Raw genomic sequence first — 288358 nt, 5'->3', positions numbered from 1 at the left:
GATTTAAAGCAAAGCTTGATTGCATTTAAGAAAAATAAGACCCAAACGTGCACGGCGGGGTCTCATACAGTCATTATATGTGGAGGATTCATGTATAAATTAAGGACATCTATCATTTGTCCAGTTCTTCTCCTTGTTATCACATAAAAAAAGTTTAAAAATAGCAGGAATTAGTGCTGGTCTCGAGATCAAGACCAGCCTTGAGTAACAACACAAGGAACTAGTATAAAAAAGGATCAGAGCAAAACCCAAACTGAAAAATAGCCAAAACAGGATTTGAACCCACGACTGAACTGAAGTTAACAAAAAAAACCACCGACCCTTCGCAGGCCATGACAACTATATTCCAAGTGTATTATGCCTGGTAGGTTGTGTATTGTTTCCAGCTCTGCAGACAGACACATCTCACTGGAATCAAAGCAAAGTTGAGTTGAATATAATAATAGAAAGTAGTTTCTATCTGATTGAAAGCAGGAGGTCAAAGCCCAGCTATAACTCAGAGCCTGCTACACATTCAGAGGTTTAAACATCCCCACGTCAGGGTCATCCAAGGACATCCAGCTTGTTAATCTAACAGGAGCCCTGAGCAAGCGATCTGACGAGTCTGCCAAGGATAAGGTGAAGCTCAGGGTGAAGGTCGTCGGGGTCAGACGCTGCTCGCTCTGATGTGGACTAATGATGACAGCGTCTGTCTGAGAACAATGAACAAGGAAAATCACGAGTCCAAATGAAGCGTACGTCTGCAGTGATGAACTGCCAGTTCTGTTTAGTCTGTCTCACTTTCACACAATACGATTATTGAAACTCTTGGTCGATGTTGAGGAACCAAACTCGGAGATGGAAGCCCAGGCTGCTCTACAAATGTCCAATCACAGACTCCCTGAAATATGATTATATCTGAGAGAGATGGAGCGCAGCCATGTTAACATGGACTGATAGTGATGATCTGGAGCTTTTTGAAGCAGCATTTATACATTTACCAGTACATCAGGGTCTAAATCATTCAAAGACAGCTACAAAGAGTCCATCTGTTCACCTGTCCAGGACGTCCTCTTCATCTTCTCACTGAGGATACACTACACTCAGGGTTCTCACCAGGAATTTTTCACAGCATAGGGGGAGTGTTTTAGGGGGGCCCGGGGGCATTCATAACCCTGACAGCTACATTTTGTACAGCAAAGCTAAGGTTTTTAGGTTTTGTTTGTCTTTGGTACTGTGTTACTTTAAAGCCAAAACTTATTTTTGGTCAAGATGAATGTTGTTACTCATCCTTCATATCGGTACTTGACTAAAAAATAATTTGAGACACTGTGTAGACAAGAAATAACATTTTATTCAAAAGACTAATTCGAAGACGCTCTTTTCAGATTTACGTAAATTAGATTATTATGTGGGACTTGCAGCATTATTGGGATTGTTATGAGCTGCATTTCTATCTAAATATTGCAATAAAAACTGGTAATGGAAACACCTGAATTTTGAAAAAGCACTTGAAATATTGCTAAAATGTTTTGAGGCTTTCATGACGAGGAATTTCAGAAGTTTCAATATTGAAATATGTCGCTAAATAAATGCTACGGTAACACTTTTTCCACAAATACAAGTCACATAACGTGACGTACCTGGTCACATGACCAACATGACACGGTACGTGTAAACAGAAGAGGAGACCAAGACGTTTCTTAGCATTATACTTAAAATGTATTACTGCCACATTAGACATCAAACAACAATGGAAGAGTTATAAGGAGGTTCTGAGCGTCCATCTTTCTACAGCAAAGTCTCGCGGGTTAAGATTTCACGGGAGTTACGAAGCTCTTCCCCTATGCAACCTTCAATGGAAACACGTTCAAAGTGAAATTTAGTAATATTGTTTTTATTTTGCGAAAATCTGCAATGGAAACCCAGCTAGTGACACCTCTCTTGTGATATTGCTTAGTTAAACCAAACATCAGACCTTCATCTCTCTAACTTTTTCATTTCAGGTTCATTGCTGTGTTGATCCCTCTCAACTACAACAGAAAACACGTGGACCTGCGACAGGCGGTGCTACTATCAGCCACCTGGATCTTGGCGCTGGCGGTGGCCTCGCCCATCATTTTTGGCATCAACAACGTTCCAGGCCGCGACCCCACCGAATGCAAATTAGAGAGCGATGACTACATCCTATACTCCTCCGTGTGCTCCTTCTTCATCCCCTGTCCCATCATGCTGATGCTGTACTGTGGGATGTTTCATGGTCTGAGGCGCTGGGAGGAAGCACGTAAAGCCAAGCTGAAGAATAGCATCCAAGCCTGTAGGAAGCTGCAGGAGGCCGCCGCCTCCCTGCCTCCTCTGGCATCGCTGCCTCCACCGCTGCCGCCCATCATAGAGAGAGAGTCACCAGATACTCCAGAGGAGACTTTGGCCTTTCCGTCCTCAGATCGGCCCCTCCACTCATCTGAGCTAATGGACGCCCCCGTGCCAACAGTTAGCTTCACAGGGATCAAGTTCAACCCAGACCCTCACCGAAGGAAGAGGGCCAAGATCAACAGCCGGGAGAGGAAGGCTATGAAGGTGCTGCCTGTTGTCGTGGGTGAGTAGACTTCACTAACGGGTATCTGTAGTGAACTGTAACTGCAAGCTCTATCAAACATAATGTACAATACTAGAGGTTTAGCCAGGTAAGGTTACTCATAAGTCCTTGTAAAGCAGCCACCGCCACGGCTACTAAATAACTGGTCATTAACAAGGCATGGTCGTCGCCATCTTACCTTCTGCAAGGGGCTCTTAGTAACGCAGTGTTTAGGGCAGACATAGGCAACTGGTGGCCGTAATTTTGTGCAGCCTCCGAAAACAAAATTGTAATTCATGAAGTTGGAAGTTATACGAAGTGCAACAGAACACACAAAACTCCAGAAACACAGAAAACGACAGCAAAATGCTCAAAATGTCAAGAAAAGTACAAAAAGTAACAACAAAAATACATAAAACACACAACATGACAACAAAGACACTAAACAACCACTTAAACACACAAAATTACTACATATTCAAAAGGACTTCAAATACACACAAAATTACACAAAATGACAAAATAATACACAAATTAACAACCAGAACAGAAAAAATGTAACAAAAACTCACATAATGACTTGAAAAACACAAAGAGACAACAAAAATGTGCCATTTTGTCGAGAAAATCGACAAAATGAACACGAAACACAAAATGTTTGCTTTCAAGCACGTGTTAATGCTCAGATTGGTCATTCTTCTAAATGTTGACATGAATGTTGATAATGTGGCCCTCGGATCAGACAATCCAATTTTTGTAGCCCCCGATGTGTTAGAAGTTGCAAATCTCTGTTTTAGGGCCTCCTTTTATAAGTGATCATTATTTTTTGAGTTATTTTTATAAACAACATAAAAAAAAATAAAATAAATAATGATCACTTATGTTTATAAACAACATAAGCACACTCCTCCATGAACCGCCACCTTAACGTGGTGGAGGGGTTTGAGTACCCGAATTATCCTGGGAGCTATGTTGTCGGGGGCTTAATGTCCCTGGTAGGGTCTCCCAAGGCAAACAGGTCCCAGGTGACGGGTCCGACTAAGAGCGGTTCAATAGCCATATATGTACATTAAACAACGAAGGCAGTTCACGTCGCCCGGATTGGCGCTACCGGGGCCCCACCTTGGAGCCAGGCCCGGTGTTGGGGCTCGAGTGCGAGCGCCTGGTGGCCGGGGCTTTGCCCACGGGCCCCGGCCGGGCAGAGCCCGAAAGGACGACGTGGGCCCGCCCTCCCGTAGGCCCACCACCCGCAGGAGGGATCATATGAGGCCGGTGCAATGTGGATCGGGCAGTCGTCCAGGGCGGGGGCCTTGGCGATCTGATCCCCGGCTACAGAAGCTAGCGTTTGGGACTTGGAATGTCACCTCTCTGGCGGGGAAGGAGCCTGAGCTTGTGTGCGAGGTGGAGAAGTTCAGACTAGATATAGTCGGTCTCACCTCGACACATAACAAGGGCTCTGGAACCAGCCTTCTCGACAGGGGTTGGACTCTCTTCTACTCTGGAGTCGCCAATGGTGAGAGGCGCCGGGCCGGGGTGGCTATACTTCTTGCCCCCCGACTTAGTGCCTGTACGTTGGAGTTTACCCCGGTAGACGAGAGGGTAGCCTCCCTCCGCCTTCGGGTGGGGGGGACGGATCATGACTGTTGTTTGTGCCTATGGGCCAAACAGCAGCTCGGAGTATCCACCCTTCTTGGATTCCTTAGAGGGAGTACTGGAGAGTGCTCCTTCTGGGGATTCCCTCGTTCTGCTGGGGGACTTCAACGCTCACGTTGGCAGCGACCGTGAGACCTGGAGGGGCGTGATTGGGAGGAACGGAGCTTCAACTCCCACCTCCGGGAAAACTTCAACCATGTCTCGGAGGAGGTGGGGGACATTGAGTCCGAGTGGGCCATGTTCCGTGCCTCTGTTGCTGAGGCGGCTGATCGGTGCTGTGGCCGCAAGGTAGTCGGTGCCTGTCGTGGCGGCAATACCCGAACCCGTTGGTGGACACCGGGGGTGAGGGATGCCGTCAAGCTGAAGAAGGAGTCTTACCGGGCCTTTTTGGCCTGTGGGACTCCGGAGGCAGCAGACAGGTACAGACGGGCCAAGCGGAGTGCAGCCACGGCAGTCGCCGAGGCAAAAGCCCGGACATGGGAGGAGTTTGGTGAGGCCATGGAGAACGACTTCCGGACGGCTTCGAAGAGATTCTGGACCACCATCCGGCGTCTGAGGAGGGGGAAGCAGTGCACCGTCAACACTATGTATGGTGCGGATGGTGCGCTACTGACCTCGACTCGAGACGTTGTGGATCGGTGGGGGGAATACTTCGAAGACCTCCTCAATCCCACCGACACGCCTTCCAATCAGGAAGCAGGGCCCAGGGACCCGAGAGTGGGCTCTCCTATCTCTGGGGCTGAGGTTGCCGAGGTGGTTAAAAAGCTCCTCGGTGGCAGGGCTCCGGGGGCGGATGAGATCCGCCCGGAGTTCCTCAAGGCCCTGGATGTTGTGGGGCTGTCATGGCTGACATGACTCTGCAACATCGCGTGGACATCGGGGGCAATGCCTCTGGATTGGCAGACCGGGGTGGTGGTCCCCCTTTTTAAGAAGGGGGACCGAAGGGTGTGTTCCAATTATAGAGGGATCACACTCCTCAGCCTCCCCGGTAAGGTCTATTCAGGGGTACTGGAGAGGAGGATCCGCCGGATAGTTGAACCTCGGATTCAGGAGGAGCAATGTGGTTTTCTTCCTGGCCGTGGAACTGTGGACCAGCTCTACACCCTCAGCAGGGTCCTTGAGGGGTCATGGGAATTTGTCCAACCAGTCCACATGTGTTTTGTGGACCTGGAAAAGGCATTTGACCGTGTCCCTCGGGGATTCCTGTGGGGGGTCCTCCGGGAGTATGGGGTATCGAACCTCCTGATAGGAGCTGTTCGTTCCCTGTATGACCGGAGTCAGAGTCTGGTCCGCATTGCCGGCAGTAAGTCGAAATCGTTTCCGGTGAGGGTTGGACTCTGCCAGGGCTGCCCTTTGTCACCGATTTTGTTCATAATTTTTATGGACAGAATTTCTAGGCGCAGTCAGGGCGTTGAGGGGGTCCGGTTCGGGGGCCTCAGTATTGCATCACTGCTTTTTGCAGATGATGTGGTCCTGTTGGCTCCAACATACCGTGACCTTCAACTCTCACTGGATCGGTTCGCAGCCGAGTGTGAAGCGGCCGGAATGAGAATCAGCACCTCCAAATCCGAGTCCATGGTTCTCGACCGGAAAAAGATGGAGTGCCTTCTCCGGGTTGGAGATGAGGTTCTGCCCCAGGTGGAGGAGTTCAAGTACCTCGGGGTCTTGTTCACGAGTGAGGGAAGGATGGAGCGAGAGATCGACAGGCGGATTGGTGCGGCGTCTGCAGTGATGCGGAGTCTGCACCGGTCCGTCATTGTAAAAAGGGAGCTGAGCCAAAAAGCGAAGCTCTCGATTTACAGGTCGGTCTACGTTCCAACCCTCACCTATGGTCATGAACTTTGGGTCATGACCGAAGGAACAAGGTACAAGCGGCCGAAATGAGTTTCCTCCGTAGGGTGGCTGGTCAGTCTGAGCCTGATTCGCAGAGATATTTGAGGAGCACACACACAGACGTTCCTTGCTTTATAGATAGATATTACATTTACATGAAAAAAACAGGAGGGCAAAAAACTGGGGATATAAAATCATGAAAATAACCATTTAACACAGACTGAACCCTCTCCACATGTTTTGGGATAATATCACACACGTCTATGATATATTTTGTTATTAAAATAGGTTTCCTAATGTCTGACAAGTGTAGCAGAAACAAAGACTGCCATGTCAAGTCACACGCAAAATCTCACACTATTATTTATTTGGTTGCACTGTTATTTGGGTGTTTTTACATTTTATAATCTTGTAAAATTTTAACTTAATACAATATATTTTATATTTTTTATAACTTGCATTTTCTCTGTAAATGCAATTTGTCCAAATGAGTCTCTGCTTCATTATGCAGCTATTGTTGTACACTTGTATGTACAGTATGTGTAAAGAGATGTAAAAAATGCCTTATTGTAGATATATAAGCTACACTGAACCACTACGACTTTTATAATCATTGTATAAGTCACACCAAAATGCAAGAGTACCTTCTTGGAAGCTATACTAGGGTCTGACGTGTAGTACATCTAAAAAAAACGACACAAGTTAGGTGTTAGCTTTTTATTTATTCAGTTATAATTGTTATATTCATAGATGTGATATAAGCTGCCGGAACCATGGAGCTCATCACACTGTGAAATATATAAAACCAATGTCTTGTTGATTTCTTGAGCTGTTGATTGTAAAACTCTGCTCAATGGTTTCTTTGTGCTGCTCTAGGTCTCACTAAGCACCTTGTTGTGTTCTTTCTCTGCCGTTTAAAGCTGTTTTCAAAGGCTGTAATGCTTCGCCTCTTTAGTTACGTATGGTTTGTTTGTTGGATAAATAGTCTGTTGTGTGTGAGCACATTATTAACACTTTCTACTCATGCTCAGCTGATCTGTTCACACACCTACAATAGTGGAATCCCTTGGTTTGGTTTGCTACATACAAACTATTGCATGTTGGCTTTTTAAAAAAAAAATGTAACCAGTTAATTTCAGTGCTTTTTATGGTCTGTTTCTTTTTTTTTTTTGACTGTAGGAAACACAAAAAACATTGTTTTTCTTGATTACTTTGACCTGCTTAAAGAAACAGAAATCCACTCTCAGCAGAGCTCAAGACACCTCTGGCCCATGTGTTGTTAACCATTTCTCATTGGATTGAAACATTTCCACCCTTTTGCAGAACAGTTAACACAGATGTTGCTCAAGCAGTCAAAACTCCATTGCTTTAGCGATGATAACCAAACAGAAACCATGTGTTCCTAACATTAGAAACGACCCACATCAGTGTGAAATCACTGAAGCACCTGTTTGACTTTCTTTGCCCCATTTTTTTCATACTTTAGCCACCTTTTGCCAATAAAAATCCCTTTTTTCATATATTTTTGTACAATTTTGCAGCGTCTTTTTGACACTTTTGTCCAATTTTTGTCCTTCCTTTAATTTTTGGGCCACTTTTTATCCAAATAAGCAAATTTTTGCCCGATAAATACCACTTGTTTTTTTTTTTTCCTACATTTTGCCTCTTTTTGTTCCACATTTTTGCCCTTTCTCACCAATGTTTACCACATTTTGCCATTTTTCACGATTGTTTGCTGCATTTTGCCAATTTAAGCCACCCTTTGCCATTACATACCACCTGGTTCCTCTTTATTTGCCCATTTTATGGCCACTCTTGACTGCTTTTGGCCCATTTTAGTCACTTTTTACTCCACATTTTACTGCCACATTTTTGGACTCTTTTTGTCCATCTGTTACCATGTCTGCCTTTGACTTGCTCGTCAAAAACAAAAAACACACAGTGGACCGGACTGGCCCACTTTAGGTCAACGGCCCACCGGGACAATGCCCAGTATGCCAGATGGTCAGTCCACCCTTTTTTCTGACCTAGACTTGGGCACCAAGGTTGACAACCCTGCGTCCTGTAGTCCTCTGTGAATCAAGGAGGAACAGTCAGTAACTTTAATATTCAGATCAACCCTGATATCACTGCTAAGTCTATGCATTTAAGATGCCTCCCCCTACCTCTGATGCATGTCCAGGTCAAGAGGGTGTGGCTAATAATAGCTTCTGGCATTGGTCCTAATGCGAACAAGTGCTTCACCCTGACACACTGCAGCTAATCCTTTGCAGCTACTTAATGTGAAATCCAATTATTACATAAGGTCTGCTCAGACACATTTTTGAGTGCAGAGGAAATGCTGATGAATGGATATTATTTGATTATCTGAGAGTTATGAGGTCAGCGTGACAGCAGTCTGCAAACAATAGAAAAGGAATCAATGTGCGTCAGAAGGAGGTCAAACTCTTTGTACTAATGTCAGATTTAACAGAGTTAAGTACCTCACACCCTGCTGTGAATCTAACCTAAGGCGATAACTCGGTTAGATGAAGTGTTAATAAAAGCATGCATCCTCCTCATCATTAGCCGTCACTTGTATTTGAGCATACTCAGTTTTCATCATCTACCTAAATATACCTGGTTATAGTAATAGTGATTTTCAAATATCATCTTCAAAGAATGAGCCACACACACACACACCAAACAGGAAAAATTTTATCTTTAATACCACTAAATGAAAGCATGGCACAGTTATAGCTGAGATAACACAGAATATCACAGCAGGGCAGCAGAAATTACGGAAAACTCACCTCACTAGTTCCCTATTCCAACCCTAACTCCTAAACCCTAACCTTAACCCCACCCAACCCTAACCTTAATTATACAAAATTAAAGTTTTTTTTAAATTTAATTTAATTTTTTTTTTATGAGTAAAGACGTCCTGTTGCCCGTGCCTTATCTCCAGTTCCCTATCCTAACCCTAACACTAACTTTAACCCTATCCACTAACCTTACCTAATCCTACATAACCCTATCTCCTAACCCTAACCCTAATTAAACAAAATTAAAGGTTTTTTAATATACAGTAAAGACGTCCTGTTGCCCTTTCCTTACCTTAGTTCCCTATCCTAACCTTAACCCTACCTGACCCCTAACACTAACTTTAACCCTATGTAACCCTAACTCCTAACCCTACCTTACTCCAACCCCACTAGATCCCACCACCCAAAAAAATGCCAACATAGCTCCAAAGGTGTCATAACAAAATTTAATCACAGCTTCATGATATGATAACCCTAATGACAGAGTAATGTCAGCCTTATGTATAAAACTTCAAGTATAGTGTTACCGGTTTACTATCATAAGGACGAAATGCTACAAATGCAATTGTGAATCCTCAATGTAAATGTGCAAATTTGTACGGATAACATGAACCTTTGACAGTAACCTTATAACCCATAACAGAATTAACATGGACTCTGCCATTTTGTCCTTCAGTCATGTGGAAACAACCTGCTGCTGAACTTTCTGAAACACATTACAGCCATAATTTCTCTTAGTATTTGATGCATTCAGTGATCTACGATTCCTGTTATTAATACATAACCTCAACACTATGATAAGTTGCTCCTCGTGAAGTAGACTTTCCAACAATAAACCTTGAACTAGAAATGTTAGCGCATAAACATTTGCATTATCTCAGTTGGTGTGTTGGTAAATCTAACGTTCACATTCTGTTTCTTTTGTCCTAAAGGCACTTTCCTCTTCTGCTGGACTCCCTTCTTTGTCCTGCACACGATGCGAGCTCGGTGTCAGGGTTGTTACATTCCTCCGGCCCTGATGAGCGTGGTGACGTGGCTTGGTTACGTCAACAGTGCCCTGAACCCCGTCATTTACACCGTCTTCAACACTGAGTTCAGGAAATTCTTTAAGAAGCTTCTTAACAGCTGCTGTCCTATGACTCACTAACCAGGAAGCTATCAGACAGTATGCTAACTGTGTTTAGCTCATCGACAGCTGGTTTACTTCCTCTGTAAGATTTTTATTTTTCTATATTCGATGGCAGCATTCGTTCATCTGAGCACCAGGTTTTACTAATTGGTTTCCTGCTGAGGAAAAGACAATTCCGAGGATCCACAGCGAGTACGCTCATTTCGTATGCTGACGATCGTCTGATCTTTTCAAAATAAAATTTCAGTTTTCAAATTTGGAGATTATTGTGATTTGTGTTGGTAGAGGAGCAATATTAATGACAGTTAGTGAAGCACTTCCTTTCTATCCAGACCAGTCCACTACATTATCAGTGACACCATGTAGAAGCTGTTATTAAGTTAGTGATGCTCAACACGTGGCTCTTTATCTCATACTTTTATTTATTAATCCCCCAGAAAACCTACAGGGGGAAACTTTTATATCCCTTTTTACTTGTTTCCTTTGGTCATTTTGCAACTTCAGTTGTCCCATTTTTGCCCTTTATAAAAAAAAAACACTTTTTTCAGACTTTAGCTTCCTTTTGCCAATAAATATCCTTTTTTGGCCATTTTTGCAAGTTCTTTTTGATGCTTCTATCCAATTTTTGTCCTTTCTGTATTTTTTTTGGCCACTTTTCATCCAAATAAGCTAACTTCTGCCCAATGAATACCACTTGTTTCCCTTTTTCCCGACATTTTTGCCCTTTTTTTTTTTTAATATTGTTTGCCACATTTTGCTCTTTTAAACTACCCTTTGCCAATACACAATACCACCTGGTTCTTCTTTATTTGCTCACTCTTGACTGCTTTTGGCCCATTTTAGTGACTTTTCACAAAGCCTGTTATCCAAGGAATTCACTACAAACAAACCATATGAAAGTGAGAATGTGGACACTAGGAGAAACAGTAGAAGACATCGCATGGTCAAACACACTGGGCCACACTTATCAACCACTCATATGCTCAGATCACGACCATTTCCACGCAAGCTTTGACGTGAGCGGACGATAATCTCATAGTCCAAAAACACACAAAAATACTGAAGAATACACAAAATGGGAGCTATGGACAGAAAACAAAGACAAGTGTCAGCTTTTCATTTTTATATATAAACACAGATAGAAAAAGGTCACATTAACAGGATCCATCAATGAACGTGAGGTCATTTCCTCTTCAGTCTGAGTATGTTTGTGTGACGGTCCCTGAGTCCACATTCCAAATCGATACAGTATACACTGTCCTTTGATATTGATAAAAACACTGGGAGGCTTTACTTCATTCAAACGTGATCATTTACTGTACATGCTACAGAGTCACATGAGTGACAGGAGCTAATCACAGAGCAGGAGGCAGACTACACAGTAATACGTGTCCCATCAATGACCTCACTCACTCACACTCTTTGTAAACACTGACTGTAGAGTGGATGTATTTGTTCCTGTGGAATCCATGTATCCTTCATTCTTTGGTTTCGTTTCAAAACCAAATTAAAAAAAAAAGAAAAAAACTGTTTTTCTTGTTTTATTAATTTAAAACCAGAAACAGGAAAACTGAAAAACCAAATAATAAAAAAAACCGTATTTCTGATTGGTTTTAAAAATCAAAAATAACAATGGCAACATATTTTATTGTATTGTTTGTCTTTATTTTTTTTAAAAGCGCACTTTACCTATACTGAAAAAAAAATCACTATGGCTTCTCGGTGGATTTGTAATAGAGAATAACTGTGATTAAGGAGCCATTTACTTCCCCTAACTCCTTAGCTTTCAGAAAGTGGTGGAACACATTTTTGTGGAGGTACGTCGTTTAAAATAATGCATCCCTCGAGATGCGTTCAAAGTCCATGTAAAGCAGAAATAAATTTGTTATGAGTTTGTCACACCACAGAAACATGTCATTGACCACTGAGCCAAATTTGAAAGATGAAAAAAATTCTCAGACAAAAAAGGAGCAACTCATAAAAGTCTCATTACTGATGAACCAGTGAATAGAAACATTATTAATACATACTGGAGTTCCTCATTTCTTGTGATCATCTTCTGTGTGTGTTAACGGCTGCTGTTAGTGACTAGAAGCATTATAACGCGCAAAATAAATATTAAAAATGTATTTTACTGTCCTCAAAAAAGCTGTGATTGTTTTTGCTAAAGTGTCACATTGTAGAAGTTCTAACATCTATTGTTCCTCACACCAGCCTCAAAGTCAATAGTCAACCACCAGTTTATTTGAATACTATTGGGACCGTAACACCATAAAACAAAACATAAATGTGAGCAGTTTTTTACGAGCTGAAACATCCACAGACTGCATGAAAAGAGTTGCAGGACCAGAAAGCGGCTGAGATCAATCCTATACAGTCCTATTGTGTGTGGAGAACTGGTCCAGGCCCTGTGGAGGGAAACCAGATGGCGTGGACTTCAGTTCTTGCACTGTTTTCCCCGTAGATATCAAATATCCCACAAACAGAACAATATTTTTTTTAAACAGGGAAAAACGTTGTTTATCTGGTTTTTGATGTTTCTGTATTTATGTTTTTTGGTTTTAAGTCAGTAAAACACAAATAACCATACTGTTCATTTGTTATTTTGATTTGGTTTTAAAACAGATTAACCAAAGAACGAAGGGTACACGGATTCTGTGGTCACAGTGTTGTAAGTTAAAGTTTTTCACCCAATCGTGCAGACCTCAGATCATCAGAGACCCGTGTCCTCCACAGGGTCCTTAACCTCCCAACAGGGCGTCCTATACTACATCTTTACTTTTTCCATGTCCATGGTTGTGATTGGCTCCTCTACCTGGATGGTCACGCCTCCTGTTGACTGGCAGCAGGTGTGCTGATGGTCCTTCCAGTCCTGCAGAGAAAGCTCATGATGGTTACATCCCCGCACACGCACGCACGCACACACACACGCACACACGTTGTTGGTAGGTTGAGGCGTACCTTCCTTTGGCAGAATGTAGAGCAGTAGTTGACTTTATGACAGCCCGTGCACTCATTCATCGCCATCCGACCGCAGTTCATACACATCTGCTGCAGAACCACAGGTTGGAAAGTATTTAGTGATCTGGTACGTGCAGAGATGTGAAGCTGTCAAAGCCAAATAATGCTGTTAAAACTTGATCTCATTGTTTAAAACATTTGAAGTGATGACTCTGTGATACCTCTACATTACCTTGCAATAACTAGGTGTAGAAATATTAGGAGGCAAAGACCAGCGGTGCTTCGCACACTCTAATAGAGCTTTCTCTCTTTATATTACCAATATACATGGTCAATTACTGATTTACTATACATGCTGACGTTCCATAGTCTGTATAATATATTTAATGGACAAGTGTGACAAATTTAGTCTTCCTGGTCGGCTGCATCATCTATAAATGCACAGTGAAAATGTACAAAGTGAGGCAGACATTACTGTGACTCACAGAGAGAGGGCAGAGTTCAGCACTAAAGAGACATGACCTTCTCCACTAATAATGCATACAGTACAAACACTCGTTTAAAAATTGGCATTATAACAAAAAAAAAATATCTTGTTTTTCTTGCTATTGTATTGTTGAAACACATGGAATGGATCAAAGCATAATGAAAAGCTTTTTAAACGAATAAATGTTTCAATTAAAGTCAAAATTGAAATATAATCAGAATCCAAATGCTTATTGTAAATTATATTCAAGAACATGATACAATATATGCAAGAGTGTCTTCTTGCAATAGCAGGATAAAACAGTAAAAGTATGAGGGAATATCTGCTCAGAAATGTACAAATACAAAGTGACATTTAAAAAAAGAAATGTTGCATATTTAAGCTTCTATTGGGTTGATGAGGTTGCACTCATGGGACCAGTGTCAGGTTTATGTGACTCTATGACTCACATACTGTATTTTAATGTGTTAACATAAAAATGTCCTCATGTTGTAAATGAGTTAATATTGTGTCATACGTTCATGATAATCTCAGTGATGTCAGAGCTCCTCTTGTTCTCCGTGTCGTCCAGCGACTGACACATGACCTGGTTCTGAAAGGACTGGCTCAGGCTGCACTGAAAACAAAGAGAAAGAGTGAAATGGTAACTTTGTGGTTCTCTTTTGATCAGTTTCAACTATTTATTCCAAGTCTTTGTATGTATGTGTCCTCACCTCCTTCCTCCCTCCATGGACTTTGGCTCCTACTGGCTCTGCTGCACAGCTCTTGGCCTGTTCGATCAGAGCTTTGAGCTGATGGACGTTGTTTAATAACGTGTTGGCCACCTCCTCCAGGTACAGCCAGGTGTTTTTCTGCCCGTCACCCATTGGCTGTTCTCCTACCACTGGCCCCACCTCCAACCCCGTCACCAGCTGAGGCGATGGAGATGGTGATGCTGTTGCTGCTACTGTGACTTTCGCTTGAACTGACTGTGAAGTCATGGCCAACGCAGGTAACTCTGCCAACACTGGGAGAGAAAACGTTAAGAGTTTAAACCTCTAAATAAAATCAGATCCACTATTTAAACATCACGTCTTCTTTATAACAGATGTGGTGGTGCCACGTTCTCCATTTGCAGATAATGCTGCTAAAACTAACGAGAAATGATGGAAAAGGTGGTGAAATGGGATTTTAAAAACCACAGAAATTGGTTAAAATTTGAAAATTAGAGTGGCTAAAAACAGACAGAAAAAGTGGTAAAAAAGGGTTCAAAGTGTCAATATTGGAACAGTTAGTTTAAACTTAAAAATAATGGGCATGACAAATTGTGAAGGTGTAGGGCCCTATGAAATCTGCGTTAACAAAATCATGGACGGAATCGAACAATGAAAATGGTTAAACGCGGAAATGGACAGAATCAACAAGAAACGCCGTCACCGTGGGGGAACAAACGTTTTTTTTTGGGGAAATGTTCTGGGGAGCGCTCATTAGGTGCACCGCTCTCCACCCTGCTGTCCTGGCTGCATCAAACACTGTCTAAATCATCTCTGACTCCTAAATACAGAGCCACCATTGCCCGTTTAACTTTGCTGTGCCTGTAAAACTCTGTCCGTTTCTCATGTGGTGCTCCGTGAAATCAGTTTCACCTGCTCAGAGCGTTTGAACTGATCTCATCAGAGCTACAGAAGATCAGTGGGAAAAAGTTGCGTGTTGTTGTGGACGAGACCATCGATTCCAGGGATTGTAGAGACTTAAATATCGCAGTTTAATGATAACTTCTGATACTGTAAAATATTCTGGCCCCTAGTGGTGAAACAACGATGTATCCTTGTGTCTATTTATTTTTGTGTAATCGTTATAGTCTGGAATGATGTCATCAGGATCATTTAAATAAGTTGATCAAAACTTAAACAATAAACCTGCTCAGATTCAGTAAACCATTGATCCCTGAAGGAAAACTGGGTGACTGTGACATTACTGCTGTTCTCATACATTTTTATATGACGTAAATAATTAGAAAGGAGCAGTCAGAATAATCCATGTCACTACAACTTAAATCTACTTTTTAAGTGTATCTTACGTTATTTTTGACATACATTTTTGTTTAATTATGTTTTTTTAATTTATTTATTAGTATTTATTTTGTTTCCTCACAATAGTTAAAAACTAATATTTTCTGAAAAAATTATTAATATTTCTAAAAAAATGAAAAAATCAGGAAAATAACAAATACGGAATTTGGAAAAAAAGAAAATACATTTTATATGGCCCTAAATGTGGATACATTCGCAAAAAATAAGCATGAAACATGGTGAAAAGAGGTTAAAAGTGACAATAACGGGTCAACATGTGCAATGATAGAAAAGTAGTGGAAAGGGTTTATAAGTGCTGAAAATGTCTTGAAATTTGAAAAAATGTTCAGAAAAGGCATCGACTTTTGCAGACATGGGAGTAATGTAGCAAACACACATTAAAAGTTGTGAAAATGTGGCCAAAAACGTGATGACAGTAGGTTAAAAACTTTCCTCCTACTCCTTTTCGAACGGCTTCACGAGCAGGATTTTTGTATCATTTGTTCTCTCTTTGCTTTGTTTAATTTATTTTCTTTTGTAAATTACTAATATTATTATCTTTATTTTTTTTTTCCATTGTGAGGTGCAGTACTGTTGTGTTCATCTTTGAAATAAAATAATAATGAAATTAAATCAAATCAAAGTTTGGTGTCGTTGCAAAAGAAATGGTAAAAATAAGCCAAAATGGGCCCAAAAATGTTAGTTTCTTGAAGGCATCTGGCGACGCCCTCCCAGTGTCTATTATTACTACTACATTATTACATTATTAAATCTTGATTGAGATATAATACATCACCATTTTTAGGAAAAATGACTGAGATATGATTATTGGTTCATAATGCCCAGCCCTAGTAGAATACATTTTCACACCCCAGTGATTAACTGACCTTCAGTGGAGGCGAACACTTCGCTCTCTGATGGGCTTTCTGCTATAATGGCTGCTGCTGCTGCAGCTGCTGCTGCTGTATCACCGGATGGAGAACGATCATAAGTCAAAGTGCTTGAAGTGGTGAAATGTCCCGATGGAGACAAAGGAACTGTTGACACAAGAGATGCGCACGTCAATCAAAAGGAGACAGAAAAGCTTGTACAGTAGTCATCAAGGTTGGGGTCAATTATTATCATCTTTCAATTCCAATTATGTCTTCAATTATTCATGTTCAATTACGATTACGGTGGCCGCCATTTTTTCCAACTACAATAAAAATTTAAATTATTATATCCCTCCTGAAAGTCAATTACAATTACGTTCTCAATTACTAACGTTAAATTACAATTAATAACAATTACGGAGCCTTTAATAAATAACCCAATAAAACATAACCTTCCGCTTGTACACAGGTGAAAGTAATGGATTACAAGTACTCACGTTACTGTACTTGAGTTGCTTTTATAAGAACTTTAACTTTTTTTTAGTATATTTCTAAATCAGTCATTTTACTTGTACTTAAGTACATTTTAAAAGAAGTAAAGTAATTACCGGTAGTTACATTTCTACACCCAACAGTTATTAAGTAAATGATTATTATTTTTTAAATGATCAATGGAGATTATGAAACTACAAAAAATGAAATAACCAGATAAAAATCAAATGCATCACATCATAGCCGACCAATCAGATTAAACGTAATGTACCGCACCAAAACAGCATTGAATGGAGGTTTTTTTCCCTCAGTTTTAAAGTTCATAAATGTATCTATACTTCATTTTGGATTGAATTAATTGGTGTTATTTTATCTTTTAAAGAACTGTAAATTTTGACAAAACTTTTATTTTATACATTTTACAAGATTTATTACCAAAAAATAAACGTGGGGGGTGAAAGTAACTTGTGACTTTTACTTTGAGTACTATTTACTACTTTTTATTTCTACTATTTTAAGTATGACTTACTTGTACTTGAGTACAATTTCAATCAAGTAACAATACTTGTGCAGAATATATCAGTACTCTTTACAAATCTGCTCTTGTATTAGCTTTCTGTTAGCATCTATAATAACGGGTCCGTTTTGGCCCGTGTCCTAAATCAACAGTAAAATACACTAAAAAATGAAATCTGTCATCCAATTTGTTTTTCATCTTTTGGTTACCTTGTTAGTCTTCCTAATGAATAAAGATATTGGTATTAACATTTTTGTTGTAGGTGTCTGAGCCTTTTTTCTGTCAGTATACCCCTAGATTATTATTATTATTTTTTTAAGGCAGTGGGAAAGGTTGATATGAAACATATTTTAATAACAGTTCCAGCAAGATTAATTTTGTCATGTTTCGATTATCAACTGCCAGTCTTCGTCAGAGGAGTTCTGCTGATCGCCTTTGATGGTTCCTTTGAAGTTTCACTTGACTTCCATGTTCCATGATTCATTTTGTCTTCCTTTTGAACAGTATGTTAGGTTGAGGTTTTGTTTATTCAGACATGGCTTTTCAGGAAATTTTCATCTCCTGATATTTTTCAACATAGAAGTCAAGTGAAACTTCAAAGGTACCATCAAAGGCGAAGACTGGCAGTTGACAGTCGAAACATGTCAGGATATAAACATTTCTTGAAAAACCTTGTCTGAATAAACTAAACCTCAACTTAACATATTTTAATAATTGTTGACTACGTGTGTATGTCATAGAACTGTAACATGATTCCAAAGTTTTGCATTGAATTAAAAGTGTAAATGACAGTTTTTGAATAATTTTCCTGCCAATTATCTGAACTCAATTATAATTAAATTACGATTAGCAACAGTTTTTCCAATTACAATTATATCATCATTGTAATTAATTATCAATTACATGATCACAATTATAATTTACCCATACCCTGGTAGTCATCAATATGATAGAAACCTTTATTTAAATTCAGGCACATTCTTGCTTTTGTAATTCTGTTCAGGCAGAATCTGCCCTTGTATTCAAAGTGAATACACATATCAAAGCCCTGCCGTTAAATGAAACTGAGGTCATGTGACTTACATGTGGTCCCTGGGGTCAGCGTGAGTTTTTTGTTGGGGGACACCACCATTTTAGAAGGAACCATGGGCAGATCCGTGTCCTTTTTCCTTCTTTTGTAGGGCACAAAGAGACGCACCGGACCAGTCTGAGTAGCAGGGATAGATTGAACTATGGTAGACTTTAGAAAAGAATGCAATAAGCAGGTCGCACTGCTTGGATGTTACGGAGTATGGTCAAGATGGGAGATGGAGAGAGAAACGCTTACCATGCTAATGCTTTCAGCAGCCAGAGAGTCTCGTTCCCTCAAACACTGTAGGCAAGACAGAGAAAATGTAGAAATGTACAAAGCTTTTCTGAGGACCAAATATAAAAAATACGAGATCCCACTCACCGCTAACCCTGTCAGGTCATCACAGCACGCAGCGCAGGTACAAGAGGCCGCATGAGGGTTCAGAAAATGTTCCTAACAACACAGGAACAAGGTCAGAGATACAAACACTGGTATATGGGACATTAAAGGGGCCATATGTAAAATTATTGTGAATTATCAACTTTTAAATATGTCTGAAATGCCTAAAATCAAAATTTGAGTGTTAAGAAACATGTCTTTAGCTGTCATGACATTTGTGATTTTTTTTTTTAGATTACATAGTTATTTATACATTCATAAATATTGCCAGCCCGGCCAACCTGTAGTACCTTTTTTCCACCGGTTGGGTGAGTATAAGCCTATTTACAGCAGAGTCGTCCCTGAACTAGGCGTCAAAGCTTTTTTCTGTGCCCATTGTCTTCATACAGTTTGATGTAATGTTCACTAGCATCACCGCTGCGTACAAGTCCATATTTTCGGCTTGTAGACAGTCTGTTAGGTGAAATATACACCGGTAGGTAAATAATTTCAAACATACACACTAAATAAATTGACATCACTTCCTTTTCGACTGTTTTTGCTATTTAGATTCAAATCAATAAAACAAAGATCACACACAAACACTATTGTTTCTTTATATTCTTAATGATAATAACAATAAATGCAAACTTACATGAACAAAAAATAGGTTTTATCCTATTTAAAAAAACAAAAACAAAAAACCTGTCACAAGTAATATGCCACCTGGTGGTGACAAAAATTGCTTGCAAAATCTACATATGGCTCCTTTAATAAGAACATGGAGCATGTTTTAGTGTGGTGTGTTCAGGTACCAGTGGATGCTCGTGGTGTGGTGGTACCTGTATGAGGCAGAGCAGAGGTCTGCCAGCATATCTGATGCTCCTCTTCCAGTCTTTGCTGCTTGCCCTTCCTGCTAAACCTTCAAACTCAGTGGGAGTGAACCACTTCTGGTTGTGTTTGATGCATCGACCTTTTCCCCCTGTGTAAGACACCGTAGTCAGGATACATCTCCAACACCGGGCATGATACACACAATTAAACTGAAAAACGACACCTCAACTTAACATTTTTGTGGCCCTTGATGTGATAGTTGCCCATCCCTGTCCTAAAATGTACACAGCACTGCAGGGGTCACCAACACAGGAAGCCCTCATGGACCATGTGAGGGGCCCTCAGGAACTCTAGTGACAGATGAGCCCCCTATAAAATCTGATTTACTCTCCAGAATTCATGATAAAGTTTTAGTATTACATTACCATCTTTAAATGTTCATTTTCACTGAAACATTATGAGAAATGTGTTTAAGTGCTGCAGTTGTGGTATACAGGATAACATATCTATCTATCAATATCTATCTATCTATCAATATCTATCTATCTATCTATCTATCAATATCTATCTATCTATCAATATCTATCTATCTATCTATACCTCTCTATAAAGCAAAAAAGGTCTGCGTGTGTGTGTGAAGCAAATATCTCCCCGACACAATATGAGTTCGACCAGAAACTTTGTCAACGGCTTCCAAATACAAGTTTTGGCATCTGTTCATTTGGAGTAATTTGGTGTTGCAAAACGTTCATTTTAAGATTACGACTCCCTCTCGATATTGAGCGCGGTACTGAGTGCGCTATTTCCGGTTCAGGGTTCATGACATCACCGTGTCACAGTTTGTTTGTGTTTAAAAAAAGAAGGTCAATATTAAAAACGTTTTAAGTTAATATTTCATGGTTATTCAAAATTATCCCCGTGATCCCAAACTTTAAATCACGGGTCACAGAGTTCACTTCCTCCTCCGTCTCCATTACTGTGCACAGCAGCACCAAATCACAAACTATCTGCTTCGTCAGACAGAGGATTATAACTTTTTTTTGAGCAGATGGGTCCACAACATGGCGCCACAATGATTATCGTTTGTTCTGTGGTTTGTTCTGAGTGATATACTGGAAAAGGTCTCAAGTCGGAGTAGGTGCATGCATGCGGCAGATGAGCTTGTGAGAGACTGAGCCCATGGACAGGTAGTGACACACACACACGTACGCTCGCACCATCTATATCTGCGCAGCTCCTCACAGTGGCGCTACAATGGCAACACCGGTGTCGCGGTCTGAGTTTCTCTTGCGATCTCAGTACGTGACTGTTACGTACTGACATGTACCCGTGCTGGATTAACCATGCACAGAGATCAGTCAACCATCAATAAAAAATCGACCAATGATAACAAAAAAAATGATTGTCATGATCAGATTTATATGAATACAACAACTTATTATTTTAAAGTTACATTAGGTTAACTGTTATTTATTGCAATGTAGATTATATATATATTTGTATTATATTCATGTTTTTTAGGAAAATAAATTATGGATTTTCAGAAAATGACATAATTGTTACATTTTACAAATGTTACGTTACACGATTAGTTAAAAAGATGATCATTTTCTATGACATGTAAGGAAAATAAAACAATTGCATGAATTAGGAGAAGTGTTGTATGTTGAAAGTTAAACATTTTCTACTTTTTTAAGTGCCTGCTAGTCTTCCTTATTATCTTACCGTCTAATTAAAGTAAAACTGTGAACATTTGGTATCAAAGAAGTGCTTTTCAAAGTGGTAGCCCTTCAGACTATTCAGTACCTATGAAGTAGCTCACAGATTCAGAAAGGTTGGTGACCCCTGCCGACACGAGGTGTACCGGCTTCACAGATGAAAGCCTTTGTGAAGCTCCTGCTACGTCACCTGATCCCAGACGGTTCTTGTACAACACGCCGCTGGTGTTCCTGCAGCGGACTGGCAGCTCGTTGTTGTAGACCGACGGGTCCCAGTTGTACTTGGAGCAGGAGCCTTTGTCCTGTGGGGGGGTCAGTGAAGCAGACGGGGTCTGTGGGCCTGTGGGCAGTACGGGGAACACAGACAGTACGTATACATCACTAAGTCAGGCCACTGTCTGAGTTGGACGAGTATGTCGTATAATATTCACCTGAAATGGCTGTAGCTGTTTTGAGGCCAGTAGCTTCCACAATACTACCATCAGCATGAACCACGATCAGGGTGGCCTTCTGGGCATTAAGGCCTTCACCCAACTGGAGAGTTGTCCTACCACTCTGTAACACACACACACACACACACACACACACGCACGCGCACGCACACGCACACACACAGGTGGGGTCAATTACAATTGTAATCACACAATTGATAATTAATTACAATTATGGCATTATTATAATAGTAATTGGAATTTTTAAAATCCGTTCCTAGCAAAAAAAAATTGTAATTGAGTTAGATAAATGGCTTTGTGATTGTAATTGTCATGAAAATTCAATAAAAATTGTCAATTATAATTCGACACTAAACTAGGGAACCATGTTACAGTTCTATGTACAGTTCTACACATATGTAGTTAACAATTATTAAAATATGTTTCATATCAAGCTTTCCCACATTTTACCATTTAAAAATCATTGAAATCTAGAATACTGACACAAAAAAAGGCTCAGACGCCCACACCAGAAATATTAATACCTATATTTTCATTGATTATGAAGCCTAACAAGGAAACCAATAGATAGGAAATAAATTAGATGATAGATATTTGTTTTTAGTGTATTTTACAGCTGATTTATGACCCATTATCATAAGAGATGCTAACAGAAAGCTAACACAAGAGGAAGGTTAACTTTTAATAGGTTATTTTTTTTCAGGCTCGTTACAATTTTCAGTTTCAATTACATTTTCAGTTACACATGTTCAATTACAATTCGATTATGATTACAGTTACCAGCATTTTTTTTTCTCCAATTACTATTAAATTAGAATTATTGTATATTCTCAGAAAGTCCATCACAAATACGTTCTCCATTACAATTAATCACAATTACTGAGAGTGAAATAAACAAAACTAATAAAAGTTAACCATCTCTTATTATAACAGGTAACAGCTAAATCAGCTGTAAAATACACTGAAAACAAATATCTATCATCTAATTTATTTTATACATATTGGTTACCTTGTTATGATTCCTAATCAATCATGTGTAGAACTGTGCATAGAACTGCAGTTTAGCGTTAAATCATGATTGACAATTTTTATAGAATTTTCATGGCAATTACAAAAACAAAGTCAGTTATATGAACACTCAATTACAATATCATTACAATTACGACAGCAACCAAATTTCTCCAATTACCATTTTAATTATAGTTATGCCATAATTGTCATTAATGATCAATTGTGCATTTAGAATTATAATAAACCCCAACGACTGTATCCTCAGAGTGTGTAGTGTATAGTACGTTTGTATGCGATCTCGAACACAGCCTATGTCTAACGTTACTGCAGAGCTAACTCTCACATATTCTAAGATAAACTCTTTTACATCATTTTAGTGTTTGTGACTGTTTAATCTTTAAAGTGCTTTTCCATAATTGGTGATAGTCCAGTGTTTGAGTCATTACCAGGACGTGTTCAGGGAGGCTTCCATGAGTGGTGGCGACCGTTGTGGTAAATACATTGTCCTCTGCAGAGTGAACGTCCCCCACTGTCACTGCCACCTCTGCCCAAACACATCAAGAACAATAAGATTTAGCTTGTTATTATTATGTAACCAGTTATTATTAAACACAGAAACACATTTTAATACACTTTGACATGACTGAGAATGCAGAAGGTAGTCATTCAGTCACAGTCTGAGTTATTTATCACATTTGTCTCATTAAAAATAGCTTTTTATTACATCTGAAGCTTCTAAATCATCTTTTATTCCTACTGGTAAAGGTTATAACTTACTGTATATATAATAAGATAAGATTTTCTCTTGATTTATGCCATCTACCACCATAATGTAATATAGTGATAGCTTTATATTAATCCAGTGGTTTAAGGGCTGCACGATTTTGACTAAAAACACAATTGAGATTTTTCGGACCAATATTGCGATTTTTATATTTCCATCCATCCATCCATCTTCTCCCGCTTAGCCGTTTCCGGGTCGCGGGGGCAGCATCCTCAGTAGGGAGGCCCAGACTTCCCTCTCCCCGGCCACTTCCTTCAGCTCTTCCGGGGGGACCCCGAGACGTTCCCAGGCCAGCCGAGATACATAGTCATAAACTGCTAAAATGATGAGTGAAGGAAGTCATGTTACTTGTAGACTGTCAAACAACATATTCTTGCTCAAATTGACCCCACATTAGAACAAAACACATTAATCTACTTTCAAAAATATTTGGTTTTATGTGGGCAGCGCCCTCTTCTGGAGGAAGTCTAAACACTTTCAAACCTTTTATCTGTTCCAGCTGAATCTGAGATCGCAAGGTTCCACCATTCTGATTGGTGAACATCACGTCAACACCAGAGACAGAAGAAAAAAAACTCAGCCTCTTGAGATTACGTTATTGCAGTAGTCAAAACCACGACTGCAATTCAATATCGATAAACCTTGCAGCCCTACAGTGGTTCTCACACTTTTTAGGCTCAAATACCCCTTTCTTTTATTTTTGAATGCCCCTTATGTCTGACTACATTTTACTAAGAATACTATGAAAAAACAACAATAGAGCATAACGATGGAATGAATGAGTGATAACAAAGAATCTCATTTTGTAAATGTAGAATGAAACAGTATTTTGTGCCTGAATAGATTTATCATTGACCGTCATCTCCCTCCTGATGTGGAACCAAGACGGACCCTTGTATTTTTAGTTCATGTTCTAATCATGATATTTTTATCACCTTTTTGCGTGTGTATTTTATTGTTTGTCTTTTCTTTTTATTATACACTATATTTTTCTCGTACTTTGTGTGTTTTCGCTGTTGTTTTTGTGTGTTGTTAGTATTATTTAAAATATCCTACCGTGGTGTGTGTGTGTGTTTTTGGTAGTTTCTTATGTCATTTTGCATGTTTCTCTGTTATTTTAGTGTATTTTGTAGTCATCGTGTGTATTTTTCTCTCATTTAATGGGTATTTGTTGTCGTTTCGTGTGTTGCTGGTAATGGTGATTATTTTTCTGTGTTTTGGGTGTTATTTTGTCTGTTCTTTTTTATTATTCAGTCCCCCCCACCCCCCCTCCTATTTTGTGTGTTTTTGTTGTCTTTTTTGTGGGATGCTGGTAATCATTAGTGTGATTACCATTTTTGAACTGAAAACAAACATTATAAAACCCTATATTTGTAATGCTTTCATTTGTTCATTTCTCACTCCAGTGCAACCTGTAATGCCAACACGTACCTCCTGGGGGTACCCGTACCCCCATTTGAGAAACAGTGTATTAATCAATGAAAACAACAACAATGTTATGCTATAAAACTGTATAACAGCATCTGAAGTAATAAAAACTGTCATTTCATTCAACAGAATTTTTTTTTAAATTATTCTACACTATTAGTTAAACCTGATCCAACATTATCGGCTGCTAATAATAAAGATACAGTAACAAGCATTTCAGAAGATTATGGGAAATGTAGTGCAGTAAAGTATTTGTTATCTATGGAAAATATCGTAACATAAAAGTAGTAATGTAATGAAAATAAAGTAGGACTAGTGAAACAGGGATTTTCTTATTTTTTAATGGTTACTTAAGAAGAATTTTGAAGTATTTTGACTTAGTCATTACAGTAATGACACTAGAGGAAAATGTTATTTTACTTTGTATTTGACTTCAGACTGTATGTTTGCGCTGCTTTTTAGGGATGATTGTAAAGTAATAAAGGTATTTGGTACTTTGTGTGTGATAGTTTGTAGCTGAGCTGTGTGTTTTATTTACCGTGACAGTGTTTTAGCGCCACCCCAGAGAGCTGCGGCCTGCTGTCGACAGAAGCCTAAACTCACCTGCAAAAGCTGCCTCGGCCTCGTCAGAGTTCGGCAGCGACTCGGCTCCGATGTCGATGTTTCCCGGTTCCGTCATCACAGCCATCGTGCTGACTTCGGCCTCCGACTCGGTATCCGAGCCCACTCCCTCCACCGTCGGCCCGTCGATGGGCGGTTCATCCAGCCCGAGCGCCTTCGTAGCCGAGTCCGCCTCGTCCATTCTTTTCGTTGAACGACAAAAGCCGAATTAGGCCGAGCGCGGTCCGAGTGAACCCGAGTCTTAACACGACAGATGAAACCGATCTCCGAGTATGTTACAATGAATGAACAAACTAATCCCTGCTTTAGTGTCCCCGGAACTATTGATTAGAAAGGAGAGCACCTCGTTCTTTTGTTAGAGAAGACTAAGACCAGGCTATTCCGGAAAATGGCGGAAATGTACGAGGAAATCCGAAGTGGCACACAGCGGTCCCAAAGAAACTACTCGGGGTGATAGGGTGCGCCCCCTACAGGACAGTTGATAGATAGATAGATAGATAGATACATAGATAGATAGATAGATAGATAGATAGATAGATAGATACATAGATAGATAGAACTGTAACAACACTTGATACCTCCCCAATCACATTTCTTCATTTGTCATTTGCACATTGTTGTGTTTTTATGCCGCTGTTCTTTTTGTTTTAAATTTTATTTAAATGTATTTTATTTGTTTTTTCTAATTTATATCCGCCCCACAGATGTATATTTCCACTATTATCCTATGTTGGTATTTATTTTTGTTCTTACTGTTTACATTTGCTATTCTATGTGTGAATTTCCGGGATCATTAAAGGTTTATTCTATCTATTCGAGATAGATAGATAGATAGATAGATAGATAGATGGATGGATGGATGGATGGATGGATGGATGGATGGATAGATAGATAGATAGATAGATAGATAGATAGATAGATAGATAGATAGATAGATAGATAGATAGATAGATGGATGGATGGATGGATGGATGGATGGATGGATGGATGGATGGATGGATGGATGGATGGATGGATGGATGGATGGATAGATAGATAGATAGATAGATAGATAGATAGATAGATAGATAGATAGATAGATAGATAGATAGATAGATAGATAGATAGATAGATAGATAGATTCATGCAGATCTGCCCATGCATGCATGTATACATATTTAAGTGTCTCTGTGTACATGTATGTATATATGTATGTACTTGTATAATCGGACGCACATGTGTGTATATGGATATGTGTAAAACTCTGTACATAACCTTTTACCCTTTGATAACACTTTTACATATATAGAGTGAAACCATATTTTTATTTTTATTTTATTCTTTTGCACAACACAAATGTTGCTATTTCTAACAATTATTCTTTGCTTTGGCAATGTAAACTTGTTTATCATACCAATAAAGCTGTTTTGAATTGAATTGAATTGGATAGATAGATAGATAGATAGATAGATAGATAGATATGCTTTTGAAGGCATTTTGATGCAATTAGTGTATTTTTCTTGTTGTTTTGTGTATTTGTTTGAAGGGAAGCACAAAATTAGACAAAGGGTGCATTGTGGTGACCTCGTGTCTACCAGTTGCACATGTCTGAACTAGTTTATATGATGCTCCCTATTTTTTTTAGAACAATATGAAAGTTAACAGTTCCTTTTTTCTATAGGATTAGTGGTGTTGCAGCTGTTTTTTCCTCTCTGTGCATGTTCAAATTTTGTTTGTTTTTTTCATGTAAAATTAAATCAAATTGAATTGAACTTAAGGTTTGTAGTTACTGTGCTGACATTTTACCCATTAATGCTTGTAATAATTCCCACTTCTTTAGCTTATCCCATAGTATTAGTGGAAGATGTAAAATGTAATTAAACTATTTAATAAGGGTTTTTAACTACAAGTAGGACGCTGAAAACAAGCGACCACTAGATGGCAGTACACTGTCACTGCATAACCTCAACATATTCTTTGGGTTTAATTTAATCGTTTTACAACCAAAAGTAAAGGAGTAGGACTTCTATTTCAAGAACAAGCCATGATGAACCATCATATGCAGGTCTACAGAAAGAAGTATACATGCTGGCCTAATCACATTTAAATAGGCACATACAGTATCTGTTAAAGATCAAAATACCAACCATAATCTGAGAATAATGGAAACCCCCTATTGTTTATTGTTTTTTTTTTTTTTGTTTGTTTTTTTTAATTTAATGTATCTTATTGTGTTTGGTAATTGAAAATTGCCAAATACATTGTAATCTTAGGAGTTCTAATTATTTTTCTTCTGCAACTCCTTCGTCCTAAAACTCCTCCTAGGCTATTAATGCAGCACTAATGATATGTATGTCATTTCATAGGGGCACTGTCAAGGATGATTTTTTCGACTTTTTCTGGAGACAAAATGTCAATGTCAAGGTCAAGGTCGTGTCAAGTGTAAAAAAACGAAATTTCTAATATCTCTATGAATGTTTTTTGTACAAGTTCCATGCTTACATTTATGAAAAGCTCATCTCAAGTGGAATAGTTTATCTATTTACACTTAAGCTGTACAACCTACCAGCAAAACAACTGATAGGGGTCAAAGTTCATGACGTCACAAAAAAAAACAAAAAACTAACAACTTTTTTCCCTATAACTTGGCCACAAATTGAGATACAGTGCTCAGACTGGTACCATTGAACAACGTTTCCTTTCAATGAGTGACCTACCAGTAAAAAGATCGGTAGGGGTCAAAGTTCATGAAGTCACAAAAAAAGAAGAAAAAAAACTTTTTTCCCCATAACTTGGCCACAAATTGAGATACAGTGCTCAGTCTGGTACCATTGAACAACATTCCCTTTCAATGTGTAACCTTGACCTTTGCTCAAGGTCATATTTAAGGTCAAGGTCAGTCTTCTGTTTTTCCTGCATTATATAATGTGTCAACAGATCAAGATAGGGGTTGTCATTTTTGCCACTTTTCAATTGCCAAATACGTATCCACAAGGCAAAGTTACTAGTTATTAATATTTCTATATTATTTTATTAACTCATCTGTTGTTTTTTTCCCTTTCAGTATTCTTATAGTAATACATGTATACATGCTTTTGCCATGAATATTTTTCAAATAAGGAAAAAATAGGCACATCCACACTTATTTTTTTACATTTTTCTTTATTTTAGAATATTGATATAATATTGTTTAATCTGTCCCTTAAAGAATAAAAAGAAGTTTATATTCAGAAAGTTTAGATTGATAACTAAAATTCACAAGTCCAGTTACAGTAATATAGCAATGATGATGATGATGATGAATAAATAGCAAGAAATGCAAATCATGTAAATGTGAAAAAGAGAAAGAGAGAGAGACTATAGCATATTTGTAAATGTTGTTCTACATACTGTATATATGTATACAGCTATTTTTTCCATGGCAATAAAGCTGTTTTTAATTGAATTGAGAGAGAGAGAGAGAGAGAGAGAGAGAGAGAGAGAGAGAGAGAGAGAGAGAGAGAGAGAGAGAGAGAGAGAGAGGTGTGTGTGTGTGTGTGTGTGTGTGTGTGTGTGTGTGTGTGTGTGTGTGTGTGTGCGTGTGTGCGCGTGTGTGTGTGTGTTGGATGCTGTTTAGTTTACTTTGAACATTCAGGGGGAGCACTTTGATGATTCCTTTATCCTAATCGTTGCTCCCACCTGTCCCACCTCCTTCTCCTGCTCATTACACTTTGCATTGATGTCAGTTTTTCTCTCTCACCGGTGCATGGTGTTGATGTGCTGTGAGCACCATGGATGGATGCATCCATCCATCCATCCATCCCTCTCCACAGTAGACCTGCTGCAGTCCCTCTGGCACTTCCTGAAGAAGCCACAGATTGTCTAATTAGATTAAGCATGGCTTTCCTCAGATAATCATTTAGCCAGCTCCTGTATTTTTCCTTGCAATGGAGTGCTGCTGGTGACTGTGAGCTTCTTCCTGAAGGTCAAAGTTGGATTTTTTGCAAACTAAATTGGAGGTTTTTTGTGGACATCTATAGCATTTGGAGTGTGATGAGATGTGGCTGTATTGTATAAGCAGATTGTGGATCTGCTCAGAGTAAAGGACTGCCTCTAATACCTGCTGCTGCTGCTGCTGCTAACAGGAGGCGATGGGGGAAGTTTGTGTAAGTAAATCTTATTCTCAATGCATTTAAACATAAACATGTGCAATTGCAGTTCCGTGCACTAATCCGTGCAGATGATATCTTCACTTTAGTCTGATCTTGCTGGGCTTGATCTCAAAGTGTCTGGTAAAAGACTATGTTTATTAATATGACAGTTATGCCCTCTGTTGGCTTAGAAGATTGTTATTTTTCCCCCCTCCTTCGTTTTTAAAGTGTGTCTTTCCTCTTTGCTCAGATTAGTAGGCACAGGCTGACACAGATTACAGAGGTTGTGACCTGTCAGGAACAAATATAAAAGCTGTGAGTTTACGCAACGATCAAATCATGTCAGATACTGTGCACAACAATTCTTATCCTTGTACCTGGTCATTTGCAGCCAGTTTATATCAACAGGTATCTTTAATTACCACGTTAGAATTAAGGTGACACTTTAGTTTAGGGAACAACTATGAACCATTCACTAGTTGCTTATTAGCATGCAAATGAGTAACATATTGACTCTTATTTAGTCATTATTAAGTACTTATTAATACCTTATTCTGCATGGCCTTATTATACAACCATTAAGCCATTAACTAAGAGTTTTTCCTCAATAACCTCAGAATTATTACTTATTAGTAGCAAGTAAGGAAGTTGTTGTATATGAATTATGATCTCAACATGCTAGGGTTAAGTGTATAATAACTTTAAGGCATTAATAAGGATAAGAATAATGCATTAATAAGTACATAATGATGACAAATTAAGAGCCAATATGTTACTAATGCTAATAAGCAACTTATTAATGGTTAATGGGTTTATAACAGAGTAGAACTCATAGTGCCTGTAGATTAACCAGAAAAATACTGCCTGTGATAAAGTTTTAGTATTAAATTAACCATCTTTAAATGTTTATTTTCACAGAAACACTGTGACAAATATTTTTTAGTGTTTCAGATTGGGTGTATGGGTTGTGGTACGTTATATATAATATGATATGTGAGATATATTTTTAAAAACGCAAGGGGAATTTTTGTAAAATATTACTTAATTATTATGTTTTACAAATGTTACATGTTGTACAATTAGTTAAAAGTTGTTTGATAGTAGTTAATAAAATAGGAAGATATTTTTTTATGAAATGTAATGAAAATTAAAGAATTGCATAAATTAGGAGAAAAAGGTGATGCATGTTGAAATTTGAACATTTCCTACCTTTTTAAGTTACTACTAGCCTTCCTCATTATCTTAGCCTCTAATTAAAGAGAAACCGTGAACATTTGGTATTTAAGAAGTGTTTTTCCAACTGGCAGCTCTTCAAACTGTTCAGTATGAAGAAGCTCACAGTTTTAGAAAGGTTGGTGACCCCTGGTGTAAAGCATTGAGTCGCAAATATCAAACCCTTCAGGTTCTTTGATTCAAGATTCCTCGAGTTTACGAAAAAAAAAAAAAAAGACTGAAATCATGTATTGATCAGCAGGTCCTATGCATATACTGTTGGGTTTCATTGAATTTGTGAAGTTTGAGGGTTGCAAAAATGAATCTATAATTGACTGATGTGCTTAAAGATTTCATGATTCATGCTTTCTCTGTCGTTTATACATTGAAAAAAACCATCCCTCGGGACCTTTCACAAAACCCCGCCCACAAACAGTCATTGTCCAATCATACGTCCAAGCAACCATTACTATGTAAGCAAGATCCAACATGCTCAGAGCAGGCACAATGGCGAAGCGGTGTGCTGCTCATGGCTTGTGCAGGTGGGATACCAGGTACCCCAAGAGTTTGGCTGGACGAGTTGTGTTCTTTTCGTTCCCAAAGTTGAAAACACAACAAGAGCAATGTCTACAATGGACTTTAAAACTATAAAAACGTCTCAGGAATGTGTGTGTCAGTATATGTGTAGTATGGGAGATGTGTATGTTTTTAACGTGATCTCATCTTGTCTCCACTAACGTGTATGTTCAGCAAAATGACAGTAATGCTTCATTTGAAATTTACCCAGCAGTGACTTCGGTAAAATTATAAAGATATTCTCAGAAGTTCAGCACTTATGCTTTCACTTCGATAGTCGTAACTTCCCCTTTGTTGTTTATTTTAATAAGCTGAATATACTGTATCCCTCCACACAGTGTCGGCATCATGGGGGGGGGGGCATTTGCGGGCCTTGCCCCTCCTGCTGACCTACTGTGCCCCTCCACCCCACTCTTCCCACTCAACAGGGGGAGTCCTTGAACCCTCCATTTTTACTCAAAAATGAAGGCCTCTCAGGTTTGCTGAGGACATAAATGTGTTGACACTGTTAACGTTGGTTCAAAAAAGTATAAACCTTTTAATATCAAAATGTTTAGTACATCAATACGCTACACACACAAAGGTGCAATAACTTTATCCAAAGTGGAAAAGTTATATTGCAACACCCTACAGAAAGTATACATTAATGTATCTCATTTCTTCAATAATTTACTTATTTCACTGTGATCAGAGTTAACTGAACAATCAAATGTAAAGTCTCCCACACAACTCTTTTCTCCCCAGTCACAGATTTCCCATCAATCTGTATCTTCCCTTCTGGCATACCATTGAGCGCAAGATATATTTGGAGGTCACTATCGAGGTCTGAGAAGGGAAGACATGGCCAAGAAGTCTGTTCGTCGGGCCAAACCTGGCCAAAACGCAGCAGCTAACCATGAGGCCGGGTTCGGCTGTAAGCTACAGGAGCTGCGCTCGCTGATGGAGCTGAGAGGAGAAGAGGCGATACAGAAGATCGGGGAGAACTATGGTGATGTGAAGGGACTGTGTGCCAAACTGAGCACGTCACCTGTGGAAGGTAAGGCTTTTTATAATACCTGTACAGTGTTATCAGTGCATTGAAATTAATGACAAAACCCCAACGGCCCAAAGTGTCAGTGGATAAAATCCAAACCCCTTGTTAGAAATATTGCAAAAAATCCAAGTTCCCATGGTTTTCTATGCCAACACCTGAGAACTGTTTTAACGCCTTATTTATATGACTTGTCTACAGCCTTTGATTTTCTAATTCAAATTTCCCCAGTTTCATTCAATCATCTTTCTGTCTTTCGATGTCATGACTGACAATTAAACTTAGAAAATATCCTAAACATGCTTAATAGGGTTAATTGAGTGAGTTATTGTTATTAATTTTATATTTAAATGCTTCCGATGTGCAGAGGTAACACTAGGCTGAGATTAAGTAGCGCAAGATTTTGTGCTAACTCTGTCCGTTTGCGACACTTACTAGACATTCAGTCACCCTTTTAAAAAGAAAACATATGGTGTAAATGTATGATATTGTTTCAAAACAGGTAGTTGAGAGTTTAGTCTGTGTCATATACAGTAGCTATTTCTATTTCAGTAAATGAAGTCTGTCATTCCTCAAAAATTTGTATTGCGAGATTATTTGACATTTCCATCGCTTTGCTACGCCTTCAACCACATGTTTAAAAGGAAAAGTTATGTGTAAATGAGTGGTGTTGTCCTACAGATGCATGTGAGGCTATGTTTCATGACATATAGCATAGTATTTTAGGAATATATATATATATAGGAATATATAAGTATTTTTTATATATATCCCATTAATTTTCCCATCCACACTGTGGAACCCCTGTTAATGTTAATATGAATACATACCTCCGATGGGCACTGCACTTGTTATCCTAAATAAACAATAAATTATAATAGTTGTGCAGCCCTAATAAGCGGTTGGGATTTTTTCTCATTGTCACCCAACATTTATAGGGTGTTCATATTTTATTGTTGAAATAAGTATCTTATCATATTGTGTTCTTTAATATTGACCATAAAACAAAAGTAAAAAACATGCTTTTTAGCCTCTAAACCCAGATTAGTTTTGAAAGTTTTTGAACTCAACAAACCATTACGCTGACCCAAGCACGTCTGCCCATTGTTGTCTCGTCTTTATCTATAAACTCATCCTGTTTGTCTGTCTTTAATGTGCTTCATAAACACCCTCAGCGTTTCCGCTCCTGCTGACAGCGAGAAGGAAAATGTCAGCAGCAGCTGGGAATCAATGGAGAATCAATCCCATTGCTCTTCTACTGTGTGCTGGGGATGGAGTCTAAAAATGTCAGAAGAACCATGCGCGCGTAAACATGCGTAGTAGGCTGAATGTGAGTCAGTACCTGTGGCTTCTCCGCAGGGATTTCAGCGTGTCCTGACATGTTCACCTGCACCTGCTTCCATAACACAAGCAGAGTATGTAGAGTCACAAACACCTCATCATGACCTTGTAATGCTCCAAGTAGATACATTATTACATTTGCAATGACCTATTTTTTTTATTTTTTTTATATTGTGGTTCCTTTTTATGTCTCTGGTTTTAGGCTCTGGGGATTTAAGAGGCCATCAACATCTCAAACGTGTTGTTATGTTCTGTAATTATTACTGTTCACACACTCACACTTTTATAATTGTTTGTGCATTTGGCAGTGCACAGCAGTCAGTGTACACTCTCTGATTGGATTAGAAGCAGCAAAAGCTTCTCTAGGAGTTTGAAAAATAGTGATTTGTCAGTTGAAGACTAACTAAAGCCCTGAAAACAAGTGTATTTTTGTCCAAAGTAGTGTTGTTGATCAGGGTTGTGGTCAATTACATTTTTCAGTTACAATTACATATTCAATTACAATTACAGTGACCAGCATTTTTTCCAATTACGATTAAATTAAACAATTATTTTGTATCCTCGGAAAATCAAATACAATTATGTTCTCAATTACTAAAGTTCAATTACAATTGGCCAAATTACAATGACCAAATAAAAGTAAACCTTCCTCTAGTTTCATTCCTCTTAATGAATGAAACTATAAGTTTTAATATTTTTACCGTGGGCGTCTGACCCTTTTTTATGTAAGTATACCCCTAGATTTCTATTTTTTTAATGTTAAAATGTGGGAAAGCTTGATATGAAACATATTTTAATAACTTAACTTCATATGTGTAGAACTGGAACATGGATTACCAGTTTTGTGTTAAATTATAATTGACTTTTTTTATAGAATTTTTATGGCAATTACAATTACAAAGTCAATTATCTAAACTAAATTACAATTCAATTATGATTACGACAGCAACAGATTTTTAAAATTACAATTATAATTATAAATACACCATAATTTTAATTAATTATCAATTACGCAATTACAATTATAATTGACTCCAACTCTGTTGTTGATTAATTCTTGTCCAACTCTTGACATTTTTGTCAAAATCATTTATATTTTGGCATATTTTTTACATTTATGCATAATATTTTTTGGCATATATTTTGCTATTGGCTTAGAATGGTGGTTTGTGACGTTTTGTTTACTTATTACATCATGAACCACCAGAGTTTGCCCCGCCCCTCCTAAAAAAACTAGCACCTGTGGACTCTGGAATCAGTGGTGAGCAGGTTGGATTGAGATAACTGCATAGAGCGGTATAGTGAGTATTAAGGAGGTAGTTAGCATAGCATAGATTTTATAGTATAGACTGGACGTGTCTTAACTGCTCCAGTAGCCCCGCCCATAATCAAGGCACTTTTTTCCATTTCTAGCCTAGACTCATGTCAGCCAAAAAAAGGGGTTTAGTTACTTTTTAACCTGTTTACCATTTCATACTGTCCCCTCGAGACGGGAAATATGGCGTGATTTTTGCGCCAAAATTCTGTGTCAGCAAAGACAAATGTGTCTCATTTGATTGGTTAAGCTACGCGACCCTGAAAAACAGGAACAAGCGGGTCTGAAAATGGATGGATGGATGAATGATTGGTTAAGTCTTGATGATGAAAGCGTAGATTACAAGCTTATCCAATGATTCATTTCTAAGTTTCTGCAACGACTGAGAAAACCAGGAAACAGGAAAAACACATTCACAATAAACCCACCATGGACCGCTTTGTGACGTTGCCTTCTGTTTCCTGCTGCAGGTTTAGATGGAACATCGGAGGACATCATCAGAAGACAGCAGGTGTTTGGACGGAACGTCATCCCTCCCAAAAAGCCAAAAACCTTTTTGCAGTTAGTGTGGGAAGCCCTGCAGGACGTCACACTCATCATCCTGGAGATCGCTGCCATCATATCACTAGGCCTTTCTTTTTATCAACCGCCCAATGCCGAGAGACAAAGTAAGTCCGTGTTTTCATTTAGCCTGGGAAATTAAATGCATCAGACTTTAGCTACCTTTTGCCACTAATTAGCCATTTTTTCATATTTTTTTGTAATTTTTTGCAAGTTGATTGTGACACTTTTATCCAATTTTTGCCCTTTTTTTAATTGTTTTGGTTACTTTTCATCCAAAAAAGCTAACTTTTGCCCAATAAATACCATTTCTTTTCTTTTTTTCCTACATTTTGCCTTTTTTTGTTCCACATTTTTGCCCTTTTTCACTATTGTTTGCCACATTTTGCTCATTAAAGCTACCCTTTGCCATCAAATTCCACCTGGTTCTTTTTTATTTGGTAATTTTTTGCCCACTCTTAAGTATTGACTGCTTTTGGGCCATTTTATTCACTTTTGGACCAATTTTGGCCACCTGTTACCATGTGCGGACCATTTTAACGAGTAGAGGGAGCCCGGGTAGAGGTGAAATTTGGAAGTGTGTCAAACCAGCTTAAGTTCATATTTGAAGGGACTGTTTATGTTGCAAGTTGTATTGATTTATATTGGTTATATTCAGAAGACTTGTATTCTGTCTTATACATTGACCCTGCTGCTGTACACTCTCTGTTTGAATGAGCTATCTATTTCCCTGATGGAGGGAGTATTGCTACAGTTTATTCCTACATTCCTTTACCTCATATTGTGTGCTAACGTTCTCCTAGAACTACGGAAAATGGTGGCCATTTAAATTAATCAAATAACACATTTTGTACAGAAGGCTAGAGCTCATGTAAACATACCCCGCACCTCGACATCATCAACATGTGACATGGATTTAAAGAATGAAATGACCTGATACTGCTGGAAGCAAAAATTAGGATGTTTAATCAAAAATGATCTGTTCATTGTTTGGCACGGACATAACCAGATATATTATGATTTTATTAATTGTATAAGATGTACTAAAACAATGTCATAAATCGAGACATGAGGACTTTAAGGACCAAATGACTGTGCTTTGCTGTTTAAAGTATGTAAAAATGGCACTCTGCTATGTAAATGTATCTCCTTCAAAGTAAAAATACAACATCTTTCAGTCATTGCAAATGAAACTAGTGCTGGATGATATAAACCAAAACTCATATCTCGATATTTTTTTGTACAATATTGGGGCCGACATGTCCATATTTTTAACTCAATAAAGTCTGACCAGAAAGACAATTCTGTTACATGTTATAGTTCAATGTACAGTTCTTCACATATTATTAAAATGTTTAATATCAAGCTTTCCCACATTTTATCACTTTAAAAAAATATGAAAACCTATATTTTCATTGATTAGGTAGAATATTTTCAATAGATAGGAAATACATTAGATGATAGATATTTGTTCTTAGTGTATTTCAGGCTCATTAATTGTAATTGAACTTTAGTAATTGAGAGCATAATTGTAATTGACTATCTGAGGACAAAAATAATTGTAATTTAAATGTAATTGGAGAGAATGCTGGTAACTGTAATTGTAATTGAATTGCAATTGAACAAGGGTAATTGAAAACATTATTGAAACTGAAAAATGTAATTGACCCCAACCCTGCTCTATTCACAAGGCTTCTGCCCAGCAACAGTAGTATCATATTTACTGTAACGTGTCATAACACCGTTAAAGGTCATTTATGCATCAAAGACTCTAACCTGCTCTGACTTCAAAGGGAATTTTAAACATGTTTCTTTTTCTCAGACTGTGGAAAAGCAGCAGGAGGTGTGCAGGACGAAGGTGAAGCAGAGACCGGATGGATCGAAGGTGCCGCCATCCTCCTGTCAGTGGTGTGTGTGGTGCTGGTGACGGCCTTCAACGACTGGAGCAAAGAGAAGCAGTTCAGAGGCCTCCAAAGTCGCATCGAGCAGGAGCAGAAGTTCAGTGTGGTCCGCGGAGGGCAGGTGATCCAGATCAAGGTGTCTGAGATCGTTGTTGGTGACGTCGCACAAGTGAAATATGGTAAGGGACGAGAATCGTGCAGTGAAGTGGTACAAGATGTAATCATACTACTGAACCAAGGAAGTCACCTATGTGAATATTACTTTAGTTACTGAGTGAGAAGCCTTCCTGGGAACCTTCTGTGTTTGCATGTTCTCTGCGGATTCTATGGGGTCACCAGATGCCTTTAAAAAACTAAGAACATTTTTTTTAACAATTTGAGCCCATTTTTGCTTACACTACACCAAACTTTCCATATTTTAACCTATTTTCACCACTTTTTCTTGTTTGCTCTTTTTTATGCATTTTTGCTACATTCTCCATCAGATTTCAATGCCTTTTCTGCACATTCTTTCCACTTTCAAGACATTTTCAGCATTTATAAACCCATTCCACCCCTTTACCAAACTAATGTTGCATATGTTGACCCAGTATTGACACTTTTAACCTCTTTTCATCATATTTCATGCTTATTTTTGGGGGGCTCTGGGCATCTTTTCCGATAATTTCTAAATTTGTTGGAACATAGTCGTGTGATATATTGTTTCAAAGGCAGATTACGATTTTACATCGTACAATTTGATTTGTTTTACTCGGTGGAACTGAGTCATTTGACCAAATTCTCAGGAACGTGGTGCTGAGACGTTCCGCGGGCCCGGTCAAAGTTCATCCGAAATTGCGTCTGTCTGTTTTTGGCCGCTCTAATTATTTACTTTTAGAAAATTTCTGTGGTTTTGAAAATCCCATTTAACTACCTCTTCCACCATTTTTGGTCACATTTAACCCATTTTATTTCTGATTAAAAGAAGGATTTACATCTTAAAGGTCCAGTATTATGCTATTTTTCACCCATCTCCATTTGTTCTAAGAACCCCAACAACATAGTATTTATGGTTTATTTTCCCAAACTCACCCGTTTTCTAGAGTTTTAGCCTCTGAAAAGTGACTTTCTGAGCAGTTCTAAAAACAGGCTGTTTTGGGGCCTACTTGCATATTCATGAGTAGGCGTGTCTGTAGACGCTGACTCCACACAACAGCTGATCACTAGCGATTATCTTTTGCTAACCACACACTCTTGTTATTGTTTTCATCCAAAAACAAAAACTGCATTACAATAAAACACACTATTTAAGCATCTATTGTGATTGTGAGTCAGACAAACACTGTTTCAGGGTGTGTGCACCGTGCAGCAGCAACAGCAGAGTCAATCAGCGAAGTCAGCTGTTTCAAACACTCACCAGAGTTGCTACGTCGCTTTCCTGTCATCCTCGCCACTACTTATGCTGTAACTGCTCCCTGGGCGCCCCACTGTGGCTGCCCACTGCTTCTCAGGGGGGGTTAAATGCAGAGAACCCATTTCGTGTATGTCGCAACATATATGACAATAAAGTATGATGTATATTCTATATTAAACCGCAGTGTTTGTATATTAACTGACAGTGCTGTTCAATATGACTTGTGTGTCTCCTCCAGGCGACCTCCTCCCCACTGATGGCGTCCTGATTCAAGGCAATGACTTGAAGACTGATGAGAGCTCTCTAACGGGTGAATCTGATCTGGTCAGAAAGACTCCAGAGAAGGACCCCATGCTGCTTTCAGGTGCATCAACACTCCATTCATTCATCACCTCAGTGTTAGCTCAAAGGGACCTGGTACCAGACTTCGCTGTAGGAAGATGGACACTCAATACTTCCTTATAACACTCTGCATTCCTTTGTTGTTTGCTGTCTAATGTGGCAGTCACAGGTACTGTATAATACTAAGAAATGTCTTGGTCTCCTCTTCTGTCCACACGTACCACGCCATGTTTTCTTGGCGAGAAGTGGTCATGTGACCAGGTACGTCTTGTCCTGTGACAGGTAATCGCGGAAAAAGTGTTTCCATAGCGCTTTTGCGATATATTTCAATGGAAAAACATCTGAAAAACCTTCTCATGAATGCGTAAAACACTTTTAGCGATATTTGAATGATTTTTCAGAATTAGTTGTTTCCATTACCAGTTTTTATTATGCTATCTAGATTTTGCGCATTTCCAAGGGTGATGGAAACCCAGCTAGTGATAATACAGAGGGTGAAGGACAAGGAAAATAAAATCCAGACTTTAAAAGGTTCCCACTGGGGTTTGATCCCATGATCACCAACTTAAAACCCCTGAAGCCAATGGAAAACATGATGCCATCTTGTGACGGTGACTCCTATTTTTTCCATGCTGTGTGGTCAGCATGTACGGAGTCTTCACTGCCTGTCATTCCCCAATGTTCTGATGTGTAGAACTAGTCTGGATAGCACGCAACTTTGATATCGCCTGAATACCTCTGAGCTGAAGGATCAAAAATTGCATTGTTTGCTATACATAATCATGTCTGTGTCCCACTCTCTTAGGAACTCATGTCATGGAAGGCTCTGGGAAGATGTTAGTGACTGCTGTCGGTGTAAACTCTCAGACTGGAATCATTTTTACTCTACTTGGTACAAGCGAGGAAGGAGATAGCGATGGTGAAGACCAGAAGGCCAAGAAGAAAAACAAAGAGAAAAAGAGCAAGAAAGGTGAGTCTTATTGGTTAAGGAGCCTATGGTGCTTTCAGGCAAAAACTAGCAAAAATTTAGTCAGAACCAAATTGTAGTTTCCTTACTTGGACTCAAATGACTCCAAAGACACACTAAAGACAAACTAAGATAGATAAAATGGTTCCAAAAGAACATAGATGGTGGATTGACTTATTCAAGTAAAGCTTTATACATTTTATGACATCCTAAAGCTGATATCCAGAGTTTCTGAGAAATCTATGTTTATGTATGATTCTTTTGAGATGTGAAAAAATACCTAACTAGTCTTTTACTATGGTCTACTGCCAGTGGTCATTCATATACATTCATGTACATTAATCCCTCCTTCGTCCTATAGACCTCTATACAAATGAAAACGATCACCGACTGCGCCCAGCCAATAGGCTTCGACTTCCTGTTTTTGAGACTGTCAATCAAAGTGAATATAGAAGTGTGCATGGAAACAAGGCCGTGCATCACAACAGCAAACAGTTAAATATGATTTTGGCTCTCACCTGACCCATAGACCTATATCAATGTGACCCGATGCGACCTTGTTATGTTCCACGATGCGCGTGCAGAAAAGTAGAGGCGTGGCCTCAGGTAGATTACAGAGGCAGGAGAGGAAGTGGAGCTGTTGAGGGCGGGACATCGAGACATCCTCTCAGAAAATCTGGATATCAGCTTTAATCATTGGCACTAGTAAATCATTTTATCAAACTGGAGAATTCAAACATAATCCATCAGTTACAACACGAAGAGATTCACTGAAACAATCAATGAATTGCAGGTCCCGAGCTTTGAGATATAGGCATTTATTTTATATTTATTTTCTGATCCAGTCCTCAGACCTATTACTAGTACATGTTTATTAAAGTTTTTTTATAGGGATCTTTGCCCGACTAGAAAGCATGAGATGGATTCAGAACAGTTTCATTGTAGCTATATGACTGAATAGTAATCCCATATTACAATGCAAAAAGGCTTTATTCTCATGAGACGTAAAAGAGATTTCCCGTCTTTATGATTATTTTCTTACATTTCTCATTGGGGTGTATACGAAGGATGTTTGACCAAATTGTAAATTTCAGTATTGGATACTGTCTCTTAGTAATGTACTCACCTCTACATTGGTAAAGGTTATCCTCTGAGTTGTTTATCCTTTCTCCAAATCGATACATTCACATTCTGAAAAGGTGTTTCTTAAATAACAACAGGAACAAATGTTTTGGCCCTGCAATGGATTGTGGGATGCATGGATGAATTAAGCCACACCCAGAGTAGGACACATGTCTATTGCAGGGCTAACACACAATCACATTCACATAAACAGTCGTCCCTTTATACAACGTTTAGTGACAGAGAGAACATGCAAACTACCACCCTGGGAGTCAAACTGAAATTTCACTTGTTGCCTCTTGTAGTGAAGCAAAAAAAAAAATGAACCGACAACTTAGGATGACTGGAAAATAACATTTCTCTTCATGGGAGACATTCCCACTATAAGTAGATCATCTGAAGTGTTTGCACATTGCTGCTGTGTAGTGTCTAAGCCGGCTTTCATGTGATGTATTCGTCTGCAGGATGTCAAAGATACAGAGCCATCAGCAGAAAGCTGCAGATCATATTCTTCTTGTTCTTCCTACGTTGTTAGATCAGACGTGAGCAACATGAGACCCTCAGGGTGTTGTTTTGTGTGGCTCCAAAACCCAAAATGACTCTAAATACAGTACACACAAAATAATGGAATAATACACAAATGACTCTAAAAACACACAAAAGGACAACAATAAAGCAAATTAGTCCAAAAGGACCCAAAAAGACAACAAAATACACAGTGACATCCAAAACACACAAAATCACAGAACGATACACAAAAAACAACAACAAAAACAACAAGAAAAATACACAATAGGAAAACAAAAAAAACACAAAATGAAAATCCCAAACAAAGCTAAATTGCTCCGAAACTCAAAAAACAGGAGAAAAACACCCAAAATAACTCCACCACAACACAAAAAATACATGAATTGGCCAAAAATAACACACAAACCCGTTGTTTTTTCCTGTAATAATGTTTTGATTGGTCATTACTCTAAATGCTGACATAAATGACTAAAATGTGATGCTCAGATCAGATACATTCACAGTTTTATGGCCCTGCTGTGATGAAAGTCGGCCTTCTCTGTGGGTTGGATCATATCTCATGTGTACAGATCTTTGTTGTCTGTGCGGCTCCGTAGTGAGGCTCAGTAGTGTGAGCAGCAGCAGCAGCAGGTGCTCCTGACTCTGTTGATGGTGATTAGGACCAACAGGATTAAGGGCCTTAAGCTCAGCAGCAGCTTTCTTCTTCTGCCTGATGCTGCTGCCTGCCTGTCCACTAATAACCTCATTGCTAAGAAGGGATCAGCATCTTGACACACACGCACACAAGCACACACACACTTTCAGACAACCCGGTTCAAGAGCTGTCAAATGACACATCATTGTAACCTGTGGTGGGATGTACAACATTGTCATTACTGTACTTGAAAATTTATTTTTACTTGAGTAATTCTACTCTATATATAAAAATTGGCCCCGTTACTTTCATTAACTCAAGAGCACGTGTCAAACTCAAGGCCCGGGGCCAAATTTGTCTCTTTAGGTCAGGGGTGCCCAATCCTGGTCCTCAAGAGCCCCTATCCAGCATGTTTTAGATGTTTCCCTCTTCCAACACACCTGATTGAAATGACCAGGATTGTTACCAGGCTTCTGCAGAGCTCAATGATGAGTTAATCATTTTAATCAGGTCAGTTATAATTGTAATTGCTTAATAATTGATGATTAATTACAAAAATGGCATAATTATAATAAGAATTGTTATTTTAAAAATCTGTTGCTGTCATAATTGTAATATAAATTGTAATTGAGTTTAGAGAATTGACTTTGTAATTGTAATTGGCATAAAAACTCTATAAAAATTGTCAATTATAATTTAACGCAAAATTGGGAACCATGTTACAGGTCTATGTACAGTTCTATACATATGTAGTTAGTTAACAATTATTAAAATATATTTCATATCAAGCTTTCCCACTTTTTACCATTTAAAAAAAAATTAATCTAGGGGTATACTGACACAAAAAAGACTCAGATGTCCACACCAAAAATATTAAAACCTATATTTTCATAGATTAGGAAGCCTAACAAGGTAATCAATAGATAAGAAAGAAATTAGATGATAGATATTTGTTTTTAGTGTATTTAACAGCTGATTTATGACCTGTTATAATAAGAGATGCTAACACAAGAGGATGATTCATCTTTATTAGGTTATTTAATTCAGGCTCAGTAATTGTAATTTAAATTTAGTAATTAAGAACATCACTGTAATTGACTAACTGTAATTTAATTGTAAATGGAAAAAAAATGCTGGTCACTGTAATTGTAATTGAATTGTAATTGAATATGGATAATTGAAAACGTAATTGTAACTGAAAAATGTAACTGAGCCCAACCCTGGCTAACGTCACATCACATACAACAAAGAAACATACAATTTTTTCAGCACAGCTGCGTTTTCAAACACAAGAACTTCTTCTCCAAACCTCTGCAGACAAAAACAAGGAAGGCGCCACCGTAGAGATGGAGCCGCTGAATGAGGACGGAGACCCGGAGAAGAAAAAGAAAACCCTTCCAAAGAAGGAGAAGTCCGTCCTCCAGGGAAAGCTCACCAAGCTGGCCGTGCAGATCGGAAAAGCAGGTCTGAACCGAGAGTAGATTCTGGGATGTGTAGAGTCGATATCACTGTCATGTTGTAGTTGAACAATTACTAACATCAAGTACTGCATAAAACTAAAATCCTTTGTCTCTGTGTGTGTCCTCAGGTCTATTCATGTCCGCCCTCACCGTCATCATCCTCATTACTCGCTTCCTTATCGATACCTTCTGGATCCAGGGGATCCCTTGGTCCAATGACTGCGTGCCCATTCACGTGCAGTTTATGGTCAAGTTTTTTATTATTGGTGTGACGGTGCTGGTTGTTGCAGTGCCTGAAGGTCTCCCTCTGGCTGTTACCATCTCCCTGGCCTACTCTGTAAAGGTTGGTTTGTATATCTGCAAAGTACACAGTATGTGAGCGCCGCTACAGTCTGTCTCACTACATTAGAATCTAGTGTGTGGGTTTTTTTGTTTTTGTTGTGCTTTAATGTTAAATGCACTCGCTGCAACAAGTGATGAACCAATCGAGAATCAAAGGAATAAGTAGAAAGGAGCAGGATTTAGTGCAGTGGTTCCCAACTTTTTTTGGCCATTTTTTGGAAACCATTTTGATATCAAGAATTTCTGGCAATCCCAAAGACGTTTTTTTTTAGAATTACTTTTTTGTCATGTTTGAGCTCAGATTTTATTATTTATTTGTTTTTTTTACAACATTTTAGTCAAACTAGATTTATATTTCACAAAGTGAAAATAAAGGGTTTAAGATTGTGTGTTGTTTTAATAATAAAAAGAAAAGAATAATAATTAAAGAATTTCAAAAATTGATTTGAATTTTTCAGAAATTTCAGATGACCCCATTAAAATGCCAGGCGATCCCACATGGGTCCTGAACCCAAGGTTGAAAAAAACCCCTGATTTAGTGGCTCCTGAATAAATTTATTTCTATAGCTTTTATCATTTGCGGTCATCTCACACCTGAGGTATGACCAAAACTGACACTTGATTTGTTAATTTTCCACTATCTCTCTCTCTCTCTCTCTGTAGTACCATTGCATGCCCCTTGACAGCGCATCTGTATGTAGATTTAATGAACCTCTACAATATTAGGCGCTTGTATTTTTCCTTTGTTTTTATCACATGAATACAGCCATTTTTATTGCAAATTGTTGAAAGAACAATTTTTCACAAACAATTCCAAAAAATTCCTCTAAATTACACAAACATTTGTAACAAAATGAGTGAATTGAGAGTGAATTTAACTTGTATTTAAAACCAGGGCACAAAGATGTTAAAATGTTTCTTTTTTTCCCCACCTAAAATCTGAGGCCCAAGTGAGATCAAACTGGTCCGTATTTGTCCCCTGAACTAGAAGGAGTTTTATATCCCTGATCTATAGAGTGTGAAGAGAAGCACAACCTTTTAAAAAGATGTGAAACTTTCTGTTTATAAACCACAAAATGTGCATGCATAAACCACAAATTTCAATGTTATTTTGATTAATTTCTTCCTGGGAAAAAACTTTATTGTCAAAATGTATTTCTTACACCTGTTCCTAACAGAAAATGATGAAGGACAACAACCTGGTCCGTCACTTGGACGCTTGTGAGACGATGGGCAACGCCACAACCGTTTGTTCCGATAAAACCGGCACACTGACCATGAATCGCATGACAGTGGTGCAGATCTATGTTGCTGAGCAACATTTCAAAAAAGTGCCGGAGCCACAGATCATCCCTGCCAACACACTGGAGCTGCTTATCAGAGGCATTGCTGTCAACTCTGGGTACACCAGCAAGATTATGGTGAGCTTGAGCAATTGTTTTCCATATACAGTATTAGGATCTGGGGGTGACACGTTCAGCTGTGGGGGTTGATGACCTTCGATCCTTACTCATCTGCAGCTAATTATGAGTCATAACCGTAAATCTGCATTTGTTAAAAGGATTCAAACAAAAGTGTATCCGGAAAAAACTAAAGATAACTCAACCAAAATATCAGACAGGATTGTGTGAGATCAAACAGGCAAGCATTCAGTGTTCAAGCACACTTGGTGGTCCCACACTTCTGACATGGTTCTACTCTCCCTTTGGTTGGCTTTACCCTACCTTGGGAACTGGTTGATACCCAGGCTTTTCCTGCCTGTGCAAGCTGCTCCAGTGATTTTTTTTAACTTGACATTTTCTATCTAGTGCTGTTGAGGCCATTTCTATCCTGAACTGGTTTTTACTCCGGCTTCCTGAACCTTTGTTTTCTCGGAGGTCCCTAAAGTACCCAGCACTTTGCCACTTTAAATTACTTCATGAAGGAGCCATTCCACCACTTTCTATCCTTCAGCGACTCGCTATATCATTTTCCTAGATGCTAAATGGGATTGTCCTTGATGGATGGAATGACCTTGGCTAATACGAGTAGAGTATACTTGTTTTGTATCTCGCCATTCCTGATCATGTGCCTGGATTTTCTTAGCTTGAAAATCATTCTAACCCAGGTTGCTGCCTCATCAAGCTTAATTAGAACTCATCTTGCCTGCACATGGGATGATGTTTTGATTGTAAGGTCATCCATTAAAGTCTGTGTAAAGCAGAAATACATTTGTGTTATTGAGTTTTTCACACCACAGAAACATGTGTCATTGACCACTGAGTGAATTTGAAAGATGAAAAAAATGCAAATATATAAAATTAGGTCTCAAAATCATGAAAAAACAAGCACTTCTCTCTGCTCTGAAACGCTGGGGGCGTGTCAGTTAGAGGAGCTGGAACCACGCCCACACACGGGATAGCTGCCGCCTCCGTGTACTGTGTCTATAGGAGAGATAGTGCTTCTCCCATTGATTTTCCAAAAGTGCTCGGTTCGGGCCAAACAAGGTGTCAGCGGAAAAGTCTTCTCCGACCGAGTCCGAATATGTGCATCTCTTCCGGGTAGAGTCAGAATTGCGCCCTCTAGAGGTAAAACACAGATATGTGGTGCAAGTGCTCATTTCATGGAAAATGTGGCACCAGCGGACACGATTTATTCCCTCAAGTCCGAAAATGTGATTTATTTTTGGCTAGGGGCCGAATTGTGCTGGAGGCCGCGGAAGTTGGGTGTGCTTCAGCAGCAGGGTCGGGTTTATGCTAATGATGGCTCTGTTACGTATCGCGGCTATGATTTCTGACCCACCCGTTAAATCCTGTACACAGAAATTTGAAACAGTTTTTGAAGCTTAGCTCCACAATTAAATTATAAATGTGTGAATGGCTTTTTACATGTTTTGAGGAATACATTTATGACCTATTTAATGTGTTTAGAAGAAAATGGCTGAATTTGCCTTACACTGACTTTAAGGCCCTTATTGCTGGTTGTAGAGCTGCAGAGTCCATCATTGGACCTCTGGTTTCCCTCTCTGCTGCTGTAATAATAAGCTTCTTGCCCATGATGAACAGGATGGGGGAGACTCTACTTCCAGTAACACTTCTTTTCGGAAGGATTAATTGTCCACACACAAGCTGCCACTGTGTGACGTAGTCTCTGGTCTTGAAACAAAGCTCAGTACCTTCCAGGTCAATGATGATCAGTACCTTGATGTGGTCTGGGATGTGGTAGTACTTCAGAGCTATTTTGATTAGATCTTGGGGAATGGATTCAAAGGCATCGGCTAGATCCTAGAAGTTGTCTTTCTTCAACCTGGCTTCATGTATCATCTGACTCAGGACACCAGTATGTTCCAGGCACCTTGTGAAGCCTTAGGTGTGGTAACCTTAGGTGTGGTACAGGCTGTGGTGGCTTGTTATTAATCTTTCACTGACTTGACACTTTCTCAAGAACTCACTAATTGACTCAGACGCCAAGGATGGGAGATACTGCATTTCTTCAATGTTGTTGTCTGTACTGTTAGAGTTAAACTGTTAATAAATGGAAAAAACTTCCTTGAGAGACAGTGGGGAAAAGATTTGTGATTGTTAAAAACAGAGAGGACTCAAGAGCATAATCCGGAAACAACAGACTGGACTTACCTGAGATGATGTTTTGGGAACTCTTTTTTTTTTTAAAGACATTTAAAACTCAAAGCTGACTAAAGGTTGACAAAAAGTTTGACTAAAAGGCCCTTATAGAATAGAATAGAATGCTTTTATTGTCATCATACACAATGTACAATGAAATTAAAGGACAACTCTGGTGGTGCAAGAGTATATAATAATGGACCTGTACCTCTTCCCTGAGGGTAGCAGTGAGAAAAAGGGTGTGCCCATTGCTAATTAACTACAATAAAGCTATTAGAGAAAAAAAATGAAAATAAATAAATAAATTAGATATGACTAAAACCAATTTGCAATTCTGATTTAAGACTAAACCTTGCACTAAATCTAAAAAGGCTGCCAAAATGATCACTGCCATCTATTAAAACCAACTGGGAGTGTCAAGACAGGAGTCCTGATCACCACAGAAAGACTAGACTGAGAATAAACCAAACTGATTACCAACAAAGTAACTGACTAGGGGAAAAATCTGGATCGAGACCAAAACACACAAATTCAACCAAGGTAAACCACAATTCAGGTACAAATCTCATCGAGATTTGAACCCAAGACCTGTAATTTTGTAGGCATACAACCAAATTCACTTAAATAGCCACAAAAAAGACAAATAAACCAACAGATCCAGACCACAAGAACCCAAAAAACCAAAGCATCCCAGATCATAATCCATGAAATTATAAACATACAGAAACAAGCCAAAAAGGCAGAACCAAATTCATCAGACTGCCTTTCTTTACAATAAGCTTTGCTGTCCAACTTGTCGACTAAAACAGTGATGCATATAAAACTCATTCTCACACATGCCTAATATTCATTCCTATGCTGCTTTTCAACAGCCTGCTGAAATAGAAGGAGGGCTCCGTAGACAGGTGGGCAACAAAACTGAATGTGCCTTACTGGGGCTTGTCCTCGACCTGCATCGAAACTACCAGACCATTCGCAATGAAGTTCCCGAAGAGAAATTCCACAAGGTCTACCCATTTAATTCCGTTAGGAAGTCCATGAGTACTGTGCTAAGAGACTACAGTGGCGGCTTCCAAATGTTCAGCAAGGGTGCCTCTGAGATCCTGCTCAAAAAGTAAGCTGATGTCTTCTGCTCGTATGTCCTTGGAATGAGTTGTATTACAGGAACAGTGTTGTGTTCTCTCAGGTGTTCGAAGGTCTTGACGTCCAATGGAGAGATCAAGATTCTTAGAGCTCGGGAACGAAATGACCTTTTGAAAAACGTTGTGGAGCGGATGGCATCAGAAGGACTGAGGACCATTTGCCTCGCCTACAGAGAATTCCCTACGAGTGAAGGAGAACCGGATTGGGAAGATGAGCCACAAATCATCACCAACCTGACGTGCATTGCTGTGGTTGGCATTGAGGACCCAGTCCGTCCAGAGGTGCATCATTACCATGTTTACACAAGAGTTAGCAAGCTAACAAAACAGCTTAGACGGCACATAGGCAACTGTTGACACGTTTCCATTGGCGGTATCGGCTTTACAAGGCTCAGCAGTCCTCGCTTTCGGGACCCGATACTGTTTTTCGGGACCGTTTCCATTGAGCACCAACCTCACACATGAAACTGCCAGACTCCACGGATTGCAGTTTTTTGCTGTCATCCTCACAAGATTGCCAACAAAAATCAATGGTGGCCCAATGCTTCCTGTGTGAGTTGATGACTCTACACTGTGATGATTCTCTGAACTAATGAGTGTCTGCTTTGTGCCTACGTCACATTTTCGTACCAGGGCTACTTTTTTTGGAACCTCAACAAAGGAGGTACTAAAAAAGGCAGCATCAGGTGGAAACGGGAAAAAGGAAAGTAGAGCTGAGCCGAGTAGACCCGATACCCACAGTGGAAATGCACTATTCTATCACAGCAGGGGAGGGGGTCCAACAATGGGATAGTCTGATTTCAGGGTTAATATTCAAGTCATTAAATTAGACCAAGGGCTACATGTGTACATTGGGCCACCATGTCCTGACTTCAGAGAATGAACACTAAAAATACTGTAAATCTGACTCTGTCACATTGTCATCTTAATTTTCCTCTTCTTTGAACCAATCAGGTACCAGAAGCCATCCGGATGTGTCGACGAGCAGGGATTACCGTTCGCATGGTAACGGGGGACAACACCAGCACTGCTCGAGCCATTGCTGTCAAGTGTGGCATCCTGCATCCTGCAGATGACCACTTGTGTATGGACGGAAAGGAGTTTAATAAACGTATCCGCAACAACAAGGGCGAGGTCAGAACGATGAAGGGAGACCAATACTTATGCTGGTACTTCATAACAGCGATTTAAAAGTATCTTCCATTCACCCTTCTGCAGATTGACCAGGATTGCATTGATAAGATATGGCCAAAGCTGCGAGTCCTTGCTCGATCGTCGCCAACGGACAAACACACTTTAGTCAAAGGTTAGAATCAATTCATTCAAACCTGGTTACACTGAGCATGAATGAGCATAACAAAGACGTGCCTGTGTGCTTCTTTCTCAGGTATCATTGACAGCACCGTGATGGAGCAGAGGCAGGTGGTGGCAGTGACTGGGGATGGGACAAATGACGGCCCGGCCCTCAAAAAAGCAGATGTGGGCTTTGCTATGGTATTGAACGCTGCAGCGTCACCAAAACAGCTTAACAAGTAGATTATTGACAGGGTGGTGGAATCAAGTTTTCTAATATGTTCTGATTCGCAGGGCATCGCAGGAACTGATGTGGCCAAGGAGGCGTCCGACATTATCCTGACGGATGATAACTTCAGCAGCATTGTTAAAGCTGTCATGTGGGGCAGAAACGTGTATGACAGCATCTCCAAGTTTCTTCAGTTCCAGCTCACTGTCAACGTAGTTGCTGTAACAGTGGCCTTCACTGGAGCTTGCATTACACAGGTGAGATTGATGAAAATATCAGCGACATCAGTGTCAGCTTGTCTGTCCATTTTTTTTATTTTTTTCCCCCAACCATGTCTGCATTTGTTGTCTAAAGTTGTCCCCACATGTAGTCTAATCATTTCTAGACAAATATATAAAAAAAAAACTTTGGTCACACTTTGCTTGAAGTTTTATACACAAAGGCTAACATTAACCTTACCCAAAAAAATGCCAATATATAGCTCCAAAGGTGTCATAATTCAGCAAAAGGTGTCATAATTTAGCGAACAACACTTAATGACAGCCTTTGTGACACCTTGTACATGCTGATGGTAGATAATGACAGCATAATGTCTGCCTTATGAATAAAACTTCAATTAAAGTGCTGGCAAAACGTAATTAGAGGAAAATACTTAAAACGAGAGGGCAGGTTTTTTGCCCAATGATTTTAAATACCAACATGTGCTGTTGTTTGAGACATGTTAAAACTAAATATTGCATTAATCTTTAGTGAAATGGGCCCTAACCTAGTCCAGCTCTTGTTCCTTTTAAGATACTTAAGATACACATTTGTATTTCAACAAAAGTGTAAGTTTGGATGTATGACTTTAAATAAAATACACTCTCATCAAAAATTGTATTGTATTCATAGTTTTTTGTGATGGTATTCGAGGAGCAAAGTCATAATGTACACCGTATTTATGCACACACAAATCTAAATCCAGATGAGGTTGTATTCAGTATAGTTGTCTATGTTTGCAGGACTCCCCGCTGAAAGCTGTGCAGATGTTGTGGGTCAACCTCATCATGGACACGTTTGCTTCGCTGGCTTTGGCCACAGAGCCGCCGACTGAGGCGCTGCTTCTGCGAAGACCGTACGGACGCAAAAAGCCACTCATCTCCCGGACAATGATGAAGAACATCCTGGGACATGCCATCTACCAGCTAACTACGATCTTCATCTTACTTTTCTGTGGTCAGTGAATCCACTGCTTCTTCAAAGATTGAAACAGACCTTTTGACACGACCAATTATTGGTCATCTAATTTGTGCCACCCCTGGTTTCTTAGTTAAACCATGTTGAGGCTCCTTATGTTCTAATGATCTTATTCTTTGATATATTAATGGGGATACAATTGTGGAAATATTTCTTTTTAATAGAAGATGAATAATTTCATGCAGCCTTAAGGCATAGCACAAGCCAGTGTCTTCCTTGTTCCGAATAAATGCAGAGGATTGTGGCAGGAAGGCATCCAACATAAAATCTATGACAAATTAAACATGTAAATCACTCAAATGACTTCCATGCCAGATTGGTTGAAGACCGGGTTAACAATGCCTGCTATCGGTACTGTTGAACTACAGTGTAAAGGTGAAAATTGGACCACATTTGGTCAAAGAAGTAGAGAAGGAAGGTGTGTTCGTAGGAAGAGGAAAATCTAGGATTCTGAATTTTGGGACGATGACAGAGAAAGCTGGAGAGTTGGTTGACATGATGCCGAGAAGGAAGGTGGATATTCTGTGTGTCTAGGAGACCAGGTGGAAAGGTAGCAAGGCTAGGGGCGTAGGAGCAGTGCTCAAGCTGTTTAATCATGGCCTGGATAGGAAGATAAATGGAGTAGGGGTTTTCTTGAAGAATGACTTTGTTAGAAATGTTCTGGAGTTGAAAGACAGAGTGATGACTTTGATTCTTCAAGTTCAAGGTGGAGGAGAGACTGCATGAAGGATCAGCTTTGACAGTTGACTGACAGATAAGGTTAGACAGGAAGCTCCATTGACTATGATGTTTGCAGCAGGGAGCAGGTGGAGGAACTTCTAGAGAGGTGGAGGTATGCCATTGAAAATAGAGGAATGAAGGCTAGCCACAGCAAGAAAGAATCCATGCATTTGAATGAGAGGAACCCAAGTGTAGCGATGAGGCTACAGGGAGAAAAAGAAGGTGGAGGATTTTAAGTACTTTGGGTCAACAGTTCAAAACATTGGAGAGTGTGGAAAAGAGGTGAAGAAGGGTGTGTGCAAGCAGGTTGGAACAAATGAAGGAAAGTGTCAGGTGTGACGTGTGATAAGAGAGTAGCAGCAAGAATGAAAAGAAAGGTGTGCAAACGGTAGTGCGATCAGCCATGTTGTATAGTTTAGAGACAGTTGCACCGAGAAAAAGACAGCAGGCAGAGCTGGAGACAGCAGACATGAAGATGTTTAGGTTCTCTTTGAAAGGGAGCCTTGCTTTGGCCGGTTAGCTGGCTTGTTGTCTTGCACACACAAAGTAATGAAATAAAACGTACAATAGGTGGCGATATGCACCTAATCACGATTGTTGCAACACGTCAATAACCAAGAAAGAACAAAGAGGTTCTCTATGGGAGTGACGAGGATAAATATCAGGAATGAGTCCATCAGAGGGATGACACATTAGATGTTTTGGAGATAGTCTGAGACACCAGACTGAGATGGTTTGGACATGTACAGAGGAGGGACAGTGAATATATCGGTAGAAGGATGCTGAGGTTGGAACTGCCAGGCAGGAAGTCAGATTTATGGATGTAGTGAGAGAGGACATGTCGTCGGTTGGTGTGAGAGAAGAGGATAGGGTTAGATGGATACAGATGATTCGCTGTGGTGACCCCTGAAGGGAACAGCAAAAGGAGGAGGAGAGGAAGAAGAAAATGAATACATTTGTGGTTTGATAACCAATACCAACTTTCCCTTTCTTACATTGTAATTTTGCTTCTGGAGGGGAGCTTTTATCAAACTGCTTTTGGGATGATGGATTTGACGTACTAACAATCAGGGTTTAATCTGTGCTAGGGATGGTCAATGTCATCCCTGGCCCCCTGCTGGCCACATTACTGAATGTAGGCTGCTTTATTACTTACAAAGTTGTAAAAGTCCAATTCAAGCTCAAAGTTAAATTCAAAGTATACGGCTTGTGTATTATATGGCTCTATTATAATTAGGGCTATTTCATTGCGTAATTTACCACGCTTTTTCTAGCTGTCTATGGATTTTTAAGCCTGTTATATGTATGACCCGGTTAAAGACATTTATGAAAAAAATAACAACTAGCATAAAGTATCCAAACCACCACATTAAGCTTGATACTCTGTGATTGTGCTATGGGGAGGAAAGCAGACACAAAGCTAATGACCTAATGGCCAGTTAGCATAATAAACTAGCTTTACTTGGACATAGTTTGCCTTGGAATAATTGTGTCTGTGGTCTTGAGGCTATTGCTGACACACACAGGGTCGATGACCTCATGACAATGCCAGACTATATTGTAGGCATATTATAGTATACTGCTTTTTAGTAATTATTCGTAGGTTGATTTTAGAGACACTGAAATTATTTTAGAGAACTTTGTTCATTATTAAGTGTTAAAATAATCTATTGGTTTTCCCCTCTTCTCTTGCCCAGGTGACATCCTCTTTGACATTGATAACGGCAGGAACGCCCCCCTCCACTCCCCACCCTCTGAGCACTACACCATCATATTCAACACATTCGTCCTAATGCAGATTTTTAATGAGTTCAACGCTCGCAAGATCCACGGGGAGAGGAACGTGTTTGAGGGAGTCCACAGGAACCCCATCTTCTGCTCCATCATTGCAGGAACCCTCGTCACTCAGGTGACACTAAAGCAGTCCTGCCTGTGTGGGAGGAAACGCATTTATTAATTTAAACAATAAGGGAAAACATTTGTATTTTTTCCTGCAGGTTGTGATCGTGCAGCTTGGGGGAAAGCCGTTTGGCTGTGTTGCTCTGACTCTTGAGCAGTGGCTGTGGTGCGTCCTGCTCGGCTTCGGCAGCCTGCTGTGGGGACAGGTGAGTTACAATCACAGCTGTTGTTTGACACCAACCTCTGACACTATTGTGTTACTGCAGGGTGAAACAAAGTCTTATGAGCCTATTTTATTATTTAGTGAGTTAAAGTGAGCGGACTCCCTGTTATGTTATGTCACGTCACGTTACGTTACGTTACGTTACGTTACGTTACGTTACGTTACATTACGTTACGTTACATCATAGGGTTATGGTTCGGATCATATCATATCATATTAGTTAGGTTGATTGGAGACTCTGAATGGCCCATAGGAGGGGCGCCCTGTCCAGGGTGTACCCCTACCTAACGCCCAGTGTGAGCTGGAGATTGACACCGGCAAACCCCCACAACCATGAAATAGGACAAGGCGGGTCTGAAAATGGATAGATATTTATATACACACACATCACACATATTTATTTATTTGCAGTTTGTTTAATATTTATGAATCTCTAAATGTGCTAATATAACATAGTTTGTGACACAGTAAAAGATTAAAAAGCCTCTGCTGTGTCACAGATAATTACTACATTCTACATTACTACAACTCTTGGTTTGGGGCCCAAAATTGGGTCGGGGACCCAATTTCAATGTGTCGCAGGCAAAAAGCAAAAAAAAAAAAAAAAATTTTATCGTGACTTCTCTAATATATATATTAAACTAATAATTTAATATAGTGCTTATATTAGTTTTCGTATTACTTTTTTCATTTTCAATTACACTTGGAGATAAAAGCTTTTATTGGATTTTCTTTGTCATAAATGCTGTAAAATGAGTGTTGACTGTTAAAATGGTTTGACTATTTCTGATTTTATGTGCTTTGATATTCTGTATTAAATAATTCATTAATTGTTTTCCAAATGGATGGATGAGATTAACTGTTCCATATTTTCATAATTTTTTTGCCTTGTGAGTGTGGCTCATAATCTAAAATGTGATGTTAGGTACATTTTAGTGAATGTCAAGTACTTTTTTCACCCCACAAAGGAGTGAGAATTGATCATGTCATCACTAATATAAGCCAGTCCCTAAGGCTTTAATGTTTGTTTAATGTCATGTTGTTGATGATAACTGCGGCTGACTTCCCTCACACTCAGCTGGTGTCCAGCATTCCCACCAAATGGCTGCGCTTCCTGACCACGGCCGGTCACGGCACGCAGCAGGAGGAGATCCCAGAGGAGGAGCTGGAAGAGATGAAGGACCAACATGAGATCGACCACGCAGAGATGGAGCTGAGGAGAGGCCACGTGCTCTGGTGTCGTGGCCTCAACCGCATCCAGACTCAGGTACGGGTTTACTATGAAGGTAGATTTGTTGCAAAATGGGAGAGCTTGTAGAATGTATTGTGAGCTTGTGTATAATTTTTTTTTTTTATACACAACTCACACCACATTCTACAAGCTCGCTACATGTATCTACCTTCATATTTACAATCCAAACCACAGCAGCATCAACAGGTTTCTCCTTCTTCTGTGGAGGAGTGTCTCTATAATCTGTGTTGGCAGTCACAGTATGACTGAATGGAATAGTGACCTCCCCTGGACACTGGCTGCCATTGACTTTTAGAACGGTTTTCGCTTACATCTATTTTCTACGGTGGCTGGGAAGTGTCAGGTGAATGCATTTACAGAAACGAACACAAATGCAAAAAGGTCACAACACGAATGCAAAATTGCCACAATGAAAGTGTTTCCGCAACGGAAGTGTGTCCGACGGACCGGTATTATGATATGATAGCCTGATATGAAAAATATGAGTATCCTAATCAACTTTCAGAAATCAGAATCAGAAATGTTTTTAATGGCCATGTACAGTTTTAAGGACAGTACAAGGAATTTGTCTTGGTAGTTGGTGCACAAAACAAACAACAAAAAATAAAAAAAACAAAAAACAACCCAGCAACAATAATAATAATAATAATGATAAATATAAAAGATGAGGGATAAATAAAGGACAGATAGAGAATAAAGGATAAATAGGATAAATATATATATATATGTCATCATGGAGGTGGTGATCGGGGGTGGGGGGTGGGGGGGGGGGTGTTCATGTGGATGGTGGCAGAGGGAAAGAAGCTGTTTTTGTGTCTGGAGGTTCTGGTCCTGATGGACCGAAACCTTCTTCCAGAAGGGAGAGAGTGAAACAGTTTATGACAGGGGTGGGAGGGGTCGGCCACAATCTTTCCTGCACGCCTCAAAATCCTGGAGGCGTACAGGTCCTGGAGGGAGGGCAGATTGCAGCCGATGACCTTCTCTGCAGAGTGGATAATACGCTGCAGTCTGGCCTTGTCCTTGGCCGTAGCTGCAGCGTACCAGATGGTGATGGAGGAGCAGAGGATGGACTGGATGATGGAGCTGTAGAAGTTCACTATCATCTTTGTTGGCAGACTGAACTTCTTCAGCTGCCGCAGGAAGTACATCCTCTGCTGAGCTTTTTTGATAAGGGAGCTGATGTTCAGCTCCCACTTGAGGTCCTGAGTGATGATGGTCCCCAGGAAGCAGAAGTACTCCACAGAGCTCACTGTAGAGTCTCCCAGGGTGAGGGGGGTGAGGGGGGCTGGATTCTTCCTGAAGTCTGCTATCATCTCCACTGTCTTTAAAGCGTTGAGCTCCAGGTTGTTCTGGCTGAACCAGGACACCAGCCGGTCTGTCTCCCACCTGTAGTCAGACTCGTCTCCATCAGAGATGAGACCGATGATGGTCGTGTCGTCTGCAAACTTCAGGAGTTTGACCGACTGGTGAGAGGAGGTGCAGCTGTTGGTGTACAGGGAGAAGAGCAGAGGAGAAAGAACACAGCCCTGAGGAGATTCACTTACTTTCATATGTGTTTAGATGTCTTCTTTTTGTTCTTTTCTGTTCTGGCGGGTTAAAAACCTCCGCCAGAAACGTGTCCGTCTGTAATACCGGTCCGTCGGAAACGCTTCTGCTGCGGAAACCCGGTGGCCGTGAAGTGTCAGGTGAACGCATTTAAAGAAATGAACACAAATGCAAAAAGGTCACAACACGAATGCAAAATGGCCACAACGGAAGTGTTCATATATTTCTGCTGGCAAGTGTTAATTCAGTTCAATTCAATTCAACTTTATTTGTATAGCGCAAGTTGTTTATTGTGACTACATCTGATATGGGTTGTTGGGATGGATTCATGTTGGGGCTTTTTGTCATTCTAATGCAGACACTTGGACATAATGGGATCCTGTTGTACTTTTCTGTACTGTCTGCAAAAAAATAAAGAAATTTGGAGAGAAAAAAACAAAAAAAGGCGATCTCACACGCTATTTAGATTTTGTGCATTTCCAAGGGTACTGAAACGCAGCTATAGAGTCACTCTGTTGTCGTCAACTCTTGTTGTTGCAGATCCGTGTAGTGAATGCGTTTCGTGACAGCGTCTCGCCGTACGAAGGCCTGGAGACACCGGAGTCCCGCAGCTCCATCCACAACTTCATGACCAACCCTGAGTTCCGCATCGAGGACTCGGAGCCTCAGATCCCACTGATCGACGAAAACGAGACCGAGAACGAGCCCCCGACCAAACGCAACTCCGTCCCTCCAGCAGTGACGGCGCTCACCGCCCTGCCAAACGTCCTGTGCTCGCCCAGCCTGAACAATAACGCCATGGACCGCATCATCCCGCTGCATAAGGACCCTTCCCGGCCTGGCCTGGCGCCGCCTAACTCGGTGCCGTTGCCGCCTTGTCCGGGAAGTCCTCTACACAGTCTGGAGACGTCTTTGTGAAGCTCCGCCCCTGCAGGCCTGAGCAGGTGGTGCTAACTTTTTACTCATAGTACTGTTTTGGTTCCAAGTTCATGGAGAACCAAAAACCTTTTTCCACTGTTTGCTTCCCATCCAGAGTCGGCCTGGATGTGTTTCTGAGATCGAGGAAGCAGAGAAAGATTCCACTTTTGTTTTGGTTCAGTCCGAGGAAGCTCGTACAGACTTTTTGGACTCTGATTTATTGTGTAGGAGGTTTGTGTATGTGTGTAAGTGTTTAAAGGTGTAGTAACTTCGTTCTAATTAGCTTCGTGTCAACCTGAAATGGGTGTTATCAGCTAAAAGACGGGGACTGCAGATGATCTGAGATGTTTGGTTTTTAGGTTTCATGTATGTGTTCGATGTGGATTTGATCCTAGTGTTTCTTTTTTAATGTTCTAGTTTGTTCAAACGTGAAATAAAATACATGAAGTATTAATATTACAAGCTGTGATGTTCTCGCTGTTGTATGAAGAGAATTTGAAATGCAACAGTATCGACAGCAGATTATGCAACTAGCAACTCTCAAAAAAAGAACAAAAACAAATGGAAATGGACAAAATTACTTTAAAAACACAAAACAACAACAACAAAAACCCATAAAACAACAATACACAAAGAAAAGACAAAAACACACAAATCCATGACAAATCCATGACAAAAATACACAAAATTTGTTCTTTCCTGTATTAATGCTTAGAATGGTCATTATTCTTAATGCTGACATGAATGTTGATAATGTGGCCCACAGATCAGAAAATCACAATTATTTGGCCCCGGCTGTGAAAAAAGTTACATATCTTACTTTTTATATTGATTTTGATAGAAAATGGATAAAGTTGTTTGCAATTTATTGACAGTGATGTTACTTGTACTTGATATGTTTTAAAATAGTTAGTTGCATTTCTTCACCCAACCGTTACTGATTAAATTATGTTTTGTTTTAAAATAATCAATGGATATTGTTAAACTACAAAAAATGAAATGACCAGACAACAATCAAATGCATCACATCATAGCCGACCAACCACATTATTTGTAATGCACTGCGCCAAAACAGCATTGAATGGAGGTTATTCTCTCAGTTGTGGAGCTTTTAAATGTAGCTATACTTAAAGCCTGATCATTTTTTTATTAATATTTATTTATTTATTTATTTAAAAAAAAAAAAGAACTGTACATTTGACAAATCTTTTATTTTATACAGATGCCTTTGTTGAAAATAAATCAGGTTCCAGTTGTGGTAGATTTCATCTCTTCCTTTTCAAGTTTATACATAATGTATGTTATACTGTATGTAAGGGAACCGTGGCAAGATATATTAAAAGTAAGTTGTAAATTTTACTTTGAGTACTATTATTTTATTGAGCTACTTTTTACTTGTACTTTAATATTTTCTGTATGTACTTGTACTTGATAACAATTTCAATCCAGTAACAGTACTTCTACTTGAGTAGGATATATCAGTACTCTTTATACCTCTGATTATATTACATTACATTATGTTATATAATATTATATTATCTTCATTGACTCCGGTGTCATGGTCTGAGTTCACATCGTACTGAGATTGATATGCGCATGTGCGCACTAGCGAAAAATGAAATTTTGCTAAAAAAATAAAAAAAATCATTTTTGTTTTCAAGGTGAACGGACACGTGTTTTATTTGTTTATTGGATTATGTTAGGGTTAGGGTTATAATCTGAGCACGGTCTGAGTTCACATCGTACTGAGTTCCTCTTAAAATCTCAATACGTGACTGCTACATACTGAGATGTACCCGTACTGGGTTATACTGATTAAAAAAATAGTTACATTAGGTTAACTGTTTTTTTAGTGCAATGTATATTATAATCATGTTTTTTTTGGAAAATAAATTATTTATTTTCGTATGGAGCTCCTTCTTGTCGGTGTCGGTGATGGCGTCCCCTTCACCATGAATAAGATTAACTTGTCCGTCATTTCTTTGTGGCGTTGGAACCTCTCCTACCTGGTATATTTAGCAGTTGTACATTTTTGTACAAGAAAAGGAGCAATTCAGCACTCGTCAAATAACATTAGCTTTGAACCTTATATTTTTTTTTTCTCAGCACGACGGAAGTAGAAAAAAGCTAAGCGGAAGTAGCATAAATGCATTTTTCGGTAGTGCGCATGCTCATAACCGATCTCAGCCCGATCTGAACTCAGACAGTGACAACGGGTTTACACTAATGTCCGGTGGGAGGCGGTAATGATCTCTACGTTGTTTGCCGTCAAGAGGAAGAAGACGAATCAGTAGAAGAAGAAAATAAAATCTGTAGAAGAAGAAGAAGAAGAAGAAGCACAGGACTTTTCTATCATCAACAAATCGTAAACACTGAGTAAGTTCCTCTGTTAGGTTTCAAATCTTAATTATTTCCTCAGTTTTTCTGCGATGTAAACGAAGAAAATGCTAATGCACTTACCCAGAAATTAGCTGCGGTTCATGCTACATTTGTAACGAGGGAGACACATTTTATAATATGTTCAACATACCACATGTATTTGGTTATACTCAACATTATACAGTGGAGAAAGGAGGCAGATATTAACCAAGTTATACCATGTGGAAGCGAGATACATGTTATCAAACCATCCCATACAATAGGTTTATATTGGGTTTACATAGTATAATGAAAGTGTGTGTGTGTGTGTGTGTGTGTGTGTGTGTGTGTGTGTGTGTGTGTGTGTGTGTGTGTGTGTGTGTGTGTGTGTGTGTGTTCCCCACCAGAACTGAGAATGGGTCGATCCTCCAAAGACAAGAGGGACATTTATTACCGTTTAGCTAAAGAGGAGGGATGGAGAGCCAGGAGTGCTTTTAAGCTTCTACAGCTGGACCATGAGTTTAACCTGTTCACTGGTAAGATATATATATACACACACATACACATTTATTTTTGAAATAGCTTTGTTGTCAAGTTACAAATTACTAATCAGATGTAAGAATATTGACCAACAAATGAATTATAAGTAAACTAATATGCAGAGGTGACAAGTGAAGAAGTACAACTACTTTGTTACTGTACTTAAGTAGTTTTTTTCTGGTGTCTATCAGAATCAGAAATACTTTATTTATGTTACTTGCATTACAGAGGCTGAAGAACTATCACAAATAAAAAGAATAAACACTAAACAAAGAAAGACAAAGAAAAACATACATAATTAAGTAAAAGACTGTTGATTCAATACAAGTGCACACATTACAGTAGAAAAATAAAATAATAATAATAATACAAAAGTACAAATCTGTACTTTACTATTTTAAACAAATATCTGTACTTTACATTTTAAAAAGGAGCTCGTTACTTTTAAAACTTCGAAGATGACGTCACAACGTAAAAAGACTCAAACCAACAACAGCTTCTGCTGCGTGTGAAAGGTTTTTCAGCAACACAACTTATTTTCAGACCAAAAAGGTCACGTCACCATTCTACAAACCTGGAGATCATGGTTCTCCTGAGGCTGGATGAAAAATGTTGGCAGTTTGAGCTTTTTTTCTGTTAGGCAGGTCCTTTAGTTTAATGGTTAATATTTTCAAGTTTTTAAAAACGTTAAACTTAAAGCTGCTCTGGGTTGAATTGAGCATTTGCATTGTTTTTTTTTTAAATTATTTTATTTACAAATGTTATTTATTATGAGTGCTAAATTCCCCATATGTTCAAAGGTAACAGAATGAACGTGTTTCTATGTACCAGTATTCTACAAGTTCTTAAAAAGGTAAAATATATGGACTTTGCTGGTTTAAAAACTGTTTTCTTATTGAAGGGACATTTGTTTTACTTTGTACTTGATTACTTTTTACTTTTACCAGAGTCATTTCTTATTTAAGTATCTATACTTTTACTTGAGTACTGAAGACTGGTGCTTTTGCCACTTCTGCTAATATGTAAATAGAATGATATAATGCTGGTTCTTTGTCTCTTTCAGGAGTCCACAGAGCGGTGGATCTGTGTGCGGCCCCTGGCAGCTGGAGTCAGGTCCTCAGCAGGAAACTTAGGTCACCATTTATTATCACTGGGTCTCAAGCCAACGCTCTGCACACGGCTGTGGTTTAAAGGCTTTTCTTTTTATCCTTCACAGAGGGAAAGAGGAGCAGCAGGAGGTGAAGATTGTGGCGGTGGATCTACAAGCCATGGCTCCCCTGCCTGGAGTCACACAGATACAGGGAGACATCACCAAGGTGAGCTGTACACATAGGGATTGGATGGTAGAGGGTGAAAACAGGAGGAGAGCAGATGTTCCTACGTTTCTACTTTACGACTAGTGCTGAATGTGACAGAAAGTTCACATTTAATCTGGCTTTTACTGCAACAGGTGGCATCATGCAACAAAAAAATAAATAAATATACAAAACAACAAAAACGCACAAAATAACAAAACAAAAAAATGCACTATAAGACAACAAAAACACTAAATGACAACTAAAACACCCAAAAACAAAATAAAATGCACTAAAAGCCAACTAAAACACACTCAGGGTGCTTTCACACCAGTATAGTTCCAGAGAACAGCTGATAATTCACCAGTGGAGCAGCAACACATTTCTTTGACGTTTTGCGTTTCTGCATTTTTTTCAACACTTTCTGTGTTTGTGTGCAGTTCAGTCGCTCGAGACTTCAATTCTGAGTCCAGCCAAAACAATCACAACACACTATGGGACATGAACACACAAAACGACGACCAAGAAACACCAAATAATAACACAAACACACAAAACGAGAACAAAAACACACAAACCTTTTTGTTCTTTCCTTTACTAACGCTCAAATCTGTCATTTGGGAAGTTGGGACTTACGTCACAGATGACGTTAGCGGTAGTGAATAAATGGGCGCCATCTTAAAATGGGGGAAAACAACTCGTCCGCCTCCTATTTGTCTGATGACAAAAACGTTTTTATTTCAATACAGGAGTGATCTCGGTACGGCACACAACTATCAAGAAACACTAGCAGAAGAGGCCAGGGGACGATTTAAGGCTGAGTTATCGGTGCTAGGGATATTATTGTCCATACAAAGTCCCAACCAACACTTGATGAACAATCCAAAACATTTCACATACCCTGATCTTTACAATTACCTAATAAATTAACCTCGCACAGTAAAAATCAGCGATAGAATCCTCACATGCCGTTAATCACCGTGTACTGTATAACGGAGCTACAACAGATATAAATACAACATATTGCCATTGAGAAAAAAAACTGATCCTAACTCTTCACTTACCCGTTATGAAATGTAGAGCACATGATATAAAAGATTATATCTATTGTTTTTTTTTTACATTGGACAAACAGCCAAACAGCTCTTCAGCATGGTGAAGCATTTTCTATTACAACAGGAGTCAATACGTTGTTAACCTTGTTTTATTCCCAAACAAATATGGCGACTGGTGTTGCTAGGCAGATATGTCACAACTTACCCGGATGCTCGACTTCCCGAATTATTCTGAATGTTGATAACATGGCCCTCAGGTTAGATAATCACAGTTTTGTGGCCCTGCTGTGATAAAAGCTGCCCATGTCTGATATATATTTGATATACAGTATATTTGATGTATATTGTCAGGTGTCGACGGCTCAAGAGATAATTCGTCACTTTGAGGGTCATCCGGCCGACCTGGTGGTGTGTGACGGCGCTCCAGATGGTGAGGCTCCGCCCTGTCCTGATCAGTCCTGTCTTTCCCTGTCTTAGTCCTGCTTTTGTCTTCATAGTAACCGGTCTCCATGACGTGGACGAGTACATTCAGGCTCAACTGCTATTGGCTGTCAGTAAACGAGTGTGTATGTGCGCACATGGTGTGTGACGGCGTGTCCAACTAACCACAGTTTTTCTCCTCAGGCTCTGAACATCACCACTCATGTTTTGAAGCCAGAAGGAACGTTTGTGGCCAAGGTGAGTTGTCCTGTAGTGCAGGCAGGTGAGACTTCCGCACCTCCGCTCAGGTAGATGGCGCCGTAGAGCCACTTTGCTGTGCAGCGCCATTTCTGTAGTAGAGGCAGTCACAGTGGCAGAAGCGAACAAATGGTAAATAGTTTTGAGTCATTTTGTCCTCTGAATGATCAATATCTTCTGATGAATATTTACAGCAACTTGATTTTTCATCTCTGTGTTTAATTTTGATATTAACTGGGTAGAATATCGCAAGATATTGTGATATTGTGATAATATTGTATCGTGACCCAAGTATCATGATACGTATCGTATTGCAACATCCTTGCCTTTGCTCACCCTATGAACCACCCTAGTGGGGAGTGTTATAAGGAGGTTTGAGCGCCTCCATTGGAAACACATTGAAAGCACATTTACACTTTGTCTAAATTTAGAAATATCGCTTTTATTTTGCGAAAAACTGAAATGGAGTTTCTGTGAGTTGTTTCCTAACGAGATGCTGTGTGCATTGTAGATCTTTCGTGGTAAAGATGTGACCCTGCTCTACTCTCAGCTGAAGATCTTCTTCAGCTCCGTGACCTGCTCCAAGCCTCGCAGCAGCAGGAACTCCAGCATCGGTGAGTCTCGCTCACACTCGTCCAACAACATGTTGTATTTAAGCAGTTCTACAGTTAAAACGGCTGCGTTTTAGATTCTGAATGCAGGAGACATTATTTGATCTCCTCAATGTTTTTACTTCTACTTGTTCTTGCTTTGATGCACGTGTTTAGGAATGTTTTACCCTCACATCACTTAGTCAAACGCATCCAATCTGACACATGACTCTTTCATTCTTTCTGCGTGCAGAGGCCTTTGTGGTGTGTCAGAACTACTCTCCTCCTGCTGGCTACGTTCCCAACATGTCCAACCCTCTGCTGGATCACTCCTATGGTACACTGGAAAGGAATCAAACATTAAGCACAAAGTCAGGCCCGTTGGATCTGTTTCATCACTGATTTAATGACTCGTTTCACTTCAGTTCCTGCAGCTGGGATCTTTATTTCAAACGTTGACTAACAGCCAATCTATGTCCATGTTTGGCCAATAACTGTAGCGTGCGTGCGTGTGAGCATTTCCCCAATGCATGTGTACTTTACTTTTAGGATATTACATTTAAATACACTGTAGTGTTTAAAATGACTGTTCATCACACAGTCTTGGTACAACACGCTTCAGTACAGATGTTCTCACCTGGTCATTCGAGACCCAATGATCAGTTGATTCCAGTGAATAAGCAACAAAAACCAAAAGGAGGAAGTAAAAATAAAAATGTATAAACTGGATTTTTTTCTGCAGGAGTTTTGACTAAAAGGTGCCTCATTTATCCAAAGCACGGTTTTATGACGTAGCTTTAGAAAAGGTCCTATGTATGTATTTATTTCTCAGTCTCCCCACGGTCGTGAAATTCCTGGAAAACTTAGGGAATTAGAAAAAGCAATTTTCCAGTCTTGAAAAGTCATGGAATAAAACTGTTTTGGAAATATAGCCTGTTTTATTTTAATGTTTAAAAGCCAACTTTCACTATTACTAAGTTATGTTCTGTACATCGCTTTTAATAAATGTCTGCAGATTAAAATTATAATCTTATAATTAAACATGGCAGCACTTAGTTGTTGTTTAATGTTGCATTCAATAGCTGATGCATCGTTGTTTAAAAAATATTGCAAAATAGGTGTCAAAGTAAATTGCACTATTGTACGATGCTATATGATAGATAACTTATGGACACAACTTACATTCCCTGTGCCACAGTTTTGCTACTAACCATGGCACACTGTCAGACCTGTTACAATGGTACACTGTTTTTATTTTTTTAGATTCAATCTACATTTCCAGTATTTTGTCCAAGCTGTGTTTGAGGTCTGATCTCTTTTGTTTCAGACGTGGACTTTAACCAGTTGGAAGGTCCGAACCGCGTCATCGTTCCCTTCCTGGCATGTGGTGACCTCAGTGCCTTCGACGCAGACAGAACGTACCCTCTGCAGGTGAGGAGCCTTATGACTCAAACATACTCCTCAGAGCTTACATACTCAAACGCATCGCCATGCAGTGGTTTCCATTAAAATCCTATATTTCCCACAATTCTTAATGCTTCCCTATAGTCCTTGTTCTCCTTCTGGGACATGTCAGTAAATTCGTAGCTTTTCGTAGCTCGTCTGCCAGTCTCTCCTCTAAGCTTGAGTTAATCTCTCCTGCTCTGTTTCACCAGGCAGTGAAATGCAGGTCGGTCTATACAATGCCAAGCAGTGGGCTGGGCGATAAACCGGTTCATACCAAATACGATACATATTTTCGTTTGAATTTTTAATATACCGCCGTACCGGTGTATTTGATTACACAACTTTCGGAACGCTACGCTGCGCCGCGTTTCAGACTGGACCCTTTTCAACGTTTCACTTCTTAATATGAAGGTAAACAGTAGCGCTCTGGTGTTAGTTGCGGTGTGCATCATACGTGTAAATGGATCAGAAAGACGCTATTGAAAGCTCTGAAGCTGCATGTGAGCATGTGCCTGTGTGCGCACGGCTCTGCTACAGGAGTACAACACTCGTGGATACAGAGGCACGGTTAGCTTAGCATATCAGCAGTTTGGCAGTAATACACAAAGAAATAGATCAAAGGATCACGATTTGGTATTTCTGTAACGCGGAAATAAGTCCTGGTGGAGCTGCAAACAAAACACTACCTCATTCATCATAAGAAACACCACACCACTGAGTATACAGCATTTAAAGCTAGAAATCAAGCTAATGCTAAAGCTAAACTAGCGTGGCAAAGTCACAAACTTGTATAACTACTAGTGTGGAATTATTCTACAATATTCACTCATCATGACAGTACAATAGACCATCCTAAGTCAATCTACTGCAGTAATTTCTCTCTCTACCAGTAGAAAATGCTGTGAACACCTGATTATGCATGGAAAAAAAAAAATCCTGTCATATACTGTGAAACCGCCCAGCCCTAACAACAACTACAAGTAAAATCTGAGCTTTGCAGTTAATCAGTACCGAGTGTGTTTTAGCCTTTACAACGTCTCACACAAAGAAACCCTGGCTTTGTTAAGCCCAGCTCAATCAATGGTGACTAACTTTCCTTCGTTCCCAGTTGGCTGAAGGCAAAGAATACCAGTACACTCCTCCGACCCAGCCGCCCATCCACCCTCCTTACCAACAAGCTTGTCAGCTACGCAGAGACAACCAGCTGTCTAAAGAAGAAGCACCATCAGTGTGTCCCAGTCAGGACCAGGACCAGGACCAGACTGGAACCAGCAGCTGAGGCTGAATTAATCACTGTATTTTTTATTATTGATTTTAAGCTAAAATATTACTTTCAATTGATTGACATTCAGATTAAAAAAAACTGATGTAATGAAATAAACTGTATTGCGATGCCACCTGTTTATTGCCCTCAGTTTAATTATATGGAGCCCTGCTAACAAACCCCACAAATAACTAATTCAAGAAGTTGTAGGAAATATGAAATTTTCATATTTCCTACAACTTCTTGGATCCGTCACTCGTTTTCAATGCAAACAAACTACATAAAGTGACATTTTGTGAATAAAGTTGCTCTTTTTAGTAGTTTATAAAAAAACAAAACATGGTGCTTTAGGGGACAAAGTTTACACCAAAGACAAGGAATTTTGACACGGTGAATTACTCAGAGGCCACACGAGGGCACTATTGGGATGGTTAACGTGACCGGATGTGAACTGTAATGCAATAACATTGCATCGCATTATAGTTTATAATTTAGTTATGCATATTTAAAGCATTGTTTCTGCAGATAGTGTTTTTATTCTCTTTAGAATCTGTAATTTGGAGTTATACTATATTTCCTCCCAAATGTAAAAAAAATTCTGATAAAACTTTTGGTGACTCGATTTAGACGAGCTGAAGTGAAAATGTCACCAATTAGTACTTTTTTTTAACAACATGAGGTGTTAAACTGCTTTATAATAAACCTCTTAAATTTTAATTTTAGCTGATTTGTTATAGTGGCCGTGTGTGTGTGTGTATATATAAAGATTGAGGACATTAATTTAACAGAATTGAGCTGCAGAGGAATGTGAATGAGGTGGAAAGAGGAGGAACCACGCCACACGTCTTATTCAGGTACAAAAAGTTTAGTGAGAAAATAGAATTGACCTAGTAGAATGTAGCAGTTTGAAAAAAAAAAATGAAAAGAAAAAACATTTATTTACATGTTTGGCTTTAAGGTCAGAAAATAAATCAAGCCATTTAAAAAACAAAACAGATAACTTAATCATAAGACCTGGAATGTGTTTTACATTTCTGTACAAACAAAACGTTTTAGCGTTTGCATTAACTGTGCATTTCACATCCAACCACAATTCTAAGCTTTAAATCCAACAACGCATTTAATAAAACTAGCTTGGATTGAAAAAGGGGAAAAAAAACTGAAGAGAACCGACTTCAAGCATCTCCAGTTCACACATCCAGTCTTTGAAAGTCTGAACCAGTACAAAGAATGTGCTGCTGATCGCCGTGGCAACGCATCAAAAGCTCAGCTTTTCAAACTCAAGGCACAGGTAAAGTGACGCACAGCTGCTCGTTCCGCTCGGGTAGCGGCAGCTTTTGATTCGAGTCCATGTGACGGGCCTCGGCCAATCAGAGGCTGTTGCAGGAGGAGGAGGAAGACCACGGTGACGAAGAGTCCGAGGACGGAGAGGTAGAATGGGAGTAAAGTGCAATGGTGCCTGTGTGGGCATCACCGTGTGACACCCAGGGGTGGAGGAGGATCTGCTCCAGGGTGGGGCGCTCCGACGGCTCCTTGCTCAGACACCAGCCAATCAGCTGCTGGCATTCTGCAACAACATTAGATCATAAAGTTAGTCATTTTATCAGGGCGGGGCATTTAAAAAAAACAAACTATATGTTAATGTGATAAGTTTGTGCTAAAATAATTAGTTTTAGGAACTACTTCCTCCAACAGCAACATAAGGTACAATACGAATGCAGACCATCAAAGCCTGTCCAGAAACAAGCCACACCTGAGCTAGGGCTGCACAATTAATCACGATTTGGGTTTCCGCAATTACATTAACCTGATCATTGGCAATATTTACATTTCAAATATGGGCTCTACACTCTGTGATAGTGAATTCATTCAGTTAGCCTATTTTCTTTTCATATTATAATTCCATTTTAAAGCTTATTTTGCACTGTTAACTGTACAAAGTTTGTTTAAAAGTAGTGGAATAAAACACAGATTTCTCCTAATATGATAAATAATTGTCATTATAATCATGGATTACAATACCAAAATAATCGCCATAATCGTGCAGCACTAACCTGAGCTCACTCACACGTGCTGTCTCGTAGGGCTGGGCAATATGAACCAAAACTCATCTCAATATTTTTTCTGAAAATGGCGATATACGATATGAATCTCGATATTTTTTTATTCAAATAAAGTCGGACCAGAAAAACAATTCTGGGTTAAAATTTACTGATGCAAAATGCCACACAGGCACATTTCTTAAAAAACAGCAACACAATGTGTGCCACTTTTGGCTCTTTATAAGGGACAGCACGTGTGAGTGAGTTGTGTAATGTAGCTTGTTTAGGAGGTCTGGGTTAGGATGCACTCAGTAATTCATCGAACTGTTTTTAATGCCGTTCTGAATCTCCTAAAATTAGTATTTGAATACAAAATAAGCTATAAAATAACAAGAAGAAAGTCACCAAAAAAAACGGAACAAGGGCATTAACTTCGGAAAAAATAATTGTGCGCGTCTCATTTTCGAACTCCATCAAGGTACTGATACCCTGAAGCCACACGCCGAATTTGGTTAATCTATCTTAAACATTTTGAGAAAAACTGTCCCCTTTGACGCACAGACGGAGCTCAAACCTATATGTAAATATAGGCGATATTGTTATTCTCTACATCACCATAATCAAAAACTCGTTACACTAAAGCAGTTTTACTTATGCGCCGTTTTCTCTCTGGACAAACTTTGATCAAATATTGACACATGAAGTTTTAATCCTAATACAGGAAGTGAACTATTAGCAGCGGAATGCTGGGCCAACGTCCTTACCTGTGGATATTTTCCGTCTGAAGTACACCTCTCCTCTCAGGATCTCCTCATCCTGTTCAAAAGGAATGTCTCCACAGACCATGTCATAGAGCAGCACGCCCAGCGACCACACAGTGGCTGCTCGCCCACAGTAACGGCGTAACTGGATCCACTCAGGAGGACTGTACACCCGGGTACCTGAAGAACAGCACAGAGGGACTGTGTTCATAACAGGTGGTATGAAGACGCTGCACGTGTGATTGGGTGAGAAAAGACGGCTAGAACCAGGGTTGAGGTCAATTAGAATTGGTAATTAATTGTAATTATTTATCAATTACAATTATAAGCCAACTTACCATCAAACTCAGTGTAAGCCGAGTCCTTTAGAAACGCCCCTGAACCAAAGTCTATGAGTTTGATCTGCCCGCTGCACAGATCCACCAGCAGGTTCTCGTCCTTGATGTCTCGGTGGACGACACCGCAGGCGAAGCAGTGTCGCACCGCCTCCAGCACCTGCAGGAAGAAGGCGCGGGCCTCCGCCTCGTCCAGGGCGCCACGCTCCGTGATGTAGTCGAACAGGTCCTGACCCGACTCGGGCCGCTCCATCACCATGAGCCACCCGTCAGACAGCTCCCACCAGTCCAGGAGTCGCACCACGCCACCGAAGGTACCGCCCACCATTTTCAACAGCACTATCTCCAAAGGGACTTTGATTCCACCCTGGGAAAAGATCATTTTAAAACCATTAGCGCGATTTTATCCTGAATAAATATTAATATCAAGGTGCATATTTAAACACTGGCTAAAAAAGGCAAATTAAAGTTAACCTTGAAAGTGAAAACACCCACTCCTACAACGCTGTATTCACATGAATCATAAAGCTGGGCAATATATCGAGATTTCTATTTTGGCGGGATAGAAAATTACTTCATAGACATATGGTGTGAAGAGGCTACTAGTGAGAAAATTACTTCTTAAATACTACATTTTCACTTTAATTTGAGGGTAAAATAATAAGGAAGACGAGCAGTAACTTAAAAAGGTTGGAAATGTTGAGGTTTCAACATGAAACACTTTACTTCTCCTAATTTACACAATTGTTTAATTCATTTTCATTACATTTTATAGAAAATCCGCCTTGCCTTTTTAATAATATATCATTATATACAACATGCCACAACCCATACAGCATATCTGCAACAATTCAAAAAAATTGTTATGTTTCAGTGAAAATAAACATTTAAAAATGATAATATAATACTAAAACTTTATCAGCAGTATTCTAACTTTACTAAGTACTAACTACGTCTCATATGTATTTATGAGTTTGAATCATGGAAAGTAAATCAGATTTTAGATGGTAGATAATTAAATTATAACTTATTTTGTGTTACAGATTTCTTTGATGTGTCATCAGGACACATCAAAGAGATCAGCAGACACCTCTGAGGAGATCAAAGTAAATTTCCTGGAAAATCTGAATAAAAGAAAATCTTGATATATTATTAAAAAAAAAAAGACAAAATTAACTCACTGAAATTAAAACTTATTTTGGATTCAATTTTAAGGAGTCGCTGCTTTTGCTACGTCTCTTACAGACGAAAAAGCCAAAACTGGCTCATATTGTGCTGCTGTTTGTTTATAAATGTATGTTCAACATCTTTGCATCTGCAAATTTAACCCAGAATTTTCTTTCTGGTACAATTTTACTGAGTTAAAAATTTTGCGATTTATATTGTACATCGTCATTTGAGTTTTTGTTCTTATAGTCCAGACCTACCAAATGTATTGAATGTATTTTCACTGTTGAGGACATAACACTCCTAATTCAGACTTCTTAAAGCGCAGTATACCCCTGGACACTCCCTAAGACCCTCCAAAATACAAACAGAGCTTTTCACACATTATGTCTTTATAAAAGGACAAATAAAACGCTGTCATACCAAAGAGCTCCACTCGTTCACCCTTTCCTTGCTCACGTGTTTCACTGCCACCTAAAACACAAACACATAGAATTAATAAATACACAATTTCACATCAACGTAAAAAGCAATAAAAATCAAACAGTGATGCAAAACGGGTTGCACGTCTGGTTTTAAATTCTTTCACTTTTTAAGAGATAATCGTTTTAGTGTGATATGCTTCAGTGGTATAAAGTGCATTTACATATTATAGGATTTAGAAAAGGACAAAATATTTTTTCATACACATATTCCCATTTATATTTAAGTGTATTGTGGCTTTTAAAAATAAAAATAAATGGGCGATTCACAATCATCGTATTATCCTCACACACTGATCATGATGCATCACATGCTGGCAGACAGACAGCTTTCTTTGTGAAAACAAAGACACATGCTTGAAGGCGGCACAGAGCCAAGCTACTTCATTACAGGTCAGAGGCAGAGACTGAGCTTTCAAAATAAGAGACAACATTCTGCAGAATTTTAATTATGACTTTTTCTAAACCAAAAACTACAAAAAATGTATTTATAAAATAAGTTGAATGGCTATTAGTTGGGGGTACCATGGCTCAGTGGTAGCTGTGGCTACAATAGTGGCTTACCACCAAAAAAATAAATAAAAGCGCTTTGAGCGTCTATTAAAAAGCATTAAATAAAATCTAATAAATTATTATTATTAGTTGTAAAATGTTATCTTTAAATTTCCTCAAGTGCCTCAAAATGTGTATTTATTTATTTAATTAAATGATATAATTTCATCTTAATGTGCATTGTATAATGTAAATTAAAAAAATACTAAATCAATAAATGCTTTTATTGTGAAGGTCTAGCTTGGTAGCAGAGACTTGACGCATCCGTTCGAGTCGGGGCCATGTGTCGCGAGCAACCAAAACAAAGCGGCTTCCCTCGCGCCTCTTACCGGCAATCCGTCGGTGAGCCGCATCGCCGAGTACACGGTACCGAACCCCCCGCTGCCGAGCACCGAACCCAGCCGGTAGACTTTCTCAAACGGCTGTTTCTCCGTTTTGCCTGCGGAGAGGACAGAAAGAAAGAAGGGCGGGGTTAACCCAGGTCATCACAGTGTTAGCGCCAAAAACCTGCACCACGCGACCCCCATTGTATCCACAACGTGGCCATGTGCTCGCCACACACGTGAATAAAGTGTCCACATAAACACACATTAATAAAGAAAAAACAAATTAAATACATTTCAAATTATTTTACAGCAAAAACCAACCCTATGAGTAATAATAATAGAACTAACACTACAGCGGTGTCCTTGTGTGATCCATGTGCTACATGGTGTCTACAGTTTAAAAATGGTGGACCGTTAAAAGCGGCTCCTTAGCTACGACACGTTTACAACACATAATCACATACATATATGTTTATATTTAATCGATAACACCGGTCACTGATATTTTAAAAAAATATACATGTAATTCAATTTAATTCCACAGTGTTTATATAGCGCCAATTACAACAATAGTCATCTCGTAGCGCTTATCAAAATATAAAATTCTTAAGAAAAAGAACCCCCAAACAATTCCACATGAATCAGCTTTTACTGGAAAGAAATCTCCAACAGAATCCATTGAAATAATTTAAATTTGAGTAAACTGGTAATAAAAATCCAGTTAAATTGAGAGATCTAGGGGTCAAATGGGTAAATAAAGTAAAATGACGCCAAGAAAGAGACAAAATTAACCAATTGACTGACTAAATCTCACGCTCATCAGGATTTAAAAAGCTGGTTAGAAGTTATCAGTTTTAAATTACACATTTTCCCACAATGTCGGTTTGATAAAACGTAAACACGGAGGTAACAGTCACATTTGTCTCACCATGCTGCAGTTTCGCCGGCAGGTCCATGCTGGAAGAAATGTGGGAGCCCAGTTTGGAGAGAAGCATGCTGCTTTATTATGACCTCTGCTAGAAACACCTGGGATGTAGCCGCACGAGAAATAAACTATCTGAGGAACGTACGCACCCCTTTACAGGGGAACTACGTCTAAAACGCGGTTAACATCCACCAGATTTACAAAAATAAAACCCATTTTCGACAAGAACCGGTTTCACATCACCCACATTCCCAGAAACGCGCCACTCTACCGCCCCGTGCTGCTGCGTCACTATAGACAACCATCAGACGGATCCCTCCGCCCGAACCAAAACATAAACATTGTAAAAAACAATGTCAAAGATTCATCTTCAAACTAACAAAATACGTTTAACTTTCATGCTTTGTGTGCGGATCGTTTTGATATTAAATGAAGGGACGAAAAATAAACTTTCTTTTTTTTTTTTTTAACGATAAAAGGGAACAGACGAACTATATTCCATGTGGCGTGAACTGCGGAAGGATACATAATGCATTGGCCGGCAGGTCTACACGACTCATTAAAGATTATATATATATATATATATATATATATATATATATAATTTTTTTATTCCGTTAAGTAAGCTCATTGCACACACAGAAGAAAAAAAGTATTTTTTTTTTCTGAATTGATGAGATAAAAATAAACAAATAATAAAAAAAAAATGGCCCTTTTTTATAGGGAATATTTTTCGGTTTTTCCCCTTGTGTAAAATTATCTCATCAACTCAGAAAAGCCGAAAAACATTTGCTATTAAAAAAAATATCTCAACTCATTAAAACCAAAAAAACGTTTCCTATAAAAACAGAAAAACATTTTTTTTATTTACTCATTTCTATCAATTTAGAAAAAAACGAAACTTCAATTATATGTATTTGTTACTTTGGGTTGTATAGGCTAGCAGAATAAATGTGAGTCACCTGGAAACAAAGTAACTCCAAACATTTTTTATTTTATTTTTTTAAACCCACATTATTTAATGGCCTTAAATAGCTTTTTAAAAAAAAAATGGTTGATTTGGAAATCTTTTTTTGATAAGATGGTCTGAGTTTCATGATGACAGGTTTTTAAAACCATCAATAAAAACATCTTGGACTTAGGAAGACAAAGTAGGCAGTTGGTGTCAATCCCTATACTGAAAATAATTCATAAACACGGTGAGGAAAGAAATGAAAAAGTAAACAATTAGAATATTGTTCTTTTTATCTAATTAATATCATTTTTACATTATTGACAATTAAGGTCAAAAGCTTAAATTGATGGTACAGTGATGCATGACCAAAATCCATTTGGAAATAAAAAATACTGAAATTGTTTATCTTGTTTCCTTGTGCATCGTCCCTGATACATGAACACAGTGTTTAATTCAATAGCAGCAGATCTGTGAAATATAAATTAAGATAATAAATAAACAGGAAAATGAGAATACTCACCCGTTAATTCATGATCAAATGGTTGTGCTTTGAGGGGACACATCACAAGTCCTTTCAGCTTTCTGCTGAGTGTTCCCGGTCCTTAGTTTCTCTTAAATAGACCCTCTGGAGGAATGCTAACTCATTTTAAAGGGGAAATACTAAAATTGATGACAAGAAGCGGTGCCATTGATTAGACAAACATTCCACATGTCCAAAAAAACAAATAAGTTAAAGTAGGTAAAGAGTCAAAACCTTTTTTGTCTAGACTTTGTGTAATGTCTCCAAATGAAAAAAGTAAACAACATATGTATTAGTACCGTATGTATATTTAGTGTTTATACATTTTTTGTTAGAAGACCATGTTTGAACTATAGCCACCTTTGGCTTTGTGGGGGTCTGATATGATACAAGATGCCGTTTGAGGGCCACTATTTTGCTGAAATAGATGGAGAGGTTCTTAATCTAATAAATGCCACTACAATCTCTAATCTAATCTTTAATTTTCATATCATGTCCTAAATATATTTTCATGGGTAAAACAGATAGGATTCATTCTTTCTCAGCTTTATGAGTGGTGCAGGCTAGTGACTAGTGTGGCCCTTTACAAATGCATAAACCAGGTATAACCAAAAACCAAGGGCTTTGGTTTAAAATTCTATCCAGATGTCACACTCCCTACATTTCTGATTATTCATGGATTATTTGCTGATTGTGGTCATAGCCTGTCATTGCCCGATCCCGTTAGATCTTGGTCTGGGCCTGGTTAGTAGGTGGATGGGAGACCACTGAGAATTCCAGGTGCCACAGTGGGGTGGCAGTCACCCCAGTGGTATCTGTCATTGTGTCCTTGAGCAAGGCACTTCACCCACATTGCCTAGTATGAATGTAGTGTGTGAGTGCGTGTTGGTGGTGGTCAGAGGGATTGATGGCGCACTTTGGCAGCCTCGCTTCCGTCAGTCTGCCCCAGGGCAGCTGTGGCTACAATAGTAGTTTACCACCACTGAGTGTGGAGTGAAAGAATAATGCCTTAATTCTGTAAAGCATCTTTGAGTGTCCAAAAAAGTGCTATATAAAATTGATGCATTATTACTATTAGAAAATACAAACACTAGGAAAGACATAGGCAACTGGTGGCCCGGGGGCCACATGTGGCCCTCGGTCTAATTTTGTGCGGCCATAGAATATAAAGCCCAACATAATACACAAAATAACTCATAAAACATACAAATTGACAGCAAAATGCAAAAAGTACACAAAAAATTCCAAAAATACACAAAATGACAACAGACACATTAACCACTTAAACAAAATGATTCTTTCTTGCTCATTGGTGTGTTGCAACTAACTTAAATATGTGCATATAGCCACCTACTGTACATGTTTTATTTCATTACTTTCAACTTCCAAGGTCAACAAAAAGCCCCATTTGCTGTGTTAAATTGTATCATTATCTTTATGAATTTTATATCAATTAATACATTTTTCAGTCAATACAACTCTCACACTGACACATAAAACCCCTCCTTTATTATCAAGAAAATAAAAGCCTCAGATTAAATTTTTTTTTACATGTTTGTGATCTGCTTTAAAAGATCGAAACGTTGTCGATCTGCCGGCTTCAAGCAACACATATTTATAAATCTTATTCTGAAAACATCAGTGCCTCAAAATGATTTATTTTGGTGTGAATAATTTTCAACATCTGATTCACGCCAGCTCTACAGAATCTATGGCTCACATCTTGATGCTAAATACCGTCCTGCTTCAAGTGTCCTGCATGTGGAGCACATACCTTTGCATGGCGAGGCAGCAAAAGAGGATGCATGCAACATATTTGGTGGCCGTATAGTTTTGGCTGATGTTGTACATCCGAGATGTAAACGTAACACATGTTTGGTGGTAGTATGAGAACCCACAGCTTATCTGACAGGACTAAAATAGTCACTCAACATCCCAGTCTAAATCCCCCTCTGTGGACTCTGGCACTGCTGGAGCCACCAGGGCTGGTGTGACTATATTACATGTGCCCCGATGAGCCTGGATCTGGGTCAGCTCCTCCTCCTTCCACAGAGGTGAATAAAAAGAGACTAAATCATCAGAAAAGAGACATAAAGATGCAAACAGCCTTTAATCCATTCCTGAAAATGACATCTCTGATGATTGGCGTTCACATTTAATTGTCAAAGGGATTGATTTAGTGAGCCACTGAGATATTTGACCTCTCACAATGTCTGACCCATCATGTAATTGTTGTATCGTAAATATGACTACATGGTCTAAACACTAATGATGTACTTCATTGATTCAAATGGGAAATAATTGTAATTCAAGAATTTGGAAGCCCAAAATAATAAACAAGATAACTCCAAAAACACACAAAACAGCAAAATGCACACAATGTCAACAGAAAAGCACGAAGTCACAACAGAAATACAAAAAAGATTCCAAAAATACACACACAAGGACATCAGACATACAAAACAACCACCTTAACTCACAAAACAATTACACAAAATGACAAAATACCCAAACGACAAAAATACTGAAAAAATTAAAAAGGGCAGATATTGACAATTAACAAAATGCTAATACAACACACAAGAAATAACAAAAACACATGACTCGTAAAATACACATAATGCCAGCAGAAATTCCCAAAATGACAGATAGTAAAGACACAAAATGACTCCAAAAACACACAAAATGACTAAAAACTCAGAAAAAAATACACAAAAAGACAAAAAACAATGACAAAAAAAACCTTTGTTCTTTCCTGTGTTAACGCTCAAATTTGTCGTTATTCTTAATACTGGCATGAATGTTGATAATGTGGCCCTTGGATCAGGCAATCACATTTTTGTGGCACTGCTATGGTAACAGTTGCTTATCCCTGCAATATAGTATATAACATATATACAATATATGGACAAAAGTATTCAGACAAATTGCAATGACATTACATTTAAACCCATCTCCTTTGATGTGGAGTGTGTCCTTCTGCAGCTCTGCAGCTTCCACTCTTCTCTAAAGGCTTTCTAGTAGATGTTTGAGTGTCTCTGTGACAACCTGTCCATTCATTTTGTAGAGCACTGATGTTGGATGAGAGGGGTTGTTCCAATTTATGCCAAAGGAGCTGGATGGGGTTAAGGTCCATATCTTTCTGGTCCCCACTGTTTCCACAAAGCTGGTCTAAAATGTCTTGGTGATGCATTAGGATGGGCCTTAAATAGAAATAATGCTCTCAGGTTTGTTGTACTTCACCGGAAATCACACTGCAACGCCTTTGTCTGTTTATCAGCATTACATCACTGGGCGTGAATTGAGTCAAGTTTCATTGCATCCTCCTTCAGAAGTAGGGTCTGCTTCTTAGAGCCACATTGGAGTTCAGTTGCATGTTCACCCCTGTCCAAATGAAGCACTTTGTGGGTAACTGAACACTGGTAGGGTTAACTCTAGCTACAGAGATCAGGGGGACATTTCTATAAGCGGATTATATTCAAACTCTGAGTATGTTTGGGCTCAAATAAGGGAAACTCTGAGTTTCTGGTTCAAGAAAGCGAGATAAGTTATGCTCTGAGTATGTTACCAAGGTAACATCCTCACTGAACTGAACCTGCTCGCTGGCAGGTTATGTGTAAGAAACCCTGGGTTTCTACCTGGCTCCGCCCACCTGAACATCAGTCAGTCATAAATTGTCTGTTCCTTTGCAAATCCGATCGATATTGAGGCTCAAATAATTAGAGATGCTCTACGCTGCGAGAGGTGTTTCCGTCCAAGACTATATCTTTGGGAGCACTACCGCTTCTCAAGGAACACTTTCATTTACCTCGACACTCTTCTCGGGCCACACATTTGTAACATCACACTGCGGACATGCGCTCACGTAGTTACAAATATTGTGTGCTGCTTCACGTTTTTGTTGGCTGTTGGCTGAACAGACCTCAAATGTTACTTCTCTTAAAAAGAATATTTGATACACTCATCATGTACACATGGTTATATTATACAATAAAATGTTTCATCATTGTCAGAGTTTATCCTAAAGAGAGAACAATAAGTAGCCTACAGAGGAGGAGGGCTCTCTTCCGGTTGGTTGCAATGGTAGCTTGTGGTGTCTTTGCTCCATTGATGATAGCTTTTTATTGTGCTCGTGCACATGAGTAACTCAAGGTTTGCATATTCAGAGTTCATTGATCCACTTCATACAAGCTGTAATGAAACCGGATACTAGTTCCCCATTGTGGGGTATGTTAACTCAGAGTTTCTGGACAGACTCAGAGTTTTTTAACCTCCTTTCTGAAATACTGCCCTGGTGTGTATATCTTCTTAAAGATCAAAGTTCCAGCTGCCACTGCTGATGATTTACTATTTATATGCACATATCAGGTGTTTTTTTTATCTCAACAAATCCATCTTTGGACAAAGTTTAAGCTAAAGGAATATTTGGTTTTATTTTAGTCATGACGCAGATCACTGTTGTGTTTCTAGAAAGTGTTGGTGTTGTTTGGAGGAATGGACCTTTTAGCTTTTGCACTTGGAGTTTTCCACAAGGTGAATGTGACACTTCATTTGTTCTTTAATATTTTTAGCTCCTTCTATTTATAAAGTTGTGAAAGAAGTGATCCTCTGTGAAGAGTGAGCCACGTTGCTCGGCTATCACTCCTGCACTGATGGGCCTGCTGCTGCCTCTCGTGTTATTCTCATAGAGAACATTTTCTCGAGCAAATAGAAATGCCACTGCAGGGAGGTGAATCTGAGGAAGGCAGCAGCAGCTACGCTGGGAGTGCTGAAAGTGATCCGCCAAGTTTTGCCTCGACTCTAGTCTCAGCTAAGTTAACAATCGTGGTCGGAGACACGCATTTCTCAGAGGAGAAAAAGATACTTGTTCAGAGCTGTGACTACTTCCGAGCTCTGTTTCGCTCTGGAATGAAGGAATGCCAGCAGGAAGAAATCCAACTCAAGTCGCTGCGTCCACGAGGCTTTCACATCGCCCTGGCAGTTTTACGGGGTGAGCTGCCAACCCTGGACGAGGATGACATAGTAGAAGCCATCGAATGTGCTGCATTCCTGCAGGTGACCCCACTCACCAAGTATCTAACAGACCTCATTGATGTAGATAACTGTTTGCTGATGTTTCACACTGCTGCGACCTTCGGCCTCATGCATCTTTATCGCTCTGCTGCGCTGTTCATCCGAGACATGTACGGTGACTTGGAGACAGAGGTCAAGAACACTTTACCCTATGAACTGGTTACATACATTGAATCTTTGACTCCGAGCATTTTTGTAGCAGTTGGAGCCCACGTGACTTGTGGTGTGGATGAAACAGTTCACGCTGCCTCCAGGACTGTCTGTTATCTCGATGAACCTGGCAACAATTGGAAAGTATTAACAGATCTTCCATTAGCAGCTAGCACATCAATGGCTGGAGTGGCTGTTTTAAACAACAAATTGTACATCATAGGAGGCGTACGTGGAGTTCATAAGCAAGTCGTGGACTCGTCCTTCTGTTACAATGTGGAAAACAACAGCTGGAGTAGGATTCCTAGTCCTGCACAGCTGCGCTACAACTTTAGCCTTGTGGGTGTAGATGGTTGTCTGTATGCTATTGGAGGAGAGTACGAGCGAACCGTGATGTCATCCGTTGAAACGTTCAATGTGGAGAATGGGAAGTGGAGGTTTGCTGCTCACTTACCGCGCCCAGCAGCTGGCGTTGCTTGCACCAAAACAATGGGAAGAATATTTGTGTGTTTGTGGAAACCAATGGAGACCACAGACATCTACGAGTACCTGCCATGTAAAGACAAGTGGCAGCTTGTAACCACCCTCATCAGAAACCAGAGCTATGGCCACTGCCTGGTTGGCCACAAGGACAACCTGTACGTGATGAGAAACGGCCCTTCGGACGACTTTCTCAGATGTCTGATGGACTGTTACAATCTGACCACTGGCCAGTGGACATCGCTGCCGGGACACTTTGCAAACAGCAAAGGATCATTGTTCACAGCTGTAGTGAGGGGTGACTCTGTTTTGACGCTCAACCGAAGCATGACTCTAGAGTACACAGTGTGTGACAGGAACTGGAAACCCAAGAGGCAGATGAAGGGATTTCCTCGGAGTGGCTCTGTTTGGACCTTCCTGCTCCGACTACCAGATACTCCCAAGATATGACTAAACATCCTCCTCATGAACCTTTGGCTAATAATTTCAATGTATTCATTCGTTTGATTGTATTATGGAGGTATTGATCCTTGGGGATCCCTGAACAGTTTTACCACCAGTGTTGTTGCTTTGTGATCCTAAATACTGTTCGTTGGATACAAGACATAGCTTGTAAAGGATATTACCCCTCTCATTAGCTGTGTTTCCATTACCCTTGGAAATGCACAAAATCTATATAGCGCAATATAAACTGGTAATGGAAAGACCTGAATTTCAAAATGACACTTAAATATTGCTAAAAGGTTTGGACGCTTTCATGAGGAGAAATTTCAGACATTTCGATATTCAAATGTGTTGCAAAAGCGTCATGGAAACTGTTATGGCGCTATTGCTAAGTGCCTTATTTAAAGTGATCAGTGGATGAGATAGGCTCTTTTTTGAAAAATAATCTAAAATCAGTCCATGTTTTCCATGATACTAGTTACGTAGTACTGTTTTAGCACAAGTAGAAAAACCGACAGGTTAGCAATCTAACAAAGCTTAACTTTATCTTACTGTATTTCTGTGTGTTTCAGCAAACTTATCTGTAGATGTTTCTTCAGGTTGGACGTCAAATCCCTAGGTGACGAGTGACAACATTTTACCCATCAGGCAGATATAATTTACATTGTACTGCGATAGTTTCCTTTTTCATATTTAAATGAAAAATTACGCCGGTGTTTTCCATGCAGCAAAAGCTCCGGTGGCCATGATGATACACAGCCAAGCAGGCAGCGCTGGTGCACCATTTGTGTTTGCTGTACCAATGTATTTTCCCCTTGCTTTTAAAATGTAATCCCTTTAAGTACTCCTTCTTTTTTTAAGATATACCAGCAATCTGAATACATGTTTTCAAGGATTTACAATCATATACAATAAAAACCTGTCCCTCTTACTCAAAATAAAACCTGACTAGTTTCATTCTCTCTGAAGTCTCTTTACTTCTCAGCATTTGCTCAAAAAAAAAGAAAAAAGAAAAAAAGGAGATCAGACATAAAGCAGACACATGCCACCTTTAGTCTCATTTTGTGGAGCCTCCAAACTAAATGCACAAAATGCCTCAAATAATACACAAAATGACTGATAACACAAAATAACAAAAATACACAAAACTAAAAAGCACTCAAAGAGCAAAGAACTCTGTTACGTCGTTCCAGTCACCCATATTGCATTGTTACCGATATGTTAGATTTGGGATATTAATTCAAATCAGTTTTTAAGTTCGACTGTTCACAGACAAATAAAAATATGCCTGTAAACACAGAATCCATCCAACCTAACGCTCATGTTTTTGGGATTTTGGGAAGAAGCCAGAGTACCAGGAGACAGAAAGGATTTAAATGTCCGCCCCATGTTAAATCCAGGACCTCCTGAAACTGTAACAAAGGGGATATTTGTGGTGTTTATGCTGCCTGCAGTCATTAGATTGCGAAAAATAAATGTGTTGACTCTCACTGCATGCGGTCTGTGTTCACACTTACACAGAGCTTGTGTTTCCTGCAGCAGCCTTTGTTTCCTGTTTGCTCTGTGAGTGGATGATGCTGATCCTGCTGCTGCTGCTGGTGATGATGATGATGATGAGAAGCTATAATGGCAAGCAGAGCCAGGCACTGCCCTCAGCTGGGCAGGATGCCAGCAACACGCAGAATGAAGCGGGAAAATGGTAATCATGGATATGGACCCAGATCTATATAAACACTGGAAACAAAACTCAGACTGTGATTATTTTACGGAGACTGAATTAAATGTGGAAACCAAGAGTAAAAAAGGTTTGTCATTTATTCATTTCAATTGCTAGGTGGTGGGGTGATTAAGGATTACATTAAATTTAAATTCAAAGTGTTTATTGTCATATGTGCAGTTAGAAACACGTTTTCCTGTACAATGAAATTACTACCTTGCTTATGAACTAAGATATAATACAATGAAATTACTACCTTGCTTATGAATGAAGATATAATAATGTGTTTATACAAGTTAAATCTAACAGTGGAAAATACAACACTGCCAATAGAACTAACAACAGCTGGATTAACCTTGATGTAGAGACAAAACAAGCTGCAAACTTGTGTGTCCAAAAGAGACATTCCCGAGTGGTGACATCATGGATGAAAAGGGAAAAACCTTCCAAACACCTTCGAAAGAGGAACTATTCTTGAACTGGAGGAATGCTAACAACGTCTGGCAGGGAACAAGGCCAACACAAACAACGATAGAGAGGAGGAGGAATAAAAACAAGACAACACTGACTACAGATGAGAATACACAAAAAAGGACTGTTCAGAACAACTCAAGAATGTTGGACCAGAGAGACATGTAAACCCATGTAAATTTGCGATGGTAAAACAGGGGACGGGACCCAGATAAGCAAACTGCTTCTCTCATCTCCTTTTTCGGCATGTACAAAAAAAAAAAAAAAATGTAAAAAAAAAAAGTGAATGTAACCATGTCGGAAATAAACTGAATAAACAAAATAAATTTAAAAAAAAAGACCTCAGGGTCAGGCCAGGACACAGCGCCCAGACAGACGCCCTCTATAACCCCCAACCTCACCTCACCCCACCCCACCCCACCCTCTGTAGCTTAGAGCCAGGGAGAGATGCCAGTGATGGATGAGTGTCTATGTGCTGACATTAATCAGGTTATCAGCATTTGAGCAGACAGCAGGAGGGTGTGCTGACTGCAGGCTGCACCACACTTTCCTCACATCAACACAGCCCATGCTCACATTCATATTTTACTCAGTTATGATACATATGGTAGAAATGATGCTACCTCACAGAAAGATGAATGTGGGATCTCTGAGTAGAGATTACTTGCATCCCCACCACCGTGTTCCTCATTCAAAAACATGACACTCATTGAGCTGAGTCAGCTAGAGAATCCCCCACAGCTTCTGTAAGCCAGGATCTTCTTTTCATGACACAATAGTTATTACCCTAAAACAAGAGGTGTAAAGATATATTCTACTCAAGTAGAAGTACTGTTACATGATTGAAAATTGAAATTGCACTCTAGTACAAATGAGTCATACATAAAATGCTTAAGTACAAGTAAAAAATAGCTCAAACATCTCGTGTAAACTTAAAAAGGAAGAGACCAAATCTACCACAATTGAAACTTAATTTATTTTCCTGGATAAAATAAAATGTTTGTCAAATTGTATACTTCTATTCAAAATAAAATAATGAATTCAATTTAAAAAAAAAAATGTTCAGAGTAAATTTATTAACACTAAAAGTGAGAAAATAACCAGTTTTCAATACTGTTTTGGTGCGGTATTACGTTTAATCTGATTGGTTGGCTATGATGTGATGCATTTGATTGTTGTCTGGTCATTTCATTTTTTGTAGTTTCATAATGTCCGGTAATCATCATAAAACTTTACTTCTTTCAAAACATACTTTAGTACAAGTAAAATTAATGATTTATAAATATACAAATATCAAAGTACCCATAAGAGCAACTCAATTACATCGAGTACATGCCTAAATCACTACCTATTAATTGATTGCACAATATACAAATTATTGACTAGATTGGCCATACATACAAAATTGCAGAAAAAGAAAAAATAAATGACAAAATACACAAAACACTATATAATTTCAAAAACACAAAACGAAAGCATTCAAGATTACTCAGGAAAACATGAACAAAACTCAAAATTCCAATCAACAAAAACAGAAACAACCAAAACACAAATCTTTGTTCTTTCCTGTATTAATGCTGTGATTGGTCATTATTCTAAATGCTGATGTAAATGTTTATATAATGGCTCTAGGATCGAGACGATCACATTTTTGTGGCCCCTACTGTGATTGAAGTTAACCATGTCTGGCATATACTGTAGCATAAAGCATAGTCTTTACCAGAGGTGAAAGTAACTTAGCCCCTCCTCCTTTTGCTCAGCGCAGAGAGAGATAACACACACATATTGATCAAGAGCCGGTTCCCGTTGTTCACGTCACAGAGCCGCTCAGAGCCGTTTCGTTAGCGACCGACACATCACTATTATCCGTATGAACAGGTTGAAATGCGTCTCACACCCAATGCGTGAAACTTGAGAGCTTTGTTAAAATGAATGAACATTGTTCATTGAACAAGTAGGCTAATTGTTTCAGCCGCCCTCCATAGTTTTATTCACCACTCTTAGAAAAAAATTGTTGGATGTCCTGCGCCTCTGCTCTGCTGCTCTGACTTATGGCTTCCTTTTCTAGTCTTTTCTGGTGTCCAGTTTTGTGGTTTTTGGGGGGCATCACCTAGCCTACCTCCCTCACTTCCTGATGGAGTTTGCGCGTGCTCACTTAATTCCCATGAGGAAGAGAGAACCGTGATGTGTGGACCATTTTTTAAGAAGGGGCCAAGGGGGTTATTGAAATTAAAATATCGTGTGACTTTGTGGCTTTGTTTTAGTTCGGATTCATTAGTATGAATATATATTAGTTAAGTCTATGCACAATCATTTATTCATAGAGGCTACTGGGGGCTGTGTGTGGGCCCTTAGAATTGTCATCACCTTTCCCCCCCATTCGACAGCGCTGGTGACAGGTGTCCTCTCCTTTGTTTCCTTTAGTCATGGCTGATACTGGCCCCACCCACCATCCCCAGTCAGCATGTGAACCCAATGAAGTGTGACACCCATGAATACTAAATGTTTGAATACATTTTAAAGCAGCTGAGTTTTTCCAGTCTGACTCATTTAACCAGTCGGCCCTCTGTGTCGCAGGCAGGGAGGCGTGGCACATCACATTTCTCAGCAACGCTAAAAATGTCTGACTTTTGACCCTTTAACTCATCTCATATGGTTTTTAACTCCACAGCGAGAAGCTGTTTGCATCTCCTCGTACATCATCATCTCACACTGTAGGAAAAAAACAAATGAAGATATATCTTACAAACACTGGACACATTCATCAGAGTGATGACCGAGTAACTTTTAAATGTTTTCTCTTTGTTGTTACATTTCAGACTCTTGTCAACGTTTCTTCAAAACAATGGTACTGTAGGGCCTGCGACCTTTCCTTGTGGAGTTTGCATGTTCTCCCCATTGATTGGAGTCTTTGTTCTGACCATTGGAGTGAAAAAATTTGTGTTTATCTCTATGTACTGATATATCCTACTGAAGTAGAAGTACTGTTACTTGATTGAAATTGTACTCAAGTACAAGTAGAAGTTAGTCATACATAAAATACTCAAAAACAAGAAAAAGTTGCTCAATTAAATAGTACTCATAGTAAAAGTTACTAGTTACTTTCACCCTCATGATTATTTTTGTTAATAAATCTTGCCACAGTTCACTTGCATACAGTAAACATCTCATGTATAAACTTAAAAAGGAAAAGATCAAATCTTAATTCATTATCTTCCACAAAGACATCTGTATAAAATAATAATTATAATTTTTCAAAAATAAAATAACACCAATGAATTCATCTATCCATCCATCCATCCATTTTCTGACACGATTGTTCCTGTTTTTCAGGGTCACGGGGGTCTGCCGGTGCCTATCTCCGGCTCACACTGGGCATTTGGCGGGGGTACACCATGGACAGGGTGCCAGTCCATCGCAGGGTAACAACACACACACACACACACACACGCACACACACACACACACACACACACACACACACACACACACACACACACACACACACACACACACACACACACACACACACACACACACACACACACACACACACTTACACTCCTACAGGCAATATAGACAACCAACGAATTAGATTAAAAATAAAATAATTCTCAGGCTCTAAATATAGCAAAATGTATGAACTTTAAAACTGAAAAAATAACCTCCATTCAATGTTGTTTTGGCGCCGTGCATTAAGTTTAATCTGATTGGTCGGCAATGGTGAAATGCATTTGATTGTTGTCTGGCCATTTCATTTTTACATCCGTTGATCATTTTATAACAAAAATTTACTCAGTAACGGGTGTAGAAATGTAACTAATTACTTTACTTCTTTTAAAACGTACTTAAGTACAAGTAAAATAACAGATTTACAAATACTGTATACTCAAAAAAGTACAAGTACCCATAAAAGCAACTCAGTTACAGTAATGTGAATACATGTAATCTGTTACTTTCACATCTGGTGACAAATGCTTTCTCTTTGTTATATTGTTTGCTATGAAATCAGAACATTTCAGACTCTTGTCAATGTTCCTTCAAAACAGTGGTACAATAGGAGCTGGGACCTTTTGCATGTTCTCCCCATTGATTGGACCATTGGAGTGAAAAAATGTGAGTCTGTTTATCTCTACGTGTTGGTTCTGGAACAGACTGGAGTACTCACGCACACACACACAAGCACGCACGCACACACACGACAATCAATATAAAACTTCTCAAGTAATCAATACCTTAAAGTACAAAGAGCTCAGTAAAGACATGCCTGAAAGGGAACTGCAAAACACGTGAGGATATATTTTCAAAGTTATCATCAAAATGAAATGAAAACATGATGTTTCAAGCATTTTAAAAGGTGACTGGGTTTTAGACAAACTGGTATAAATGGCGATTTATATCACAGCGACGTGAACACAAAGCTTCTGAAGTGTTGTGAAAGGAGGTCTGTGTATAGTCATCAGACCCTCACAGAGTCAAAAGGTCCTTTGGGAAACAGATGGAAGTTTCACTGTTGTCTGTTGACCAAATAAGGCCATGTTGTTATTGTGCACTCATTCGGGATCTCCTTTCTTTTCTCCTCAAAGGTCGAAGGTCAGAGGGTGTGTGGGGTCACTGAAGGACGGCTGGTTGACGGTGTATTATCATCACTGACTTACATTTTTCAGTATTGTATCGTATCTTATGGCTACTGTTGTGTTTCAGGTGCACACTTTTACTAATAGTCGGGGAATCAAGCCATCAAAAACAAAGACAAAAACATTCATGTCTTTTTTTTTGGTATATAATTAAATAACCTTCCTTTCAGATCACACACACTCACTGTTTGATTCCATAGCATACATTTATTGCTCATTTGTTGTTTAATGTCATCTCTTGAGATCAAACTGAGCATCTCATATTTGTATCATTCTGGGATCATTTGATTTTGAATTACTGCTCCTAAGATACAAAAAACAGACAATACCTCAAAAAGACAAAGGAGGATGAGTTGAGAAAACCATTTCAGCAATACTTGAGAAGTGGGATGAAGTTTTTCAGAATAAAATAAAACGAAAAGGGAGTTTTCAGATGAAGAAAATTGTTCTGAGCTAAAATTCACAGTTTTGCTGTGAATTCTGTCAAAAACAACTGTGTATTAATCTACATATCTACACTAATGTTGGAAAAACAATTACATTTTGCACAATGTTAACATCTAAATGGTAAATGGACTTGATTTTATATAGCGCTTTATCACCACACTGAAGCAGTCTCAAAGCGCTTTACATATCAGCTCATTCACCCAATCACTCTCACATTCACACACCAGTGGGACAGGACTGCCATGCAAGGCACTAGTCGACCACTGGGAGCAACTTAGGGTTCAGTGTCTTGCCCAAGGACACTTCGACACATAGTCAGGTACTGGGATTGAACCCCCAACCTCTCGATCAGAAGATGACCCACTACCACCTGAGCCACGGTCGCCCGTAAAAATCTAGAAAGTACATCCACTGTAACAGGTTTTTAAAAGGTGTTTTATTAGTGCATCATGGCTGTTTGTGTTCATGGGTTAAGTTTTGGAAGGCAAATGTGTTTGAGTAGAGGTAGATACTCTTCTGTTCAAAGAGTCAGAGGTTTTGCTTTGTTGAATCTATCAATCAATTTATTAACAGATGTAAAATGAACAGAAATTAATCAACAAGTCACACCAAATCGATAGGAAAAACCGGCACTCATCTAATTCACAGCTGTGGTGTGAACCACACCCCAGGGGTCCGCTCACTTCAGCCCCGAACGTAGTTTTTCTCATCATTTTATCCAGTTGTTGTTGTCTGGTCTCTCCGAGTCCTCCCTCTGGCCTGGCACATGGCTGGCCATGTGTTTTCTTTTGTTATGATATGTAAGACATTTGTGATTGTCAGGGTCAAAAACATGAGCTCATCAGGAGATAAAGACATCAACTATGGGGTGCCAAGTGCAAAAATTTAGTATGAAAGTTGGAGCTAACACATTTTCATTATTTATTTCACTTTTATCATATTTAGCACATTTTCCTACATTTAACACAACATTTAACCACATATATAGAGGAAAAAACAAACATCAAATCTAAATATTTAAATCTAAATCTAAATGACATATGTTATATCTAAATGTTAACTCTATATCTAAATTTTAAATATAAATCTAAATGTTAAATCTAAGTCTAAATGTTAAATCTTATGTATAAATGTTAAATCTAAATGTTAAATCTAAATCTAAATGTTAAATGTTAAATCTAATTGTTTAAATCTAAATGTTATATATCATATCTAAATGCTTAATCTTATATCTAAATGTTAAATCTAAATGTTAAATCTAATAATAACATAAACAACACACTATGAGAACATAAAGAAAGCTCACATATAACAGTAGTTTTTAGAAGATATACATTTAGAAATCAAACGGTCAGTTATTGTAGTTCGTTAAAGATGACATTCACTGCTGATTTAAAGCGATACAAGTTACGTACAAGATTATTGATTGATTTATTATTATTTAACATTTAGAGGTCTAAGGTGTATGCTTATTTGATTCATTTGGTGTATGTATATGCGTTGTTTAATGTGTATTAAATCTATCTATCTATCTATCTATCTATCTATCTATCTATCTATCTATCTATCTATCTATCTAGTATTATTCATATCTATCTATCTATCTATCTATCTATCTATCTATCTATCTATCTATCTATCTATCTATCTATCTATCTATCTATCTATCTAGTATTATTCATATCTATCTATCTAGTATATTTCTATCTCTTACCAAATAGCGCCCTCTGGTGTCCAGGCGGACTAACTTCTCTCTCTGCCTGAATCTGGCGGATGAATCTTCTGACCGATGTTCTGCGGCTTTGTGCCAAAGTCTTCACGTCGTTTCGCCTCACGGTCCGTGTTTGTGTTTCCAAGCTGAGCTGAGGTGAGTTGAGTATTAACTCATCTTTAAAAACAACACACGCGGAACGCACTGTTCCTACATGTTAATACTACACAGTTACTGCTGCTGTGTTACGCATTTACCTGAGTGAGTGAAAGCCAAACTACTTTCTTTCTGTGTCTTTGACTTTGTCCCCGTGAGTCGAGGCTGGAGCTGGACTTTATACTGCGGTGCTGTCTTCATGTTTACACACTAACTACACACTTAACTCACTCTGTGTACTTCATCAGTCTACTGTTTGACAAAATGGACACATATCAAGATGTGTCATTACAGCGTAATGTGGAACCGAACCATATGTATGTAACCTGTAGAGGATAAAACCTCTGAAGGTGTGCTGTAGTATCTGGTCATTTAGGTTCTCGGGTTGTGTGTTTAAACTAGTGTATATGGCACCATTTTTCTGTCTTTTAATACGGAAACGTATCAATAGCCCCTGGGAATATGAGTACGTATTCCGGACTTTTTCTACACAAGCATAATATGCCTGTGGTTTATTATCATGTCAGGATGGCCAAGTGGTCTAATGGTGCGTTCACACCAAACTTGTCGAGTTGTTTACGACACAGGGTTCAAACTTCAAAGCTTGGGAAAAAGTAGCTGCTTGTGGACCGGAAATTATGGGACTACAGAATAGGAGTGTGACGATATCTCGATACGGCGATATATCGCGATATTTTTTTTGCACGATCGGTTATCGATATGCTCGCGCTAAGTATGTTTTTTTTTTTTTTTTCAAAACCTTTCCTGCTTTTTCACTAAAATGTGCAGGTACTTCTTCACAGAAATGTTGTCACTGTTTGGTGAAGGAACCAATATATTGTTCACTGGAATATTACACTATAATGGTGTCACTGGTAAGAAAGATCCTATTTTTTGTTTACAAAAAGCACTATTGGAGATACTTATTCATTTACATTGGTATGTTGACACTTATTTACAGAAATGTTGCACTAAAATAGTGTCACTGTTCATAGGACACTTTCAATTTATTGTCTTTCAGAAATATAAAATAAAAAATGTATTTTTCACTTGCTCTTTTTTTTTTCTTGGTATGTCATAGATTATTGTAGATTGATTTCTGACCGATATATCGATAATCGCAGTATTGGCATATCGTGAGATAATCGTTATTGTGAGCTTTGTATGGTGTATCGTATCATATCACGAGGTACCCAGAGGTTCCTACCCCTACTACAGAAATCGGTATACTCTAAAATAGAATTTTAAATGTAAAATCGGAGCCCTAAATGGACTTGGTAAAATGGTAAACGGACTTGATTTTATATAGCGCTTTATCACCACACTGAAGCAGTCTCAAAGCGCTTTACACATCAGCTCATTCACCCAATCACTCTCACATTCGCACACCAGTGGGACAGGACTGCCATGCAAGGCGCTAGTCGACCACTGGGAGCAACTTAGAGTTCAGTGTCTTGCCCAAGGACACTTCGACACATAGTCAGGTACTGGGATTGAACCCCCAACCTCTCGATCAGAAGACGACCCACTACCACCTGAGCCACGGTTGCCCCCGTAAATATTAATGATACCAAAGAAAACCCCTTTTAAGGACACACGTTGAAGATCTTCAAAGATTCTTTATTGTAATTCATATCTCAAGCTGGTACGAGTCCTGTGTTGAGCCCATAAAAGAAATGTAAAATGTAATAAAATACTTTTCCAATTGTTCCCACCCACTCCTTATTTGCTTTTTTCTCCTTCATCTCTGGAAATCTTTTTTTCATTTATTGGTCAAAGAGGTTTGGCCGTACTTTAAAACGTGTCAATAGTTCTGACTGGTGTGGCTACGACTAAGGCTGTGCAATTAATCAAAATTCAATTACGATGTTGATTATTACACCCAACGATTACTAAATAAATATTATTGCAAAAAAAATATTATAAAAAAACAAAAAAATATATGTAAATTTTTTTATTGATTTATTGAACATAATGTTTTATTTGCAAAATAAAACAAACTTCCACAATTCTGGATATCTACAAAGAATAAAGCTTGACAAACACCCATTATTAATACTAACTTTGAGTTGTCAAATTATCTTATATGGGAACACTTTGGGTTTGATGATGGAGACACATCACATGCAATAACTGTTTTGTTTTGTGCAAAAGTAAACATACTTGATTTTAGTGTTTGAATGGTTTTATTTAAGTTTAAAATAGCGCTGTAGTCAATATTTACATTTGTTTTAGTGGTAAGCATTGCTTTTATTAATAAACAACTGTTAATGTCAACATCAGATCAGCGCACGTCAAACACAGGTGCGCAGTGTGCCCTGAGGCGCCAGAGACAGCAGTGTTTTGTTTATGTTTAGAGAATATATTTTGCATTGTTTTGTATAAAAATTAAATAACTGTTTGGTTGACAAATAATCGTTTGAATAATTGGGATTTCAATTATGGCTAAAATAATTGTGATTATTATAGTTTTTTTCTAAAATGGTGCAGCCCTCGCTCTGACTGTTGAATCTTTACTGTTTCAGGTGAGGATGGACAGGACACAGTGTTGTGTTCAGCTGTCGGTTCAGCCTTCGCGAGCCCTCGTCGATGAGCGGTTTGTCATCCTGGTGGAGAAGGCTCCCCCGGGTTTCCAGCTGAGCGTGCGGGCCCTCCATCAGTGTGAGGATGGCCACAGCTGGGAAGCTTTTGGTCACTACATCTCTGATGCCACTGGGACTGTGAATGGTACACACTTCACCTCCTAAATCATGAAGTGTCAAACCTGTGAGTGTAAAAACACAAGTTTATTCTCCAGTCTCACAGGATTTAAGTCTTGGTGGGACGTATTCTGGTGTGGAAGCGATGGGGCTGCTGTGTAGCCTTAGGCCAGTTCCAGGCAGCAAACCTGGGCTCAGGTTGGTCAGCTGGACTAAAACCTAAAACTATGATGTTGTAAATGCTAGTCTCGATCAAACGAGTTTTTTTACAGGATGAGAAAAAAAGATGTCCAAGCTCCAATGATGGTCACCATCTCAGTGTACCAGGGGCACCAGGTGGAGGGCTTTGTAGATCAAGTTCCCCTGGCCAGTGTGGTGGTGGAGCGCTGGTACGTGGCCCCAGGTGTCCGCAGGATCCCCATCACAGACCATGGACTCACTGGGACCCTGTTTCTGCCCCCAGGTAAAGACTGAAGACACACACTGACACTATTGCCAGTTCAAGGACACATTCACACCACTTTAACAGCACCAGGGCTCCATTCCCCAGGTCCTAATGCTCAACTGGGCTCTGGTGGATGAAATCACAATCAATCACATATTTTAGAACAGGAATAACTGGCCGTCTGCTGGGCGGGGGCTTTGGCTCCTCTGCTGGGGTCTCGGGCGGGGGGCTCTCTGGGCCATTCCCTCGGGGGGTTGGGTGCTTGGGTGTGGGTGGGCTGGATGCTGGCGGGGGGCCTTGGCTTGGGGTTGGTGGGGGGATGCGCTGGGTGCTCGGCTGCTTGGGGCTTCCTCGGATGTGTGTGGGGGGCGGTGGCTGCCTCTCGGCCTGGGATCTTGGGTGCATCTGGGGGTTGCTCGGCCGCGGGGGGGTTGCCTGGGGCTCCCTGGCCTCCGCTCTTTCTGCTGGCCTGGCTGCATCTGCGGGCCCAGGGCAGTTCCTGGGATTTTTTTTTGCACATATACTGGTATACGATGCACTGGCATGCCTTGGGATGTGGGATAAAACTCATACTGGGCTTAACCTTAGACACGTTAATCCCAAATACCTGCTTTAGGTACTACCATTCACTCATTCCCCCTGTTCCCAGCCACCACCATTATAGCTAAGCTTCACACTTGTCACCATACTGGCTGGATTACACAACATAATAAGCACAATATATTCTACAACCTCACATCTCACCCTCACTGCAAAACAGTCTATTTTTCCCCACCTTTTCTAGTTCCTGCCTTGAGTCTCTCCTCCCTGCTCCCTTTCCCCTCCCCTTCCCCCTCCCCCTCCACTTAGGTGTCACACTGCTCTCCCTTTTTATATCCTCCCTATAATAAAATATTTCTTACCCTTAGGGAGGGCTGGTGATGGTCACAATTAAGCAATAAAATAAATCAATGTATTTTATTGCAATAACAAAATATGCAATGCTGTCTCATAATGATTACACTTCCTGTGGTGTTGACCTTTGACAGCATGTGCAGACAAGTTAAAAAAAAAAACAGAACAGGAATAAATGATTATTAATTAATTAATGAAGTACAAAGATAAAAAAACATTTTAATTTTCATGCTCAAGCCAAGGAATTCTAGGAATTCCCCCAGTTTGGGAACCACTGCTTTAGGGAACCAGGCCCTAATTATTCAATAAACTGACCTCCAGGTTATGACATACTTGGGCGGATTGTCTACTCTCCTCAGAGCTCACATAAAATAAGTTTTAAATTCTCCTTTACATTGTCACATCTGAGGACCTGGACCCTTCCCTGCTGTGTTGGACCTGTGGGGGGGCGGGGGGCAGCTGGTGGAGTATCGAGCAGCGCTGCTGGCCTCTCATGGCTTTGCTGCCCTGGCCCTCGACTACCTGACAGCGAAGGTCATCAGGGAGACTGGAAAAATGGTGGAAGACCAGTACTTTGAGGTAATTCAGAAGTATAAATTTCACACTCACATAAAGTTTGTGCCTGAAACAATCTTCATGATTAGGTCTTATCGCGTTTCAGGCGTCAAAATCATGCCTCACGCACAAAGTTGGACGCTTGTGGTAACTGAATCAGTACGATTGTCATCAGCGTCGAAGAGGCTCAGGATGCGCGTCGAGGGGAGGGGCTTCTCCGTTGGCTGTGGTGTTCATACAATGGATGATATTGTGGCGATCAGTTAAGTTCATTATTCACCCAGCGACTGTGAAGTGGTGGGGAACATTATTGTGTTGAGAAGGCGGTGTTTCTGGTCGGATGTATTTTGGTGTGACTCAGTGTGTGCACTGTGATGTCAGAGGGCTACAGAGAAGTGTGGTGAAAGGGGAAAAAAGTTTGGAGTTCTTTGCTGAACACGCCCCTTCTGACCCCTGTTCATCGGCTCTACATTATCCAGAGAGTGGCTTGGCTTTATTTGCGCCTCGGCACCGTTTCTGGATTCGCCAGAGCTGCGCTTGGACGAGAGTCAGCATTACTTCCGTCTCTCCCCTGCCCAGTTTGACGACCTGCTGATCCGTATCGGCGTTCGTATCTCCTACCAGGACCCCAACTACAGGCGCTCTTCTGCTGGAATAGAGCGCCTATTCCAGCAGAAGAGTCTATTCATCTGCCTCTGCCTCTGGTTAGTGTTTTTTCTTCTTCTCATTATTCTGAATATGTCACAGTTGGGGAACGCTCGTAATTGGTCAACGCGTCGCAATATGCCCCAAAGGTTCAACAATCCCAACTCCAGCGTCGGAGGTGCCGGACACACGTCAAAAATGTCTGCCTCGCTAAAAGCTTCAAAACGCACCGCACAGGAGGCGCAACACGCGTGAAAAAACAAGCAGTTAATTATCCTGTCTGTTCTATTCATCTCCTGCTGTTCAAAACACAGATGCTTATGATAAAAATTATCTTGTAGCATGTTGTCCATTTCACAACAATGGTAAAGAGGTGTAATTTGTGTGTCCGTGAAGTTTTGTTAAGGAGTTATAAATGCCGGAAGTCCGAATCTGTGAATATCTTTCCAACGTCACTGTCAGTAGGTATCGGACTCCTGGTATAATGGAATTAATCTCCAGCAGAGACTTCAATCCTTCCGCGTAGTGGAGGCGTGGTGCTTTTTTGTGATTCTGAGCAAAACTGCATTGCGTTTGTCTCAAAAATAAATGGACATGCTGGCCGATCAACAAACGCTCTTCATTTAAAAAGAATAAATTGTGGTTATATTTGTGGATCTCAAAAACACATGTAAATTTAAAAAATAATTATGAAAATTGTGGCTATATATCTGAATATTTTTGACAAATCTCTCCCCACAATAGAAAACATGTTGAAGCCATTACACTGATCCGAGCATTTTTGCTTTCATCATGTTCTAACTATGTAAATATATTGTAATTATGTGGCTGATGTTATAAGTTGACACTGTTTATCATGATTATGATGAAATGATGACGTCATGGGGTGTTACCTCATATATAGACGTCACCCGAGCACAGGTGTAATGATGAACAGTGTGTTTGACTAGAGAGCGAGAGGGCAAACTATTTTTCAACTGCATTTCAAAACCCAATGTAAAACAAAAAAAAGTTATCTAAGTTTGAAATAGGTTTATTTCATGTTGCTGTGGCTGTTATACGACAGGATTCCCTGTGACTGTGTTTTCCGTGTGCAGACAGCCTACAAGGAGCTGCAGAAGCACCCTCAGATCGTCAGCAGCAGGATTGCCATGATTGGCCTTTCCTTTGGAACCACCATGACTCTTAAAATGGCTATTTACTCCAAAGTGGTAAAGGTAAGGTGACCAGTGACCTTTGGATCTCTTCTTTTTTTGTGGTGCTCTGTTGAATCACTGTGAGTGAGTGAGTGAGTGCGAGATGTTGTAAATGGTATTATCAAACATAAGCAATCAAAGCCCAAGAGGAAGTAGTGAACATTAACCCAGGGGATAGTACAGTATAATATAATATTGTAGAAGAATCCAGTAAATGCAGTAAACACTAGACCAAGGGTCACCAACACGGTGCCCGCTGGCCCCAGGTAGCCCACACAGACCATGTGAGATGCCCTCAGTCCTGTTCTAACAGCAGCACTAGTCACCAGTTAAGTCCATCTAAAAAAATAAGATTTACCAGGCTTCAAACTCACAAATATAAATTCAGATGAGAGATGTATTTAGAGGCCTTAGTGGAGTTAAATGCTACTGCACTTGATGCACATTTTTGTATTAAACTAACTATCCTTAAATGTTCATTTTTACTGAAACATTGAGACAAATGTGTTCAAGTATCGCAGATAGGATTTTATTAAAGATGCTGCAGATATGGTGTTCTTTTTTGTTGTTTTTTTCTCACTCCGACCAGATATGGTCGGAGTGAGGTCACTGCCACGTCCTGCGGGAAGACAAGCCTGCTCTTCAGGTCCACTTTCAACTCCCGGTCGGAAGCTCGTTGCAAGGCAGAGGGTGGGTTCTTGGCCACCTTGCTGGTCTTATGAGCCTTGTCTCCTTTCCTCACAAATGATGTGGCTTTAGGCGGTTGGGCCTGCTTGTTGTTTGCTTCAATTCGCTGCTGTTCCACCCATTTAGCGATTTCCGTCAGGACCATGTCGTGCATCCATCTGCTTCTCATTGGTTGCAAGATGGATCTTCCTCTCCTCCCCAGATCCTCAGGTTTCTTGGGGTTGGCAGCAGGTCTGTCACAGAGTGTAGGAGAAAACTCAACTTCCCCTGATCGGTCTGCCACAGTTCCTTCCAGGACAGTGGTCGTTCCTGTGCCTGTTCCCACTGCGTCCATCGACCCTGGGAGGCAAGTCCAATCGCTTTCACCTGGCGCTCTTCCTCTGCTGCCTCACAGACTCTTTGCACTTCGAGGCCTCTTCTGGCTCTAGCATCAACCCTGCTCCACCTTTCCTTGCTGTAAGGCCTAGGCGTCCCTGGCGTACTATACCCACGACTTCCTGGTGTTTCCAGTGGGATTCTGCTTCCATCACGGCTTGCTGGGGCTTCCAGTTTCTGCCGCATCTGATGGTCTTGCTTGCATGTCTTACTTTCCTGTCTTTAGACGAGAGGAGTGTACTGACTGCCCTTGCGTTGATGGCTTTAAACTCCTCAAGCACCGATGAGACTGGCAAGGAAAACTTGGAGGTCTTGCTGTACAAGTTGATTGCGCTGAAAGATGGTGGGCCTCCAAGCCATCTCCACAAGAACATGCTGCACGACCTTTCCATTCCTTCCACTTGGGACATGGGGACGTCATAAAGCAGGAAGGGCCATTGCAGCCGGGGTATGATGCCATACTGAAAGCACCAGAGTTTGAACCTCCCGAGCAGTTGGCTGTGCTCGATTGCCTTCAGCCAGGTGCTCAGCTGGGCTTTGGTGTCCGTGAGGTTACTGCTGTCTTTTAGGGAGCTGTCATACTGCTTTCCAAGGCATCGAATCCTTTGATCTTGGGATTTTGTTGGGATTTTGGAGCCTTGGATGCTGAAGAGGTTTTCTGTTAGCTTCCCTTTCAAGATACTGAGGCTCCTTGACTTTTGGGGTTTGAACTCCAGGCGTGACCAAGTGGCCATCTTTTCCAGTGCGGTCAGGACTCACTGTGTCCCCTGGATAGATGGAGTCATCACCGTCACGTCGTCCATGAAAGCTGGACAAGCGGGGTGTCTTAGGTTCATAGCCGCTATAAACAGGGCCACGAAAATCGTGCATCCTGCCATGATGCCCTTTTTGAGCCTTTGCCATTTGGTGGTGACACTTCCCATGGTGAATCTCATCTGCAGTGCATCCATGTGTGCCATTACAAGTTCAACTACCTCTGATGGAACTCGGTAGTGATCTAATGCCTTTTGGATTAGCTGGTGTGGGACGCTTGGGTAAGCTTTGGCGAGGTCCAACCAAACAACAGAAAGTGTGGTCTTGTTACTCTTGGCTTCGTTAATGAGCTGGCTAATCACTGCTGTATGCTCCAGGCAGCCGGAATATTTGGGAACTCCTCCTTTTTGGATGCTGGAGTCGATAAACTCATTGGCGAGCAGGTATGTTGTTAGCCTTTGGGCAATGATGGACCAGAAGATTTTCCCCTCTACATCTAGCAGGGAAATCTCCCGGAGCCGGTCGAGTCTTGTGGAATTTAGGTCTTTTGGCACAAAACCGCCCTCAGCAAAAGTCAAGAGCCCGGGCATAAATTAAAGAGAAATAAAGTGTTGCATGTTGAAAGTGAAGTTTTTCCTAACTTAAGTTAGATGGAAAGTTTTTCTTCATTATATTTCTCTAATTAAAATGAAAACTGGGAAATTGTAGAATTTCTGTGTGTATCAAACTGGTTTGTAGTAGCTCACGTTTTCTGAAAGGTTGGTTACCCCTGCCCTTGACTAAAACACTGCTACCACACATGTACTGCTCTCTCCTGCACTCAAGGCTCACAGGGCTCTGCTGGTGCTGGTGGTGTCTCCAGCCCATAGAGAAAAACAACCATTCACTCCTACAGTGGATTTAGAGACTTGAAAAAACTCGACATATGCATCATTTTGGATTGTGAGAGGAAGCCGGAGAGAACACCCTACAAAAATACACAAAGTTTCTCCAACAGTTGTGCAAAAGTGGCTCCAGACAGACAAAAATACACAAAATGACACACATGCAAATCCACACAGAAAGGTCAGAGGAAGGCGGCAATCAGACGTGAGGGGTTTTGCTTTGAGGCAGTAGTGAGTTTAGGAGTCTGCATCACTTCTGACCATCTTTATTTATGCCTGTGTGTGTGTCTGTGTACCTCTCACAGCTCAGGTGTGCCGTGTGCATCAGTGGAAGTCATGTGCAGCCCATTGAAAAATCAGTGGAAGAAATTCTGTCTTCCTTCAACGAGTGAGTCCATCTGATATGATTTCTGTTAAGGCAGATAAAAATGCTTTCTGAAACATTTATATTTGCTTATTATATATTCAATGTATAACATACAGTATGCATGTATATTAGATACTAAAGTAGTTTTTTTGTTATGTGTGATCAGATTTTTAGCTACCGTTTGCCAATAAATACCCCTTTTTTCCATTTTTGCAAGTTCATTTTGACACTTTTATCCAATTTTTGTCTTTTCTTGAATGTTTTTGGCCACTTTTCATCCAAACAAGCTAACTTTTGCCCAGTAAATACCACTTGTTTCCTTTTTTCCCTACATTTAGTCTCTTTTTGTTCTACATGTTTGCCCTTTTTCAGTATTGTTCAATTTTGCTCATTAAAGCTATCTTTGCCATTACATACAGTACCACCTGATTTAGAAGAGATCCACCCCCATAGTGTGTGTGAGTGTGTGCGCGTGCATATGGGGTGTGGATCTCTTCTAAATTCATGCACACCAGTCCATCGCACGTATACCTGCCTGTCTTTCACTAAACTTATCTAATTTAAGTAGTTAGATGTAGTGGCAGGTGTGGCGTGACTGAAGCTATAGCGATCAGGTGCCCTTCACTATGTAGCACTGTCTGCGTGACATGTAAACACTTAGGAAAAAATTATTAGGAGCTGACGCATGCAGGCGTGTGCACGTCAGTAAGTGTGTGTGAATGTTGAGTGTTGTATCCTGTCCAATCACAGCAACGATCTGACTGCGTAACACTACAGTCACTACGACTCTATGGATGGGTGTCGTGACACAGACTGTAACCGGACTAAATGGTGGTCCGTTATACACTTAAAACTCACACACACACTTACATACCTGCACACGTGTACACACCTGTACACGTATGCGCCTAATATTTTTTTCCGAGTGTGTACATGTCACGTAGACGGTGATCGATAGTGAAGGTCACCTGATCACTATAGCGTCACTCATGCCACACCTTCGTCTACGTGTGACTGATATATTTATGTTTGTTAGGTACAAATCCAGGTGTGGCGTATGTGTGCATACACTTTAATGTGTATGCACATTAAAGCATCTGCAGACATGTTAACACATTAACGCGTTAACACTTCTGCAAGCACACATGTGGATGTGACTTGTGCATTGTGCCAGTGCACCCATTCTAAGTCTATGGACAATGTAGATCAGACGTGCAGACGCAGGGTATGCGTTCGTTGCATTGGTGTGCATGAATTTAGAAGCGATCCACCCCCCATAGCGTGAGTGTGTGTGTGTGTGTGTGGTTAAAGAACCATCTGACTACTTCCCCTTTGGTGTGCACAGCCGCGCTGACAAAACTCGTATTAATGAGGAGAACCAGGTGATCTGGCGAGATCTGTTGCTGCCTATCCCCACCGACCCTTCACTCAAAGCAGACGTGAGCATCATCATCATCGTCATCCTCTCTGTTTACAGACCAGAACAACACACCTCTACGTGTCATCGAGCTGTTAGTATGACTATGATTGGTGTTTACAGGTGGGAAGCCTCCAGTGTCCTCTGCTGCTGGTGGTCGGTGAAGACGACCAGAACTGGCCCACCAAAGAGTCTGCAGAGGATGTGAGTCTGCTGACACGTGCACATGGTCACTACTCAGTGCAGGAATCATTCAACTCTTTGTGTAAAAATGAAGTGAGCCAAAAAAAGGTTTTAAAAATGACAAACCTTTGGTTTTCTATTGTAAAATTGTAGCTTTAAATAGTTTTGGTAGAAAATGAATTTGCCTATTTGTATTATTATGTGCAGAAGCCTTTAGGAAGAGGAAAAAAGAAGAATATACCCACCAGAACGAGCATGATATGACTTTTGATATGATACCTTACTGCTCTCCATAGATAAAACTTAGAGAAGTTATTGTCAGTGTCACATATTATCATCAGAATCAGAATCAGAATCAGAATCAGAATCAGCTTTATTGACCAGGTACAGTTTAGAACAATACGAGGAATTTGACTAGGTAGTTGCAGTGAGAGGAGACACATCAACACACCGGAGCAGCCATTTGCGGCGCCCACATATTTAGGTGAAAAAAGGGATCAATAACAGGAGGAGAGGAGGGGTGAGGGGAAAAAAAAAACTGCCAGTTTGAAACTGATTTCCCTAAACAGAGAAAACAGTGTGAAACCAGGAAAAAAACCGCCTCTGCAAACATAAATGTAAGCATGACACAGTCAAACAACTCGAGACAAGGCATGTAGGAAGGGTTGGGTGGGAGGTTGGCTGGGGGAGGGGGTCAGGTGGGAAGAACAACAGGAGTCCAGCCGTTTGGGGACATGGGCGTGCTGCCAGTCGGCGCTGCAACCACGCCTCCATGCAGCTGTGGATGGGGAGATGGGGAAAGATGGCCGACGAGGCATTTGAAGTTGGAGACCTGTAGCTGCGTTACTGATGACCAGATGACGTGTGGAAAAGTTCAGCATCAACAGTTCCAGGAGGAATGTAGGGAAGGAGCGGGGGGAGGGAGTGGGGGGTAAGAGCCGCCGTCTGCAGAAACTTCCTGGTGATAAGAGTTGAGACAACCTTGGCTTTAGCCTTGGCAGCTGGGGAGCCGAAAGGGAGATAAGCAATGTGATTTGATACAGGCTATGTTAATTTCCAATAGCCTTCTGTCCTGGGTCTCTCTGCTGTAATCCAATGAGTGGCCTAGTTTCCACTTCCAAGCCGGGTCTCGAACTTCTCCCAGTTGTTATCCATAACGCGTAGACGATCCAAAAGCAGCTCCTGCTTGCTTTTGATATCGATCAACACATGAGTCTGAGTGTTCAGAGCCCTGCTACATCCTTCAGAAATCACTGGCAGCTTTTCCAAAACAGTCGCCAGCGTAGTACGGACTTTTCGATAGATTAGGAAGCCACCAGTTCCGATCAGCAGCATGCCTACTATCATTATTCCAATCATGTAGATGTCCTCCACGTCTTCCACGGAAAGGATGGACAGACACACAACTCGCCACTTGTTCCAAGGGTCAAGTGTGTATCCAGCCGCAAACGTCCCGCTTGGACATGCGGGGTCACCACCCCTGGTTCTTTGCGTCGAAAAAATCTGATCGATAGCACTGAGAGACCAACTAATTAGTTCCATTATTCCGGTTTTGGATGAGTTGCAGAGAGAGGCTCTTGTTAGTTTCACAAGACCTGACAAAGCAGCAGCTAGGAGAGAGATAAGACGGAAGGGAGGGAGAAACAGAGAATGCGACTGACCTCGTCGAGAGAAGCAAGAAGAAGTTATTGTCAGTGTCACATATTATCATCATATTTTAGGTTTGAAAATAATGAATAAACAGCACCAGATTGGGTAGTAGTGGCCTGGTGGTTAAGGAAGGGGGCTTCCATGGGCGATGTAGTGTCTAGTACGATGTCCACTTTAAGACATTATCAGGTCTCAGAGTGAGTTATCAGGTATCAGGAAAACCTCTGTCAATTGTCAGCCCAAAAGGACTCATGACTCAGCAAAACCAAATCAAATAAATCAAACGCCGTCAAATGACACGGCCTCAGCCTTCAAAATAAAAGGTGTTTTATTTTGTAGGAACTAAAAGTACACAAGACTATTTTGAAGGAACCGAAAGTACACCTGACCAAGTAAGTTGAAAATCTGTTTTTTCCTTTTATTTTTTAAGAGTTAAGATATATCCACGTATTGTTTGACGAAACAACAACACATAGTTAAATTAAACGTTGATTTATCTTAACCTTTAAAAATAAATAGATAGAAAATAACAGCTTTCAACTTACTCTCGTATCCGAAGCAGCACATCGATGACGTCATGTTTATTTTTGTTTTTTTCTGCTTGGTTTGACAAGACGGAGGTTTTGCTGAGTCTTGAGTCCAGTTGGTCTGACAAATGACAAACGTTTTCCTGATTCTTGATACATCACTCTGAGACCTGAGGATGTCATAAAATGTACACCGTAGTCTAGGTATATGACGTCTATGGGTTGATCAAGACAGCAATCTGATACGATACTGATTGCCTAATTTTAAAGCCGATATCGTCACTAGTTTAAGAAATGCTGTTCTTCTTTAGCCCACGAGTGTAAAACTGATGTGCTGTTGCAGCATTTAAGCCTTAACCGTTAAGGCAACCCATGGTTAAGAAATGCTAGTCATCTCCAAAGTTGGAAGCTTGAATCCACATTCCTTGCTTCCTTGACATAGAAAAGTTTCCTGATTCATGTGTTGGATTTCCTCCCACAGGGAGTTATCTAAGTTGTAGCTCAACATGACTCCCCTGCTCCTGTAGTTGGTCTGGCAGATGGACGGCTTTACTAATTATGCTTCTATTTACTTCTTACTTTCAGATTCAGGAGATGATGGAGCGAGCTGGGAACAGCCACCTGCTCACTGTGCTGTCGTACCCAGACACGGGTCACCTGATCGAGCCCCCGTACTCATCACACACACGAACCAGTAACTTCAAACCAGTTGGCACGAATCAGAAAGGCAGGTGTACCTTTGATGGCAGTAAGAGCTGGGTTGGGGTCAATTATAATTGAAATCCAAGGTTCCCGCGGATTTTTAAAAAGTTTTAAAAGGTATTAAAGAAAAAGTTAAATTAATACAAAAACTTATCAAGTGTAGCATGTATTAAACATATTAAAGCTCTGACTACATCTGTCATTTGTATTTATCTCTGAGTTTGAAGCCTGGCAAGTAAATCAGACAAAGCTCATTGGTTAATAGTGATCTTGTTAGTGTCACATGCAGGTGTAGGTGCAGACCCAAATGCAGAGGCAGAGCTCAGGTGCATTATACCAATATTTATTGTTCTCTTAAGCATGGTCAGGCAAGCAGGGATTTGGCACACCGGTAGTCAGTCCAGGGAAGCAGAGGTATCTAAAAACCCAAAAAGGCAAAACCAAGAACAAGGAGCAAGGGTAAACAAGAACAATGTCCGAAAGCAAAAACACTTGTAGATCCAGGAATTACTGGCATGAAACAGAGCCCAGATCACAAGCGATAACGTAGTAGAATGAAACAAAAATGACCCAGCGCTGAACTGCAGCACAGCTTCCCTATTCATCCCCATAATTAAATATTTGCAGTTGGTGGCCAATCAGGAGAAAGCTGCTGAGAGGGAGGCTCAGAGTTCCTGCTTGCCCTCCAAAATAAAACCCCATCCTGACAGTTAGAAGAGGCCTGGGGGCACCTCTTATGGTCCATGTGGGCTACCTGGTGGCCGCGGACACGCAGGGGCCATGTTGATGACCCCTGAATTAGATGGTATTTTTTAGTGCTTTTTACAGCTGATTTAAGACATGGGTCAAACTGAGCTGTTCGCATAAAAGATGCGAACAAAAGAGGAAGGTTATGTTTTATGGGGTTATTTATTAAAAGCTCAGTAATTATGATTAATTGTAATTGAACTTTAGCAATTCAGAACGTAATGGTAATTGACTTTCAGGGGGGAAATAATTATAATTTTAATCCTATATGGAAAAAATGTCAGTCACTGAGTTGTAATGAAACATGAATAATCGAAGACGTAATTGTAATTGAAAAATGTAATTGACCCCAATCCTGGTAGAAAGCAGAGCTCTAAAGTGTGTGTCCTGGGTCCTGCAGTGACGGTTCTGTGGGGAGGACAGATGGCGGCGCACGCCCGCGCTCAGGAGGATGCCTGGAAGAAGATGCTGGCGTTCCTGAGGGAGAATCTTTACGGGGGGAGAAAAGCCAGTGCTGCCACACAGTCTAACCTGTGACCAAAGAGGAAATAATTCTATTTGATCCCACAGTTGAATCAGAGCTGTTTGTATTAAGGTAATAACCTTTGTACTTAATTATAATTTTATCAATGATCAATTTAATCCTAAATTACAAATCTAGCAAATGAAAGTCACATTTTTCTATGAACAATGTCTGAACAAACGTCTGCTTTTTTTTTTTTACTCATTTTCTATGTTTTTGAAGTCAATTTGTGTATTTTTTGTTGTCATTAGGTACACCTAAAATAATTTGACAAAATTTTAACCAAAGATAGACCTTACACTGTTGAAAATTCCATTACATTTTGGAGGGGATCCGGATCAATATACTAGCAAAGGCCCAAAAAGTGTGAATGATGATAGCACCATGATCAGGAGCACTGATCCAGATATATGTGAATATCTGGCAAAGAGGATATTTGACATTTGAATATTTTGCGCTGTCTGAGTGCTCTTGTGTTGTATGTTCTAGTGTGTTTTATTTGTCCATCTGTTTTTTTTTTGGAGTCATTTTTAGTTTTTGTTTTGTGTGTTCTTGGAGTCATTCTGTGTATTTGTTTTGAAAGCTGCACTAAAGTAGACCAAGGGCTGCATGTGGTCCACATGCTCCTACAGTATATGTGGCTCATTACCATATGTTGATGAAAAGTAGCTGTTGCTGCCTCTTTAAACACACAGGAACTTGTGCCCATTATTTTATCAATAAAAGTCACTCTAGGAACAATTTTATACAAGTGAAATATTTAAGTATTATAGTTTTTTGAGGAATGTTTGAATTTTCCAAAGCTTGGAAAGCATTTCTAGCTTTGCATATTTATAGCACAGCAAACACAATGCCTACTTTTCCCATAATGCCAAGATAATGGGCCAAAGGTTATACCAGTGTTTGTAAATGACTTGCATGTTTTCTTTTGTCTGGTTTTGGAGATACATTATTCAAACTGGTGTTTATTTTGATTTTTTTTACCACAGCATTGTTCATGCAAACGTCTTAATACCAGTAACATCAAAAATAGACACTTTCATTTTTGCTGCTTTTTTGATTCATACAACACACCTCTCATTACTGTAAGTCTCTTTTATTAGATTTGAATACAACATTTAATTTTGAAACTTATGTAAAATGAAGGTTTTGGAATAACTGATGCAATATTTTAATAAATGTAAATTAAATTCAACGTGTTGTTTCGTTTTGTGTCACACAGCAGATACGTAAAGAGTACTGATTTATCCTATTCAAGTAGAAGTACTGTTACTTGATTAAAATTGTACTGAAGTACAAGTAAGTCAGTATTATTTGGTGACTTAATACTGTCACCAAAGCCAGATCAGATTCGGATTGCGCATTTCATCTCTATTTCCCCCAATAATTGAGGTGCCCATACATTTGAATCGACTGTATTATTATCAATGGGGAATTATATTTCTTCCAAGCCTTCAGGGCTTATACGAAGAAGCTTGATAATTATATCCATTAACAGGCTTCACCTAACCAAACATTCTTCGTCAGAGATAAGCAGTCCTACGAATCTCGATTTCAACTCGCTAAGTTAAGTGAGTTGTTTCCAGCCTGGCTGCGTGTGCGCTCTTGTGACAGAGGTGTAAATTACAGCGTCACAATCACAGAGAAATTGTGTAGAGCAATTTAGGAATAATTCTTTAAATAATAATTCAGACCAAAAACAACACTGTTGCTGCAGTAAAAGCAGTAAAGGAATGAATGACTGTGAGTTTATAAATGGAGAATAAACAGAGTTGAGTTTCACTTTTACCTTGTCTGTGGCTCTAATGCTGCGTTCATGAAGCTCAGCAGGTGGGATTTTCTATTTTCCTGCCGACGAACTCTGGCAGAGCTGACGCTTTGCTTTAGACCACACCAGGTCGGAAGGTAACGTTTTACAGCTCTTACCCTGCTCACGCGTGGTAGGTGCTGTCGCTACCACAAGGCATGAAGCTCCAAGCTCCAGCTCCAGCTGTCTGTTCCCTCCAACGCTGCCGCTCCGGCATGCACGTTGGCCTTCAGCAGCCTCTCACTACGGTGACAACCCCGCTGCTAGCTCTGTGCCATACCAGAGCTCACAGACCCCAGCTCACCATAGCTGCCATCCCAGATCACGGCCCTTGACGCCCGCCGAGCTCTTGCGCACATTGGTCTCCATCCTGGGCCCACGCCAAGGTGTTCGGCCCAGCTCCAGCACCTATACCACGCTATACGAGCTACGAAACTCCAGCGACCCAGCTGCTGTACAGTGGCAACGTTGTCCCCGATGTCTTGGATGCCCGGAGCACATTGGCCTGCATCCTTGCTAGCACCTGTGTTAGCCACCACGTGGTAGCACAAGCTAATCTACCTGCTCTCCCATCTCCGTCAAACAGCGCCCGAAGACGAGGCCCCTCCAACCGAAGGAACGGGATGTGTCATGGCTCACCTTTGTCCATGTGGTGGAAAAATATCCAACAAGGACAGACACAAGGCCTGCTCCAGATGCCTGGGTGTCGAGCACGCCCAAACGGCGATCGAATCCCTGGCCTCCTGTCAGCACTGTGTTCAGCGCCTGGTGCCTCCACAGGAGACTGCCGCGGCTTCTGAGGCCCAAAGAAAGCCTCCATTCTTCCACACATGGCAGTGGACAAAGGGGACAAAGTGTTTGTCACTCTGGCCCGAAATGGACTGTCTGCCTCCTTCACTGCCTCTCGGGTGGACTTGGAAGGCTCCACGCCCATCTCTCATCCTCTGAGTCTGAAGAACGTTGAAGTGTGCAAACGCGATGCCGCACGGCTGACCATTCCATAGCCCTGCCGTGGAAACCATCAGGTCCCGCTACGAGGGAAAGAAGCTTCCTCTCTCCAGAGACAAACACTCAGAGGAAGTGGCTTGTCCTTGGCAGGCCCGCCCGTTCACTAGGAAAGCCAGGGTTGCAGGCTCCTCCATTCTCGACCGCGAGGCCATAGAGGCCCGCGGACTGCTCAGTTGGATTTACAAAACCTGAGCAGGGGCCTCAGGAAATACACTTACAGGATGCTCACGTACTTCTCCCTTCTGCGTCTGGTGCGTCAGAGCGACTGGTTTGCATCTGTTGACCTCAAGGATGCATATTTCCACATCCCAATATATCCTCCTCACAGAAAATACCTACGGTTTTCTTTCCAGGGGATATGCTGCGAATACCACGTGCTCCCGTTTGGCCTCTCTCTAAGGCCGAATGTCTTTGTGTGATGTACAGATGCGGCGATTGCCCTTCTGAGGAGTTCAGTGTTTTTGTCTTTTTTGAGTTGTCAAAATGAGTTGTTCTGCAGTAAACTGTTCTAATTGACCTGTGGAATCCAATGGATCTTTGCAGTTTTTTTTGGTAAGTAAAAAAAGTGGGATTTATGTGTCATTGGGTGGTTAAAGTCGTGATCTAGTTAGCTAACACGGAAGGGGTATAAGGTTAGTTGAAATGTTGTCAAGCTAAGTTACTTATCCAGCATTAATATCTTTTTTTTTAATTTTATTTCTTAACCAAACCAAATCGTTATAAAAAATCTGCTCATAGATGCGGTTCATTGTAACAGCAAAAATAAATATGTCTGGTAAGGTCTCAAAAAAGATACTAATGTTCTTGGCGTAGCCAGCCTGCGTAAGTCATCAGGTGTGTGTGTGTGATGTCATCAATTATATTCTCAAGGATAAAATTGTTACAAAGTTCATTTTTGATGTTTTTAAACCTTTTTTTGTCCTCTATGGATTCATTTTAAAAGATGAGAAAAGATCAATGTTCATTGGGCAAGGGCAGGTTTTTTTTTTTTTTTATTTTGGATGGAGAGTGAAGGATCTTTGTTATGATTAATGTCCTCATTGGAACAAAATGTCAGTTGATTTTCTCTCAGGCAAATCATGTACTTCAAAACCTGAAAGGAGTAAAGAACCAATTTATAACATTGCGGTTATAATGAAAATATTTAACCAGTGTTGCACGTCATCTTTACCTGAATCCTTTTGAAAAGTATCAATAGTTTCTAAATAAGCTTCAGTAATCAGGTAACAAATACCACGACTAAATAAATGCTTGGATCACCCCGTAACTTGGAACGAACCATTTTTGTTTCAGTGTTGGACGCAATGAATGATCAGCATGTTGTGTGATAATAAATGAGTGAAATTACATGAGGACAAAAGTTGTTTTCTTCCCCCAGAAGGTTCATGAAGTACACTGATGTGATGAATTGTGCTTTTAATGTGAAAAGAAGAATAAGAACGCACCTACTTGTTATTTGTGCATGGTTGATGGGTCATTTAAATGTTATAATGTGTGTGTCTGGTATCTTTAAAATGTCTGAGTTGAATAAATGGGTTTCATGTTTTTTTTCAACAAGTTTCTTACTCTTATTTCATATTTCTATAACTAGTTTTAAGGGTCTTATGTTAGCCTTATCTAAAAAAAACAATCCAAAAGTTACATGTTTATGCCTTACTATAGCCATTAGCTCTGAAATTTGGGAGTTTGTAACATTTTTCTCATTTTTCATGCCTTACTGGATTATTACCCCTGTTTAAGTGTGCTCATCATATTTAAACTAGTTTTTATGATAGCCTTACCTCCGAATAGTGGGTGTTTTTTTCACATTTTTCATGCCTTTCTGCATTTTCACCCAAGTTAAAGAAAGAAGCCAACATTTTTAAATTTTTATTCCTTACTATAGCCTTACTTCCGAAATTTTAACGTTTGTCACATTTTTCATGCCTTACTGGATTTTAGCCCCAATTTAAGTCTGCTAATCCTATTTGTACTAGTTTTTAAGGTCTTATGATAGCCTTATCTTAAAAAAAAAAATATTCCAAACAGTTTCAGTTATTATGCCTTACATCTGAAATGTGGGTATTTGTCACATTTTTCTCGCCTTACTGCATTTTCACCACAGTGTAAGTGTGTACAAACATGGCAAACTGTGACAAATAAAGACAGAGAAGGATTAATGATCACAGACAAACAGGTCCAGGAGGTGGGCGTTAAAACATTTATTTTCAGTCACTAAATAAAAGTGCTTCAACTACTGGGTGATACTACTCATCAATGCACTACTGCACTATTATCTTATTATTATTGTATTTTTATTTCATTTCATTATTATTATTATTACTATTATTATTATTATTATTATTATTATCTTGCTATTTTATTTAGTTTGCACATATTAGTCTAACTACTCTTTATATTTATGTTATACTTCTTTTTTTTTATTTATTTTTCTTTATTCTAGTTGATTGTTATTATATAATGTTTACACTATCAGAGAGAGCACAGTTCACCAAGACAAATTCCTCGTGTGTATTCAATACATTACTTGGTCAATAAAGTTGATTCTGATTGATTCTGATACATGAGCTGAAAAACCATCACAATAAAAGCACAGCCAACATAAAATGCAAAGTAATGGAGATACCCACAGCTGGGTTTTTCAAAATAAAACATACAACTATACAAAAACAACTACACAAAATAACTATAATATACTGTATGTTGTAAATTTTTAAATAAAAACAAAAAACATGCAGCCCTTCAAAATAAATAGCGGGTTTGACAAAGGCTCTTTTTGGACAATATTTGGTTTCATGTTTTGAGTTAAAGGTGAAATGTAGCGACTGTAGCGCCTTCATGGCGTCACAAACTGGTCCCAGTAAGTACTGGGCATGGTCAGCAGGCGCTCCATCACCTTGAAATGGCGGTTGTTGTCCCCCATGATGGTCATGAGGTCTGGGTTGGGGACGGCGTGGCCCACGATTGTTGGACCAAGAACAAAGGGTCAGGTTGTTCATGTCCATCCTGGTTTCTAGGCTTTCAGCCACTCGCTGCAGATGCAGAACCAGGAAGGCCAGCGTGTCTCTGTTGGCTTTGGGCAGGTCACTGATGCTCTGGTACATCAGAGAGAAGCTGTTCTCCTCATCAGAAACCTCTGCTGCGTCCATGAAGGCCTGGGTCAGGCGGAACGTGAGCAGCGGCTCCTTCAGGTTCTTCAGGAAGTCCTTGAGGAGCCCCGTCATGGCGTGGAGACTGAGGACGGGAACCATCTTACTGTGGAGGAACTCCTTCAGGTTCTTCACCACGAGGACGTGGCCACATCCGGCCCTCGGTATAAATCTGTACGGCTCCGAGACAAATCAACCAAAAATTGTAATTCAAGAAATTGGAAGTAAAATGAAGGCCAACATAGTACACAAAAAAAACAATAAATACACAAAGCAACAACAAAAACCCCAAATAGTTTCCAAAAATTCACAAAAAGACTCGTTAAACACACAAAAAGACATCAGACACACAAACCCGTCACCTAAACACACAAAACAACAACACATGTACAAAATGACTTCAAAGATGTTCACAATGCTAAAACAACTACACAAAATAACAAAAAAAAAAACGCAAAACGACAACAATGCAGAAAAACTACAAAAAGACAACAATAAACATTAACAGTAAACAAAATGCAAAGGTAACACACAACAAATAACAAAAACACATACAATGACTCGTAAAATACACAAAATGCCAGCAGAAATTCTCAAAATGACAGATTAATACACAAAATGACTCAAAAAACACAACATTTCTAAAAATTCCTTCAAAAATAAAACTACACAAAGAGAGAACAAACAAAGAAAAAAACCCTGTTTTCTCATGGTTAGATTGGTCGTTATTGCATGAAAAGTGATAATGTGGCCCTCAGATCAGATAATCACAGTTTTGTGGCTAATAAGGGATTAATATACAATGATGAACTTTATGAATTTGGCAAACAAAATGCTTCCAATTTTTTATTTCTAAAATAAATAAATAAATAAATAAACAGTTTAGATCAATCTATTCCATATGTGAACAGAAATGAGTCCAAACATCTTGTTTAAAGCATTGGGACTGAAACATGCAGATAGAGTTTTAGAATTTAGAGTCTAACTTAAATGTTCAGTCTGACTTTGTAACAGTTACAGTGTGTATCCGCTAGGTGTCGTCTTACCCCCGCCTATGGAGCCTCGTGCACTGGCTCAGAAGGCGCATCTCAACGCCGTGATGGAAGTCATTGACTGTCAGTCTGACTCAGTGAGCCTCGCACATACCGTCTCTGGCTGCATGAGGTGCGCATTGAGGGAGTTCGTGATCGAACCTGTGACTTTGACTCTGGCCTCACACTATCCTCCACAATCCACGGCTGTTTGTTTGTTTGTTTTTATTTCTTTTTTCATTCCCGTGACGCAGGACGCGCCTCACCGCGACGCGCACTTTCAGCACCGGGAGGAGAGACGCGTTCTAGTGCTGAGGACCAAAATGAGGCAGTGATCTGAGATCCAGCGTGGACAGAGTGGGCACCAGGGATCTTTCTCTTCTTCCTCCAGGACCTGGACATGCTGGATACTTGGATTAAATACTTATAAACGCACTCCTGGAAGTTGTTGTTGTTGTTGTTTGGGAATCTTGTGGACAATGTTGGTGTGATGTGAGGAGAAACACCTGCACCTGCTGTGGAGGAAACCGGTGGGTCACCTGAACGCATCGTTTATCATTAACACACAGTGTGTCCTTCATTGTTTCAACTGCAGGAATGGGCAACTCTATTACAGTGGGGGCCACACAAATGTGATTGTATCTGATGCGAGGGCCACATTATCAACATTCAGGTCAGCATTAGAATAATGACCAAACAGAGCATTAATACAGGGGAGGAAAAGGGTTTTGTTATCTTTTTTGTCTGGTTTTGTTGTTTTGTCAGTTTTTAGTTTATGTAATTATGTGTACTTTACTGTGATTTTATGCATTTTCGTTGTTACTTTCTGTGTTTTCCTGTCATTTTGTGCAATTTTGTTGACAGTTTGTGTCTCTTTGGAGCTATTGTGCAATGTGTTGTTATTTTATGTCGTCATTTTGTTTGTTTGTGTGTCTTTGTTGTCATTTTGTGTATTTTTTGATTTTTTTTTGTGTACTTTTTGCATTTTGCTGTCGATTTGTCTTTTTTTCGGGAGTTATTTTGTGTATTATGTCAGCCTATATATTCCTTCCAACTTCTTGAAATACAATTTTTGGGAAGTTGCCTAATGCAACTTGTGTTATCGCCACTAACGTGCATGTGCATGTACCCTGCACGCCCACATAAATCAAAGCATCAATTGTCTATTGTGAATGCACCTGTGTCCTGTTTATGAATCCTAGACCAGTTGAGGATGTGTGGAAAAAGTAAAGGAGAACAAAACGTGATGACAAGATATTTAAAGCAAGAGGAAAGCAGAAAGATGGTGATTTTAGAGGAGGAAATGTGAGTGTGGTCCTTGATGCTGAGCCCATAGATCTGCCTCATGACTGTATTTACTCATTGAAATCGACTGCCTGCAGATCATCATCCAATTAGCAGTGTTGGCATTTACAGTGCAGGGTGTCAATCACAGAGAACTATAGAAACACACTGCATGACTTCAGGTCCATCCAAGGTCCACCAGCATGTGAGTCAGGAACCCAGATTAGCAGAAAGACAGGATTCACACTCAGCACTACTGTAGCATGTCACTGTACGCTCCTATACAGTAGCATCAGAGCTGCACTTAGATTTAAAATGTACCCCCATATTTGAAACAAGCCTGTTCGTGTACAACTAATTTCGTTTATATTATCACTAAATGACAGCTACCAAACAGGCGATCACCTAAGTTCAACAGGAAAAAAAAACTCTGAGATAATTTCTTAGAAAGCTTCCCCTCAGCATTACCAGTAAAGGCACTTGTTTCCCCTCTGGAACATCTCAGCTCCTGTGATTTCACCACATTGCAGCAGAAGAGCTGCAGCCCAACATGAGGTCTGCAGTGAGAAACGTCTAATTTAACCAGAAAACCCCTGGAGTGATTCAGAAAAACTCCTGCACACATTTTTTGCTAAATTGGGCTCATGTTTTTTTTTGCAAGATTTACACTTGATTGCATGGTTGGGGTCAATTACATTTTTCAGATACAATTACATTTTCAATTACCCATGTTCAATTACACTTCAATTATGATTTCACTGACCAGCGTTTTTTCCAATTACAATAAAAGTACAAAAAAAATGTATCCTCAGAAAGTAAATTCCATTACATTCTCAATTACTAAAGTTCAATTACAATTAATTACAATTACTGAGCCTGAAATAAATAATGTATGTTAGCTTTTTGTTAGCATCTCTTATGATAACGGGTCCTAAATCAGCTGTAAAATATACTAAAAACAAATATCTATGATCTAATTTCTTTCCTACGTTGTTAGACTTCCTAATCAATAAAAATATAGGCTTTAATATTTTTGGTGTGGGCGTCTTTTTTCTGTCAGTATACCCCTCAATTTTTTTTCTATATTTATTTTTATGGTGAAATGTGGAAAAGCTTGATATAAAACATATTTTAATAATTGTTAACTACATATGTGTAGAACTGTACACAGAACTGTAACAAGGTTCCCAAGTTTTGTGATAAAATATAATTGACAATTTTTATAGAATTTTTATGGCAATTACAATTACAAAGTCAGTTATCAAAATTCAATTACGATTTGTTTACGATTACGACAGCAACAGATTTTTTAAATTGCATTTAAAATTATAATTGCACCATAATTATAATTATTTATCAATTACGCGATTACAATAATAATTGACCCCAACCCTGTCTAAAGGCTCCTCCGCAGAGGTTGTTGGTAACTTTACAACCATAGAACTGTTGGCTTAGGTTTAGTTAAACTAGTTATTGCCTTGGATTACTAGAGTCACTCTCTTGGCATAACATCAACTGGCATTAAAGGACTCCTCCAATGTTTTTACAAATGTGGCCTAAAACCTTTGAAATGTCCTTATTAGAAAATCTATGCCTAGCAAAGCACATTATCTTGCACCATATTTGTTTTATTAACCTTTAAAACTGGGACTAATTTACCCTATGCGCCGCCATGTTGAAATTACGTCATTGATGACGCCATTCGCCCATTTTAGTCCATTGAGTTCTAAAGGAGGTGAAGCATTCAAGATCATTTAGTAGCTTTTTCAGTCAAAATGACAACTTGTGCTGTTTATTAAATTATTATTATTAAATCAACTTTTTAAACGTTTGCTGATTTTTAGAGCAACCCAAAGCAGCACACGTTATCATTTTGACTGAAAAAGCTGCTAAATGATCCTAAATGCCTTCACTCCTTTTTAAAAAGTTAATAAAACAAATGTGGTGCAAAAATAATGCGCTTTGTTAGGCATAGATCTTCTAATAAGGACATTTCAAAGGTTTTAGGCCACATTTGTAAAAACAGTGGAGGATCCCTTTAAAGCAGGGGTGGGGAACTCCAGTCCTCCAGGGCTGGATTCCTGAGACTTTTAGATGTGTCGCTGCTCCAACACACCTGAATCAAATGAATGGCTCGTTTTCATGCTTCTGCAGAGTTTGATGACAACACGTTGGTTTCAACCATGTGTGTTGAAACCAACACACTTACTTTGTTACTTACTTTGAGGCAGATTGTGTATGTGTACTCAAAATGTGTATTTGACCAGAAATATCTAACTTTGCTTCCCTATTGACACTGAGAGTTGGTCTTCAGTATTGTTTCTAGTAAAAAAAGGAAAATGGTGTTGGTTGGCAGCATCCCAGTCATCAATCAAAACAAACACTGATATCCTGATGATTAGGTTTACTGTACAGAGAAACAGCTACTCTAAAAGAGCATTATCTCAGAATGTTAAGTCATTGTGATTTAGGAACAAGACAATATTTTCTTTCAAATGTTTTTATTACAGCATTTTCAGACAGTATATAAACATACACTAAGTATACAATGAATCAACTTGTGTGTGTTCTTCTTTTCTTCAAGTAAAACACACAAACAATAACACTGACTAAAATGAACAACATCAACAATTGAAGTAAAAGGATTCAGTGATAAATTATGAAAGTAACTAAAGCAAAATAAGACACTGGGGAGGAAGAGGACCACACACCCACACACACACCCACCCATCCAACCGGCCATCTAACCAAACTATGATATGGATCAGTGTTTCTCAAATGAGATAGCACTATACTTGAGTGATAGAGAGAGGAAAATTAACAAATCAAAGCATTAAAAATCTGAGGTCTTATAATGACTGATATGGATTATAATGAGGAGTTAGAGGATCTCAGAGATAGGTGTTGTAAGAGAGGAGGGAATAGGACAATCTTTTTAACGGTTTTCCTATCTTTTCTTTCTCAGTTATCTGGAAGAATGGGAAGCTGTATGGAGAAGTTGGAGTTCTTCTCTGAAAAAAGATATTCCGTAGAGAAACCTGTATGGCACTGATGCTTCGGGATAACTGCTAATAGGTGGGACCCCTCAACCGTGCTCAGGGGCGACTCCATGATAACATCACCGCCTGCACTGTTGGCTCTGCTATAAATCCACTACCCTCATATCTTGGAGTCTGAAAATCAGAAAAATGGCAAGAGGTTCAGAGTCCCCATTTGGCTCCAGTCATTCCCTCCTTACCCTCCTGATGCTAAAGAGCTGCTGGCTGTTAGGTTCAGCATCACAGAAGCCCACTGGGATGGCAGAATCCCAACAGCTTCTGCAGGAGTACGCCCACTCCATCCGCCTGGACGGAGACATTATCCTGGGGGGCCTGTTTCCTGTGCATGCTCGTGGGGAGAGGGGCGCCCCCTGTGGTGAACTCAAAAAGGAAAAGGGCATCCACCGGCTCGAAGCCATGCTCTTTGCCATCGACCTCATCAACAAGGACCCAGAACTGCTGCCCAATGTGACACTGGGGGCGAGAATCCTGGACACGTGCTCTCGAGACACTTACGCCCTGGAGCAGTCGCTCACCTTTGTCCAGGCACTCATTGAGAGGGATGGCTCAGATGTTCGCTGTACTAATGGAGAACCACCCATCTTTGCCAAACCAGATAAAGTGGTCGGTGTCATTGGTGCATCGGCTAGCTCAGTTTCAATTATGGTGGCTAATATTCTGCGACTTTTCAAGGTAAGAGATGATGCTATTGAAGTTTAACACAGAGGTTTGAAAGAATGTTGCCATTTTTTAACCAATACCAAATCCTTGCTGAAAGGATTATCTTACCACTATAATAACTAGGCAAATAGAAGTTTCTGAGACTAAGCCCAGTCCAAACCAAACCTAAGCTTTTTATGTTCCGTGTTGACACTGTTATTGGCCTTAAAAGCTCACAACACAAAATGAAGAAACCCACAACACAACAGTGACAATAACGGAGGTACATCAAAAATCCAAGAAGAGTGACGTTAACGTTGGTATATTTAAAAAATCCACAAAGAAGAGAGACGTTAATGTTGTTACATTAAAAAAATCCACGAAGAAGAGTGACGTTAACAATGGTACATAAAAAATCTACGAACAAGAGTTACATTAACATTGGTACATTAAAAAAATCCACAAAGAAGAGTGACAATAATGTTGATACATAAAGAAATCTACGAAGAAGAGTGACGTTAACGTTGGTACATAAAAAACCTACGAAGAAGAGTGACGTTAACGTTGGTACATTAAAAAATCCACAAAGAAGAGTGATGTTAACGTTTGTGTCAGTGCCCGATCCTTTCACGGGCCTGATCCTTTCTGTCACTCTTCTTCATGGATTTATACCGGACTGCTTTCATGTTGTGTTGTGCGCTTTCGTGTTGTGCTGTGTGGTTTGTATTTGTGTGCGCTTTCATTTTTGTGTTGCATTGTGGCGTTTGTCACTCTGTGTTGTGAGGTTCTTCATTTTGTGTTGGTGATTATTTAGTCTTTTTGTTCCTACTTGTTTCACTTAGGAGGTCTCTTCCCATTCATGTAACTGGAGGAAACATGAAAGTAAAAGTACTTTAGATGTTCACAGAGGAATTTGTTTGTTTTGATCTCACATTTCAAGCTATTTCTGACTCTGTGTTTGGAGGTATTTACCAGCTTTGGCCTGTTTACATGTTCCACCATAGAGTATTAGGTGCAAATATTGAAGCTTATTGGAGTTTAGTTATTGTAATGATGATAACCTCCTACCCAGGAGGCTTCTTCAGCTATGAACCAACAAATTGGGGATTTAGAGGATTTGTATATGAGGATTTTTTAACTTATGGTGTGTGCCTAAGGCTTTAAGTTGATTTGTCAAATACACCCAAGGATGAAGAAGACATTGTTTGGTTTGTTCGTTGTGGGAGAGGTGATGGTGTGGATTGATGCTATAGTCCACACGTGTCAAACTCAAGGCCCGGGGGCCAATTTCGGCCCGTTAGAGCAGAGGTGGCAACTTTTATCACAGCGAGACCACAAAAAAGTGATTTTCTTATTCGAGGGCTACATTATCAACATTTATGTCAGAGTTTAGAATAATGACCAATCTGAGCATTGACACAGGGAAGAACAATAAGTTTGTGTTGTCATTTCATGCATTTTTGTTTTGTTTTATTTTGTGTGATTGTTTTTTCTCATTTTGCGCCTTCTTTTGTTGTCTTATGTGTTTTGCTGACGTTTTATGTAAGTTTTATTTTAAATCATTTAAAGTCTTTTTTTTGTTGTTGTTGTTTTGTGGGTTATGAGCCAATTTGTGTGCCTTTGTTGTCATTTTGTGAGTTTTCGTGTATCCGTTTTCTGTGTTTTTGTTGTTGTTTTGTAATTTTATAATTTTTCTCTCATTTGGCATTGGTTTTTTTTTGGGGGGGGGGGGGGTTGCCGTTGTGTGTTTTTGGAGCCATTTTGTGTATTTATGTTGTCTAGTTTGTATTTCTGTAATTTTGTGTGTGTTTTTAAAAGCATTTCATTCTAGAGACGCTCAAAATTAGAGCGAGGGTTGCTAGTTGCCCATGCCTGCTTTAGAGCATCAAATTCTGCCCGCTTGAGAAAGTAACAATGATAGAAAAACATTAAACATTTTATAAATGACAAACTAATTGAGCCCCTTTAAATCCAAAAATGAAATTAAAATATACGTGTTGGCTCCCTCGTCTTTGATCAACGACGACCCGGAGAATCTTCCGTCTATTGCGTATCCTGATCATCAACTACCTGGTTTTAACCCTAACCCAATCTGGGTCATCCTTTTGATGAAGGTCAGACCTTTTACCTGAAATACAATGAGAAATACAGCACATTTTAGCTTTTCATTTTAAGAACTGCGTTGCTACTGCAGCAGGCTTTTAAATAATTATGTAAATAATGCCACATGCAGTCGCTTGATATGAATTATATTCTTATCATCACACTGGAAAATGAGTTAAGAGTCACTTACCTGACAAGAAATGGGCCTCATAAATTCAGATGTTGTCCAGATGTTTGCCTCGTAGATCCTGGTTTAGCTTCGCTAACCACAAGTGCCTCCTTTCCTTTTGGGAACTTTTGACATTGTTCTCCCTGATTTGTTATAATTTTTGGCAGTCTATAAAACTCCAAATGTTTTTCACGGTCTAACCGATTGGTACAGCCAAAAGCACGGCAATAATTCACCATTTCCTTTCGTTTGACGTTCGGAATCTGCTTTGTTTACCTCCTGAGTACCTCCATTATGGCGATTCCCTTTTTAATGACGCGGTGATGACGTGCCGTGAAAACCTTCTATTCAATTGGGTTTTTATTTGCTTCTGTTAGTTACGTTTATCTTTTTGATATACAGTATATATATATACAGTATATATATACTGTATATATACACACAATATATTTAATTAGGTGGGTAATGTGTCTTGTCTTGGTTCCTGTGCTTTTACAACTTCCCCATCTTGTGTTTGTGATTGAAAAAGTGAGTGTCATCCTCATCCAACTCGAAACGAACCAATTCGCTGAAAGAAAAAGCACAGAAATCCAGGTTTGTCTGAGGGGCGGCTGTTGCTCAGGTTATAGTTGGTCACTCTTCATTTTAGAGGTTGGTATTTTTTTATTCCCAGCGACACATGACAACGTGTCAATGTGTTCTTTCACACTCCCCATGAATGGTTTGGGCCTTGTACAGCCACTCTGGTTTTATCGGCGTGTGAATGTTCTGGTGAGAGTGTGGGAACGTGTGACTGGGACAAATAACGTGAAGTGCTTTCGGCTCCTCTAATAGTGATAAAATTACTCTGTCATGGTACTCTCTTTTGAACCTTAAGAAAGGCAGATCCTCATATTACAGAGTGGAAAAATATTGGTTTTAGATAGAGTTAAAAACAAGAATTTATACAGCTGTCTACCTTCTAAGCTTAAAATATTCTGATACATTCTGATTTTACAGATTTGTACTTTTTCTAATCTCAGCATCAATTTATTTCCCTTCCCGTGCATGACAAAATTCCAACTGTCTGAATCTCTGTCGACAAAATCCCAGTAGAGAGAATATTTTTGTTATAGTCATTAAATTAGTGGTAGGAGAAATAATCAGTGCATCATCATTCAGACATAGTAACTGATAATCAACCATTGTGCCGGTGGGCCGTCGACCCCAAGTGAACCGGTCTGGTCCGCTACATTTTTTTTTTTGACGAGCGGGTGGAGGCAGACATGGTAACAAGTGGCCAAAAATTGTCCAAAAGTGGCAAAAACGTGGCAAGAAAAGGGTGAAAAGTGACAAAAATGGGCCAAAAGCAATCAAGAATGGCCAAAAAAAATGGCAAATAAAGAGGAACAAGGTGGTATGTTATGGCAAAGGGTAGCTTTAATGAGCAAAATGTGGCAAACAATAGTAAAATAAGGCCAAATGTGGCAAACAAAAGTGAAAAAGGGCAAAAATATGGAACAAAAAGAGGCTAAATATAGGGGAAAAATGAAACAAGTGGTATTTATTGGGCAAAAGTTAGCTTATTACGATAAAAACTGGCTAAAAAATTAAAGAAATGGCAAAAATTGGATAAAAGTGCCAAAAAGAACTTGCAAAAATGAACAAAAAATAGGAAAAAAAGGATATTTATTGGCAAGGGGTAGTCTGAAAAAAGTTTTCAAAAGGGGCAAAGATGGAAGTTGCAAAATATTGGATTTTGGCCCCAGTCCACCCCTGGGAGAAGGTAAACATCTAATACGTTCACACCGGATGCGTCACGAAATGTTCGTACATCCAGATTACATACAAAGTCAATGGATAGAGTGCAGGGTGTCCAGTGCAGCAGTGCGGTGCGATCTGCACGTCAAGTGGGTTGGCTGTGATTTTACGCACACCCGCACATTCGCAAGAGTTGAAAATATTGAACTCCTGCGGCTGTTTGCATGACGAAAGCCAGTCAGAGTTTTTGTTGATGATGTCACGCGTCAACACAGACACGGGTCTGTTCACCCATTCAACCATGGAGTAGAAGCTGTGTGTGACCACCTGGAGCTGTATGACACAACCTTTATAACCGGGACCAGACTAGGAAGGATTTGCGGTGGAGGAGAATCAGCGAGGAGGTGGTAGTAGCAGGTGAAAGTTTTCTGTAGTTTTCATCTTTGAAAGTCAGCACTGAGCATTAGACGCTAATCACACTGGCTTTTTTCACTGGTGGTTTATGTTTATAAGAGAAGAAAAAGGAGTGCAGCTTCTCGCTTCAGCAGGCAGTGAAACTCATCGAGTTGGATGTGTTGCTGGTGGGCGGGGCTTCGCTTCAGACGTGCGTGTGATGCAAATGGGGACATTTTTTTCTCCTGCGGACCCTGCGGTACGTTTCATGCAGCAGGTGCGTCCGGTGCCGCAGAAGACGCATTCGGTGTGAACGCAGCATCAGACTGCATCTTAGGACCAAGTTCTGACAACAATATACCCGATTTCTTTGGCTTCCCTCCATATTTCATTTTTGATAACGATTTTAAATTGCAAAAGTTATGAAACATATTTGATGAGGAAATGTTTCTGTTGTTGCGTTTTACCCACAGGTCATCAAAAATAATCATATTTTTATGGTTAGCCCAATTAGTTTCGGCTTCATTGGAACTTCGTCTTCTGAGTGGTTTAAGTCACATTAATTAATTTCATCACATTTTCCCAAGCTAGGGTCAGCGTGAATAAGGCATTCAGATGGATTTGTCTTGGAGTAATTTTGCCAGGATGAGTTTGTCGCAGCTGTTGCCTCATCTCGCTGTAACCCGTGCCGTCAAACTGTGTCTGAAGGCGGCGCATTGCTGTGCACAGCAGCAAACAATTTCTACTGCACTGAATTAGCGATAAGCTGCATGATTTGTGTGCATGTGTTCATCACTGAATTGTCTAATGAGGACAGAAAGCCCTAACAACATCACTTATCTAAAATTAGCTGGAAATGCCTCCAGAGATCTGGAAGAAGAGGTGAAGGGAAGAGAAGAGCGATATTGTGCTGATGCAGAGGTTTTCTTCAGCATCGCTGTCAGAACTCCAACCAGCAAACATCGAATCCACCACTTTGTTTTCAGCACTGGACATACTTTTTAAATCTTGCATTTATATACAATCAGCAGACATAGACTTCTATAGCATACATAGGCAACTGGTGGCCCAAGGGACACATGCTGCCGTCGGTCTAATTTTATGCGGCTCCCAAAGTAAATGTACAAAACGACAGAAAAATACATAAAACAAAAGCAATAATACAATAAAAATACAAAGAATTACAACATTGCAGGAAAATACAGTAAAAGACAGGTTAAAAACACAGAAAATACTCCAAAAACACACAAAACTACTCCAAAGATAAACAGTAATGCACAAAATTACAAAAAATGACAAGAAAAGTACAAAAAAGACAAGAAAAACACAAAATGACTCAACAAACCCATAATACTAACAAACAAGCAAAATAACAACAGAAATACACAAAAATGACTCCAAAAAACATACATTTTTCAAGAAAAATACACAAAAGGACAACAGAAATGCACAAAAAGCCTCACAGTGAGCAAGACAACAACAAACAGAATGACGGAAAAACACGAAATGACAAAAAACTATTTGTCCTTTTCTGTATTAATGCTCAGATTGCTCATTTTTCTAAAGGCTGACATGAATGTTGATCATGTGGCCCTTCAATCAAACAAACACATTTTTGTGGCCCCGCTGATAAAATGTGCCTACTTCTGTTCTATGGCTTGAAGTACCAGTGCCTAATCCAGTCTGTCAATCTAACTATCACAGAAATGAGGAAAAAATTCATTCTCAAAATACTGTAAATAAATAAGCACATTTACGCCATCCCTCTCTAACTCCATTATGGGCTTAATTCTTCAGAAAGTCAGAATTATGAATACCTGACTGTACTGTGGCAAGGATCAAAGAGGCAAACTTTAGTGTGGATGTAGGCTGGTTGCAATCTGAATCTGTTTGATGGAAAAACCACTAATGTGCTGACATGGAGCAGTGAGAAGGAGCAGCATGTGTAGATGCCTATGAAAACTCACACGAATAACAAGGTTTTATTATGTTTAGTGAGCGAATGGCAGCTGTGGATACAAACAGTAAATAAGTAAATTGTTAGTCACTGTTTTTGTGAAAAATACAAACTGAACCAAACCAAGCCTTTGCCCGAGTGAGTCAACCAACCTTTTTTTTTTTCACATTTCCATCTGTGAGAGCCCACAGCTGCTATCCACCCACTTCACTTGTTAAAAACCTGCTTATTCCTTTGAGTTTCTACAAATGTCTACACACGCTGCTCCTCCTCGGTGCTACACTTTTGCATACAAGTAATTTTTAATGGTGCTGCAAGGTGTGCCGTTCACACCTAACTGACTTTCTGGGGATTCAGACCCTGTCACTGTTAAAGGGCGCTAAAGAAAGCTGCTGTCAATGCACCCATAGTTACATTTACAGGCAGGCATGTCACAGGATCATACTGAAATATCCCCAATTAGAAAACAACACCTGCCCCAACAGCCCACCGCTTCCTGTTACGTGTTGATGTATGTTGAAAGTAGGACTAGAACACATATCACAATGATCAAATGTTCTAAATTATGGATGATTCAATCACAATTTTTGACCTCTAATCCAGATCTGACTTACATTTTAAGTGTTTGCAGTCCTGATGTTATTAAGTATCCGATATCTCTTAAGCTCCAGTCACTTTTCTCTGAAAATTACATACCTATATTAAATAATGTTTTTCTAAGCTTCTACAGAAGCTACATGGCTAATTTTCATTCAATTGTGGAAATGTAGGATACTGAGTGACAATAAATCATATTTTAATCACAAAAATCTGCAGTCTGCCAAAAAAGCCCGAGAGATTCACATAAAACATAAAGCCAATTCTCAATAGGGAAGGCTACAAAAGCAGAAATAATTGAACTAATGTATGGACATCAGCCGCAGAAAGTTTGGTGATAATAGTAACACCAGGCCAAAGACACATGCTTTTATACACACAAGTTCAGGCATAAGCCCACTTTGCCACAACAGTGCCAAAGTTTTACACAAGTATGGAAACAAGTGTGTAACTGTAATATGTCAGTCAAATTGATTACAATCATTATTAGTCTTATGTTTAATATAATAAACACAAATACATTTTTATTCAGGTTTTTGCTGTGCCATGTGTAATACTATTTTTCATTCCACTCTTTGATGCCGTTACGCATGGGTGTTATTCAGCAATGCTTTGACCAATCAGAATGCCTGACATAGCATTGTAAAGCTCAGAACCTGTAGAAATTGATGATATCAAACAGTATATGACCGGGCTTTAGCCAATCATAGCTGGATAAAGGAGGGACCTGCCATTTTACGCATTAGCGCTTTGCGACGCATTGAATGGATTTCTCGACTGAGACATTGCTGGATATATGTAATGCCGGTATCTGTCTGATCACACGATTTAGATTTATTAAAATATGGAGGTTTCTGCACATTGGAGCAACTTTTGATAAGAAATAACAAAGGTAAGTGTTGCGTCTTCAGTTGCAACACCACAGGGGTCGCTGTGGTTCACGTTTCATACAGAAGTCTGCTGTGTCTTTTAATATTCCAAACCACGCACACAAAAGTAAGACACAATTTGTCATCATTGCTGACTTTTGCCACTGTGTATTTTCTGATTTTGTGGCATTGTTTTGGTACGTAACTTACCTGACCAGTATATCAGTGGATTTAGCTCGGCCTGTAGTTTCACGTAGTCACTTGTTATAGAGCTCTGTGTTTATTTTGTGAAGCATAGAACTGAAAAAGGCCGGATTTATGGAGCTGTCGACTTTTCCCTCTTTGATCATAATGGCCTAGTATGTGTGCTGTGGTCTTTTGTTCTGAATGTGGGTTGGCTACAGTTGTAGCTGAGTTTCTTTGGATTACAGAGAGTTATAGAATGTGTGATTTCATTAATTATTTACAACATTTAGACCCGCGGGTGGGTCCGGTGGGGCTGAAGAGGTTAAAGTTTCCTTAGTTTGTCAGTATCTACAGCTAAGAGCTTAAACAGGTGAATACATCCACTGAAACTGTTCTACATATATCTAGAGATAACTAGCTTGGATACATCATTATTGGGTGTTTGAGGCTACCACCTACCTTTCCCTGTGCTTATTCCATCCTCTTCTCCTGTGAAGTGGTTGTTGAATGGAACAGAAAAAGTTGTGAATTCCCTGCTCCTTCATTTCTTTGATAATAGAAGTCTTAACCCTAATTATTTTAATATCACGATTGATGTCAAAGTCTTTTAGCCGAACAGTGATTTCATTCCTTATAAAATATAGCCACCACTATTTTATGAGTAGGATTACGTCCAGCCATTAATTAATATTGGATTGCAGTATCATTTTTCTTGCTTCCCAGAGGTTGGCCTTGTGACATTCTCGCTGCTTGCTGAAGATAAACTAAAGATTCATTTCAAAGAGGAGCAGATAAAGAAGTTGTCTCTTTTTTTAATGAGTTATTAAATCCTCTCCTGTCTCTTCTGAAGCCGCACTGAGGCGGGGCAGAGGTGGGACACTCTGTCTAAGACTGTGGCGTGCTCTTAGCAGATTAGCATAAAATTTGCACATCCATTTTAAATCTGTATCACACAATCCGAACAAGGAGAACTCGCTGGTGCGACAGACACTGGAGCGATGGTTCTCTGTCCCTGTGGGTGGGAGTGATGGCGTGCCAGCGTTTAGGGACCGCTGGAGGCTTAGCCCCTGGCTAAAACAGGGAAAATGTAACACAGGATGGTTTGAAATCACAGGGAACAGAGTGTCAAAGAGATGAGCCTCCAGCAAAGAGACCACTCGTCCACAGCAAGAGTAATATCAGTCATGTGCAGTGTCACCTCAATATATACAGTGTTTCCTTGGCGACCCATGGGTGTGTGTGTGTGTAAAATCCGCCTCGATGAGATTCCTCATAATCACAGTTCAACACTGAAACCTCACAGTCGGCCTGCGTCGTATGTGGACTCTGACTCCTCTGGCCAGCAGATGTTGCTGAATTTGATTGAATCGAATGCCTCATCCACCATCCATTGACACTTCATTGTTTGATATTGCCTTAGTGGTTCAGAAAGCTTTGGTTGTTTTCTTCCTTAGAATAACACAGGAGAACAGGTCACTTTGCTGCATTCTTCCTGTAGACTAACTACACTTAAACTTCACTTAATAACTGATCTCTAATTATCAAAGGTGTGTGGAGATCAGTTACAATAAGAGCTAAGGATGCATGTCCACCTTGCATGTTCGCAGTTTGGCAGGGTTACACCAAAAAAGAAAGCAAAGGATCGCAATTTGCAATTCCTGTAACGTGGAACTAAGTCAAAGTGAAGCTGCAAACAAAACCCTGCCTCATTCACCATTTAAGAAACCATCACACTGCTGAGTATGCAGCATTTGAAGCTAGCAATCAAGCTAATGCTAAAGCTAAAGCTAGCGGAGCAAAGAGTCAGAGGCCCGCTGAGAGCGCTTTGTGAAAAGAGCAAAGCTACGACGAGGAAAATTATATCAAGAAAAACATGCAACTAATGTACAAGTGACTGTAATAGGTGTGAGAACAACTGACCTGTGCCATGTTCATGCTGTCATTACCCGTTGACTTATGAAAATGTTACACATGCTGCACTTTACTATTTGCCCGGGGGCCAAATGTGCAAAATAAGAAATGATTCAGTTTTACCGTATTTGCAAGGGCTCACAATGCCTATATCACACAATCTGAGTCATATTTTATCACAAATTGTGAAAAGAACTGACACTTTTTTTGAAATCTTGCCATTTCCTCTCAAATTCCTATACTACAAATTGTCACAAAATCACAGTTTTGAAGTGAAGATCCTGCAGGTACTGATATCTGTCATTTACTGCTTGGATATTGTCAGTGTCTTTTTATATCATTTATACGTGGAACTGCAAACTAGGGGACATTAATGTTGGAATTGAGCATTTTTCCTCTACCAAAATCTGCAGCCCATTTAAAATAAACTGCTCCATATTTGGCCCCTGAACTGAAACGAGTTTGACACCCCTGCCTTCAACCATTCATAAAAGTAGAAGCAAACTAGATTCTAAGATCTACGCCTGACCTCAAATGTTTGCTTTCCATTCAGGCTCAACTTTAAACGACCTAAATGAAACTTTTAAATCCAATTAAACTTCCACAAACTTTGCCCAATCAGTGATCTCTGTGCTAATGCACTGGAGTGTGTGCGGAGACCGAAAGTGAACCTTAGCTGATATCGAGTGACAAGCGCTGTCACCCCAGCTCTGGTTTGGCTTCCTGCAGCCAGTGTCAAACAGATAATCAACCATGTCTCATTAACCAACAGCGTGACCTCAAAGTCTCCAATGTCTCAGGGTTAGAACTGTTGCTTTAACCCTGTTTTGTACAGTATTACCACACAGAAGTGGACAAGAACTCAACTTCATTACTTGAGTGAAAGTACGGAATAGATACTACATCATTGATTGATAGTTTTTATTATGATTGTACAAAGTCATACAATAACTCTTAATAAATTAAAATATTCAAAGATCTACTATGGGTTGCTAAATATTGAAATAAAATAAATCTCTAAGAAGAGGTTAAAGGCATATATTTAAATTTATATATAAAGGTCAAATAAGGTACAACAATGGAAAGTAAAAGTAGTAGTAGAAAATACAAAAGTAATTTCATTAAAAAAGATCACCTCTGCCAAGCACTTGGAGCTTAGTTTAGATCCCTCCTGTTTGACACACAGGTGTGGCGCATTCTTAATCAAGCCTCCGTCACTATTTAGTGAAGCGTTTGGACACTGAATGCTTGATGTTTGATTGTCGTACTGTGTTTATCTTCTGCTCCTATCCCGTGGCGTTTACCCAGCTCCAGTTTTCCCTGTGCCTGCTTTCGTTTTTGGTCCTTGGATTTTTGAGTTTTAATAAAAGAGCTGTTTTATTTTGTGCAACTCTGCCTCCCTCCCTCCTCTGCATCTGTGTCCTCCAACACTCCAACCGTTTGACAGCTACTGCGTGTGTTAAACTTAAAATCATTTAATAAATGTCATCTTTAATTTGTGAACATTAGCTGAGAGGGGAAGCTTTTCTTGGATACTGCAGTACGTGCCGACACACGTACTGCAACACACACACTAATAGCCCTCTGTGTGGTCAAAGCACAGATGCTTAAAAACCTGTTCATGCAGGTAAAGGCCAGATTTGTGTCTGGACTCTGGACTGGATTGTAATCAATGTTTGGAATAACGGTGTTTAAAATAACGGCGTTAGGTAACAGCGTATATTTTCAGTAACGGGGTAATCTAAATAATTACTTTTACGCCGTTACAACGCCGTTAACGTTACTGAACGTTAAATGCGGTGCGTTACACTGCATTACGTTATCATGTTTTTTAAGTGTGCAGCATTAGGGGGTGCATGGCTTCAGGTTAAATGTCTGAAGGGGTACGGGGCTGTGAAAAGATTCTTAGGGACAAACTACACCATTAATCATGCAAATATGTGATAAGAATGTTAATAAAATGAATGTTAATATACAATGAATGCCAGTTGAATATTTCCATTGGCGTCTCTGTCCATTCTATCAGGTCTCTTTCTCATAGAATAACAAGTGTAATTTCTCATCATAAGGAGGGAACATGAAGGAAGAATGGAGGAATTTAATCAGAGGATATTTGCTCATTGGTGCAGCAATTCATTAGTGCAGCTGATAATAAGGATCTTGTTGAGCTGTCTGATGTCATTGTTCTCATCACTGCATGCACACATTTAATGGGCTTTTTCTGTCCCCAGCTCATTTATATGGCCTCCATTTGTAATCCATCCACTTTGGAATAAACTATTTTAGGAGCAGTCTGCCCGTGTTGTGATACACATGAGGTCATACAGGTCCTCTGGATTCCATTACTTTGTTAAAAAAAGAGCTGATATGTGTCCACGTCTGAGGCTTTCACTCATTTATTCATTCAGTCTTTCATCCTTTCTTAGAAAATGACTTTCTTTAAGTTCAGATTGAAGGTGGATGCAGCCAAAGAAGATTAACATTTTGGGTGAAATGGACCAAAAATCACTTCTTGATGTACTTCATCATTATTGATGTACTTCATCATACAAAAAGAAGATTTCTCAGACAAACAATTTTGGATCAAACTCATGGGCTGCCTCTTTAGAAAGATTGATGTATAACAAAGTGTCTTTATAAAGTCATTTATTGTTTTTAAGAAACTTGTAGCCATTTACATTCCTCTGTATGTGAGACTAGTCCCAAGGGCTGCTGACACCTTCAGTTTAGACGATCAGGGGAATATTGATGTGTACTGTTGTCAATCTCCAAATAATAGAAAATACAAATGAAATAAAACATCAGGTCTATGTGTAGTGCTATAAGTCAGCACATAAGCAGAAGACTTTTCTGAGCAATACAATTATTGAACACTGAACTTGGTACTTTTTCTCTCCGTAGCCCCACATCCTCTATTTCTGAGAGTGGGCGACTGTCCACTACAATCAGTTATCCACTGACTTTGTTCATTTGTCACTCATAGACTTGTTCATTTTGGCTCTGAACCCTGTCTGTGTGTCCAGTGTGGACTGGCCACTCGGTCTAGTGTATCATGGAAAGGACCGCTGTCCGTGCTAGCTGCTACATAGTTAGCATTGAGTTGGGTGAGCTCAGCTGGAATAACCTTGCCTGCAGAATGGACTCTCCTGGTGTTCACAAACACCAGAATCCATCTTGTGCTGCTCCAGCCCTTACCTTTCGTAAGCGAACCGAACTTTTAGAAGAATCCAGCATTTCCTTTTTTGAAAGAGCAAAAGCGAGAGGCGCTTTGTGCATCTTTGGATGGTAAAGACATATGTTTTCACCAGCGGAGCCTTGTTGTTGTTGTAGCCATAGCAACATCTCTACTGTGTGATTCGCTAAAACAAATCATGGTGGACAGGCACTTCGTTCAATCAGCTTCAAGCATTCTGTTCATATCCCTCCCTGGTTCAGAAAGGATTCGCCTGACACGGACCCAGATCGGTATGGAAAACTCGAGTTAGAGGGAGGGCTACACATCAGTCTGACTCTTGCCAGGTTACTGCTGGAAGACTGGAGGCTAGAAGAGCTCTGGTGATCCACAAACTCTTTCTTGCACATTTTGCACTTAAATGGGCTTTAGTTTTCCATCCGGTGTGTTTTTTTTAAATAAAATTAATGCGCACAAAGATTTCTTCTCAGGTTCTACCGTTGTAGCCGGTGCCACAGTATTATGGGTGCACCGGGAATGGTTCTGTTGGGTGGTGATGATGTGTTGTTGCAAAAGATGGAATGTGACTGCAGTTGAAAAAGAGACAAGTACAAGTATTGTGTGTTTTTTATAGCTTCCAGATAGAATGTCACACTGATCTCTGTCTATGATATCCAGCTCTGCAATTCTATATTCTAATCAATTGTATTTTTCTGAAGAATGTTTTATCTAAAGACTTACGGTCAGACTGACCTGGAGGACTTCGTTTCTACAGGTTTTAGATATTTCCTGCTGCAACACACCTGGTTGTGAAACATGTCTCCTTCATTAGAATCAGGTGTGTGCTGCAAGGAAAAAAATTGTCATTGTAGAAGCGTAATACTTGTAAAATCAGAATCGCAATTTGAATTGAATCGGCACCCCAGAATTGGGATTAAAATCAAATCGGAACAAAAGGGTATCGTCACAGCCCTACTTTCTTGTCTCTAAAACATATCTCCAATAATTTTCTGAGTAGCTATTCTGTACTTACCATCTGAAACTGGTCATAGCTGAACTTTTAGTGTTTTTCCACTGGATTTCAATGTTAAACTTTCATTATGTTTACAATGAACACAACATTGCAGGCATTAATCATTAATAATAAACATGCACAAGCTTTAAAAAAAGAAAAAAAAAATTGAAGACCAGGTGGTGCCTTTAGATGGTCATTTCTAGCTAAAGTAAAGGCTGGAAGTGACATACACATTGCATTAGTTCATGCACACATGGCACAATTGATCAAGTTCACTAGCAAAACATTATTTTGTGATCTGGTAAAAAAAAATTGTTAAACAGAAAGAATTATGGAGGAAGCAAGACTCAAAAACATACATTTTGCTTGCTAGTTTAGATTGATGCACAACTACATGTGAAATTAAATGTATTATGTTGTTTTCTACAAGTTTAAAAAAAGTAATTCTTTGGGTTTTGTTTGACTTTAATGCAACCGCACATTGTGGGACTTTCGGCAGCTTGTGATTGACAGAAGGTTGCTGACTCCCAGTGGAGAGGATGATGTTTGATTGCTTCATGGAGCCATGTGTGTTATCGACACAGTTATTCTTATTTAAGAGAGAAAAACGAACCCTCAGTGAGCAGTGAAAAACTTTGAAGTGGTAACTAAAGATAAAATAACTAAATTCTCTCCAGTTTTTTGGGGGGAATTGAAGCGTTGCTAAAATGACAGTGGGAGATTTCTCTGCTCCTGATTGGTGAACTTGTTACTGCGAGCCTTGTAGGCCCCCTGGTTATGCAACAGGAAGGACCCCGAGCGCTCTGTCCCCTCAGACTGTTACTTTAGATTTGCTTTTGGAAGAGCTATAGAAAGAGGAAGCTGTGAGTCAGTGCAGCAGCCAGTGTTGACCTTTGACCCCAATAAGACTGCACATTCTAGCATTCAAACATGAGTGGTGTGGAACGCTTTGTCAATGCTATTGGAAAGTTTGACCTTCTGCCTTTTTCTATTGACCGAGAAACAATTCCTCAGGCCAGGTATTTCATCAATGCTTTTCATGTTAGATGTTCAATGAAAATGGGTCAGTACTGCTTTCCAATGCACACATTTGAACCTATAAAGATATGTGGTGCACTTGAGAAGTTCTGAGATACATTTGATTTGCATTGTGTCTGTAAGCACTTCTGCACCCTCAGGCTTCGCCTTTCACTGAGTCATTCTCTCTTCCTCCACCTCATCCCCAACACCCTCCTGGTCTTACTCACTCTCTTGTTGTTAAACTCGGATAAGAATCTCAATGAGCTTCTCTTCTCTCCGACTCCTGCCTTGTTGGGGTTTTAAAATTGTCTTGTAAGAGCTGGTTGGTTAATAAATGATCTGGGTTAAAGAGTCAAATCATTCAACTGAATCAGGACTCACCCTTGTCCTCTGAGAGGATTTCTGCTGCTGCTGCTAAGTACAAAAATGATGTAAAGTCAGTAAACCCAGTATAAACATGGTGATCTTAAAGAAATCTGATCGATTCACTGATAATTATTTTATTAGATTATCATTAAATCACAGTGTATCCTACTGAAAAAACCGATGTTGAAACGACGTTGAAGTGACGTGATGGTCCGATGTTGAGAAGATGTCTCTGGGGGGTGCAAAGTGAAAGTTTTTACGGCATCTTTTTTGGACATCGTCTGAAAACGTCTTCTCGATGTCCCAAGAAGATGGCATAAGAAAGATGGCCCAGGTTGGATTCAAACCGTATGCTTTCAAGCAATTTACATTGGCACAATTTAGGTTTATTGACATTGTAGAATAAGCCAAATGTGAATCTTTTTACCTACATATGTTTTCAAAGGTACCTTGTCAATTATTTGAAACGTTGACCAAATTAATTTTCGAAAATATTGTGTGCGTTCGTTGAATTAACCTCACCAGACAACGTTAGAAAAAGACGTCTTCTCAACGTCGTTTCAAGTTAGAAGGTAGAAGCTTGAAATGATCTGGTAGCGACCGTGGCTCAGGTGGTAGAGGGTTGTCTTCTGATCGAGAGGTTGGGGGTTCGATCCCAGTACCTGACTATGTGTTTAAGTGTGCTTGGGCAAGACACTGAACCCTAAGTTGCTCCCAGTGGTCGACTAGCACCTTGCTAGTGATTGGGTGGATGAGCTGTTATGTAAAGCGCGTTGAGACTGCTAGGACATAGGTAATGGACCAATGACGTCAAAGTAACAGACTCCCAGGATGAAGAATTCAATGATGGGAAACACTCAGGACTCTAACAATGGAACAAACTGAAACAGTAAAGCCTGAAGCCATCTGGTTCATTACCAGTATGTCTCGTGTTTTGTTTTGTCCAAATGCCAAATCTGCTGCAGCATCACCACATACCGATCAACCTCCAACCGTCTCCAAGAAACATCAGTTGGTGTATTTTTCCCACTTTACAATGTAACAATGGCACCACTGCTGGAATGACCTCCATGTTGGCCATGATCATCCCTCAGCAATTTAATTAGATCAATTTAAGCCAGCCACACCTTCTGATGTGTATGAAAGTGGGATAGCAGAACAGGATGTTATAGGTTTGTGAATGTGAACAGTAGCAGAAGTCGTTTGCGTTTTGAAGTGCACAGAAAGAAGCCGTCTGCTTGTTTTCACTGAATTTCACACTTCATTGTGTCTCCTGAGTTGGTTAAAATAAGCTAACTTTGTTCAAGGCTCTGTGCCAAATTGGTTGGTAGCCCCTGGCAGTGAAGCTCTGTGGTTATTTATATCACAGAGTGTGATCTTTAGTGCTGGCTGAAACTTTTCTGGATATTTAAATACAACAAAAACTCATCATGAGTGCTTGATTTACAAAGCGAATGTGACTCAGTGTTTAACCTCAGCAATCTGCTGAAGAGCTTTGCGTGAACAGCCATAAATACCGAAATCATTGTAAATGATTATCCATTAGCCAAAACCATGACTCCAATGATTGCAGAAGGAAACCTGTCATTCAGTGTGCGCCAACAGGTCAATTTGTGCCTGAATGAGCAGGGAGGAGCTCCCTCTCAGGAGGCTCCATCATAAGTGGAGAGGCCATGTTTGCCTTTCCCATCCCTGGACACACTTCATGCTTCATCTGGGATTCTTGCCACACGCCCACGGTTGTCTGTTTGCCTTCACTGCACAGCCGTTAGGCCTGAATGTGTTGGTATCTGAAGAAATCAGCAGGAAAAGCTTTGGGTTAAGTTTTGAGTGTTGCACGCTGCCCCTGAGAGACAGATCAGAGACTGTGGAGGCAGAAATGTTAGTGTCTTAATTTTGCTTGACCTAAACAAAATAACATGACAGAATGTTTTATATGTGGTTAAAAATAACAAATTTTGTGTTTCACAAACATTGAATTTAAGGTTAGTCTGCCTGAATCATATATTTAGAATATCATGAAAGTTGATTTATTTCAGTAACTCCATTCAAAAAGTGTATAATGTATATGAAAAATGTATAATGTATACATTCATTTCACACATACTGACATATTTAAAGTGTTATAACTGACAACTTATTAAAAACCCCAAATTGAGTATCTCAGAAAATTAGAATTATGTGGAGAGGTTCAATATTGAAGTCACCTGGTGCACCTGCAAAGGCCTGTAAATGATCCCAGTTTAGTTCTGTAGGCTACACAATGATGGGGAAAACTGCTGACCTGACAGTTGTCCAAAAGACGACAATTGACACCTTGCTTAAGGAGGGAAAGACACAAAAGGTCATCACTAAAGAGGCTGGCTGTTCACAGAGCTCTGTGTCCAAGCACATTAATAGAGATGTGAAGGGAAGGAAAAGATGTGGTAGAAAAAAGTGTACAAGCAATAGGGATAACCACGCCCTGGAGAAGATTGTGAAACAAAACCCATTCAAAAATGTGGGGGAGATTCACAAAGAGTGGACTGCAGCTGGAGTCAGTGCTTCAAGAACCTCCACACACAGACGTATGCAAGACATGGTTTCAGCTGTCGCACTCCTTACGTCAAGCCACTCTTGAATAAGAGACAGCGTCAGAAGCGTCTCGCCTGGGCTAAAGACAAAAAGGACTGGACTGCTGCTGAGTGGTCCAAAGTGATGTTCTCTGATGAAAGTACATTTAGCATGTCCTTCGGAAATCAAGCTCCCAGAGTCTGGAGGAAGAGAGGAGAAGCATATAATCCACGTTGCTTGTCATGTCAAGTGCTGGTGTTGGTCCACTGTGTTTCCTTAGGTCCAAGGTCAACGCAGCCGTCTATCAGGAAGTTTTAGAGCACTTCATGATTCCTGCTGCTGACCAACTTTATGGAGATGCAGATTTAATTTTCCAACAGGACAGTGCCAAAACTACTAGTACCTGGTTTAAGGACCGTGGTATTCCTGTTCCTGATTGGCCAGCTAACTCGCCTGACCTAAACCCCATAGAAAATGTATGGGGTATTGTGAAGAGGAAGATGCGAGACGACAGACCCAACAATGCAGAAGAGCTGAAGGCCACTATCAGAGCAACCTGGGCTCTCATAACACCTGAGCAGTGCCACAGACTGACCCTGGCCCCCCTTCCACACCAAACAAGATAAGCTCTAGTATCGCGCCGTTGTGACAGGCGGAACAAATGTGTGTCACCTGCTTCCAGTCGGACCCCTTAGAACGCCTCACCGACAAAGGATCGCTGCATGAGTATGAAAATCGTAATTTGGAAGGGTTAAATGTTTAAAAACTGTTAAAAAGTACAACAATACCTGCTTTAAAAGTTATTAGGATCACTAGCTGTATTTTCAGTAACCTTGAAAATGCGCAAATCTAAATAGCGCCACAAAAAATGGTAATATTGTTAGGGTCCAAGCAGTGAGGCAAGGAGACAACAGCGTTACATTTCCAAAAAAGGTGCTTTATTGGCCACAGACTAACACAGGCCAAGAACAGAGGTAGCATGTGCAACAAGAACTAACACAAAACCAACTGCCTCAAAGGAGTCAACTTAAATACAGTTTGGACCATACAAAATATAAATAAGGAGAAACACAGGGGATAAACAACCAAAACTAAGGGACAAACACAGCCCCCTTAACCTCAGTCCCCCTCTGCAATGGTCTGGTCCACTTAAGGCCGCCTCCAGCTCTCTCCAGGCCAGCCCCTCACCACCTCTGTTCTTAAAGGGACAGAGAATAATGTCAGTGGCAATCATCAAATGATTTAGGAGCTGTTACCTCTGTGTGGCCCGGCCATCACAAATGGAAATGCCTGAATTTCGAAAAAACACTCAAATATCGCTAAAAATTGTTTACGCTTTCTTTAGAAGGTTTTATAGATGTTTCAATATTGAAATGTGTTGCAAAAGCGCTATGGAAACTCTTTTTCTGCAAATACACATAACAGGATGAGACCGAGACATTTCTTAGCAATTAAGTCAAATACATACTTACTTGGTCAGTGTTAAATGAAATGCATACAAATGTTTAAATGTTTCAAGTGAAAGGGATTGTCATTTGTACATGTTAATTTGTTCACAAGCCTTTGGGCCTTGACTCATTTGTTGATCGGTTTGCCAAAAATCACTGAAAGCGCAGAATACAGTTGCTGTAATTTGTAATCCTGTCCAGGAAAACAGACTGGAATTCAGAGACTGTGCAGACTAGCCTTAAATAGACTATTGTAGATGATCTTACGGTTTTGTCTACACTGTGTTGTTGATGGCATGCTAATCTAAGATGCTAATGTTTTATGTTGATGAGGTCACCCTCAGATTTACTGCAGAACCTAAACATGCTTATAGTCCCATTCATTTTTCATTCTGCAGTTCTGTGTTGAAATGAAAAACGTGGTGGGTGTTGCCTTCTGACAGGCTGAAGTCAGCTGGTGGCTGCTTTGAGGCTCTGGTCCCTGCTGGTTTCAGGAAGATGAAACAGATTTCAGTGTTTCTGAAGCATCAGGAAACACTGACTGGGGAGACGAACTCTTGAGAAGTCTGACAGCAGCAGATTAACTTTTAAAGCTCAAGTGCACACCTGCAGCTTGGATTCTCACCACAGGAGTCAAGTGTCGTCAGCAAACATGACACATGCTGCTGGTTTGATCCCAGAGCTGATTCCCTCTCCATCCTATGACAGACCTTTCAGCATCTGACTCCTTGTTGTCTTTACAACAACAACAACAGACACAAAAGCATATAGACAAATCATTTCACTTCCTGACGTGCCTGATGTTGAGCTCACTGATGTTGTTACTGAGCGGAGGCGTTTCATACCTGGACAATTCCTTAACTGATGCTTGAGTCACTTCAGTAAGCTCTTTCCTGTTTACATTCTCATAAAACTGCCAAAAGTTTTCTCATTTTACCTACTTTACTCCTTTTTACATTTTTCCTATGGCCATTTTGCAACTTTCTTTGTCCCATTTTTGCCCCTTTTCAAAACCTTTTTCAGACTTTAGCTACCGTTGCAAATAAATATCCTATTTTTGTCCTTTTTTTAAGTTCTTTTTGACACTTTTATCCAATTTTCATCCTTCCTTTAAATTTTTTGTCCACTTTTCATCCCAATAAGCTACCCTTTGTCCAATAAATACCACTTGTTTCCTTTTTTCCCCTACATTTTTGTTCCGAATTTTTGCCCACTGTTGTTTGACAAATTTTGCCCTTTTTCACTGTTGTTTGCAACATTTTGCTAATTTAAGCTACCCTTTGCCATAACATACCACCTGTTTCCTCTTTATTTGTCCATTTTTTTTGCCACTCTTGACTGCTTTTGGCCCGTTTTAGTCACTTTTCACTCTTTTCTTGCCACGTTTTTGCCACTTTTGAATGATTTTTGGCCACCTGTTACCATGTTTGCCTCCACTCGCTCATCAAAAAAAAAAAAAAAAAAAAAAACACGTAGTGGATTGAGCCCAGGGCCCATGAGTCCTGCAAGAGGCGGCTGCTGCTACTGCTGAGTACACAAGAAACGTAAAGTCACTAAAAGTCCCCATAACCATGACAGGCTTAAAGGATTCACATGACTCAAATCACTGATAGAAACACCAGTGAAGCAGAAAAGCAAAAACCTACTTGATCTTGATTTTAAGTATATAAACCGACCGTGAAGCACCTCACAATCCTTCAACTTTTTGGGTTTGAAGCAGAACGTGTTTGAAAAGTTACCACAGGGATCATGTGTTTGTGGGGGCCGAGACTTCAGGGCGACGTTGTTTGCTGATCCTTCGAGGTTGCTTTTTTTTTCTATCGTGGAATAGAATTCACCAAGCGTTGGATTATTCACCCACTGACAGGGAACGTGAGCAAAACTTACAACCTTACTCAGGAATCAAGTAGGAATTTTTCAAATTAAAACACCCAAAAATTAGATACATGTGATTATTAAAACTTCATTCTTTCTTTGTGGCCTTGTACTGTGGACTACTAGTTTGCAGATTCCTTTGATGTAGAATTATCCCACCAGAAACAGTCATGACTCAAATGACTTGGATCAATTCAGTGAGTGACTCAAAAGTACGATATTTACCATCTTGACACGTCTAATCTCCATTCTGACCTGCTTTTATGTAACCTCGGTTTTGTGTATTTGAAAGTCTCTACATTCTGATTTTAATATGAAAAAACTGTAAAAAACTGTTCTGAAACAAAATGCCATTGATAAGAAAGATGTACAGTATGTAATAGGGTTCATAAGTGCCAGAAACGTGGCAAGAAAAGAGTGAAACGTGACTAAAATGGGCCAAAAGCAGTCAGGAGTGGCAAAAAATTGACAAAAAAGAAAAAACAGGTGATGTGTAATGGCAAAAGGTAGCTTAAATGAGCAAATTGTGCCAAACAATTGTGAAAAAGGGCAAACATATGAAAAAGAAAAGCCAAAATGTAAGGAAAAATGAAACTAATTGTTATTTATTAAACAAAAGGTAGCTTATTTGGAATGAAAGTGACAAAAACTGTTAAAGAATCGACAAAAATGTTATCAAAGTGTCAAAAAGAACTTGCGAAAATGGATAAATATGAAGAAAAAGGGATGTTTGATGGCAAAAGGGAGCTAAAATCTGAACAAACAAAAAATTATCAATTTTTGGGGAAAAGGGGATCAATGGGACAAAGGAAAAAGGGGTTAAAAAGATTCTGCCTTTTAAAGTATTCTAGGGGAATAATAATTAAAATTAAGACAAAGAGCCACGTATTTGGTATCACTGACTTAATAACAGCTTTGTCATGGTTTTAGTAAATTAATTTAATACTCAACCCTTAGAACATCCTCACTTTTAAAATTGCTGCTTCACCCCTGCCTGTAGGGATGCTTTACTTGGTTTCTGTCTATTTGTGGGTGTAGGTAAGTGGATAGTGTCACTTTACGCTCCTCCTCATTGCAGAGATTATCTCCTTGCTAACTCGTCCTAATGTAGCCTTCAATGACAGGAAAGAACACTCCTGCTAATTTACTTTCTCTGAATCCTTAAAAGGGGAAGGTAGGGAATCACCTTTATGTCAAAGGGGAGGTGTTACATCATTATCCTCATGGGTGACACATCTTGTAAAGGACGGATGCCGTCTCTGTAAAAGTACACTGTGTGCTTTTGGCTTTTGAAAGCTGTATAGTTTATTTTTTATGAACTCTCTCCAAATAATACATTTGAGGGAAGAATTTCCTGTTTACCAAAAGAATCCATGGCGTAGAAGGACAGCCTCGTAGGGTCTCTATGAATAGAAAAATCCAATAGGCTCTTGGAGCCACCATCGGATTTATTCTGCTGAAAGGTATTATTGGGGTGTTGGAGAAGAAACTCACCCTAAAGACACTTAAATGCAGATTAGTGCCACTAAAAGTCACGACAGGCTATTCCAAGTGGTCAACGCTAACATGCAATGACACAGGATCGATTGCAAATCAAAGCCTGCAGTCAGTTTAAGTACACCAGTTATTTTACACATAGTTAAAGTGTCCACTACACACTATAGGCCAGTCATAGACAACTGGTGGCCTGGGGACCACATGCGACCCTCGGTCTAGTTTTATGCGGCCCCCAAAGGGATCGTACAAAATGACAGAAAAATACATAAAACAAAAGCAAGAATACAAGAGAAAAACACAGAAAATTCTCCAAAAACACAACAAAGTACTCAAAAAATGAACAAAACAGTAGTAATACACAAAATTACTCTGGAAAACATACAAAATTACAGAAAATGACAACAAAAGTACACAAAAAGGACTCTGCAAACCCACAGTACTATCAAACAACCAAAACAACAACAGAAATACACAAAAATTACTAAAAAAAAAAAATGCAAAAATGACAGCACAAATACACAATATGACTCTGAAAAACATATTTTTCAGGAAAAATATACTAAAGGACAACAGAAATGCACAAAATGCCTCACAATGGACATGACAACAACAATCATACATAGAATGACAGAAAAACACACACAATTACTATAAAAACCCTTTGTTCTTTCTTGTATTAACGCTCAGATTGCTCATTATTCTAAATTCTGACATGAATGTTGATCATGTGACCCTCTGATCAAACAGTTGCCTACCTCTGCATTAGGGCTTGTGACTGTTTTATTGAGACCAGAGCACACTAACCTTTCTGAAACTGTCTTCATAGGTACTGTATAGTCAAAAGGGCTACCAGTTTACAAAAAGCTTCTTTAATACCACATTTTCACGGTTTCACTTTATCTAGAGGGTAAGATAATAATGAAAGCTGGCAGGCACTTAAAAGGTCAGAAATGTTTCAATATCAACATCCTAATTTATTAAATTGTTTCATTTTCTACATTTCATAGAAAATCCCCATGTTGCTTTTTTTTTTTACTAGCTAAGAACAAACTAACTTTTAACTCATTGTAAAACATGTAAAATCCACCTTTCATTTTTAAAAGTTTTATTCATATCAAATTATTATATCATACACCAAACCTACAGCATTTAAAACCAATTGTCACAATGAAAATCAACATTTAAAGATGGTTAATTTAATACTACAACTGTATCACGTGCAGCAGAATTGAACTTCACTAAATACTAACTACATCTGTATTTATATTTGTGAGTGTGAATCCTGGAAAGTTAATCAGATTTTAGATGGAGCTCATTGGTGACTAGAGCTCCTGAGGGCCCCTCACATGGTCCATGAGGGCTACATGGTGCCCGCGGGCACTGTGTTGGTGACGGCCTGATCTAGACTCTGTGCTGTTTCTTCTTCCGGTTCCTAAATGTAATTTAGCATTTGAGGCTGAACTTTGAACGCTCAGCATAACACGTGAAGCCTGTTACTAGGTCATGTTGTGTCGTTGCTATCTGAGCTTTAGGATGATGATGTCACAGCGTGTCGTTGTTGGCGTTGTTCTTGCACATTAGCATCATGTGTCTTCTCCTATTCGTCTCCTCACCTCTCTGTGGTGCTCCGTGACATTTTGGGGTTAAGTAGTGGGAGGGCGGTGCACCCCTGATCGCCGCAGGATGTGTTGCTCATCGACTCGTGTCTACTGACACTTTGGCGGCTTTCAAGCTCCCCGGGATGTTAAAGAAGCACAGCTGCCTGGTGGATAAAATGCAACCGCTGCTTGTTGCTTTAGCCTTTAAATAAAGTAGTAAAGTAGAAAACTAGAAAAAACCTCTCAGTATACATGCATTAAGCAAAACACAGTCAAAGAAAACACAGACTTTTTGAAGGAAGGGTGAGATGATGATTAATGATGTAACTTAAAGGGGCAGTATTAGGAAAAAAATCACCTCATTCAGAGGGCCAACGTTGAAAAAGTTCTGTTTTCTCCTTCCCTTGTTAGTCCACATTTTGTAAAAAAGTCAGCTCCAAATGGCCGAGTTGGATTTTTCTCGCGTTGTGACGTCATAAAGCAGAAACTCCTCCTCCTGACAATCCTACATGAGAATGTGAGCTCCTCCCTCTCAAACTACCTCACAGGTAAAACAAACATAGCGAAGGCAGGTTGATATTACACTTAATATCTTTACGTTCAGTAGATAATCCAGTATATAGATAAACCGGAGCGCTCAAAATCTGTTTCACTTTTAGTAGCCGTCGTATCGCCTTAATGGGATGATCTGATGTGTTTGTAACTCAAATGTTTACACCTATTCATGCATATGCATGAAGGCCCCAAAAACAGCCTGTTTTTAGGAGCACTCTGAAAGTGACTGTTTTCTGGAGTTTTAGCCCTCTGAAAAGACGAGTTTGGGAAAATCAACTTCAAATAGTATGTTGGGGTTCTTACAACAATTGGAGATGGGTGAAAAATAGCATAATACTGGATCTTTAAGAAGTGAGGGTAATTAGGGAGATGGACTTCACCTGTGAGAGAACAGAAGTTAGGAGTTTTCTACATTCTCTCTCACTGACAAGACAGGGGATGCAGTATAAAAAAAAGGGACAATAACCCACACACAAACAAGGATCCAAGGAAGAAGATAAAACTTTCCAGTCTTGTTAATAATTTATTTTTTCACCAGCATTAATTGAAAGCTGGAAAATGTCTACCATTGCTATGGCAATGAGTAGGCTCCTTTTGTTTCCACGATCAGGTGGATTTGTTAAAATAAGCATAAGACTGATGCAGAGCAAATTAGAATGACATAGACCCAACCAAACTGCATCAACTCCAAAGCCCTTCCAGTAGTGGAAAAGGTCTACACCAGAAAGTGATGAGGTGTACTTCTGAGTAAATGTTATCAGTCTGTCTGAGGCTGGGGCCCTAAAGTCAGGCATTTCACAGCCTGCAGAAATGTGTTTGTGATGAGAACTCACTCCTGGCTTGTTCTCGATCACATCATCCCACGCAGCTGCGCTTCGCCACTGATGCTTATCGGTGCTGACAGCTTCCTCCTGCTGATTGGTCCACTAACCCCGACTCCCTCTCCTCCTCCCATCCCGTCCTCGAGGCGCTTCTCCCGCCTCGCTGCAGTTCAACCGAAAACCTGCTTCCTGTCATCACACTGTCACATCAACAGCTCCATCGTGCTCACCTTCTGTCCATGTCACTTATTTTCACACTCACTTTGATCTGATACTAAAAGGAGGATCATTGCATCGGTAGTAAACATTTACAGGTGGAAGCGTCTTCAGAGGCTGATTAGGGTTTGGACATTTACGTTCTTTAATTGCCATCTGTGTCTGTCTGCAAAGGAAAATTGCAGAATCAGGGCCATTTAACACTTAAAGCTGCTTTTGTGCAGATGGTAGACTGACTTTCTTTTAACAAAGCCTTGTGTCTTTTGCACAGTTGCTGATCAGTTGTTGCAGATTGACAGCCAGAAGTTTTCTCAGCATTTTTTGTGTAATTTATTGATATTGATATTGGAGTGTGAAGCACTTGGATGTTTCTCATGCAGTGAATTAAAAATGTAGGAAATTAGACCTGCAAATCAGTTTAGTTTCAAACATGTAAAATAAAAAATAAAATCTCGATCAGTGGTGCCTATCTACAGTATAAATATAAGCGTTCTTTATCTGCCATCAGTTAACTGTGCCCCATCCTGCTCCTCTTTAGGAAGGTTCATTTACTGTCCTATTTTTTCAAAGTATTTGCCCTACTTTGTTTTTTCGCAGAAACGCGTTCTTCACATTAGGGATGTAACGATTAATCGTAAGGCAGTTAAAAATCGATTCATAGGTATCACGGTTCACATCAATATTCTGAAAATTGAATCGCAGTACTTTTTTTAAACTGCTATATATTTATCCTTCTCTTGTTTAAAAGTGTTAGCGACGGGCAGAATCTGCTACTATTCTCTTTATGGCCGCCTTCTACTCTTAAACATGTTCATAAATGATTCCTTACCCCTTTAGCACCGAAAGAATATCTGTAATATTACGTGAATATCTATAAAAGTCACGTTTTTCTGTTAGCTCTGACTGCTAGCGCATAGCATCTCTTCTTCACTGCTAGAATAACTGCATGCCAACCGACCACTGGGTGACCAGCGCCCTCTGCTGGTCCAAACAAATATCTGACATAAATACAATGCAATGACTTTTAAAAACATCTAGTGTTGGGGTGGTCAAGACCGGTCTTGGTCTCGAGACCGGTCTCGAGACCAAATTTTAAAGGTCTTGGTCTTGTCTCGGTCTCTGAAGCATTTTGACTCGGTCTTGTCTTGGACTCGGGCTGCCCGGACTCGGGATTTTCCGTCAAGACCGTTCGAGACCAGCACTAATTCCTGCTATTTTAAACTTTTTTATAATGTGATAATAACACGGAGAAGAACGGGATAAAACAATCCTTTAGTCATTATTTAATCCACCCCGTATAATGACCGCAACCTCCCTTAATGTGACTGTGTGTGTGTGTGTGTGTGTGTGTGTGTGTGGCTGCGGTGTCAGTTTGGACCGCGGAGCAGAAGGGAGATATGAACTAATCACCGGTAAAAATCCCAGTAAAACTCCAGAAAACAATCACCAGTAATAAATATTATCTCCCTGGTAAAGACAGTAGCTCTAATAACTGATAAAATGATAAACTGATGATATTACAGCCTGTGAAGGCTGGATAGGTGACGCACTTACTCTGCTTCTGGGTCCTAGTGCCTGCCGAGCGGTGAAGCCTGTTCCTTTTACCGTGTTTACTGAGGTCCGTGTGTGTTTAATAAGTCCGTGTGTGTCCGTGTGAAAGTCTGCATGTTTATGCATCTGTCCATCCACTCTTTTCATTATATCCATGTCTTTTAAGGCTTTATTACATAATATCGGCTGTAGTCCGGGCCGCCGCCATCTTGGATTATGTCGTCACCAGCGCGTCATCGCCGCGCATCACAGAATGAGTCAAATAACTGTAAAGAGGTCTTATATTAGTCTATTATCTTTTAAAGTGGTGTTTTTTTTTTTGTGTCTTTAGACTCCAATTACATGTATGTATACAATATGTTCCCCACAATATAAACAGGTTCACAATATAATTAATTTTTATAGTTTCTGTTTCCAGAATAATAATAATAATTCTCAACAAGAACAATTGATTAATTTGTCACATGACTGTTCCAGGGTTTGTTTGTTTTATTTAGTTTCACATCTACCTGTAGCTCTATGTTTTTTACACTGATGACAACTTGTTTGTAGTTTTATTTCAGAAAGTTTCACTTTTACAGTTACAGTTGGAAACCTTTGTGAATTGAATATCCTAGTTACATTACAGCTACCAAATTAAACTATATCAACTAAGTGAATTAATAAAAATAACCTGTGTAAAGGCTTTTTCAAACTAAAAAATTATCTTGTGAAATCTGTGACCTGTTAAACCTGAACAACTGAAAGAATCAGAATCAAGAATCATTATTTCTTGGCAGAAATGCTTTTAAACACTTGCTGTACATTCAGCTGACAAAAAAATATTGTTTTCAAATATGTAGAATAATTGTGAATTCATCAGTAGCAGTAGTAGTTTTAATATTTTAGTTAATTTTTTGCAGGCACCTTTTTTGTCCGTCAAATGTATTTAAAATAAACTAAAATTAAAGAGAGATGTTATTTAACTGTTGAACCTTGTCATAATTTTATTTATTTATATATTTTTTTAAATTGAAAAAAAAATGTTTATGGTCTTGGTCTTGGTCTTGGTCTCGGCTTGTCTCGGTCTTGGTCTTGACTCGGTCTCGGCTCCCGAAAGTCTTGGTCTTGTCTTGGTCTCGGTGCATTCTGGTCTCGGGCAAGTCTTGGTCTCGGATAGTGCGGTCTTGAACACAACACTAGTTACATCCCTACTTCACGTACATCCATTCGTCTCTTTTCTTAGTTGTTTCCGGATTTGTTTTTGCCGTCGGCACAAATCTCGTGAGAACTGCCACCCAGGCCACTTCAGGTGGCAGTTCTCGCGAGGCTAGTGAAAGCGTTCATTTTTATATCAATGTTTTTATTTATTTATATTTTAGGGCCTATACTACGAAGCTAGATTTCCTTTTATCGTGCTAACTTCTGGGATTTAATTTGATGTGTGCTATACTACAAAACTGGCTAACATCTTACGGGGCTAAATCACCATGTTAACTTAGTACTAAAGTCCCGCCTCCTGACCAATCGGTTCCCTTGGAAAACGACCTGTCCAATAAAAGGAGGATCATTCTGTGAACACGTCTCTGTGTGGATCTGATGTGACGCTAACTGGAGAGAGAGAATATTTATCCTTTCATTTATTGATGACATCCTATAGGACAGATAGACATTTCTATCTGATGGACTAACCTTCATTAGTCAGCTGATAAAGGCTGCGTGCGTCAAGCGCTTTCAGACCAAATAATTTATTAATTAATTAGATGAGGTGAAAGTGAAACTCGTCAGAGTGTCTGTTTGTTCTCCATTTATAATCTCATTAATTGAAAAAATATTAACACTCGTCAATTCCTGCATTAATTCCTTGCTGCCTTTACTGCAGCAACACTGTTGTTTTAGGTCTGAATTATGGATTTTAATTCTTCATATTTTTAAAGAATTATCATTTTGATGTACATTGGTCTCCAGTTTCTCTGTGATTGTGATTGGTCTGACGAGCAACTTAGCGTGTTGTTATTGACATACAGCTTCTGTCTGATGGAGAATGTTTGGAAGCCCGCTAACATAGATAAATCCAGAATATAATTATCTAGCTTTGTGGTATCATTACATTATGATACAGATATTTACGGGAGAATATTAATACGGGAGGGTCACGAGAAAGAGGGGGACAATACGTTTGTTTCCCAGTCAAAACGGGAGACTTGACAGATACTGTATGTTACCTGCGGCTGTGTGCAAACTCCAACGTTTGAGATGTATAGCTGTTTTAGGTTGTTTGCGTATATGCCTTAATGCTGACACTAATACTAAGCTGTGATTTAAAATGTAGGGTTTTTTTTTTGGCAGGTTTATCTAACCGGGCTGATAACATTAACACAGCAATTTGTCTTGGTTTGCATTCAGTCAGGTTTTTAAAGCTCCAAACTGACAGGTAAACACTGTACATATAAAAGCTACTTGTTTATGATGCTGTAGCTCAAACCATACAGTGTTGATATGAGGAAACAAATGAAAGCCTCAAGCTTCAACGAGTGACAGACCTAAGTTATCATCTGCAATCCGCCCATTAAATATGTTAAAATCCTTGGTTGTCCTGTGGGTGTCTATCTCTACTCCATGTCTGCACAGTTGTTTTACATTTTTAAAGCTGGTTTTAATATTTAAATTACAGTTTAGACAGCCATCTGTCCAATTAGAGCCGTGTGTGCGCGTGTGTGTCCAGAGGTGAAAGTAACGGATTACAAGTACTCACGTTACTGTAACTGAGTTGCTTTTATGGGTACTTTTTTGAGTACATTTCTAAATCAGTAAGTTTACTTGTACTTAAGTATGTATTAAAAGAAGTAAAGTAATTAGTTACATTTCTACACTCAACAGTGTCTGAGTAAATTATTAGTATTTTTGTTATAAAACGATAACGGACATTGTGAAACTACAAAAAATGAAATGAGTATTTTATGTATGAATTACTTGTACTTGAGTACAATTTCAATCAAGTAACAGTACTTCTACTTGAGTAGAATATTATCAATACTCTTTGTGTGTGTGTGTGTGTGTGTGTGTGTGTGTGTGTTGACCAAGATGAACCTGCTTTTAAAGCGACGTTTGTCGTACTGTCACTGAACTGAGCGCTGATGATGTTTCTTTAGTGCTCTCTTTATTTAACAGACGTTCGACCATAATGAGATATTTAAGAAGTGTTATCCTGCTAATTTTAGATATATGTGTGTGCTGTGTGTATATGTGTGTGTGAGGCTCACACTGAGCAGTGACTCAGCGCAGAAGTGTGAGTCTGTGATAAAAAATTGCAGCAGTGAGTGCTCAGAGGTTTCACAAAGCCAAAATACATCCAGTTTAACTGTTAACTGTGCTCAGCATTAGCAGAACTATGCTTACCAAGTATCCTGGAAAGCATGCGCCTCAATTCTCACTGTTAATGATGTTAGTTTGTAAGGTTTGGTTATGAATAATAATTTTTCTAATGGTACAAGGAGAGGCTACAAGCTGATCCTCCTCTGCCTGAACAGCTGCTCACAGACAAACAGAGACTTTGTGCAGCTTTGAAGACACTCTTGAGTGTTACAGCTAGTGTTGTGCTCAAGACCACACTATCCAAGACCAAGACCATAAAAAACTACATTTTAAAACCTTGACAAGGTTTGACAGTTAAATAGATGAGATAATGCAGACACACACATTGTGTGTCCCTGAGTTGGTTATAGGGAACACATATTGAGAAAGCCACTATGTTTTTGATTTCTAGCTTTACCATTCATTTTATTCAGGTTACATGCACAAAAGTTCAAGGATCAGTCATTATCAGTTATTATCAGCTATCTCTCCCTAAGGTTGAGACTCCCTAATTTCCTGCCCCAGTCGTTGTTTTCCACAGCGGCCTTGCAACACATGCCACACTACAAGTGATGGCCCTGTAACATCTGCACCTGCCTGTTACAGGACGATGTGGAGCCTATCTCTCCCTTTTCAGGTTTCATATGACTTTGTAGATTATGTTTATTGCTGGTTTCACAAGTTCACTCATTTTTTCTTAGAGCAATTTGTAATTGCATAGTTTTTGAAGACAAGTTTTCAGGGAAGACAAACCATCATGTTCACTCAGGTAACTATGAAATGAACTCAGGTCCATATTTGCTTATTATTTTATCAACAATAGCCCCCCTTTGCCCGTCGGAAGGCCATGCTCATTACCCATTTTAGACATAGACGCCTCCGTGATTTTCTCAAGCTAAGATCTAACCCCCACCTTGTTTGTTTATATACATACTAGGAGGTATATATATATATATATTTAAGGACAAAGTCTAACCTCCACCTTGCTTAATGTATAGATACCAGGTCAATAACCTTGTTTATCCTGTTTTAATGCTCCAGGGTTAATTTACAGTCAGTTTTCGGCCGCACACAGGGTCGACTTTCAGATAAGGGAAAAAGTAAAGCAATATTCCTCACCTGCTGCGAGGATTTCACTAAGATTGCAGCAATGATTAGTGCACATGCAGAAGTTGTGCAGACCGCCCTATTTAAATGAGCGTTTTGCACATTCAATATGGAGAGGTGAGGCACACAGAAGCACACAATGACATTCAAGGAAGTTAAATTGGAGGCAGATGAACTACTCTGTCTGCTGCACAAACATTTAATAATGTAGAAAACTAAATAAACAAATACAAATGTTTTTTTTTTTTAAACAACTTTAAAACCTAATGATATTTAATGTGGCTGCTTTGTCAGGTCCTGTAACTTTGCTCTGATCAGTCCATGAAAAACACGCACATTTAGACAGAAACCATCCTATTGATCTGTTGATGCCATTGATCTGTGTTAATGCAACAACACAGTCTGTCAATCAGCACCATTTGAAGATGATCTACTGAGCATTATTCAGCAGGTCTGAGCAGCGCTGTGTGACGCACACTGTGACCATTGTGCCATCACTGCGTAAATTACGCATCCGATCAGCTGATTCTGCTCCTTCCATCAACGCAACACAAGAGTTTGACAGTCAAAACATCACTGGAGCAGTGCGTCCATATAGCGACACAGCTCCTCGCACAGCAACATTCTCTCCCCACCGCAGCCTCAGACTCCAACTGCACCGCCGCAGGTGTGAAACTTTTTCTTTCCCTCACACACACACAATTTAGTCATACTTTATTTTCTCATTCAGTGGCTGTTAATATTGACTATTGTTTTGAATTATTTTCTTATAATAAAAAGGTTAACTGGAGCCTGTTTTCCATCACCGCAAACAGTTCCACATTTGATAATCTGCATTGCGCCCACTGCATTATTTTTTTGCATTTTCTCCTCCCATTTTTCTGCGACCCATACGAGATCCGCCCACTATACATATTCATCAGAGGGAAATGCGACAAATGAAATGAAAGCGCATTCTGATGTGCTGAAGACGCGGAATACTGATTCCCCGGAGTTTGTACTCCATATGAGCTCGTGGAGTGACGTTGACGTTTTAATTCCACTAAACTAAAGTCCGATGGTACTCTTGGTGATTTAATGTCAAAACAACCAATTCAAAATGTGTAAAAGGAAAATACCAGTACCTCTGCCTCCATTGAGGGGATGGACGGATTTTGCGTGTTTGATAACAATTTGAATCCTGATTATGGGAGGTTAGCACAGTATATAACCTGCACATCTATTAGCAGTGATGTTTTCTCACATTTTTACACAAGCAAACTAAAGGTTGTGTTACATCTCCAATGGAATTATGTACAGGAAGTAACAGTAATATTGTAATGATTTTAGGGTGATAAGGGGGTGGGACCTCCTTTTGGAAGTGATCTTTTTAAATGTTTCCCTTTCTTTTTATGTATTTTTATTTTTGTTTAAAAAAAATTAAAATAAAATAAAAACCTGAAACTATGAAATGCTTGTTTTACTCTCCTTTTTGATGAACTGCATGCTGGAACATTGCCACCAGTGGAAAAGCCTATACACTTTTCAAATAGTATGAATTGATATTGTAATAAAACTGTATTTTCAGATAAATAAGTTAACTGAGAGCATTTGATGTAAATTTAGTTTTTGGCCAAGTTCTGGGTTTGGGTTTCGTTTCCCACGTTCACTCTTTTATATGTTACCTTAAGAGAAGGAAAAGAGAAACCATCCTTCTTCTGTGTCTTGAATTATGGAGCTAGATATAGTTTGTATGTGCTTTGACATTTCACTTTGCACTCTTTGATGGAAACAGTCCATATTTAATCACTTCTGTCAAGCTTGCAGATGAGTTTTATCATTAGAGACCTTAAGTCAGACAACAGGCAAGAAAATAAATGTTGTCATTCAAAAAATTGATTAAAAAAATCATCAAATACTGTAGATAAAAACAGTTTTGGGTTTTGTCTGAAGTTCTGAAAGAAAAATCTATGATCGACAATTTCATTTTTTATCTGAATCATTTTTGGGTTTTTTCTGTTACTGTAGTGCAAGACTAACAGTGGATTAGATTTCACTTTTTTTGTTAAACTCGTGTAAACACATTTTCTAAGATAGCATTAATTATGTGAATAAATAAGTGTGATGAGACGAAGAATGGGGTCTTGTTTTTACAATGACGCACATTCAAATGTAAATAATAATTCATTGAATGATTGACATCATTGTAATATGCTTTAAGGACAACTATTCAGAAAGAGAATGTATGTTTGTCCTAGAATTTTGAGTTTTCATCATCAGTAGCCATTATCATCAAAATTTCAAGAAATAAAGGCTTGAAATATTTCACTCTGTGACACAAGTCTATAATGTATTGGTTCAACTTTCTGAAAATGAGTAAAAAAAAGTATTCAACTTTTTCATGATATCCTAATTTCTCTAGATGTACCTGTAATCTGCACAGTTTGCTACATACAATGGTTATCCTGTGGTTAGCATAATGCTACATGTTCTCTCCTTTGTTAGCAAGAAGACGTAAAATAATACTTTACTTCTTTAAGTTTTTCCTTCAAAGTCTCTTTTGTTCCAAGACCAAACAGCCTCACTTAAGATATCCTCGTCTATTTGTAAAAAGGTGCTAATTTTGTTTTTCTTCCCTATAGTTAAATCCTCCACACACGCTGAAATCAGTTGCCCACCCACACATAATGAGCCTCTGCTACTCAGCTCAACAATTAAACCTGTCTGTTCAGTGTTATTTTAAAAAATGGTCATTAATTAGCAGTGTGGAGTGGAGCGCTCACAGGAACCGTGTTCCCCGTGGAGACTCTGTCTTACCAAAGATACGGAGGCAAGCGCGACGGGAGGTAAAATCTTGATTGGTTGCAATTTAGATGGGTTGGTGGCATTCACATTTTTGATGCTGTTTGTGGTCAATGGTCACAGTTATTAGTTTGATAATATATATATCTCTGTAAAGCTCTTCATCACTTTAAAGTCAAGCCAAACTGCCACCAACAAAGGAAAAAGTAGCAGAAGAAAATGGCAAAAACAGATGAATGTGCTGCGTTTTCATGAGAGAATTTTTAAACTTCCGTTTCGTTTTAACAGAACCACCACTGACTCTCTGCTAAACTTTGAGGCAGCTTTTAGACCAGGATTTTCCAGGATTCCGTTTGCATTTCGACTGAGCTTTACAAATCTCCAACCTGACAAAAAACCAGCTGCTTGTAAAGGAAAAGGGTAAAGGTGAAGCAAATCCGTGGCTGTGTCCAAATAGTCCCTCCCCATCTGCTTTCCTGTCCACTATTCCTTGACCCCCGGAAGCGTTTAAGTGGCGGCCATTATAAGGAGCATTCCAATTCTCTAAAAGCTAAAGAAAGGAGCCTAAATGCTTCCTTTATAACCTCCTTCAGCCTAGGAAATACTGATGCATCCTTTATCAGAGGAGACCAGATAATGCTGCAACAACATTTAAAGGGACCCGCTCATCCGAGCCTTCGCAGAAACTCACAAAGACTGAAAACGGACACAGAATATGTAAATTACCAATGTACAGAGTCAGACAGCATTCTTGGAACAACTTTAAATAATCTAAAACCTATATCTTATGAAATGCAATGATATTATCAGATTATAACTGACATAAAACAAAGCACTTTGTCATTCAAGAAAAAGGGATCGGAGACATTTTTAGCCACATTATGTTTTATTCAACATAATTCATATTTCTGAGTGGAATCTGGAAGGTGAGTGTGAGCAACCATTCTCAATGTGACATTCTTTTAGTTTCACTTTTGTTCCTCGGAGCCTGGTAGCCTCTTTTCCTTTGATTTATATTCAAACCTTGTGATGTTTGAGATTATATCAGCGGAAAGTGCTATAAATGTGCCTTTAGTCGTCCATTTTTGGACATTTGTAGTTTTTGCACCAAGGCAGACGTCATTAGCCCTAGTTTACAGATGCAGTGCTTTTGGAGAATGCAACAATGAGCAGTTCAGCCAAAAAACTTTTTTAGTATTTGGAATAATTACTTATTATTATTATTATTATTATTATTTTGAATAATTATTACATTAAATTGAATTATTTAATACGCATAGTAATACTACAGTAAGAAAAAATAAAATATGATTATATATATTTTTCTGACACTATTAACACATTTTTTATGTACTTATGATACAAAAAGTACACTTAAATTTGACCCATTTAACATATATTAGTACATTTAAAGTCATATACATAAAGCATGCTAAATATACTTTAAGTTCTTCCACTTTAGCACTTAAATATTTACTAAATACACTTCCAGTTGAACTTTTTTACAATTTAATTACAAGTAAAATATATATTACTATGCAAAAAGAAGACAAAATGAATCTCGATGGAACTATTTCATGGAAGCCAAGTGAAACTTTCAAAGGAACCATCAACGGCGATCAGTTGAACTCCTCTGACGAAGACTGGCAGTTGACAGTCGAAACATGTCAGGAGATAAAAAAATTCCTGAAAAACCTTTTCTGAATAAACAAAATCTCACCTAAACATCATAAAACCTCAGCTCAAAATCCTCATTTAGATAATTGTAGGATCTAAATCTGAGACCAAGAATAAAATGAGAGAAGCAGTGAACAGGGCAATGTGTTTTAACCTCGGCTTTGAAAGCAAACCCTTTCATATGTTAATGTGTTTATGTCTCTCGGCCCATTTCCAATCACACCTGCTGATGGAGTCAGCTTTGGTTTGCAAATGAAACAAAATCCTTGTAAACATAACGATATCAAATCCTGTCTTCTCAGTCATCTCAGTAAGGGGTCATCGTTTTGGGACATTTGCTAAACCAGGGAAGATTATCAGGTGACAGGTTGTCGCTGTCATTATAGGGGATGACAACAAAATCAATACAGACTGCACGATTGTATCAGCCCCTCACTGTGAAGGTTCATCTTTGCAACGTTAGGACCACCGACAGGGGAAGTAAACGATGGTTATCTCTTTATCACAGCTGTTGTTAGTGGGTGGATTATGTTAGACTGGAAGTACACACAGCCTGTCGACGTGTTGAAAGCAGAAGTCCAAGTTTTAGCTTTAGCACTAGTCAGATCCGTGTTGCCTTGAAGTACTGAATGTGTAATAATTAAACCTTTGGTCTGTGGTTTAAATAAAATTAGAGAAAACAATGCATAAATGAGAGATAATTACACTTCAACAAGAATACATACATACCAAATACACTAAAACAATGAAGACAGACTGTTCCTTCTTCCAAATTTCCCTTTTCCAGATTTACACTCAATCCATTCATCATCTAAATCGCATGTGTCAAACTCAAAGCCCGGGGGCCAAATCTGGCCCTTTAGAGCGTCTAATTCGGCCTGCAGAAGAACGGAAAAATGACTTTAACACATATGTAATATATACATTGTCTAAGTGACAAAAACAATTGGTTGTAAGTATCTCAGCTTTTCCAAATATACATGGATATAAATCGACAATATTCCCAGGCTTATATCACATGATTAGTCATCATTTAATCTCAAATTGATAAAAAACTGAAATATTTTGAAATCCTGCAAATTACCTCAAACTACTTTACTAAATTAAATAACAATTGTTCATAATATTAAGGAAATCTAAGTGAAGTTTAAGTCACTTAATGCTTGGATATTGTCGGTCTCTTAAATGTGTAAATGTGTAATTTTGGAACTGCATACTAGAACACATTAATGTTGAAATTGCTCTCTTTTTTTCTGCCTAAAATCTGTGGCCCACTTCAGATCAAACTGATCTGTATTTGGCCCCTGAACTAAAATTAGTTTAACACCCCTCACCACTCTTCAGGAGCCTTTCCCTCAGACACTATCCTTGACTTGCTGAACATTATGGGTGTATTTTGATGAGAACTCTGATTTTGATCTTTTTTTTCTCCCGACGCAAGAGAATATTTGATTTTCAATGAGCTGCAACAGCCTCTCTCTAATTTTTATACTAAATTATATATATATTTTAATAAAAGGTCATCCTCCTTTTTATGCACCAACATTGCAGAGTAAACAAACTTAGTTTTTTATTAAAGTTATGGACAAAAATTGCCAAAACAGTACCTCTCAATACCCCTTCATATCATATTATTTATACGTTGTGCATTTATGTGCCTGCATGCTTTCCTGAAATCTCTCCTGTATTTAGAGAAGGGGTGAACTAACCTTTTGACTGGTGGTTTGTAAAGTTTAATAGAAAGGCAGATGACGGTGTTTGTATGAACTGATAATATATTAGCGCTACTTGGCTAAAAGAGTGGAGCGTGACTGCACTTAAAGCAGCTTATTTGTAGAATGCACAGAGGTGATTCATGGCTATGCTAAGCTAGGTGATCTTATCATGCTTATTTGTGCCATGCTAGGTGCGCGACGGAAAGTGTTGGTAGTTAACCTGGGATGAAAAATCAACCAGCAAAGTGTTTGAAGATTTGATGGGATTGTCCGTTGAGTTGATCACGAAGGCATTTTGTGTCGATAGCGCTCGTGGGTCGCAAGACTTCATAAATTAATGGATTTTCTTTCCAAGATCCATTTTACAGAAGGTAAAGAACGCAGGGGCAGTGGTGGCCTTGTTGGTAAGGAAGCAAGCTTGTCATTTGTTCAAATCCATTGTGGGCCATCACTCTGGGACCGTGAGCAAATCCCATAACTCTAACTGCTGAAAAAGACATTCTTAATCTCAATAAGACTTTCCTGGCCAAAAAAAGTCAATCGCGCTCATGGTCCGCAAGACTTTATAAATGAATGAGATTGTCACAGTTATGTATACCAGAAATGAAACTTAACAATTCTGCTTATGACCTCAAGGGGCACAAGTACACCAATCTGTTCATTTACAATCTCTAATAATAAGTAGAAGAAAAGGCTACTCCCTCTCCAAAGAACAGTCACACCGGCACAAACGCGTATAGCAGAATCGCTATACAACCTACGTGTGGACGGCATGGAAGTTCTTCTAAAAAACAAAGTAAGCTACAAATACTGAAAGTCTCTGTGTGAGACTGACTGACTCACTAAATGTGCTTTTTATTGTGGTTTCATTCTCCCACACACTCACCGTCTCTATAACTCTGTAATAATCCATGTCGTGCATCACCATCACCGGTCTGTCAATTCCTCTTTTTCCTCCTTACTGGACTTTTTGGTTCCTCAGTGTTTTTCTTTGCTTAATTTTGTTTTTCTTGAGTGTTCCTGATTTTACTTTTCCATTATATGAACATAAGCCTCTCAGAGAACTTAGAAGATTTGGGTTAATGCAGACCAAGCATGGGTATCTCATGATTCAGTGCAAAGATTTTTATAAAGTGAGCAGCTGTGCTTCTGTGGATTGATTTGATATACTGGTCATTCTTCCTATGGGATTATTTTCAAATGAGTTTTTTTTTTTTAAAATCTAACCTTGGCCAAGAAAGTCTGAGCTGGAGAAAATCCCACGTGTTTCTGTTAAATACTGAAAATAATTAGAAGACGACGACTATTAAACCTCCATCATTAATTGTGCCTAGTTGGGCTTTACTTAACATTGAACTACATTTATTTATTGATGCTATTTATATTGGTATAGTACCTCAGACAGTAAAGGCCTGTTTGTAAAAACCCACACTAACGTGAATGTAGCACTTGTCTGCTAACAGCTGTTCACACAAGAAATGTGTGCTTCCGGCTCCAAACATCACCACACTTGCCGTTCCCTGTTTGAGAGCGGGAGACACCCACGTAGTACTTGAAATGTCAGACTGCATATCCATAATGCAGCAGCTTCTCACCACACTCCACTGAGCTAATGTGCTAAACACAAGTGGGGAAAATGTATCTGAACTTAAGGACCTTCCTTAAAACCAAGCACGTTGCTTAATCCCCACAGGGTGAAGACGAGACGAATGTTCGCTCTCTTCAGCGGCACGTCAGGAGAATCTAAATGGAGAACATGGAGCTCAGAGGATTCCATGGCACTGGGTCTCTGCGTTGGTTTGCATACTGAGGGATAGAGGTTGACTTAGATGTTTGATAAATGGGCAAACAAAGAACCAGGCAACAATGAGACAGTTTCCTGTTTCCACTGAGGAAAGGAAAGGTTCTCTGTATCAAATAAACATTTACTGGGTTCAGTTATTCACTGATAAATAAGATTCTGTTGCCAAAATACATGTAAATAGTGGAGTTGTATCTTAAGGAAATTGTTCAGCATTTGGACATTAAAAGAAGGATTATGGTTTGAGTTATAAAATTAGGATTAGGGGTTGGTCTTGTGTTAGGGTAAGGCATTCAGGGATAGCGATTGGCGCAAGCTTTCTCAATGAAACGCCCCAAGACAGTCCTCCAGCTACTTGGTATGGTGTGGACAATTAAAGATAATGGAGGTGCAAGGAATAACTGTTGGTTCTACTCAACATGTCGATGGGTCGCAAAGTGGGTGGGTTCTGGAAAAGTGTGACAAAAAAGGTTAGTAAATATTACTCTATACCCAAGCTTTAAATATGTTAAAAGCCCATATTGGACAGTCAAGGTTGGGATTAGGCGTGAACCAGCCGTGGTTGAGGTTAGGATGATGGTACAGAGAAGAGTTGGTAAAACTACATTCCTCAAGTACAGTACAAGGTTAAAGATTCTGTACCTGAAGGTCAGTGCTGGGATTACATTCACTTTGGGTATTCACATCTCAACAAATCCATGTTTTACTCACAAAACTTTTCAAATTAATAGTTTTTATTATTCTCTGCAAAGGTCAGGTCTGTCCAATTCACATCCAGGGCTGGAGATTAATACCTGGCTGTCAAACGTGTTGTAATTTAGGGACCAAAGAGGACCCAGTCTGATCTCAAGTGGGCCAAACTAGAATAATTCTACTATATTTGATAAGAGATGTAATGTATAAATCATTTTAGAGTGACGGGCTGGATTTACCCCTCAGGCCTTGAATGTGCATGGTTTGATATATTAACAGATTTCGATGAATGATGTCATTAGATATTCTGTATTGTTTTAATTGGTGTTTAATCTTCTTCAGATTTAATATTACTTAGTCAAATAATTGATAATGTTATAAACACAAAAGTCTAAAAATAAAAGAAGAAGAAGTGAATTGATTTGTATGAGTCACAGAAGTGACCTGGGTCACAAAACACTGTATAACCTGAAACACACAAACACGTTTTCTGAGACATGAAGGAATCTTCCAGGTTGGACAGATTTGAAACTCCCTCAGCTCAGCCTTCAGAAGGAAACATGACAACAATAAAAACAGGTTTCCTCTTAATATTTGATGACAATCGAGTATTTCATCCTATTGCTTTGGAAACATGCAGTGAACTTCAGTTCACCTTGTTTTTTTGTCCTGAAGGCTTTTATAATCTTAACAGACGAGAAATGCCATCTTCAAGTTAGCACCAGCTGTATTTTTTTATTTCCAATATATTCTTCATCACAACTTGTCCTATTGGTTAAACACTTGCTAAAATGATGCATAGTTCTTCCAACAACTCTGTTCCTAAAGTTATTTCTATATTTCAAAGTGAACTTTAAGCTGTACAGGTTTTTTATTGTCTTAGTTTTTAGAGAGAGAGAGAGAGAGAGAGAACAAAATTGACAAATAAAATTTCAGTCTTGGTCCCACCCCCAGGTGTGAGATGACATGAAATTCTAAACTATAAAAAATAAATATATTCAGGAGCCACTAAATCAGTGTTTTTCAACCTTGGGATCAGGACTATGTGGAGTTTAAATGGGGAAATTCCTGAAAAATGTAAATAGATTTTGGAAATGTTTTAATTATTATAATTTTTTTTTTTTTAAATAAAATACAACTGTATTTCTATACTACTTTCACTTTGTGCAATACAAATCTAGTTAAAGTAAAATGCAGTTAAAAAAAAAAAAAAAAAATCTGAGCCAGAAATTCTAGAAATCAAAATGGGGTCAGGATCCAAAAAAGATTGGGAACCACTGCACTAAATACTTTCTTTCCACTCATTTACAAAATTAGATTTAGTGTGTTCTCACTCGTTCATTCCATCTTTATGCTCTATGCTTGTTTTTAAATAGTTTTCTAAGCAAAATGTTGTCGTCGGACAAAGGGGGTACTTGGATTCAGAAATAAGAGAAATGGGGTTCTTGATCCAAAAAAGTTTGAAAACCACTGATCTGCTGTGCTTTCATGTGATGGGTTGGTCAGTGACGTGCCGTGAGCACTAGGGTTGGGTAGGCAGGGCGTCGCAAATTGAGACGACCAATGTCGACACCAATGACAATTTTATATGTTACGGCTGGCAAGTGTTAATCTAACAAAATCAACAACGTAAAACACCATTAAAGAAACATACACATTTATTCAATATAGCCTCCATACTCTCCCAACAAGATATGACACGGCAGCGGATCCGTTGTTTGTGTTGGAAACACAGAAACATGAAGAAAATGACGAGAACAACAACAACAAATCAGAACAGCCTCAGTGAGGCTCATCCACAAAGCCAATCCTTCCTTTTGTACCATTCACTGTGGAAAATACAAACAATTTTCTGACCTTACCTTTGCTGAAGGTCTGGTAGCTCAGGTGTTGGTCTCTCATCTTTTAAAAGGAAATAACAATGTTTAGTCATTTGGGCTATGAAAAGCACAAAATGCCACTTTCACACTTCTAGGTACCGTAGCCTATCGGAAATTTATAATTCTATTATAATTTAATCAATTAATCAAAATATCAATTCACCCTTGGGTAGGCACTGCCTACCTTGCCTACCCTGACTGCACGTCACTGGGGTTGGTATCACTTTAAGTTCCTTACTATTCTAACTAGCAATTGATTAGATAAGATGCAACATGGTTGTTCACATTTTATTTATTCAAGCTGCACAGTGAGTCATTCTGATTCCACTCTGAATTCGGTTGCTTTCAACTGACCCAAAGAGAAGAGAGTCACGTTACAATCTTTTCTGAACAACAATGTCCAGAAAGGAGATGGCCAACAGTTAACAGAGCGTAGCTTTGATTAAGAAAATCACGACACAGAGGGATATTGATGGACGTGTGCTGTCAGCGCTGATGGATTTCAGCTGCTACTGTTCAGCCAGGCAGAGAAAGCTTGGGGCTGTGACAGGACGACGAGCATCAATCTTCCTCAGCCTAAACACAGCTGGCAAACAACGAGCATGTCTCCTGATGTTAAAGATGTGTCAGGATGTGCTCACACACATTTGTCCTGATTTGGCTGGTGACCGAGTTCAGTCCTGTTGGTTTGATTGTGGTTTTAGTGCTGACGGAATCATACGTGTCAAGATGTCACCTGAAGAACAAGTGAGGGACGCTACCAGTTTGTTAAGTAATACTGTCTCCATCCATTCATCCATCCATCCATCCATCCATCCATCCATCCATCCATCCATCCATCCATTGTACCCAGGGCCGGCTTTAGGTGATTCGGTGCCCTGGGCAGGAGTGGACTTGGGGTGGACACTTGGGTCCTTTGTGTGTGGAGTTTGCATGTTCTCCCCGTGCTGCGTGGGTTTCCTCAGGGTACTCCGGCTTCCTCCCACAATCCAAAAACATGAGTGTTAGTCGGCTGATTGGAGCCTCTAAATTGCCTGTCGGAGTGAATGTGTGAGTGGTTGTTTGTCTGTCTGTGTGTTGTCCTGCGTTAGACTGGCGCCCTGTCCAGAGTGTACCCCCGCCCCTGCGACCCTTTAAAACAGGAACAAGCAGGTCTGCAAATGGATGGATGGAAAGTGCCAGGATATTTCTACTGTCCTGTTTGGTTTTACTTGTCAGTAACACAAATCTTAAAACCAATGAACACAATGTGCAAACAACACAATATAATTATATGAAACTGAACTAGAATTGAAATAAGATAAATACAAATATTTTATAGATTTTTAATATTAATATTTAATGAAGAGAAAACATTTATAGTGATCGTAAAGCAGATAGCACCCTTGGTGGCCACCTAGATTGCCTGGTGGGAAGGCAGGCCCTGATCGCACTCAGGGGGTGTGGGATTGAAATGTGGTGGTGGAGATTTTTTATTTCAATACTATTACTTTTATAAGGAGTTTCTCATTTTTATCTTCAGGAAAAGAAGGTGTTCAACACATCATGTGAGATATAAATGTAGTTTTAACTGAATTTGGTCAAATAAAAACTGCGCTCACATGAAGCGAAGGAGACAGAAACGCGTAGAGGCTCCCTGAGAGATGGATTCTTGGTCTTCATTTTCTTCATTTTTTTTTTTTCTTAATTACAAAATGATACATTGCATCGGACTGCTAGCTAACCCTAAAATGATGTATGAAAAATACTCCCCTGCCCTTCCCTTCTCTTCACACACACGCTATAGTATATGTCAATCAATGGGCCCCATTGAATCGGATACAGCAGCTACTGGATTGTAACAAAAGGGCTACTTGTGAACTTTTTAATGTTTTTTAACTCAATAAATTAATAGAAATACTTCAAAATATTAAATAAAAAGCTCAAGGAACTTAACTGGGGCTATACAAATTCCTGACGGGGCTATAGCCCCCAATAGCCCCGGTGTCGCACCGTCCGTGTCTTTGAACCACTTTGTTCCGAACAGTCCTTAATGTTAGTTGCTTTCCAAGAAATGTAGTTGTTCATCACGAAAGGTCTTACAGCCTACCTGAATGTTAGGTTGCTATCACTTTGCATTGAGATTGTGATTTTAAAGCTACAAACTGCTCATTTTTGACGAGTTATAAATCTAAAGATATGGAAAAACAAAACAGTGAACAGGAGTCTATTTCTGGCTTTGTCTCAGCAACGTTTGTCATGTGTCCCAGGTTTATTTTTTTGTATGTCCACATTAAATTATTCACAACTTTGTTATTCCAGTGAGTTTGTAGAAGCATTTACAAATACCTGCTCCTCCTCAGTGCACACACCAGTCCATTTACAGCTCGTTTCGTGGGTTAGGCTTTGGGTACAATTATTATGCAGTTCACATTTTTACTCAGTAGATGGCACTGCCCATGAACTCTAAGTCACTCCTTTTATTTTAAATGACGAATAGACCCATTTCATGTGACGTATGCATACTAAATATGCTTGCGCAGACTCGGTGCACAACAATTGGAGAACTGCATTGTACTAGCATCGGCACGAGATTGAAACACATTTCTTTTCTTCTAAAACAACACAATGCCATCGTGTTGCGTTGTTGATTGTACAAATAGGAATACAAAGAATCCAGGACTTAAATTTGACAACATACCGGCTGGTGGGCACCCTTTTCAGAAGAATAGACGAGACTTATGGTTGCATGCTATCAAACAGAGGCTGACAGCTGATGTATCTGACACACAGCACTGAAAAATTCCGGATAAAGTAAAACATCAGCCGGTTTATGATAGAAAAAAACAGCATAAAGTTACGTTTGTTCAGAAGCGATCGTGTCAACGTAATCACTGCTGAGGCGATGGCGCATGGGGAGCGGACGGAGTGCTATCTCAGTCTGGATTCAGTAAAAAGTGACCATAAAAAGCTGTAAATGGACTGATTTGCACATGTGGGACAGTGAGGATGAGACTTAATGTAGAGATGGAAACTCATGCGGTAAAACTGATCAGAATACGTGGAAATACACGAAATCCTTTGTTAACAGGAGTACAGCAGCCTACCTAGTAGTTATAAGCATCTAGAGACTTAATGCTTTTCAGTTTGTTGTTTGTTTTTTTTTTGTATATACACTGGGTTTTTCTATCAGATATGTATAAATGTTTGGCCGTTGAACATCGAGCCAGGAGAGCACATCGGCTGACCACTCGGTCCCGCAATCGTTCACCTGTACTTAAAATGTTCCTTAAATAAGCGGCCACGTCCTCAGGTGTCAAGCTTTCTACATACTACAAACTATTTTCTAGCCTTAACAGCTGTTCATTCATTGCCATCTTTCAATTTTTTTAAGCCTCACATACAGTAAGTAAACAACATGGTTTCTGCACCGAGTATGAGCGCACACGTCAGTCACGTCTCATGTTTGTACATATTGAAATTCGTTTATAGCGAGTAGAATTCAAGCTTCATAATAAAACATATTTTCATTTCAGCAATGTCATTTGTATTTTAAAAAGAAGTGTGTATGCTTCAAAATAAATAGCAGGGTTTCTAAATGACAAAAGCAGTAAATTTGCCTGTGGCGAGAAAAGCACCAAGTACCTTATTGGAAATTAGTCTAAAGCTGTCAATCCTTCCACCGCCAGTGTTAGTGTGTGATGTAATTTACTACAATTGAGCTCTCTATCCACAGCTTTCAGCTGTAGTGTACTTTTACCTCTGAAGTCAAAGAAAAAACCCTACATCCTGTCGCGATGTATAATTCACGACAAATGGGCTGAAACATGAAAGAAGCAAACGCAGTAGGGTCCTTTAAAGAAAGACACAGCATGTGTTAATACGTGTTTTAATGGCTCTACATCTAACTGAGCATTGATTGCTGCTGCTGCTGTGCATTCACTGTGTAATGCATCATTAATGCTAATGGTGAGTCCTTATTGTATTCTTCTGTAGCTCCTTTTTGTGACCATAGCTGTTTGTGTGTGTTCTTTGAATTATGGATTAAAGTTAGTCTTCTCATTTCAATCAATATGCAAACACACACAATCAGGTGCAGAATCACTATCTGTGTTTCATTACAGATTTTTGCTAAATAAAAGCAATGTTCCTGAATGTCGACAAAGTACAATTGCGCTTTCAACGTGTTTCAATTGAAGGTTGTTGATTTCCCGTGAAATCTCATTTCATTTCATTTTATTATTTATTTCATTCATTAAAAAAGTGTAACAACAGCATTCTCAAATCTCATCCTGTGAGACTTCGCTGCAGGAAGATGGACTCTCCAAAGCTCCTTCTAACACTCTGTATTCCTTTGTTGTTTCACGTCTAATTTGGGAATAAGGATTTTTAAGTATAATGCTAAGAAATGTCCCGGTCTACTCTTCTGTTTACACGTATCATGCCAATGTTTTCTCAAAGAGAAGTGGTCATGTGACCAGGTACGTCACATCATGTGATGTGTATTAGCAGAAAAAGTGCTTTTGCAACACATTTCAAGATTGAAACTTCTGAAATTCCTCCTCATGAAAGCGTAAAAACTTTTTTGCAATATTTGAGTGTTTTCTTTCTAAATTCAGGTGTTTCCATTACCAATTTGTATTGCGCTATTTAGATTTTGTGCATTTTCAAGGGTAATGGAAACGCAGCTATTGCGTGGTGTAAATCAAACGCTAAAATACATATACAAAAATATGCAGTGGTCACTAGTGAGGGCTGGCATTTCCTTAGTTACTGTATTTAATTATTTATTTATTTAGGGCGATCGTGGCTCAGGTGGTAGAGGGGTTGTCTTCTGATCGAGAGGTTGGGTGTTTGATCCCAGTCTATACCTGTCGAAGTGTCCTTGGGCAAGACACTAAACCAGTGGTTGACCAGTGCCTTGCATAAGTGAAGTGAATGAGTTGATAACTGGGTATTGTAAAGAGCTTTAGGACGACTTCAGTGTAGGCAGACGAGCTCGATATGAATCAAGTCCATTTACCAATTTTCCATTTATTTCCTGTTTTTTTCATGATAACTTTCAGCCACCTGGTGCAGGGCTGAGTTAAAAGTTTTTAAAGGTGTAAACGCTTACAGAAAGTCAAATGCAGTGTATTCTTTGTATTTGTTTCTGGAGGAGGAAACTTCACTTCCTTGGAGACGTGCTACAGCTGCAGGGCACTGATAGCGTCAGCCCTCCGACAGGTTTGCATTTACAGTACTGGCCTTTAATTTGCTGCCTGTCACAGAACAACCGGAGCTGAGTGACATTTGTATTGCTGTCATGCCCCTGGCCCTCCATCTTCCTCCCTCCTCCTCCTCCTCAATGAATCCTGATGAGCAGCCGGACCACACTCGGCCCGACACGCTGTCCTTTGCCTGAAGTGAAATCAATCAACCCTTCAATCCTTCTCTAAAGGACCATTATCCAGCCCTGCCGGGCCTGTCGGCCTGCCTGCTTCGCGATCTATGACTTGATCCGCCCCTCTAATGCACAGAGTCGGCCTCAGTAACTCCAATCTGACAAAAGAGCGGACACTGGAAATGTAAAGGGTTTAAGATTTAAAGCTTGGCCACAGTCTGTTTAAATCTCCTGGAATTGACTGTGAGATGTTTTCGAAGTCAAGGTAGACAACTTTTACTGTGACTGTATTCAAAGTTGATTACAAGTATTTAATAAACAGTATGTTTACCTATAAACTGGTTGATTGCGTCAGGGCTGGACAACACTAAATAAGTTTGTTTGAATAACAAACAGTTTATTCTAAACCACTCTTGTCACCATTGAAATCTGATTTACTTTCAAGGATTCAAAGTCACAAAGATAAATACAGATAACAGATATAGGTAGTTATTACTTAGGAAATGCAAATACTGCTGATAAAGCTTTAGTATTAAATTAACCATCTTTAAATGTTTATTTTCACTGAAACATTGTGACAAATGGTTTTAAGTGTTGCAGATCTGGTGTATGGTCAGTGGTATGTTATATATAATATGATATATATAAGATATATTTTTAAAAACGCAAAGCGTATTTTAATAAAATATGACATAATGGTTAAATTGTACAAATGTCACATGTTTTACGGTTAGTTAAACGTTTTTTGTTAGTAGCTAGTAAAATAGCACAAACGATTGTCTAGGAAATGTAATAAAAATGAAACAATAGCACAAATTAGGAGAAATAAAGTGTTTCATGTTGAAACTTAAACATTTCCTACCTCTTTAAGCTACTTATTACTTATTATTTTAGCCTAGTGTTTTTCTAACTGGTAACCTTTACGACTATTCAGTACCTATGTAGTAGCTCACAGTTTCACAAAGCTGATGATGAAGGGGGTAGCAGCCAAGTCTATAGTTATACCCAAAAAGCAAAGCATCAAGACAAAAGTGTACAATTCAAAATCCACACATTTCTCGTCAAGTCTGTAGTAGGCCTATGTGTTTGGTGTACTGAGTAATGCAGGTTTATGAAGATTATCGTTTATTAGCCTGTTGCGATGATTGTATGTGTGTTGTTTGTGTTGTATGACGTTATTTTAGTGTGTTTACTATTTTAATTTTAGCTCATTAATTACCTTATGTAAAAACCCAACTGGGGACAACTCTTTGCACAACATACAGTATTAGCTGTGTGCAAGGGTGGTATTTACTGTCCAGACCAGTCCACAACATTATCAGTGACATCATGTAGAATCTGTTATTAACTCAGTAATGCTTAACATGTGGATTTTTATGTCTTCATTTTAGTTATTATAGAAAACAAGGGAGGAACTTTTTAATCCTTTTTAACCTATTTCCTTTGGACATTTTGCAACTTCCTTTGTCCCATTTTTGCTCTTTTTCCGACACTTTTTTCAGACTTTTGCTCCTTTTGCCAATAAATACCCCTTTTTTGCTATTATTTGTTATTATTATTATTATTTGCAAGTTTTTTTTGAGAATTTTATCAATTTTTTCTTTCTTTCTTTTTTTTTGGCCAGTTTTCATCCCAATGAGCTAACTTTTTCCCAATAAATGCTACTTGTTCTCTTTTACCCCCTGCCCCAACATTTTACCCTTTTTTGTTCCACATTTTTGCCCTTTTTCACTATTGTTTGCCACATTTTGCTCATTAAAGCTACCCTTAGTCACTTTTCACACATTTTTGCCACTTTTGAACCATTATTGGCCGTTACCATGTCCGCCTACACTTGCTCGTCAAAAAAAAATAAAAAAAAGTAGCACACTTTGGGTCGATGGCCCACCAGGACGATGCCCGATACGTCAGATGGCCATTCCATCCCTGGGTGCATTTACTGTATTTGAACTATGTATAATCGTAGTCCCCCTATTAAGAATATTATTTTCTCTTACTGTAACTGTAAAAATAGAACAGAATATATTAAAGAACTAGAATCCAGATGAACAGGACACAGAAAAACTTGTTGAGAGCCATGAGATGGTCCTAGTGGTAAAGGCTTTTGTGAGATTTGTGTCATTATAATTTCAACTATCCTGCTCTGTTCCAGTAACCATGGTGTTGCTGTTAATATTTTCGTCACGGAGGAGCATGTAAGCGATTGAACAATGAGCTCTCAGAGTGATTTATGGTGTAATACATCTCACTGTATCAGTACATGATCACTTTCAGTAGTTTTGACCTCCCTGCGTCTCCACAGATTCCTCAGATCAGCTACGCCTCAACGGCCCCAGAGCTCAGCGACAACACACGCTACGACTTCTTCTCCCGAGTGGTTCCTCCCGACTCGTACCAGGCTCAGGCCATGCTGGACATCGTCATGGCTATGGGTTGGAATTATGTTTCCACACTGGCTTCCGAAGGGAACTACGGCGAGAGCGGCGTGGAGGCCTTTGTCCAGATTTCCAGAGAGTCAGGTAGGGTAAAACATTGAGTCTTTAAACTTTAACTAAAGTAAGTCAGGTTTGACAGATTTGCTCTTGTACTGTTGGAACAAACCACGACCTTAAAGCTGCAACATGTAATTATTTTTTGCTTCATTTGGTCAAAAATCCATAATCATCATTGAGCATATTGTAATTCAAAGTGTTCTGAGTGGATAGTGAATCTCTTCTCCTTCTCCTTGCTCTGTAAATAAAGTTTATATATCGAGGAGCGCGATGCCGGATCTTTCTACAAACGTGGGTGCTCCATGGGCTGTTTTGGGCGTTATTATGGGTTGTTTGACTGAAGTAAGGCACGTTCACGTACCACTGATTGTAAAAGTCCAATGGCAGACACTCCAGCAGAAGTCTCCATCGTGACGCCAGGCATAACAATTACACGGCAAATGAAGCGGTAAATGACAGACTGATGTGGAGAAGCAACAGTCTCTAAAGTCACAAACATACTCTGGAGGAACGGACCGCTTTGTGACTGTACAGGGTTCGCCCAACGTACTGGTTTCAGATGGAGAGTGAGAACAGATGGGATAAATCACATGTAAACCTTAGAGAAGCATATTCAAGGTGAATTAATTTTACAGTCTGGGTGCTTAGTAATGATTGTCACTCTGCCCTGAGCGATCACTGTGTGAGCTCTCTGGTGTGGACGAGCTGACTCAGCAGCCGCTGCTCAGGACAGTAACTACAGAGTGATACGAGCATTCATGTTAGAGTCTCTAAAACACCAGAAAAATACATTTGTCACTAGTCTCTATTGGAAAAGAGTCGTTAGGAACGTTCACAAAAGATGCCGGTAAAGGAGGTTAAGTTTCGGTCTCGGTTTCGAAACGAAGCAGAGGGTGGATTCTACATACTGCAGCTTTAAAGCTCTTGCTTGATGCATCCTCAGCACGGTGTGGTGATGTGAACATGAGGAGATGTCTTGTGATCAACTCTCTTTCTAATTACACAAAAATTATGTCACTGTTTTCTGCTCTGCTGGTCACTTTCAGGTAATCAGATCAGGCATGCCTTGATTAAATTGTTATCACACCCATATGTGCCCTGGCATTGAAAGAGCCATGTTGAAATTAATCAGCAGTCACTTGTTTGTGTGTGGTGTGTGTGTGTGTGTGTGTGTGTGTGTGTGTGTGTGTGTGTGTGTGTGTGTGTGTGTGTGTGTGTGTGTGTGTGTGTGTGTGTGTGTGTGTGTGGTGTGTGTGTGTGTGTGTGTGTGTGTGTGTGTGTGTGTGTGTGTGTGTGGTGTGTGTGTGTGTGTGTGCGCGCGTGCGTGCGTGCGTGCGTGTGTGTGATCACTGAACTAATGTTCGGTGGCTCTCCTGGGTAACTTAGATGAATCAGAGACTGATTCGCAGACCTTGACCCCACAATGATGCATTGTACCAATGTCTCAGCTGTAATTAAAGCAGGCTTTGAGCCATGTAGCACTTTTAAACCCTGACATTTGTGGAGCTTTTTTTTTTTTTTAATCAATGTACTTATTTATTTCTACCTATTGTAGCTACAGTTAGAGATCCCTACAAAAGTCTTTGGAATATTTTGCAAAACTGTCATTTGGGATATGTTTTTAGCGAGGTTTGTTTAGTCTTAGGCATTGAGTGATTAACATTGCTAATTTGATCATACATAACAGTCATCACAAACATCCAACCCATTTATTACTAAATGGGTTGGATGTTGAGTCACACTGGATTCGTCACATCTCTCACAGCCAATAAGAGCATTTGAGTTTGGCCTCAAGGCTTGTTCTTCACAAGCACAGGGAACATCTTCTTGTTCTCAAGCTGGAGAAAAACAATCAAACTTCTAATTACTTGTCAGAATATGTACATGGAAATGGTGCAGCGTCAAAATCTGTCCTATGTAATGTTCCTGGTTTTCTTAATGTCAAAGGAACTGGATGACATGTAACTAAGCACTAAAATGTCAGATTGAAATGCTATTTCGTCTAATGTGATAACAACATGATTGTCATGATTGTGATGTGTCATCACATATCATAGCTTATTTTGTATTAAAATACTTTATTTAATCCCACAGTGGGGAAAAGCAGCCAAAGACACAAAGAACAAACAAGCAAGAAAGCTAATTACAAATACAGAAAGGAAAATTAAGGGAAAAGAATAGATGTTCTTCAAGATAACAGTACAAAAAATCAGTACTGAGTGATATTGCACATAGTAAGGCAGTGGGCGAACATTATTTATTATTGGGATTTCTAAATGTGTCCAAACCCAGAGCAACTAAGAGTTCAGTGTTTCAAGGACACGTCGACACATAGAGAACCCACCCTAACATTTCAATCAGAAGACGACTAATCTTCTATCAGAGTCATGGTCGCCCATGATCAACAAAATCACGTTTGACTTTGACCTTTCAATTCTCAGTACAAGAAATAATGTAATGCTTCTTTGTAGTCCATCTAACTGAGATGAAATGGGCTGTTTTCTCAGACGTTCAACCAAACCTTTCACTGTCTGAGCCACCGACTGGGAAATTAGGCTAGGTTGATAGTGACCTAACTTTTGCAGCACCTTTCCACCACCTTTGCAGTCTCAAAGCGCTGCACACAGTCAGTCACATCAACCAATTTACTCTCACATCAGTGGTGTTGGAGCTGCCACAGAAGGTGTTTGCACTCCATTTGGAGCTACTTGTGGTTCGGCTTGGCCGAAAATACACTGAGGCACACGCAAATATGTGATCTGAGGACAATCCACTCAAGCACCTGAGCTACAGCAGCACGAGTATGACATTATAGACTCACATCGGGTGTATGGCACTAGAAAGAAATCAAATGAAGATGAAGCAAAGAAGAATCAAAGGAAAGGAAGAGCAAATGAAAAAAAGTAACTGACATTAAACACAGTGGCCATGGTTACATGATGTTTTTTGTCATTTCGGAAATAGTTAATCCGAATTAAACTATTCCAATTTAAAGTGTTCTGCTTTGTGTTAACATGTTAATAGTAATTCCCGTATTGAGGTTTACATTCAAAACTGGTTAATTCGGCTCTAGTTAATTCCGCTTTAGGTCTGGGGGTTGGGAAGGCTCTGATTGGACAGCGGGCGAACATGACGGATTAAGTCGATCACGTCTATCGGGGACACGAAGCACACAACAAACGTTTCATCGTTGGCTGTAACATAGAAGACCACACATGAGAACTGTTTTCACCTTTATTTTGGTTGTAGTTTTGAAGCAACAGCTCGACAATAATGCACTTTGGTCCACGGAAAAGCCCACAAAAGCCCAGTAAAACTCCAAAAAACAATAACCAGGAGTAAATAGTTGTTCCTTGGTAAAAGATAGTAGCTAACAACTGTTACAATGATAAACTTATGGGGACACATTTACTCCGTCTCCGGGTCTTAGTGTGAAAGTGCGCATGTTTATGCCTCAATCCATCCTCTTTTTTCATTGTCTTTTAAGGCTCATTAAATAGTGTTGGCTCAATCCATGTTGGATTATGTTGTCACCCAGCGCGTCATCCCGCAAGTTGCACATGCGCAAAACAACTGGAATTAACTTAAAGCGGCTTTTAGTGTTGTTAGCTGTTTACAAGAAAGAGGAATTATTTAATTTGGAATTAAAAACGGAGTAAACCAGTCACCTAATTCGGCATTAAGTTTAATTCAGAATTAAATTAGCATTTGGAATTAAGTGTTTACAAGGTCAGAATAAAGAGGAATTAACTGTTATTTCTCTTTAAAGAGGAATTAAAGCTTCCATGTAAACGTGGCCAATGAGACGACAAAGAAGAAGAAGTTTGGGATGAACAAAGAGACAAAAATGACAAGGACGAACTTGATACACAAGCACTAAGGCTTTACAAGCTTAAAAGTGTATGTCAAGAGTTTTCTAATGCTTGTGATGTCCTACATGTATCATCAGTCTTTTGTGAGTTCATTACAATTCCAAGTATTGAAAAGAATGCAGTGTTCTCTTTGGGCGCTCCATTCTTTCTGAGCTTGACACATTGTGCTTTTGTCCTCGTCTCTCTTGCGAGTTTTCCACATCCTCACATAAAACAGTGACTTCCTCTGATAGAAGATTTTAAGCCACACACAGACTTCAAAAGACAAAGCAACCATGAAATAAAACATGATCGGATACAAAAAATAGTAATAAATAAAATTTACACAATCAATTTGAATAAAACTAAAATAAACAAAATAAAAATGCATTATAATTTCCTTCCTTCTAGGTTCTAGACTGAGCAACCCTGCTAAAATTTGTAAAAAAAAAAACAATTAGGCCAATGCAAACCCTTTGACGGCACCATTGCTATAGTTGTAAGGGAAGGATGGTCATATGTCATCTCCACGTCTTGCGGGTTGTATAATGTACACCTAGCGTACCATGCTCAAGCACATCCCTTCCAACCGTGCTGTACTCAAGCACAGTTCCACTCACACTAGACAAACTGCATGGACTTTAGATGGGAAAGGCACTTGGACACAGTACTACTGCCTTGTCTAGTCCAGTACCAATACTACACCAGTACCTGAGTCTTTCATTGCAGATTTTGCATGATTTACCTAAAATGCATGGGTCTTTTTCCACAGCCCCAAAAGATATGTAGAGACTCCTTTACTTCAGATATAACGCTGAAGCAGTTCCTGGAACACTTCATGTTGAGATGATTACATCGCACATGCTTGTTGGCAATCTGTGCTCCTGAAGCTCCTTTAGCTGCTTGACTTGCCTTTGACCAATGGGTTTCTATGCAATAGATCAGTAACCTCACGGACAGGCAAAGCTTTCACACAATAAAAGACTCTTTACATACTATCTGAACTAAATGAAACAAGTGATTCTGTGGAACCTTCCTCTTCAGAGCTGCACCCCTCACTCTCAGTAGCTTTAAAGAATGATTTTCTGAGCTTGTTAATCCCTCCGACATGAGATAAAATATTTGTGCCTTTGAAGTCTTTGAAGACTTCAGCTGCTTTTTGATTATCTGCAGGGGTTTTTACACCAGCCCTTCATAGTAAAAGCAACCACCCACCAGCAGGAAAACTGCATCACCTTCAGCCTCTTCACTTTTGACAAACATGGCTAAGAGAACAAAGATAAGTTTTTTATTATTTCTAGGTTGTGACTTTGGTTTCAAATTCCACATTCAAAGGATATCTGATTGACACTCAAACACCATCTGTTTGCTTTCGTTTCCTGCACAGGTTCACAGCACTCAGCTCTGTGACTGTGACCAACACAAGAAGGAAAAACTGAGCGTTAGGATCAGAACTGTGCAGGGATCCTTGGAAGGGCGGGTGGTCAAAGTTAAAAATTGAATGGTGAGATGTGGACAATTTGATTTTTCTACTGTTTTAAAAGGTGAGAATGCATCAGATCCTTGTAGCTGTGTTTTTATTACCCTTGGAAATGTGCAAAATCTAAATAGCTCAATAAAAACTGGTAATGGAAACACTTGAATTTCGAAAAAACACAAATATCGCAAACAAGTTTTTACGCTTTCACGAAGAGGAATTTCAGACATTTCAATATTGAAATGTATCACAAAAGCGCTATATAAGATAAGCTCCTTTTGGTAGGCTGGGGCATTTCTGTGTACACACTGGTGGGTGATGAGGGAGATCTTATAGTCAATCCTTTGTTCCAGAGAGAGCCAGTGCAATGATTTCAGGATGGGGGTGATATGGTCTGTTTTTAATTATATATTATGCTGTTTTTAAATTGTATTTTTTATCATGTACAGTGCTTTGGTCAATTTTGGTTGTTGTAAAGCACTTTAGAAGTAAAATTTGATTTGATTTTGATTTGATATGATCATATTTGCGCACCCCCATCAGGATCCTTGCAGCGCTGTTCTGGATTTACTGGAGCTTGTGAATGCTCTTGCTAGGGATCCCGATGAGGAGAGCATTACAATAGTCTAACCTGGAGGAGACAAAGGCATGTACCAGTTTTTCAGCGTCGGGCAGAGAGAGTGTGGGACGGAGTTTGGTGAAGTTCCTCAGGTGGTAGGAGGAGTTCTTTCACAGATGCTTGATGTGTGTGTCAAACATCATGTGAGAATCCATTCTCACACCCAGGTTGGTAATTGCTGTGGAGAGTAGAATTTCCTGACCAGCAAAGGTTTTAGAGGTTATGGGGGATGTTTGATCCTGATGTTGAGTGGCGACCAGCATGGCTTTGGTTTTGGAAGTTGAGATTCATCCACATCTTATTCTCCTCCAGACAGGTTGTCAATGTGGCTGGTGATTGATATGATGAAAGGGCTGTAGGGGGTGACGGCTCTGCCCTGATGTAGAGCTGCGTTTCATCGGCATAGCAATGGAATGACACATTACTTAGCCTTTGCTTTGTTCATCCTGACCACCGTAGGCATCTATGAATGGAGTAATAATAAAGTTGATAGTAAATGTTTTTCTGAAGGGAGCCACAGGCAGGATTTCACACCCACGTATTAACTAAAGAGAAACTACCTTAGTTAAATGGTATTTTAGGTGATCGATTCCTCTTTCCACCAGGGAAACACTGCAATCACATTATATAACCAGGGAGACATTGAAAGACTTTCCTTCACAAAAATTTTAAGGAAAACTGTAAGGATTGCAGTTATCATGACTTTCATGGCAGCCGTAGAGTTTTGAGGGGAATTTGAACTAATTCTGCAGCAATAACTATCTAGATGTTTCATTCTCTCCTGTAAGCCTGTTTTTACTCTTCTCAGTTATTATATGTTGGTATATCTGGTTATTTAAGCTCCAGCTCCTTGGTTCACAGTGGTTTTCTTTGAAATTGTTGTTGACTGTTCTTTTTTTTTTGGCAAAGCATGCATTAGCAATCCTGAAAGCTTCCTCTCAAATTGATTGTCTAGTCTGTTAGGGAACTTGAATCACTAAAAGTGGCTTTGCTCCAATTGCTGTCAATAATTTACAGATTCCAAATTAAAACTTGGGTGCACCAGTTGGTTATGCATTTGCTAAGATTTTATGACCAAATGAACAGACACAAAAGCTGTGGAGATCGTCCTATTTAAATAAGGTTTTTGTGCTTGTGTCGGAGAGCAGAAAAGTCACATGCACAAAAGCAAATGTTAGAGATGTTAAAGGAAGAGAAGAATAAACATATTGCTGAATCACAGCAAACGAATATGAATGTGACTACGATATAAACGATATGGGACGCTGTCTGGGAGAAAATCAATGCTGTGGGGAAGACGAGGACAGCAGATACAATCAAGAAAGGATGGGCAAGTAGAAGTTCTGCGTACGTCTCCTCCTCCAACAATAACTGCAGCCATCTGTGAGTAAAGCTGTGACAGTTAAGACCTGCCTGTCAAATGCGATGAATAAATACACACAAACAGCCACCGCCTTCTGCTCCAGGGGGGTATTCCATCAAAGTGTGCTTTAAAGGATAAAGCCTGTTCTAGCCATGCTGGCTTTTCTCATTTCATCAAACTCTTCTTAGCTTGACGAGCAGCACTTTAGCCAAGCCAGCTGCTGTCACTAGCTGGGTTTCCATTACAGATTTTCACAAAATAAAAGTAATATTGCTAAATGTCAAGTATAATTACGCTTTGAACGTATTTGAATTGAAGGTTGTTTTGAGCAAGAGCCTTGTAACTCTAGTGAAATGTCATCTTCGCAAGAACTTCTACTCTGTGTTTCTTTGTTGTTTGACGTTGAATGTGGCAGTAATGATTTTTAGGTATAACGCTAAGAAATGTCCTTTTCTGCTCGTCTGTCTACACGTACTGAAGTGGTCATGTGACCAGGTACCTCACGTTTTGTGACACGTATTTGCAGAAGAAGTATTTTCATAGCGCTTTTGTGAAACATTTCAATATTGAAATGTATAAAATTCCGTGAAAACTTTTTTTGCAATATGAGTGGTTTTTTGAAATTCAGGTATTTCCATTACCAGTTTTTATTGTGCAATTTTGATTTTGGAAAGGATAATGGAAAGTAGCTACTGTTTAAGGTTAATGCACATCCATGGATTTCCATAGCAGACCCACAAGGTTGATCACAGATTTACTGATGAGAGTAAACTTCTAATAAAAACCAACGCTAAGACAAAGAGCAAGTGATGTCAATTGTTACTGAGCAGCAACAAAAAAAGAAACAAAAGTGAGGGAAACATTTCTTGTGGTTTCAACATCTTAAAAGTAGTAAATGGTTAATGTTATTTAGTTAATAAGAGTTTAGTTTAGTTTAGTTTATAGCGAACAACTGAAGCATGTACAAACAGGCACAGATCAGTGTGTTTGCTGAATAGTTAATCTGCTGTAATTTTTACACCTGTCAGTCATTTAAAAAATGACAATTCAGTAAGCCACAATTCAATAATATGTAATTTATGAGACCTGTGAGTGTTGTGATGAATAGTTTATTGGAACTCAGCAATAAACATTAAATTCAAATTTGCAGAGGGAGCGGCGTCTGTGGTGTTGGATGAGAGGCCGGAGCACAGCACACACACTGCACAGCTTCCCTGGAAAAGCGATATCATTCAGGGATTTGGACACGGGGAAACCTTAGGGGTCTGCTCAGGGGTGGACTGGCCATCTGCAATACCGGGCATCACCCCGGTGGGCCTGTCCGGTTCGTTACGTGTTTTTTTTAAATAGCAAGTGGAGGCAGACATGGTAAAAGGTGGCCCTTATTGGTCCAAAATTGGCAAGAAAAAAGTGAAAAGTTACTAAAATGGGCCAAATGCTGTTGAGTGGCCAAAAAATGGGCAAATAAAGAGGAATCAGGTGGTATGTAATGGCAAAGGGTAGCTTAAGTGACCCAAATATGGCAAACAATAGTGTAAAAGGGCAAACATGTGGGACAAAAAGAGGCAAAATACAGGGAAAAAAGAAAAAGAGTCGTATTTATTGGGCTAAAGGTAGCTTGTTTGGATAAAAAAATGGCCAAAAAATGTAAGAAACGACAAAAATTTGATGAAAGTGTCAAAAAGAGCCTGCAAAAATCCCCAAAAAATAGGAAAAAAGAGATTTATTGGCCAATGGAAGCTGAAGTCTGAAAAAAAGGGTCAGAACTTTTTGAAAAGAGGCAAAAAGAAGTTGGTACAAAGGGGTTGTAAAATTTACCCCTTTTAAGGTTTTCTGGGGGAATGATAATTAAAAAACGGTTTCTATGGCAACTAAGGTGTTTTCTCTTTAATGAAACAACTTTTCCAGTTCGAGTTGGCTACAAAACAAAATGTAAACTGTTTTTTTTTTTTTTTTACTCTGGAATTTCAACCTTTAGGTTTTGGCCTGTTGTCAATTTTTCAAGGATTCAATTGAAGCATGTTGAGTGCTGCAGAAAATGTTGGGTCAAGTCAATTAAAAAGAAATACATGTACTTATACAAAAGGCAAAAACAATGTATTAAAAGCACACACATACACACACTGCATATACAAAGTGTATTTCTGCTGGGACACCAAAATAAACTTTCCGCCCTTTAAAATAAAAGCTTTATTAAAAACATCAATGCATTATCTCTACACATGCCACTATAAGTAGCACGCCTATAAAGTGGATTTAAAACTGCTGAGCTGGCCTTGATTACGTGCAGTTCATTAGTTTGGAGGTTTGAGATACAGTGCTTAATTTTTACCATGGGAAGCCCTGAAATGACCTGTTAGAGAATAGGATGAAATGACCTGGGTCTCATCCCCATTTTATCTTCCAATAGTCTTTCATAAAAGTAAACATGTCCCAGTAGGATGCACTACAGACAAAAAACAGTTTAAATACCAGTTAGCCTATGCTTTGCTGAGATTTGTTTGGTCCCAGAATCCCCGCGGAAATTACTTTGACTATTACCACCTATCCAAACACTGATGGAGACCAAGCAAAGCCTCTCACGGAAACTGTATTCCCTGATGGCAGTGGCCTCTTCAGGAATGATGAGACAGTCTGTAAAAAACACACTGGAAAAAAAGAAAACAGTTAAACACAGTTGTTCATCATTTTGTGGTGCTTTGTTCCTGTTTTGTGTATTTTTGTAGTCATTTTGTTGTGACAGTTTTTTTCCTGTGATTTAAAAAATATTTTTCTGTCATTTTGTCAATTTTTGTTGTTTTATGTTTTTTGTTTAATTTTGTGTCATTTGAGTACATTCTGTCATTTTGTAACCTTTACATGTAGCATGTGATCGTCAGATATAGGATGTGGCTGAAGAAGACTAACACTGAGCACAAGAGCCATAGAGGGCGGACTTTACCACAGCAGAGGCCTGTACTACAAAGCTAGACTTTCTCTTATTGTGCTAACTTCTGCTGGTTAACTTCTTACAGGGGTAAACCTTATGTTCACTAATTCTGAATGGCTTACCTGCTCCAGACCAAGTTTTATTAAAGGGGACATATCATGGTTTTAAATCCTTCCTTTTTACATATAAATCATACAGTTGTGGTCTATATAAAGCGGAACTGCAATGCTTTGGTCTGAATTCCTCATTATTATAGCTCCACAGACCCCCTTTCTACCCCTTTTCTGATGTGCTTCTGAGAGCAACTCGTTTTGGTGTGGTCTCTTTAAATGCAAATGAGACACTCCATACCCCGCCCCCTCTTCAGGTGACACTCGGTTCAACTCCACCCTGCTCGGCCATTTTTGTAGTTTGATAGAAGAGATACGGCTATGTAGTGGCGCATAAACTTTTTATTCAGAGGTTATTTACAAAATGTCAACAACAGAAGACTTGTCCATCCAGCTTTACATGTTCGAGCCAGAGTCGGACCCAGCGGAGCGAGATGAAAATGAAGATGATGAACCTGCAGAACCCTTACAAGTGAGCTAACACAAGCACCGAGCTAACGCTAGCGCCTAGCTAACGTCACGAATTTCATTTTAATACAGTCTTTTCAAAGACAAAAACGGCAAAATGAAATGACTAATGAAAACTTTAGACTTAAATTAAATCACGTAGGCCATATCATCAAGGATCTAAAACGAGCACACAGCGCTAACATATGAAGACGGCGCAACTGCTAATGCTAACAAAACAATAACAGGGACGTCTTATCATCACACTTTTTAGCGTTATTTACAGCTTACCGAAGTGCTCTGTTCGTCGTCTCCAAAGATAGAAGGAATTGAACCCTCAATCAGACAAAGTCTTTCGGCAAATCCTTCTTTATACTGGCGGAGGTTGCTGAAGCAGTCATCCTTGAAGTGCTTCACGCACACAAAAATGACCTTACCCACAGATGTGGGTACATTTCCGTGAAAAATAAAACTCAACCAGGCACTTTGAAAAGGTTCTGATGCTGGGAGACGTTGTAATGAAGCGTGTGGGTTACTACATCCAACAACCCAACATTTTGACTTATCCTCTCGTAACTTCAGCATCCTTGAGCTTGGACTACAAAATAAAAGCGAGAAATAAAAATGACGGATTGCTCGAAGTGTTGGACCTGGAGTTGATGTACTAATTTGGCAGTTCCGCTGCAAATACTGTGATGTAATAGTTCAAAAAACGTAATAGAGAATAGAAAAATCAAAACAGATTGAAAAATATGAGCAAAACAGAATATAAAGATATCTACGGAGCACCTGAAGAGACTAATTTGATTTTTTCTGTACTTCTAAGCACTCTAAATGTACAACAAAATGCATTTAAGCGCTAAAAAAGTGGATTTAGCATGATATGTCCCCTTTAAGGATAAGTGTTCGGGTTGTATAAAAGCCCCGCCTCCTGATAAATCTGTTCCATACACCTAATATCCTTGTCCACCTTATGATGCAGGCTTACTGAGCGGTATATGGATGCAGTATGTCCCTTCAAAGGGTTTGCTAGAGTTATTATCGTAGAAATAGACTCACGCCTGTGCTGTAATAAAGTGTGTCCGTTTATTGTCCTTATTGTATCGTATTTTCCAGCGTATAGGATGTTATTTTTTTTCATTTAAAGTTGAGGGCGCAGGCAAGGTGGCAGTGTGCGTTATGTGTGAAATTTTCAGTCAGTGGCACATGTGTCCAGTGAAAGCGGGTGTTGGGAGGGAAAATATTACTGACAATCACCCCTACACCGGAATGACTGAACTGTAACAGCCACGCTGAACTGAACCTTTGGACAATGTGGGGAAAATGAAAGCACTCAGCTTTAATAACTCAGGACGGTGTCTGAGTGGAAGGAGCGTGTGGCAGCAGAAGTCATACATCTGTTTTTATTTTCTATGCCTAAAATAAGATTGCTGATTATTTAAATAAAAATAATTGAAGTTTGTGGACTGGGGAGGGGTGCTGGCTCGTATGCATTTTTAGAATGCGGCCAATACAGCAGTGCGTTCAGTAGCCCGGAAAATACAGTAAAATCTTACACATTAACAGTCTGCAGTGGCTAGCATTCCTTCTGTCTGTCTTTTGCTGCAGCAACAGTTTTGCTTTTGGCCTGGATTTTTGATTTTAGTGTTGGTTCTCAATAGTGACTTGTGTCTTTGAAATTGGTCAGACACAGCAAACTCCGCCCCTTTTTTGTGACCTTGCACACATTCAGGTTGGAAACCGCTGGCATAGGTTATCATGTCGATAACCATCTCCACAGTACAGTTGATCTTTGATTACAAATGTTTGGTTCGGTCAAGCCCGCTAACAGAGAGAAAGCCAGGATATGTTAATCCAGCTCCATATCATAGGCCTCTGGTCTTTGTTTAATGGAGAAGTATAGACATGTAACAAATAGGATTTTCCTTATAGCTGATATCTGAAGTTTCAGAAATCTATGTTTATGTATCATTGTTTTGAAATGCGAAAAAATACCTAACTACTGTCTGATTTTACTACGGTTTACTGCCAGTGGTCATTCATATACATCAATGTATATAAGTCCGATGCCACGTTGTTATGTTCCGCGATGCACATGCAGAAAAGTAGAGGTGTGGCTTCTGGTAGATTGGCAGAAGTAGTGGGAGGAAGTGGAGCTGTTGAGGGCGGGACTTAAAGACGTTTCTCAGAAACTCCAGATATCAGCTTTAAGACTCATCTAAGCTTTTAATTAACCAAACTGCTATACTGTCATAATGTCAGGGATGTGGTATTTGCAAAGCTATTCTTTAAACAACAAGTATTTTTAGATGTTAAACATTCACCAGATGGTCAGATCAGCTCAGCCTATCACGTGTCAGCTCTTTCAGCAGCACTAGACTGACGTGTGAAGCTCCTGCCATGCAAACAACTGTGCAAACTCTGAGGAAGAGTCTAGCAGCTGGCTGAAAAGCTCAAAAAGGAAGTGGATATTTGTTTTCAAGTTTTATATTTACCTGCTTCCTCATATAGGAACAAATATGCTTCCAGTGCCACCAGAAAGTATTCACACTCCTCCACTTTGCCTACATTTGGTTGTTCCTGACTTACTCAAAAACTGTTTTCTTTTAAGAAAATCTACGCAAATATCCCATAATGAGTAAATAGGAATGTATGGAGAGAAGATTTGCAAACAAAAATAATTTTCTCTGCTTCATTGTCTACTACAAAAACACAGAGTTGGAACCATCACCCCCTGCAGTCACAGTGTTTTTATTCTCTTTTGGTAAACAAAAGAGAGTTACATCGGAATCTTTAACTTTTTCTGGTTTTTGAGAGCAACCAGAAGCATCACAATTAGGCATGTGGACCGAAAAATCTGTATGTTTACAGGCAGTGGGCCATAAACAGCCACGTGACGTCATCAATCACGTGAAGTCAAGATGGCGGGATACAGGCTCCTAAACTGTAAAGTAGTCCCATTTTTTTTAAAGGCAATGAAAAGAATATGGTGCACAATAATGTGTTTTGTTAAGCATATATCATCTAATATGTACATTTCAAAGATTTTAAGCCAGATTTTTAAAAACAGTGGAGGATCCGTTTATTCAGACAAGGTGTTTCAGTACATTTTATTTCCCGATATGTTTCGACTGTCAATCTCCAGTCTTTGTCAGAGGAGTTTTGCTGATTCCCTTTGATGGTTCCTTTGAAGTTTCACTTCAAGAGGCAGTTGACAGTCGAAACTTGAAACATTACCTGAAAAAACTTGAATAAACAACTTCAACTTAATAAACTGTTCAAAAAGAAGACAAAGTGAAACTTGTTGGAACTATTAAGTAGAGAATCCCTTTAATATGTCTGCTGTAGTATTTAGAGGGGTTTAATAAAGACTGGGATTTGTACTGGACCCATCCTGTGATGTAAAGCACCTACTTCCCTGAAGCAAAGTTCGGTTTCTAATCCCTTATTGTAGCACATGGTGTGCAGTGTTCCTCCACTCCATCTCTACACCATGCCTGATTTTTGTGGAAATGCCTGCAACAGTGTAGGAACCAAAAAGCTAATTTGAGCAAGCAGGCGCTGAAAGCAAAGCTGTCCTGTAGATGATGGAAATGTAGTCCTCAGGCTCCCAGCAGTAATAACCACATTTATTACGATGGAAATGAATATTAATAGCAAGAGTGCAACAGGTATTATTTCTCAGTGCTCGCCCTGGTACTATAAAACCAGAATGGAAAAGTTTTATACCTATAAACACATACAGAGTCTCTCTCAAGTAATTAGCTTTTCTCTTTGACACACTCAGCAACTTTCTCTTCTACCTGACTGAGAGGGAGTGGGACGGCACAGCATGAACCCACCACAGATAAAAAAGAGACATCAGCAAAAGTTCCCGTAGCTGACAGCAGGTCCCTGAACATATCGCACAGACAATTCCTTTGGTGATGTTCTGGCTCAGTAACACCTGAATTCTCAGAAAGGGAAGGTGAACTCAGTATTAAGGATTAAAAGTCACAGCTGTTTGAATGCAAAACTTCTACGTGGGTGAAATTAACTCAACTCAATTCAACATTATTTATTTGGCGCAAATGACAACAAAGTCATCTCAGAGCACTTAACAAAATATAAAGTCCTTAGTAAGAAAGAAAGAACCCAACAAGATCCACATGAACAAGCATTTAGCGACAGTGGAAAGAAAAAACTCCCTATTTTTTTTATAGGAAGAAATCTCCAGCATAACCAGGTTCAGAGGTGGCAGCTATCTGCTCCGACTGGTTGGGTTAGTGAACAGAATAGGATCGAAGGATAGTCCATTCGAGTGTCCCAGACTAGCTGAGCCGTGAACCATTGATGTGCTGTGTTAATGAGGCATTAATGTATTGATGTTCTCAAAGCGTCGCCAATAATCATTATTTTCAACTTTTGTTCAAAATGTACTGCAGTATAATTAAAAGAGCAATAATTCTTGGTTTCATAAGATCATGCATCATGTCCAGTATCGTTATATATATGTTTGTTTTATTGGTGCATTGGTCCCCATATCTAGTTAAACGCCCTTGTAATAGAGCTGTAATCGGGCCAAAAACTTTGCAAATATCACATCCCATAACACTATTTACAACCAAGCGCGCACATGTAGAATGATTCGAGGTGAGTTTCCTTAACAATTCAGCTTTATTTACTACTTCTGCATAAACATGATGAGCAGGTTCATGTTCTGCTCCACGTTATGAACGCTTTACTTCTGCTGTAACGCATGTGGTAACACTGCTGTAACACACACAGCTCAAAGACCTGCTCTCTACATATGCACACACATGACAGCACACAGTTCCAGAACGAGTCGTTTATACATTTTTAACACAACATTTCCTTTATCGCACTAACTTCTGGGATTTAATCGTGTGTGTTGTCATACGAAGCTGGCTAACGTCTCACGGGGCTAAATCACCATGGTAACTTAGGCGGAATGACAAACTTGGTCGTGACCAGGTTTTGTTCTGGCTAGGATCTGAGGGAGTACTAAAGTCCCGCCTCCTGACCAATCAGTTCTCTTGGAAAATGACCTGTCCAATAAAAGGAGGATCTTTCTGTGAATATGTCACTGCGTGGATCTGATGTGACGCTGACAGCAAAGAATATTAATCCTTTCATTTACCTGATGATGACATCCTATAAGAAACATAATAGAATTTTATCTGAATGACCTGCATTAGTCAGCTGTTAAAGGCTAATTAATTTGTTCATGTATTCTGTGGTGATGCTGAGACCCTCAATCCTGTAAGATAATATAAAATACAAATATTGTCCACTTTATAATGTAGGCTGATCTGTACGAACGCAGTATCAAAGCCACAGACAAGATCAGAGTGTCCGTTTAATATCATATAATCTAATTTAAGTATTAACACTCATTAATTCCTGCATTCATTCCTTGCTGATTTAACTGCAGCAACAGTGTTGTTTTTCGTCTTAATTATGGATTTTAATTCATCATACTTTTAAAGAATTATTCCTCAAGTGTGACGTAAATTGCTCTAGACAGTTTCTCCGTGTTTGTGATTGGTCTGACACTGTAATCACCCCCTGTCACAAGAGCGCGCACATAGACTGTCCCATCACCTGGGTTAATTTGACATGTTTATATCATGGTTCGTAGGACAGCTTTTCTCTGACGGAGAATGTTTGGTCAGTTGAAGCCCGCTAACAAAGATAAATCCAGGGTATAATTATCTAGCTTCGTAGTACGGGCCCTTACCACACAGCTCCCGAGCCCGTATTAATATGATAGAGATTAAGCCACTTCCCAGCCCGTTTGGATGGGCCAAGATTTACAGCTCTATTTTGTAGTAATACAACATGAATAATAGATTTATTTTTGCAATTTTTTCATAGACCTTCAATCTACAGCTTGGGTCCTCGTACCCCAGTTTGGGAACTACTGCCATAGAGAACAAAGAAAACCGTTTACCAGTGTCAGTAACTGACAGAATTACTGTAAGCCCATCGCTGCTGGGATCTTAGCGTCTCTCTGTGTGATGTCAGACTGACTCCTGTTTCAACCCAAACCTGACTGTGATGTCTTCGACTGTATCAAGCATTTTTTAGCTCACAGCTGGTGATCACACCCTCACATTTTATAACCTGCCGCTGCATCTGTGGCGTGTGTCAATTGAAATGCTGTCATGTCTCAGTGCTTCTTAAACTATATGTTTATTTGGTCGTCTCTGGGGTGTCTCTCCTTGTTGCCTTAAAACTTAACAGTCAAAATAGCAACTGATGGAGCTACTTTCTAATGGGAACTATGTAAAAACGTTATTTTAAAAAAACAAATAATGACAGAAAACAGCATTAGAAATCTGAATTTTCTTATAACATTCCATACCCTACTGCATCACAATTCCCTGTAGATAGAATCTGTGCTGCATGATCAAAGGTCCTCTTCATGAAGTCATCAAAGCTCATCAGAACTGTGTTACTAAACCTTTGATGCGGAAAAAGTCTGCATGTGGTCCTTAGACAGCGAAAGCACACAAAAGCTAGACACAAAACTGACCTAAAAAATACACAATAGGACAAAAAAAAGTACATTAAATGATTCACAAACACACAAAACTACAACAAATGCTTAAAATGAAATACAACACCTCAAAATGATTCCAAAACAAACACAAAATGACACCAAGAACACACAAAACTGTGTGTTCATGGTAGTTTTCTTTATTAATTTCCTGTATTAATGCTCAGATCAGGTCATTATTCTAGATGCTGACATTAATGTTAATGATATGTGGTCTTGTGACACGATCACATTTTTGTGACCCCGACTGTGATAAAATGTACCTATGTATAGTTTTATCTGTCTGTAATTTTGTGTGGTCTTGGGCTCCTTTAACATGTTTTATTATTATTTATGTGTATTTGTCTTGGGGGACGTACAAAATCAGAGGGCCGCCAGTTGCCAATGTTTGCCATAGATGATAAAGAAAGGATTTAGAAAACTTTTTTCACCCTCGGGAAACATGGATCCCTCTCTAAAAAAATAAGAGGACTTTTATAACTCTGTAGGTGTCAGGGTTTGGTGTGTCGGTGGAGGAATCATATTCAGACAATGGTTGAACTGTAATATCAGTACATTTGATAAATACAACTGACAACAATCAATCAATCTTTTATTTGTATAGCGCCAAATCATAACCAATGGTGTCTCAAGACACTTTACAGTAGAGCAGTCTTAAGGACGGACTCTTCATTTTATGGATACACACATATGCATATATACGTATATACACATACATATGTATCCCACACCCAACATGAATTCATCATGGCGGCAAGGAAAACCTTCTGTTAAGCAGCAGGAACCTTGTGTGGATCCCATTCCTATGATGAACAGCCATCCACGTTATGCTGTGTTGGGTGTGTGCAGAGGAAAGGGTGGAGACAGAGTTGTTGAGACTCTGTAACTCCACACTGAGGATCCCACGGACCTGCAAGACAAAAGCCAGAAGGAGTACAGGAGCAAACACACAAGGGAAGAAGCAGACATAGAGGGAGTGTTTGAGAGAGGAATGGGACCCTTTCCGGTCCCTCTCTAACCTAAATGACCTCTCTCTTAACGCCCTCTCCAACCTCTCTCCAACCGAGCATGCCAGACCCCCCCCCCCCCCCGGCAGTCTATGCCTATTGCATCTTAATTATGAGCTATGAGCTGGTTCCTAACTAAAAGCTTTATCAAAGAGGAATGTTTTGAGCCTAACCTTAAAGGTAGAGAGGGTGTCTGCCCCCCGAACCGTGGTTGGTAGATGGTTCCAGAGAAGTGGGGCCTGATAACTGAAAGCTCTTCCTCCTATACTACTTTTAGAGACGAATGGAACAACGAGTAGTCCAGCATTTTGAGAGCGTAGTGTTCTGGGGGGATTGTATGGCACTACAAGCTCCTTGAGATAGACTGGTGCCTGTCCATTTAGGGCTTTATAAGTGAGAAGAAGAATCTTGAATTCTATTCTATATTTTATGGGAAGCCAATGCAGAGAGGCTAATACAGGAGTAATGTGATCTCTTCTCCTAGTTTTAGTCAGTACACGTGCTGCAGCATTTTGAACCAGCTGAAGTGTCTTAAGCGACTTGCTCGGGCAGCCTGCTAAAAGAGAATTACAATAATCCAGTCTAGAGGTAACAAAAGCATGGACTAGCTTTTCGGCGTCGCCCTGAGACAGGATAGATCTGATTTTAGCAATGTTACGGAGATGAAAGAAGGCAGTTCTTGAAGTTTGTTTTATGTGAGAGTTGAAGGATAAGTCCTGATCAAATAGAACCCCAAGGTTTCTAACAGTTGTGCTTCGTGCCAGAGTAATGCCATCTAGGGCAGTTAGGCTAGCATAGGTTTCTCTAAGGTGTCGTGGGCCCAGTACAATGACCTCAGTCTTGTCTGAGTTGAGAAGAAGAAAATTTTGGTCCATCCAGGCCCTAATGTCCTTTAGACAGGCCTCAAGTTTAGATAGCTGATTTGTCTCACCTGACTTCATTGATACATACAGTTGGGTATCATCAGCATAGCAGTGAAAGTTAACAGAGTATTTTCTCATAACATTACCAAGGGGGATCATATAGATACAGAAGAGGATTGGACCTAGCACAGAGCCCTGAGGAACCCCGTAGCTTACTTTAGTGTACACAGAAGACCTATTATTCACGTGTACAAACTGGTACCTATCAGATAGGTAGGACATAAACCAGTTTAGGGCAGTCCCTGTGATTCCAAGTAATTCCTCTAATCTCTCTAGTAGAATATAGTGATCTATAGTGTCAAAAGCTGCACTAAGATCTAATAAAACCAGCACTGAGAGTCGTCCTTCATCTGAAGCCCAGAGTAGATCATTAGTTACTTTAACTAAAGCAGTCTCTGTGCTGTGTTGAGCTCTAAAACCTGACTGGAAGTCTTCGAACAGGCTGTTGTTTTGAAGGAAGTCACAGAGCTGAGCTGCCACAACTTTCTCAAGAATCTTTGAAATAAAAGGAAGATTAGATATAGGCCTGTAGTTTGCTAAAGTGCTGGAATCAAGAGTAGGTTTTTTGAGAAGGGGTTTGATTACAGCTACTTTAAAGGACTGTGGCACGTAGCCTATTGATAGAGATATATTTATTGTCTCCAACAAAGATGGGCAGACTAGGGGAATAACTTCTTTAAACAGCTTAGTTGGGATCGGATCTGAAAGGCAGGTCGATGGTTTGGAGGATGAAATAATAGAGTTAAGTTCCTGAAGTCCTATATGTGTGAAACAGTTTAGGTTAGGCCTATTTACATTTAATGGTACAGCAGGCCCAGGTGAAGGCAGGGAGTGGCTAATTTTATCTCTAATCTTATGAATTTTATCGTGAAAAAATGTCCTCACAGCTGAGGGCTAGAGGAATCATGGGCTCAATAGAGCTCTGACTTTGTGTTAGCCTGGCTACAGTGCTGAAAAGGTACCTCGGATTATTTTTATTTTCTTCAATTAGTGAGGAGTAGTATGTAGATCGACTATGTCGTAAGGCTGTCATGTATTTACTATGGCTTTCTTGCCAGAGTATTCGTGACTCCTCTGTTTTATTGGAGCGCCACATTCTCTCTAATTTACGGGTTGTTTGTTTGAGTGTGTGAGTTTCAGAGCTAAACCACGGAGCTTTCCTCTGACGTTTAATAGTTTTTTCCCTCAATGGGGCAATTGAGTCCAAGGTGGATTTTAGTAGACTAGCAGAGCTATCGACAAGCAGATCCAGTTGAGAGGGGTTATAATTAATATCATAGTTATTTATTGGATGGTGCACTGAGTTTAAGGCAGCAGGAATGGCCTCTTTAAATTTAGCCACAGCACTATTGGACAGATAAACAATAAAGATAATACGCCTGTGTCCAAGCACTCAGCTAAATTGTGATGGAGGTTAATGAGGAATGCAGAACACCTGAGTGCCAAACAGGAGGGAGCCTAATCACTCACAGCTCAAACACACTCATGAGACTGGGGCTGTGTTAGAAATCGCATAACGTACTACTCATATACTCATACTAATTCTGATATCAAAATGTGTGTGTAGTACTCTCACATTAGATAGTATGGAAAGATTGAGTACCCGAGAAAAACGCTGAAGTCTAACTAGCTCGTGTGTGTGTGTGTGTGCGTGTGCGTGTGCGTGTGCGTGTGTGCGTGTGCGTGTGGGCACCATGTTGTACCGAGTGTGAGCTGGGAGAGACGAGGAGACTTACCTCAAGGCGAGCCCAGAACATTAATAAACAACTGTGTAAATTACTCAGTTTGTGAAAAAGTCATTCAGAGACTTTTTGAGAAACACTTCTATCATTGAACATGTGTTGCATTGAATACACAGCAGCATGGTAAATGAGTCTTTAAATGTCGAAGGCAATTAAGGCGGTGATTGATCGATTGATTTTTTTAAAACCGGCCTCAGCTCTGATCAAACTTTTGATTTGACGGTGGAGAAAGAAACCTTTCTTTTAGTCCTCTAACACTAGCAGCAGATTATTTCTTCACTCTAATGTGTGGCGCAGATTAAAAAAGCAATGCTTTAAAAGTATTTTTGCTGACGTTATGTGGGATGAGTTCCTTCAGGGGAAATAAAACTCCCCTGCCTATGTTTTTATTCTTCAGAAGTGTGAAATCCTGCTAGAGATAATCTGCTTTTCTTTTTCTGCTCTGTTTTCCATCCTCTTCAATCTTTCTCAGTGCTTTCTTAGCCTTTACACCTTCTTTTTTCCTCTGTCTTCCTCTTGTTAAAGTCATAAATACTCTGATCCCTGTTACAATATTTAAGCTTCAATGATTTTACGTTTTGCCAAACCTTTTTAAACTTAAATTATCTCTGGTCATTCATTGTTTCTAACTCTAACTTCATTTACCTGGAGAAGAGGATTTCTTTTCACCATCCTGCCTTGTGTGCAGTCAGGAATCTGATGAATATTTTATACCTTGGGATTCCTCTACACTGAGCCCACTGAGTCATCAGCAGTCAGCAGCTCACCTTTCCTCCAAACATAAAACGCTCCATTAGCAGCAGCTGATGTAACACGGCGAGGTGACGAGTGGCTGGGAGTTGTCGAAGATTGTTTTGAACAACAATAAGAAGACACAAACTGGACTGGACTATTCCCTCACATAAATATATAAAGAGAGTTTATCAGAGGAATAGTGAAAATGGCTTTCCCTTGACCACATTAAGACAAGATACGTCATGTTTCCTTTACCTTTAAGTGTCCTAAAACATTCTACATGCATGTATATACTGTATATGATTTAATAATGCAAGCTGCAAAATATCAATATGTGACCCCCTTTTAGTCTGTCTGTCTATGTCAGTGGCTCTCAGCCTTTTCAGTCCGCGACCCCCAAAATAAAGGTTCCAGAAACCGGGGACCCCCACTATACCTGAAGGTGGTTGAACAAAGACATTAACATTGAAGAACAGTCATGTGGAGACAGGACCATCTATAAGTGGGAATAAAGGGGAGAGATTTTTAGGGTCCATCCATAAAATCAGCAAAATGATGGTCCATTTTTCTATGAATCTGTGATAACCACATTTCTTTATTAATCTGAATAATATCCACTGTTATCCAGGAAGTTTAGTATTATTAGTGTCATAGTATATAATCATCCTCAAGATGTAAATCTTTGTTTTAATCAGAAATAAAATGGGTTAAAAGTGACAAAAAATGGTGGAAAAGATGGTGAAATGGGATTTTAAAAACCACAGAATTTGGTAAAAGCAGCATATTAGAGTGGCCAAAATCGGACAGAAAAAGTGGTAAAAATCTTTTTTCAAAGCGTCAACATTGACTTAAAAGTGGCAGAAAAATATAGGAACGATTAGTTTAAACTGGCAAATAATGGGAATATAAAATTGTGAATGTGGTAAAGTAACAAAAATAAGCTTGAAATATGCTGAAAAGAGCTTAAAGGTAACATTGTGTCAACATATGTGATGTTAGGTTGTCATAAGTAAGTGGTGAAAAGGGCTTATAAATGCCAAAAATTCTTGAAAGTGGAAACATTTGCAGAAAAAGCACTGAGATTTGATGGAGAAGTGGCAGAAACAAGGGGTAATGTAGCAAAAATGCATTAAAAATAACAAAAAAAATGGGAAGACAAAGTTATGAAAATAGTTAAAATATGGAAAGCTTGGTGTAGTTGCAAAAAAAGGGTAAAAATAATCAAAAATGGGCTCAAATTGTTCAAAAAATATTCTTAACTTCTTAAAGGCATCTGGCCACCCCCTCCCACTGTCTCGCAACCCCCTGCTCTAAGGGACAGCACGTGTGAGTGAGCTTGTTTTGAGGCAGGAGCAGGAAGATTGCTATGTTGCGCAAATACAAAGGGTTAGCCTGACGCGACGAGAACGTGATATGTGAACACTGATTAGTGAACATCTTCAAAAGGGATATCACATGTGTTTAAGACTAAAAGTTTATATAAAACACATTTCTGACACAAACTAGTAAAACATTTTTTTTTTTCAGCTTTGGACCAATCACCTAAATGCATTATTGGGATGGTTGTGTATTGCTTTAAGATAACATTACATATTGATGACAATATTGTGTCCAGATCGACATGTATGCAAGACTTTTTACAGAATTCCTCCTTTGAGTGTAAGATCAGCAGCTACAAATGATTTAAAAGCACAGCAATTTAATGCCACTAGTACTCAGAATGATAGATTAAGAAAGTATCAATCCATATAGTGAGTACAGTCAATATATAAAATAAATTGTTCCCCAACAGCAGGAGTTTGATAAAGCCTAAGTTTGAAAGTTTCCTGGCTCCATCCTGAAGGCGTTCCACATACTGTATATACTGTACATAGATACCTCTGTTATTAAAGACTAAGATGACCTTGAAAGGGAAGGAAAAAGAAAAAAGTCACTCCAAGCTGCAGTGAGGAGACTTTGCCATCTCCATCATATTATGACGTTAACCATTGGACTGAGACATCTGTCTAGACGGTTTGTGGTAGATAACAGTAACATGATTCCCCTTTAGCCCACATGTCTCAGAATCCTGACTTTAAAACTGTTACAAACAGCACAAGAAACTGCATTTTATTAACTATTGCTGAAAATGTCATTAAAAACAATCAAGACAAGGTCAAGAATTAATCATTGAACAGCAGTGCTCCAGTTGAGAAAAAAAGAGGTCAAAATCCATCCATCCATCTCGCAATCTTATCAATTATTGTGAAATATTACTATTTTGTCATTGGAAATATTAACATTTTGTGCACCGCATGGAAGTGGTGGTGTAATGGAGTCTAACCTGTCCATCACTGCGGGATGTTGAGCAAGTCTCGTAGCCTGAACTGCTTGTGTTGTACGTCGCTTTGGATAAAAACGTCTGCTAAAGGAAGTTTTAATCTTGTAATAGACGATAAGTTATTGGGGACTTTGGATTTGAGAGTGTAAAAGGTAAAGTTTTAGGTAAGCTTCGTGTCAAAAATATCTCTGGATATATCGATGATGTTTGGTTTGAATTAACATGTTTCCCTCCTGTATGAAAAAGACATTACATCATTGTTTGTGCTTCCAATGCGCGAGAGCTGGGTCTCTGGCCAACTCTTAAGGTTTGCACCAGGCTAGATATGAAAATACACACAAAAAAGAGAGAGAAAAAACCCAACAACAACGTAGCACACTTATTCTGAAAGGAAACGACAGAGACAAGCAAAAGAAGCATTTATCATTACACCATCCTATACCATATAGCATATGGGAGATGTGTGATAATGTAGACCTGTTGTCAATGCTTCTCCTTCAATTCAACATACATGGCAGTGAAATCTGCAAACACCATATGAAGCCAATATTATGTAGCATGGACCATGGGAAAACACACAGTCTAATACAAAAAGCTAAAAACATACTGCAAATGTTTTGTCCAGTGGTCGACAAGCATCTCCTCCACTGGGTTTTCCCCAGATTGCTCACCAGCAGAAAGTTCACTTGGAAAATTGTTGTGAGCCACACAAATGCTGAAGCAGAATTTGCGTCGAGCGGAAAGGCCCACACCAGGATAGATCTCCATCTGTTCAAACCTGAGACTCAACATACTGTACACAATAAAATATATTCTCAAAGACTGTAATTGGAATTTTGTTCATTGTTTATTTACTGTATTTATTTATTTATTTTAAATAATCACCTTCAAAGATGGGGAGTCCAACAGTGATGGATTGGCAGACTCCGATAAGGAACTGAGTGGTGTAGATCTCGACAGGGGCAGCAGTGATTTGGTCCTGGAAATGGCTGGTGTTGAAGGTGATCTTAGAAGGCTCAACCAAATCCATTATATTATTCATGGTCCGCAGAAGTTTTGGCACATCCATACACAGTACATCAGAAAACAAAATGAGTTATTGTCTTTCAACTTTCATAAAGTGAAGCACCCCATACCTCAATAAAAACAGCCAATAATGATTTAGAAATTTGCCTCATGGATAATAATAAAACCGCTAAAAGCAGTATCAAGGTCTTTGTTGTGAAAACGTCAAACTGACCGCCTACTGAACTTGTTGAGATGAGTGGCTGTTAGTTAAACATAGTTCAAGTACCAGCTAACACACTTCTATCATGTTTTATAGCAGTATACCGATAAAGTAGCAAAATTGTTTCCACAAACACAATCAATCATTATATGGCAATGTAATTCATTATTATACATACTGCTCACTATGTTGTGTACTGTAATTTTGGTTCATTTATTTTAAAACAACAACACGGCAGCACTTACCATCAGCAGAAAAATGATGCCTCTGTGGTGAGGCCACTCCTCCTCGCTGTTTCTTCCCGTGGCGCCATTTGATAACAGCTGAGTATGGGGAAATGGGATACCTGTCCTGATCCATCTTGGAATCATCATCCCCCATTATGTTATTGGTTTTTTACTTCGCTGACCTTCCCAAAATTTTCCCCTCAGCCCCCCCCCCCACCACAGCAATCTTCCTCTTTGTGTGCTCTGAAGTGATCAAATAAATAAAATCATTACTTGGCTCAGAATTTAGTATATGACCAACAGATGCTATAAATGCCAACTTTTTGTTTTCAGACAAAATCTATTTTAAGTTGCAACTATTTTCAAAAGGTTCTGTACTTAATATTTGCATCTGCTTGCCATTTTACAAAGTCTAACTGTATATCACATGCATCATTAATCAGTCCCTCCAGGACTTTGCCAAAAAAAATGAAAAATGATTGCCTTTGAATTATTTCATAATAATACACAAAAGAGCTCAGATTCACAATAACTTAAGATATGGATTATTTCCGTTCTAACAGGTGTCATAATAAATCATTGTGAATAACTTCTCTTTCAGTGGTCGTTATGATGTGGCTTTTGATAATGTTATCTATCTATAAAAGCAAAAAGGTCTGTGTGTGTGTGTGTGTGTGTGTGTTTGTGGAGCAAATATCTCCGACGCGGTGTCTGTTCGACCTGAAACTTGTCAATGCCTTCCACACACCCCAAGTGTGTGCGTCCGTTATTTTGGAGTAATTTTGTGTTGCAAAACGTTCATTTTAAATTTAAGATTACGCCTCCCTTTTAGTATTGAGCACGGTACTTCCGTTTCCGGTTCACCGGTTCATGACGTCACTGTGTCGCAGTTTGTTTGGGTTTGAAAAACGGTTTTGTACTGCTAAAAGTCATTTAAGTTAATATTTCATGGTTATTTAAAATGATTTCCGTGACCCCAAACTTCCTTTAAATCACGGGTCACGGAGTCCATTTCCTCCTCCGTCGCCATGACTGTGCGCAGCGGCCGTGCTCAAAGCAAACATGCACATTTCTCCGTCAACAAGGTGCATTTATTACACGACAGAATATGTACACCTTTTTGTACATCCAACCTTCAAACACATAGTCATTTGGCCATAATTGACTACTTAAGCTCCCACATGAATACATACTTCTGATGGGCACTGTACTAGTATGTTAAAATATGAAAAACAAAGTGATTCCAACTCAAGCAAAATAACTCAAATGATTTATTCTTTGAAGATTAGTTTAAGCCTGGAGGCAAACTGAAAAGATTATGTACAAATGGTTTAATTTGTTTTGTGTGGCCTTTATAAGTCAGAGCTATGACTGTGTTACCCTGGAAACCTTTCATGGTTGGGTGATGAGCAGCTCTGAGATGAAGAATGAAAGACTTGGTGCTAATGTCCATTTTCTATCAGCTATTGAGGAAAGGGATGGGATGTAAGGCGTGAAACACTCAATGCCATGGTGAGCTGTTAATTAAAAGGTCAGTGAAAAGGCTTAGCCCGGGGCGAGCTTTCATGATATATTACCACACATGATTCCTTTGGTCACAATGCGTCTGAATGCTTGGCTCCATGTTTATTTGCTTTGCTGATGGCATCAAAGACCTTCCTCTGTTTGGGTTACTAAAGCAATAGGAAACTGTAATATTTGTGGCTTTTGGCCTCAAGTCCCTATGAAATACTCTATTGAGTCAACATTATTAAAATGCAGCATTAGATATTGTATTCATATTTAAATTCACCAACTTCAGTCTCTGTGTACATGGTTATGCTCTCACACTCACATAATTAGCCACTGCTTTGAAGAAAATACAGTATATTTAAACAAGCTTTAGTTTTTTTTTTTTTTTACTCATTTCACATACATATTGATTGATTTCCTCATGTTTTTAGTCATTCTATTTGCACCTTGTGTCAAACCCATGGTTTGATAACATCTTTCATGTCAGAGTCACCCCCTGTCCTGTCTCCCTCTGTTCTCTCACAGGTGAATCCTATCCCCATCATTACCCTCACTACTTAAGGAGTGTTTGAGCACTATGTATATCACTCCTTGTTTCACCATTCCTAGTTTCTAAATTTTTCTTTCTTTGTGTTCTTTTTTTTAAATTTGTTTTTCTTTGTTGAATTTTGAGTTTTAATAAATGGATCTGAAGGCCATGAGTAAGAGGCCCTTTTGTTTTATGTCTTGCATTTGCATAGAAATACCACAGCTCAAATGTCGCTGGTTGCTTAAAAATGATGGAAATTACATGCAACTTGAGTTTAGTCCAATAGAAACTGCATTTTGAAAATCATGTAAACAGTTTAGCTTGGTTGAGATTGGACAATCCGTAGCTCGATTAACCCACACGGATAATGCAGTTGACAATTGAGCTAATAGTGCATGTAGGCATGTTGATGGGATTCAGACACGGAGTTCTCCGCATTCACCACTTTTTCTCCCCGGACCATCCGCCAAGAGATAGACGGCGGTCGAGAAGCAGAAGACACACTTTTGAAAACCAATTTTACGTTGTTACTGCTAAGATCTTAAAATACATGCATGGGAGGAAGTCATTATCTTCCTAGAACTACGTCACTAATCAAATCAGATTACACTTTTCATACAAAGTGTAATTCAAAGTGCTTAACATAGTTAAAACCTACAAACCACATCAACCACACACGGACACGTACAAACATCAAAAATAACAATCCTAAAACCCTTACATTACTGTAATTGCTTTGCTTTTGTTTGTACTTTTTTGAGTATATTTCTAAATCAGTATTTTTACTACATTTTAAAATAAGTAAAGTAGTTTGTTATGTTTTTACACCCAACCACTACTGAGTAAATTATAATTGTTTGTTTTAAAATTATTCACGGACATTGTGAAACTATAAAAAATAAAAAATTTCTCAATTTTAGACTTTAGAAATGTAGCTATTCTTAGAGTCTGGGAATTTTATTTGGAATATAATTCATTAGTGTTATAACATTTTTAAATCAAAGTTAAAGGCACTTTTTTTCTCTACTGCATATGATTGAGAGAGAGATTTGGTCATGTTGTTGATGTCGTGTGTTTGTTGATGATTTTACTGATGCTTTTAATTGATTTTACTGATGATTTTAAATGTTCTTATTGATGTTAAACAATTGAATGTTTTATCATGTAAAGCACATTGAGTTGCCTTGAGTATGAAATGCGCTATACAAATAAATTTGCCTTGCCTTATTTTAGTTTAAAAAAAATAATTGTACATTTTGACAAACCTTTTACTTTATAAAGATGCCTTTGTGGAAAATAAATTAAGCTCCAATAGTGCAAGATTTGGCCTCTTCCTTTTTAAGCTTATGAGATGTTACTGTATGCAAGGGAACCATGGCAAGATTTATTACCAAAATGAAATGTGAGAGGGGTAAAAGTAACTTGTAACTTTTACTTTTAGTACTATTTAATTGAGCTATTTTTTACTACTGCTACTACTTTGATCAATTGACAGAGTAGAATACAAAACAATAAATACAATAAGAAGTTAAAATGAAACAAAAATATATAAATAATTAGTTAAAATGTGCACTGTTTTGTAAAGGATACAGCACCATCTTTGAAGGCGGATTTAGACATAGTTTTTCTTTCCTGTCTGGATATACTCAGACAAGACCAAAGGTCCTTAAACCTGTGAGCATAGCTTGATAGTTGTGTGCACGTAAATGCACTGTTTGTTTGAATTACACTCTTCTGTAAAGTAATAATTCACTAGAAGGTCACTTCTACTCAGGAGCACAAAATGATATCAACAAAAACAACAAAAATAAATTTCTATAAAACCCATTACAGGTGGGTTTGATGTCCTTGAGTTGCTGTCAGTGCTTATTGTCTGTATTTTCCTTTGAGAATTATTTGTCCATCAATCTTAAATGTAATGTGTAAATTACCCAGCCTGCTTTACAAAAACTTGAGTGAATTTTTAGCTGCTTTATGGTCGTCAAAAAGTCCAAACTCTTTCAGTGCTATCATTTTATGTGGATAACATGCAGGTTTATAACTCTGTTTCTTAAACACTTAGTTGTCAATGGGAATAGACTGAATCATTGACTTCAATATTTTTGTTATAAAGGGTGAGTTTATCAGGCCAGCAGCTTATAGCATAAATGTTCTTTGCAGAGCTTGAAGTAAATCCTCACCCTGTTAGAAGAAGCAGGGATTTCCTTATCAGTTCTCCAGAAAATGGGAGCACAAAACACATTTCTGCAAGTTTGTGTGGGATTGTAGAACACGTGACGTTTCACACAAAGCATAAACGATTGATTGTCACCAAGTATTTCTAGTTGTGGTTTCCCACTCTGCTCCACTCTTTCGCTGGCACATTATCTGCTAAACCTTAAGCTCAATTCATTATGATAAAATTTAATCTTCATCTTTATAATTTCCACATTCATTTCTCATCGTTCATCTTGGAAGCTTTAGGAAGTCGTTTTTTCTGTAGACCTTTTTGGAGATGAAAATTTTACCTTCTTGATGAAAGTAATCACAAAATTAATCATTGAAAAGTGAATTAAACTCAAAGACCAACCAGCTGGCAAGAAAAGCAGTTGACCGCAAATGGGAACAGACAGTTAACCATACAACAAACAGCAAACATTCCTTAAAGATGCAGTATGTATGTTTTTTTTGGATGTAATTTGGTCAAAAATCCATTCTGACCTTTGAGCATATTGTAAATCCAAGTGTTCTGAGACGACATTAAACCTCTGCACCTTCTCTTGGCTCTGTATTTGATCTTTAGAAGTCCAGGAGCATGATGCTACTTTTCTGCCAATCAGAGATCTTTTTGCTCCATGGGGCATTACTATTGGCTGCCCAACAAAAGTCGATGCGCATTCACGTAGTAAAAGTTCAACTGTGGACCTGGCAGGAGAAGTCCCCATCACAGCGTTAAGCACAATGGTTACATGGCAAAGCAAGCGGAAAAAGGAAGACCTACGTGGTGAAGCAACAGTCTAAAGTTCCAAACATACTGGCCGAACAGACTCCACGGAGGCCCTCGCGGACTCAAAGCCGACTTCCCTGACAGCTCGCAGTCTGCTGCATGCACTGGTGTCAAAGGGAGAGTGATGACAGATGGAATAAATCATGTGTAAACCTTAGAGAAGCATATCCAAGGTGGAGGGAACATGCACATTTAATTTGCAGTCTGGATGTGGAGTTGTGTGGGTCTGCTCTGAATGGCAGCTGAATTGCTGCTTTTGAGTACAGTACAGAGTGATACGTGCTTTCATGTCTCTAAAACATCAGAAAAATCTCCAATAACTAGTCTCAGATAAAAAAAAAATGTCGCTCAGAGCGCCAGAGTCGTGCACGTTTACGTGGATACCGGTTTATTTGAAACAGGGAAGGGAGGAGGGCTGCATGGTTGGTTCCATACAAGTCTCACGATCTACATACTGCAGCTTTAAGTTGTAAGAGGAGACAATTAGCAAAGACAAGGTGCGCTTGCGTAAAGACAAAAGGGAGAATGGAACTCTATAAAAAGGTTTTATTTCTTCTCTCCAAGTTTTTGCATTACAACATTTGATGACGAACTACATACCTTTGAACTGAGATTTTCTGCATTTCAATAAATAACCTGTAACATTGGACCCACCTCTACTCTGTTATTGATTGTATTGACCTTAATGTTTACTGGGCTGTTTAAAGCTAATCATTCAGAACGCTGCTGCCAAACTTTTAACTGGTGCTCCCAGAACATCTCACATTACCCACAATCTTTCTGCTCTGCACTGGCTTCAAGTTAAGTTACGAATAGAATACAAAATCTTAGTTCTTACATTCCGAGCGTTACATGGTCAGGTCTTCAGGTCTGGGTCTCCTAAAGTTCCCAAAAACAAAATTTAAAACCCGAGGAGACCTGGCGTTCCAGACTGTGGCCCCCAGACTCTGGAATAACCTGCACCATTCTCTCCGGGAGCTTAACTGTGTGGACACTTTTAAAAACTGTTGAAGACTTCGCTTTTCAGAAAAGCTTTTAGTTAACTGGATTTTAATTTTTTATTATCCATTTATGATGCTGCTCTTATGATGTATTTTCACCCATGTTTTATTATTCTATTATGATGTTGCACTTGTATTTTCACCACAGCTCTGTACAGCACTTTGTGATTTTATCTGCAAAAAGGGCTTTATAAATAAATTACTTATACTTAAGCATATAGTCCAACCCAAACAACTACCAAGCTCACTGCTCGTTAAAGGTTCATTTGTCTATAAGCTTTCTTGGTATACAGATTAGTGTTTGTGTGTTTAAACAGCAAATAACTTACAGTCTTAGATTGTGGATTCTTGCAAACACAAACACTGTGGATGTTCACAGAGCTTTAAATCCACCTCTAATGGGTTTAATCACAACCCTGTGTGTTGGTTTTTTTATTCAGGCATGCTCTCAGAGCATTTCAAAGGGATGAATGGATTAGTGATTTAGATTCCATTTGCATTTAATGATTTTTTGATTCAAAGATCAGTGTGTCCGTGTGATTAGTGTGAGCGTGCATACGAAAGTGTGGTGCACAAACCTTGAAGTCAGTCATTTTTAACCAGGGGTTTAAGCTAAATAGTAGATCCCCAAAATGTTTCTACTATTATGTCTGTTGTAATTGATATGCTGTACTTGAAATTACCATACACTGCTTTTGTTGCTTTGTAAGAGTCCACACCTGTTAGTATTTCCAAAAATTATATTTTGGAGTACATATTACTTCAACAGTGCAGAGGCGTCCACACTATTTCAACTAAAGTCTACAGAACATCCAATCAATCACCCATCAGTCCAGTGGTCAAAAACACCTTCTGCTCTTAGCGGCAAGTGGAAGCACCTCGAAGCTAACTTCACAAACTTAACTTTTTTTTTTAAATGATTCCGTTAAGTTGAACACGTACAGTAAAATAACTACTTTTTACATATGGAGAACACGCTTACATTTGAAAGGAGGGGGTAAACTTTCAGCTGCACACACAACAGCTTAATTGGACGTACAGTACTTCAGTACAGTTTCACGTGCTCAAAATATTATTATCAACCTCTGTGTCAATCAACATTAAAATAATGTTTTTTGTCAAATTAAAATTTAGCAAAAATAACACATACTGTATTTATCCCACACCTTTTATATCCATTCAAGCAAATACAATTTAATATCTGAATTAATAGAATTAATAGAATGGTGGAAAATATCTCCAGGTTTCAGCATTTTCTGTATTTCAACACATTCTTCTCTTCCACCAACATTTCACGTTGCTCGTGTGGTCACTCTTTAGCCACGACCATGTGTGCGTCTGCAAATTGCAAATTTAAACTGGGAAGTCTTATCCTAATTGGATTGTAATATTAATTTGTTGCAAGTCTTAAATCAAGTGAAACAGGCACACAGCGCTCTCATTATTTGGGGTCTTAGTAAATCAAGGCCTTAATTTTAAAAGCTTCTGGAAAGATAATGGATAATGAAAAATGTCTTAAACCTCCAACTCATTTGAAGATAAGGAAAAGTCAGCAAAATTATTTTCTGAAACCCGACATACTGTATATTATTATTATCAATACACTGTTAAAGCTGGGGTACTCAAATTATTTTCTTTAATTAAAAAAAGATTCTTATTAGCATCATGTAGTATATTGTAAAAGTAATAATTTCTGAAAAAATGGTACGTCTGCGCGCTGTCTGTGCCTTATAATTAAGTATTTTAGTTAATAAAACCCTGGAAGACAAAATCTTGGTGTTAACTTCCTCCAATCACAGGATTTAGAGAGAGGAGGGGTGAGCAGAGCCCACGAAGGAGCCTCCTCATTGGCTGCCGCAATATATAGTGAAGCGCTTGCACGGTGCAAACTTGTGCACGTGCTTGGACTAACTTTGGACGTGCAAGTGGTCATTTTCCTTCTAGACAGGTAATCTAGTGTTTATGGTTCGAATTCAGCCACGCCCCTCTGTCATGGTTCAAGAATCAGGTCGTGCAACTTTAATATTGCAACAGAAAGGTCTATTTTTTTTAAACTCCTGAATGCAGGCACTGTCTTCTCTGTAATTTAAACAACTGTTTCCATCTGACTGTAACTGCCCCATTCACAAATATGTTTCTTTTACATGTTACCTACTATCACAGCAGTGAAAGAGCTTCACTTTGCACTCCAGTTGCCCGGTGCCTTCACTCTGGTTGAGTGAGTTTGTGTGTAAAGAGTGTGAAAGAGACTGACAAGGTGTTGTGGAGCAGGCAGAAAGCACCATCCAATGCCTCTCATTCATGACCTGTTTTTCCTTTTAGACGTTCAGAAAAGTTGCTGCGAGCTCAGATTAAACTGATCTGAGTGAGACAGGTCACGGCCCACTAACAAATGGTTCACGGGCCGTTACCGGTCCAGGGTACAGTGGTTCTACTTCCAAGATGTCTGATTGAGCTCTTACTGAGGACCACCTTTTCCACCTATCCCATCATTAAGGTCTATCTTACTGAACTACATCCCAGAATAATGAGGAAGTTTGATCCAGGTGAATGAAATAAGCGCAATCCTGAGCGTAATAGTGCCCCGCCTCTCCTTTAGTGAGAAATTGAGGATTATTACTGTAATATTGGTTTTAAAATGGTCAGAAGACAGTATAATTGTAGTTCTAAAGATATTTACACTGTTTTAATTATCTGTTGTTTCGTTTCTGTCCATCTCACATCCAGGCTCCCACGACGTGATTTCTCTCTGCTACAGCGGTTATTAAATTCGCTATATGCAAATGATCAAATTTTCAATTATGGCTCCAGTCGGACGCCTTCATGGTACTGAGTGAGGGTGGAAACAGTTCAGAACCCATTTATTTTCCCTGTGAGATGATGCAGATGAAGTGGAAACGAGGGTGTTGTTCTTTTTTAGTCATGGATGATGCAGTGGTGATAATGGCAGCAGAATCTCAAAAGTTTTATCTCCATCTTTCTCTCTCAATCACGATAAACCCAAAAAACTGCGTTTGAACCCTGTGACAATGATGTGATGTTAGATTGGATTTTACTGCACTGCAATGACAGCAGCTCCTAAAGTCAGATGAGCTTAACACCTACCGCATCGCCAGCGACACATACCTACAAATATAATGGTAATCACGTCCCCTCCTTCGTGGAAAGTCAGCAAATAAATTGATTTGGCTTGCAATTGATATAGATGACATAAAATGGCCGGTTTTTGCACATTTAGAAACATGGAAACATGTTTTTCATTGTAAATAGTTCTGTACATTCTAAATTGTATATATTTGTTGAAAAAAAGTTGTTTGCTTTCATTGTTTTCTTCTTACTAAATCTCAAATATTTATTTAGTTTTTGTGTTTTTCTTCATTTTATACTGATATTACACTGGTAGAACATGTCAGAAATTGTTAAAAAAAAAAAAAAAAGACAATTATTGGAAGTCTAAAGTGTTATGGAAAAAGGGCTAAAAGTACTTCCTCAAAGGACATTTACTGACCATTTTTTAGACAAAATAAGCAACAACAAAAAAAAAAACCCAGACGGAGATGTTAATATTACAGTTGTTAATTAAAGGGTTAATCTTTAAGAGACATTTATTGCGTTAAATACCGTTACTTTAAAAGTGACCCATTAGATATGTGTTCATCCATGTTTTTTGTTTGTTTGTTTTTTGCTTTCTGTGATATGATAATTTAATCAAATGTGTAGCAAAACTGCCCCAGTAGTAAAATAAGGTGACATTTAAAAAAAAAAAGTTTTTATTCTTTTTTTTTTTACCACAGTATTTGGTTATTGAGATTTTGGTTTTATTTTGACTGCACAGCTGTGGGGATCTGCTGTACCACATTCCTCATCAAGATTCAAATATCTCCTTCCCATGTCCCCTATCTTTCTCATATGTCCTGCAGTGATGCCATCTTATTCACTTGTTCATGCTGGGCCTTTTAATATACCTTTTGTAAAGTTTTCACAAAGTTAGTCAGATGAATGGGGTCCAGGGGTTTGGGACACCCGTACTTTCATAAAAACAAAAATTCACCCCCCTCACTTTGTACAGAGGCATTCATTGTTGAAAAGGTATTGGTCAAGTTCGATTGATTGAATGGTGATTGAGCCAATCACAGTCAGCCGTTTGACGAAGCCGCCGTTCCAAGAAGGTAAACAGTTAACGGTGATTAGTAAAGTGTAAGTAAAGTGACAAAAATTGAGTAACAGGTGGTAAATGAGCAAAATGTGGCAAACTACAGTGAAAAGGGGCAAACGTGAAACAAAATGGGAGGATAAGGAAACAAGTGTTATTTATTGGGAAAAAGTTAGCTTACTTGGATGAAAAGTGTCAAAAAGAGCTTTCAAAAACTGACAAAATGAAGAAAAAGGGACATTTATTGGCAAAAAGAGCTAAAATCTGAAAAAAACTAAAAAATGTAAAAAAAATTTGAAAAGGGAAAAAAGTGGGACAAAAGAAGTTGTAAAATGTCCAAAGAAAAAGAGGTTAAAAGGTTCCCCTTTTTGAGGTTTTCTGGGGGAATAATAATTAAGATTAAGACATAAAGAGCCACATGTTGAGGATCACTGACTTGATAACAGGTTTGTCATGGTTTTAGTAAATTGGGAGTTGACGGTTGCCCTACCCTTAGAACACCCTCACTTTTAAAATTTCTGTTCCAACCCCTTGGACACAGTATTGGCTCTTAAAGCAGTTTGTTTGTAGACAGCACTGCATCATTTTCTCGTGGCGTGTACTTTGCATTGAGGGCATTAACACCCAATAGCTCTGCCATCAAAGATAAATTGGGCACCTTGGGTCCTAGTAATGCAGCATAGCAAGCCAATTGTTCAACTTTTCATAAAAGCAACAAACTTGGTACACATGTCGACTAATGTATTCTAAACTATTCTGGATATGGTCCCCCTTGAGTCACCATTTTACTTTAACAACATGGGATATCTGTCTTTTTTTTTTAACTTGGTAGGTTTCTCAGAGGTGATAAATACTCATAGGGATGTGTTCACTAATATAAACAATACAAATGTCATTTGTGTTGTTTTATTATATTTCCAACCATTGTGTTGGGGAAAAATTGTCATTTTTGTTGTGGTACTGCTAGTGGTAGTGGTGGTAGTGCTTATGAAGGAGAAAGCCAGTAGACTGACTCGTAGTAGACACAAAGTGAGATATAGACCTAGTTTAGAATGTGCAAATGCAAAGTCGCATTGCCTATAAAAGCGTTGACTTCTTCATCCAAGTTGGAAAATAGCCACCAAAAGTGACGAAGGCAAAATCGTGAGGGCGTCTCTATCCAAAATTCTTCTGAATACACTATTCTATCTGTGTAACAATTTAGGTGCTTTTATGCAAATTTGAACAATTGATCTGAAATATTTGTCTATGCTGCTGCACTATCCAGAGGGTCCACATCAAGCATATGATGACAGGGGTTTTCCTGCTGCTTTGGGAACCTAGATTTGTAATTTCAGTTTCTTTCAAAAGACTTGAATGTCATTCAAGTTGTGTGCTTTTTGAATACAACCATAAGTGACTTGCTCAAACTTGTAAAGCAGCATAAAAGAAAGAAAAAGGCTTGTTTGGAAGAAATGACCTTACTGGGTGTTTGGTTTGTGTTTCTTCTGGCAGTGGAAGCAGAATGATTGAATGAACGAAGCCCTCACAGCCAAAGAAAATGCAGAGCCCCGGTGGTGAAATATCATTAGCAAGATGTTGATGATAATCGGACAGGATTCAGTCTCAGAGCGTTAATAATTCCCCTGACTTTTGTTTCATTGACATCAGAAAAAAAGTTTCATGGTCCCTTTGGCGACCAGCAGAATGAAAAAGATGAAAAACAAGAGAAAATGGCAAAGATGATTAAAACATTTCAGGGGAGATGTAATGAAGCAAACAGAGAAAATAATAGCTGAATCAAACAGTGCACATTCATTAGCGCGCTGATAGATTAGCAGCAGATGTGCTTGAGGTTGGAAAAGCAGATGTTTAAGCTGCTTAGCAAACGGAGACACACCTGCATAATCAACGTGGGTGTGCATGAGTGTGGATGGAGGTTTTGAAATGAAATTGATTTATATTTGATTATTTCACAGCTTTAGAGAGTATATAATTATTTTTTTTGAGGAGCGAGTGAGGCAGACATGGTTATAGGTGGCCAAAAATGGTCAAAATGTGGCAAGATAACAGTGAAAACTGACCAAAATGGTCCAAAAATAATCAAATGGTATTTGCTGGGCAAAAGTTAGCTTATTTAAATGAAAAGTGGCCAATTTTTTTTAAGAAAGGACAAAAATTGGATAAAAGTGTCAAAAAGAACTTGCAAAAATGGACATAAATTTGGAAAAAAGGGATATTTATTGACAAAAGGTAGCTAAAGTCTGAAAAAAGTGTCAGAGCTTTTCGAAAAGGGGCAAAAATGGGACAAAAGAAGTTGCAAAATGGGACAAAGGAAAAAGGTAAAAAGGGGTTAAAAAGTTTCCCTCTTTTAAGGTTTTCTGGGCTAATTTTGAAGACATATGTTGAATATCACTGACAATAACAGCTTCTACATGGTTTCCACTCTGCGCTGATAAAGTAGTGGGTTGGTCTGTACAGAAAATGCCACGACTGAATTTTTAGCCCAGTCCACAACGGCATCTTCGCTTTGTTGTGGAAAAATAATGTCTGATCAAATACAAACTAGTGGATGATAATATGTGTTTGAGGAGGATTGACCTTCTCAGCAACACACAACATTAGTGTTCTTGAAAATGTACAGAAAGCCCTTAGACTTCTTCTGATTCAGATTACTTTCTTTAACCCTGAGGGGCAATTCAGTTTCCGTTACATCCGGTCTGAGAAAACATGAAAAGACAATCACACATAACATGGAAGTACAGACGCAGGAGTACTGTGGGTCCAAAATATCTGCACTTGTGAACGGGTGTTTAGCTATAGCTATTAGAAATCTACAAAACAAGCCTTGAGTAAAAACAGGCTTTGAGTATACTGTGAAAAATAATAATTTTCTTTCATTTTGCAGATGAACAGGGTTTTTTAGAAAGCAGCTTTGCAGTGACTTCTACTGAATCGTCACCAGTTTGCGATCCAGATTGGATTTACCAAGAGATTTTCCCCTGAGAGACTCATCAGGCTTTAAACAGATGCCAAATTAAAAATGCTCTCAGAAGCAGAAAAATGAGCCATTAGCAGAAGATCATAGTTTTTTAAATTGGAGTCACTGTTTTACCTGGGTAATATGCTCCAACGTTAATGTAGGAATTCATGCTTTTTTCAGAGCATCCCACTTTATTGGTCTTTTTTTACCTACTTCATCCTGGTACACCTTAACTAACTCTAACACAGAAAGGCCACAGATCTGTTTCGTTTTGTTTAATAGAGAATATATACAAAATGTAAGTATACATCTTATTCCTACATTTTACAGACGTTGCCCTGCCCTGCTCCAACACATGTGAATCTAATGATGGTGTCATCATGCAGCTGTGCAGAAAGCCTTATAATGAGCTGCTGTGGTGGAACAGGATGGCATCTAAACTACATGAGAAACTGGCATGTGCTGAGATTTGTGCCACTAGAAACTGAATTTGAATAGTTGGTATTGAATTAGGAAGTAACAACGTAAACAACAGTTTTGAAACTGAATTAGTAGTTTGAAATTGCATTTTTTCCTCAACGGGCCGTAAAGGAATTTCTGTCGACGTAAACAGTTCCATGAATCAGTGATTAGCTGTGTTTCCATTACCCTTGGAAATGCGCAAAATAGCAGTAAAAACTGGTAATGGAAACACCTGAATTTCGAAAAAACACTCATATCGCTAAAAAAAAATGTACGCTTTCATGAGGAGGAATTTCCGACGTTTCGATAATGAGATGTGTCGCAAAAGCGCTATGAAAACACTTTTTCCGCAAATACCCGTCACAGAATGTGACGTACCTGGTCACGACTACTTCTGTCCTCAAAAATATATGTAAACAGAAGAGAAGACCAGAATATTTCTTAGCATTATAATTAAAAATGATTACTGCCACATTAGACGTCAAACAACAAAGAAATACGGAGTGTTGTAAGGAGGTCCTGAGCGTCCATCTTCCTGCAGTGAAATCTCGCTGGATGAGATTTCACGGGAGTTACGAGGCTCAAGCCCAAAACAACCTTGAATCGAAACACGTTCAAAGCGCAATTATACTTTGGTGACATTCAGAAACATTGCTTTTATTTTGCGAAAATCTGTAATGGAAACCCAGCTATTGATCGCTCAACCTCGCGGACTGGGAGTGGGTCTCGATGTAGTGAAATTAAATTGCAGGAAAAAATACATTCTCAAATTACTCATTCAATTTCAAGTTGTTACTTTCAAATTCAATGTCAACTATTCAAATTCAGTTTATAGTGGCACAAATCTCAGAATATAAACTAGAGGCATTAGGGGGCCTCGGTTTAATTTTGTTGTTCCCCCAAGGTAATTGCTAAAAATGCCCATCTCTGATGTAAACCATGCTGATCAAGTGATCTCCACAACTGTTTTAAGCAGTAGAACAGAAGATCTTCCCAACAAGAGACAGTTTGTTTGATCTCAGCTATGATTGTATCTGTGTTGAAGTGTTCCATTCTGAAATCATAAGCAAGTCAACTATGTATATTCAACCTCTTAATTTTGGGGACAAATAAAGTTTTCTGAATCTGTATCTTTGGACAAACTTGTCCAAAGTTGTGCTTTTAACAGCAACCCTTAAATGCAAATAGTGTGAGAGTCTCTCAGATGACTCAGCTACAGTATATATAGTGGAAAGCTTGTTTTCTTAAAATAACAAGCAAGCATTTCTGTCTGTGTCTTTCAGGTGGAGTGTGTATCGCTCAGTCTCCAAAGATTCCCCGTGAGCCGAGACCCGGAGAGTTCGACAAGATTGTTCTTCGTCTTCTGGAGACGCCAAACGCCAGAGCTGTGATTATGTTTGCTAATGAGGACGACATCCGGTGAGACTCTCAAAACAAACAGACCTAAATGTAGAGATGGCTAATGCTGTTGCCTTCCAGAAAACCCTGATTTAGATGTTTGTTATTGACACAGAATACCAAAAACTTCTCATCAAAGTCCTGTTACAAGAGGATGATTTAGAGAATGCATGAATTACTCAGGGATGGATAACATGTAGAATTTAGATAGAGATAACAACACGACACGTCATTATATTGTATATGTTTTCAAGATGGTTCGTTGCGTTTATAGCACAGCTCCAAAATCCATGTACCCTTTGTTCTTTGGTTATTCTAATTTAAAACCAAATCAAAATAACAAATAAACGCTGTTGTTATTTTGTTTTACTGACTTAAAACCAAAACAGAAATACAGAAAAATCAAAAACCAGAACAGCAGTGTTATTTTTTTGTTTTAAAATTTAAATATTAATGCTGAAATCTTGTTCTGCTTGTGAGATATTTGGAAATATTTTGGGCAAATTAGAGTGAGAGCTTTATTTAGCACATCACATTTTGTCAGAAATGTAAACTGGTGACTATCGACTGTGAGGCTGGTGTGAGAAACAGATTTTAGAACTTCTACCATTTGACACTTTTGCAGAAACAATTACACAGCTTTTTTGAGGGCAGTAAAAATATTTCTTTGCACGTTTTAATACCGCAAGACACTAACGGCAGCCGTCAACACATACGGAAGTTGATCACAAGAAACAAAGAACACCAGTAGTATCATTACACCACCTCTGGTTCCTTTCGTCACATAATATGTGCATGTTTTTCATAACATCAATTTTTTTGAATGTATTAATACATTTTCAAATCACCAGTACATCAGTAATGTGACTTATGCATCGCTCCTTTTTTTGTCCGGGAGTAAAAGTCCGGCCCCGTCTGTGGGTCCCCTCTGTGTGGTGATCTTAAAACATGAAGCTCTCGTCCTAATGTACTTATTAATATCCAAATAGCACACAAACAGAACAAGATTTAATGTTTAAACAGAAATACGCTGCTTGTCTGGTTTTTTATTTTTCTGTATTTCTGATTTGGTTTTAAGTCAGTAAAACAAAATAACCAAAATGTTTGTTATTTTGATTTGGTTTTAAAACGGAATAACCAAATAACAAATGGTACACGGATTCTCCGAGAATATTGAGGAGACACCAGGAAAACAGGTCCAGACAGAAGTGGAGAGGTAGAAAGGATCATTTAGACAGAGAGGAGCAGTTGGCCAAATGATTACCACACAGATACTTCAGTGAATAGTTCCATTAGAAATTAGACCCACAGAGGTGACAATTCCTATAATTGTAAACTTTTTGGCTCTTCCCTCCATCACCTGTAAAGGCGAGTCCTGGACGCAGCGAAACGCAACAACCTGACAGGGCACTTCCTGTGGGTGGGCTCTGACAGCTGGGGCTCCAAGATCTCGCCTGTTGTCCAGCAGGAGCGGGTAGCTGAGGGCGCGGTCACCATACTCCCCAAGAGGGCTTCTGTGGATGGTACCCTATGAAACACAAGCATGAGATGTACTTCTTAGGCCAAGTTTGCCATGATAATGATAATATCTTTTCCCTTTTTTACCAGCATTTGACCGCTACTTTAAGAGCCGCTCTTTGTCCAACAATCGTCGCAACGTGTGGTTCGCTGAGTTCTGGGAGGAGAACTTTGGCTGTAAGCTAGGGATGCATGGCAAACGACCTGGAAGCCCTAAAAAATGTACAGGTATGACACTGGATTTGTCATTCTCTTTAAGATCATTCCCAGAAGCAAGACTGTCTTGTTGGAAATGTTGATGGGTTCAAACAATGAACCTTTCCAACTTTTTAGATTCTCATTAAGAATGGGTTGCAATTTTCTCTTTTATTGGACAGTTTTTAGATGTAAAAATGTACAAACAAAACTAAACAAGGGGGACAGAAAAGTGTTTGCTCAAGGGAGACACAAGACCACAGCTTTCGTAGATATCAGTGGATTTTTAACGTCTCATTACCAGGAAATGAGAATTGAACCGGAGATACAAACAGTAGTCCAGACATGACGACAACATATGCGAATGTTGATTGGCTGAAATCTCCATAATGGCATTGCCCACGTAATAATGGATAATTCATGTGTTTGAGTCCAGACATTTCTAACACAAATTAGTAACAAAGTAACAAATTGTTATTCAGTCTTAGACCTGTCGTCGAAAGTGCATTCCTGTGATGGATTGAATATCTTTCTAACCGTGCAGGGGGTTTAATTCATTACTTTTCTAAAAAAAATCAAGTAAAAATATGCTTAAAAGCGGCTTAAGTAGTAATCATTTGTCATAGAAATTTGTGTGTTTGATCAAGTAGACGTTTTCTTTTCCTCCCTGGCTTTGCTAAGTTAAGATTGCCTCCTTTTAAATGATGAAGGGGAGCATTCAGGAGATGAAGCACACAAGATTGGAAGCAGGAGAACACCTAATAACTCCCTCAGCACACATACAGTATACTGACAGGACAGGATGAGAAGACACCAGGGTTGGAGTAAATTACATTTTTCAGTTACAATCATGTTTTTGTTCCGTTGTCAAACTTCAATTACTGTGTACAATTAATCACAATTACTGAGCCTGAAATAAATAACTCAATAAAAGTTAACCTTTTTCTTGTGTTAGCTTTCTGTTAGCATCTCTTATGCTAATGGAACTTAAATCAGCTGTAAAATACACTAAAAACAAATATCTGTCATCTAATTTCTTTCCTATCTATTGGTTACCTTGCTAGGCTTCCTAATCAATGAAAATATAGGTTTTAATATGTATAGTGTGGGTCTCTGAGCCTTTTTTGTGTCAGTATACCCCTGTATTTCAATTTCTTTTAAATAGCAAAATGTGGTAAAGTTTGATATGTAACATATTTTAATAAATGTTAACTACATATGTGTAGAACTGTACATAGAGCTGTAACATAGTTCCTCAGTTTTGTGTTACATTTTAATTTACAATTTGTATGGAATTTTCATGGCAATTATAATTACAAAGTAAATTATCTAAACTCAATACAATTTCATTACCATAACGACAGCAACATATTTTTAAGATTACAATTTGAATTATTATTACACCGTAATTGTAATGAACTATCAATTACGTGGTTACAATTATAATTGACCCCAACCCTGGAAAGCACAAAGTGGCCTCCTAAACCCACAGAAAGGCTGGGAACCCAAATCAGACATGAATTAACCATAAACTAGAGCAGTTACTATGCATTGTAAGACTGAAATTAACCCATGGCACCATTAAACTTACTGAACTTTCATATTTAAAATGTAAAGAAAACACACCATAACCCCGATTGTGACACAACCACAGGTTTTCTGCTTGTGCCTGCTTGTGGATTCAATGTCTCATACAATTTGTTCTTATTTCTATTTTAAATAAGAGAAGAACCATACAGTGAGATTGGATGAATGTCCACCGCTGTGTGATGGATTGAGTGGGGTTCTGCGAGGTTAGATCTGCTCTGGGCTGTTTCCTGGTGACCTTCTATATAAAGTTATTACAGTCATTTGAAATGCAGCACCTTCCCAGGCATTTTAGATTAATGTGGTTCTGTAGAGAGAGGGGAAATAAAAAATATTCAAACCTTCTAAATCAGCATTTGGTTTGTTTGTCACGTAGATAAAGTGAAGATTAATACTTCTTAGATCAGCGTCACACACGATTAAAGATGAGAGTCATTGCTACAACCTCAGCTGGGTGCAGCATACTCTTGCTATACTCCAACTTTAAATTAATCAAACAGATACACAACTCTTCTAACTTGTATTAAATTTGTTTATTATCGGCAAAATAATGTTCACGCTGATGTTAAAGTGTAATTGCGTCATCCTGGTTAACCAAGAAACCAGTCTGATTAAAAAACAGCAGCTTAGAGTTTAATTACATGCTTTAATTATATTTCCAGTATTCACACTTTAGAGTGCTGATAAATCCATTACACCCAATGTGAAGTATTCACTTATCTCTTAAGGTGAGAAGTGATTAGGGGTGCACAGGAAATGTAATGTAATTGTGTAGTATTGGCCACTTGGCCTCTTTTTTCTGTAAAAGTAATGTACACCCAAATATATCTCAATATAGTGTAGTGACATCACCTTCAAATGATGAGCCATGACCCAAATGGAGAAAAAAATCTCAAATATGGAGCAGTTTGTAGTTGAGATAATAAGAGTTTCACAGCAGGGCAAAAAAAATAAATAAATAAAAAGGTCAACACCCATTTTCCTAGAAAAACAAAACAAAAAAAAAACCCAAAAGAAGAGCCGTTATCTCTAAATTCCAGATAAATTCAACAAAAAGTTTATTTTAAAGACACTGTGTAACTTTTGGCCACACGGGGTGCTAGACCGGCAATTTTCACGCAAGCGCCCCTAGTGGCCACAAGCACCGCAGCACTGTCGTAAAAATCAACAGTCAGTGGGGCCAGCCTCCCTTCGTCTTTTGATTGTGTATGCTGACAGTAGTTGACCTGTTACTTCGGAATAAGGATTGGCTCTAGGCTGGGCTGCGGCTACAGTCTATGGGCTGGAGCAGCAGCCGCCACCAATTATCTGAACTCAATTACAATTTAATTACGATTACGACAGGAACAGATTTTTTAAATTACAGTTACAATTATAATTACGCCATAATTGTAATGAATTACCAATTACGCAATTATAATTATAATTGACCCCTACCATGACAAGAAGCATGGAATATGGTCAGCTGGATGATTTAACTGAATTCGGGAATGGCTACTGTCACTTTTTTTATATGTATTAATGGAAAAAAAAAGTCACTTTCCTCAATCATTTTCTACCAATAAAACAAAGCCAAAGACAGGAAAGTTCAATCTGGAAACCTTGTTACGATTGATTTTACTTTTCCATCAAAGTTCTTGTCATTGATAGGCACATTGGCTCTGAGGAATAGTACGTGCGGTGAGAAAGAAAAATGTGAAATGGATCTAAAATGAAAGAGTTGACAGGCCCCTGCGGAATGCTGTATGACGACTGATTGTTCTCCTCTCCAGTCATGTCCATTGCTGTGCTGAGTCTCTACCTGCTGACTACAGACAGCATGTAATCCTGCCTGATGCAGGTATACCTTTCTCTGTCAAAGCACAGGCCACTGCAGGGCCAAATCCTTTACAAACATGTCCGACACACCAAACAAGATTTGCCAAAGGTGTAAATATGGGTGAGCGGCTCTGCCGGCAGTCCAACTGCAGACATAAAACAAACAGCAGAAGAACAACGTCAGCACTGGAAGAGAAGCTGCTGCTTCTGTGATAAGAGCGTGAAGAAGTGGTGACTTGCAGCTTGGATCAGGACACACTACAGCTCACATGGTTTGATGTTTGCAGCAGAGTCATCACGTTAACCAAACAGATGAGTGAGCATGTGTGTGATGTGTCCATTGTACAGCAACAGACCATAACAAAGAATATATAATGTGTTTTGTTTTAGAAACTTAAAGATCCAATACACACACTTGTTATTGTTTTCAGCCAAAAAACTGCACATTACTGTAAAACACATGGCTATTTAAGTGGCTATTGTGATTGTGAGTCTGACAAGCGCTGCATCAGGGTGCATGTTTATCACAGCAGCAGTAAATCACTTACAGTCGCTTTCTTCTCCTTCTCATCACTTCTGACCACAGGAATAGTCCATTTAAGACGATAGTCCATTGTTTTGTCGGACCGCTGCTTCACATTGGGTCACAAACACGACGGGTCATTTTTTAACTGTAATATCAACCTGCCTTCACCATGTTTGTTTTACCTCTGAGGTTGTTTGAAAGGGAGGAGCTCACATTTGTTTATGGTTAGGAGGAGCCAGGATTGTCAGGAGGAGGAGTTTCCCCCTTATGAGTCACAAGGGGGCACAAATCTAACTCACCTGTTTGGGGCTGACTTTTTACAAAATGTGGCATAGCAAGGGAGGGAGGAAACAGAACTTTTTCAACTTAAGCTAAAGGAATTTTATATCACTGTAGCAAAACCATTATAAAGTGATTTTTCATAATGCTCTCTTTGAAACACCTAGAAGTAAAATACATATAATTTTCAAAGATTTATTCTATCCTGTACCAAATGGTCCGGTCCATGGACTGTCTGTATGGGGCACCGATTGTAAAGTTGTGCATGCTAAAATAAACAGCAACTTTTTGAAACATTTAGCAACAAACCACATTTTAAAAATGTATGTGATATGTTTTTAAAATATAAATATCACAAATGTTGCTGTAAATTTGGTCAAAAGTAACATAAAAATATCACATATGTTTTTTAAATGTGGTTTGTTGCCGAATGTGGTGAAAAGTTGCTGTTTATTTTTTTAGCTTTACAACTTTACAATTGGTGCCCCATATGTCTGTGGACATTTGATAGATTTAGTTGACAACAGACATTATTGTCCAAAAGAGTCTGCATTTGGACTTTATTAAAAGGAAGACAATCAAAAGTTTTATTTTTTTTGTAAATCAAACCAACAGAATTGAATAATCTACTCTATTTTGTTCACATATTCATAGATCTGATTGTGAAAAAGTCTGCGCATCACTAGCCGTGATAGCCGTGTCATTACATGGCAAAAGCTATTAGCTTGTGCGCTAATTTTTTTTTTTATTATTATTATCTAATGTATAGCAGGGACAAAAACAATAAACTCAGAGAAAGTAGTGATGTTTTGCACAATATTATAGCTCAGAAGCAAGAATAACAAAGTTTGTTATTAAAAAAAAAAAGACTAAAGGGCATGTCACACAGAGGCGAATGCACCTAATTTCAAACATAAAACACGATAAGGGCGCTTAAAAAATACAATTCACAGTGAGGCACGACTATATGGGAATTTGTATTCATATAATTCATTATACAGTTGGTGCAAATGGCAACTATCTTCCATATCAGCCTGAATATCATATCGGAGAAGTGGATATGATATGATATGCAGTTTGTGCATACTGCAGGTATTTGTCTTCATCATTTATTAAAGACTGGGTCAGGTTTGTATAAAACACTTCCTGTGTTGAAACAGGATAGTGTTTGGCACCATCTCCATTTGTTCCTTGTCAGCTCAGGAGTAATTCTTTTAGTGTTCTAATCACCTTTAAGGAACAAAGGCAAATCACTGGAGTCAGACCATCAGAAGCCAGCAAGTCCATAAGCTAAGCCTCTGGTGCCAGTCAGTCCCCTATGAAGAGCAAAAGCTACCAAATGTATATGGAGCGGAGATTGTAAAGTTGTGCACGCTAAAATAAACAGCAATATTTGAGAAATTTGTGATATTTCTTTTCTCTGAAGAACATAATGTCAATGTTAAATCTAAATGTTCAATATGAAATCTAAATATACTGTACATGTTAAACATAAATGTTAAATTGAAATGTTAAATATAAATATAAATGTTTATTAATATATTGATATTTATTTTTCTCATAAAAAGATAATGTCAGTGTTAAATCTAAATGTTTGTTTGCGTCAATGAGCTTTTCTCTTGGTACTTCTGCTGAATTTGCATATTAGCTAAATATTTAGTTTCACCCGTGATGTTTAGATTTAACATTTACCATTTAGATTTAACATTTAGATCTAGATTTATCATTCAGATTCAACATTTACCGTTTGGATTTAACATTTACCATTTAGATTTAGATTTAACATTCAGATTTAAGATTTACCCATTTAGATTTAACATTTAGATCTCAATTTAGATTTAACATTTAGATTTAGATTTAACATTTAGATTTAGATTTAACATTTAGATTTAGATTTAACATTTAGATTTAGATTTAACATTTAGATTTAGATTTAACATTTAGATTTTACGTTGTTATATTTTTACGATTAAAGTAAATATCTCAAATTTCACAAATATTGCTGTAAAACTGGTCAAAAGTAACATTGCACAAATTCACAAAGTTTTTTAAACATGGTTTGTTGCTGAATGGGGAGAAAAGTTGCTGTGTATTTTTAGCTTTACAACTTTAAAATTGGCACCCCATATGTCTGTGGCCATTTGACAGATCTAGTTGGGGACCACAGATCTAGACAGTGTAAATAATAAGGAGGCACCTGTGGGCCTAAATAATCTTTTTCTTCTTTACAACCTCAGACTCTGTGACAGCAAGCTACAAGTAGTTAGTCGCAGCCACCTTTTTATTTGTCACAACAGATGTTGCCTTTCGACTCCAATAAAAGAAAGACCATCAAAAGTTTTATATTTTGTGTAAATTAAACCAACGCAATGTTGAATAATCTACTCTATTCTGTTCACATATTCATAAATCTGATTGTGAAAAACTCTGCGCATCACTAGCCGTGAACCTCACCGCACAACTCTTTTTTCTCTTCATTACTGATTTAGTTTTAAATCATTTGCACTTGAAAGTGAACCTTTGAAATGTTACATCACATTGCAAAAGCTATTAGCTTGTGCGCTAATTTTTTTTAAATTATTATTATCTAATGTATAGCAGGGACAAAAACAATAAACTCAGAGAAAGTAGTGATGTTTTGCACAATATTATAGCTCAGAAGCAAGAATAACAGTTTGTTATAAATAAAAAAAAAGACTAAAGGGCATGTCACACAGAGGCGAATGCAACTCATTTCAAACATAAAACACGATAAGGGTGCTTAAAAAATACAATTCACAGTGAGGCACGACTATATGGGAATTTGTATTCATATAATTCATTATACAGTTGGTGCAAATGGCAACTATCTTCCATATCAGCCTGAATATCATATCGGAGAAGTGGATATGATATGATATGCAGTTTGTGCATACTGCAGGTATTTGTCTTCATCATTTATTAAAGACTGGGTCAGGTTTGTATAAAACACTTCCTGTGTTGAAACAGGATAGTGTTTGGCACCATCTCCATTTGTTCCTTGTCAGCTCAGGAGTAATTCTTTTAGTGTTCTAATCACCTTTAAGGAACAAAGGCAAATCACTGGAGTCAGACCATCAGAAGCCAGCAAGTCCATAAGCTAAGCCTCTGGTGCCAGTCAGTCCCCTATGAAGAGTAAAAGCTACCAAATGTATATGGAGCGGAGATTGTAAAGTTATGCACGCTAAAATAAACAGCAACTTTTTGCAACTTTTAGCAACAAGCCACGTTTAAAAAACGTATGTGAATTTTTTAATGTTACTTTTGATGAGATCTACAGCAATATTTGCGAAATTTGTGATATTTCTTTTCTCGTAAAAACATAATGTCAATGTTATTAAATATTAAATATAAATGTTAAGTCTAAATTTAAATGTTAAATCTAAATGTTAAATCTAACTGTCAAGGGTGAAACATAATATTTAGCTAATATGCAATCACCCACAGTACCAACATTAAAGCTCATTCTGGTGTATTTGCATATTTGCTTAAAACTTAGTTTCACCCGTGACATTTCGATTTAACATTTTGATTTTGATTTAACATTTTTATTTAACATTGACATTATATGGTGGTTTGTTGCTAAATGTTGCAAAAAGTTGCTGTTTATTTTAGCAGGTGCAACTTAACAATCGGCGCCCCATAAATATAAGATCTTGCTTCAGTACAAGTAATGATTGTGTTGTTATTGAGCAGCAAACTTTGCACTTTTCACTTTTATTTGACTTGTCTGCATCAGGTGAAAACCGTCACCATTGTCTGTTCACGTGTGCAACTCTCCTTCCTTTGAAGGTCGAGATACAAGCCGCTCTGGTCCCTGGGTGGTTCTCTGTAGCCTTCAGCCAATAGATTCCCTGTCAGCCTCTCATTGATTGTGATCTATAATTAGCGTTGTGTGTTTGTTTGTGTGCGAGAGGCAGCCGTCTCTGTTCTGCTGTTTGGATAACAGGGACATGCAGGTTGTTTCCTGATTCAGGTGTTGGGTTACGACATAAATATCTAGACTGAGTCCTTGTTATAAGTTACGCCTTCAACTTTTGATCGATAAAAACGATCAGTTTGTCAAGACTGAAGTTAAGAGTTCTTCTAAATCAAGGATGTCAAACTATCTTTAGGTCACATGGTTCTATTTATTTCTTAAGTACTTTTTTTTTTGTTCACAGTTTACCTTTAAAAATAAATTACCTTTCTATTTGAAATGCACTTAGTATCCCTTATATCCTAATAAGGGGGCGGGGAAAGGAAATTCAGGCTTGCCATTGGCTTTCTAAATTATTAGAACCAATAAAGGCCCTGGATTGAATTATAACTCCTCTTACTTTATTTGTATTAGGTTTGCTAGCACTACTAGTGAATTTTTTGGCTTTTTTAGTACTACTGGTAGACTACTTGTACTCCTCGTGAGATATTTTGTGTATTAGTTGTAGTAGTAAACAAAAGCATGTTTTACTTAGTGTTTTTGTGCACAACTTTGTGTAACTACTTTTACTAGTAGTCTTAAAATACATTACAATTGAAAAATAGTAATTTTCAAAACTCAACGATATTTTGCAGTTGTCTATACAACTACACAAGTAAAGGTAAATACAGAAAATACATAACATTCACAAGTTAAAAGCTTGGGAGAAGGAGTGTGGAAGCAACAGTGGTCTATCGCTTTGATGTCCGTGCATCATTCCTGGGTGGAGTCCGAAATCTGCCCACTGGAGACCCAGGTAGTCTGTGTTCAACCAGGGGTAACCTGTGTGGAAACAAGAGGACTGCCCTTGCTTTGATGCTGCTGCTGAGCTGCTCTCATCGGTTGCTCGGATCGGGCCGAAAGTGGCATCAGCGGAAAGCCCTGGTCTTCTCCTCGAGTCCGAATATGTGTAATATGAATAATATAAACACTATTAAAACAGTAAAGATCTCTGGACTAAAATTACAGGTCGCGCATGCACAGTTCCAGAGTGTGAAAAGGCTTATAGCATGTAGATGTGGGCCTGAGTTGCTTCTGTTTTCAATCAAATTTTTAGTATAGCAAAACTTTTCACGTGCATCCAGTCTGTGCACAAATCACTGACCTTAAATTATCTTTCACCATCAATTCCCAAAACAAACACCCCTCATGTAGCTGAGTAAGGTCATGCTATAATCTTGTTCTGTAAACTACAATATGCAGCAAGGAGAGATCATCTGCACGCCACCACACATACTCTACATCTGTCTCAGCAGTTTGACAACCTCTGCTTTCTACCGATCCTTTTTCCTCCGCAATGTACCACGTAATCAGTCTTTACCACTGCGACAAATTTCTCCCTTTGGACGAATCCCCCGCTGTTGGCCGGCTATTAAAATCTAATTTGGATTTCATTTCTGAGCTACTATTAATTTAGGGAAATGTTTCTGTTAATGGAGGACTCGGTCTGGCTGTGTGCTTCTACCTTTTCTCTTTCAGCTTCATGAACAGAGGAATAATGACCTAAGCTGTAAGCGTGGACATGGTATTGACATTCATCATGTGGTTTGAAAAACTTCAAAATGTTGTTTTCTTTTCTTGGTTTATCCTTGTTTTCAAGTCTGACTGTTGGAAAAGTGGTGATATTCAGATTTTTGGTCATAAATAATTGTATATTGGGTTGTTGATTTATTGTTTTTTTTGTTTTAACTTCTATTGTTCAGTAGTTTGTGGTATGGCCTCAGAGATAAGTCAGCAAAACACTCCATTCAAAGAGGCTAGTAACATATAAAGAAGAACGGCACAACAAATATAGGCTTTTAAGTTTATATATACAGTTTATGTAACTGTATTTTTAGTTATTTATTACTTCCACCAAGAAGGTATTTTCATCTGTGTTTATCTATTTGTTTGTTTGTGTTATTAAAGCGTCATTACATTTTAGAGGGGACCCCAATATACTGATTCTCGGTCAGTTTCAGAAATAAAAACATCCATTTCACTCATAATTGGCAAAATTTAAAAAATGTGTATCTCGGTTCGTTATTGAGCATTCCTTATAAGATTTGACTCTGGTTGGTTGCTCTTATTATCCCACCAAATTTCATTTGGGTCGGATCCGAACTGCACATTTAGTCATGACTTTTGAAAAAAAAAAAAAAAAGTCATGACTTTTGGCCCCATCTGAAAAATTTAGGCCTACTTTATTGTTATGAGGATATACATTTTTTACAAGCCTTTAAACTGTAAATGACCGTGGTACCACGATCAGGATCATTGATCCAGATAACTGGCAATATTTGGTAAAGAGGATATTTAGCTCTTGATGGAGACTTGTGCTCTCTGGGTTCTCTTAATTCCTGACTGTCTTTATTGATGTCACTATGTAATAATCATTGTTTAATTTCTCCTCCTGGGATTATTTAAGTTGATTTGTAAATAAAATTGATTTGGACTGTCTCATCTCTGCCTTCTAACCTTAGCCTGCCTCACCGACACCTTACTCCTCACGAAAAAACCCAAGAATAGGATGACCAAGCACTTATACACCCAAACTAAAGTAACAAAAAAACATCCTCAACACGGAAAACGGAATCGTCAAGGGAACAATATACAACCTGAGGAAAAACTAGCTAGGTTATAGAAATGAGAAGACTGAACAGAACCAACCTTTTCTGTTGCAGCTGGGAACAGATATAGAAAGATAGTGGGCGGAAGGGGCTGCACATAACAGCTTGGGAACAAATGGATAAGGGAGTGAGCAAATCTGTGATGTTCATTGGTTTTGTATCACAATCAGAACCAATCCGAACCCCTTGATTACTAAACAAAGATGTTAAGCAGTAGAACGGATCAATGTTTAGCACGTTAGCAAGAAGAGTCTGTGTTTGATTCCTGGATCTCAGTTTTCCATTGGCTGAAAAAAAGTGAGGCATCATTGATTTGTCTTCCAGGTTTGGAGAAAGTTGGCCGTGACTCCACTTATGAGCAAGAGGGGAAGGTGCAGTTTGTCATGGACGCCGTGTACGCCATGGCTCACGCTCTGCACCACATGCACCGTGAACTCTGTGCCGGATACCCTGGTCTTTGTCCGCGCATGGCCAGCATTGATGGTAAAGAGCTGCTCGCACACATTCGAGCTGTCAACTTTAACGGTAAGACATACTTGTCTTCATGTAGTGTACGTGTGCTGAGCTTTTTCAGGGTGCCTTTGCTACTTGTGAGGAATGGGGACTGGGACAAAAATTCAGCTCTGGCATTTTCTATCCAGACCAGCCCACTACATTATCAAAGGACACCACATTTTGCCCCTTTCCAAAAAGTTCTGACACTTTTTTCAGATTTTAGCTTTTTTTTGCCAATAAATTCTATTTTTGCAAGTTCATTTTGACAATATTATCAAATGTTTGTCCTTTCTTGAATTTTTTTGGCAACTTTTCACCCAAATATGCTTTTGCCCAACAAACACCTCTTGTTTCTGTCATGGTTAGTTGTGGGTATGGACCCAAATGCAGGGAAAGATGGAGGCAGGATGCAGGAATAGCGTTCTTGGAAAAAGTCCATGTTTATTAACCCAAACAAAAGTAACTTAAATCCAACGTGGAAGGAGGTACAGGGAACAAAACGCAGCAGGACACGAGGAGGAGAGACAACATACAAACACACAAACAATGATCCAGCAGTCATACTGTGTCCAAACACTCAGCTAAATAGTGGAGGAGGCCTGATTGGGAATGGGCCACACCTGGGTGCAAACATGAGGGAGCTACTCAATCACCCACCAAGCACACAGACATCACTGGGAGGTGGAGCCACAAACAGGAACACCTGAAACACAGACAAGACTCAGAATAAACAAAGAAACAGAATAACTAAACAAAACAGAACATGACAGTTTCCTTTTTTCCCTACATGTTGCCTCTTTTTGTTGTGGCAGTTTTGAATGAACTGAGATGGAGTCAAGTTGAAGGGTTAAAGGTGAAATGCGGACACAGGGTTTATTTGGTCAAAGGGGGGCAGACCGGCCGGGGGGTTCAGAGGTTTCAGTGTGAGTGTTCCTTGAATCTGTAGCTGTTCTGTGCTCTCAGGGTTTTGTATGCTGCTGATAGCACTACACATAACAACGACAGAGCCTCTGAGAAAGGTCTCGGTAAATGTTATCAGTACGATAGTATCTGGCCGGCTTAGAGCAGTTTGACCAAAACTGACCGGGAGAGATTCTATATTCACATATCACACATTTTGCCCTTTTTCACTATTGTTTGCCACATTTTGCCCATTTAAGCTATCCTTTGTCATTACATGCCACCTGGTTCATCTTTATTTGCCCATTTTTTGGCCACTCTTGACTGTTTTTGGCACATTTTACACTTTTTTCTTGCCACTTTGCTGCCACTTTTGGACCACTTTTGGCCACCTGTTACCATATCTGCCTCCACTCGTTCTTAAAAAAAATTTAAAAAAATGTAGCGCACCGGACCAGCCCACTTCGGGTCGCCGGCAGATGGCCAGTCCACCACTGGGTCCATAACTTAGTTTGAGGTGACACACATGTTTAACCATTGTGTTGGCTGCACTGCATAAGACCAAGATAAACCTTCATGGAAGTATACAGTAACATCTGGAAAGCATTATTATTATTTTTTTTTTATCTCCAGCTGCACAAACTTAACACATCCTCATTAACTCATCATTCATTGACCTCCATTAGTCTTTGCGTCAGTCTTTTTTCTACCTGCCATCATAATTACAGACCCACGCCTGCTAATCACATACTTTACTAGATAAATGGCTTTGTCAGCACTAAGTTTAAATGCTGACTCTGGGATTTATGCACTCATTATCAAAACTAAATATTGTGTCAGCCTTTTATTCTTTCTGTTTCCAGTTTCACCCGTTATCCATTCAGTGGAAGCCGTTGGTCTGCAGCAGGTTTCACTTAGCTTTTATAATCTGTATTTTAGTACATGGCACCAATTCGTCAATATATTGAAATGCATACAAAGATCAACACTTTCACTAGCCCATCCTTCTGGTTGAATCTATACGTATGTTAGTGTCAGAGAAGCTCAAAATGAGGAGCTTGATTTCACTCCTTTTACTTCTGAACGTTACCAAGGCTTTTTTTTCCATTTCAAACCCAGTAACTAGATTTACCTTGACAGAGATATTTTTCTGATTTCACAAAAGCCTAAAGCTGAATAAGAAGATTTATGCTATAAAACAAAGGTCAAAGTGTTGGTTGCAGGAGGGGAAACATGAAGAGAAATATTTTAGAAGAAAATAAGTTCACAGTTTTCTGAAATCATATGAATTTAACCCTTTATTACTCTCGCTATCTCTTTCTGTCTCTCTTTTTCCACACGTTCTGTGTTATGCCTCTCCTTCTTGTTCATGATCATTTCAAAAGTATGCCACTTGTATAATCGACACCTAGAATCCTGCCTAGTTGTGACTCCCAGCTTATTTTTCATTGTTCATTATAGTCAATCTTCTTTCTTTCCTCCCTCTTTGTCCCTTTGTATTCCTGCTCTGCTTAGCCGTATCGTATGATCTCGTCTCTTGCTTTTGGATTGGTAGCCTTGGTTTGTGTCGGAGGTTGTGTGTTGTCAGGGAGGTTAAAGGGGAGAAGATGGAGGCAGTGCACACACTGATAAGACGTGTAGTGTTGAAACCAGGGTTGGGGTCAATTAAAGTTTTCAATTACAATTGCGTTTTCAATTATCCATGTTCAATTTCAATTTGATAATGATTACAATAACCGGCATTTTTTCCAATTAAAAATGAATTAGAAATCACAGTTTTCCCCTGAAAGTCAATTACAATTACGTTCTCAATTACTAAAGTTCAATCACAGTTTTATTAACTTTTATTCATATGTTGTATGCAGTTTTTTATGTGTACAATGTTTTAGAATCTTTACATTTATATTTTATATAATTGCAAAATGATGCTGCGAAACATATGGGTGATAATGTAACTGCAGTAGGATAAACTCATAAATGTAAATGCCAGTGACATTTTTACTATGAGCAGATTGCGCAAATAATTCATAGTTGTTTTTTTTTTCTTGTCGTTTGTTTTTTTCTTTTTTACGTTGTACTATTGTGAATTCCAAATGTTATATTAATTTTGGGGTAGGCACTCATAAGCTTTTTGCTTCAGCCCACTCCTTTTGAGCAGAATGTATACTGCTCAAATAAACAGATAAATAAAATTAAAATAAATAAACAAATTTGGGGAAAGAGTTGGAATTTAGCAAGAGCTACAAACTATTGTACAAAACTCCTAACTCTAACCCCTTCTTCTAACCCATACCCCCTGTATGCGAGTGAAAATTCACTGACAGGTAGTGGGAAAACTTAATATGAACTACTTACTGTATGTGTAAGCCATAAAACTGCTTTGTGTTTAATTAAATTGTAATTGATTTTTTTGTTTTTTCTCTGTGATTTTCCATGATAATTACAATTACCAAGTGAATTATCTTTACTCAATTACAATTCAATTACTACAGTGACAGATTTTTAAAATTACAATTACCAGTATAATTATGCCATAATTGTAAATAATTATCAATTACAATGAATACAATTATAATTCAGCTCAACCCTGGTTGAAATATTATAATAATCACAAGAACTAAATCAAAACCCTTATATTGCACCAGCTACATTGTACAATACATTGAAAAATTGCCTTAAAGTCAATTCAATCTCGTATGTACATTCTGCAGTTTTATTTTATTATTTCTTTACTTTTTTATGAAGTGAATCATACTCTAGTGTGATAGCTATGCATCATTGCAGCACACCAAACGAACTATTGTTGTATAGCATCTTAAAACGCAATACCCAAAAATGTCAAGTCTGATGAGGGGTCATTCTTATATACTGTATATATATTTATATGAGTGCTTCTCCATTGTAATAACTTCCCACAGCTCAGGAAGACAACACAGAATCTTTACACGATATGTTTTCACTCTTCATTCCCTGCCCTGTCAGCCTCCTACCTATAAATAGGGCACTGCATTTAAATAATCCAACAGTTTAGCACTAAAAGATATGACATTCCTTTACTAAACAGAGGGAGGAAGAGACTGTGGCTGATAAGCTAAGCTCTCATCTTCTCACACAGAGGCAGATGGATGTGAAAAAGTTGCTGAATATTATTTCACCAGGAGGAGGGGAAACATTAAACATTGAATCAGTGCTGAATTTAACCCTCAAGGCCGCAGCAGTGAATCTTCCCGAGGAAGGCTGCAGATCTGCGTTTTAAAACATCAAGCACTTTCTGTATATGCTGTGCTCATGGGTTTCTTTTTTATTTTCCATCTTCCAGGTACGGTGGCCCTAAGGGCCTATGTTACGAAGCAAGATTACCTCTTATCGCTCTAACTTCCAGGATTTAATCAGTGTGCTGGACTACAAAGCTAAATCACCATGGTAACTTAGGCTGAACGACTAACCCGGTTGGGAGCAGGTTTTGATCTGAGCGAGTACTAAAGTCCTGCCTCCTGACCAATCAGTTCTCTTAGAAAGCGAGCTGTCCAATAACAGGTGTCACACGTCACAGTGTGAATCTGATCTGACAGATGACAGGAGAGAAGAGAACATTTAGACATCAATGCAATCCTTTCATTTACCAATGACATCCTTTAGGAAAGATATAGATTTATATCTGATGGACTGATCTACAGTCAGCTGATGAAGCCTGTGTCTTTGTTTGCATGAACAGGTGAAGTCATTAATTAGTTCATTCATTCATACGCTATAGTGAGGCTGACAACATCAACAGGACCATACTAAAGACTAGAGTTTAGATTCTTGGCTTCATTTATTTTTTATTTTTTTAATCTTTATTACAATAATATTATTTTTTAATAAACACAAAAACACTTCTATATTGTGGTATCATTTATAAAGTAATTTCTGCTGGTAGTGGGACAGAATAATGACGGCGTTGTGTTGCGTTTTGTTGTTCAGCGTTCACATTCACTGAATATTATTTGCTGATTTTGCTCATTCCTCAATTGCTGCTGAAGCACAGGGATCAAATATGACTGCGTGCTTCAGTCAGGTCTGCGCTCCATGCACGGGCCACCCGGTCTGGTCTGCAATGCTGTAACGGACTGGGTTCTATGTTCTGGTTATGTTCCACTTGTGTGTATTCAGTGGTTAACTGATGCTGAGATTTCCCATGGCCGAGAAGGCATCATGGTTACGTGCAGCTTTCTCTGCCAATGTGTGTCTTTGTTTACATGTGTTCTGAGTGTTGATTGGCTGGGAGGCTGGGGAAAGGTCGGGCGTAAGTGGGGAAATGAGTGAACAGTTCTGTTTATGACTGTGTAAGACGGTTCTTTGTGTGTTTGATTGTTTATTTTTGGTGTGTTACTACAACCTTCATTAAAGCCTGTAAAACTGTGATAACGGCTCGAGTCACGTCATTACAATACCTTTTGGGCAGAGCTGCGGTGGGTGTGCGCGCACCCCCTTCTCTCCCCCCTCGAGGCAGCGCGCTACTAATCTACCGGCAGCAATATGTTCTATAAAATTAGAATTTACATTGGGTTTGCTTCGGGCTTGGGCCTACAATTTAAGTTAATGGGTCGGGCTGGATTTTTTGGGCCCAATCTAACGTCTTCTACAGACTGTGAAACAATGTGCTCTCATCCCAGTATGTGTGATAAATAGGTCTACTTGAATAGAAAATTGTGTGTGCTATATTTGCATTGATTAGGAAGCCTAACAATGTAACTTAATAGATAGGAAAGAAATTAGATGATATAAATTGGTTTTTAGTGTATTTAACAGCTGATTTAGGACCCGCTATCATAAGAGATGCTAACAGAAAGCTAACACGAGAGGAAGGTTAAGTTTTATTAAGTCATTTATTTCAGGCTCAGTAATTGTGATTAATTGTAATTGAACTTTAGTAATTGAGAACATAATTGTAATTGACTTTCTGGGGATGAAAATTTATTGTAATTTTATTGTAATTGGAGAAAATGCTGGTCACTGTAATTGTAATAGAATTGTAATTGGACATGGGTAATTGAAAACATATTTGGAATTGAAAAATGTAATTGAACCTAACCCGGCCATGAGGCACTGGGAAGGTGAAAAAGTTAACATCAAACATCCTCTAGCAGTAAACTCAAACACTGCTTCATCACCAACACATCCAGGAGTTGTGTTCATCATAAGGTCTATACAGCCACCAGAAGGCTTTGGGATTCAAGAAACTAACTAGTCTAGGCTGATTAATAATGAAGAGAAAACCATGAAAGAAGTTCAAAAATAATAATAATAATCAAAAGCGATCAAAGATCAGACAGTAAGACCTCTGTGGGACCCAAACCTATGATCTTGAGAATTTAGGAAGTGTATAAACTACTGCACCACCAGCCAATCCAAAGATAAAGTATAAACAAACAAAAATGTTCCCACATGGGGGAATCACTGAAACAGATGACTCAAAACAAGACCCGTAATTAGGCAGAAAGCAAAACACTACATTACATAAGAGGCCATATGAAAAATAAACTGGCTCTTAGATTTTGTACAAAACACTAATATAGCAGGACTTATAGGACAAAAATGAAGCCCTGGCATTTTCTTTCCAGACCAGCTTCTATGTAATGTCAGCAACATTACATTAAGCTGTTATTAAGTCAGTGATGCTCAACATGTAGCTCTTTATGTTTTTTATCTTAATGATTATTTCCCCAGAAAACCTTAAATGGGGGACACCTTTCCACCCCTTTTTACCTATTCCCTTTGACCATTTTGCAACTTCCTTTGTCCCATTTTTGCCACTTTTCCAAAAGTTCTGACACTTTTTTCAGACTTTACCTACCCTTTGCCAATAAATTCGTCCATTATTATAAGTTCTTGTTTACGCTTTTATCCAATTTTTGCCCTTTATTTATTTTTTTGGCCACTTTTCATCCAAATAACCAAATCCAAATTACCTTTTTACCCTACATTCTGCCTGTTTTTAAGCAGCCCATTGTCATTACATACCACCTGGTTCCTCTTTTTTTGCCAGTTTTTTGCCACTCTTGACTGCTTTTGGCCCGTTTTAGTCACTTTACACTCTTTTCCTGTCATGTTTTTGCCACTTTTGGAGATTTTTTGGCCACCTGTTACGGTTACCATGTCTTCCTCCACTTGCTTGTTTAAAAAAAAAAAAAACAACGTAGCGCACTGGATTGGCCCACTTTGGGTTGATGGCCAACCGGGACGATATCCAGTATGCCAGATATGTAGATAGATAGTTGGTCAAACGGAGGCAAATGGGTTATAACCTACAGGCTCAGATATAGTCTACTGGATGATCAGCAGCATGTGTTTCATGTGTGGTTTGTCTGATTGAGCTAATTAAAGAGCACACACATACACATACACACACACACATTGCGATTTGGGCTTTCTTGTGTGGATTTGTGAACATTATGCCCGGCTGAACCATCACACACATCAAACGTTGACACGAATCAAACCTGAACGTTTCACTTCTCTGAACAAAGCGATTCTTACTCATAGTTCTGTGTACAAAACGCAGTCAAATCTAGGACAAAAAGGCAACGCTTTGTGGCAGCGGCGGCCAGGAGGCTAAAGCCAACTCAGCCGTGTGCTCTACGCATCATGAGCTTATTTTTAGAGGAGCGTCAGAAGGCTAATCGAGACATTTGTGCTAACGTTAGCGCTCGCCGCGGTGAGGCCATCTGCATGGAGCCCTTGTAGTAGCATCCCATTTGATCACGTTTAGCTCAGCGAGGGAGAGAACGTCAGAGAGAACCCCCTCCTCTCCCACCCACAGCCACTGACTCGTTTGGACAGCAGATGCTTACGAAGAAGCGATAAAAGCTTGCTCTTGCTGTTTTTAAACAGAATGCAGTGTGACTGAGCCCAAGGAGCTGCAAGGCCAGTGCTTTGCAGAGAGATTGGTGATGAAGGCAGGGGTGCTTTGCCTGCGGCTATGTGAAGTAATGAATATGTGAAGAGTTGATCCCCTGCTGTGACTTTACTTTTGATATGGAGCTTTTAGAAAGGGCTACATTTTATATTTCCCTCAGGATGAATTAAGTATCTGTCTAAATCCAAACAAGGTGGGAAAAGGAAATATTCACAAGATGAAATAACTTCATGCTAAACTGTTAGAAACAGGATGAAACAAACATTTCTGGTTGACGATGTATGTCACTATTTCTGAAAAAGAAAACCACTTAAATATACTATAATAATAAAACCCCATACCAGTAGAGGGAATAGCTAAAATGCTTCTTGCACTCAGCATTTTATTTTAGAAGACTATGGCCCTGATTTACCAAGATCCCAATTAAATGACTCTAAATGTGGTGTGCACGCTAATTTATTTCACAGGCTGCTTAGATGACAGGGTTTTGCTTCTGTTTTCGCTTTTTGTTTCGCACTTACGCGGCAACGTTTTCAAAACAATATCTGTTTACATGAGACCGCGGAAAGCATGAACAACTATGTAGTGTACATGTCAGGCCAATAGAAGGAGATGGAGTTTTGCAACAAACCAAAATACTGTATGTGCATGCGTAGAGACACTTCTGCCAAACACAAGTAAAAGTAGAGCTTTGTTTAATCAGACCTACAAAGCTAGACCTGACCTGGCCTGTAGCCGTCAGAATACGGCATTAGGTCCAATTGTGATTTATCATTCAATAATATTTATTCAACATTTATTATTTAGAGAATAAAGACTAGACATTGACTGCTATATATGTTATGCCAGTCATTTATTATAGACTTCTCATACACGTAGTACATTTAAAACAATATTCACTACAGTACTTGGTCATGTGCTGAAAACCCCTTTGCAAGAATAAAATAGCTATAATGTTTAATAGTTATTGGTGGGCTTAAGATTCCCGAGCTGTTTTGGCTACAGAAAAAAGGAATATAGGTTCTAGTGTTTCGGTGGTGGTGGGCTTATAATCAGAGGGTCACCAGTTTAAATTGTTAGTCGCTTTGGATAAAAGCATCTGCTAAATGAAATTGTAGCTTTTTGTTTTTTTAAATAATGAGACAGATTTAACACAGAATACTGTGCTGCACCTGTAATAGTGGGACTCTTTTAACTTGAGACCAGCTTATGTCACATCACAGATCAGTGCCCAAAGGTCAGCTTCTTTTTTTCTGCAGCTTCATTCATGCAGAACAGAACTATATTCCTTTGTACCACTGTAATACATGTGGTACATCCTTTCATCTCTCTCCCAGCTCGTCACTTACAGTTTGCGGTGCTTTGCACATTGGCTCGCACTCGCACTGCCTCTTCCAACGCACTCTTCCGCACTGTGAGCTTGAATCTTGAGGTGAGGCTCAGCTGACAGTTAGTGATTGTGAAGAGGCAGAAAGGTCATCATTTTTACTTGCCAAAAGGATTTGGCCTTGTTTTTGGCTTGCCTGGAGACCAGTTTGATACATAGGGGTGTTTAGGAGTGGTTATTATAAATGTGCTCTCTGTAGTAACGCCACCAACAGAGTGTGGTGCCAACTTAGGGTCTCCCCTCAGGGTGCGTTTGACAGATGTTCCTGGGTTTTTGCAGAGGAGCAGAGAGGTGAAAGATGTATTACATTTTTCCCAGATATGAAGGTCGGTCAGGGTTCATACCAGGGTTGGGGTCAATTATTATTGTAATTGCATAATTGATGATTAATTACAATCATGGTGTGATTATAATTGTAATTGTAATTTTAAAAATCTGTTGCGGTCATAATCATAATTAAATTGTAATTGAATTCAGATAATTGTCATTAAAATTTCACAAAAATTGTCAAATGTAATTTAACGCAAAACTGGGAAACCATGTTACAGTTCTACACAAATGTAGTTCACAATTATGTTTCGTATTAAGCTCTCCCACATTTTACCATTTAAAAAAAATAAAAAATAATAGAAATCTAGTTGTATACTGACAGAAAAAAGGCTCATATTTGTAACTGAATAATTTAATTGAGCCCATTCTGCACTTACCAAGGGTGGCATTTTTCTGCTCTGCAGTGTCAACATTTCAATTACTGATCTTCTTTTGAAATGGTCTGCTCGCGCAGATTTACCATCAAAGTCATGTGTCAGCAAATGTATGTGGTTTGACAGCAATAGTTTTCGGGGAAAACACCCAAAAAGTATCGGGCGAGACACTGTCTCTCTTGTCTAACCGTTCAGCGAGTTGAGTGCATCCACTCAAAGCTGATCTGCAGACGTAAGCATAAGGAGAACTAATACTTCCTAGGAGACGGATGCGCTGGGACCACAAAAAGCAGCGAGCCAACAACAGCAGGGACATTTACAGACTGTGGAAACTCTACACTGAACCATTCTCTACCTGGGATATCGATTTTCAAAATAAATGTGAAATGTACTTCCATCTACAAAGAGAGCAGTCAACAAGGTACTCCAAAAAAAAAAAACAGCTTCTTTCTCTTTGCGACAAACCTCATAAACTCAAAAACATAACTTCCCCCTTGAGATTACCTCTTGTAATACAATGTGTGTAAATAGTGTTATTAAATAATTTGCTTAACAATATTTGATGCGAGAGGCAACGTTTTTCAGTTTAAAATGGATTTTGGCATATGACTGAATCGATGAAAACAATAACTGACCTTAAACAACAAAATTGTTTAATATTTTCATCACTGAGCGCTAACATAATGTGCAGCATGAATAAACAATATTATGATTACATTGTTCACAAAGCACAAAATTAAATTTAAATAAACTATATTCATGTTTTCTAGATTTTTTGTAAATTTTCTAAAACAAATGTGTTGTGTATGAAATAAACTGACCAACTTATGAAGCTAATGAATTTTGTTTGAAACAGTTTTTCTGCATAGTAGTTCATAAGGGTCAGACGATGCTATCTGTAACATCGCTTCTAGCCCCGCCCACATCCTCTACCACCGAAAGTGGTCGACAGTCCACTGCAATCCATTTAACCAGTGACTTTGTTCATTTGTCACTCATGGATTTATTGGATCCTGTTGGATGTGGATTGGAGATTGGACTTAGCATTGAAGTGCGAGCTGCTACATGTTTAGCATTGAAGTAGAAGAGCTCTGGTGATAACCAAACTCTTTCTTGCACAATTTGCATACAACTGAGCTTTTGTTTTACATCCTGAGTTTTTCCTTTTCTTTTCTTAAACTAAAATTAACGCCCACACGGCACAGGAACGACTTCTCCTCAGGTTCTCCCGTCTATAGTGTTATAGTCTGTGCATTAGTGTTATGGGTACACTGGGATGCATATTTATATAGCTCTTTTGAAGTTTTTGTTTTCTTTCTTTTAACTAGAGAGACACCAGCAACCGGAAACAAATTCCTTGTAAGTCTGATTTTGAGCCTTTCGTTTGATGTTGCTGCTAACATAGGGAATCAAACTGTCCTGGAATTTGGCTGTCATTGTTTGGGAGTATTTTTTTCCCCAAATCCATTCAACTCTCTATTGACATCCTTGAATATGGCACTCTCTAAACAGCTATACTCTTTAGCAATTCCTTTTGGTGACTTACTCTTCTTGTGCAAGGTTTCAGTGACTGATTTCTAGGCAACTGTTACAGTAAGTCTGCAGTCCATCTTATTAAGCCAGTGTTCCAGTTCTCTGCGATATTGAATGACATATTCAAGCCATGATCCTCACATTTGCATGAAAAAAAAAAACAGCCTAATGGATATCAGTTTGTGTCATGAATTTAAACTCCTAAGTTTACATTTTTAGAATTACATAACAGAGATGGTCAGGAAAGATCTCTACAAGACCCAAGGGCTGAAGCATGAGAAGGCAGGAATGAGGTAACTTAGTGTAAAGTTCAATTATTGCTCAAATTTCAAACCAAGCCTACCACAAAACAAACTTGGAAACATTTACCTCAAAATCCAACAAACTACACAATAAATCAACAATAAAGTCTATATACTGTATAACCAACCTTAAAAGTTAACTTACCAGAAAAATGCTGCTTGTCTGGTTTTTTATTTTATTGTAATTCTGTTTAGGTTTTAAATCAGTAAAACAAAATAATCACAATGTTTGTCATTTTGGTTTGTTTTTAAAATGGAATAACCAAAGAACGAAGGGTGCATGGATCAAGAAGTGATGAAGAAATAACAACAGGTGAACAAACATTGATATGAAAATAAGCAAACCTGACCCAAAATCTTGAAAAAAAAGGCTGAAATTGAAAGAACATTTAACAGTTGAGCAAGGAGCAAAGCAGAAGATAATACGATCAGGGCAGGGATGCAGAAACGTGAGCGTTCACCAATGTTAACGCAGCGATGAGTGAACGCTGACCGTTCAGTAAAGCCCACAGATGTTCCCGCTCTGTGTTCACTAAGGAGATCATTTCATTGCATCTTTTACAAAACCGACCATTCAGGATCCTTCAATGCAAAAATATCATTTTACCTATTTCTACATAAATTACAGCTCTCTCAATTCTCCTGTCATTATACTGTGTAATATTTCAATGACAGGATTATGTCACACTAACGTGGAACAAACTAGTGAGGAGGAAACTACTCTGGCAAGCCTTTCAGATTGGTCAAAATAAGGAAAAGTGAGAAACTTTCAACAATGGTAAATTGTGTCAACACTAACATGTTTACTGGTGTAACTGTAAATAGCTGAAGAAACTATGTTACATGAAAATATCAAGAATCACAAATTTTCCATTGCAAATTTTCCCCATTTCCATTTAATATCTATTTCATCAGTTTTCCCTAATTAGATGACATACGCTTCACTCAATCAGCTTCAAGCGTTCTGTTCATGTCCCTCCCTGGTTCCGAAAGGATTCACCAGACACAGACCCAGATCGAGTGGAGAACTGGAGTTAGAGGGAGGGGCTACACATCAATCTGGCTCTTACCAGGTTAACCAAAAGCCTTTGATTGCAACTATGTCTTTGTGTAAATGCTTGTTTTGTGGCTCAGCTCACACCCCTGCAGAATGATCCTGACTGTTCTGTTTGGATTTACAGTGAAGGGATGTTGTTAATTCTATATTTGCACATAGTGGCTGAAGTGAGGTGAAGTGGGAGATGACACAAATGAGGAGAGGGGGGCTGTTAGTGATGGAGGGGTGTTTCTACATCCTGAGGCAAGCTGTAATGATTCACCGCCTTGATGTAAATTGTGCAGCTTCTATTCATGCTGAAGAAGAAAATTGGGGCAGGATAGAATCAAACCGCCCACTCGATGCATAATAAATCTGTTGTTTTTTGTTGTTGTTGTGTTGCTATTTTGCTCCAATATGCCACTCAGCTTTCCCAGATCTACAATAACAGGCCTGAAGTTCAAGACGGCCAACTGTCCCTGATCCCTAATTTGCCCTGTGGCAAGAATCCCAGCGCTACTGTACGCTAACAAAAATCATAAAATGAATATAACACACAGCTACTTTTCTCTGGCTTAAGAATAAAGCACAAGAGTTGGCTTGGTCATTTTAAACACTTTCACTTTGGGCTTTTTGATCTTTTTCTCTACCACAGCGTTTATTATATATATATAATTATATAATATGAATTGTATTAAAGGGAATACATATTTGATCAACTTTGTAATGGTCTCAGGTAGACACACATCGGACCAGGGTTGGGGTCAATTGTAATTGTAATTTTAAAAATCTGTTGCTGTTGTAATCATAATTAAATTGTAATTGAGTTTAGGTAATCGACTTTGTAATTGTAATTGCCATGAAAATTCTATAAAATTGTCAATTGTCATTTAAAGCAAAACTGTCAAACCATGTTACAGTTCTACACAATTCCAATAGATAGGAAATAAATTATTATTAATTAATTAAAATTGAGTGGTATACTGACACTAAAAAGGCTGATTTCCACTGCAAAAACAATAAAACCTACATTTTCATTCATTAGTAAACCTAACAAGGTAACCAATAGATAGAAGAGAAATTAGATGATAGATTTGTTTTTAGTGTATTTTACAGCTGATTTATGACCAGTTATCATAAGAGATGCTAAAAGAAAGCTAACACAAGAGGAAGGTTAACTTTTATTAGGTTATTTATTTCAGGCTGAGTAATTGTACTTGAAATTTAGTAATTAAGAATGTAATTGTAATTGACTTTCTGAAGATAAAAAATATTATTGTAATGTAATTGTAAATGAAGTAAATGCTGGGCACTGTAATCATTATTTATTTGTAATTGAACATGGGTAATTGAAAACGTAATTGTAACTGAAAAATGTGATTGACCCCCAACCCAGCATCGGACGTTCTTAACGAGTATATGAAGGTTGGAAAGAGTGAAGGATGAAAAGAGGCAGGGAGCTGGAGTAACACTCAGAGTAAAAGTCCATTTAAAATAGAAACAAAGTCTAAAAATCAAACCCAGCGAAGTAAAAATTAAAGGGAACACACACATTTCATTTGACTGGAAATGAAAACAGTTGTCTACACGAACAAGTGGGCCTAACACTCCAATGAACCAACAAAGGCTCAGTTCAAACACTTTAAGTAGTGAGGGAAGGCAATCAGGAGACGAGGCACACCAGTGTGGAGACGAGAAGGAAGAAAGAAATGCTACACAAATTCCTCTGTACAAACACAAACTAACATCAAAGCACTCAGACACAGAGACGATGAAATACTAAACAAAATAATTCAGGAGGTAACACACAATCAGAAGCCAAACAACTGTGAAACGAAAACACGTCCAACCTCCCACTAATCAGAGAGAACCCAAATCAAATACGCTATTTAGCGCACTGAACCGAATCATTAAAACTAGCACAACCATAATAGGACATGACATAAGTTACATATAAATGAAAGTTGATATTATTAATGTCAATATGTAAATTTGTGAGGAAACTGAGTTTAATAGAGAAGCACTTTAAGCTACTTAGAGCAGATTCCTCGACTGCAATGAAAACCTCATCCCACAAGCCTCACCTTTACTATGGCAGCCATTGTTGGTCGAGCTGGTCTTTACGCTACCAAGAGCAAATAACTAAATATTCTTGGACAAAGTTTTTTTTAATTAAAGTCATCTTACATATTGTTTGTGTGTTTAATCTGCTTTCAGCATAATTTTGGCATTACTGGTTTTTGGTTATTTTAGGTACAAGTTGAAGTGTAAAACCTCCCTTTGTGCTTTTGCAGGAAGTGCTGGAACTCCAGTCATCTTTAACGAGAATGGTGATGCACCTGGGCGCTACGACATTTTTCAGTATCAGATCAACAATAAATCAACTGCAGAGTACAAGATCATCGGACAATGGACCAATCAGTTGCATTTAAACGTAAGAACAAATCACTCCTTAAATAGTGAGAGTAATCATAGAAATGTCCTTCACTTGTGATAGAACAAAGAGATCAGAGTTCTACTATCCTCCATGCACCCACACACAGGTTCACAACACTGAATGTTATATCTGATGAGATCTGTGGAAAATAAAGGATCTTAATGACCTATAACTTGTATAAAGTGTTTACCTGAATACAAATCTGAATAACAGTCTAATTAAAGTAGGTTCTGAAACTACAACACTTAAAGTTTAACTAAACCCCTGCTTTCTGCTGACCTGCCACTAGGAGGGAAATTTAAAAAATGCCTTGATTATGGGCGGGGCTCCTGGGGCAGTTAAGACACGCTCAGTCTATACTATAAAATCTCCAATGAACAATCTATGCTACGCTAACTAGCTACTCATTACTCAATATACCTCTTTATTCACTCATCTCTCAATCCAACCTATTCACCACAGATTGTAGAGCCCACAGGTGCTAGTTTTTATAAAAGGGGCGGGGCCAACAGTGCTTGTTGGTGACGCAAGATGGTTCCCAAACGTCACATGATCTTGTTCTCAGCCAATAGCAAAAATCAATCGTAATAGCCTGGTTTCAACCCATAGAGGGCAGTCACTGTGACATTTTAAAACTAAATAAGACAAATTGAAATACTTTGACTAAAATGTTGAGAGTTGGACCAGGATCAATTAACAGCACTACTTCATACCCAAATACAATTGCATTCAGCTGGAAAAAGTGGTTTTGTGGTTTAGTTACTCTTTAAGATTCTGTGTTTTGATATATTTTAATTGTTAGTTCAGACTCATGATGAAACCAACTTTTCCTTCTCCTCATCAGATGGAGGCCCTGCAGTGGAGCGCTGTGGACTCCTTCCTGCCAACCTCAGTCTGCAGCCTCCCATGTCGCACCGGTGAGAGGAAGAAGGTAGTGAAGGGCGTCCCATGCTGCTGGCATTGTGAGCGCTGTGAGGGATATCATTACCAGTCCAGTGAGTTCACCTGTGATCTCTGCTCCTATGAGAGAAGACCAAACCAGAACCGAACTGGCTGCCAACCTATCCCCATCATCAAGCTGGAGTGGTACTCACCTTGGGCGTTGGTGCCAGTCTTTATATCAGTCCTGGGCATCATTGCCACAACCTTTGTGATAGTAACATTTGTCCGCTACAATGACACGCCTATTGTCCGCGCCTCTGGTCGTGAGATGAGCTACGTTCTGCTGACGGGCATCTTTCTGTGCTACATTGTCACCTTTCCTATGATTGCTGCTCCTGACATCGCCGTCTGCTCTTTCCGACGTATCTTCCTCGGCCTTGGTATGTGCTTCAGCTACGCAGCGCTGCTCACCAAGACCAACCGCATACATCGCATCTTTGAGCAGGGTTCCAAGGCTGTGACTGCGCCTCGCTTCATCTCACCTGCATCCCAACTGATTATCACCTTCTTGCTTATCTCAGTGCAGCTGCTGGGCGTCCTGGTGTGGTTTGCCGCTGATCCTCCTCACACATTTGTGGACTACGGTGAGCAGCGAACTCAGGATCCAGATAACGCCCGTGGTGTCCTGAAATGCGACATATCTGACTTGTCACTCATCTGCTCCTTGGGATATAGCATTCTTTTAATGGTCACATGCACAGTATATGCCATTAAGACGCGTAGTGTGCCGGAGACCTTCAACGAAGCGAAGCCCATTGGATTTACGATGTACACCACATGCATCATTTGGCTGGCCTTCATTCCCATCTTCTTCGGCACAGCGCAGTCAGCAGAGCGGGTAAGTGTTCACATCAATAATATTGGTAATAATTATCATTCCTCAATGGCAATGCAAATAAACAGAAATATGCAACTCAAAAAACTCTTGTTGCATAAAACTCATGAAAAAATGGGTTATTAGACTAACAGTAAATTAAGGCAATAATCCCTTAATTTGGTCGTCAAAAAAAGCTGTTTTTAGCTTCATGTTTTACCTTTACTTTGTTAGATGTAATATGATTAGAGTAGCCTAATGGTGTTCCTTACACATCAGGAAACAGGGCTCAGAGTGGTTGAGTTCCCTGAATAGTTTTTATCCAAAAGCATTTAATTATCATCATCAAGAGCCAGTAGAGCAACAATGGCCAACAGAAGCTGGCCTTCATGTAGCATGTGTAGCTGGGTTCCCTAAGCCTAGCATTGTGGCTCTGCATCTTTTAAGGCAGTCTTTCTCAAATGGGGGTATGCAATGGCACTACAGGGGGTACTAGAGAGAGAAAGAGGAAAATTAACAAATGAAAGCATTCAAAATATGGGGTTTTATAATGTTTATTTTTAGTTAAAACAACTAAACAACAACAAAATACACAAAATTACACCAAAACACACATGCACTAAGAGAGAAAAATACCTACTAACACACAAAACGACAACAGACACACTGAATGAGAGAAAAATACACAAGATTATTGCAAAATACACTAAAAAAAACAGAGAAACATACAAAATGACATAAACAACAACCAAACGACACAAAAAAAACACACACAGAGATATTAATGCAGATAATACCAACAACACACAAAATAAGAGGAAAAATATGCTGAATAATGAAGCAAACAACAAAATACACAAAATGACACCAAGAACACACAAAATTATGATAGAAGTGATCTTGATTAGAACATGAATTGAAAATACAAGAGTCAGTCTTGATCCCACATCAGGAGGGAGATGACGGTAAATGATAAAAACTATAAAAATAATAATATTCAGGAAGCAGTAAATGCTGTTTCATTCCATTTATTTTCAAAATGAGAATATGTTATCACTTTCATTCCAACATTATGCTCTATAGTTGTTTTTTCACAGATGTCTGAGCAAAATGTGGTGGTCGGACAAAGGGGGTGCTCGCATTCAAAAGTTAGAGAAAAGAGGTACTTGAGCCAAAAACGTTTGAGAATCACTGCTTTAAAGATTACAACCGTATCATGGTGATGAAACCATCACTGTACACAAAGATGAACTGGCCCAAGTCCAGTCGTGGAGAGCCCCTATCCCACATGTCTTAGATGTTAGCTCGCTCCCCCACAGCTTATTCTGAAGGGTAGCTCATTATCAGGCTTCCTGTAGATCTGCGGATGATGACATTATCATCAGGGTTAATCTGAACACTAGAGGAGCAGAAGTGATGCAGCGCTGTCTAGGCTGAAGAGAGAAAATGAGGAGCACAACGACTGATCTGAAACAGGAAGTCTTCTGCCCTCCTGGGGAAAGACAGCTGAAAGCAAACATGTCAACATTTTTAGAAACTGCATGCTCCAAACATCAGACACTCATGTAGAAAGCTTTAATTTACCCACTGAAAAGGCCAGAACGTGAAGATGTTTCACCTTCTTATGAAGACACATTTTAATTGGTCACGATGCTTGTCTGCTTTTGCACAACCAAAGAGTACAATCGCCGATTTCTTGTCTCAACATGTAGAAAGGTTTACAGTATCTTATTATTCTTTTGTACTTTACTGCAGAGGTGTAAAAAGTACTGATATATCCTACTCAAGTAGAAGTACTGTTACTTGATTAAACTTGTACTCAAGTACAAGTATAAGTAAGTCAATTAAATAGTACTCAAAGTAAAGGTTGCTAGTTACTTTCACACCCACATTTATTTTTGGTAATAAATCTTTCCATAGCTTCCCTTGCATACAGTAAACATCTCATGTATAAACTTGAAAAGGAAGAGACCAAATCTTGCACAATTGGAACTTAATTTATTTTCCACAAAGGCACCTGTATAAAATAAAAAAGATAAAAAGATTCTTTTTTAAATACAATAACACCAATGAATTCTCAGTCTCAAAGTATAGATATACAGTATTTATGAACTCTAAAAACCTCCATTCAATGCTGTTTTTGGCACGTACATTACATTTAATCTGATTGGTCGGCTATGATGTGATGCGTTTGTTGTCTGGTCATTTCATTTCTTGTTGTTTCACAATGTCCGTTGATCATTTCAAAGCTAAAAATAACTATTTACTTAGTAATGGTTGGGTGTAGAAATGAAACTAGAAAGTAATTACTTCTTTTAAAATGTATTTAAGTACAAGTAAAATTACTGATTTAGAAATATACTCAGAAAAGTACCCATAAAAGCAACTCAATTACAGTAACGTGAGTACTTGTATTACATTACTTTCACATCTGCTTTTCTGATAGACTGATTGGTTTCTGATCAGCAGGTCCCAGTCTAACTTAAAGCTCGTCAAAAAAGTAATTAGAGCAGAACTAAGTTTGGCACATTTCCAGTATCGGTGTTTTGTCAAGTTTGCAGAAAGACGCGGTGCCAGATGGAGAATTTTGCTCATTATCATGTCTGTTGGGACATCTGGATGACTGGTGGAGCCATTCACTGACACATCCTGTGTGTGGTTTTTCCTTCTTATGCTATCACTATTTACAGTGAACGTAAAAGCCATAGATACTATAGCAACACTAATCAAACATGATTAATACACAAAGTGCTGACAGATCAGATTTGTTCTCTCTGTTCTCTCTTTTTCTACATCAAGGCAGAGAAAATAATCTCTGTAGTCTGTATTACTTAAGGAACCTTATCTCCAGTAAAGATAATTTTAATGCTTTAGCATAGCAACACATTTTGAATAATGTTATGATTCAGACTTTGTGGGAACCCAATATTTTTAGGTAGTTACTCTTTCTCAGCTGTGAAAATTTGGTAACATGTATCATACAAAATGTTTATCTTAATATGCTAGTCTTCGTAGTGATTTTTTTTAATCATCGTTTTACGGAAATCATAATTTTTTATCCTTACTTTCATTATATGTCTCTCTTTGTGTCACATATAATGAAGCAAAGATACCACATGGTACAACAGTTCACTCTTGCAACCCAGCACAATACTGCATGCTTGTTTTGACTTGAAGCGCCACCAGGATGTCACTCCATTAGTTTTACTATGACTATGCATGGTGACACACGATGCTGTAGGATATATGCAAAGATTAAACTTAAACAAAAAGTGAATTTTATTTTGTGTTGAATAACAAAATCATCAAGCAATAGTCCTCCATTCTGGAGTCCAGCATGTGAGAAAAAAATGAATGTGTGAGCGTGTGAGAAAAAATAAACCGGAAAAATGATTACTCAAAGGAGAAAAAGAAAGGGTGAAGTGTTGGTGACAGCCTCCCACCAGGTATTTATGAGGCTTTGTGCATCTCTCTTTTCCTGAGCAGGGTTTGTTTACTACTGAGTACCTATTCATTCAAATACAGCCACTTGGATTGTCTAGAAAATAATCGATCTCTGTTGTATTTCTTATTTGTTTCAATTAATACTATATTTAATTCTAGAAATGCTTTGGTAGCAATGTCGTTGCTTCGTGTGTTAAATCTGAGTTGACGGCTTGAAGGATATATATCACTTCTTGTATGACACGTTTGCACATAAAGAGTAAACACAGACACTTATTAACACTAACGTCTTTTCTTAAGTGAAACCAACATGGCATCGCCGACCGTCGCATACCAGTCGTGTCCTTTACCACAGCAACTAGCCACTATAACAGAAGTCATTCGCAAGTTAAAACGGTCGCTACTCAAATCCTAACACTAACAGGGATCTAAAACAGCGTTCCAGCAATGCAAGAAGTGAAAATACTGTACAACTATACCACCAACATTTTCCTCTACCTTTATTCACAAAGCTGCTGACGTTACTTTTTTACTTCTAAACTTGCCAGTCAAACAATAAAATCCGATTTGTCAAGGGTAAAATTATGTCTGTGGCATGTGGTTTGCGAATAAGTACACAAATCAGTACCTGTAGTTTGCGATAACGGTATCGGGGCATCTCTAAAATGTGCATAGTCTTGCCTCAGGTCTCTTGATGCTGCTGAGATTTGTGGCGTAGCTTTGTGAAGGCCTCTTATCTTTTTACCTTAAAAACAATCACAGAAAGAATATGTATCAGGCAAAAAACATATCTGTGGTCTATTGGAGTCCATAATGTTGCTTTATGATGCACGATCAAGCAATTCATAGTTAACATTAGTGCAGGTGCTGTTTTAGATATAAATAGAGAAAAAGGACCTTATAGTTAAAAGTTCCTTGCTTCCAAAGAATGCTTTATCACTGATTCGTTGAATGGCTTATCAGCAGGAATAGCACTTATCGTACAAACTACACTTTGGGGTTTAAATCTCCTCGTATTTGCTGACAAAGACGTAAGGTTAGAGTGACAGAGGTCTTCATTAAGTGATCCTATTAAACACCACACTGAAAAGCAGCTTGTATCGATCTCCGTCCAGTGTGCAGAACATCACCTGCCCTTGAAGTTTTTGCCGAAAGTTGTGTTCAGACACTGAGAGTTCCCGTGGATGAGGAAGGCAGTGGTAGTGGCTGTCAGCCTGTATAATCAATTCGTCATAAATTCATCTGTCACCCCGTCTGAAACTCGCCACCTTATTTAAAAAGCTGAGTATCTATTTGCAGAGTGACAGATTTAGAGAGTGCAAGCTGTTGTGTAGAATAAGCATTGAAATCATCCCCACAGACAAATCAAACACTGTGTAGAGCTGCATATATTTACTGTCCTCACACTGGTTAACTTCCTCCCTGCTATTCAGCCAACAATTCCTAATTGGATCCATGTAAATTGACCAAAATCTTTGAAATAAATAAATAAATAAAACAGCTGAGCTGAAGTGAAAGCACTGTTAGATTTCAAAGGATTTTGGGGGAGATTTGAAGGGATGTGGGCCCAGACACAGTCCAACCAATGCGATAGAAAACCAGTAAATTAAGAAAAACAGCAACAAACAACATCCATTCTACGTTAATTCCTGCAAAACAATGATATTAGGATTGAGTCGAACCACTGTCCACATCAGGGGTGATTCAGTTTAATTTCACATCAAATTTTGCATTTTGAAAGTAACTCCTTGTATACTGCCAAGTAGCATTTGAGGGTTACCGTATGGATGTGTCACGCAAGCGGGTGAAACAAGGCCACTACTGGTGGGCTCTGAAACAAAGCAAACAAACTTTACCAATGGATCACTCGGTTGGAGTGTCGATGAATACTGCAGTTAGCTACAAGAACTAATTTTAGCTTCAAGATATGTTGATCATTACCTTCAATCAACGAGACAGACGGCTACTAATAGAAAAACTGGCAGCCATGTTATCTCCAGACATAAAACAGTAAACCTCCCCAGCCCCAAGAGGGCGCTCCAGGGTAGCACATGGATAAAACCACTACCATAACTAAACATAACCTCGAGGCAGAGAATTTGCCTCAAACCTTTTTTGTTGTCAAATTATTCAAGTTATTCGAGGAATCGTTTCAGCCCTAGTCTAAATGTTGTAAAGAATGAATGAAATCAGACATTCTATACCTCTCTGTAATCCTAAGAAACGCAGCTAAAACTGTATCCCAAAGTCAGAACAAAAGACCACAGCACACACACCAAGCCATTATGTTGAAAAGTCAATAACTCCGAAAACTTCACAAAATATAAACAGAGCTCTATAACGACAGTCTTAACAAGGCCGAGCTGAATCCACTGATATACAGGTCATGTTATGTACCAAAACACCGCCACAAAATCAGAAAATACACCACGAAAAAAGTCAGCAATGATGACAAATGGTGTCTTACCTTTGTTGTTGCTTATCAAAAGTTGCTCCAATGTGCAAAAAACTCTATATTCTGATAAATCCAAATTGTGTAGTCAGATAGATACAGCCATTACAGAAACCCAGCCATTTCATAGTCAAGAAATCCGTCCAATGAGCAGACAGCGCTCGTGCGTAAGATGGCTGGTCCCTCTTTTATCCAGCTCTCATTGGTCCGGGCTAAAGGCCGGTGCCATAGTGTTTGATATCACCAATTTTTTACAGGCTCTGAGCTTTCCAACACTGTCAATCATTCTGATTGGGTAAAGCATTGCTGAACTAGACCCATGCGTAATGGCATCAAAAAGTGGAACGGAAAATGGCACAGCAGAAACCTGAATAAAAATGGATAATCAAATTGCAACACCTAGTGGTCAAACATAAGACTGATAAGGATTGGAATCAATTTGGCTGACATATTACAGTTACAAACTTGTTTCCAAACTTGTGGAAAACTTTGGCACAATTGGGGCAAATTGGGCTTCTGCCTGAACTTTTTTGTACAAAAACGTGTATCTTTGGCCTTATGTTTAATATTATTACCAAACTTGCTGCAGTTGATGTCCATACATTAGTTCAAATAATTCTGCTTTCATAGCCTTTGCTAATGATATTTGGCTTTATATTTGATGTAAATCTCCAATTTGTTTGGCGGACAACAGACTTCTGTATTTAAAACATGATTTATTGTCACTCAGTATCATATATTTTCAAGATTTTGCATCATCTGTTAACCACTAAGGGTCTGACTTCAATTTCAACAAAAACATGCCATGTAGGTCATGTAGAAGCTTAAAAAGTTCTTTGTGATTTTTGGAGAAAAGTGGCTGGGGCTTTAGAGGTTTTAAACAACAGGATCATGTTGAATGAAGTAAAACTGTAAAAGACAGCCATTCACTAACACAATTAACATGCTCACAATAACATTCATCAGGCAGAAATACATTACGTTCAGTTCAAGTTCGCCCAAAACTGGTTGTGGCATCGAACGGTGGAACAATGATGCAGTCGTGGCTTAATTCCCAGTTCATGCAATTAGAAAATGACTTGGGGAAACTAACAGTGGTGTGCCGTGACCACTAGGGTTGGGTAGGCACGTTGCAAATCGAGACCACCAATGACAATTTCACATGTTTCTGCTGGCAAGTATTAATTCAATTCAAATCAATTTTATTTGTATGAAGCAATTTCCAACAAAGTCATCTCAATGTGCTTATCAAAATATAAAATTCATAATAATGAGAAAGAAAAAACCCAACAAGATCCACATGAACAAGCATTTAGCCATCTAACAAAATCAACATCATAAACACCATTATAGAAACATAGACAATTATTTTATATAGCCTTCATACTCTCCCAACAAGATATATCTCATGACACGGCAGCACATCCGTTGTTTGTGTTGGAAACACAGAGAAAATGACAACAACTCAGAACAGCCTCAGTGAGGAGCATCCACAAAGCCAATCCTTCCTTTTGTACCATTCACTGTAGAAAGTATGAAACATGTTCTGACCTTACCTTTGCTGAAGGTTTGGTAACTCAGGTGTTGGTCTCCATCTTTTAAAAGCGGTCCTTTTTCCTCAAAAAAAGTTTCTCTATCATCTCTGGCGCTGTCATCCTGCCTGTAGTGTTATCCCACCCACTAGCTAGAGAACGTAGCATCTATTCACTACTGTACTGTAAACTTACGTATAGCATTTAGCATAGCGCGGTTACGTCCAAAGGCAGCGTAGAGAGCTGCCTTTGGACGTAAATGGTTGTCATCTTGGGGACCTGACCGCGCATGCGCAAACATGTAAAAATACGCAATGAGAAACCCTCTGCCTTACAGCGGAGTGAAAAAAAAAAAAAAAAAGACTGTGCAGCTGTTCCAGGAAATAGCACTGTTCAGTAATTTGGGCAATGAAACGCACAAAATGCAGATTTCCCTGGCCTGTTTCATTCTGGACACAACTCAAATTTACAGGAAAAACTGCTGATCTGCAGGTGAGGATAATTCGTTTTTGGATGATAATTCCAGGTGATTCAAAGTGTTCTTTTAGGTCAGCCTGTGAATATATGGAGCAGGCTGCTACACCAGCTGACATTTACAGTAGCAGCCACATCAGCAGGCAGCTGTGCTGGCCTTAAGGGGTTAGGGTGGGTGGGGGGGGGGCGGTCTCTGAGTGTCTCTGTGCATAACCGAAGAGATTATAATGTAGCATAGCTAGCTGCTCCGCTTAGGAATTCAACTCTCTGAATCAAGTTGATGAGTTTACCATAACAATAACATGCTATTATTAGTATTATTATCAGTCTGCAAACTCTTAATGCTGCTAGGGATTAAAAACACACATTGCACAAATTCATTCCCGATGAACATCCCCCCCAAAAAGACCTCTATTTTACTCAAGTAAAAGAACCACTGCTGGAAAATTACTTTAAGAGTAACTAAACCCCTGCTTTCTCCTGACCTGCCACTAGGAGAGAAATAAAAAAAATTGAGCAGTGAAGACACGCCCAGTCTATACTATAAAATATCCAATGAACAATCTATGCTATGCTAACTAGCTACTCAATATACCTCTATATTCACTCTTTTCTCAATCCAACCTACTCACCACAGATTGTAGAGCCCACAGGTGGTAGTTTTTATAAAAGGGGCGGGGCTAACAGTGCTAGTTTGTGAGGCAAGATGGTCCCAAAACGTCACATGATCTTGTTCTCAGCCAATAGCAAAAATCATTTGTAATAGCCTGGTTTCAACCCATTGAGGGCAGTCACTGTGACATTTTACAACTAAATACAACAAATTTAAATACTTTGACTAAAATGTTGAGAGTTAGATCAGGATCAATCAACAGCACTACTTTATACCCAAATACATTCACATTCAGCAAAAAAAAAAAAAAACTTTTTGGGGTTTAGTTACTTTGAGTAAATGTACTGGCCTTAAAATGTACTCAAAAGTAAAAAAAAAAAGAAAAGTGGCTTGTTTAAAAAAGTACTCTGATTAGAAGTTACTTTTTGAACAGGTTTGGGTTTTTTTTTTCAGTAGTCCAAAAAGGACAACGGGGGTACAAATATGAAACTAACTGGTTTTATTTAAAGGTAAAACTGTAATCAACCTACAACACATCAAATGAATGACATCAGAGATGACTGAGGATGTAATCATAACAATTTGAATAGTGGAAGGTTCACCTCTACTACAGTCAATATCACTTTACTGTTAAATGGATAGTTCAGGCAAACTGTGGTAATACCACTTTGAGACAACTTATTGTTTACATAGTTGATCATTTTGACCACTGGCAACAGCTCTGGAGGGATCAGGTGATTTCTTGTAGACGTCTTCCATTAGCAGCTAGTTATTGTGGAAATGAACTAGGGCCCTAGGCCCCCAATGTCTTCTCATTTACATACCTTTAACATGCAGGTTGTTGCAATACCTACGAATACACAATGTCTGTATGAGCAGGGACAATGACGTTTAACTGAAATAAATCAACAATACAAACAATATTGTTTATTTTCTAGAGAATCACAAGAGCTTTATTTGCATCAAAACGACTGGTAAATCTTCCAAGTTCCTTTTTAGGCTATTTTTGGACAAATTCACCACAAACTAACAGTACTGGTGCTCTATAAAATACTATATTTGCTTGTAATTTATTGAAACAGGATTAATTTATGTTGTAGAGGTCGTTTTATCAAACTTCTGACAATAGGACACAATAATTAGCTATATTTTACAAAGTAGACCATATTTACTTACTATTGAAGTAATCACATAAAAGTGCATGGTATTTTTTTTTTTGATTTTAATAAATTTGTGTCGGTCCGTACAGTGTGAGAATATGCATCGTGAGCTGCGCACATTCGGGCTCTGCGTCTGAGTCGCACAGTTTGAGCTGGAGCTGAGCACAACGATTGAAAAAATCGCACAGTGTATCCCAGCCCTTAGGGGTTTAGGAGTGCCCACTGTTCCACAAATGAAATCTAGACCTTGACACTGAAATTATTTTCATGGTGGGTGGATGGAAGATGGTGTTTAAAGAGCAATTCAAAGCATGAGCTTATTATCTAGACCACGTAACCCGTAGAGCCCCTGAAAGAGAGGATGTGATTTTTGTCAAAACGATTTGCAGCAACATGCTTTTAATGCCCCCCCCCCCCTTCCATGCCAGTGTATCCCACTTCTCCATAAAGAAAAGGAGAAAAAAAACCTCAGCATGTGAGTGTCCATTAGTTTGGTTCCAGTTTGTATCTTTTCCATGGGGTACCAGATGTCAATAGAAACCGCTGTGTTATTGCCTGCAATCAATGTATAAAGTCTAAGCAGTAAAAGCAACTAAATTAAATTGACCTAAAAGGAAACGTCAAAAGGTTTTCGCTAAATATTATAGCTAGTTTTACCACAATTACATTACATTATTTTTTACCTAATTACATTTTATTTCACCTTTATTCAACAAGATAAGTCATTTACAAGAACTTTGCATTTACAATGGCACCTGGGGGCAGTTATGGTTAAGGGACATGCTCAATGTCTCACAGTGGTTTCAGACTAATGATCCTAAACTAACAAGCCTGCTTCCTTAACCATTAGGCCACCACGACCCAATTAATGACACAATTAGCTTTGTTTTCTTCAACAATATATAAAGAATATAAAAAATGCAATGTAGTATAGGTTAACCAGATTTATATTTCAATTATTTTATATAACAAAACAATGAGTGAATAACACTCAAAGGCTCAAAATTGCTAATAGTAATAAAATTATCCACTATAATCTATATATAACTTGCATAGGTAGCCTACCAAGAAAATGTGTTATCTTAAAACCCATATTAAGCAAAACCAAAAGCTGCATATGCAATAAAAATCAACCTTAAACTTAAAAAAATACATGTATAAAAGAGTAATCATAACATGATGTGCAATGGATGATATATAGAAAAGAAAATGACGGGTATTTGAGTATTTTAAGTTTAATGTTGATACAAATGACTCCAAAGACCCTTCTGACAACAATTAGCAACAAGTTTTATTATCTAGCTTTAGACTTACCATCTGAAATGCATTCATAGTTTGGTTTATGGGTTAGTTTTGCTCATTCATAGGTTGGAATTGCTTTATTAATGTGTCAAAACTGTGACACACCATAGTTCATATGACCTCATTCACTCCCTGGCCCTCATCTATCAACCTTGCGTGAAAACGGGTGCACATTATGAAACATTTGTATTTGGCCAATCCCAGCGAGTGTTGCTAAATACGACGGCTGAATTTGATTTAACATGTTACACCCTCAAATCTTCCAAGTTTGAAGGCCACGCTCACTGAGGTCAAACAAACATTTGCAAGGAAATAAAGGTTTCCGAGATGAAAATCAGCATTCTCACAGCTGAGGTGAAGAAAATCAAAGATGTGCTTTTCGGTAGTGTGGAAACTGGAATTTAAGGAGTTAATTAAGACACTCTGTGGAAGAGAATAACGGAGACAGTTAACAGTGTTTTCATATTGGAACGGACTCGTGCTGAGGTTTGAATTAAATTCTCAGTAACGACAAATGATGGTTTAAATAGAATGTTCCTCATCCACTGCCTAAAAGCCTAAATCCCAGCTATTTGATCAAGACAACTCTTCACATTTAGTCGAGTCAGGCTGGCGAGCACGAGCCAGAGCCCGTTTGCGTGAATTTGGTCAAACACACGTCGAAAGCTCAGATCTGAGCACATGACTGGTTGATAAATGAGGACGCAGAATGCGGCCGATCACGTCTCTAATAGCAAAGAGAGTACACTGATGCTTTGTTATAAGTTTACATCTGCAGATAGAGTGGCCTTTACATATCATGGGAACATTCATTCCTCTCTGTTTAGATTGCTTACATTACATTACTTTGTGGGAAACGTGTACATTCAGTCTCTTCATTGTAGAAGTTTGTAAAGCAGAACAGAATCAGAGTAAATCTGTTCACATCTGTTATTAAATCAGTTGTTTTTTTAACTCCCACATCAGGAGCACTGCTGTGTTTCCTTCAAAGAAACTGGTATAAAGCATTTTCTACCAGACCCGCTAGACCAGAAAATGCCTAAAGTACTGCATCATAAAAAGTTCTGACTCCCTCTTTTTTGGGTCCTCCATTAACTCTTGTCACATCTCACAGCGATTGTTATCCAGCTGAGTGGTTCTCCATGAGTCAGCCTCTCAACACCTCCGAACTTCTCGGCGGTAATCCCTCATCAAACCCTATCATCATCCCACGCTTCTGTCCTGCTGACGGATTGTGTTGCTGGTACTGCGATACCCACTTTGTATCAGCAGAGGAAACATAAATCACTTGGCAGCTTGTTTCTTCCTGCCAGGCGACACAAATTATTTCATGCTTCAATGTCCTCCAGACATTTTTGCAATGATTCCTTGATTTGTTGCTAGAATCACCAACGACGTTGATGTTGCTGTTTCTTTTCCTTCATTTGTCTTGGTCTCAGCAGTGGTAGAGAGTAGCTCAGACCAGCTGCAGAATTCCCCCTCTGCCAGTTTTTGACATGCAACCAGGGGCCACTAACACGAGGTCTTCACTAACTTGAGGCAGTTGCCATGGCAATGTGGATGGTCTCCTAGTGGTGCATAGTGCCAGGTGTGTGCTGTGGTTTCGAGAGGACTGTCACAGGTGTTTGGCGACAGATGCCGGGGCGGGTAGAGGAAGTAGAGGCTCGTTCTGCCTCATTGAGCTCTGTCGGCTACACTAATGTGGGTGAGTGCGTGCGTGTGTGGTTGCGTCGTTGGGCTTAGCGCGCCTGAAGGAGTTTCTCTCGCTCTGATAACAGCTGACCGGTGTTTTTATTGTTCTCCCGTTGCAGCACGCAGCCGATTTTCAAATCAAACTAGTTATTTCTGCTTGGATGACAGCAGCAGGAGACAAATCAAATAGTGCTTTAATGGCTCTTGACACAGCTGAAGAGGCACAGATGCTGTTTGCAGCTGTAAGAGATGAAATGATGTGCATCCCCTGGTGTTGTGCTTTGTGAGATTTCTGCTTGTCAATGTATTTCAGCTCTGCTGTCCACCACACTTTTTTGTTCCTTTAAAGCAAAAGCACTGTAGTATTTTAGTATGAGAAGCAGTTCAACTATTAATAATGGTTATTCTGTACTCTCTCAGCAAACTACAATAGGAATGGCTAGTGTCTAACTGGTAGATGTCATTAACCAGACACCCCTGAGACAATCAGGTTGGTGGTTGTTGTCCTTTTTCTTCTTTACCAATAGTCGCTTCACACTTAAAGGGTCAGTATTATGAAAAATTTACTTTATAATGGTTTTGCTACAGTGATATTCATTCCGAGGCCCAAAGTAGAAAAAGCTCTGTTTCCTCCCTCCCTTGTTGTTCCACATTTTGTAAAAAGTCAGCTCTAAACGGACGAGTTGGATTTTTCCCCACTAATGCGTCATAAGGGGGAAACTCCTCCTCCTGACAATCCTGGATCCTCCTACCCTACATAAGAATGTAATCTCTTCCCTCTCAAACTACCTCACAAGTAAAGCAAACATAGTGAAGGCAGGTTGATATTACTGTTAATATCTTTAAGTTCAGTTTAAAGACAATCCGAAGAGCAGCGTGAGGGCTCACAATCACTTTATATTTTGCAGCCATTATATTGCCTCGTATCACCTTCATGAGATGATCTGACATGTTTGTGCGATGCAGCGATCAAACAAAACAATGGACTATCATCTTAAATTGCTTATTTCTGTGGTGAAGATGACAAGAAAGCAACGTAGCAGCTCATGTGAGTGTTTGAAAAACCTGACAGCTGATAGTGGAGAGTTTATTTCCCTGCAGCACAGAGTGAGCGCTCACAATTAGTTGCACTTTTAGTAGCCGTTATACTGCCTCTTTTCGCTTTTATGGGATGATCTGACATATTTGTGACCCAGTGCGACGCAGCGGTTGGACAAAACAATGGACTATAATCTTAAATGGACTAGTTCTGTGGTCAGAACAGGTGAGGTGGAGAAGGAAGTGACTGTTAATGATTTACTGCTGCTGTGATAAACACACACCCTGAAGCAGTGTGTGCGTTTACGCCTACTCGTGCATTTTGCATGAAGGCCCAAAAAACGGCCTGTTTTTAGGAGCACTCTGAAAGTGACTTCTCAAAGGGCTAAAACTCCAGAACACAGACGAGTTTAGGAAAATAAACCTCAAATCCTATGTAGTTGGGGTTCTTTAAACAATTGGAGATGGGTGAAAAATAGCATAATGCTGGACTTTTAATTATTGGTGTCCTTTGTGAAGGAACCACAATTCCATCCTTCTTCTGGATAGGTCTGAATGAGCCCTTTGGACCATTATTGTTTGACCTAAAATGGGGTCTCAGTTTCCTTGCAGGTAAACCCTGGGACTGTTTAATTCAAGTGCTGCAATTAAATCATCCAGGAGCAAGTAAACCAAAGAGAGTTTGGTGGTTATGTCACCAGGATGTCTTTTTGTTCTTGTTGCTTGTGCCACTAACCCTGAGGGAGTCTCTGAGTGCTTTCTGCACACCTCAGTGAAATCAGGCCTCAGCATGGGAGAGTATATAACATTTGTGGCTTTGTTTATAGTTTCCTTTTCAGTTATGCATTTTGTTAGCATTAATTCAACTCAGTTTACTTTTCAGTGCCACCTCCAAAAGGATTCTGATGACAGAGTTCTGGTCTGTCATCAGCGACACAGCTTTGTTTTGCATGGAGAAATCGTAAACTAAGGTTCACCATTGGTAAGACCAAAGAAAGGTTGGTGAAGAGATTGTGGACCTTCTTGTTCACATTAACAATAAACTGGACTGAACACAAGCTGGGTTTCCATTACAGATTTTCGCAAAATAAAAGCAATATTTCTAAATGCTGACAAAGTCTAAATGCGCTTTGAACGTGTTTCCATTGAAGGTTGTTTTGGGCAGGAGCCTCGTAACTCCCGTGAAATCTCATCCCGCAAGACTTTGCTGCAGGAAGATGGATGCTCAGAAGCTCCTTATAAAACTTTGTATTCCTTTGTTGTTTCATGTCTAACATGGCAGTAATGATTTGTATGTCTAATGCTAAGAAACGTCCTGGTCTCCTCTTCTGTTTACACGTACCGTGCCATGTTTTCTCTGAGATAAGTGGTCATGTAGCCAGGTACTCCTCGTCATGTGACCATGTACATCAGAAAAAATGTTTTCATAGCACTTTTGTGACACATTTCAAAACCAAAACGTCTGAAGTGTTTCCTCATAAAAGCGTGAAAACATTGTAAGTAAGTAAGTAAGTTTATAGTAAGGATAGCACTTCTCACAGACAATAGTCACAAAGTGCTTCACAGTAGTAAAATAAATAAAATGGATATGTACAAGAGCATGTAATCAAGTAAATAGTATAAAAAAAAAACAATGTTAGGCCAGGTTGAATTAAAATACTTGCTGAAACAAGTTTTATAGGTGCTTTTTGAAAGCATCCATTGAGTCCAGAGAGCACAAGTCTGAACATTCGTTCCAAATGTGACCAGATACCTCACGTCATGTGACCATGTACAGTACGTCACGTTCTGTGACGTGTATTTGCGTGAAAATTGTTTCCATTGCGTTTTAGCGACACATTTCAATATTGAAATGTCAGAAATTCCTCATGAAAGCGTAAAAACTTTTTAGAGATACTTGAGTGTTTTTTTTAAAATGTATTACCAATATTTATTACGTTATTTAGATTTTGAGCATTTCCAAGGGTAATGGAAACACAGCTACTGATGCTCTGTAGAAGAAGAGCCTGAGCAGGATGTTCTTCTTGAGGAGACTGAGGTCTTTTGGTGTCCCCTCCAGTCCTTCAACCAGTCCATGGTGAACAGTGCACTATTCTGGGCTGTGGTGTGCTGGTGTCAAGACCTAAATGCATTAAAGATAGATTTATCTATTTATATCACATATTGAAGATGACACAACTGCCTGACTATGGTCGGTGTTGCAGGTACTCTCTTGGTTGGTCCCATCCAACATGGTTTGAATGCCAGAAGTCAGTCATGCTGCCGACAAAGACGGAAAGCATGAAATCAATAGTTATGTAGCAGCTAGTAAAGCCTGCCTGGAGCCTAATGATGCCTTCAGGGTCATTTGTCAAACTGCAATGGTAGATAGTCAAAGTGTTTAACTGCTGGTGTAAAAAAAATTAAAGAGGTTGTAAAAAGTGAATGATAATACATCTGCTCACACGAGATTACACTTGCACACCTGACACATTGATACAGCTCAGAAAGTCTAGATTTTCATACATAATGTGCCGTTACAGTAAAGACTTAAAAGGCATTTCAGACAAAAGAGAAACAATATGTGGTGTAAGAAGTGGATAACATGCACTTGATGACTTGAAAAGACAATCCACGTACAATCTACAAAATAATAAAAACTTGTTTTCTTTACTTATTTTGTATATTCACAGCTTTTACCGTGTCATTGATTAATAGCAGATTATGATTTAATGCATTATTATTTTTGGCAGAAAGACAGTTTTAAAGAAGAAATTACACTCGTACACCTTGTACATTTTGCAAGATGAAAAATCCAGGCCTTCAATGAAATTTCCCTAAAACTTATTATGCGATGGTTGGTAGGGGGTCATTACATCTAAAACATACTTTCCCTTTATTTTAAAGATAGAGGCTTATATCTATTAGTTATTATTGAAAAAGCATTATGATTTGTCATGATTACAATGAATAATGAATGAATCAATATGAAAAATATGTGGTTACTATAATGAGAGTCAATGGGGCAAATTTGGTTACAAGGTTACTAAGTGTCAGTATGAAGCATATCTACTTTTCCATACAGTTCCAATAAACAGGACTTTGCAATTAAGAAGATAAAAATGTAAAAACATTATTGACAAAATTTCATACAGCTAGCCTTTAAAATGACTGGAATATTAACAGCCAAACAAATAAAAACACCCAAAATGTCACACAATTCTCGGAGCACAAAGATGCGCCGAGAATTAAAGCTGAAGTTCTCCTTGTGACTGATTTAGGAAAAATACTGAAACCCATGCTACATGCTCATAATATTCACATCATATATGTAAGTGTATTCTACTGATAACAAAGGGCTAAAAGGTCCTTATTATGGGAATGATTCACAGTTGTATAGTTGTTAAGTATTGTCTCTTCACCTCATTGACATCCGTTGATGTTTCTCCACAGATGTACATCCAAACGGCCACGCTCACTGTCTCCCTCAGTCTCAGTGCCTCCGTCTCTCTGGGTATGCTCTACATGCCAAAGGTCTTCATCATCATCTTCCATCCCGAGCAGAACGTTCCCAAACGCAAACGCAGCTTCAAGGCCATCGTCACTGCCGCCACGATGACCAGCAAGCTGTCACAACTGGCAGCCGAGCGACCCAACGGGGAGGTGAAAACGGAGCTGTGCGAGGGCGTGGAGGCCAGCAGTGAGTGGACTTAAGATCTGTATAACCTTCTGCATAGCCATACCTGCTTATAGGACAGAAAAGACTCCTGAATCTGATGAAGGAGGAACATGGAGCTCTGTGGAATGCCTGGCACTGAGCTTCATAGCCATGTGCGCAGGGAGACCTCCAAATATGAACTAGGTTTGGAAATTCCAAGACGACAAGTGCCTTTGAAATACGTGTGGCAGAAAATGCTAGCAAGTTAATTAGCATGCCTCAACTTTTCCAGTCATCTAGTATCATCTTTTGCCACATTATGTTGCAGTAAGTTACCAAAGTGTCTAGTCCAGGGGTCACCAACCTTTCTTAAACTGTGAGCTACTTGAAAGGTACTGAATAATCCGAAGAGCTATTGGTTTGACATACACTTATTAAATACAAAATTTTCACAGTTTCACTTTAATTAAAGAATAAAATAATGAGGAAAACTAGCAGTAACAGAAATATTTAATTTTCATCATATTTCATAGGAAATCTTTATCTTCCTTTTAACGAGCCACTAACAACTTTTTAACTAAATGTAAACCATGTTAAATTTGTAAAATTTTGTAACATTTTTGAAAAATCCACTTTGCATTTTTTTTCAAACAATCTGCAGCTTCTTTAGCAAAATCCTATCTACAACACTTAACAAATTTGCCTCAATGTCTCAGTGGAAATAAATATTTAAAGATGGTTAAATGAATACAAAAACATATCAAGTATTTATTAAAGCTCTGACTACATCTTTCAGCTGTATTTATCTCTGTGAGTTTGAAGCCTGGCAAGTAACTCTCCTTTAGCTTCTAGCTCAGCCGTACTTCCACAGATACTGTTTCTGGCAGTTAATCGAAGCTTTGAGCCGAGACACAGCCTACATTTAACTTCACTGTTCTCATCTTTGATAGTGAAAATGTCTTATCAATAATTTTCAATTATCCATGTTGAGTAACAACTAAATTATTATATTAAATATTTTTTTCCAAATACAATTAAAATTGCAATTATTATTTTTCTACTGAACATCAATTAATAATAATAATTAATTATTTTCTCAATTACTAAATTTTAAAGTCAATTAATCGCAATTACTGAGCCTTTAATAAATAAGCCCATAAAACATAACCTTCCTCTTGTGTTTGCTTCTGTTAGCATCTCTAATGTTGATTTATGTCTTAAATCATCTGTAAAATACCCTAAGAAATATTATCTTTCATCCAATTTGTTTCTCATCTATTGGTTACCTAATCAAGGAAAAATATTGGTATTCATGTCTTAAATTTGAATTTATTTAAAAGGGAAGTATTAGGAAAAAAAATCACTTGATAATAGTTTTGCTACAGTGATATACATTCCTTTAGCCTCATTCAGAGGTGTTGGAAAAAGTTAAGTTTCCTCCCTCCCTTGTTATTCCACATTTTGTAAATAGTCAGTTCAAAACGGGCAAATTGGATTTTCCCCCTTATGATGTCATAAGGTGGAAACTCCTCTCCTCTCAAACTGCCTCACAGGTAAAACAAACACTGCTGTTAAATATATAATATACTTTATTGTCATATATGTAAAGCTACATACACAAAATGTGTTCTCTGCATTTAACCCCACCCTGAGGAGCAGTGTAGCGCACAGGGAACAGTTAGGGTTAATATAAGGGACTGATCAACATCCCACAGTGATGGATCAGGGAGTATATAGATAATCTGGTATATAGATAATCCGAAGCGCAGTGTGAGCGTACACAATCAGTTAAATTTTTAGTAGCCCTTATACCGCCTCGTATCGCCTTTGACATGATCTGACGTGTTTTTGACCCCATACGATGCAGAACAAAACAAATGATTAACACCCTAAAGTTAACATTCCTGTGGTTAGAGGTGAGGAGGAGAAGGAAGCGACGCTGACATAGCCGCTGAGTGTTTGAAACAGCTTACTGACTACGCTGCTGATGTGATAAACACACACCGTTGAGCATTGTTTGGACTCATAATCACAATAGCTGCTTAAATAGCCATGTTTTTTTTTTTTTTACTGTAATGTGCATTACGCGATTATTATAATTGACCACAACCCTGATGATAACTGAGTCACTTGTTACTGTTACAAGTCTCATCGTGGCGGATCCTTAGCTCTGCTCTATCCCAGATGGTTGACATGGTGTTTGACGGAGGTGTATAAATTGTCAAAGTGCCTCAGGTCAGAATGACTACAGCACCTTCCATCCAGGCAGTTATTTCATTAGGTCAGGAAGACTTCTTACTTCATCTGGTGCGTTCTTTAGTTGAACATGTTTTGCAGTAGAAAGGAGTGTAAATGGAGCGTAGGTGGATAGTTTTGTTATACTACCATTATGTTGAAAGTCCCTGTTGATCACAACAAAGGCCTTAATTTTTTCACAGCAAAGCTATTTTGAGAAAAAATTGTGTTTGTCTGAAGAGACTTCTGAAGGTAAGATCAGAGCCCAGTGGGAAGCTTCCGCTCAGTAATGAGGGAACCAGTTAATAAAGACATCACCTGAGACTTATTTGATCAAGCCAGAGTGTTTACAGCTCAGAGTTACACTTCAAAGCTTCTTTCTTCTTTGTCAGCACAATTCTGAGAGACGGACTGTTACTCATCAGAGATGTGCCGACGGGACGGATTTACATTAACTTTTGATCACCTCTTAATCTAATAGTCATCTATCATAACCATTAATAGGATAACGCAGCTTCAGCAAACAAATACTTTATTGATGAGATTTTATGACATTTATGTTGTTTAAATTAGAATTTTGTAGCTTTATTACAAGATCCATATATCGTCAGTGTCAGCAGTGTTCTGGCTTTAGGGCGTAAAGCTGTGCGACCCACATTGAGTAAGAAACAGTAACTGTTATGAAAACACTCGCTAAATTAATATTTGACTAAAGTGTATGGCATAATAATCCGTGTACAGTTCGTTTCTTTGTTTAATTCGTTTGAAAACCATATCAAAATAACAAATAAAGAGTGTTAACAGTGTGGTTATTGTGTTTTACTGACTTAAAACCAAAACAGAAATACAGAAAAATCAAAAGCCAGACAAGCAGCGTTTTTCTGTTTTAAAATTAAATCTTCTGTTTGTGTGATATTTGGATATTAAAGGGAAACTATAGACGAGAGCTTCATCTTTTAAGATCACCACACAGAGTGGACCCATTTATTAAATATCTGATAGGACAAAGTAAATAAAACATGCTTGTTTAATAATCCTGCTGTTTTCTCTCTTCCCCTCAGTTCCACCAACAAAAACGACCTACGTCAGCTACACCAACCACGCCATGTGAAGGAGCTACACCTCAAACATGATGACGTCCTGGGTCGTTCACTCTGTACCTGTCAGAGCGAGTGAGTGAAGACATCATAAAAAGACAAAGAACTTGACAAACCCAAAGGGTTGGAGTCTGGACTACTGGCAGACTAAATCAACATATCTGTGGTGTTTTACTGTTTACAGTCAGCAGAGAACAAAACGTGATGGCACAAGATCCAATATCAAATTATCACAACTAAAAATAATCCAGAGTCCCTCAGAAAACAGGAGGATTTTAAGTGTACGAACAAAAAAAAAGATGTTTTCAATATTAAGAAGTCTAAAAAATATGTAAATGTTGGGGACCAAGCATATTTGTTGTGATTCTAGTTGTGCGTTTTAACGAATCTTGTTCAGTTGTGGTTGTGAAAATTTTAGATCCGTGTCTCATGTTGTGCGTTTGTCAACCTGCATTACGAGACCAGTCTGTCGCTGTTTTTGGCCAACAGATCAATAGCTTTGGGTTGTGAACCGTCTAAATGCAATGTTTGAAGCATGCTCTTTTTATACAAATGATCTATTTATAATAAAAGAATGTTTCACAAGCTTGTGCTGTGCTCTGGTGAAGGCTTTAGAAATACAAATACAGTTTGACTTTTCTGTTTGGATTGCAGGCATCTGCAAAGAGAAAACAGGAAGGATAATGAAACAAGAACACAATGTTGCTGTTGTAAAAATGCACAGGTACTCGAACAAAATTGGTTTTCTGCATTTTACCCATTCTTGAGGAGCTACGATGTAGAGTCTTGCACAAGGACCTACTGTGGTGGGGGTCAGGGTGTAATTCAAATTGCCATCTTTCCCTTATTAGTCCAATTCATTAACCCCTTGGCCACCACTGCCACCTGTTACATATAAGGGGTGTAACAACACAATTTTCAGCTTGGTGCATACTTCCATATTTCAGTTGTGTTTATAAATGTATTTGTTCTTTACGATGAATTAGTCTAGCACAGCAACTAGCCACACTCAGCAGCGTTGTCAACTTGGCAACTTTGTTGCTATGTTCAGACCTTGCGACTGACAAAATAAGCAACTTTTTTTGTGGAAGGTTACTCTTCTGCAGAGCCGGCTTTAGGTCAACCAGAACTGACCACTGGCAGAGCTGTAGTTCTCTCTTTTTATGTATATATGTGTAACTTAGAGCAATGTATTGATACATCCATATATGTGTTATAAGCGAAGACAATATTGTTTGTATCAATATACATTCACTTTTTTTTTTGCAAAAATACCAGTTGTAATACAAACTGTCATACAAACTACACTCTTTGCACCACCTGTCTCCCTCAGATTTAAAGAAACCTCCAGCAAAATCAGACTCAGGGGTGGCAGCCGTCTGCAGGACCGGTTGGAGTTAGTAGACAGAAAGAGGACAACAGAACAGGATAGAGAATTAAGAACGTCAGAATGTCAAACTGGTTGAACAGCAAACCACAGATCAGGAACCATTAGAGTGAGGCCAGGATACTTGAAAATGATGGAGAAAAAAGTCAGAGAAAACACAGACTGTAGAGCAGGGGTGGCCAATCCTGGTCCTCAAGAGCCCCTATCCAGCATGTTTTGGATGTTTCCCTCTTCCAACACACCTGATTCAAATGATTAACTCATCATCAAGCTCTGCAGAAGCCTGATAACAATCCTGGTCATTTCAATCAGGTGTGTTGGAAGAGGGAAACATCTAAAACATGCTGGATAGGGGCTCTTGAGGACCAGGATTGGCCATCCCTGCTGTAGAGAAAAAAACATGATACAGCTGTTACATTTACAGTGAATGTTATCTGTTTGAAAACGTAATTAATCTATACTGCAAGACACTGAAAATGTTGATGGATTAAGATGGAGAGTGAAGAGAACAGGACCTATACATTGAAAAAGGCTCATGGTGGAGAATCCACTTAAAGGTTTGGATCATGGTTAGACAGTCAGTGTAGTGTAATCAATGGAACCAGTTGTAGAGAGATATATTTTCCAGTTTAACAGACCAAGCTACTGCAGCATAATAATAGAGTATACATGTATCTAGCTCTATATGGCCCTGCCATGTATCAGGTAGAGTTAGAGAGAGAGAAAGAAAGGGAATCTCGAAAGCAAATACCAGAAGTCAAAACCGGTAAAGGCTTCAGCATGGTAGATGAACAGTAACTCCATCCACACTGGATTTGACCTTTAACATTGTACAAACCCAAGACTGCAAGAACCTTGGCAAAGAGCGAGTCTCATTACAGACGTAGGGAGGAAAAACTGTCAATGTGATCAATACGTTCTGCAGAACCAGAGAAGTCGGATCAATACAAGCCGCAAGTGAGAACTCCTCAAGCATGTAATGAATGTTTCTGCATGTCCTGGCAGAAAGAAAGATGATAACTGGTAGAAGCGGAGTGATGAAGCATTATGACGTCTTGCATTTATTTCCCTTGCTGCCGCGTCCTTTTGCTGCATTCTCCGGCAGCGACGAATAGAATACCGTGTGGTTCATACAGGAAGCAGGTCTGTCTCAACGGCTGGTGTTGGATCAATTATGTGTAAAATGGTTAGGCCTCTCAGCTTAGGTTCCCGTTTGAGAATGGTGTGTTAAAATCATTAATTATTAACAGACAGTCTGCTTCAGAGACACTGTCGCAACTTGGGGTGTAAAATATAAATGGTTTCAGTTGTATTTAAAAGGCTTTTTAAAGCAATCCCCAACCCAAATGACAAATACAGCTTAACTGAAAGACTATTATGTAACATTTACTCGTAGGAATAAGAAGAAATTTAGACGCTGCATATGCAGTAAAATGTGTGTCACATTCACTAAGTTCTGAAATAAAGAGTAGTAAACAAGACGCATACCTAAATCCTTTGGTGGCGCTGTTTCCTCAACTGCTATGGGGAGTTCACTAACATTGCGGCGCAAATAGGTGTGTGTGTAGACGTTGTTGAGACCGCCCTATTTAAATGAACATTTTGCTCATTCAACGTGGAGAGGTGAGCGACTCTCTGCACTACAGCCACACTGGACTCCACACGGGCTGCCTTATGCGTTCAGCTTTTTCTCTCCCCCACGCACAATTTACTCTGCATTTTCTTATTCAGTGGCAGTTGATATTGTTTTATTGAAATTGTTTTGTTATACTAGAAAGGTTAACTGGAGCCTGTTTTTTTTTGTTTTTTATCTCTGCTGTGTTTTGCATCAACATTTAGTGCAGACATGATCTCTGTGTGTGAGTTTGCACCTACCTGTGAGTCTTACTATTTTCAGCGCAGAAACAGTCACCGCAAACATTTCCAGATTTGATGTATTGCATTGCACCTACTGCATTCATTTATTTGTATTTACTCCTCTCATTTTTTGCGCCCCTTGTGAGAGCTGCCTACTATACGTATTCATCAGAGGGAAACGCGCTAATTGGATTGTGGGCGTATTGTAACGCGCCCTGAACACGCGCAGTCCTGATTCCCTGAGATTTGTACCCCTTATTAGCACGTGGAGTGACGTTTGCACATGTTTTAATACCCCTAAACCTTTAATGAATCCACCCCCAAGTGTGCCCAATTCAAGCACACGGTGCCCACAGCCATTGCACACATGGTGGAACAGGACGCACACGATGACATGGGGTGCACAGCCTCCTGCTGTACTTGTCTTTGTGAGAGGGCTGAAAGAGCTTTAAGTAGCTGGGTTTCCATGACAGATTTTTGCGAAATAAAAGTGATATTTCTGAATGTCGACAAAGTATAATTGCACTTTGAACATGTTTCCATTGAAGGTTGTTTTGGGCTGGAGCCTTGTAACTCCTGTGAAATCTCATCCTGAGAGACTTCACTGCAGGAAGATGAACGCTCCAAACCTCCTTATAACTCTGTACGTGTAATGTGGCCAGAATAATGTTAAAGTTTAATGCTAAGAAAAGTACCGGTCTCCTCTTCTGTTTACATGTACTGTGCCATGTTTTCTCAAAGAGAAGTGGTCATGTGACCAGGTACGTTATGAAAGCGTAAAAACTTTTTAGCACTATTTGAGAGGTTTTTTTTAAAAATTCTGGTGTTTCCATTGCCAGTTTTTATTGTACTATTTAGATTTTGTGCATTTCCACGGGTAATGGAAACACAGCTTTTGAGTGTGGGACACCGCCTTTCCCACTCTCCACATTCATCTTACTGAACCACGGCCTCAACTGAAGACCAAGTTTGATCTAGCTGAATGAGCTCAAAGGTACCCTACCTCTCTCTTCCGAGAACACACCTTTTGACCACACCTCAAGCAATGTACACAACCCTGCCTCTAGGTGCTTGGACTGGCAAATGCCAACATACAGAGAGTTGCAAGTCCAAGCACGATGTGATAAAAGCATGGATAACTTTCCAAGATCCTTCTTGGTCAGATAAGGTTTGATTTTAGCCAAAAACTTTAGCTGGAAAAACTGGACTTTATTCCCGTGCAGACCTGTTTATCTAGTTTAATAACACCAAGGTTCCTGGCATGGGAGCCAATGTGAAGCGCTAATGAGCCCTTACGCTGAAAAGGGCCTGAACCTGTTCAGGGTGACCAATATGGACCACCTCTGTTTTGCTTTCATTTAGTTTGAAAAAGTTTAAATTAGGGATGTAACGATTCACTCAACTCCCGATACGATTCGATTCACGATACTGGGTTCCCGATACGATTCTCTCACGATTTATTTTAAAAAATGAGACTGTAGACAAATGACTGAAAAATATTCCTTTATTTGTATTTTTTTCAAAAAAAAAAAAAAAAACTAGAAAATACTGTTATATTTTCCTTTATCTTTCATTGTCAAATGAATCCCTTAATAAACTATTCAAAACAATGCAATTTAACTAAAAATAAATCCTGAATGAAATAAATAAAGGAATAATACACATGAAAAAGAAGCCTATTTATTTAAATTCTGGCTCTACAGTAAACTATGCAAAACTGCATAAAAACTCTTTTTTTTTTTTTAAGTCCAACTGAAAATGTATTTTGTGCCTTAACAATTTCACTTTAAAACAAATCCCATAATAAAGAAATTATATAAATAAACAAACTATGGCTTTCATTCTCTCTCGTTCCTCCCTTTCCTCTCTGTGTTCCTCTTAACTGGGATTTCACATGTTCTTTTTAAGAAAAATCAGCATGTCTACATGTTCAGGGAGAAGCTGATACCTCTGGTTATTCACAATGTCCCCTGCTGTTGAAAAGACCCTCTCACTAGGGACAGAGGTGGCGGGTATGGAGAGACGTGCTTTTGCGAGAGGGGAAAGAAGTGGGTACAGCGGACCTTTTTCTTTCCACCACTTGAGTGGACAACTTGTGAGGGGAATGGGCGTTTCATTTTTATATTTATCCATTTCTGCATTGATTCCATTGCTGGAACGTGCTGCTTTGGGGAAAGTCCCTCCCAGGAGGTCTTCCAAGGCCGTCTTCTTGGGAGGAGGTTGTGCCAGCTCATCTCCTGCTGCGTCTGTGTGGTCAACAGACTGTTCTGCTGCATCCCCATCCGTTTCCTCCACATTGAAATAGGACTAAATAGCAGTAATAGAAAAGGAGCAACAGTTAGATAGCATAATAATACAGGCAAAAACAAACAAAACATAATAAAAATCAATAAATAACAAAACATAATAAATGTAATACAGGCAATAACAAACATAATAAATAAATAACATAATACATTTCATACAGGCAATAACAAACATAATAAATAAATAACATAATACATTTCATACAGGCAATAACAAAAATAATAACATAAAACATAATAAATTTAATACAGGCAATAACAAGTCAAATAAACCAAGTCATTAAAAATCAATGTACAGATTCAGAGAAAGAGAGTAAAATAAATATTAAATACCTGGTTGTGCAGCTGCAAAGCTTTTTCCTTCAGGCTGTGAAACACATCCAGTCGTTGGTTTTCTTCTAGGTGGGGCAGACTTCAAAATCTGGGGTCTAATGCGGTGCACTCCAACAGGTATTTGCATTCCCCACTGTATCTGTCCGAGAGGTTGTTGAGGATAGCTCTCTTCATGTTGCCTACAGTGAGGGAGTCTTCCGCGTTGGATGCCATGCTATGCTCGATCATATGCTTTAATGGCACAATGAGAGACACAGTTGGGTTTTTTTCGTCACACAACACGGTCGTGGCTTATTTCAGAGGTTTAAGAAGCCTTGCTATGTCCTCAGCATCACTGATGTCAGAACCATCCATGGTGTCAATTTCACGTGGACTTCGTCGGACATCTGGGCTAAGGAGAGCTGCCGTCACAGCTGCTTGCTGTTCGAGATAGCGTTCCATCATATCCAGACTGCTATTCCATCGCGTGGTGACATCGATGATAAGCTTGTGCTGTTCAAGCTGCAGCAGCTTCTGTTTAGACATTAACACAGCAGTGGCTGTGGGGCTTCGGTGGAAGAAGCCTGCAATCCGTCTCACTCTGCCCAGCAAACGGCTGACACGGGGCACATTCAAACCCGCTTGAGTGGCTAAGTTTAACGTGTGGGCAAAACACTTAACATGAGGTGCTAGCCCAGCCTCTCTAACGGCAACATCCATATTTCTTGCATTATCCGTAACGACAGCAATTGTGTGATTAGGCCTTTCTAGCTGCCATTCTGTAATCGCCGACTTCAACACTTCAGCAACGTTCACCCCCGTGTGTTTCAAAAAGGGGCCGTGTTTGAAGCACAACGTTAGCCATTTCCCACTCGCTGGTGATTACGTGGGCTGTGATGGTGATATAACTCTGTGTAGCCCTCGATGTCCAACCATCTGTTGTTATCGCTATGCTAGCGGCATCTCTGAGTGTCTGAGCCACCTTTACTTTAGTTTCATTGTAAAGCGCAGGCATTACACACTGACTGAAGTGCGGGCGTGATGGGATATGGTATTTGGGCTCAAGCATGTTTATCAAAAGCCGAAATCCATCATTTTCAACCACAGAAAACGGCCTCATGTCTTTCGCCATGAAAACACCAATGCACCTCGTAATTTCTTTGGCTCTTGCACTCGTTTGGGAGAGCGGGGCCGCAAACCGGCCCATCAGTGTGGTTTGTCCTTTTAATGTTTTTTTAACAAGGGGAGGTGACTGGAGTTTCTCGCTGTGGTGTCTGTTTAAATGCTGCATCATGTTGGTTGTGCTATTTGTGTAGTTCCCTGTCTTCCTGCAATATTTGCACACAGTTTTTGTCTTGTCCGTTACTTCCTCACCTCTTTCATTTTCCGTCTTGGGGAAGCCAAAATGCTTCCACACCTCCGACTTAAAACACGGTGGTGCATCCTGAATTTCAAACTTTTCCTCCGCAGCAGCCATGTTAAGGCTTGCTCCACAGACTGTAAATGATAGGCTAGCCTACAACCAATCATTGTGCTCTACTGGCGCAGACGCTCACATCACGTGTGAGTGACGTAGTTCAAGCAAGAGAAGGATATAGCGCCCTCTGCTGTTTAAAAAAAGTACTGCGATTCAAGTTTTAAAATATCGATATGAATCGTGACCCCTATGAATCGATTTTTAACGGCCTTACGATTAATCGTTACATCCCTAGTTTAAATATATCCATGTCCTAATATCCATCATGCAGTTGACCACAACCTGAAGAGAGTCTTTGGTCTTTGCTTTTAATGGCAATTACACCTGCACATCATTTACAAAGGAGTGAAAGTCCATGCTTTCTAAAAATTGACCTCAGGGAGTGGGGTCCCCTCCAACTGACCTTTAGGGAACCCCACATGCAAGAGGAATAACTGAGTAGGAAAACTGACCCATCTGGACAGAGCAACATACAGTAAGGTACAATTTAACCAGGCTACTGCAGGGCCTTCCTTTGATGCCTACACAATGTTCAAGGCGTGATAGAAAGTTTGTGTGATCCATCGTGTCAAAGGCTGCTGTCAGGTCCAAAAGAATAAAAAAGGCATATTTACCAGAATCGAGGTTCAGCAAAAGGTCATTAAAAAGTGTTAAAAGAGCTGTTAAATGTACCTTTAAAGGTATTACAGATGGCAAATGCTAAAAGACCGGCGCTTCATGACATAATTTGCCAAGTACACTTTTTTTTTTTTTTTTTAACAAATTCAGGACTGAACATAACACCTTGTTTGTCACATTGTCTCCCCTTTAGCTGTATCACTGAGTGGCTCCATGGTTTAACATGTTAATTAAAAATAAGTTGAAATATGATGTTAACAGCAACATGTTAAACCCAAGACCAGGTGGGGTTTACACTGATGTGGTTACAGCAGCACTCAGTCATTACAACAAAATAACTCAAGCATTAAACAAAGTGCTTCATTTGCTTCAGTACACCCATTAAGGTAGTGTCTGTGAATATATTAAAAAAAACTGTGTTCGGTTTTTTACCCACTCAGACATTAATGTGTCTGTCAGCATTTTGGTCAACAGTGGGGTGTCATGAGGTGTGTTGCTACCTATTTTGTTCACAGTAAATATTATTTTGGGATAATACAGTAAAAACAGATCACATTGATGGATTTACACAAAACTAATCGTTTATCAATGCAAATGCCAAATGTAGCTTCTTTATGCACTCCACGCAGGAATGTTGTGGGCAAGACAAATGTGCTGACATCCAAAGTTTGTAAAATTCCTATCTCACTTCTGTTGTTCTAGGACCATAACTCCCATTTTCAATGAGTTGCCATCCTGATGTTCAATCTGCATATGCATTTGTCCAACTGAATCTTAAATAGTGTTGTCAGAGACTGGGGACCCTGCAGAGACTTTGTCCCCATGGGATAATAAATGACTGTTGCAACAACTCTTCTAAAAGCTGTGAAGCAGCAGCTTTTAGAAGGTAATTTTCAAACATCTCTGAAGTGCTGATGAAAGCAAGAATCATTAAAGTATACGCAGGGCATAGAGGCTATGTCATCTTTAAGAATCAATGTTTATTAAATGTATAACAGGAGCAAACAGCAGCAGGCTTCATTAAATTCCACCTTTAACAAGGGACACGTAGTCTCATTGTCAGCCTTACCGCGTCTGTAGTATGAAGAAAGACCGTTTTTTTACCCTGCAAGTCATCGATTCCCAATCAGTGAGATTGTCTGGACTGTATGTGTGCGTGCATATCTGGGCCATTCTTATCTTTTCACTATAGCATTTGTATTTTAATTGGCTGCAGGTGGAAACAAACCATGGTGATCGACAACTACGCATTCAGCGCCCCTAGATGTTGAATTAAACAACAATTTTGACGGTCCAAAGATGAAAAAAAACTGAAATAAATCTGAAATAGTGTTTTGTGATTTGTCCTATCAATCTCAAAGTGGTGCATGAGTTCTGAGTTTATTATTCTCTCCTCCCTTTTTTGTGGATATGATCAAAAATCCATCTGCCGCAGCAGCTTCACAATTAGCTGATATAATATAATCTACAGCTTCAGCAGTCTGTGATAGATTTTGCGTAGATTTTAACCTTTCTGTGCACAACTGAAAATCAATAAAGTTGGGCCGCAGCGCTGATATGACCTTCAGAGTGACCTTGTCTTCATCTGTGTAGAAGCAGGACTAATGAGGTCACAGGACAGAGTTGTTCTTCCTCAGCGTCGACCAACATTTTCTCAACAACAGAGTTGGTTGTTTTAGACTTTAGTGAGTGGACGGGTTGTGTGTAATATGAAGGACATTACCCACTCTACCAAATTTAAACCTGTTGTATGCCTCATCTTAACTGAAGCTTCCCCTTGCCACACCTACCTGAGGGTGGGCTTGCTCAAGTCTACTTTAGAAGGCACTTCTGCAAAAACAAAAAAAATGACTTTTTTTTTTGCACCACTCTGCACAAAGTTAGTGATCAATAAAAAATACATGTATAAAGAGAAAATGCAGGGCAATGAATGTCAACAAAAGGAGAGACAAGTAATATCTCACACTTTGTCCACATAACAATTTTGAAAACACCTTGTTGTAAAACTAATAATTGTCTGATCTGTTACATTATCTCTTCTAGCCTAAAAATTAAACAGGGAGGAGTGGAGAGCTTCCCATCCGACTGGAATCAATTGTTTTCTATCAATACATATTGTATCAATTTTAAACTAAAAAAAGAAGAAGAAGAAGAAGAAGAATCTCTTATGATACGTTCTTTGTGCAGCTTTATCACAAAGTTGTGTTAGAGGTGGTTGATGGTGTCTGTGAACAGGTACAGACTTCCAGATAAGGACTCCAAGTGTTATTATGGCAGTGTTATGGTCCATTAGATTGCACTATGTGGCCCAACCTCTGTTTTCAGCGCTGAGGGTTTCTATCAGGGTTACCTTAAGCTTAGCTTCCAGTCAGAAGACATGCCTTAGTGCAGTGTTTCCCAAACTTTATTGCCTAATGTACCCATTAGCCTTTATTTCTTATCGCGAGTACCCCTTAGCTTGTGTCATACATTATTTATTTGTTGTCTAAACTGTTTCCTGTGTCTCGTCTAACATTAACCTTGAATTTATGCCTTTTTATTCATTCATTTCTGATGTTTGGCTCGTTTTAGAATTTGAAATTCACCTTTTGGTGTATTTTAAAGAGTTGTGGCACAAATTATTATTGATGGTTGAGGAAAAAAAGTATTTGTGCAATGTTTGACAAATGTCTGACAAATGTTTCAGTGTACCTCCTGAGAGGTGTTCAAGGGGATGGGGGTGCAGAGGTTATCTCTCAAACTCTTCCCCATGAATAGGTATGTACACAAGGCACTGGAGATTTGAAACCAAATATTTCCTTCTCCTAGATTGGGGTAGCACAGCTAGCCTAATTGGACACCTCTTACAAACAGCAGGGATGTTATGTGTGGGAGAAGTTGAAGAGAGAGATGGTCCACTCTACAAAAATACTCATATTTCAAGCAAACTAATCCAAAATAATCAGCACAGCCCAACAACACTCACTCTGAGTTCTGGCACTCCTCAAATAGTACAGGAAGGTATAATTCCATCAGCGTTTAAATAGTTTAGTTAACATGGTGCATGGTGGATTAGTGGTTAGCACGTCCGCCTCACAGCGAGAAGGTCCTGAGTTTAAGCCCTGGGGCCTCTTTTATAAAACATTGAGTAGAATCTATACTAAAAGTCAACGTACGTGGAAAATCTGAAAATGTGCTATGCCAAAAAAACTCCAAAGACGTAGCTCACCTGCACGCACTTTTCCCTTTATAAATCACAGCCCAGCTTGATGTGAGTGCAGTACATTTCACTTCATATCCCGCCCTTGACAAACCCACATTCTACCATAAATGGCCAATGCAAAGGAACTCATGATTGGTTTTTGCATCAAAACAAGCTGCTGACCAATGGGATTCTATGATTGTTTGTGACAGACAAGGAAAAGGAATTTCAGAACGAGAAAGATATGGGGGTGAGTGACGAAGGCCAGAAAAAAGAGGATTTATTTGGTGGTCTTAGTAATTGCGCCCAAAAATAAAAACAAAGTTATTTACAGCATTGTCCTGGGTGTATCCCCGCCTAACGCCCATTGAGAGCTGAAGATAGGCACCAGCAAACCCCAGCGGGTCAGAAAAGGGATGGATGGATTAGTTCTATACACTATAGTGGATCATGACAGAGAGAAGTAGTTCTTTTCACATGGGCTGAAAGCTACAGAACTCTTATTACAGGTAAGACAACATTGGTAAACTGCTTTAGGAAACAATAGTGAGTCTGAATATGTGTTGTGTGTTATTATTGATGCAAATGTACTTTCCTGTAAAAAGGACAGATCGCAATGGTTAACATTTCCAGAGCATAAAAGGATCTGCTCACAGATTCAATACATTCATATTCAGATAGGGATCATTCACAAGGTTTCATATTAACATGTAAATCAGATGGACGATTAGCATGCACTGCATGTTGAATGTTTGATGAATAGTCACTGTATATACCAATGCACCTTTTGTATGGCGCATCCCTTATGACATTCCCATTACTACAAAGATGAAGTTGGTTCCTGTGCTTGCATATTTACGGGTTGTGTCATTGATTGAATGACTAAAGTGCATTTCAAATAGCGGAAAAAAGGGAAAGTCTCCCTATCTCCATCACAATAACCAGGTACAGAGGACAGAAGAATGAATCGATGAATAAACATTGGCATCTAAATATCAACAACTGGTGCAAATAAAATTGTTGAAAGTAAAATTTGCTAAATATTCAACTGGCAGTAGCAGAGCGTGCATTATGTTGTCACAGATGGAAAATATCAATATTAAGCAGCCAAAGGGAAAAAGAATAAATAATAAACCTAATGGGCAAACACACATAGATCAAAGCATCAAAAACAAACTGATATCCACCTGGGGATGGTTACGATCAGTCAAACCAGTGTAAAGAGCTGGCTCAGGCTCACCCTCAAAACACATTGCATTCAGTCATCTTGTTTCCCTGCAGCTCAAATACTGAGAGTTGTGCTACATTACCGTATTCTCTGGGCTATTTAACGCACCGCTGTATTATTCGCATTCCAACAATTTAGCAATTTTCCAAGAAAAATCCATACAAAGGCCGCACCCTATTGGCTGATGGGGGTGCCCTTCAGACAACTCAGCCAATCAGAACGGGCAGGTAGGGGGGCTGCCATACTCATGTTCTCTTTAACAGAGATTACCGTGTATTCTGATGAGTTTTAACTGAACGCAAGCAAGCAATTATACCGTTCATCGAACTGTATGATTTATCCTGATTACATTCTCAGGCCATACATCACCAACCTCACACACCGCAGACGTGCGCTTATATCACAGCTGTGTAGAGCTGTGAGGAAAGTAACCCTCACACTGAAATGCCTGTTTCCAATTGATATGTGGTGACAGAATCTTTCCTGGTCAGTTCATGGTGACACGCGCAACTCCTCTGGAATCGGATACTCAGAGTTTCCCATCTCAGAGTTCAGGGATAGACTGGAATACCCCCAGGTCTCTCAGATCTATAGATGCAGGTCAGTTAGTAGAGCCTGCGACACTTGGTCACAAACAGCACACACCCACTTTGCGGTTCATCCTACTATAGTACGCGGCGCTACAAGTGCGCAAATGTTTGCGAATGGGTATATATTTTGCTCCACACACACCCAAATTCCTCCCATCATCCCATCTTGGACAGTTCATATAGATCCACACTCCTGTATCAGGTCATCTATTTGCATGTAAATGGTACAGCCCATTGAGATAGACCAGAGTACTGTGCAGGAGTAACTGTACGTGTGGAGGGTGTCGGCTGCTGTCTGGGTAACGTGTTCTTTAGCTGTGGCATCTTGAAACGGTGAGAAATGATAAATGGATCAACACCAGGAGACAGTAATGTTCACAAGCTCGTATGACCGCATTCATAGCATTCATGTCCGCGAATGCGTTGTTGAGAGTTGGACCAGGATCAATCAACAGCACTACTTCAGACTCAAATACATTTGTATTCAGCAGAAAAAAGTTTTGGTTTTAGGATTTAGTTACTCTTTATTCATTTTTATTGTTGATTTTAAACCTTGTTTAATATGTTCCATTGTTTTTATTGATTTTTAAACACTGTCTCACAGCATTGAGTCTATGTATTTTAATGTTTTCTGTTGCACTTTTAAATTATGTAAAGCACATTGAATTGCCTTGTGTATGAAAGGGGCTATACAAAAAACATTTGCCTTGCCTTGCCTTATAAGGGCCAGAACTGCCTCCTTTGTTTTTTGTGACTCTGGCAACAGCATTCAGCTAAAACCTGAAATACACACCATCACCCAAAGCAGAAAAAAAAATATAAAATATATGTAAGAGAAGAATGGACTTCTTTAAATGATTTACAATTATAAAATCAAGTTAGATTAAACATCGGTCTGTAATTCTGAATGTGGTGTACATTTAAGTAATAATCTAATGTGAGTTCAAGTACAAGTTCATTGCACACAATTTAAACATTAAAGGTGCAGTCTGCAACTTTCAGATCCCTCCCTCCCCCTCCCTCTCTGTCGCTCTCTTGCCCTGCCTCCAAAGTCCCTCCCTCAGAGAAGCTAACAAGCTAACGTTAGCTCAACAGCAACATCACAGTTGTGCACACACCAATCTATCAGCAGCACTAACTTAACAACACAGTGTCACTCACAGCAGCCCACACGGAGCGCAGCCCACACGGAGCACGCACACGAACAAACAACACATGCACTACAGAGTTCTAGTGTAACAATTACAAATCAAACATAATGTAAATCTAGCAGCAGTAATTACCTTTCAAGCAAGAAAGTCACCAATTCCATCTTCTACTCCTCCAGACCATACACTGTAAAAAAAGACGGCGCTTCAGGCACTACCTTGCTATGAGCATTGCTGTGTTTTGACCATGGTAGAAAGGGGCAGGGGCTGTGAGTAACAGCTATCACAAAGTCCATTAAACACAATCCTGGACCTGATTGGTTCTTTTTGCTCGGTCGCGGTGCATTCTGGCAATCTGCCAAAGGCTGCAGGAGCAGCAGGCGGGACTCAATGAGCCTGTTTTTTTCACACAAACTACTAGTTTCATGTAAGGCTGTCCTTACATAGTGACAGCTTTAGCAAATATGACAAGAAGTCGCTTTTATAAAAGACACGGACTGCACCTTTAAGGATACAAGTGCAGATTACACGTCACCTGCACACAGCCCCCCACATTACACACACCTTTCAGTCAAAACACCCTCACTTCCTCCTCATCGTCTCCCTCCCGGGCAGAGGCTATAAATAGCTGGGCCCCCCGGGGCCCCCTACAGGCACTGATGACCCATCTGAGCTGCTGGGAAATTAATGATCCACATGCCGTACTGTCACACAAATGATGAAATATTTACAAGTACTGTTTTATTTTCAGCTGCTGAGAAAGCGTTTCACCTTTGTTCATTAACAGCCTCTTTCACACTTAAAAATACACTCACTATATCATACCAGTTGTTTAATAACAGTTTATCTTTACAGTGCATATGCTGTTTATTGTGTTTGTCTAACTAAAGGTAAGGTATCTCTAATGGCAAATGAAAGCCATTCGATCTTTGCGAATCTCTCTCCTTGGAAGTCTTTGATGAAGATAACCTTACTCCTATCATTACAAGGACTCTCCTTTTCATTTATCTTCCACATTATTGGGGTATTGATTGAAAGTCCCTCCAAGAATCCTCTTGATGCTGCAGATAAAACTGAAGGTAATTTCTTCCTGTGTGAGAAAACCATGCAAGGCACTGCAACGGAGGAAATACACAGGAGGCAGACTGAGTTCTACACTGTGTTTTTTTTCCTGTTGTGCATGTTCGCACTCTTTTTAAGCACACATATTTCAGATCACAGGTATTGTGTTGCAGGTTTTTACAGGCGCCCACTCTGCACTGTCTGAATAGCCTTAGTTGTTAGATTTTACTCCCATAAATTGCATGTTAGCAGTTGCTTTTAGATCTTCTGTCCTAGTGAACAAATCAAGAAAAAGATGTGATCTGACAACAACATGCAGGTAATGTTTATTCTACAGCACACCCTTTAGTGCAGGAGTGATTCTCAACCCCTACGCTATATTTAGGCAACTTTTATCACAGCGCGGCCACAGAAATGTGTTTGTTTGATCAGAGGGTCACATGATCAACATTCATGTCAGCATTTAGAATAATGAATACGGGAAAGAAAAAAAAGTTTTTTATAGTAATTTTCAGTTTTTTCTCTCATTCGGTGTGTTTGTTGTTGTCTAGCTCGTTGTGAGGCATTTTTTGTAGTCTTTTTGTGTATTTTTCCTGTGAAATATATGTTTTTGGAGTCTTATTTTGTGTATTTCTGTTGTTGTTTTGCTTGTTTGTTAGTACTGTGGGTTTGCGCTGTCAGTTTTCTTGTTTTACCTTTCTTTTGGTGTATTTTGTATATTTTTCTGAATAATTTTGTGTATTACTGTTGTCGTTTTCTTCATTTTTGTCATAGTTTTGTGTGTTTTGGGGGTATTTTCTGTGTTTTTCTCTTGTCTTTTACTGTATTTTCCTGTAGTATTGTAATTATTTGTGTTTTTAATGTATTCTTGCTCTTGTTTTGTATATTTTTCTCTCATTTTGTACATTTACTTTGGGGGCTGCATAAAATTAAACCAAGGACCGAATGTGGCCCCCGGGCCGCCAGTTGCCTATGTCTGTCCTACGCCATGAGAATTGGAAGCATTTGACAAAATAAAAAAAAACAATGACAATAAAAAATGACAATATTGAAGCAATAAGTGACAGATATCAGTCCCTGCAGTATCTTCTCTTTCCATTTCAAAGTTTTCTCTGTCATTTTCAATGTCTCCTGTTGGCCGAAGGGAGAATATCACATGCAGCTCATAACAGACACACCCATTAACTCTGTATGGTAGTCTAGAGACCCCTGTTAACCTAACCTCTATCCCAGTGTTTCTCAAATTGGGGTACGTGTACCCCTAGGGGTACACAATGGCACTACACAGAGTACTTGAGGGAGAGAGAGAGTGGAAAATGAACAAATAAAGTGTCAATCTTGGTCCCACACCAGGCATGAGATGACCAGAAATGATAAAAACTATAGAAATAAATCTATTCAGGAGCCACTAAATCAGTTTTTTTCAACCTTGTGATCGGGAACCCATGTGGGGTCATCTGGAGTTTAAAGAGGGTCGCCTGAAATTTCTGAATTGATTTTTGAATTTTTTCAATTATTATTCTTCTACAAAAAATAAAATCTTAAACAGCGGTGTTTCCTTACGTTCTCTTTGTGAAATATAAATCAAGTTCAACTAAAATGCAGTTTAAAAAAATTTGTCTGAGCTCAAAAACACATTCTAGAAAAAATATGTCTTTGGGGTCACCAGAAATTCTTGATATCAAAATGGGGTCACGATCCTAAAAAGGTGGTGAACCACTGCTCTAAATACTCTTTCTATCCACTTACTTAAAATGTGTTATCCAGTTCGTTCCATCATTATGCTCTATAGTGGTTTTTAAATAGTTTTCTAAGCAAAATGTTGTAGTCAGACAAAGGGGGGACTTGAGCCAAAAAAGTGTGAGAACCATTGATCTATCCTAAAGAAAAACCATACGAGTTAGATGCAAACAAACAAAAGCCAAACACAGGCATGCTAACTCATTACTTTCTGGGTGTTAGGCTGAATTGCTAAATACTACATCACTGTGCTGCCTTCCAGGTAACATCACTATTCATAAACTTTGCAAAGAAAATCCAAGTTGCTTGATCTGCAATTGTCCTATTCATGAACCCAAATCCACCATTTCTCTGCATAAACAACTTATAAAGTTGAGTCGGAACTGTATCTCATAGCCTCTGATCGCGCTCTCAGACATGAATATTTAGTATTTGCTATCAATGAGCAGCCTATTCTCTTAAGCTTCAGCATCATCTGTAATTAGAAGTGAAGGGCCATCAGGTCTAGATGATAGCTATCCCACTCACTGCAGACGTTATGTGACGAACATTGTCATACTGAAAGACGAATCATCACAACAACGTGGGGTCGATCATGATTCGCGTTCCTCCTTTCAGCTTTTATCTGCAGCTCTTCTCCTTTTTTCAGCCTTTTTTATTGTGCAGATGCTGGTTTCATTATTTCATATTTCCATGCTATCCTAATCCCAGGGTTTGCATCACGCTCAATCAAATAGTCTTGTTTCCTATGTGTGATTAATCTGAAGAAATTACATAGTAGGGAAGCTTGAACTTTGTTTAGTCTGATTCCTTATCTGTTCTTAAAATGAAAACAGTTACACTACATTATCAAATCTTTGTCTCCTGCCAAAGAAAAATGATAACAGAGCTGTAAAAATAACCTTCACGAATATGAAATTCAAAGGAGAACTACTGAAGCAAGGAAATAAACTGAAGGGAACGAAGGTGTACATCAATGAAAACCTGACGAAACAAAATGCAAGCATTGCATGGAAGGCACGCCAAATAAAAAAAGGAGGAAAAATTGTGAGGACGTGGACAAGAAACTGCAGGATTTATATCACACCACTGGGAGAAGAGAACGGAAAACCAATCCTCATCAAAACGATGAAAGACTTGGGAAAATACGAAGGATCCACCTAAACAACAACATTACTGATGGTAATCATGGATATGGACCCAGATCTATATAAACACTGGAAACAAAACTCAGACTGTGATTATTTTACGGAGACTGAATTAAATGTGGAAACCAAGAGTAAAAAAGGTCTGTCATTTATTCATTACAATTGCTAGGTGGTGGGGTGATTAAGGATTACATTAAATTTAAATTCAAAGTGTTTATTGTCATATGTGGAGTTAGAAACACGTTTTCCTGTACAATGAAATTACTACCTTGCTTATGAACTAAGATATAATACAATGAAATTACTACCTTGCTTATGAACTAAGATATAATAATGTGTTTATACAAGTTAAATCTAACAGTGGAAAATACAACACTGCCAATAGAACTAACAACAGCTGGATTAACCTTGATGTAGAGACAAAACAAGCTGCAAACTTGTGTGTCCAAAAGAGACATTCCCGAGTGGTGACATTATGGATGAAAAGGGAAAAACCTTCCAAACACCTTCGAAAGAGGAACTATTCTTGAACTGGAGGAATGCTAACAACAGGGAACAAGGCCAACACGAACAACGATAGAGAGGAGGAGGAATAAAAACAAGACAACACTGACTACAGATGAGAATACACAAAAAAGGACTGTTCAGAACAACTCAAGAATGTTTGACCAGAGAGACATGTAAACCCATGTAAATTTGCGATGGTAAAACAGGGGACGGGACCCAGATAAGCAAACTGCTTCTCTCGTCTCCTTTTTCGGCATGTACAAAAAAAAAAAAAAAAAATGTAAAAAAAAAAAGTGAATGTAACCATGTCGGAAATAAACTGAATAAATAAAATAAATAAAAATAAATATATGTGTGAAAGCACCCTTAGTGTCACTGTTGTACTAGGATTTTTTAGTGATCGAGAAATATTCATCAGAAAAGATGAACGAATAGTAGAAAAAAATAGCTCATCACAAATGTTTCCATTATTCTCATTCATTCCATACAGAAAGGTTGACACAGCAGAAAAGATCCGTTCTCTCTTTGGTTTCTGATTCGGGCTACGTCTCCTCCTCCAACAATACCTGTAGACAGGGGTGGACTGGCCATCTGGCATACCGGGCATCGACCCGAAGTGGGCTGGTCCGGGCAGCTATTTAAAAATTTTTGATAAGCGAGTGGTAGTAGACATGGTAACAAGTGGCCAAAAATGGTCCAAAAGTGTAATGGCAAAGGGTGGCTTTAATTGGAAAAAAATAGTAAAAAAGTGAAAAATGTGGCAGAATTTTGAACAAAAAGAGGCAAAATGTAAGGAGAGAAACAAGTGGTATTTATTGGGCAAAAGTTAGCTTATTTAGATGAGAAGTGGCAAAAAATAATTAAAGAAAGGACCAAAATTTAATAAAAGTGTCAAAAAGATCTCGCAAAATTTGACAAAAATATGTTTAAAAAAGGGATATTCATTGGCAAAAGGTAGCTAAAGTCTGAAAAAAGTGTCAAAAGATGCAAAAATGGGACAAAGAAAGTAGCAAAGTTACCAAATTAAATAGGTAAAATTAAAGGGGTTGAAAACTTCCCCATTTTAGGGAGTGGTGGCCTAGTGGTTTAGGGAGTGGTGGCCTAGTGGTTAAGGACGCTGGGCTTGTAATCGGAGGGTTGCCAGTTCAAGCCTCACCTGGGCCATCACTGTGGGATGTTGAGCAAGTCCCTTAACCCTGAACTGCTCCCCAGGCGCCGCAAAATGGCTGCCCACTGCTCCTCAGGGATGGGTTAAATGCAGAGGACAAATTCCATTGATGTACTAACATTACATGGCCAATTAAAGGCGAAAGCCCCGATTTAATTTTAAGGTTTTTTGGGGAAATAATTAAAATTAAGACATGTTGAGCATCATTGTCTTAATAACAGCTTCTACGTGGTGTCTCTGATAATGTTGTGGGCTGGGCTGGACACAAAATGCCAGGGCTGAATTTTCGTCCCAGTACACCCCTGCCTTACTAGTTCGTAGATTAACTGCTAGCTAGCGCATGTTGTTGAGTAACTCCACATCTTATTGGTGCACCTAAAGAGAACAAGTACGTTTGCAGAGAAAGACGCTATCACTAAAAAGCTCCTTTCTGAGAGTGCAAGGTGGTGATTGTGCCTCAAACATGGGCTCCTTTATAGTTTTACTGTAAAACACTCACATTATGCAACATGTTTGTTCACAGTAAGAGCTCGTTAAACAACATGTGTTTGTTGTTGTTGTTTGTGGCGTGTATCACTGATGCAGATCACAATTCGCTGTGATGTTTCCGTCCTGAATCTGTCAGTGCAGATGAGACGTGAAGCAGTGCATCAACCTTTAACTCAGCTGTTACTCATCACTCGTGATCGTCTAACATGGCTTGGCCCTGAGTCGCAGGGACTGTACCCAATCATCTTGTCTGTACGTATTTAAATCAAATGCACCTTTTTGTATGGACAATTGTGTCAAAAGTGGCACAAGGCCATAAGAAATCCTCCTTTTCAGGGTTATGCAACAATGCATCTCATCAATGTTACCATGCCTGACTGCCTTTATGCACAGTAAGAAATTCAAATATCAAAGCGCTGAATATTTACGAAAGGAAATAAATATTGATATAGTCGACAGTTCAGGTGCTCAGACGGAGTACAAAGTGATAAAGAAAAAGCAATGAAATAATATAAAAGGAATAAAAGCTTTGAACAGGATTGAAAAGGATTCTTCCTGATTTCAGTTTGGAACTTTGGAACGGTAAGTAACAGCAGATCCTAAGATCATATTTATTGTGGGTGAGTATACCCACACTAGTCACGTTTACAACTTCACTTGTGTTTTATTTGTTTTTCATTAACAATAAAACAATCAAGTTCATTGGAAAAACACCATCTTTATCTTTAATGCCCGAGACAAACAAGATCTTTTGATAACACTTGCAATTAAAGTTTGCAATAGCTATCCTTTAAAGGGGCAGTATTTTTAAAAAAATCAATTCATAATTGGTTATGCTACAGTGATATACATTCCTTTAGCCTCAATCAGAGGGCCAAAGTTGAAAAAGTTCTGTTTTCTCCCTCCCTTGTTATTCTACGTTTTGTAAAAAGTCAGCTCCAAACGGACCAGTGGGACTTTTCTCCCCTGATGACTCATAAGGTGGAAACTCCTCCTCCTGACAATCGTGGCTCCTCCTATGCTACATAAGAATGTGAGCTTTTCCCTGACAAACTACCTCACAGGTAAAACAAACATGGTGAAGACAGGTTGATATCTCTGTTAATATCAGAGTTCATATCTTTACATTCAGTATATAGATAATCCAAAGCGCAGCGTGAGCGCTCACAATCAGTTCCACTTTTATCAGCCGTTATACCGCCTTGTATCACTTTTATGGGATGATCTGTGTTTGTGACCCAATGCGATGCAGCGGTAGGACAAAACAATGGACTATTGTATTAAATGGGCTATTCCTGTGGTCAGAAGAAGTGAGGAGGAGAAAGTGATTGTTAATGATTGACTGCCGCTGCTGTTGTAATAAACACACACCCTAAAGCAGCATTTGTCAGACTCACAATCACAATAGCAACTTAAATATCCATGTGTTTTACTTTAATGAGCAGTTTTTGGCTGAAAACAATAACTAATAATAGTGTGTGGATAGAAAAAAAAATTGCTATGGTAATCATCTGTGGTGTGGAGTCTGTGTCTACAGTCTCGCCCACTCATGCATATGCATGACGGCCCCAAAGGAGCCTGTTTTTAGAAGCGGTCTGAAAGTGACTTTTTATGGGGCTAAAACTGCAGAAAACAGGTGCGTTTGGGGAAATGAACCTCAAATACTATGTTTTTCGGGTTCTTAAACCAAATGGAGATAGGTGAAAAATAGCATAATACTGGACTTTTAAGTTTGGAGTGTGTGTAATTGGTCCTTAATCACCATAAAAATTAACTTTTAATCACTAGTATTTTAACATATTAAAAATGAGATATCAAATCAATTTTAAAACTGTGCTGCATGTAATGTAACTGAACCTGGAACAGAAACTTTGTATCAGGAAGTGACAGGGACTAATAGGAGCTCTGATAATTAAGCCTTAAAAGGGCAGTGTTGTAACACTTCTGTGAGATGTCAGGTAAAGGAAAAGCCAGAGACAGAGGCTACAACGGTAAATTTACTTTGGAAACGTCACACATAATTATAGCCCATGCAAATGGCACCAAGATAATGATGCTGTTCTATATCTATAGTCTACTCAGGACGTCTGGGACTAGTCTGCTGTATGTTCCCAGAGTTAGAACCAAATATGGAGAAGCATAATTTTCCTTAAATGCTCCATATATCTGTAACATATGCTCAGAAAACTGAAGGTCAGCTGAAACTCTCTGTATTCAAATCCCTGTAAAATACACACGTTTACAGCTGCCTATGACTCAATTATTTTAGCTAAAATGTTTTTGTCAAAGTTCTGCGAAAATTGTCAATTCCGTCCAAAGCGACCAAATGATTTATAGTAGGCTATGTTATCTTCAGTAGTCAAATGGCTAATTCTGCTACTATGCAATGCCTTTTTAAATATGCTCAACTATAACGAGGTGATAGAAACTGTAGAATTTTTTACAGTTCCTTACATTAAAAAGCTTTTTCTTTTCGGGCTGGAGTAGCTCAAAGCTGTGACAAGCCTGAACAATTCTGCTGTGAGACGGGAAACAAGAAGCTTTTAACTCACAGATTCTGCTCCAGGTCAAGACTTTCAATCTCTCCTCAATCACAGACCCTCCTGTCAGAGAGAACAGGGAAACATGAACAGTGTTCCTCTGTCTCTGACAGCTGTTCCCCAGTCGTACAGATCAACTCAGGACATGTTTGCATGGTTTTGTGCAATACTTCATCCACCATTGGATTCACTGTGATAAGTGTCAATGAAAATCCATTCAGTTAAATTCAGACAAACCGAGCTGAATATCTCACATTACCTCCATCTGATTGGTGTCAGTCACAGAACTCAGGACAGACATCATCCTAGAGGGACAATGTAGCTCTGAATTATACATCAGTCACTGAATTACTGTTGGAATAATGTCACTAATGCATCATTGCATCAAATGAATTCCGGTAGTTTTGTGTTTGCTGCGAAACCAAATGTACAAATTTAAGACTTGAGTGGCTTGGCTGAATGAGAGTAACAACCCCTAATAGCACTATTACTATGCATACATGTTGGAATTTTGACTGAGGTCAAATTCCTTGCTGGGTAAAAATCTGACATCTCATAAAACCTGCAGATTTATTTCATCATTATTTGGGAATTAAAGTAGAAACCGGTGAAAATATACACTTAACATGCACACACACAAAACCTAGTGGTAAAACAATGAAACTACAAAGAGAACGCATGTCGAACCTCACACGTTTTCTGTTTCCTCTAATTTATAAAAGTTTGCAATGATGACAAATTGTGTCTTACCTTTGTTGTTTTTTATCAATAGATCCTCCAATGTGCATAAAACTCCATATTTTGATAAATCCAAATCGCGTCGTCAGATAGATATCACCATTACAGACATCTGAGCAGTTCAATGTGCACTGGTACGTAAAATGGCTGCTCAGTCCTTTATCCAGCTTTGATTGGCCAGGGCTAAAGCCTGGTCCCATAGTGTTTGATATCACCAATTTCTACAGGCTTTGAGCTTTGCAACAATGTGTCAAGCATTCTGATTGGTCAAAGCATTGCCGAACTAGACCCGTGCGTAACGGCATCAAAAAGTGGAACAAGAAATAGTATTACGCATGGCACAGCAGACACCTGAATGAAAATGGATATGTTTATTTCAAGCCAAATTGCAACACCTCATTGTCAAGTATAAGACTAATAATGATTGGAATCAATTTGACTGACATATTACAGTTACACACTTGCTTCCAAACTTGTGGAAAACTTTGGCACAGTTGGCAAAGTGTGCTTCTGCCTGAACTTTTTTGTATAAAAACATGTGTATCGTTGGCCTATTGTTTATTATTATCACCAAACTTGCTGCAGTTGATGCCCATACATTAGTTAAATTATTGCTGCTTTTTTAGCCTTCCCTATTGAGAATTGGTTTTATATTTGATGTAAATCTCGAGGTTTCTTTTTTTTTTTTGAACGTACTACAGATTTCTGTATTTAAAACATGATTTATTGTCACTCAGTATCATATATTTCCAAAATATTATCTTTAGGTCATGGTGAAGCTTAGAAAAACATTATTTGTTATGGGTATGTCCTTTTCGGAGAAAAGTTGCTGGAGCTTAGAGGTCAAATTCGTGTCATCCAGTTCTTTGTGTTGGATGATAACAATACTTTCTGTGTGTGTGTGTGTGTGTGTGTGTGTGTGTGTGTGTGTGTGTGTGTGTGTGTGTGTGTGTGTGTGTGTGTGTGTGTGTGTGTGTGTGCGTGTGTGTGTGTGTGTGTGTGTGTTGTATTCATCGTGTACTGATGACTGTAGGATGAGTTCCCATGGCCTGATGGGAATTGTTTATCAGCGGGTAAGCACATGTAACTGAGCAGTGCATCAGAATCCAACTGAATTATTTATTACCAATGTTGGAATTAAAGACGGGCACACTCGGCTCATTTAAAGTTTTTATCCAACTTGAAATAATAATGAAGAAAAAGAAGGCATGGTCAGCACCAAGCATAGGACCCGGAGTGAAAGCCAGAGTGTTCCAGGGTGCGCTGGTTGTTACTTCCAAAGCATTGAATCAAACATGAACATCTGTGTGCTGCTGATAAACACCCCTTAAGAGGGTTATCTCTGGGTTAAGTAAGAGTTTCCTCCGCGGTACAATAAACTAGAGACTTCTCTACTGGCTCTGGCAAATCTCCCCCTCTTTTTATTCGTATGAAACCATTTATTGCTTGAAGGTGTGAAAATAGATGCAGACGGCAAAAAGGAAGAGAGATTAAACCTTCAAGCAAAGTGAAAACAGTAAATTCAGTTAAGATGCAGGATTTAAAGCTTTTAGGGGAAGAATCAGAGGGATTAGATTCCTCTGTGAGTAGTAATTTTAATGGTGGTGACATTCGGAGGAATATATGCTTATGTTTTCAGAAACAAGTTGCTTCACAGATCTAACCTCAGATATACAGTACATACAGTATGACATTTTCTCATCATTCTGCTTGCAATGGAAAAAACTTGGATCAAACTTTGTGGTTTCCGTGTGTTCAACCGTAACATCCTACTGTGTGTGTCTCAGAGTGAGTCGAGCGTTACTCTGTGAATAACTTAATGGAGGCTTTAGCAACTTTACTGAGCAGCACAGATTCTATGTGCTGTCATCTCACTCTCTTCTTGCTGAAACTGAATTACATCACTCTAACACAGACATGGGCAACATAGGGCCTGAAAAACGTGTGTCAAAATGAATCAATTAACTCTGCGCAACGTGATTTACAGGTGGCAAAAGTACAAGACGCTCAAGTAAAAGTATAGATACTTGAATAAAAATTGACTTTGGTAAAAAGTATTGAAGTTGCTCTCTTATTTGAGTAAAAGTAAAAAAGTACCGTATTTTTTGGACTATAAGGTGCACTTAAAATCCTTTAATTTTCTCAAAAATTGACAGTGCGCCTTATAATCAGATGTGCCTTATGTATGAAATTAACTAATGTGCTTCAACATACTGAACTGAAAAAGTGAGTGTATTGTTCTGTATTTTACGTGTTAAACCTGAACAATGTTGAGAGTTATTGTTAATGAGTTCAATAAAGTTTGACTTATCAGACTATTTTATTTCGCTTAATGCGCCTTAATAATAATAATATTAATAATAACAAACCGGTGCACCTTATAATCCGGTGCGCCTTATAGTCCGAAAAATACGGTAAATGCTACTAAATGTACTTGGTTCCGTTGGGGATTTCTTCGTTTTATACAAAAGAGGGAGTTGTTCATGTGGATCTTGTTGGGTTCTTTCTTTTTTACTATGGACTTTATATTTTGTCCAGCGCTTTGAGATGGCTTTGTTGTATTTTGCACTACATAAATAAAGTTGAATTGAATTGAATTGAATTAAGTAAGAAAAAAAAAAAAAGCAAAACAAATGTCCCATGAATAATAAGACAGGGTTTTTAAGAACTTGTAGAATACTGGTACATGGAAACAAGTTAAAGCTGTTAGATTTGAACACCTGGAGAATTTAGCATTAATAATAAATACAATTTGTAAATAAAATGTGTCAGGAAAAACAAGTGCAAATGCTCAAGAAAACCCAGAGCAAGACTTGAAAATGCGTCTTTTTACATTGTGACATCATCTTCAAAGGTCTTAAAAGTAACGAGCTAATTATTTGTTGCAAGATATTTGTTTAAAAAAGAAAGGAGTAAAAGTAAAATGTTGCCAAAAATAAATAAATACTCATGTAAAGTACAGATGCCAGAAAAAACTACTTAAGTACCTTGTCACCTCTGACAAGGTACTTGGTTCACACCCCCCAAAAAAAGATTTTGCACTTGGGGCAATCAATTAGCCATGTTCATTTACGATTACAGTTACCAGCATTTTTTTCAATTACAATTAAATTACAATATTTTTTTTTTTTAATCCTCAGAAAGTCAATTATGATTACTTTCTCATTTTTCCTGCCTGAAATAAATTTCATAATAAAAGTCAACCTTCTTCTTGTCTTAGCTTTCTGTTAGCATATCTTATGATGCTAACAGGTCCTGAATCAGCTCTTAAATACACTAAAAACAAATATCTATCATCTATTGGGTACCTTGTTCGACTTCCTAATCAATAAAAATGTAGTTTTTAATATGTTTGGTGTGTACATCTGAGACTTTTTTGTGTCAGTATACCCCTAGATTTAATTTTTTTTAAATTGTAAACTGTGGGAAAGCTTAATATGAAACACATTTTAATAATTATTTCCTACATATGTGTAGAACTGTAACATGGTTCCCCAGTTTTGCGTTAAATTATAATTGACAATTTTTATAGAATTAGAATTTAGAATAATTATCTAATCTCAATTAAAATTCAATTATCATTACGACAGTAACATTTTAAATTACGCCATAATTGTAATTTATTATCAATTATACAATTACAATTATAATTGACCCCAACCCTGAACAAGACCCTAATAAAAATAAGGCGGTTCTCACCTATTTATGCTCGTTATCATCTGCACAGGTAATTTTAGTAAATCACGTTCCACTGGTGAACAAAAAGCGCATTCAATCTATTTGCATACATTGACAGGCATAGACTCTTCAGTGTGCAAACATCTGCATTCTGCTCTGCTTAAAACTGAAAGCAGAAGCAAAACTCAGCCATCTGTAGTAATTAGACAAAACACAAGTGATTCGTCACAACGCAGCAGCTTTGCTGTAATTGGAAAATACTTCATAATAACTGATTGTTGAATCCCAGCATATTTTTCTTCTTCATGTTAAAATGATGATTTGGAAAGGGCTTAAAGAATATTCTCAATCTAATTTGTGTAAACCTGTTATTCAGTTAAACTGTTCCATCATTTTGAGATATTAGGCAGCAGATCAAAATGCAAACATGTCTTAAATCAAATGTTTACCCCGGGACAGCCTCATTAATGAGTAATTTGTCTCTATTGGTGCAGCTGTTAAAGTATGAAACATTAGGAACAAAAAAAAGAGTTGAACATTCATCTTCCGCATTAAAACCCAGTAGTTGGCTAACAAAAGCATGACTGAGGAGTCCTTTCAGGCTGAGATGAGCCCCTCTGTCACACTCAGCTTTAATTAAAATAGTTGGACAAATACTGAAGTGTGTGGGATTATCCTGATGGTTTCCCGTATTAGATTTTAAGATGCAGGAATAAACAAAAGCTCTGAAGTATAGTCATAAGAACAGTCCTACAAATGAATGTGTGTCTTTGGTGTATACAGTCCTTCAATGGATTGGTGACCTATCATGATGGCTGGATGGATGGATGCTTTAGGTGGCTGACATTTGAAAGCAGTTAATGTTGTTTTTCTTGCCTTCTTTTTACTTCCAGCATTTCCATCAGGTTTGGAGGCACAACTCAATTCATTAAATCTGGAACTGTTTGCTGTGATTGTTTTAGTACCAGAACATAGTACGACTGACACGCAGGTGCAAACACACGCGCAGAGATCCGCTGCAGTAAATGTTGACACAAAACACAACGGAGATGGGGAAAAAAAGGCTCCAGTTTCTAGTATAAGAAAATGATTCAAATGAAACAATAGTCAATATTAACAGCCACTGAATGGGGAAATAAAATGTGTGTGAGGGACAGAAAAGCTGTACACTCGCGTAAGGCTGAACGATTAACCTTAATTGCATTGATAT

General features: G+C 39.0%; 8 protein-coding genes across 16 annotated transcripts in view; 6 read left to right on the top strand and 2 right to left on the bottom strand.

The window, feature by feature from the left end:
* drd4a (dopamine receptor D4a) overlaps positions 1-9991 on the top strand; it is a 14043-nt gene extending 4052 nt beyond the window's left edge. The window contains exons 3-4 of the mRNA XM_028448335.1: positions 1986-2575; positions 9777-9991. Of these exons, the coding sequence (XP_028304136.1) occupies positions 1986-2575; positions 9777-9991 (805 nt within the window). The remainder of the gene's footprint in view (positions 1-1985; positions 2576-9776) is intronic.
* A 1589-nt stretch (positions 9992-11580) lies between these two features.
* deaf1 (DEAF1 transcription factor) lies at positions 11581-26039 on the bottom strand. 9 transcript variants are annotated; one of them, XM_028451128.1, is made up of 13 exons: positions 25634-26039; positions 23265-23362; positions 21787-21910; positions 21444-21695; positions 19646-19785; positions 18807-18878; positions 18681-18725; positions 18437-18593; positions 16360-16509; positions 14135-14427; positions 13939-14037; positions 12935-13081; positions 11581-12845 (listed from the first exon to the last, which is right to left on the bottom strand). In XM_028451128.1, the coding sequence occupies exons 1-13, from the start codon at positions 25830-25832 to the stop codon at positions 12741-12743; spliced, it is 1881 nt and encodes a 626-aa protein (XP_028306929.1). In that variant the 5' UTR covers positions 25833-26039; the 3' UTR covers positions 11581-12740. The 9 variants fall into 9 exon arrangements, with proteins under 9 accessions (XP_028306929.1, XP_028306933.1, XP_028306936.1 ...); XM_028451132.1 differs by having other exon boundaries at positions 12935-13024; XM_028451135.1 differs by having other exon boundaries at positions 12935-13024; positions 18437-18560; positions 21546-21695.
* Positions 26040-29720: 3681 nt separating this feature from the next.
* On the top strand, positions 29721-58768 carry LOC114464752 (plasma membrane calcium-transporting ATPase 1-like). Its single transcript, XM_028449264.1, has 20 exons — positions 29721-29775; positions 32293-32584; positions 35705-35902; positions 37618-37875; positions 39328-39453; positions 40237-40401; positions 44000-44146; positions 44271-44485; positions 45663-45905; positions 48959-49200; positions 49273-49510; positions 50183-50362; positions 50447-50534; positions 50616-50722; positions 50816-51007; positions 51752-51965; positions 54404-54615; positions 54704-54811; positions 55907-56095; positions 58166-58768. Exons 2-20 carry the CDS (start codon positions 32389-32391, stop codon positions 58541-58543), a joined length of 3696 nt encoding a protein of 1231 aa, XP_028305065.1. The 5' UTR covers positions 29721-29775; positions 32293-32388; the 3' UTR covers positions 58544-58768.
* Positions 58769-60782: 2014 nt separating this feature from the next.
* Positions 60783-67906, top strand: ftsj1 (FtsJ RNA 2'-O-methyltransferase 1). The gene is made up of 11 exons (XM_028450098.1): positions 60783-60919; positions 61309-61437; positions 62505-62574; positions 62658-62757; positions 64143-64221; positions 64289-64341; positions 64416-64469; positions 64981-65083; positions 65313-65396; positions 66387-66490; positions 67614-67906. The coding sequence occupies exons 2-11, from the start codon at positions 61317-61319 to the stop codon at positions 67782-67784; spliced, it is 939 nt and encodes a 312-aa protein (XP_028305899.1). The 5' UTR covers positions 60783-60919; positions 61309-61316; the 3' UTR covers positions 67785-67906.
* Positions 67907-68830: 924 nt separating this feature from the next.
* LOC114465196 (serine/threonine-protein kinase pim-3-like) lies at positions 68831-74743 on the bottom strand. The gene is made up of 6 exons (XM_028450035.1): positions 74363-74743; positions 73438-73547; positions 72498-72548; positions 70911-71274; positions 70576-70752; positions 68831-69336 (listed from the first exon to the last, which is right to left on the bottom strand). The coding sequence occupies exons 1-6, from the start codon at positions 74427-74429 to the stop codon at positions 69140-69142; spliced, it is 966 nt and encodes a 321-aa protein (XP_028305836.1). The 5' UTR covers positions 74430-74743; the 3' UTR covers positions 68831-69139.
* A 5723-nt stretch (positions 74744-80466) lies between these two features.
* On the top strand, positions 80467-82924 carry kbtbd13b (kelch repeat and BTB domain containing 13b). Its single transcript, XM_028449778.1, has one exon. The coding sequence runs from the start codon at positions 80548-80550 to the stop codon at positions 81985-81987; it is 1440 nt and encodes a 479-aa protein (XP_028305579.1). The 5' UTR covers positions 80467-80547; the 3' UTR covers positions 81988-82924.
* An 8062-nt stretch (positions 82925-90986) lies between these two features.
* Positions 90987-107564, top strand: LOC114465042 (acyl-coenzyme A thioesterase 4-like). Its single transcript, XM_028449779.1, has 11 exons — positions 90987-91120; positions 93646-93847; positions 93918-94017; positions 94092-94282; positions 95568-95737; positions 97456-97575; positions 100559-100641; positions 101966-102059; positions 102161-102241; positions 104983-105124; positions 106247-107564. Exons 2-11 carry the CDS (start codon positions 93652-93654, stop codon positions 106381-106383), a joined length of 1314 nt encoding a protein of 437 aa, XP_028305580.1. The 5' UTR covers positions 90987-91120; positions 93646-93651; the 3' UTR covers positions 106384-107564.
* A 5880-nt stretch (positions 107565-113444) lies between these two features.
* On the top strand, positions 113445-260314 carry grm8b (glutamate receptor, metabotropic 8b). Its single transcript, XM_028450538.1, has 11 exons — positions 113445-113894; positions 117614-118379; positions 168610-168826; positions 209228-209363; positions 210711-210865; positions 210951-211088; positions 222175-222375; positions 237400-237539; positions 238387-239322; positions 256438-256684; positions 259939-260314. The coding sequence occupies exons 2-11, from the start codon at positions 117837-117839 to the stop codon at positions 259986-259988; spliced, it is 2763 nt and encodes a 920-aa protein (XP_028306339.1). The 5' UTR covers positions 113445-113894; positions 117614-117836; the 3' UTR covers positions 259989-260314.
* Positions 260315-288358: the final 28044 nt, after the last annotated feature.

The sequence above is a fragment of the Gouania willdenowi genome, chromosome 6, assembly GCF_900634775.1.
Source record: "Gouania willdenowi chromosome 6, fGouWil2.1, whole genome shotgun sequence".
Lineage (NCBI taxonomy): Eukaryota > Metazoa > Chordata > Actinopteri > Blenniiformes > Gobiesocidae > Gouania > Gouania willdenowi.
The sequence above is the reverse complement of the archived record's forward strand: the minus strand, read 5'-3'. Positions and strand labels throughout refer to the sequence as shown.

Bases quoted from the DNA above. Each gene is read 5' to 3' on its own strand.
- deaf1 (XM_028451127.1), bottom strand. From the start codon at position 25,832: ATGGACGAGGCGGACTCGGCTACGAAGGCGCTCGGGCTGGATGAACCG. The intron at 18,726-18,806 runs GTGAGTGGGATC...TCTTGCCTACAG, and splicing joins ATGACCTGACAGGGTTAGCG to TGTTTGAGGGAACGAGACTC. The intron at 18,594-18,680 runs GTAAGCGTTTCT...TCTTTTCTAAAG, and splicing joins CTGCTGAAAGCATTAGCATG to TCTACCATAGTTCAATCTAT.
- LOC114464752 (XM_028449264.1), top strand. From the start codon at position 32,389: ATGGCCAAGAAGTCTGTTCGTCGGGCCAAACCTGGCCAAAACGCAGCA. The intron at 32,585-35,704 runs GTAAGGCTTTTT...TTCCTGCTGCAG, and splicing joins GAGCACGTCACCTGTGGAAG to GTTTAGATGGAACATCGGAG. The intron at 54,616-54,703 runs GTGACACTAAAG...TTTTTCCTGCAG, and splicing joins CAGGAACCCTCGTCACTCAG to GTTGTGATCGTGCAGCTTGG.
- ftsj1 (XM_028450098.1), top strand. From the start codon at position 61,317: ATGGGTCGATCCTCCAAAGACAAGAGGGACATTTATTACCGTTTAGCT. The intron at 62,575-62,657 runs GTCACCATTTAT...TATCCTTCACAG, and splicing joins GTCCTCAGCAGGAAACTTAG to AGGGAAAGAGGAGCAGCAGG. The intron at 66,491-67,613 runs GTGAGGAGCCTT...CTTCGTTCCCAG, and splicing joins ACAGAACGTACCCTCTGCAG to TTGGCTGAAGGCAAAGAATA.
- LOC114465196 (XM_028450035.1), bottom strand. From the start codon at position 74,429: ATGCTTCTCTCCAAACTGGGCTCCCACATTTCTTCCAGCATGGACCTG. The intron at 71,275-72,497 runs GTATGACAGCGT...ATCTTTTCCCAG, and splicing joins TGAACGAGTGGAGCTCTTTG to GGTGGAATCAAAGTCCCTTT. The intron at 70,753-70,910 runs GTAAGTTGGCTT...GCTGTTCTTCAG, and splicing joins GGCTTACACTGAGTTTGATG to GTACCCGGGTGTACAGTCCT.
- kbtbd13b (XM_028449778.1), top strand. From the start codon at position 80,548: ATGCCACTGCAGGGAGGTGAATCTGAGGAAGGCAGCAGCAGCTACGCT.
- LOC114465042 (XM_028449779.1), top strand. From the start codon at position 93,652: ATGGACAGGACACAGTGTTGTGTTCAGCTGTCGGTTCAGCCTTCGCGA. The intron at 95,738-97,455 runs GTAATTCAGAAG...TTCCGTGTGCAG, and splicing joins TGGAAGACCAGTACTTTGAG to ACAGCCTACAAGGAGCTGCA. The intron at 102,060-102,160 runs GTGAGCATCATC...TGGTGTTTACAG, and splicing joins ACCCTTCACTCAAAGCAGAC to GTGGGAAGCCTCCAGTGTCC.
- grm8b (XM_028450538.1), top strand. From the start codon at position 117,837: ATGGCAAGAGGTTCAGAGTCCCCATTTGGCTCCAGTCATTCCCTCCTT. The intron at 237,540-238,386 runs GTAAGAACAAAT...TCTCCTCATCAG, and splicing joins CCAATCAGTTGCATTTAAAC to ATGGAGGCCCTGCAGTGGAG. The intron at 239,323-256,437 runs GTAAGTGTTCAC...GTTTCTCCACAG, and splicing joins CAGCGCAGTCAGCAGAGCGG to ATGTACATCCAAACGGCCAC.